Source organism: Lithobates pipiens, unplaced genomic scaffold (assembly GCF_037356315.1).
Source record: "Lithobates pipiens isolate NorthernLeopardFrog02 unplaced genomic scaffold, aLitPip1_a1.2 Scaffold_28, whole genome shotgun sequence".
NCBI classification, from domain to species: Eukaryota; Metazoa; Chordata; class Amphibia; order Anura; family Ranidae; genus Lithobates; species Lithobates pipiens.
The window spans coordinates 69,222,202-69,510,559 of NW_027507789.1; the positions used below are offsets into that span (position 1 = coordinate 69,222,202).

The 288,358-nt window shown below is 46.1% G+C and overlaps 1 protein-coding gene and 1 pseudogene across 2 annotated transcripts; one reads left to right on the forward strand and one right to left on the reverse strand.

Annotated features, from left to right (window-relative positions):
* The first annotated feature begins 10,094 nt into the window (after nt 1-10,094).
* LOC143934861 (heat shock factor protein 4-like) lies at nt 10,095-168,821 on the forward strand. 2 transcript variants are annotated; one of them, XM_077458465.1, is made up of 5 exons: nt 10,095-10,342; nt 51,956-52,064; nt 128,554-128,659; nt 152,104-152,199; nt 168,538-168,821. In XM_077458465.1, exons 1-4 carry the CDS (start codon nt 10,220-10,222, stop codon nt 152,186-152,188), a joined length of 423 nt encoding a protein of 140 aa, XP_077314591.1. In that variant the 5' UTR covers nt 10,095-10,219; the 3' UTR covers nt 152,189-152,199; nt 168,538-168,821. The 2 variants fall into 2 exon arrangements, with proteins under 2 accessions (XP_077314591.1, XP_077314590.1); XM_077458464.1 differs by lacking the exon at nt 128,554-128,659.
* A 26,329-nt stretch (nt 168,822-195,150) lies between these two features.
* LOC143937544 (U2 spliceosomal RNA) lies at nt 195,151-195,258 on the reverse strand (annotated as a pseudogene).
* Nucleotides 195,259-288,358: the final 93,100 nt, after the last annotated feature.

Genomic DNA, 288,358 nt, shown 5'->3' on the forward strand with positions numbered 1-288,358 from the left:
CTTCTCCCGAGTATGGGGATACCACATGTGTGGGACTTTTTGGGAGTCTAGTCGCGCACGGCACCCCGAAAACCAATCACCACCTTCAGGATTTCTAAGGGTGCAAATTTTTGATTTCACTCCTCACTACCTATCACAGTTTCGAAGGCCATAAAATGCCAAAATAGCACAAAACCCCCCAAAATGACCCCATTTTGGAAAGTAGACACCCCAAGCTATTTACTGAGAGGCATGTTGAGTCCATGGAATATTTTATATTTTGCCACAAGTTGCGGGAATATTACAAACTTTTTTTTTTTGCACAAAGTTGTCACTAAATGATATATTGCTCACACATGCTATGGGCATATGTGAAATGACACCCCAAAATACATTCTGCTGCTTCTCCTGAGTACAGGGATACCACATGTGTGGCACTTTTTGGGAGCCTAGCCGCGTACGGGACCCCGAAATCCAAGCACCACCTTCAGGATTTCTAAGGGCATACATTTTTTATTTTACTCCTCACTACCTATCACTACCTATCACAGTTTTGAAGGCCATAAAATGCCAAGATGGCACAAACCCCCCCAAATGACCCCATTTTGGAAAGTAGACACCCCAAGCTATTTGCTGAGGGCCATGTTGAGACCATTAAATATTTTTTTTTTGTCCCAAGGGATTGAATATTGACAAAAAATAATAAAAAATTTTTTTTTACAAAAAGTTTTCACTAAATTATATATTGCTCACACATGCCATGGTTATATGTGGAATTGTACCCCAAAATATATTCCGCTACTTCTCCCGAGTATGGGGATACCACATGTGTGGGACTTTTTGGGAGTCTAGTCGCGCACGGCACACTGAAAACCAATCACCACTTTCAGGATTTCTAAGGGTGCAAATTTTTGATTTCACTCCTCACTACCTATCACAGTTTCGAAGGCCATAAAATGCCAAAATAGCACAAAACCCCCCAAAATGACCCCATTTTGGAAAGTAGACACCCTAAGCTATTTACTAAGAGGCATGTTGAGTCCATGGAATATTTTATATTTTGCCACAAGTTGCGGGAATATTACAAACTTTTTTTTTTTTGCACAAAGTTGTCACTAAATGATATATTGCTCACACATGCTATGGGCATAAGTCAAATTACACCCCAAAATAAATTCTGCTGCTTCTCCCGAGTACGGGGATACCACATGTGGGGGACTTTTTGGGAGCCTAGTCACGTACGGGACCCCGAAAACCAAGCACTGCCTTCCGGATTTAAATATAAAATGCTACCAAAAAAACTGTTAGCGATCACAGGGATCAGGCCTGACTCTGCGATCGCTGCAGTTATGTGTTTAGTGTTTTGTAAGTGACAGTGATCGATCGATACTGCACTTGGGTGGGCTGGGCAGAGGGGCAAAACCCAGGTGCTAGCAGGTATCTGGGCGGATCCCGCTAACAATGCATTTTTTTGGAACCCTGAACTGCTGGGGACGCTAGTATAGATCTGATATTGATCTGTTCAGATTCTATACCACTACAGGAGGTTTATGCTTTGCGTGTGGGTGTTAGCGGTACTGGCACTAACCTAGCGCTGCCTGGGGCGACGCAGACCCTGACCCTAAAACCTAATTGATATCACCCGCCGGGTGATCAGGGGGTTAAACCTTTATTGGGTAATAAATGGTGGGTGCCCCGATGCTATAAAAAGCAAACTAACCAGAGTCACCCGTAACACTTATACGGTGATCAGTGGTGAAAGGGTTAACTAGGGGCAATCAGGGGGTTCAAATGTTTATTAGGTAGTATATGGGGGTCCCTGGCGCTATATAAAAACCTGACGGGGAACCTAAATAACTAACTGGCTAACCAGCGTCACCAGTGACACTTATACTGTGATCGCTGGTGAAAGGGTTAACTAGGGGCAATCAGGGGGTTAAAACCATTATTGGGTAGTATATGGGGGTACCTAACGCTATAAAAACCTGGCGGTGAACCTAAAAAAATAACTAGCTACCTAACGACACTAGTGACACTAATGCAGCGATCAGAAAAATGATCGCTTAGTGACACTGGCAAAAGGGGGTGAAAGGGTTAACTAGGGGCAATCAGGGGGTTAAAACCATTATTGGGTAGTATATCGGGGTACCTAGCGCTATAAAAACCTGGCGGACCGGCGGTGAACCTAAAAAAAAAACTAGCTACCTAGCAACACTAGCGGGGGGGTTTGTGTACCTATGTGTACCTATGTGTCAGTGTAGTGTTTTGGTGCACTTACTTTTAGTCTTCTCCTCGTAGTCCGGTCAAAAAGACCGCCCCGAGGAGAATGACATCACTTCCTCCTTCCTGTGTAAACAATACACAGTGGGAGGAAGCTTGTCATTGGCCAGGAGCGATCCAGAGGGGGTGGCCAGAAACCAACGGCCATCCCCTCATCACGGATCGCTCCTGGAGCAAACCGGACCGCCGTATCCAGTGGGAGGGGGTCCGATCGGACCCCCCACCCGCTGGAAGGCAGGCACGTACATCTACGTGCTTGTGCCTGCCTGTGCCATTGTGATGACGTACAATGGCAATACGGCGGTCCTTAAGTGGTTAATCTAGGTTTACCTGTAGGTCAAAGTGGTTTGTAAGGGTTTACAACCACTTTAAATGGAAACACTAGTTCTGACAACAACCAGGGATTGTATTTCTTTATATGCATTTTTACCAGTACAAGCCGCATGGGGAAGGATCAACCTCTTTTTCCATTAGGGGTCTGTCCCAGGGTATTTTTTCTTTGACAACCAGGGATTTCCTCTCACTTCCTGTTTTGGCTATTGGACAAGAAGTTAAGTGATATCTTCCCAGTGGGACACAGATTGCAAAACAATACCCAACGGGTTATAACCCTCCTTTACTCTATACAAAATGAAAAAAATGTTTTGCCTTTAGTTCTACATTAGGCTGGGTTCACACCATAGCGATGCGGGAACGCCGCGAATCCACGGCGTTTTCCCGCATCGCATGCCTCCCGCCGGCAGTTCACACTGCCCTATGCGGACTGCTGGGAGTGTCAATGAAATGTTAATGACACCCCCAGATCCGTCCGCATATCGCAGTGCGATCTGCACACTTGCACAGGAATCGGATCGCATGGTGTGAACACCCATGCGATACGATTCTGCTGCGGACCAAAAAAAGGGTCCCGTGCGAGTTTGCGGCGGGAGCGATGCGAATTCAGCCATACTATCTGTATGGCTGAACTCGCATCGCTACGGAGATCGGATGTGATTTGCACTGCAGTGCGGTGCGAATCACATCCGGATCTCTCACCCGCAGCGGTGTGACCCGGACCTTAAGCAGTCAGTGTAAATAAAGATCTAAAAATAATATATAGCACAAGCCACCGGCCACCATCATTTTCAGAATAAAATAAAAATATATTTTTGGCTCCAGGTCTACCAAGGGTGCTTTATTAAAGAGTACCCTATTATATTAAAGGTCCAATCTGCTCAAAACTGCTATTTTACTTTTGGGCGGAGTTTTTTTTTTGTTTTATTTTTAATCTTTCACTGGCTCCTTATGCTTCTCGGGGATTAAAGATACACAATCTGACTCCATTGCAGCCCTGCTGTAACTTTTGTTTATATTGTAAGATAAATAAAAAATCCAATAAGGAAAGGAACGCCTACATATAGTGCATCCGGAAAGTATTCACATCGCTTCACTTTTCCCACATATTGTTATGTTATAGCCTTATTCCAAAATGAATTAAATTCAATACTTTCCTCAAAATTCTACAAACAATACCCCATAATGACAACGTGAAAAAGTTTGTTCGAAATCTTTGCAAATTTTGTAAAAATAAAAAACGAAAAAAGAAATGCCATATACATAAGTATTCATAGCCTTTGCTCAATACTTTGTTGAAGCACCTTTGGCACCAATTACAGCCTCAAGTATTTTTGAGTATGATGCTACAAGCTTGGTACACCAATTTTTGTGCAGTTTTTCCCATTCTTCTTTGCAAGACCTCTGAAGCTCCATCAGGTTGGCTGATGAGGCTGCCACCACCATGCTTCACTGTAGGGATGGTATTGGCCAGATGATGAGCGGTGCCTGGTTTTCTCTGGCATGACACTTGCCATTCAGGTCAAAGAGTTGAATCTTTGTTTTATCAGACCAGAGAGTTTTGTTTCTCATGGTCTGAGAGTCCTTCAGGTGCCTTTTGGCAAACTCCAGGTGGGCTGTCATGTGCCTTTTACTGAGGAGTGGCTTCTATCTGGCCACTCTACCATACAGGCCTGATTGGTGGAGTGCAGAGATGGGTGTTCTTCTGGAAGGTTCTCCTCTCTCCACAGAGGAATGCTTGGGCTCTGTCAGAGTGACCATCGGGTTCTTGGTCACCTCCCTGACTAAGGCCCTTCTTCCCCAACCTCTCAGTTTTGCCCGGTTTAGGAAGCATCCTGGTGGTTCCAAACTTCTTCCATTTACGGATGATGAAGGCCACTGTGCTCGTTGGGACCTTTAATGCTGCACACATTTTTCTGTACCCTTCCCCAGATCTGTGCCTCAATACAATCCTGTCTCGGAGGTCTACAGACAATTTCTTGCAGTTCATGGCTTGGTTTGTGCTCTGACATGCACTTTTACCTGTGGGACCTTCTATAGACAGGTGTGTGCCTTTCCAAATCATGTCCAATGAACTGAATTTACCACAGGTGGACTTCAATCACTTTGTAGAAACATCTCAAGGATGATCAGTGGAAACAGGATGCACCTGAACTCAATTTTGAGTGTCATGACAAAGCTATGAATCCATGGGATTTTTTTGTTTTTTATTTTTAATACATTTACCGTATAAACAAACTTCTTTCACGTTCTCATTACGGGTTATTGTTTGTAGAATTTTGAGGGAAATACATAACAAAATGTGGAAAAAGCGAAGTGCTGTGAATACTTTCCAGATGTACTGTAAATCCTAAGCAGTGGTGAAACTTTCAGGGTCGCAGCAGTCACGCAGCAGGCCCTGCCGTTCTGCCACTGTGGGGGGCCCCAAGACCCGGCATCTCCCCTGCACCTCTGGCTGTCTGTTTTTAGTATGCAGTGGGGGGAGGTGAGAGGCGGCGATCAGAAGTTGTATGGTGCCCGCGGGATCTCCCTGGGGCTTGTAGTTCTCTCTTCGAATGTATACAGTGTTAGAGGGGAGGGGCCTCACTCTTCAGCGTGTCGATCTGCTTCTACACTCTTGCCGATACATGCCCAGGTCAGACGCCCCTCCCCTCTCTACTGTATACAATCGGAGAGAGAACTACAAGCTCCAGGGAGATCCCACCACCCGTGGACGCAATAGAGCTGCCGATCGCCACCTCCCCCCAGGTGGGAGGTACAGAGATGTGCTGGGGGTTGGAGGTGCACAAACAGTGGAGACCAGCTAGGGACAAGGGAACCTCTGCAAGGGGGAGGGGGGGTTGCGGCTGTCTGGGGAGCCTGATGTAAGAGGGGGCCCTCTGGGTTCTCTGAAGGGAGCCCTCTGGGGACCCTGAAGTAAGGGGGGCCCTCTGGGGAACCTGATGTAAGGAGGAGCTCTCTGGGGACCCCAATCTAAGGGGGAGCTCTCTGGGAACCCCAATGTAAGGGGGGCTCTCTAGGGACCCTGATGTGATGAGGGGGGGCTTTCTGGGGATTGTTATGTAAGGGGGGCTCTCTGTGGACCCTAATGTAAGGAAGGGGCTCTCTGGGGACCCGATATAAGGGGGAGACTCTCTGGGGACCTCGATGTAAGGGGGATGCTCTCTTGGGATTGTGAAGTAAGGGGGGGCTCTCTGGGGACCTTAATGTAAGGGGGAGGCTCTCTGGGGTCCCTGAAGTAAGGGGGCCCTCTGGGGACCCTGATGTAAGGGGGGCCCTCTGGGGACCCCAATGTAAGGATGTCTGGGGGCCCTGATGTAAGGAAGGGCTCTCTGGGGACCCTGATGTAAGGAAGGGCTCTCTAGGGACCCTGAAGTAAGGGGTCTCTCTGGGGACCCTGATGTAAGGATGTCTGGGGGCCCTGATGTAAGGAAGGGCTCTCTAGGGACCCTGAAGTAAGGGGGGCTCTCTGGGGACCCTGATGTAAGGAAGGGATTGTCTGGGGACCCCAAAGTAAGGGGGATGCTCTCTGGGTACCCTGAAGTAAGGGGGCCCCTCAGGGGACCCTGATGTAAGGAAGGGCTGTTTGGGGACCCTAAAGTAAAGGGGAGGCTCTCTGGGGACCCTGAAGTAAGGGGGGCCCTCTGGGAACCCTGATGTAAGGAGGGGCCCTCCGGGGACCCTTATGTAAGGAGGGACTCTCTGGGGACCTTGATGTAAGCTCGGCTCTCTGGGGACCCTGATGTAAGGAAGGGCTCTCTAGGGACCCTGAAGTAAGGGGTCTCTCTGGGGACCCTGATGTAAGGATGTCTGGGGGCCCTGATGTAAGGAAGGGCTCTCTAGGGACCCTGAAGTAAGGGGGGCTCTCTGGGGACCCTGATGTAAGGAAGGGATTGTCTGGGGACCCCAAAGTAAGGGGGATGCTCTCTGGGTACCCTGAAGTAAGGGGGCCCCTCAGGGGACCCTGATGTAAGGAAGGGCTGTTTGGGGACCCTAAAGTAAAGGGGAGGCTCTCTGGGGACCCTGAAGTAAGGGGGGCCCTCTGGGAACCCTGATGTAAGGAGGGGCCCTCCGGGGACCCTTATGTAAGGAGGGACTCTCTGGGGACCTTGATGTAAGCTCGGCTCTCTGGGGACCCTGATGTAAGGGGGGGGGGCTCTCTGGGGACCCTGATGTAATGGATATTTCCCCTTTTTCTTTATGGACTTTACAGTGCTTTGAAAAAGTATCCTTACCCCCTGAAATTTTTCACATTCGTCATGTTACAACCAAAAACGTAAATGTATTTTAAAAATAAACAAATTATGTGCTATATCACTCACTCAGGTGAAAAAATATATATAATTGCCGTGGGCAATGCGTGAGTGAATGTTGGTGCAACTTCAACTATCTCCCCCTGAGGAAGACACGTGATCGCCCTGTGTCGTAATGGAGAGGGGAGGGTCCAGGACAGTGGAGGAGACAGTCACTTGCTCTCTGAGCTAGCTGCTGATTCGCACAAGTCTGCAAACCACTTGGAGAGGATTTTAACATTGTATTTTTTCTATAGCCTGGTGCGCTGCAAGCACCTATAAAGTGTGAGTACCCTGATGTGTACCTACAATAAATTTCTATATTTAAACGATAATGTACTATCTGGCCTCTTTTGTATTTTAAATTGAGGATACCATCTTTGGATTACACCTGGGGGAGCTTGTAAATCCTGCTACTTAGAGCCCAGAGGTGGTTCAGCTGCTGTTGTGGACCAAACTTAATTGCACGGTCACACAATTGGAGGTGAGCGCAGTCACATGGGGGGAGCACGTGTGTGAAGTCACAGTTAATATTATTTGGATCATCATCACAGAGTCACTTTATGGGACATTATATTATATATATATTTTTTCACTGCGAACTTGCTGAAAATAAGTTTTGAATAATATATATATATATATATATATATATATATATATATTTTTTTTTTTTTTTTTTTTTTTTCACTGTGGACTTGCTGAAATTAAGAATTTTTGATATCTTATTTTGACGTTTACTTCAATATTTTTATATTTCTTTTACTGGGCACTGTTTGCTTCTAATATATATATATATATATATACACACACACACACATTTTTTTATTTTTTTATTTTCTTCACTGTAGACTTGCTGAAATTAAGTTTTGAATATATTTTTTTTTTCTCACTGTGGACTTACTGAAATTAAGAATATTTGGATGTTTACTTCAATTTCCTTTATTTCTTTCACTGTGTACTTGCTGGACGAGTATTTCCTTTATATATTTTTGCACCATTTACTGTATATTCTCCTGTTTTGTGCCTTCCTGGGGGGTCCCTGTGGGGGGTGGCAGCGGGATCGCCCGGCACAGAAAGCAGCCCAAGGTTTCATGCCTGTGTCGGTGTTTGAGGCCACTCATGATCCTTTGGATCTTTCCATCTCACTTGGCCTCCATCTTGCTACTCCAGTGGGAAGTTTGAGCCTGCTAGGTAGCGTTTCTGTGTCAGTGGGTTGGGGGAGGTCAGTCAGGATGGGAACACCTGCTTCTTCCTCCCACAACCCTACATAGCTGCCGCCTATCAGGCTGTGGATTGGTGGGGGAGGGATGTTTAAGTGCACTGCATTGGAGATTAGTTTGTTTTCAGTGTTGCCAACCTACCAGATTGAAATTTAATGACACAACACTAAAAATTTACTGGCACAGCCAAGTTTTTACTGACATTTCCAAAAGTTACAAAATCACAGTTTTAAGTGCAAATGAGAGTATTTAGTAAGTAAGTAGCTCAGGGACAGGACTCAGGAGGGCACAAAATTAGAATGGGCGCACACGCACATAAAATTCACTCTCACAGTGACACTGACAGCAGTGACCTCAGTGGGAGGAATAGTGCCCCATCATTGGTGTCAGTGGGAGGAATAGTGCCCCATCATTGATGTCAGTGGGCTGAATAGTGCCCCATCATTGATGTCAGTGGGAGGAATAGTGCCCCATCATTGGTGTCACTGGGAGGAATAGTGCCCCTTTGTTGGTGTCAGTGGGAGTGCCTCAATGTTGTGTGTATCACTGGCAGGAGTTGTAGGCCATTGTTGGAGTCAATGGATGAAATAGTGCCCCAAGGGCCAGATAAAGGTAAGCAAATGGCCACATCTGGCCCTGTTGCCATAGTTTAGAGACCACTGCTTTAGAGCTTATCAGTTTTTTCCATTTCTTTTGTTACAAGTACAGGGAATAGTCGTTGATCTGTCAGAAGTGCTGTTGTATGTGTGAGTGTTATCAGCCACACTCATTATCTTTTTCCTAAACTACTCAACCACTCCTCTCTCTGATCTCGACAGCATACAGGTTAATTCTTCTGTAGTCCAAGACAGGAAAGAGGAGGGCTCTATGAAATAACACAGGAAGACCACAGAAGACTCAGGACAGCTCTGAAATTCTGAAAAGATTTTTTTGCGCTTATCAAACAGAAATAACAAAAGGCTTTTAATAGTATATTGAACAGACCAAAAGGGAGCTAATACTTATAGAATTGTGGTCTAGACTACCATGGAACACCAGAAAGATAGGCACCTCATCCCCTGTACATATTTGATTTATAAAAATGAAAAGAAAAAAGGGGGAATTTTGCGGTGCTGTAATACAGAATGAAATACATGAAAGGTACTATATTAATATATATTTCCCCTTTTTTATTCTAGCCTTGACTTACCTTCGTCTATGCCCTCCTTCTATTGAGTGGCCATCTGTGGGCAGAGGGTTACACATATTTTCCACACTTAGTGGCTGGTTTTTAGTGCATCTGAGGGTTCGTGGAGGGTTAGTGGAGGGTTAGTGGAGGGTAAGCACTTCTTCTTGAATCTTCACATGGAAAGCTTCTCACACATTATATAATTTCTTGTTTATGTCTTCCAAATCTTACATTGAATATTACTAATTTCTGTTTTTCTCAAACACTTGTTAGTTTGCACATCCCCTGATGAAGCCAATGCGAAACATGTTGGGATAAAGTGCAGCAAGTACCTCATGTCTTGTCTTCAGGACCCCTCCATTTGTTTATGTATATCTTCTTGTGATTGTACTATGTGCAATTTTTTAATTGTATCTTAATAAATGAATACATTTTATATAGTACCTTTCATGTATTTCATTCTGTATTACGGCACTGCAAAAATCCCCTTCTTTTCTTTTCATTTTTATAAACGGAGCTAATACTTGTTGGGGCTTACATGCATTGTAACAGCTTGTAGGCAATACACAAGGACACGTTCTAGTACAATGTATCACGGGATGCATTTGTCATACACAGCTGTGTGATCTTATACGACTGAAGTGTCTTAGCGATGTGCAGTGATGCATTGCCTTTCGGTGGGTTTGTATGAGCCCTTTACATAATATTGTATGTTTGTTCAGAGCTTTGTATGAATACTGCATCACTGAGCATTGTTCTGTGCTGGGGAGAGGGGGTCGGTGCCAGCAAAATAGTGCTGAGTGGTTCACAGCGTGACCTGGTGGTGTGAATCAGCTGCAACCACTCTCATTGTGACACTGTGACCTCAGCCCATGGGTTCTTCTCAGCTGTCCCTATCACTGTACCATCTCATAGGCATGGAGTTTGAGTAGCACACATCGGTCACCATGCAGGAATCTGCTAATTCCCTGGCGATGGACGGGTACTGCAGCAACGTGCCAGCCTTCCTCACCAAGCTGTGGACACTTGTAGAAGATCCCGAAACCAACCACCTTATATGCTGGAGCGTGGTAAGTGTTTCATTGGTGAGGCCCAGCTAAAGAGGTTCAGAATTGTAGGGATTAGGGATGCTATAGGGATTTTGTAAGTCTTTTCTATATACAGTACATAGAGGTTAATATCATACCCAGAGATGAAAAGAGAGCGGAGCTAATATTTTAATTTCCTATTTGACCTTCATAAATACACCTGCAGCCAAGAACGATAGCTGGTTGGTTAATCAAGAAAATACATTGATTATGAACTAATATTTAATTTTATGATATATATTTTGTCTTGTAATTCTACCTGAACCTGGCTCTTTTTGTGTATTTTACATTTGCCTTTTGTTACCTACATTTAAATTATTTTCATTAGAAATTATCTTAGAAAAATGTTTATTAAAAAAAAGATTAAAGCATATTTAATCATGAAGGATGAGAAAATGTTGTAAGTTTGTAGTAATATCCTGTGGGTTAATTAGCATATAATTGTGAACCCTTTTTCTGTATTAATACATTATGAGCCATCTAGTCTTAATAATAAAAATCATATTTCACAAATACACATATTACAATCTTTATTGAAAACATGGTGTAAACATCAAAGGTTATTGATGCAAAGACTGTGAACCCATGTATTTAATACATAGTGGATCTACATTACTGGAAATAATCTTAATATGGCCCAATCCTGTATTCAAAACAATTCCAGTGTGTGTAAATCCTTGGCGTGTCTAATCATGCCACAGCATTTCATTGGCACTGAGGTCGGTACTGTAGTCTTGAGCATTCTTTCTAATTGAGACACTCCGTTGTTGATACACTTCTGTGTTTTGTAATATTATCAGGCTGCATGACCCTTCTGTTTGGCTTTTCCGAGCCAAATGTCCTGGCATTCTGTTGTAAAATGTCTTCAAACAATTGGAACTCAATAGCGATTGCAAGACGTAACATACTGACTTTACCATGCTTCACAGTTGAGATATGGTTATAGTGGTGGTATTAAATGCATTGCTGCTTCTTGGCATAACACTTGGCATAACATATTGTTCTGCTTTTTTTTAAACTGTTCACTGATCATGCCTAGTAGACATCGGACGAAAAATACTGCTTTTGTAGCGATCGTTCCGATAATCGAATCATTAGTACACAGCTTTTGAGAGCTGATCACAGTTCAAGCACAAAACTTTTTCTCGTACGATTTCAGAACGACTGATTTTTTTTTTAATTAGTATAATATTTGTACAAAAAAAAAAAAAAACATGACCAAGACCACGCATGCTTGGAAATGAAAGACTACATTACAATACAATACATGACATCACTTCCGAAGTTGTATTCTGTTGTACGAGAATTTTCATAACTTTAGTAACCTATTGGTTTTCGATATGAGACTAGCATGCAAACAAAAAAGACAATCATTCATATTCTCATCGTGTGTACCGGGCTTAATGCTGCAAGATGCCAAAGTGGTCATTATCAGGGCAGTTTTTTTTTGGGGAGAGAGAACTAGTTTCTCTCTTTTGATAAACTAGCATAAATATAATTGTTGTTCAGTTGTTTCTTTTGATATACCCATAAATATGAGGTTATCAGGAGCAAGATATGTGGGCAGGCTCTTCATTGCAACCATAGGGTTCACTTTCACTTGTATGAGGGTTGTATGGCATGTGCTTGCATTGTTGATTGTAGGACACCATTTGTAGAGTAGTGATCGATTCAGACTGATTGCAAACTATCTGCTAGTCTGTGAATTGATGGAGGGTCCAAGTCCTTAGAATTTTTTTGTAACGTTTTACAGCCTTGGGAGCGCCAACAACATTTCTAATGGGATTGCTGCACTGAAATCTCTTTTGATCAAGCCATATTGCACTTAAATATTGATGTTTTTGCTATGGCAGGGCAGATCCTGAGTGGAATACTAGACTCATTAATCGAAAAAGGAATTGTTCAATTTTTATTTTATACAGCTGTTTTTATTTGTCATTATGACTTATGAACTATTCATGTAGAAAAATCTTTAGAGTAACAAACCAAACAGACAGCAGAGGGCGCAGTCTAAGCATAGTAAACATATGTTTATTGAATAAAAAGACATTTGGCAACTCACAAGCATCAGAACAATAAGTGCCTGTCAACAATATCTCAATCTGGTGGTCTGCTGCTGGAACCACAGTATCACAGATGCAGAGAATCCAGTCCACAATGTGCAGCTAGCAGCACCGACCCAGGGACAACCAGGAAGCAGGGAAGCTTCTCTGACAGGCGTGGGAACCAAGTCTGTGACATCAGACGCCAGGAGGTGTGAATGGAGTGCTACGCATTTCGAGGTGATCCTGCCTCTTTCTCGAACACTTTAGTGCACTGCTGGAGTGTTGACAGCTTACCATATCTGTGAAAGTATCTCCAAGTCCTCTCTGCAGCAACCTGAATTCCATGTAATATACTTCTGGTGTCCATAGATACTTCATAAATATAGAGTACTTTATGGCCTCATAATCATCATTCTTTCCAGTTGACCAGAGTTTTGCCTCTCAGTCCTGATGCCAGATACCAGGCCTACCATGTAGGCAAGTCCCAGACCCTATATCATTTGCAAATATATTAAAAAGTAGGGGTCCCTGCTGGTAACAGGTGTAAGAGGCATTCCTCCCAATAATCCACATTGTAATGGAATATTTTATAATTTCCCCACTGACCACAAATATAAGGGGCATTCTTCCTGCTTTCCATCATGGTAAGAGGCATGTTTCCCACTGACCCCAATGTAAAGGTGCATTCTTCCCACTGACCACTAGGGATGAGCCGAACACCCCCCGGTTCGGTTCGCACCAGAACTTTCGAACGGACCCCAAATTCGAACGAACGTTAGAACCCCATTGAAGTCTATGGGACTCGAACGTTCGAAATGAAAAGTGCTAATTTTAACGGCTAATATGCAAGATACTGTCCTAAAAAGGGTTTGGGGATCTGGCTCCTGCCCCAGGGGACATGGATCAATGCCTAAAATGTTTTTAAAAATGGCCGTTTTGGCGGGAGCACTGATTTTAATGACGATTAAAGTGAAAAAAAGTGAAATATTCCTTTAAATATGGTGCCTGGGGGGTGTCTATAGTATGCCTGTGAAGTGCCACGTGTTTCCCGTGTTTAGAACAGTCCCTGCACAAAATGACATTAAACGGAAATAACACCATTTAAAACTGCTTGCGGTTTTAATGTTATATCTGGTTCCTGCAATATGGTTGAAAATCATTGAGAAAAATGGCATGGGTAGCCCTCCCTGCCCATTACCAGCCCCTTTAGGTCTTGTACGCATATTAAGGGGAACCCCGTACCCATATTAAAAAAAGGAAATGCGTGTGGCCCCCAGGCCCTATATACTCAGAACAGCAGTATACAGGCGGTGCAAACAAGACAGGGACTGTGTAGGTTTGTTGTGTTAAGTTGAATCTGTTTGTAATTTTCAACTGGTACATTTTTAAAGTGTAGCTCCAGTCAAAAAAACTATTTTTAAGCTTTTTGGAAAACATAGGGAAGGGTTATCACCCCTGTATAATTTGTTTTGTCGTCCATCTTTTTTCATCTCACTTGCTGTTGTCTCCTTCCGTTTGCAAGTAGGAGATGTTTGTAAATTGGATGTTTGAAAGTAGGGGCCTGCCTTATATGCTCTGCAGAAATGGCGGAACAAGGTGTTGGTTTTGCCACAACATTGTAAGCCCTCAAAGTGACTCTTGGTGGGCGCTGGAGCGCCCTGCTGTGAACGATTATATCAAGAATTGTAATTACATGCCATTGTTGAACAGTGGTAGAAAAATTGACCTTTGGTGGTAGTGGTGCTGGTGCCACAACACTATAAGTCCTCACCGTTACTCTGGGTGGGCACAGGAAGGGGCCCTCCTGTGAAATATTATATCAAGAATTGTAATTACATGTCCCTGTTAAACAGGGGCAGAAAAATTTGGCCTTAGGCACTGCTGCTGGTGCCACCACACTGCAACCTCTCCCATATACTCTAGTTTTATTGCAGGAATTAGCCCTGCTGCAAAGCATTGCATCAAAAATTGTAATTAAACGCCCCTGTTAAACAGGGGCAGAAAAATTGGGCCTTAGGCACTGGTGCTGGTGCCACCACACTGCAACCTCTGCCATATACTCTAGTTTTATTGCAGAAATTAGCCCTGCTGCAAAGCATTGCATCAAAAATTGTAATTAAACGCCCCTGTTAAACAGGGGCAGAAAAATTGGGCCTTAGGCACTGGTGCTGGTGCCACCACACTGCAACCTCTGCCATATACTCTAGTTTTATTGCAGGAATTAGCCCTGCTGCAAAACATTGCATCAAAAATTGTAATTAAACGCCCCTGTTAAACAGGGGCAGAAAAATTGGGCCTTAGGCACTGGTGCTGGTGCCACCACACTGCAACCTCTCCCACATACTCTTGTTTGATTGCAGGAATTAGCCCTGCTGCAAAGCATTGCATCAAAAATTGTACTTAAACGCCCCTGTTAAACAGGGGCAGAAAAATTGGGCTGATGGCATCAACCAGAACCAGAAATGTTCTTCCAACATATCAGCGGAGGAGGAAGAGGATAGACAATCAACATAACAGGACAGTCACTCAGCATCAGCATAAGCAGTCTTGAAGGGATGTGATATTTAAAAAAAATTATTCTGTTACATCAGCTTCAGGTGCTTGGTAGCTGTGGGTGATCCAAAACTGATTCATCTTGATGAAGGTCAGTCGATCAACTGATTCGGTGGACAGGCGCACCCTGTGATCGGTAACAAAGCCACCAGCAGCACTGAAGGTGCGTTCCGAAAGAACGCTGGATGCAGGACAGGCCAGTAGCTCAATTGCCTACTGTACAAGCTCTGGCCAGTGATCCATCCTCAAGACCCAGTAAGCCAGAGGATTTTCGGTGGGAAAGGTGTCCAAGTCTGACCTTGCCCCTAGGTATTCCTGCACCATGTAAATCAGACGCTGGCGATGGGTGCTGGAACCGATCATACCTTGGGGCTGCTGACTAAAAAATTGTCTGAAAGCATCAGTCAGACGGCCACCTTCTCCACCGCTCCTTCTGACCGATGCCTCAGCAACACGTTGTCCAGGACCAGGAGTTTGTAACCTCCCAGTCTCTGGGAACGCGTTGCACAGAGCTTTCTGCAAGGCCTCCCGGAGATGTCTCATCCTCTGCTCCCTCTGTGATGGCAAGATAAGGTCGGCAACCTTACCCTTGTACCGTGGATCAAGGAGAGTGGCCAGCCAGTAATGGTCCTTCTCCTTGATCCGAAGAATACGAGGATCCTTCCGCAGGCTTTGCAGGATCAGGGAGGCCATGCAGCGTAGGTTAGCTGAGGCATTCGGTCCGGAGTCCTCTGGGTCACTAAGGACAACATGATCTGCAGCTACCTCCTCCCAGCCACGTACAAGTCCACGTGTTTCTTGGGACTGTAAATCATCCCTATAAGACTGCTGCTGCTGCTGCTGATGCTGATGCTGAGTGCCAGCCTCCACCTCCATGCTGACACAATCATCCTCCTCCTCCTCTTCCTCCTCCTCATCCTCTTCCTGTGTGATGGGTGGCACAGCAGGAACACTGTCTGGATAAAGGGGGCCTTGAGAGGCAAGGAAGTCCTCCTCTTCCTGCCTCTGTTCTGTCTCAAGTGCCCTGTCCATTATTCCACGCAGCGTATGCTCCAAGAGGTGGACAAGAGGTACAGTGTCACTGATGCATGCACTGTCACTGCTCACCATCCTTGTGGCCTCCTCAAACGGTGACAGGACAGTGCATGCATCCCTGATCATGCCCCACTGGCGTGGTGAGAAAAAACCAAGCTCCCCTGACCCTGTCCTGGTGCCGTAGTCGCACAGGTACTCATTGATGGCCCTCTGCTGCGTGTGCAGCCGCTGCAGCATGGCCAATGTTGAGTTCCATCTGGTGGGCATGTCACATATAAGGCGGTTCTTGGGCAGGTTCAACTCCTTTTGGAGCTCAGCCAGCCGAGCACAGGCATTAAATGATCGGTGGAAATGCACACAGACTTTCCTGGCCTGCTTCAGGACATCCTGTAAGCCGGGGTACCTGCCCAAGAACCGCTGCACCACCAGGTTAAGGACGTGAGCTACACAGGGCACATGGGTCAGTTGTCCCTGTCGGAGGGCGGAGAGGAGGTTGGTGCCATTGTTGCAAACCACCATTCCTGGCTTAAGCTGGCGTGGCGTCAACCACCTCTCGGCCTGCTTCTGCAGAGCTGACAAAACATCCGCCCCAGTGTGGCTCCTGTCCCCCGGCATGGCATCGTTTTGCCTGCGTACTTGCGTAGCCCCTGGAACGCCTACGGAGCACCGCTGGTTCTGAGGACAGAGCACTGGAAGAGGCCATGGAGGAAGAAGAAGAGGAGGGGGTGGAGGAGAGAGGTGTGTCACAACCAATAGTAGCATTTTGGAGGCGTGGTGGCGGAACAACCTCCAACACTACTGCACCTTGTCCTGCATCCTTCCCAGCTGCCAGAAGAGTGACCCAATGGGCCGTGAAAGACAGGTAACGTCCCTGTCCATGCCTGCTGGACCATGAGTCAGCGGTAATATGCACCTTACCGCTGACCGCCCTGTCCAGCGAGGCAAGGACATTGCCTTCCACATACCGGTAGAGAGCCGGAATCGCCTTCCGTGAGAAAAAGTGACGTTTGGGGACCTGCCACTGAGGAACCGCACATTGTACAAACTCACGGAAGGGGGCCGAGTCTACCAACTGAAAAGGCAGCAGTTGAAGTGCTAGCAATTTAGCCAAGCTAGCATTCAACCGCTGGGCATGTGGATGGCTGGGAGTAAACTTCTTTCGCCGGTCCAGCAGCTGGGGCAGGGACATTTGCCTGCTAAAATTGGACGTGGGTGTACCGCTAGCAGAGTTCCTGGAATTCTACACCTTCATTCCTCTCAGAGCAGGTTTCAGAGAGGACTGAAGGTCTAGTGGGGTTGGAGATGCCAGCTGATGAGGAGCAAGGAGAGGTCCGCTTTGTTCTTTGGTGTGGGTCTTTGAGGTACGCTTGCCAACGAGCTGCATGGCAGGTCAACATATGTCTGGTCAAGCATGTAGTGCCCAAGCGGCTGATGTTTTGGCCACGTGAGATACGCTTGAGACATATGTTGCAAATAGCAGCGGTGCGATCTGATGCACTCGTCTCAAAAAAGGCCCACACCAAAGAACTTTTAGAATAACGCGCAGAGGCAGCGCTCTGCACAGGCGGAGCTCTGCCGTGTGATTCAGTCGGTGTACTGCCCCTAAGCTGGCCCCCGGAGGGCATCCTGCCTCGTTGGGCATGTGCCTCCTCCTCTTCCTCCTCCTCCTCTCTCCTTCCAGGCACCCACGTGGAGTCAGTGCCCTCATCATCCCCTCCCTCTTCATCGCTGTAGCAAACCTGGCAGTATGCTGCAGCTTGTGGAACATGACTGCCAGATTGCTGTCCTTCTTGAGCATCCCCTCTCTCTACGCTCACGCTACTGCCTTCCTCTAGCTGAGTGTCATCATCAGAGCCCACAAAACACTGGGCATCCTCCTGGAGCATGTACCCAACACTGTGCTCAAAGAGTTCAGGAGACTCCTCAGGAGGACGTGGTGGGTCTAGGGAAGGAGTCACTGATGATGACATTGAGAGGAGGGAAGAAGATGCGTTAGACAGAAGATGCGTTGGCAGCTGCTTTGCTAGTACCCTGAGACTGAGTGAGAGAGGATGAGGAGGATGAAGAGGGCTTGGTCATCCACTCTACCAAGTCGTTGGCATGTTGCAGTTCAACATGTCCAGCTGCCGAAAAGAAGGACAAGCGTGTCCCATGGCCACGTGCTGATGACAATGCACCGCGTCCACGACCAGCACTGTTGTCTCTAGACACAGAGCCTGCTTGCCCTCTTTTATCGGCTCGCGCCTGTCTGCCTCTCCTTGCTGGCCTTCCAGACATGGTAATGGCCTGAAGGGAGTTGGGTAAAAAAGCAGTTGGGTAGTGTATATTGTGCTAGAGGCACAGAACACCCACTAACTCCTGCAGATGCCTTTATTATATAACACCAGAGATAAAGGGGTATATACAGATGTATACTGTGCTGTGCTGGAGGCACACACAACTTCCAATAACTCCTGCAGATGGCAAGTGGGCTCAAATAGAGAACAGCTATGTAGGTGGATATAGCGGTATGTACTGGGTACAGAGCACGCAGACAGCACGCACTATCTCCTAACACTACTGACTGCAAGCTCTATTATAAAAGATAGATCACTTTATAGGTGAGGTGAATATAGCGGTGTATACTGCGGTCAGGGCACGCAGACAACAACCACTACACAACAGCAAGATCAAAAATCGTCCGAAAACTATCGGTGTGTACTGTGTTGAAGGTACACAGAACACCAACTAACTCCTGCAGATGCCTTTATTATAGAACACCAGAGATAAATGGGTATATACAGATGTATACTGTGCTGTGCTGGAGGCAGACACAACTTCCAATAACTCCTGCAGATGGCAAGTGGGCTCAAATAGAGAACAGCTATGTAGGTGGATTATAGCGGTATGTACTGGGTACAGAGCACGCAGACAGCACGCACTATCTCCTAACACTACTGACTGCAAGCTCTATTATAAAAGATAGATCACTAGCTATATAGGTGAGGTGAATATAGCGGTGTATACTGCGGTCAGGGCACGCAGACAATAACCACTACACAACAGTAAGATCGAAAATCGGCCGAAAACGATCGGTGTGTACTGTGTTGAAGGTACACAGAACACCCACTGCTTCAGACGCCAACACACTACACAAGGCCGCCGCGCTGGCGGCCTTATATAGTGTGGGGCGTGCACTACACAGCCTGAGCTATGATTGGACACAGGCATCCTGCCTGTGGCCAATCATGGCTCTCATCGCTGCTGGCGCTGCGATTGGCCAAGCATGCGGGGTCACAGTGCATGCTTGGCCAATCCTGAGCCAGCAATGCACTGCGCCATCGCAGTGCATTGTGGGCCGTGAGCGTCACACGAATTTGGCGCGAACGGACCAAAATGTTCGGACTTCGCCGAACGGACGAACAGCCAATGTTCGACTGAACGTACGTTCGACTCGAACATGAAGCTCGTCCCTACTGACCACCAATGTAACAGATCATTTTTCCCACTGACCATTTAGGCAGTGGGAAAATGCCTTGCTTTTGGTGGTATGTGTCAGAAAAAAAGCCTGGAATTTTTAATTACTGGGAGCAGTGGGCAGTTTGTGAAAAATGACTAATGCCGTTGGTCGGTGAGAGGAAATATAATAAGACCCTCTTAAGATTCAGATCTCAGTTCAGCTCCCCCTTAAACTCTATTTCAGGCTTCAGATCAGCCCTTCAAACTTTTTATACTTCTCTTCTTATCTTAGATTAGCCACCTTTAAACGCCCCTTCGGGTCTCAGATAAGTTCTCTTCTGATCTTAGATCATCTTGGCTTAAAGCTTCCTTCAGACCCCTGCCCTGATCAGCACCCCCTTTAAACGTCTCTTCAGACCTCTCCACCTTTACCTTTACTTCATGACCTGCGTAGCCCGATTGTCCCCCCTTTTTCCCAATCCCGTACCTCCTACCCGCCTTCTTATAGACTATAATAATGAGACCACACCTGATCTTTGGAGTAAAACTGGCCACAACAGCCTTTTATTAACATAACCAAAATATATTTACTCCCTCCAAAGATATGTATATATAAATATATAAATATATAAATACCTATAAACAACCATAAACAAACATTTTGATCAACTTTTAGAAACTCCAGTCTGGTGATCTCTGACGGTGACCCACTTTAACTCAAACACCAACCTCACTGCTTTTTACCATTTTACATCCCAGGCCTCTAGCTGTGACCGCTCAGAGACAACCAAATTCCTGCAGTGCAAACACCTCCCAGTATTCCGTCCACCGTTCGGGAATACACCGGGGTGGGCCCCTATTACCAATGAGCCCCCCACACCTTTAGATCACCTCTGTTTACCGCCACCGTCAAAGACCACCAGAAAATATTACGCCGCAGTCCCCAGAAGGACCGACTTCACTGTTGTGACGATCATCCATCTGCCCCTGAAAGAAAAAACAAACAAACGACAGCAGCAAGCAAGAACACACTCAGCAAACAAACAAACACAACCGTAGGGAGGGAGGGTGGGAAAAAACTGCCTCCTCCAGGTCTAATCCTTGTGACTCGTCTTCCGCGCTGGCTCCGCCCACTTTAAGTACTACTCCTCCCCCCGCTGCTCCACCCCGCTCTGCTCCTATCCCGCTATCCCCTGGGTTCCCCTGGCACCCGGTCATGCCCGCCCCTCCATTACCCCTCCCCTTCGGGCGGGTCATTCCGGGGCTCACTTGACCTGCGTAGCCCGATTGTCCCCCCTTTTTCCCAATCCCGTACCTCCTACCCGCCTTCTTATAGACTATAATAATGAGACCACACCTGATCTTTGGAGTAAAACTGGCCACAACAGCCTTTTGTTAACATAACCAAAATATATTTACTCCCTCCAAAGATATGTATATATAAATATATAAATATATAAATACCTATAAACAACCATAAACAAACATTTTGATCAACTTTTAGAAACTCCAGTCTGGTGATCTCTGACGGTGACCCACTTTAACTCAAACACCAACCTCACTGCTTTTTACCATTTTACATCCCAGGCCTCTAGCTGTGACCGCTCAGAGACAACCAAATTCCTGCAGTGCAAACACCTCCCAGTATTCCATCCACCGTTCGGGAATACACCGGGGTGGGCCCCTATTACCAATGAGCCCCCCACACCTTTAGATCACCTCTGTTTACCGCCACCGTCAAAGACCACCAGAAAATATTACGCCACAGCCTGAAAGGGTGACCCTTTACCCTTGAGGGCAACCCCACACCCGCAGAGCTTTCTGAATCCCATCTTGCAAGCCCAGGGACCACAGATCAATTCCAACATCCGTTAGGTGCACCCCATCCTTTCTAAGGTACAAACCCACATTCACCTCCAATTCCCGGTGTCTGATCACTAAACCACCATTCTGAACCACAAACCTCCCCACCACCTTATTCACCCGGATTCGTGTCTTCTGGATGCTGGCCACTGACCTCGCCCATCGCCACTGAGTCCTAGCGACAATGTCAGACCACACCAGGATAGTATCGGGAAACCTGGCACGCAGCCGCAGAAAATCAGCCTTTATATCCATCAGCAGATCCCGTACCTTCCGGGCTCCCAGGTCATTACCCCCAGCATGTATAACCAACACATCCGGGGGCCTATCCAGCCACACATACCTTTCGACCACACTCAGCACCCTGTCCCACTGCATTCCAGGTATCCCCAACCAATGTAATTCAGCTTCACTTCTGGAAATGCCCAGCTGCCTCCCATCCGGCCGCACGTCTCCTCTCCTGGCCCCCCAACAAACGTACGAGTGGCCTACGATCCAAACGAGGCGCCCTGCACCTCCATCTGAAACGAAAAAGCCAAAACTGAGAGATCCCGGGAAGCCGCCACCCACCATAAGAAAACCGCCTCCGCGTGCAACCCCAGGGGGCCCGTGACCCCCCCCCCCCTTACCACCGATTTGTCACCTTCATTTATTTATTTATTGTTATTATTTATTTTTATTTTTTTATAGTATGTTATTTCGTAAGGAAACGTCGGGCACGGGAAGGGATGCACGCGAAGAGAAAACCACTAAGGACGCCCCCGCTCCAGGGACCGCCCAACCGCCAACTGGGGCCTCACGTAGGACCGAAACCTGTGCGACTCCCAGCGACCGATTCTACGAACCGATGCCTCGTCCAACCCACACCGGGCCGCCTCGGTGGCCGCCCCTATGCAGAAGGAGTGCAAAGCATATTCAGAGCCCACCAAACCACACCGCCCAAGACAACGCCGAAACACCGACACAAACTGAAATCGTGACAGGAACGACCCATCCTCGTGTATAAGGAACAGACCCCGAACCCCTGGCCTCACGGCCCTATAGCCCCGAACCGCCGCCACCGGGCAAACTCGCGCCCCCACCAACTGAAACAGACACACGTCCACGCCCTTACCCCTCTGATCCGTTTTGGATCTCCGCAGAAATATACGCACCACCGACTCCCCCACCCGCACATCTTGATCCCACAGGCCCCCCGGCACCGTCCGAGCCGGGCTGACCAACTCCCCAATCCGAAACGCCCCATAAAAGGCCAAAGAAAAAGCCGCGGTGAACAACGTCACCTCAAACTGTGACGCGCAAATGGAGCCCAAGGCGGCGCATATGGCCACCAAAACCCCGAACGTCACCAGACGCCTCGCGTCCTCCCGCCTCGTTTGTTTACGATAACCCCGCAGCATCTGCCGAACCCAGAAATCCTTCGTCCAGTCCTCCGACCGTAGCAATTTAAACAGAAAGGACAAGCCCGCTAACTTCTTGTCGATTGCGGACGCCGAACGCCCGCCCTCCACGTTCCGCACAACAAAATACAGCACCAGCAGGCTCCAATCGCCGGCTGCCCCAGACACCTCCCACACTAAAACCTGCCATTCCCGCCATACCTTCTCGTACGCAGTCCAGGTCGAACCACTTACAGACCTCCGGATCCAACCCGCGGCGACTCCAATGGCAGAGCCCAGATCCACCCCGGGCAAGGAATCCCAACCGAAGCCGCTCCCGGCGCCAAGTCCCGGAATTTGTCCCACTGGAAACGAGACAGCGAGTCAGCTAAAGAATTCTCCACCCCCGGGATGTGAACAGCATACAAGAATATGTTTAAGCTCAGGCACCGCAGGACCAATTGGCGCAACAGTCTAATCACGGGGGGGGGGGGGACGCGGACATGCGATTCACCACCTGAACCACCCCCATGTTATCACAATTGATACGCAACTTCAGGTCCCTGCAACTCTCACCCCACAGCTCCAATGCCAGCACAATTGGAAAGAGTTCCAGCAGTACCAGGTTGCCCAGGAAACCCGCTTCCCACCAGGAACTCGGCCACGGTTCCGCACTCCACTTGCCCTGGAAGAACGCCCCATAGCCCGTAGACCCGGCCGCGTCCGTGACCAGTTCCACGTCAAAATTGCTCACCGGCCCAGACATCCAAACCGCCCTCCCGTTATAGGAGGATAAGAAAGCATGCCACACACCCAGATCGTCCCTGTGATCCTTAGTCAAGCGGATGAAGTGCGTCGGCGCACGCACCCCCGCCGTCGCCGCCGACAGCCGTCGGCAGAACACCCGCCCCATCGGAATGATGCGGCACGCAAAATTCAGCTTACCCAGCAAGGACTGCAAGGTCTGTAACTGAACCTTCCGACGGCCCTGAATCTCACGAACATCTTTCTGCAAGTCCACCAGTTTGTCCTCCGGCAGCCTGCACTCCATGGCCTCTGAATCAATCACGATGCCCAGAAAACTCAACACCTCCACCGGGCCTTCGGTCTTCTCTGCAGCCAAGGGCACCCCAAAAATGCTCGCGATGTGCTGCAACGTGGACAAGAGAATCGCACACACAGCGGAGGCACGGGGACCAACGCAGAGAAAATCGTCCAAATAGTGAATGACTGATTCGAGGCCAGAGACATCCCGCACCACCCACTCCAGAAACGAGCTAAACTGCTCGAAAACGGAGCACGAAATGGAGCAGCCCATAGGCAAACACTTGTCCACGTAGAACTGCTCCTGCCAGTGACAACCCAACAAGCGAAAGCTGTCCGGGTGCACCGGAAGCAACCGAAACGCAGACTCGACATCCGCTTTAGCCATGAGCGCCCCCCGGCCGTACCGGCGAACCCACCAGACAGCCGCGTCGAACGACGTATAGGACACCGTGCAGATTTCGGGGTCAATGAAATCATTGACCGACCCACCCTTGGGAAAAGATAAGTGGTGTATTAGCCGAAATTTACCCGGCTCATTCTTGGGGACAACCCCCAGCGGAGACACCACCAGATCCTCCCATGGCTTCCCCACGAACGGCCCCCCCATGCGACCCAGGGCCACCTCCTTTCCCAATTTCTCATCAACCACTGCAGGGTGCAGCAAGGCCGACCGCAGGTTCCTGGCCACCGGCGGAACTACCCGCAGGTCGCAAGGTATCCGGAAACCATCCCTGAAACCCCCCGCCAACAGCCCGGCTGCCACCCTGTCGGGATACTTACTTAGGAAAGGAAGCATCCTTTCCACCCTCACCGGCGTCCTCCCTCTTGTTCGCAGCGTCTCCGGGACGTTTCCCTTTCCTAAAGCACCGAGACAACGCGTGGGCCCCCCCGCAGCCGGAACATTTGTGCTTGAATCTGCACGCCCCCCCGTACTTGCAGGCGCCCTCGTTGAATTGCCAGCACACTCCCCACTTCTTTCCGGCCGACAGTCCTGAGGAGGGTGTACCCCCGCCCCCCCCCTGAAAAAACTGGGGCGGGGCCCGGGCTGAGGACATGAGCCTCATCCAGAGGCTGATGTCCTTGTGATCCCAGCGCAACTCCGGACACACAGCTTTTCGCTGCCGAAACTGCTCGTCGTACCGGAGCCAAGCCACCCCCCCGTAAACCCGGTGGGCTTCCCCTATGGCGTCCATATAGCAAAAAAACGCCGAGCAGTGCTCGGGGTTCTTTTCACCAATGACGCTCGCCAAAATCGCGAACGCCTGCAACCGATTCGCAAACGTCCGCGGGATCAAACGGTAGCGCCTCTTCTCCTCGTCATCTTTCTTGGAGTCATTGGGCTTGACCCGATCCAAGTTAAACTTCTCTAGCGGGAGCAGAGAGAATATCTCCACATACTCACCCTTAGCGATCTTCTCCCTCACTTCCGACTTCAAATGTGCTCCGAGCGGGCCCTCGAAGCAGACGTACACTTCGCACCTGGCCGCATCGCCAATCCGCACCACATCCGTCTGCGCGACCGGAACCTCCCCCTTATCGCCGGCCGACACCACCGCCCCCGCGGCCGCAGGTACCAGGGATTCCACACCCGCCGACGGCGCGACCACAGCCGCCCCCTCGACCGCACCCGCCACCCATGGCGCCGCCAGGGCCGGAGTGCCCTGACCCCCCCAAACCTATCCACCAATGCCCGCAACCCCTCCAACAGTCCCGTGCCGACCGCCCAGGGCCCCGAGAATCCTTGGTCCGTTTTTTTGCCGGGGGCACCGATCTATCCCCCCCCCCCCGGGCTCCGCCGATCACAAGGTGGCCGGGGGGCGGGGCCTGGCGAGAAGCGCGCCGGAGGCCGAGACCTCCGAACCCGCAGCACAGGCTCCCCGCTGGCAGTCCCGTCTCCTCCGTCCCCCATCAAGCCCGCCACTTGCCTCGTCAGCCAATCCGATCCCCTCACCACCGCTTGCTCCCGTAGCCGCTCCAAAACCGCCTCGATCGCCGCCATTCTAGAGATGAAACGGAGGAGCAGTGGCAAAAAACTGCCTCCTCCAGGTCTAATCCTCGTGACTCGTCTTCCGCGCTGGCTCCGCCCACTTTAAGTACTACTGCTCCCCCCGCTGCTCCACCCCGCTCTGCTCCTATCCTGCTATCCCCTGGGTTCCCCTGGCACCCGGTCATGCCCGCCCCTCCATTACCCCTCCCCTTCGGGCGGGTCATTCCGGGGCTCACTGACTCCCAGATCAGACCTTCTTTAGAACCCAGATCATCATCCTACCCTCCTCTGTCCATCCTCCACAACTCTTGCAGACCTTAGAGCAGCACAGAGGCTCAGAGCACTCTGAGTGAGTATGTTCCTAGCCTTTCCTAGCAACTCTGTGCCATATGCATGCTCCTGTACAAGACCCTGTACCTGTCGGTGGTCAGCAGTGCTGGCTGGGATGAGCATTCCAGCACTCGGCTCCAGGACATAAACTGGGTCTGGGGGACCCTCAGATTTCGTTCTCACCCCGGGACAATCTTGCAGAAAATGGGAAAGTTGGGAGGTATGACTACACTAAAAGCCACATATATGGGGTGCACCTACAGTACCACTTACAGGCATACCCCACTTTTAAGTACACAATGGGGTTTATTTACTAAAGCTGGAAAGTGCAAAATCAGGCTGACTTCTGCATAGAAACCAATGAGCTTCCAGGTTTTATTGCCAAAGCCGTAATTGAACAATCTGGGGTTAGAAGCTCATTGGTTTTTGTGCAGAAGGGAGCCTTATTTCTAACTTTCCAGCTTTAGTAAATAAACCCCATTGTGTACTTAAAAGTGGGGTATGGCTGTACTACATTTCCACTCACCATCAATGTAAAAGGTCACTACACTAATCACCAATGTAAGGGGTCCTAATCCCACTGACCAAGAATGTTGACAATGGGCAGTACAGCTTGATGACTTAGTGGCTGTTAGCGTTTCTGCCTTTGGCCTTCAGTTTGAATCCTGACCAGGACATTACCTGCAAGGAGTTTGTATGTCATCCCTTGGCTTGTGCAGGTTACCCCCTGGGTACTCAGGTTTCCTCCCAAACTCTAAAGACATGCTGGTAGGGTAAATAGCTCAACTGAGTGTGCTCAAGATGGCTACCCCACCTCCTAAGTGCTTTGAGTCCCCAAGGAGAAAAGAGCTAAAGAAATGAAAATAAAAAATAAAGATCGCTATACTGATCACCAATGTAAAGGGGACACAATTTAAAAAAAAAAATTCTGACGATTATTATTATTCATTTAATTTTTTTGATTATTACTGAAAGTAATGTTTTTGAATAGAGCAGAAGCGAGGTAAAAAATGCCAACTAGCAATAAAAAAACAGAGCTTCTAATCCTTCTACACTCCAAGACTAATGCCGCGTACACACATCAGAATTTTGGTCGGAAAAAGCTCTGATGGTTTTCCCGACCGAATTCCGACGGGATTCTGCTCAAGCTGTCTTGCATACACACGGTCACACCAAATTCCGACCGTCAAGAACGTGGTGACGTACATCACATACGACGGGACTAGAAGAAGAAAGTTCAATAGCCAGTAGCCAATAGCTTCCATCTTGTAGTTGAATCTGAGCATGCGTGAGCTTTTGCGCGTCAGAATTGCAAATGTTACCGGCCTCAAAATGTGAATTAAGAGAGCCGATGATTGTAGACGTGATGAGATTAGGTGATCAGCTTGGCGTGGACTGCAAAGAATCACACAAACAGCATGAGATATGACCACTGACTTTATGGCTGGAAGTAGTTTAATTTTTACATAACAATACATCTTTTACATTTTTATAGTCACATGTTTATAACCATTAACCATATATATAATACCGATTTTAACTAAAGTATTTTAAAACGTAGTTATAACAATGAACATTACTATATTTTAATAACATATATATCCCTGTTATTCAGTGTTATAGATAATTATCTTAATCTCTCTGGTACACTTTAAGTGTGCAATAATCATACTAGCAATGCATTGCTTTAATACAAATATTTTCATGGTAGTACACTTTTTTAACCACTAGATGGTGCACATTGCATGTCTGTATGATGCAATACATAAGCTTTACATACAATAGGTTTTTTTCTATATTAAAGCGGAGGTCCACCCTAAAATGGACCTCCGCTCATCGGAATCCCCCCCCCCTCCGGCGCCACAATCGGCACCTTTCAGGGGGGAGGGGGGTGCAGTTACCTGGATAATCCAGGTAACTGCACCCACTTCCGGGCTAGCTCTCTGCGGAAAGGGGCGTACGTTACGCCCCTTTCCGCAAGCGCCCGCCCCCTTCAGCAAGTGCCCCGCTGCCTGCTGGGAAACACACAGCTCCCAGAGGCAGCGGGGACCGTCCGGATTGTGCCGCGTGGCTCGTGCATGCGCAGTAGGGAACCGGGAAATGAAGCCGAAAGGCTCCATTTCCTGATTCCCATACCCAAGATGGCGGCGGCACGAGCGAGCGATCGGCTTCGGGTGCCGACATCGCGGGCGCGCTGGACAGGTAAGTGTCACTATTTAAAAGTCAGCAGCTGCAGTATTTGTAGCTGCTGGCTTTTAAAAAAAAAAAAAAACGCGGAGTCCCAGTGGACTCCCACTTTAACCACTTGCCGACCGCCGCACGACGATGTACGTCTACAGAATGGCACGGGCAGGCATAAGGGCTTACATGTACGTCCTTGCCTGCCCGCGGGTCGGGGGCCCGATCGGGCCCCCGCCCGGTGCCTGCGGCGGTCGGTATTCGTTCGGGAGCGATCCCGGACGAGGGGACGGCCATTCATTCATGGCCACCCCCTCGCGATCGCTCCCGACGAATGAAAATGTCCGGTGACATCACTTCCTCTCCTGTAATGTAAACACAGGAGAGGAAGTGATGTATTCTCTCCTCCGTGTCTGTATTTTTCGTTCCGGCACCGAGGAGAGAGCATCGGTGAGTTGCACAAGCACTACACTACACAGTAGAACATGCCAGGCACACTCACACCCCCCCTTTACCCCCCGATCACCCCCCAATTACCCCTGCCCCCCCAGTCACAGTGACACCAATTGCTTTTTTTTTTTTTTTTTTTTTTTTGCATTGGTGTCATTTGTGACTGTAATAACTGTTAGGGCAGTTAGGGTTAGCCCCCTTTAGTTCTAATGTGCCCCCTAACCCCCCCAATAAAGGTTTAACCCCGTGATCACCCCCCCTCGCCAGTGTCACTAAGGCTGGGTTCACATTGCAGCGGTTTATGAGAACGAATGTGATTCGCACCGCACTGCAGTGCAAATCACATCCGATCTCTGTGCGATTCGAGTTCAGCCATACAGATAGTATGGCTGAATTCGTGTCGCACCCGCCGCAAATTCGCACGGGACCCTTTTTTTGGCCCGCAGCAGAATCGGATCGCATGGGTGTTCACACCATGCGATCCGAGTTTGCAGATCGCACTGCGATATGCGAACTGATCTGGGGGTGTCATTAACATTTCACTGACACTCCCAGCAGTTCGCATAGGGCAGTGTGAACTGCCGCCGGGAGGCATGCGATGCGGGAACCCGCCGTGGATTCATGGCGTTCCCGCATCGCTCCAGTGTGAACCCAGCCTAATAAGCGATCATTTTTCTGATCGCTGTATTAGTGTCACAGGTGACGCTAGTTAGGCAGGTAGGTATTTAGGTTCGCCGCAGCTTTTTATAGCGCCAGGGACCCCCATATACTACCGCATAAAGCCCCCTGATTTCCCCCTAGTTAACCCTTTCACCAGTGATCACCATATAACTGTTACAGGTGACGCTGGTTGGTTAGTTATTTTTTTATAGTTTCAGGGCACCCGCCATTTATTACCTAATAAAGGTTTAACCCCCTGATCACCCGGCGGGTGTCATTTGTGACTGTAATAACTGTTAGGGCAGTTAGGGTTAGCCCCCTTTAGTTCTAAGGTACCCCCCCTAACCCCCCCAATAAAGGTTTAACCCCGTGATCACCCCCGTCGCCAGTGTCACTAAGGCTGGGTTCACATTGCAGCGGTTTATGAGAACGGATGTGATTCGCACCGCACTGCAGTGCAAATCACATCCGATCTCTGTGCGATTCGAGTTCAGCCATACAGATAGTATGGCTGAATTCGTGTCGCACCCGCCGCAAACTCGCGCGGGACCCTTTTTTTGGTCCGCAGCAGAATCGGATCGCATGGGTGTTCACACCATGCGATCCGAGTTTGCAGATCGCACTGCGATATGCGAACTGATCTGGGGGTGCCATTAACATTTCACTGACACTCCCAGCAGTTTGCATAGGGCAGTGTGAACTGCCGCCGGGAGGCATGTGATGCGGGAACCCGCCGCGCATTCGTGGCGTTCCCACATCGCTCCAGTGTGAACCCAGCCTTATAAGCGATCGTTTTTCTGATCACTGTATTAGTGTCACAGGTGACGCTAGTTAGGCAGGTAGGTATTTAGGTTCGCCGCAGCTTTTTATAGCGCCAGGGACCCCCATATACTACCGCATAAAGCCCCCTGATTGCCCCCTAGTTAACCCTTTCACCAGTGATCACCATATAACTGTTACAGGTGACGCTGGTTGGTTAGTTATTTTTTTTATAGTTTCAGGGCACCCGCCATTTATTACCTAGTCTCACTAGTGTACCCCTAAATTTAGGGATGTCTACTTTCCAAAATGGGGTCATTTGGGGGGGGTTTGTGCCATCTTGGCATTTTATGGCCTTCAAAACTGTAACGCCCTTAGAAAGCCTGAAGGCGGTGCTTGGTTTTCGGGGCCCCGTACGCGGCTAGGCTCCCAAAAAGTCCCACATATGGGGTATCCCCGTACTCAGGAGAAGCAGCAGAATTTATTTTGGGGTGTCATTTCACATATGCCCATGGCATGCGTGAGCAATATATCATTTAGTGACAACTTTGTGAAAAAAAAAAAAAAAAAAAAGTTTGTAATTTTCCCGCAACTTGTGGCAAAATATAAAATATTCCATGGACTCAACATGCCTCTCAGCAAATAGCTTGGGGTGTCTACTTTCTAAAATGGGGTCATTTGTGGGGGTTTTGTGCCATCTTGGCATTTTATGGCCTTCAAAACTGTAATAGGTAGTGAGGAGTGAAGTCAAATATTTACGCCCTTAGAAAACCTGAAGGCGGTTCTTGGTTTTCGGGGCCCCGTACGTGGCTAGGCTCCCAAAAAGTCCCACATATGTGGTATCCCCGTACTCAGGAGAAGCAGCAGAATTTATTTTGGGGTGTCATTTCACATATGCCCATAGCATGTGTGAGCAATATATCATTTAGTGACAACTTTGTGTAAAAAAAAAAAAATAATAATTTTTTGTCATTATTCAATCGCTTGAGGCAAAAAAATAAAATATTCAATGGGCTCAACATGCCACTTATCAATTTCCTTAGGGTGTCTACTTTCCAAAATGGGGTCATTTGGGGGGGTTTTGTACTGCCCTGCCATTTTAGCACCTCAAGAAATGAGATAGGCAGTCGTAAACTAAAAGCTGCGTAAATTCCAGAAAACGTACCTTAGTTTGTAGATGTGACAACTTTTGCGCAAACCAATAAATATACAATTATTGACTTTTTTTTACCAAAGACATGTGGCTGAATACATTTTGGCCTAAATGTATGACTAAAATTGAGTTTATTGGATTTTTCTAATAACAAAAAGTAGAAAATATCATTTTTTTTCAAAATTTGCGGTCTTTTTAAGTTTATATCGCAAAAAATAAAAATCGCAGAGGCAATCAAATACCATCAAAAGAAAGCTCTATTTGTGGGAAGAAAAGGACGCAAATTTTGTTTGGGTACAACATTGCATGACCGCGCAATTACCAGTTAAAGCAGCGCAGTGCCAAATTGTAAAAAGACCTCTGGTCATTTACCAGCAAAATGGTCCGGTCTGAAAGTGGTTAAATAACAGAAAACATGTGCTTCTATAAATCTATGCAATTTCCAATAAATCAGGTTTAAATATACCGATTTAGAAAGGTTTAGTGTTTATCATAGACATTTGTTCTGACTAATGCAGTATTTTCATGTTCTTATGCACTTTTCACTTGTTTCTGACACATGCTGTTCTAAACTTCTAATTACAGCAAAACTATAGCATAAAATCTGCTGAGACTTTTTCTGCATCTGCTCAAGATGTTTAGGAATCTTTCTATCACAGGTTAATACAGATTAGGAACAATTTAGAGTACATACCTGCAAAGAATCACACAAACAGCATGAGATATGACCACTGACTTTATGGCTGGAAGTAGTTTAATTTCCAGTCACATGGTGTGTGGCCTTATATAGACTCTGTTTGTGTACCTTCTCTGCCATCTACTGGTTATTAATAGAATAGAAGGGAGATGTTTAGAAATATAAAAAAAATGAATATGTACTTTGCTTTGGGGTGTCTGTTTTGTGACCATATAAACCCCAGTCCGTCACACATACAGACGAACGCATTTTTGGATAGGAACTTTTTCCGACCGAAAAATTGAGAACATGCTCTCAATCTTTTGCTGCCCAAAATTCGGCCAGCAAAAGTCCGATGGAGCATACACACGATCGCATTTTCCGACCAAAAGCTCTCATCGGTCTTTTGCTGGCTGAATTTCCGAAAAAAGGTTTGGCTGGAGTTGGATATAAGTCGAGGAGGTTGTGTGTTATTTCAGTGATGTTTTGAATTGGTTGATTAACAAGCAATACCAGAATAAAAAGTGGGTTCATTATCTCTGAGGGAATTCGGTTTTATTACACAAGCTGCTATCTCAGTGTATTTAAATGGAGCGATGTGAGTCATGTTTTTAAGGTCAAAGTCAAGAAATGCTACTGTAGTTTTATCAGCCATTTTATCGCCCATGTCCTGTGTGCAAAGTTTTCGGTAAAGACATTCGTTTGTCTCTGATTGTCATCAGTCTCGTTATTGCTCGTTGAGTTGTACTGGCTTGTGACCAAGAATGTATCTTGGTCACAAGGTGAACTTAAATCAGTTATGAAATACTTTTATAAGCAAAACAAGGAAATAGTCAAAGAACACAATTCACTTTTTAGCCCCTAGCCAGAATATTCAGTTATTTGAATTTCATCTTCTTTATAGATAATTCCAAGTGCATTTCTGATTCCGAGTACACATGACCGGACTTTTCAGAAGACTAGGTCCGATGGAATCATTCTGTCGGACAATCCGATCGTGTGTGGGCTAATCCAATCGTTTTTCGTTTAAATAAACTGACGGACCTAGAAATAGAGCATGTTTCAAATCTGTCCGACTGACTCAATTCCTACCGGGAAAACCGTTCATCTGTATGCTGGTCCGACGGACCAAATACGACGCAAGGAAAGCTATTGACTACTGGCTATTGAACTTTCTTAACTTTCTTTTTTAGTCCCGTCTTATGTCATCACGTTCAAAACGAACGGGCTTTCGAACGGACTTAGTCCGTTCATGTGTGGCCAAGTCCGTTCATTCAGAAAGTCTGTCGAAAGTCCGTCGGGAAGACCGTCGGACCTAGTCTGCCAGAAAGTCCGGTCGTGTGTATGCGGCATTAAAGTGTACCTCTACTTTAAGTAGAACTAAAGGCCAAAAACATTTTTTTCCCCCATGCTCAGGAGGTCAGCACTACAATATTATGTTGTTTTTTGTTTTGTAAGAACATGTGCTTTCAAGAATAAGTTCACTTTTAAAAAATAAATAAAACATAAAAAATTTTTGCAGTTAAAAAATGCATTTGCTTTTTGTTTTGTGTAGGAGCCTGAAAAGCATTGCAGCAGCAATCAGCAGGTCTCCTGCAGGCTGTCAGTGTAAGCTGCCCGTCCGTACATTGTACAGCATTACACGCAGTTTCACATTGACAGGAAGAGTCCATGAACTACCACAGCGCTCAACAGCACCGTAATAGTTCACTGAGAACTACAAGTGACCAGTCACAAAGCATGTCCGTACTTGTAGTTCATTTATTCCCAGAACTCTGTGAATGGCTGACACGGTCATGTGGGCAGAGCCCTGCACAGCCACGCTCTTTTCAAAAAATGACAACGTGTATGGGGAACTTCTACCCATACTGCTGTCATAGGGAAGGGGGTAATCAGGGAGTGGCTGAAGTAGTGGGAACATGTTACATGTTCCACCCTAAAAAATGGCTGGAAAAATGTAACATATTCCCAAAGGGAAATTTATCCTTTAACCACTTCAGCCCCAGAAGAATTTACCCCCTTCCTGACCAGAGCACTTTTTGCGATTCGGCACTGCGTCGCTTTAACCACTTCCCGAACCAGCGCACGACGATGTACGTCGACAGAATGGCACGGGCAGGCATATTGGCGTACATGTACGTCCAATATTCGTTGCCGCCGTGCCATCGGGAGCGCGCCGCCGGCGGCGCGCTCCCGCGCTGGTCGGGACTCCCGTGAGTCCGGTCGCGGGACCCGCGGACTCGATCGCCGCGGGCATCCCCGCGATCGTCTCACGGAGCGGCCGAATGGAGGAAATGCTGTATAAACAACATTTTCCCATTCTGCCTAGCAACTAGTGACGCTGATCTCTGCTCCATGTGATTGGAGCAGAGATCAGTGTACACTAAATGAAAGCCCAACCCCCCCACAGTTAGTAACACACTCCTAGGAACACTTAACCCCTACACTGCCACCCACTGGTTAACCCTTTCACTGCCAGTGTCATTTACACAGGAATCACTGCATTTATATAGCAGTGATTACTGTATAAATGACAATGGTCCCAAAAATGTGTCAAAAATGTCCGATGGGTCCCCGACAATGTCGCAGTCACAATAAAAATCGCAGATCGCCGCCATTACTAGTAAAAAAAAAAATAATAAAAAATTATTAATAAAAATGCTATAAAACTATCCCTATTTTGTAAACGCTATAACTTTTGCGCAAACCAATCAATAATCGCTTATTGCGATTTTTTTTACCAAAAATATGTAGAAGAATACGTATCGGCCTAAATTGAGGGAAAAAAATGTTTTTTTATATATTTTTGGGGGATATTTATTATAACAAAAAGTAAAAAATAATGCGTTTTTTTCAAAATTGTCGCTCTATTTTTGTTTATAGCGCAAAAAATAAAAACCGCAGGGGTGATCAAATACCACCAAAAGAAAGCTCTATTTGTGGGAAAAAAAGGACGTCAATTTTGTTTGGGAGCCACGTCGCACGACCGCGCAATTGTCAGTTAAAGCGACGCAGTGCCGAATCGCAAAAAGTGGTCTGGTCTTTGACCAGCAAATTGGTCCGGTCTGAAAGTGGTTAAGCAACAACATGGCTCCCAAACAAAATTGACGTCCTTTTTTTCCCACAAATAGAGCTTTCTTTTGATGGTATTTGATCACCCCTGCGGTTTTTATTTTTTGCGCTATAAACAAAAAAAAAGCAACAATTTTGAAAAAAATGCATTATTTTTTACATTTTGCTATAATTAAAAAAAAAAAAATAAATAAATTTTTTTTTTATATATATATATAGATATATATATATATATCTATATATATAAACATTTTTTTCCCCTCAGTATAGGCCTATATGTATTCTTCTACATTGTTTTGTGTTAAAAAAAAACATAATAAGCGTTTATTGATTGGTTTGTGCAAAAGTTATAGCGTTTACAAAATAGGGGATCATTTTATGGCATTTTTATTAATAATTTTTTACTAGTAATGGCAGCGATCAGCGATTTTTATCATGACTGCGACATTATGGTGGACACATCAGACATTTTTGACACATGTTTGGGACCATTGTCACTTATACAGCAATCCGTGCTATACAAATGCACTGATTCCTGTGTAAATGACACTGGCAGTAAAGTGGTTAACCACTAGGGGCAGTGTAGGGGTTAAGTGTGTCCTGGGGAGTGATTCTAACTGTGGGGGGGCGTGGCTATGTGTGACACATCACTGATCTATGTCCCAATCACAGGGAGCAGAGATCAGTGACACTGTCACTAGGCAGAACGGGGAGATGCTTGTTTACATTAGCATCTCCCTGTTCTTCCTCTTTGTGTGACGATCACGGGTATCCCCGCATACATCGAGTCTGCGGGACCCACGACCCAACTCACAGAGCTTGCCGTGGGCACCCGCTGGCCGCCTCTTAAAGGGCAACGTACAGGTACATTAGTTTTCCTGTACGAGCCCTTCTGCCGATATATATCGGCGTGAGGCGGTTGGCAAGCGGATAAGTCATGTAAAAGCGAAGTTATTTATTTTTTTCTTATATAATACTTACCTAGGTGGATGCAGCATCGGTCCCCAGTGCCTCTAAGGCTGAGAACCGAGCAATCTAACACCACTGATCGCTCGTTTCCCAGTGCTCCGTGAGCAGAGAGCAGGAGACTGTCAGTCACCGGCTCTCTGCTCTGCCCCCTCTCCTCCACTCACTGGAGTGCTGGGCTGTGGAGGGGGATGGGAGAGGCTGGCTCAGGCTCTCAAGGGCTCACTATAAAGCAAAATATATTCATGTGTTTCCTGAAAAATTATTGTCTAAAAGTTTATGAAACTAAATAATGATTATCTAAAAGGTAAAGCAATTAAATGATATAATGACAATCAATCACCCTATACATTTATTAGGTATCACTAATAGCTGAGTGACAATTGATTAGAAAAATGAAAGGCTGAACCCGGCAACGGTCTAGGGTTCTGGGTGGATCCTGACCGTATGGTTGCGATTTTTCCTCAGCTTGGATCAGCTCTGTGCTGTCAGCCAACAGCGGGCTTCAGCATCTAACATAATATGTGGCACATAATTGTGAAGTGGAAGGAAAATGATAAATGTTTTTCAAATTTTACAAATAAATATCTGAAACGTGTGGTGTGCATTTGTATTCAGACCCCCCTCCCCCCCAGTCAATACTTTGTAGAACCACCTTTCGGTGCAATTACAGCTGCAAGTCTTTCTGTGGATGTCTCTACCAGCTTTTCACACCCGGAGTGATATTTTTGCCCATTCTTCTTTGCAAAATAGCTCAAGCTCTGTCAGATTGTATGGAGAGCGTCTGTGAACAGTAATTTTCAAATCTTGTCACAGATTCTCAATTGGATTTAGCTCTGGACTTTGACTGGGCCATTCTAACACATGAATATGCTTTGATCTAAACTATTCCATTGTAGCTCTGGCTGTATGTTTAGGGTTGTTGTCCTGCTGGAAGGTGAACCTACGCCCCGGTCTCAAGTCTTTTACAAACTCTTAACAGGTTTTCTTCTAAGATTGCCCTGTATTTGGCTCCATCCATCTTCCCATCAGCTCTGGCCAGCTTATCTGTCCCGGCTGAAGAAAAGCGTCCCCATAACATGATGCTGCCACCACCATGTTTCACGGTGCGGATGGTGTGTTCAGAATGATGTGCAGTGTTAGTTTTCCGCCACACATAGCGTTTTGCTTTTAGGCCCAAAAGCTCAATTTTGTTCTCATCTGACCAGAGCACCTTCTTCCACATGTTTGCTGTGTCCCCCACATGGCTTCCCGCAAACTGCAAGCAGGACTTCTTATGGCTTTCTTCTTGCCACTCTTCCATAAAGGTCAGATTTGGGGAATACACATAGTTATCCTGTGGACAGATTCTCCAACCTGAGCTGTGGATCTTTGCAGCTCCTCCAGAGATACCATAGGCCTCTTGGCTGCTTACCTGATTAAGTGCTCTGTGAGATGTTCAAAGCTTGGGATATTTTTTTATACTCTAACCCTGCTTTAAACTTCTCCACAACTTTATCCCTGACCTGTCTGGTGTGTTGCTTGGCCTTCATAATGCTGTTTGTTCTCTAAAGTTCTCTAACAAACCTCAGAGGGCTTCATAGAACAGCTGTAATTAGGCTGGATCCACACCTATGCATTTTTTGTGCTTTTTGCATTTTGCAGATTTGCACTATAGAACATGTTCCATAGGAAACCATTTAAATGGACTGTAGTGCAAATCTGCAAAATGCAAAAAGCACAAAAAATGCATAGGTGTGAATCCAGCCTTATACTGAGATTAAATTACACACATGTGGACTCTATTTACTATTTAGCTGGCTTTTGAAGGTAATTTGTTCCTCTAGATTTTAGTAAGGGTTATCCGAGTAAAGGGGGCTGAATACAAATGCATGCCACACATTTCACATATTTATCTGTAAAAAATGTGGAAAACCATTTATCATTATCCTTCCGCTTCACAATTAGGTGCCACTTTGTGTTGGTCTATCACATAAAATCCCAATAAAATACATTTACGTTTTTGGTCGCAACATGACAAAATGTGGAGAATTTCAAGGGGTGTGAATACTTTTTCAAAGCATTGTAGTGCACAAATCTGGATTATGTAACATACAGAGTGCAGGGATTCAATCTATGAACTGCTACTCATCACAGCGCATCAATCTTACTACTGAACATGTGTAAAATGGAAATATCAAAGTACCTGGATTACAGAAATACATTTTATGTTGTTAGGTGTAGTTTACATTCTATCTTACACAGTTTTCATTTGGAGGAGATACCCTTTACATTGGTAGCTTTCCAACAAGAAAGCACATTCTGTTTTGTCTGTTGGCCCTTGTGCACACGGTCGGAAATTCTGACGGAAAATGTCCGATCGGACCATGTTGTCGGATAATCCGACTGTGTGTGGGCTCCATTGGACTGGAGAGCTGGGCTATAAAACTTTCTGACTACACGATCCGATCGGACTTTGTCTGATTGTGTGTAGAGAATTCCGATAGGACAAAGTGCCACGCATGCTCAGATCAAATTCCTAGACCAAAGCTATTGGCTACTAGCATGAACGTAGTCCCGTCCTAACGAAATAACGTCATCACGTTACGTACGATCGGATTTTCCGACAACTTTGTCCGACCGTGTGTATGCAACACAAGCTTCGGACAAAATCCAACGGATTTTGTTGTCGGAATGTCCGACCGTGTGTACAAGGGCTGAGTCATAGAGTACGCACACAGGTGCTTTTGCAAGACTTTTTTTATTTGAAGTTTATGAACTGGCATAGATAGGTATTTAGCTAGTGGATGTGGGTTGGTCTGTAGTATCTGCCAGTTAGTACAAAATTAACTTTTATAAACCTGATGGCCTGTGTCGATGTGTTATAATAGGAAAAAATAAAAAATAAAGTAGATATGGCACTGTTCATTTAATAGGTATAAAGCTAACTTGACTGAGAATTGGATAAAGTAGTAGTGACGCAATTCATTGATTCAAAATTGAATTACTATAATCAAATATGCTCACATATAACTACAAAAAATAAAATGACAACTAATGGTGGTATATAAATATAACATTTTTGAAGTGTTCCAAATAAACTTGATATACAATCATGTGCATACAAATAGCACATACCGTATATACTCGAGTATAGGTCGATCCGAATATAAGCCGAGGCCCCTAATTTACCACAAAAAACTGGGAAAACTTATTGACTCGTGTATAAGCCGAGGGTGAGACATGCAGCAGCTACTGTTACATCCCTGTGTCCCGTCCATCCCTGTGTCCATGCCTGTGTCCCGTCCATGCGTCCATGCCTGTGTCCCGTCCATGCCTGTGTCCCGTCCATGCCTCCATGCCTGTGTACCATCCATGCGTCCATGCCTGTGTCCCGTCCATGCCTGTGTCCCGTCCATGCCTGTGTCCCGTCCCTCCCTGTGTCCATCGCAGCCTACCTGTCTCTTTGCCTTCTGCAGCCTCTGTGTGCCATGCCGCGTCGCACCTCTCCTCCTCGTCTGACAGACGGCGGCCATTCCACTGTTCAAAAGCCGCGCCTCTCTGTCTGTGATAGGCGGAACACTCAATTTCCCAGCAGTCAGTGTTCCGCCTATCACGGACATCCTCTCATCCTCGTCTGTAGTATGAGAATGAGCGGATGTCCGTGATAGGCGGAACACTGACTGCTGGGAAATTGAGTGTTCCGTCTATCACAGACAGGGAGGCGCGGCTTTTGAATAGTGGAATGGTCGCCGATCTGCGTGACTCGAGTATAAGCCGAGGGGGGCACTTTCAGCCTAAAAAAAGGGGCTGAAAATCTCGGCTTATACTAGAGTATATACAGTAGTTAGTTTGCAAGGTTGAATAAAGACACCAGTCCATCCAGTTCAACCTGAGTAAGTGTCCTCAATTGTCCCTATCCCTGTACATTGCACACTCACATTGGTCCCTACCCTCAAGGAGCCACAATCCAAGGTCCCCATTCATATACTAGGGCCAATTTTTGGACAAAAGCCAATTAACCTACCTGCATGTCTTTGGAGTGTGGGAGGAAACTGGAGTACCCAGAGGAAACCCACGCAGACACAGGGAGAACATTCAAACTCCAGGCTGGTAGTGTCGTGGTTGGGACTTGAAACAGCAGCGCGTTTTACTGCTAGGCAAGAGTGCTACCCACTACACCACTGTGCCACCTGGTGAACATAAAATACCAATGGAAAATATGAATAAAGTTAATTAAATAAAATATAAAAATCCCATTGCATTAAATAATTAGTGTCCAATAAAGTGCTTTGTGCTAGTGAAAAAATATTAAAATAACGCTGATCAAATTTCCTCTTCAAAAGGTGATCACAGCACACTTATCCGTGCTCCTATTGTGACTGCACTCACCAGAATTTTCTTACCCGCCTGGGGTATAAGGCATTCACAGTATTTGCCACTGTGTAGCACCCTGAGAACTGGCCCACCCAAGATATTTTGGTAATGTTCCACTCATGTACCATGTAAAGGAGAGAAGGATCCCAATAGAGTAATACTATTAAACCTTTTATTTCAGTAAAAAGATGTGGAAATGTACTCACATTTAGATACAAACAATAAAGCATGTATTGCTGACACTATCGCGACAACCGAAAGTGATGCAAGAACGTGTGTTTACTCCGCCCTACACGTTTCGTCACTCTGATGTCATCTGGAGTGTACCTTTTGTGTTATAATAACTCGACTACCCACAGATGACTGATCCTAGCACAGGTCATTGTATTTGTATGCTGCATATTTTGTCCAACAGACACTGTCTGCATTAAAATAATACATATAGTAATTATTTTAACTTTCATTGTTTGTTAAAGCTAAACTACAGGAAAAATACTGAACACACAGATAAAATACATATAGGAGAGCTGTTATATCTGAAAAGAAATGTATTTCCATAAATCCAATTCTGAGATCAACACATCTCTGCCACACAGCACAGACCTGCCTGGTAGGGCAGTAGACTTTATCTTTTTTCAGCTGCACTTTCACTTAACTTACTGGTCTCCTCCTAATCCTGCAGAGTAGAGAAGTAGCAGACTAATGAGCTTATCGCTCGTCATTCTGCTAATTTTTCTATCAGCATGCTCCTTGCATTGAAACACAACTTGCTAGCTCCTTGTAGTTAAGATTGCCACCTGTCGGGGATTCACACGGATAGTCCATGTTTTGAATCATGTGTCTGGGTTTCAGGTGGACTGCAACCCGGACACATTATTCAGACCAGGCTGTGGCTCCCCAAGTAACCAAGATAGTCCCACACAAATCTGTTGCCACTGTTCTGGCCTATAGTGTCCTGCCATCATATACTGTCCGCCCCATACTGCGCATGCGCAGCGCTTGCGCAGTACGGAGCAGAAGAAGCTTCGGAAAATCTCCGAAGATGAACGTCGCCTGCACCGTGAGTGGAGGTGGTAGCCCCACTATCCAAGCGGACATAGGGCTGGCAAAATTAGAGGGCCCCTCGCCACGCTTCAGGATTGGCCTCGTTTCGCGCGGCTCTTTTTATTCCAACTCCACTTGGATGGTGGGGCTAGAACCTCCACTTACGGCGCAGGCGACGTTCATCTTCGGAGATTTTCCAAAGCTTCTTCTGCTCCGTACTGTACAAGCCCTGCACATGCGCAGTATGGGGCGGACAGTATATGATGGCAGGACACTATATGCCAGAACAGTGGCAACAGATTTGTGTGCGACTATCTTAGTTACTTGGGGAGCCACAGCCTGGTCTGAATAATGTGTTCGGTATTTTCAGAATCTGTGTGTGCTGTGTACTGCGCATGCGCAGTACAAAGCGTACACTATCTGATGGGGGACTGTATATGACAGGACACCACCCAGGAGCTGCGGGCGGCTGTTTTTGGGTAGTTTCGGCATCACCGGGGGGCAGGGTGATGATGTCAGCAAGAGCAATTTGACCCCACCCACTGTTTGCTGTTTGCACCACGTTACTGCTCTCCTTGGGGCATTCAAAGGTGTCCCAGGCCGCTAAAGAGTTCGGGTTTGGCTTGAAGAAAAGGTGGCAACCCTACTTGTACTGCTTCTGATACCAACTGCTTGCATATAGAAATACATTTAATGATGTATTAATGATTACATAGCTGTATCAATCACCTCCTGTCAGGCCAATGCATATATTTGGCCGGAGGAGAGCAGTGCCAATTCCCATATGTTCTCCAGCATCGGCTGCTCATCTGCTCTGTCTAGAGCGTGCAGCAGCACAATTGGTGATCGCTGTGTCCAGAATAACAGATCGGGATACAACTGTTACTGACCAATCACAGGGATCGCATTACCAGTAGTAAACAACAGCTGTTATTCATTACGTCATTGTTTACTACTGTAGTCTCTGTGTTTGGTCACAGTGATCACATGGTACAGGGCCAATCACAGCAGTTCTTTGCCATGGGATAGCTGTGGCCAATCGTATCTATTACATTAGTACTGAATGGATGCATGAATGCAGACAAACAGTGTCAAAATGCTTGCACACATCGCTTTTTGCTTTTTTTTTTATACTGTCACTAGAGCAGGTGCAATGTCACTATGGTGACATTGTACTGCTGTGGCACTGATCATGGACAATGGCTGGCTGCTCTGAAATCACTGTATGTCAGGGCCACCAGCAGTACAATGTCACCCAAAACAAAAACTACCCCAGTCACAGTGTCCCTAATAACATCACTCGAGTCACAGCGTCCCTGTTCACAGTGGCGTAACTAGAACCTTCAGGGCCCCGATGCAAGAAACCATGAAGGGCCCCCCTGACAGGGCCCTTTACTCCGAGTTTGGTGGCGGAACAACAGGGCCCGGTTGCAATTGGGTGGCTGCATGTAAAGGAACCAATTTCTCCATTTGCCGCTGCTTCTCCACCTCTCCCTTCCACAGGCATTCAGCGGCTGCAGGAGGAAAATGGAGAGATGGGTTCCTCTATGTTGGTGTTTCTCAATCTTTTTACAGTCAGGGCACCCTTTAAGTACATCCCTATGTGAATGGGGCTGCACTGCAACCTCCCTGCAACTGTGTGCATTGCATGCAGTTGCAGCATAGTGATGATGCATTTAAGGGGTTGTAAACCCTTGTGTTTTTTCACCTTAATCCATCCTATGCATTAAGGTGGAAAAACACCTGGCAGTCATCAGAAACCCAGCCCCCCCCCCCCCCTGTTTTACTTACCTGAGCCCTGGAACTTCACCAGGTGGAGATGCGCTCTTCCTTTGCCCGGGGTTCTCGGCTCCTGATTGGATAGATTGATAGCAGCTCAGCTATTGGCTCCCACTGCTGTTAATAAAATCCAATGACGCGGGCATCGGGGGCGCCTGCAAGGTAACCCCCCTAGGGGGTTGTCTGATAAGAGGAGGGGCCATGAGAGCCACCGAAGGACCCCAGAATACAAGGTTCGGGGCCACTCTGTGCAAAACGAGAAAAAAAAAAAAGGTGGTCAGGAGGCAACATATTGCCCCTTTACCAGCTGTCAAATGCCTTGGAAAAGCGATCTGAGCACAGATCGCTTGTCAAAGGAATTAGCATTTTTTTGCTGGTACTTTGAACAAGCAAGAAAAAAAAACAGTTCTGATTGTACACATATGGGGTAAGGCTGGGGAAAAAAATCGATTTGAATCTTGAATTGAGTTGAGAGGTCAAATCGATTCAAATTTTCAGCAAATAGTTTTTTTTAGATATTTCTTTTTTCACCAGGATACCACACTGGTCATGAGGAGCTGCGGGCAGGAGTTTTTAGGTGAGGCCGCGGCTTTGACCTAGTCCACGAGGCCGGACCTGCGGACTAGGATGAAGCCACGGCCTCACCTAAAAACTCCTGCCAGCAGCTCCTCAGGACTGGTGCAGTGTCCATTAAAAAAAACTGGATTCGATTTGTGAATAGAGTTTTTTTTTATGACAAATTTTTATTTTTTTTGAAAATCGCCCAGCTCTAATATGGGAAGGGGGGGCAGGATTAACCACTTTCAGACCGGACCAATTTGCTGGTCAAAGACCAGACCACTTTTTGCGATTCGGCACTGCGTCGCTTTAACTGACAATTGCGCGGACGTGCGACGTGGCTCCCAAACAAAATTGACGTCCTTTTTTTCCCACAAATAGAGCTTTCTTTTGGTGGTATTTGATCACCCCTGCGGTTTTTATTTTTTGCGCTATAAACAAAAATAGAGCGACAATTTTGAAAAAAACGCATTATTTTTAACTTTTTGTTATAATAAATATCCCCCAAAAATATATAAAAAAACCTTTTTTTCCCTCAATATAGGCCGATACGTATTCTTCTACATATTTTTGGTAAAAAAAATCGCAATAAGCGATTATTGATTGGTTTGCGCAAAAGTTATAGCGTTTACAAAATAGGGATAGTTTTATAGCATTTTTATTAATAATTTTTTATTATTTTTTTTTTACTAGTAATGGCGGCGATCTGCGATTTTTATTGTGACTGCGACATTGTCGGGGACCCATCGGACATTTTTGACACATTTTTGGGACCATTGTCATTTATACAGTAATCACTGCTATATAAATGCAGTGATTCCTGTGTAAATGACACTGGCAGTGAAAGGGTTAACCAGTGGGTGGCAGTGTAGGGGTTAAGTGTTCCTAGGGGTGTGTTACTAACTGTGGGGGGGTTGGGCTTTCATTTAGTGTACACTGATCTCTGCTCCAATCACATGGAGCAGAGATCAGCGTCACTAGTTGCTAGGCAGAATGGAAAAATGTTGTTTACACAGCATTTCCTCCATTCGGCCGCTCCGTGAGACGATCGCGTGGATGCCCGCGGCGATCGAGTCCGCGGGTCCCGTGACCGGACTCACGGGGGTTCCGACCAGCGCGGACGTACCTGTACGCCAATATGCCTTCCCGTGCCATTCTGTCGACGTATATCGTCGTGCGCTGGTCGGGAAGTAGTTAAACGCAGATACATAAAATGTGCATACATACATCTAAACAGTGGCGGTTGGTGCTCAAAATTTTTGGGGGGCACAACATTTTTTATAAACCAAATCATCAAATGCAGCCACTGTGCCGTCAAACGCTGCCACTGTACCCTCAAATGCAGCCACTGTGCCATCGATCGCAGCCACTGTGCCCGAACGCTGCTACTGTGCCCAACAAACGCTGTCATTGTGCCATCAAACTCTGCCACCGTGCCATCAAACGCTGCCACCGTGCCATCAAACACTGCCCCTGTGCCCATTTTATGCTGCCACTGTGCCCTCAAATTCTGCCACTGTGCCAAACACTGCCACCGTGCCATCAATTGCAGCCACTGTGCCAAACGCTGCCACTGTGCCCATTTAACGCTGCCACTGTGCCCTCAAATGCTACAACTGTGCCATCAATTGCAGCCACTGTGCCATCAAAAGCTGTCACTGTGCCATCAAACACTGCCACTGTGCCATCAATTGCAGACACTGTGCCCATTTAACGCTGCCATTGTGCCCATTTAACGCTGCCACTGTGCCCTCAAATGCTGCCACTGTGCCATCAAACGCTGCCACTGTGCCATCAATTGCAGCCACTGTGTCCATTTAACGCTGCCATTGTGCCCATTTAACGCTGCCACTGTGCCCTCAAATACTGCCACTGTGCCATCAATTGCAGCCACTGTGCCAAATGCTGCCACTGTGCCCATTTAACGCTGCCACTGTGCCCTGAAATGCTACAACTGTGCCATCAATTGCAGCCACTGTGCCATTAAACGCTGCCAGTGTGCCATCAAATGCTGCTAGTGTGCCCTTGAATGCCCCCAGTGTGCCCCCCCGCCCGGTCGCCATCTACACACATGCACATACACACACACATGCACACACACACATGCACACACATACACACACTCATGCGCACACATACACACACAAATGCACACACACATAAAGTCTTTTCAAAAACGGCAGTGCTTTATCTTACCTCTTCCTGCCGGGTACTGCACTGTAGGGGTAGACAAAGAGCACACACTGCTTTCACTTTAGTCATAAGCAGTGTGATGACTCCGAGCTCCCCGCACAGTGCCGATTACACTTCGGCTGAAGATCGGGGAGCTCGGTCTCAGCCTCCCGCTCCTTCAGCATGGGGCCCGGTCGCCTTGGCGATCTCAGCGACCCCTATTATTCCGCCACTGCCTGTTCACCACCACACCAGTCCCAGTGTCCCTGATCACTGCTACTCTGGTCATAGTGTCCCCATAAAGACTCATTCACATGTGTGATCCCTGTTTAAATCGCTCTTTAGGGAGCATTTTTCAGGCGGTGATGAGGTATCGTATTGCTTCCCTTCCTCCCTCTTTAGCCCATTGAACCCTGCACAAGCACCCCATTCACTTGAATGGGTCACAATTGGTGGGCATCTAGGGGGATATATTATTTCTCCCACAGCTGCAAAGCTAATGATTGCAGCCTAGGCATATGTACACCCCCGGCCGCTGCCTTTGCATTTAAAGAGGATAGTGGTTGAGGGGCAGGAAAACTGAGGTTCAACTGCAAGGTTTTACCACCCCTGTGAATGAGCCCTAAAAGTGAAGCAAGCAACAGCGTCTCCGATCACCACCACACATACAAAAAGTGAGCCACCAGTTGCAGTGTCACCAGATCAGTGTATGTCAGCTACAGTGTTCATTATCACTGCCACACAAGTTGCAGTATCACCAGACCAGTGTTATCCAGTAACAGTGTCCTTGATTGTCGTCCCACCAATCCCAGTATCACCAGACCGGTGCAAGTCAGTGTTCTTGATCACTGTGTTCATCAGTGTTCTTGATCACTGTTACACAAGTCTCATGCCCTGTAGAAACAACCGGTTTTCCCGTTGGCATAAACTCTGAAGGAATTCCGCTGAAACTGTCTTGCGTACACACGATCACACCAAATTCCGATCGTCAAGAACGTGGTGACGTATAAAACATGCAATGGGACTAGAAAACGGAAGTTCAATAGCCAGTAGCCAATAGCTTTTATCTCGTACTTGCTCCAGAGCATGCAATGTTTTTGGTCCGTCGGAACAGCATACAGACGGGCGGTTTTCCTGATAGGAATTGGTTCTGTCGGAAATATTTAGAACATGTTCTATTTCTAGATCCGTCAGAATAAAAAAAAAATGTCAGATGAGGCATACACATGATCGGAATATACAATGAAAAGCTTCTGTCTGACTTTTTCTGTTGGACATTCCACTCGTGTGCATGCGGCATCAGTGTCACCAGATCAGTGCATCAAGAATCAGTTTTCCTGATTTCCACCATACCAGATCAGTGAAGCTAACATGTTTTCTTGATCATCGCCACTGTCACACCAGTTACAGTGTCACTAGTGTCACCAGTCACCAGTGTCACTAAATTTGCTGCCACAGTAGTGGCAAGTGTCACCAAACCAGTGTAAGCAAGCAATAGTTTCCCTAATCACTGCCACATTTGTGCAGTATTGCCTCTGCCTGCTGCCTGTACTGACTTTGACCTGTTTATTGACCACATTTTTGCATGCTGCCTGGACTAATTCTTTGCCTGTTTGCTGACCATGTCTCTGCCTAACGACTGAACTGACCCATCTGTATGTGAGACTGATGACATTCTTGCCAGAAAGTAGTCTCAGCCATCTTCAGCAGACAACTGCACTCTTGGAATCACAGAAACACTTTTGTTCTTACTTTTTTTTATAGCCTCCTGTACTTCCTGGCCAGTGAACATGGCATTCCTGAGGGAAGCCACATACCAGTAGGCTAAACTTGATTGGCTTTTAGGAACTGTGACTACTTTAGGTGATGCTACACTAAGCTACATTCCTTGACCTCATAAAGAAACTACCATTAAAGTACATTGGTTTTAATATAGTTGATTTTTGTGGCACGCAAGATACGTTGTTTAGTACATAGTCATTCCAAACAGTGAAAAAGTGTCACACGTGTGGTATACCCATACTTGGGAGGAGTAGCAGAATGTGTTTTGGGTTGTAATTGTAAGTATGCCTAAGCTGTAGGTGAATAATATCCTATTAAACTGACAACTTTTTGTAAAAACAAAACAAAAAACTTTAATTTTCTTTCATTTTTCCTTTCCAAAAACTCGTTGCAAAAAAATGAAGTTTTCAAAAGACTTATTATGCCTTTTAAAAAATACATTAGGGTGTATAATTTCAAAACGATGGTAATTTTTTGAGTGTTCTCACTGCCCTGGTGCTCCAGTGCCTCCAAAAATGTGATAGGTAGTCAGGAAATAGTAATTTGTGTCCTTAGAGCCCCTGAAGGTGCTCCTTGGATTTTGGGACTCTATGTAGATAGGCTGTGCAAAATTCTCACACATGTGCTATTACTATTCATAAAAAGAATAGCAGAAGGTGTTTTGGGGAGTAATTCTAAGTATGCCTATGTTGTGTGCTAGAAAAACTAAAAAAAAATGTCTATTATAAAAATTTTCAAATACAAACCCTATTTTCATAAATTTAGGCCAAAATGTAGTCTGCTACATTTCCTTGGTAATAATAAGGCCACTTTCACACTGGGGCCGCCGAAGTATTAGCGCTAAAGAAGGGGTTAAAAGCACCGTCTTGTGGTGCTTCTGAAGCTCTTTTCAGGTGCTCCCAAACTGTCCCAAAGATGCTGCTTGCAGAACTTTCTCTAACGTCCTGCAAGCGCACCACCTGTGAAAGTGTGACAGCACTTGGGCTTTCATATTTGGACGGCATGTGAAGCAGTTTTCAGGCGCTTTACAGGCGCTCAAATCAGTGTATATGATGCACTGACTGACTATCTCATTTCTGGAAGACCTACAATGCCAGGACCCCCACCATTTTGGAAAGTAGACAATCTAAGGCAGTTAGTAAGATGTTTGGTTCTTTGAAGTTGTAATTTTATACAAATATATATATATATATAACAAATAAATCCCGGGCAGCCAAGACCCTCCTGCAACATCGCTGGATCTAGATGGGGCTCAAGTATTAGGGGGGCTGAGGAAGGCTGCTGCACACAGAGGTTTTTTATGCATAGAATGCATTAGGATAAAAAAACTCTGCCTTTACAATCAATTAAATTGAATTAGCTGAAGTTACAATCTGATTGGCTACAGTGCACAGCTGCAACAGATTTTGCATTCTCCAGCTTTAGTAAATCAACCCTATAGCTTACAATTATGATGCTGTGATTGACCCACAGTTATTACCCATGGCCCATGTGATCACTGGTGACCAGTCACAGATCACACACAGTAGTAAACAATGATGCCATGAATGGATTCCATTACTATTGGTCTCTAGGCTGCTCACAGTGACCCAATAATGAGTAACGCAATCTGCTGTGTCTGGAGTGGATCATGCTGCACACCCCAGGGGATGCGAACTGTGCGCATCACCACCACAACATGCGGGTATGTAGCAGTGCCTTGGGAAGCTGCCCACCAGCAGTAAATGTACTGTTGGCGGTAGGCAAATAGTTAAGAACGTTTGTTTGATTTTCTGGTCACTAGTGTGGTCAAATTGCCCTTTGTGAGCCAGAGAGAGAAGCGATGAGAGGAATCAGCTGTGCGCCCGGAGCGGAGCTTATATCAGTACAGATCAACTGATTTTTTACAGAACACAGGCACAGGGACATTTACATTATTAAGGTACAGAGGGAATAAGAAGATTTGATAGAAGTGGGTTAACAACCACTCTAAGTTTGCCTAGGGGCTCCTCCTGTCTTCAAGAAACTAGTAGAGCTTTCTGGAACATTGGTGGGAGCTAGGCAAATAGGCAGCATGAGTATGTACGTAGCAGTCTCGGCCAATTACAGGAGAGGTGCTCCTGAGCATGCTGGGATTGGCCTATATATTCAGAGAACACTTTAGCTCTGGGTAGAGTGCACCAGTCAGGGGTGAGGCAGGCTTGCCTCCCCTTGTACCTGCTGCTATGCTGCCCCAGATGGGCAACCGGAGGGCCTGAAGCTAAAATGGAGGGGTCCTAGTACACCTGTGAGTACAGACCAAAGATCTAGGGGGTGTTTCTTTTTAGATACCCCTTTGCGTTAGTACATTTAGCCAAGGGTCCAACTAAAGAGATCACTGGCTAGTGACCTAAAGAGCTTTGTCAACCTATCATTTACTACAACAGACTTTGCTCATATTCTTTATTCCTTCACTGCTACACAGGAGAAGTCTGCCATCTGCTCCCAGCAAGGGCCTTCACCTACTCAATTCCAGATCAGCTAGAGTGCTTAAGTTGTAAATAGTTTTGTTCTGGAGTGTCCTACTACAAACACCCTACCTCATCCAAGTTCCTCAAAAAAAAACTACAAAACAACACCCCTAGACTGGTATTTGACTACATCAAGCCTAAATGTGTCTTCCTGGCTGCCAGTGAAGAAGTAAGGACTATTTAGGTAATACTCAACCGGCTCCTATGGGGGTAGCACTACATACGGTATAGCCAGCTTTAGAGGAACTTCTTTATTGTGTGCCTTAGGGAGTTAGGGATTCTTATGTAAAGTGTCCAAATGTTCTTCCATGTGCAAATCAGTATTTTTGTTTATGAGCTCTAACATAACAATTCTTCTGCAAAGTATCCAAGTCCTATCCAATACTGTTTGTGTATAAAACAATAAGTGATATCACTTTATATGGTGCTCTGAGTATAAATTATCTCTTCCGTGCTGCTAATCCTCCACCGTGCATCGCCACCACACCCGAGAACTCACTAGATGACCATGACCCCTCTGTGAAGAGTATGATCTTAATGCATTTTTTTCCCCAACAGGTTAATATATCCAGGGCAGCAGCTTTTCCACTCCAAAATAACTGTTTTCTTAATATATATATATATATATATATATATATATATATATAAATATAAAATAGAGAACTCTAGTGTAAACCCCTTTATTACTTTAATCTATCTCACAAGCTCCTTATAGCGTCACTCTGATGAAACGTGTAGGGCAGGGCTTGGAGCGTCATCGCGTCACTTTCAGTTTCCGCAGGGCATCCTGGCCACATTGTATATTGCATGCATTTTATCTTCCCTCTTTCATATAAGTGAGTTTTTGTCTTTTATAAGAATAAATGTAAAAACTGAATTATGCTACGAGATGCGTTTTCTGTTCACCCATCCATATGAGCACATCCACTGACTATATACTGTGAAGAGGAGGATGAGATATCAGATACCATCCAAAGGGATTTGGAGCATCTACAGTATGTTTGGTTCCTTTGACCCCTGTTGGGGCTTAACCATCTGGTGGTGAGCACAGACCTGGAGGGGGGAGCACGAGTGATTTCACCTATTCACCAGCCGCTTGTACATGCATGAATGCTTAAGCACCATCCATTTTGGATTGGAAGAGTTTATATGGACTAATGATTTTTACATTTCTTTATGGACCTTTAAATTGTTTTGTTGTACATAAGTTTTTGTTTAATGGGCATGAGAGTACTTTCATATTGAACATTTACCAGTATTAATTGTATTTATTAAATGTGTTACAACTGGGAAAATGTAGTTTGAACAACAACACACACTTTTCATTCAGTGCAGCATTTAAAGGGACAGCAGGCATAAATGTGTTCACTCAATTTAGCTATTTATTTATTTAGCTACTAAAAGGGTAGCATGGTATAAATAAGTGACACAAATCAGTTAGAACACATAGTTTTATTAGCACTAAAGTTAAAGGCACCATGCACATGAATTTATTTATTTAATAAAATAGACACTAGTATTGGGCAGCACCACACATACCTCTCTTTTAGACTTACCTTTATAGACTCCACCTACAGGTGGGGAAGTTGAGGTAAGGCAGCAGCCAGATTTCAGATTATAGACCTTTAGCGTGGAATTAATACTTATTCATCAATAAATATGTTCACAGTTTGCTGTGCAATGCCCTTGCCCCTGGGTTCAAATGTTCTATTGTATTGCCGGCCTACCTCCTTTCTAGTAGGGAATACTACTCTTTTATTCTTTTCAGTTTCAGATTATTTTGTTCCCGGCACCATTAAATATATTCCAAATTCTCTCTTGCAGAATGGCACCAGTTTTCATGTTTTTGACCAAGGCAGGTTTGCAAAGGAAGTTCTACCCAAGTACTTCAAGCACAATAACATGGCAAGTTTTGTGAGGCAGCTGAATATGTGTAAGTACAGAACAGAACGGAAATATTTTATGTTTTGCATGCAGTGTCTACATTCTGCGAGGAAAGGACTATTCAACGGAGGAAAGGTTATAGAGTATGTGCACCAAAGGAAAGACTAAAAGTGTAAATGTCTAGGTGCCATGCATATTCCAGTCAATGTTTAAGGGTAGGCCCTTACATAAATTCATGTCCCCTGTAGGGCAATGCTAGTGTATGCACTATGACAATAAATCTATGGAGCCTCATGGTAGTCAATAAGTATGAATCCTAAAAATGAACTGGCAGAATGAGAGTCCCCACTTATTGGTGAATAGTGATGGACGAACTTCCGACGGGACGTTTCGCGAACGCGGACCACGAACGCGGCCGATAGTTCGCGAACCGGAACGTTCACGGCGGGCCCCATTGACTTCAATGGGAGGCGAACTTTGCAAACCTACATGTCAAATTTGCAGCCACAAAATAATTAATAGCTGTGCAAACATAGTCCCACCACATGGCCAATGACATAACACATGTATGAGGTGAATCTGGGATCGACAACTACAAGCATTCTTTTTTTTATATGGGAAATTGTTGTGACAATTCAGGACTGTGGAGCGCATGAAGGCAATGGAGGAGAGGGAAGGTCAGGTTAGGCAAAGAAGAGGGTGCAGGAGATGATCACCAGCAGCGTGACATACAGCAATGAAACCTGCACCGTGATAGAGTCATCTGACAGCAGCACCGTGATAGAGAGCACTGACATCAGCAGCGTGACATACAGCAATGACACCAGCACCGTGATATACAGCACTGACAGCAGCACCGTGATAGAGAGCACTGACATCAGCAGCGTGACATAAAGCTCTAACACCAGCACCGTGATAGAGCGTACTGACATCAGCACCGTGATATACAGCACTGACACCTGCACCGTAAGCAGCCCCAGGAGGAAGTCAGCATAGCACAGGGATGGTGGGAGCCCCTCATAATGAGCATAGCACAGGGATGGTGGGAGCCCCTCATAATGAGCATAGCACAGGGATGGTGGGAGCCCTCATAATATGCACAGCAGAGGTACAGCCCCAGGAGGAAGTCAGCAAAGCACAGGGATGGTGGGAGCCCCTCATAATAAGCAGCCCCAGGAGGATGTCAGCATAGCACAGGGATGGTGGGAGCCCCTCATAATAAGCAGCCCCAGGAGGATGTCAGCATAGCACAGGGATGGTGGGAGCCCCTCATAATAAGCATAGCACAGGAATAGTGGGAGCCCCTCATAATATGCACAGCAGAGGTACAGCCCCAGGAGGAAGTCAGCACAGCACAGGGATAGTGGGAGCCTCTCATAATAAGCAGCCCCAGTAGAAATATGACACCGCTCAACCTCTTCAAAGAGGAGGGTACAGGCATATAGTACGGTGTGCTTTTTTTGGACAAGGAAGTGAGCCAAATGAAGAAAAAAGGTCTGTGTGCTAGATTAAAAAAATTGTTTATCGACATATACATGGTCTACTGGTCACATGTGTTGAATTCCTCCGAGATCCATGCCTCATTCATTTTTAAAAAATGTGAGGTAGTTAACACTGTCGTGAGCTAGGCGAGTACGCTTATCGGTCACGATCCCCCCTGCTGCGCTGAACGTCCTTTCGGACAGGACACTGGACGAGGGGCAAGCCAACAGTTTGATTGCAAATTGGGCAAGCTCTGGCCAGAGGTCAAGCCTGCCCACCCAGTAGTCCAGGGGTTCATCACTCCTCAGTGTCCACATCGGCCGTTAACCCAATGTAGTCGGACACCTGACGGTCTAGGCGTTCCCTGATGCTGGATCCGGATGACACCTGTCGATTGGGTCGGCTGAAAGAATGACCTCATATCCGAAGTCACCAACACATCTTCAAACCGGCCTCTTCTTGCAGGCGCTGTTGGATTGGTACCCGCAACTCCTTCTCTGGGAGTGGGAATTGCTCCTCTGCCAGCGTACGCAAAAGCAGAATGCAGCATTTCTCGAAGCAAGGCCTGGAAATGCTCCACTCTGCCAGCCCTCTGTGACGGCGGTAACATTTCCGCCATTATGTGTTTGTACCGGGGGTCTAAGTACGTTGCCACCCAGTACTGGTCCTTGACCCTTATGCTTTTTATACGGGGGTCCCTATTAAAACACTGGAGCATGAAGGCCCCCATTTGCACTAAACTGGAAGCGGTGTGGTGGCGTGGCTCCTGCTCATCATCCAGGATAATGTCGTCCTCTTCATTCTCCTCTCCCCATCCACGCACAACAACAGGAATCCCAGAAAGGTTTAAAGCATGCTCTTCTTGCTCCTCCTCATCCGCCCCGGGAACCATCCTCCTCTGACTCCTCTTCAGACTCCTGTTGTTCACTTGTCTCCGATAGAGTAGCCCCCCCTGGGAATTCATCCAGCATTGCGACTTCCTCATCTTTCCGCTCCTGCTCCTCCACAGCTTGATCAATGACACGACGCAATGCACGCTCCATAAAGAAGGCATAAGGTACCATGTCACTGATGGCGCCATGGCTGCGACTGACCAGTTTGGTGATCTCCTCAAATGGGCGCAGAAGTCTGCATGCGTTGCGCTATAGCAGCCACTGGCGCGGTGAAAAAACCCCCAGCTCCCCAGAACCTGTTCTGCCACAAAGTTCATACAGGTAGACGTTAACTGCACGTTTCTGCTGGAGCAGCCTAACAAGCATATAGAAGGTTGAGTTCCATCTCAGTTCCGTGTAAGATCTTCTGAAATGGGCCGAGATTTTCCTTGCCTGCCGCAAGATGTCCTGGACCCCAGGGTATTTGACGAGGAATCACTGAACAACCAAGTTTAAGACGTGTGCCATGCATGACACGTATGTGATTTTGCCCTGTTTCAATGTGCTAAGCAGATTGGCACCGTTGTCACACACCACTTTACCAACTGTCAAATTGAGCGGTGTTAGCCACTGATCTGCCTGTGAACGCAAAGCTGAAAGGAGTGCCGGGCCAGTGCGGCTCTTGGCTTCCAGGCACAACAGGCATGGCAACGTCTCACCTGGCATGTCGAATAGGTTCTGGGGAGCTTGGGCGGCACAGCGGAAGAGCCGCTAGCAGCGGAAAAGGAGGAGTCAGCCGAGGAGGAGAGGGAGGAAGATGGAGTAGGAGGAGGAGGAGGAGAAGAAGGGCCAGGCCTGCGTGCAATCCGTGGCGGTAAAACCAAATCTACACAGGTGCCACTGGTTACATGCTTGACGGCCGTCAGGTTTACCCAGTGGGCAGTAAAAGTGATATACCTTCCCTGCCCATGTTTGCTAGACCACGTGTCTGTGGTCAGATGTATCTTGGCACCGACACTGTGTGCCAGAGATACATTCACTTGCCGCTGAACATGGCCATATAGCTCTGGGATGCCCTTCTGTGAGAAATACTTCTTTCCTGGGACCTTCCATTGTGGTGTTCCAATGGCCACAAATATGCAAAAGGCCTCCGAGTCCACCAGTTTATATGGCAGTAGTTGGCGGGCTATGAGTTCTGACAAGCCAGCCGTCAACCGTTGGGCAAGAGGGTTATCCGGCTTCATCATTTTTTTACGCTCGAACATTAGGCCCACGGAAGCCTGCCTTTTTGCAGAAAAACCTGAGCTTGGCGTGATGGAAGGTGGAGTGGAGGACAATTGTGAAGAGAGAGGAGAAGGAGAACTAGAAGACGAGGCAGGACGGTGAGAGCCTGGAGTGTGGCTTTGTGTGTTCTGTTGCTCCCACTGGGCTTGGTGATGGCTGCTCATGTGCCTTCTTAAGGCGGTCATCCCTAGGTGAGTGTTGGGCTTACCGCGAATAATGCGTTGACTGCAAAGATTGCAGATGGCAACGCTATTGTCAGCAGCGGACACGTTAAAAAAAGCCCACACTGCGGAGCCATGTGCCGGTTTCCTGGGAGCACCAGATGTGACCGTACATGGTCGATGACTCGCTCCTGATACCTTTGCCTACCCTGACCTTCCCTCGCCTCCATTATCTCAAGATTCCTGAATTTTCAGAATTTCACATATAAAAAAAGAATGCTTGTGGTTGTCGATCCCAGATTCACCTCATACATCTGTTATGTCACGGTGCTGGTGTCAGATCACTCTATCACAGTGCAGGTGTCAGTGCTCTATATCACAGTGCTGGTGCTGGTGATCATCTCCTGCACCCTCTTCTTTGCCTACCCTGACCTTCCATCGCCTCCATTATCTCAAGATTCCTGAATTTTCAAAATTTCACATATAAAAAAAGAATGCTTGCAGTTGTCGATCCCAAATTCACCTCATACATGTGTTATGTCACGGTGCTGGTGTCAGATCACTCTATCACGGTGCAGGTGTCAGTGCTCTATATCACGGTGCTGGTGATCATCTTCTGCACCCTCTTGTTTGCCTACCCTGACCTTCCCTCGCCTCCATTGTCTCAAGATTCCTGAATTTTCTGAATTTCACATATAAAAAAGAATGCTTGTAGTTGTCGATCCCAGATTCACCTCATAAATGTGTTATGTCATGGTGCTGGTGTCAGATCACTCTATCATGGTGCAGATGTCAGTGCTCTATATCACAGTGCTGGTGCTGGTGATCATCTCCTGCACCCTCTTCTTTGCCTACCCTGACCTTCCCTCGCATCCATTATCTCAAGATTCTTGAATTTTCATAATTTCACATATAAAAAAAAGAATACTTGTAGTTGTCGATCCCAGATTCACCTCATACATGTGTTATGTCACGGTGCTGGTGTCAGATCACTCTATCACGGTGCAGGTGTCAGTGCTCTATATCACGGTGCTGGTGCTGGTGATCATCTCCTGCACCCTCTTCTTTGCCTACCCTGACCTTCCCTCGCCTCCATTGTCTCAAGATTCCTGAATTTTCAGAACTTCACATATAAAAAAAGAATGCTTGTAGTTGTCGATCCCAGATTCACCTCATACATGTGTTATGTCATTGACCATGTGGTGGGACTATGTGTGCACAGCTAGTAATTATTTTGTGGCTGCAAATATGACCTGTAGGTTTGCAAAGTTCACCATCCCTGTGATATGCTGACTTCCTCCTGGGGCTGCTTATTATGAGGGGCTCCCACCATCCCTGTGCTATGCTGACTTCCTCCTGGGGCTGCTTACGGTGCAGGTGTCAGTGCTGTATATCACGGTGCTGGTGTCAGTGCTTTATATCACGGTGCTGGTGTCAGTGCTTTATGTCACGCTGCTGATGTCAGTGCTCTCTATCACGGTGCTGGTGTCAGATCACTCTATCACGGTGCAGGTGTCATTGCTGTATGTCACGCTGCTAATGTCAGTGCTCTCTAGAGGTCGACCGAAAAAAAGGGCTAACTTGCGTTTGAAAGACCAAATACCGCGTCACATTAAATATTGCAACAACCGCTATTTTATTCCCTAGGGTCTCTGCTAAAAATATATATATAATTTTTGGGGCTTCTGAGTGATTTTCTAGCAGAAAATACTGGATTTTTACTAGTAAGCAACAAGTGTCAGAAAAGATTTAGTCTTTAAATGGGTAAACTGAGAACTTCTACACACAGAGTTCAGCCCATTGAAGAAGAAACATTGTATCACGTTGATCTTTTCTTGGCAGCCTGCCCGGAGAGGAGGAAAGTGCTTCACTGATGTCTTCAGGCAACTTACATTGACTTCTATCACAAAAGTCTTTTACAAGTCATAATAAGCATAATGACCGAGTCGTCGTCCGAAATCCGGAATTCGTAAACAAAAGTTCGTATTCCGTACAGAATTCGGACGCACGGCAATTCGTATTTCGGATCCTTCCGAACGTACGAATTTTTGGAAATTCGTACGAAACTAATCGCACATGTCTAATATATATATATATATATATATATACAGTGGCTTGCGAAAGTATTCGCCCTCCTTGAACTTTTCAACCTTTTGCCACATTTCAGGCTTCAAACATAAAGATATAAAATTCAAATTTTTTGTGAAGAATCACCAACAAGTGGGACACAATTGTGAAGTGGAACGAAATCTATTGGATATTTTAAACTTTTTTAGCAAATAAAAAACTGAAAAGTGGTGCGTGCAAAATTATTCGGCCCCCTTACTTTCAGTGCAGCAAACTCACTCCAGAAGTTCAGCGAGGATCTCTGAATGATCCAATGTTGTCCTAAATGACTGATGGTGATAAATATAATCCACCTGTGTGTAATCAAGTCTCTGTATAAATGCACCTGCTCTGTGATAGTTTCAGGGTTCTGTTGAATGCGCAGAGAGCATCATGAAGACCAAGGAACACACCAGGCAGGTCCGTAATACTGTTGTGGAGAAGTTTAAAGCCGGATTTGGATACAAAAAGATTTCCCAAGCTTTAAACATCCCAAGGAGCACTGTGCAAGCGATCATTTTGAAATGGAAGGGGTATCAGACCACTGCAAATCTACCAAGACCTGGCTGTCCTTCTAAACTTTCAGCTCAGACAAGGAGAAGACTGATCAGAGATGCAGCCAAGAGGCCCATGATCACTCTGGATGAACTGTAGAGAACTACAGCTGAGGTGGGAGAGTCTGTCCATAGGACAACAATCAGTCGTACACTGCACAAATCTGGCCTTTATGGAAGAGTGGCAAGAAGAAAGTCATTTCTCAAAGATATCCATAAAAAGTCTTGTCTAAAGTTTGCCACAAGCCACCTGGGAGACACACCAAACATGTGGAAGAAGGTGCTCTGGTCAGATGAAACCAAAATCGAACTTTTTGTCCACAATGCAAAACGATATGTTTGGCGTAAAAGCAACACAGCTCATCACCCTCAACACACCATCCCCACTGTCAAACATGGTGGTGGCAGCATCATGGTTTGGGCCTTCTTTTCTTCAGCAGGGACAGGGAAGATGGTTAAAATTGAGGGGAAGATGGATGCAGCCAAATACAGGACCATTCTGGATGAAAACCTGTTGGAGTCTGCAAAAGACCTGAAACTGGGATGGAGATTTATCTTCCAACAAGACAATAATCCCAAACATACAGCAAAATCTACAAAGGAATGGTTCACAAATAAACGTATCCAGGTGTTAGAATGGCCAAGTCAAAGTCCAGACCTGAATCCAATCGAGAATCTGTGGAAAGAGCTGAAAACTGCTGTTCACAAACGCTCTCCATCCAACCTCACTGAGCTCGAGCTGTTTTGCAAGGAAGAATGGGCAAGAATTTCAGTCTCTCGATGTGCAAATCTGATAGAGACATACCCCAAGCGACTTGCAGCTGTAATCGCAGCAAAAGGTGGCTCTACAAAGTATTAACGCAAGGGGGCCGAATAATTTTGCACGCCCCACTTTTCATTTTTTTATTAGTTAAAAAAGTTTAAAAAATCCAATAGATTTTGTTCCACTTCACAATTGTGTCCCACTTGTTGGTGATTCTTCACGAAAAAATTAAATTTGATATCTTTGTTTGAAGCCTGAAATGTGGCAAAAGGTTGAAAAGTTCAAGGGGGCCGAATACTTTCGCAAGGCACTGTATGTTGCGCTGTGTCTTTAAGATTCTTTAAAGGATAAATCCACCTTTGGGAACGTGTTACATGTTCCATCCGTTTTTAAGGTGAAACATGTAACATGTTCCTACTGCTGCAGCCATTCACCGTTCCCTCCTCTCCCTCTGGCAGCAGCATGGGGAGAAGTTCCCTATACTAGCTGTCACTTTTTGAAAACAGTGCGGCCGCACGGGGCTCTGCTCACACGGCTGCATTATTCATTCACAGCAAGGCTCTGTGTGTGTGAATGATCTACAAGCATCGCCATCCTTTGCGGCTGTTGGTTTGCAGTTCTCAATGATCTACCACTGCGCTGTTCAGTGCTATGGTAGTTCATTGAGTCTTCTTGTCAGTGTGAAACTGCCTGGCTGTACGATGTACAGGGCAAACAGCTTACACTGACAGTCTGCAGGAGACCTGCATGGTATCAGCAATCTGCTGATCGCTGGTGCCATGTTTTCCAGGCTCCAAAAGGCAAAAATTGCATTTATTTATTTGAAGTGAACTTCTCATTAACCTCCCTGGCGGTTTCCCTGAGTGTGGCTCGGGGTTAAATTTCCGCACCATTAGCGGTAACCCCGAGCCACAATCGGGATTGCATTGCAGGATCCTGGTGCAGTGTACTTACCTTGTCCCCAGGATCCTGCAATATCCCCCCCGCTGTGTCTGTGTCTTCCACCCAATGCCTCTGTGTGCCGGGCTCCATTCCCTGCGAGCGGCGCATGGGGGTAGAGCCAAGCGGCAAATTCAAAAATGTGAAAAAGGAGGAGTAGTGATGGACAAACTTCCAACGGGACGTTTCGCGAACGCGGACCGCGAACGTGGCCGATAGTTCGCGAATCAGAACATTCGCGGCGGGCCCCATCGACTTCAATGGGAGGCGAACTTTGCAAACATACAGGTCAAATTTGCAGCCACAAAATAATTAATAGCTGTGCAAACATAGTCCCACCACATGGCCAATGACATAACACATGTATGAGGTGAATCTGGGATCGACAACTACAAGCATTCTTTTTTTATATGGGAAATTGTTGTGACAATTCAGGACTGTGGAGCGCATGAAGGCAATGGAGGAGAGGGAAGGTCAGGGTAGGCAAGAAGAGGGTGCAGGAGATGATCACCAGCAGCGTGACATACAGCACTGACACCTGCACCGTAATAGAGTGATCTGACAACAGCACCGTGATAGAGAGCACTGACATCAGCAGCGTGACATAAAGCACTAACACCAGCACCGTGATATACAGCACTGACAGCAGCACCGTGATAGAGAGCACTGACATCAGCAGCGTAACATAAAGCACTAACACCAGCACCTTGATATACAGCACTGACAGCAGCACCGTGATAGAGAGCACTGACATCAGCAGTGTGACATAAAGCTCTAACACCAGCACCGTGATAGAGAGTACTGACATCAGCACCCTGATATACAGCACTGACACCTGCGCCGTACGCAGCCCCAGGAGGAAGTCAGCATAGCACAGGGATGGTGGGAGCCCCTCATAATGAGCATAGCACAGGGATGGTGGGAGACCCTCATAATGAGCATAGCACAGGGATGGTGGGAGCCCCTCATAATGAGCATAGCACAGGGATGGTGGGAGCCCCTCATAATATGCACAGCAGAGGTACAGCCCCAGGAGGAAATCAGCACAGCACAGGGATGGTGGGAGCCCCTCATAATAAGCAGCCCCAGGAGGATGTCAGCATAGCACAGGGATGGTGGGAGCCCCTCATAATAAGCAGCACCAGGAGGAAGTCAGCACAGCACAGGGATGATGGGAGCCCCTCATAATAAGCATAGCACAGGGATGGTGGGAGCCCCTCATAATAAGCAGCCCCAGGAGGATGTCAGCATAGCACAGGGATGGTGGGAGCCCCTCATAATAAGCAGCCCCAGGAGGAAGTCAACACAGCACAGGGATGGTGGGAGCCCCTCATAATAAGCATAGCAAAGGGATGGTGGGAGCCCCTCATAATATGCACAGCAGAGGTACAGCCCAGGAGGAAGTCAGCACAGCACAGGGATGGTGGGAGCCCCTCATAATAAGCAGCCCCAGGAGGAAGTCAGCACAGCACAGGGATGGTGGGAGCCCCTCATAATAAGCAGCCCCAGTAGAAATATGACGCCGCTCAACCTCTTCAAAGAGGAGGGTACGGGCATATAGTACGGTGTGCTTTTTTTGGACAAGGAATTGAACCAAATGAAGAAAGAAGGTCTGTGTGCTCGATTAAAAAAATTGTTTATAGACATATACATGGTCTACTGGTCACATGTGTTGAATTCCTCCGAGATCCATGCCTCATTCATTTTTAGAAATGTGAGGTAGTTAACGCTGTCGTGACCTAGGCGAGTACGCTTATCGGTCACGATCCCCCCTGCTGCGCTGAACGTCCTTTCGGACAGGACACTGGATGAGGGGCAAGCCAACAGTTCGATTGCAAATTGGGCAAGGTCTGGCCAGAGGTCAAGCCTGCCCACCCAGTAGTCCAGGGGTTCATCACTCCTCAGAGCGTCCACATCGGCCGTTAACCCGATGTAGTCGGACACCTGACGGTCTAGGCGTTCCCTGATGCTGGATCCGGATGACACCTGTCGATGGGTCGGCTGAAAGAATGACCTCATATCCGAAGTCACCAACACATCTTCAAACCGGCCTCTTCTTGCAGGCGCTGTTGGATTGGTACCCGCAACTCCTTCTCTGGGAGAGGTAATTGCTCCTCTGCCAGCGCACGCAAAAGCAGAATGCAGCATTTCTCAAAGCAAGGCCTGGAAGTGCTCCATTCTGCCAGCCCTCTGTGACAGCGGTAACATTTCCACCATTTTGTGTTTGTACCGGGGGTCTAAGTACGTTGCCACCCAGTACTGGTCCTTGACCCTCATGTTTTTTATACGGGGGTCCCTATTAAAACACTGGAGCATGAAGGCCCCCATTTGCACTAAACTGGAAGCGGTGTGGTGGCGTGGCTCCTGCTCATCATCCAGGATAATGTCGTCCTCTTCATTCTCCTCTCCCCATCCACGCACAACAGTGATCCCAGAAAGGTTTAAAGCATGCTCTTCTTGCTCCTCCTCATCCGCCCCGGCACCATCCTCCTCTGACTCCTCTTCAGACTCCTGTTGTTCACTTGTCTCAGATAGAGTAGCCCCCTCTGGGAATTCATCCAGCATTGCGACTTCCTCATCTTCCCGCTCCTGCTCCTCCACAGCTTGATCAAGGACACGACACAATGCACGATCCATAAAGAAGGCATAAGGTACCATGTCACTGATGGCGCCATGGCTGCGACTGACCAGTTTGGTGATCTCCTCAAATGGGCGCAGAAGTCTGCATGCGTCGTGCTATAGCAGCCACTGGCGAGGTGAAAAAAAACCCAGCTCCCCAGAACCTGTTCATACATGTAGACGTTAACTGCACGTTTCTGCTGGAGCAGCCTATCAAGCATATAGAAGGTTGAGTTCCATCGGGTCGGGCAATCGCAAATAAGACGTCTGACAGGCAGATTGTGTCGCCGCTGAATGTCAGCAAGGCGAGCCATGGCCGTGTAAGATCTTCTGAAATGGGCCGAGATTTTCCTTGCCTGCCGCAAGATGTCCTGGACCCCAGGGTATTTGACAATGAATCGCTGCACGACCAAGTTTAAGATTTTGCCCTGTTTCAATGCGCTAAGCAGATTGGCACCGTTGTCACACACCACTTTATCAACTGTCAAATTGAGCCGTGTTAGCCACTGATCTGCCTGTGAACGCAAAGCTGAAAGGAGTGCCGGGCCTGATGTGGCTCTTGGCTTCCAGGCACAACAGACGCAGCACGGCATGGCAACGTCTCACCTGGCATGTCGAATAGGTTCTGGGGAGCTTGGGCGGCGCAGCGGAAGAGACGATAGCAGCAGAAAAGGAGGAGTCAGCCGAGGAGGAGAGGGAGGAGGATGGAGTAGGAGGAGGAGGAGAAGAAGAGCCAGGCCTGCATGCAATCCGTGGCGGTAAAACCAAATCTACACAGGTGCCACGGGTTACATACTTGACGGCCGTCAGAAGGATCACCCAGTGGGCAGTAAAAGTGATATACCTTCCCTGCCCGTGTTTGCTAGACCACGTGTCTGTGGTCAGATGTATCTTGGCACCGACACTGTGTGCCAGAGATACATTCACTTGCCGCTGAACATGGCCATATAGCTCTGGGATGCCCTTCTGTGAGAAATACTTCCTTCCTGGGACCTTCCATTGTGATGTTCCAATGGCCACAAATTTGCGAAAGGCCTCCGAGTCCACCAGTTTATATGGCAGTAGTTGGCGAGCTATAAGTTCTGACAAGCCAGCCGTCAACCATTGGGCGTCATCATTTTTTTACGCTTGAACGTTAGGCCCACGGAAGCCTGCCTTTTTGCAGAAAAACGTGAGCTTGGCGTGATGGAAGGTGGAGTGGAGGACAATTGTGAGGAGAGAGGAGAAGGAGAAGTAGAAGACGAGGCTGGACGGTGAGAGCCTGGAGTGTGGCTTTGTGTGTTCCGTTGCTCCCACTGGGCTCGGTGATGGCTGCTCATGTGCCTTCTTAAGGCGGTCCTCCCTAGGTGAGTGTTGGGCATACCGTGACTAATGCGTTGACTGCAAAGATTGCAGATGGCAACGCTATTGTCAGCAGCGGACACGTTAAAAAAAGCCCACACTGCGGAGCCATGTGCCGGTGTCCTGGGAGCGCCAGATGTGACCGTACATGGTCGATGACTCGCTCCTGATACATTTGCAGTCTGCTTTGTCTCTCCTGCGCAATGTAAGTTATTCCTGCTTCTCCTCCCTATCTGCTGGTCCATATCTCCCTCCGAACTCCCCTCCTCTTCCTCTCTTGTGAGCACCCACGTGACATCACTAGACATGTCATCATCGACGTCACCTTCCCCACCGCTATAAGTAGAGATCTCGAAGTAGGCAGCAACCCCGGGGACCAACCTCCTCCTTGGGCTGATCTGGGTACTGGCGTCAGACTGCTGAGTAGCAGTTGTTGCTACTTCCTCTTCCTGATCCAATACCAAGAGTGGCTGCGCATCAGAAATGTCTTGATATGGATCGGAAAATAATTCCTGTGACTCAAGCGGAAGGTATGTGGAGATGGTGGTGTTGTTGGTGGTAGTGTCTTTGGGGGTGCACATAGCAGAGAGTGAAGAAGAGGGTGCAGATCGAGAGGATGAGGAGGGTGCAGAAGAGTAAGGCTGAGTGAGCCACTCAACCAAGTCTGGTGCGTCCTTTAAATGAATTGAACGCACCTTCTGCAACTTCCCACTTTGGATCAAGCCTGTTGCTCCTGCCCTACCCCTGCGGAAGGGCCTGCCTCTTCCTCTGCCTGTCATTTTTTAAATGACCCTGTGACAAAACTCTCAGTCCCTATACTGATGAAGGACTGCTGCAGTATAGGGCAGCGGTCAGCAGTAGTGCACCTCAACCCTATGTATTGTGGACCTATACCAGTCCTTACGGAATAGCAGACTGTACCTCACTCAACTCTATGTACTGTAGCACCCTAGACCAAGTTACCAGTCCTTATAAGGACCTTTGTGGAACAAGTAGGTTGTGTGTGACTGATTAGCAGGCTGTACGTCAGTTCCTATACTGATGAAGGACTGCTGCAGTATAGGGCAGCGGTCAGCAGTAGTGCACCTCAACCCTATGTATTGTGGACCTATACCAGTCCTTATAGAATAGCAGACTGTACCTCACTCAACCCTATGTACTCTAGCACCCTAGACCAAGTTACCAGTCCTTATAAGGACCTTTGTGGAACAAGTAGGTTGTGACTGATTAGCAGACTGCAGCAGAAGGGCAGCAGTCAAGTATAATATTCTTTCTATATTTGGAGGAAAGAATATTATACATGTACAAGCCTATTACCATACCAGTCCTGAAAAGAACCTTTGTGGACCTAATATAGTAACAGCTACTGATTAAACTGACCCTCACTGCCTCACACACAGCTTCCTGCCTGTCCCTATATAAACTGACAAAACAGAGGCTGCTGGAACAATAACTTGAATAGTACTTTTGTGGACCTGATAGTAACAGCTAATGATTAAACTGACTGTCCCTGCAGCACACACCGTCCTGTCCCTTTCTCTAAACTGACAAAAGACACTCAGGCTGCTGCAACAATCAGTAGCACAGCAGTGCCTCAAACCTATATCCTGAACTACACCTAACACCTATACCAGTCCTGAAAAGAACTTTTGTGTACCAAATAGCTAGCGATTTGGGTCACTGCAATCTCTCCCTGCTCCACACAGCAACCTCTCCCTATAGTGACAGAAGAAAGAATGTAAAATGGCCGCCGGATCAGGTCTATTTATAAGTTAGGGGGAATGTCCAAGTGTCCATGTGCTGTAATGTCTCAATTGGCTGTCCTGTACCCAGGGCTGGACTGGGACAGAAATGTGGCCCTGGACTTCATCTAGACCGGCCCACTTACAGTTTGAGTGTCCCATCAGCACTCCCTTACATCAGAGTGTCCCATCACCAGCCCCCTTACATCAGAGTGTCCCATCACCAGCCCCCTTACATCAGAGTGTCCCATCAGCACCTCCTTACATCAGAGTGTCCCATCACCAGCCCCCTTACATCAGAGTGTCCCATCAGCACCCCCTTACATCAGAGTGTCCCATCACCACCTCCTTACATCAGAGTGTCCCATCAGCACCTCCTTACATCAGAGTGTCCCATAACCAGCCCCCTTACATCAGAGTGTCCAATCACAAGTCCCCTTACATCAGTGTCCCATCAGCACCTCCTTACATCAGAGTGTCCCATCATTAGCCCCCTTACATCAGAGTGTCCCATCATTAGCCCCCTTACATCAGAGTGTCTCATCATTAGCCCCCTTACATCAGAGTGTCCCATCACCAGTCCCCTTACATCAGAGTGTCCCATCACCAGTCCCCTTACATCAGAGTGTCCCATCACCAGTCCCCTTACATCAGAGTGTCCCATCACCAGCCCCCTTACATCAGAGTGTCCTGTCACCAGCCCCCTTACATCAGAGTGTCCCATCAGCACCCCCTTACATCAGAGTGTCCCATCAGCACCCCCTTACATCAGAGTGTCCCATCAGCACCCCCTTACATCAGAGTGTCCCATCACCAGCCCCCTTACATCAGAGTGGCCCACTGAGCCATCGGCCCACAGGGAAACTCCCGGTAGTCCCGATGGCCAGTACATGCCTGCCTTGATCCCATTGATGGAGCAAACGGCAGAATTATTGCATTTATAAAAACCTATTTGATTTTTAAAATACATAGGTCTATTGATCAGTGGATCGCAAACACTGGATGCCACACAATGTTTAATTGAAGGTGCTCCTCTAAATACAACCTGTGGCTTGTCTGGAAGAGAGGAGCCCAATATTTGATCATTCTTAATTATATGCCAGTGCTTGCGTATAAGCTTTTTGATAGAAAAATGTTGTTGAGAAAAGCCAGTAATGAAAGGGCATGAAAAATTGGTATTCACCCCTCTGTCCTTCCACAGCTGGTCTCTCTCTCCGCAAATGATCATGGTCCATCAAACTAATTTCTATATATTTTTCCTGCAACACTGTAGCATTGTATCCTTTCACTAATAGTCTATCAGTAAGGATCTTGGCTTGTACATCAAAATCCTCAATACAGGTACAGTTGCATCTCATACGTATATATTGGCTCTTAGGAACCAAATCGAGCCATAGGTTAGGATGGCAACTGTCCAGAGGAATGAACGAATTGCGATCAGTGGTTTTAAAGTGAGTAGATGTCATCAGTACACCACCTTAATTACAAATATTCAAATCTAGAAAGTTAATAGTGTGTTGACTGGCTACATATTTAAATTATATACCTCTATCATTTATATTTAGACATTTAGACCCGTCATAAATCTCTCTAGAGATTCCAAGGTACCATCCCATAGGAGGAGGATGTCATCAATATACTTTGCCCAGAGGGCCAGCTCTGGTCTCATATCGGCATAGATGACATCCTCCCATTTCCCCATAAAAAGGTTGGCCAAACTGGGGACAAACTTTGCCCCCATGGTCACACCCCTTTTCTGAAGGTAATACTTATTTGCATGCCAGAAAAAATTATGTGTTGTAGCATACTCCAAAAGTTCCATGATAAACCTCTTTTGCCTTCTCGGCAGAGTGGTATCCTTATCCAAAAAATGGTTAACTGATGCCAGCCCCCATTCCTGTGGAATTATGGTATATAGGGACATCACGTCCGCTGTAACCATCCAAAAACCTTCCCTATACTCGCAGTCTTTCAAGAGAATAATAATATGTCTGGTATCTTTAACATAAGCTGGTAATAACTTCACAAGTGGTTGAAGGAACCCATCAATATACTTACTCGCCCGTGATGTTAGGGAATCAATCCCACTAATAATGGCTCAGCCGGGAGGGTGGGCTGAATCATTATGGATCTTTGGCAGGTAGTATATGATGGGAATCCTAGAAGATACTGGTACAAGAAATGATTTTTCATTTTTTTATTGACAATTCCTAAATTATAGCCATGGCTAACAATTTTCTCCAACTCTTTTTTTAAATTTGAAGCATAGGTCGACAGGGAGTGGCATATATACGTTTACCTATCACCAACAATCTTATTCAATTCCATAAGGTAACCAGATTTATCAAGAATCACGATGCCACCCCCTTTGTCAGCGGGCCTGATTACCAGATCCTTCTGATTACAGAGCTGGTCTGAACATATCTGCGTGAGTTCCAAAAAATATAAGTGGTTCGTATAAACCCTTATACTATAATCCTGTGAAAAAACATATTCAATTGTTTTTTCACTGGTCTGAACATAGTTGAAGCTCTTTGGTTAGCCTGTTTCACCTTTAAGCGATCGAGATCTCTCAAAAGAACATCTCTAAACACCTTGATTGATGGAGATAGACCACATGGGGGGTTAAATAGAGAAGCATTACTAAGACCCGAGGGTCTGATTGCTGTGGGGTTTGTAATCTTAGTCCCCATAGGGTTGGACAACATTTACCTCTTAATATTCAGTTTCCGCATGTATTTATGTATGTCCATATACGTTTCAAACGTATTTAGTGCTTTTGGGGTTACGCATTTTTCTCCTTTGTCTAATAAGTAAGTTTCAGCATCAGTAAGAATGACCTTACTCAGATTGAAGATTCCCTGTCCTTTTATTCTCTTTTCCTTTTTTGCTTTTTGATCTCTGCCCCCCTCTGCCTCCTCTCTGCGTTCTATAGGTCTTTCTACATTTTGTTCTACCCTGGGAAAACCCCATTGTTGTGATTGATGGTATTCTTCCCACTGGGGATATTGTGGGGGACAATGAGGGAGGATATATGAGACCATAGTGGACTCACGAATGCTCACATTGGGACAAGAAAGCTCAAGCATATAATAAATGAAAAAAAATTTAAACTTTATTAGAAAATTCATGCAAACATCTTAAACAATAAAGAGAGACTCCACAGGTGAACACAGGCCCATCACAGGCCCATCAAAACCTGTGGGGTCCTTTCTATGACAATACCAAATATACACAGGTGAAATAAATGGCTGTAGAAAAATGTGTAAAAAAAGGATCAAAACAGAAAAACAAAAAAACAAGACGTGGTATAAAAACAATACTAAACACTGCTATTAAAGATGTGGGGTCATCCCCTCCCATGTTCTAGACATGTGCATTTCAGACGAATTTTCATTATTCGGACATTCGTATGCATCTGAATTACTGAATTGCAATGCTAACGAAATCAAACGAAATTCGAATCAAATTCGAAAAATGACATTTTGCGACCCGACTTTGGGGCCATGTATCTCGGGGCCACCTATAGCTAGGAACCCCAAATTTGGTATACAAACACAGTAGAACTAGCACTACAACATATCCAAATTTGGGGTTTTCTAGCACCAAGTGACCCCAAGTTATGTGGCCCCAAAATCAGGTCGCAAAATGTCATTCTCTGCTTCAGAAAAGTGCTTGACATTTTGCGACCCGACTTTGGGGCCCCATAACTCGGAGTATGTTGTAGTGCTAGTTCTACTGTGTTTGCATACCAAATTTGAGGTTGCTAGCTATAAGTGGCTCCGAGATACGTGGCCCCAAATTCGGGTCGCAAAATGTCATTCTCTTCTGCAGAAAAGTAATATAAATGAAATAAGATGTGTGTGTAAAATAGTATGAAGTCAACATTTTTAATTAATTAATTTTAAATTTGGATAGAAAAGATTATAATAAAATAGAAAATAGACTTGCGATCGACATCTGTGACTTCTTCAATCAGGCATGCTGACAACTTCATTGATACCATAAATATAAATTAAATAAGATGTGTGTGTTTTTTTTGCACTGGTACACTGCAAGTATGAAAAGTTGATGTGACAGATATATATAAGTAAGTATAAGTAACTAACCATCTTCCAAAATTTCTAATTCAAATCGAAAAGATTAGAACAGAAAAGAAAAAAAATAATTTAATAGAATAAAATAGAAAGAATATACAACCATCTTCTGAAAATCAAATTTGAATAGAATAAATTTGAATTTCGAATAGTATGAATTCAAATTTTTAAATTAATTAATTTTAAATTTGGATAGAAAAGATTATAATAAAATAGAAAATAGACTAGAAAAATTATAGCACAGAACAGAATAGAATATATTATATTTTATTCTGTTCTGTTCTATTGTTTTTCTAGTCTATTCTTTTATATTCTATTAAAATCTTTTCTATTAAAATCGAAATCATTATATACTAAATTCGAATTTTCGGAAGATGGTGTTTTTATAATATATATATATATTTCTTTCCGATTTTCAAATTTCGTATAGAATGAATTCGAATTTGAATAGAAAAGATTAGAATGGAAATAGAGAATAGACTAGAAAAACAATAGAACAGAATAGAATATAGATACTATCTATTTCATTTTTAATTTCTTTTGCAGATTACTATTTGTTTCCATAAGATCTCCTGCAGACTATTAGCATCTATTTAAATTTTTTGCAGATCTCCTGCAGACTATTAGTATCTATTTTGTTTTCTAACCAGATCTCCTGCAGACCATTAGCATCTATTTTTTTAGCAGATCTCCTGTAGACTATTAACAGCCATTTCACTTCTTTTTTTTTTGCAGATCTCCTGCAGACTGTTAGAATCAATTTCATTTTTTTGGAGATTACTATTTTACTATCAGATTTCCTGCAGTATAATAACATATATTTCATTGTTTGCAGATCTCCTGCAGACTATTCGCATCTATATCTAAAGGAAATGGCTGTTCTAATGCCAAAAAATAAAAATAGAAATGAAATAGATGCTAATAGTCTGCAAGAGATCTGCAAAAAATCTAATAGATGTTAATATACTGCAGGATATCTGATAGAAATAAATAGTAATCTGCAAAAAAAAAAGAAAAATGAAGTTGATTCTAACAGTCTGCAGGAGATCTGCAAAAAAAGGTGAAATGGCTGTTAACAGTCTACATGAGATCTGCTAAAAAAAATAGATGCTAATAGTCTGCATGAGATCTGCAAAAAAATTAAATAGATGCTAATAGTCTGCAGGAGATCTGCAAAAAAATGAAATAGATGCTATTAGTCTGCAGGAGATCTTATTAAAACAAATGGTAATCTGCAAAAAAATTAAAAATTAGATAGTATCTATATTCTATTCTTCTAGTCTATTCTCTATTTCTATTCTAATCTCTTCTATTCAAGTTCGAATTCATTCTATACGAAATTCGAATGTCGGAAATTATATATATATATATATATATATATATATATATATATATATATATATATATATATATATATATATATATATATATATATATATAACCATCTTCCGAAATTTTAATAGAAAGATAAAAAGATTTTAATAGAATATAAAAGAATAGACTAGAAAAACAATAGAACAGAATAAAATATAATATATTCTATTCTGTTCTGTTCTATCATTTTTCTAGTCTATTTTCTATTTTATTATAATCTTTTCTATCCAAATTTAAAATTAATTCATTTAAAAATTTTAATTCATACTATTCGAAATTCAAATTTATTCTATTCAAATTTGATTTTCAGAAGATGGTTGTATATTCTTTCTATTTTATTCTATTAAATTTTTTTTTCTATTCTGTTCTAATCTTTTCGATTTGAATTAGAAATTTTGGAAGATGGTTAGTTACTTATACTTACTTATATATATCTGTCACATCAACTTTTCATGCTTGCAGTGTACCAGTGCAAAAAAAACGCACAAATCTTATTTCATTTATATTTATGGTATCAATGAAGTTGTCAGCATGCCTGATTGAAGAAGTCACAGATGTCGATCGCAAGGCAAGTGCATATGCTGTATTTCATTGTCCACTTGCCAAAAGTTGTGTATTGTATTTGTCCACTTGCCACGTCACCTGCCACAAGTTGTGTATTGTCCACTTGCCACGTCACCTGCCACAAGTTGTGTATTGTCCACTTGCCACGTGACCGGCCACGAATGCCACGTGACTTAACACGAGTGCCATGTGACCGGCCACGAGTGCCATGTGACCAAGTTGTGGATTGCCCACTTGCCACGTCACCTGCCACCAAGCGACCCCAGATATGGGCAATATGAAAGTACTTTTCTGCAGCAGAGAATTACATTTTGCGACCCGAATTTGGGGCCACATATCTCCAGGGCACTTATAGCTAGAAACACCAAATTTGGTATGCAAACACAATATAACTAGCACTACAACATATACAAATTTGAGATATTTCTAGCACCAAGTGACCCCAAGATACATGGCCCTAAAGTCGGGTCGCAAAATATTTTCGAATGCGGTTGAAATAGTTTCGAATGCGGTTGAAATAATTTCGAATCATGTTGAAATCATTTCGAATTCGGTAGAAATGTTTTCGAATTTGGTTGAAATATTTTTGAATGTGACATATTTTTCGAATTTGGTAGAAAACTAAACGAAATACGAAAACGAATTTACGGAATTTAACGAATATAACTAAACAAAATTAATTTAACGAATTAAAACGAAACAAAACTAAACACATTTTTTCTTTTTGCACATGTCTACTATGTTCCCTCCCATCTTCCCTATAGACCCAGCTGAAGCTGATAATAGATGAATGTGGGCCAGGCAAAAAATGCACACAGTTCTATCCAAAAATTTCCTTTTTGTAAGTCGTATCAGGCTCAATGAACGTGCAGTCAGGAATAAGTTCCACAGATTATGGCATATAATATAGAAAGTCAGGGATCCAAAAGATTAGATATATGCCATAGCTGTAACAAATTTACCTGAAAGTGCAAGTATCATCCGTCATCTGGTGGTGCAGTCATATGAGACAACAGAGACCCAGTGTGTGCCACTAGTGTCACGCTCTTCTTGGTGGAATATACAGCAGTCACTGGTATCCAAAAATGTCCTTTTTGTAAGCCGTGTCAGTTAGACCACGCTAGGTCAACGCAATTCGTGCCCTCAAATGGCACTTCACCTGGACTGTCCAACATGATCCCCCATCCTTACGGCTGTTTTGGAGTCTCTCTTTATTATTTAAGATGTTTGCATGAATTTTCTAATAAAGTTTACCATTTTTTCATTTATTATATTCTTGAGCTTTCTTGTCCCGATGTGAGCATTCGTGAGTCCGCTATGATCTCACATCCTCCCTCATTGTTTGCTTCTACAATACATTTTTGATTCTGGAAAGGAAGCCCATCATATTGATGGAATTATCCTTTAAATTGAATTAGATCTTTGAGTGGATTCAAGTGCTTTCCTTTATTATTTATTACATATTGTGGGGGACCCCAATCGGGTTCCCTTCTCTGTGGGTAAGGTGGTTGATACCAAGGGGGGTCTCTCAGTTCTCTCACCTCTATTCGGTGTGTGGTATTCATTCTGTTGATCTGTCCTATTAATATAGTAGCGATCTGAATCGCTAAGTGATTGAAATCTTTTATGAATGGGAACGTTATACTTAAAACGATGGTCATTCACATATGCTCCTGTAGGTGAAGGGGCATAAGCATAACCCTCTCCATAATGAGCACAATTGGAGGGTTTTTTATTATTCTTAGGTTTCCAATAAGGTGATTTTTAAGGGATACTTTTAGGGGGCAAACCTGATGTTTTCGGTCTGTTTTGAGGGGGCTAATAGTATCTTTCTGGTGATCGATAAGACACCCGCCTCGAGCCAGTAGGGTATTGTTGCTGATTAAGGCAAGATCTATATGGATTAATTTCTGTCCCCTCTGGTTGGATTGCAATAACTTGACCTGATGGTTAGAGGGGCGGCTCAGAGTATATGATCGGTTCTGTTTCATTGGTAAGTATTTTACTTTGCCAATCAAAAACGAAACCATTCTTATAATCACCTATATCCTTATTATACTTATTCCTTTTATTGTTTTTTTTTGTTCTACTTCCTCTCTTTCAAGCTATTTTTTTAAATTAATGGAACGTTCTTTATATTCCTCACTAGTACTGTAAGGTGAAAGCTTATCTTTATCTTTTAATGAGCTTCTACATCAAGGGGGGCTCAATTTATCGGCTTATTTGGACATGTATAGTGAGAAATCTCCCCTGGTTATCCGCATCACTTGAAATTACTTTGCATGGAAAAATTTCATGGATCACCCCTGCTTTGTGGCCAACCGCGTCAGATTCTAGCACTGATCCCACCCATAATTTTTGCATGCGGTAGAATTCAGAGTGTGTCAGATGAGTTTCCTGTAGCAGAGCTATGTCAGTTTTCAGTCTCTTAAGGTGTCTTAGTATCCTGAGTCTCTTAATAGGAGACCTTTAGCCTCTTTACATTCCATGAGGTAATTGTCATGGGGGGGTGTGTAGAGTGTGGAGATGTGCGGGTATTAAAAGCATGCAGGTGAATTTTTAGAGCTAGGGAGACTAGTACCCAAGGGGTTGGTTGGGTATGTTGCCTAGGTGTTTTGTGAATTGCCTGGAGGATGAGCAGGTTATCAAAAATAGGGGGAGTGGGGGAAGCATAAGAGGTAGGACCAGTGAACAGAACTAGCAGAGGACTTTGTTTTTTCCGCATGGGTACTCAGTAAAAGCCAGTTCTCTACAACTGACCCTGTAAGTAGTAGGAAGGAGGCTTAACAGTAGCTTATATAAAGGCCCATAGGAAAAGACAGATAGCGAAGCTTAGTGGGTAATTGCAAGTTGTTCGACTAAGAAATAACATTTGGTTGAACGTGACAGATGACACGAATCAGTGCCAAAGTCTAAATAAACTTGCTATTACCCAGAGTAGTGAGCGGAAATGTACCATAATCAAGGAGTCAGCAAGGGTTGTAGCGATGGTTTACCTGGAGGATTTAAGGCATTTAGATGAGTCCTTGCGTGGACTACATTGATTCAGAGGTCTGGGGATCAAGGTTGCCTTGGAGTGAAAGTTGGGTTGTGCATCTTGGTGTAGAGAATGCATGAACCTTTCTGCTTCTGATGGGTCTTGGAAAGTGAGCTGGTCCCCATTGGGTGCTTTGAGACAAATTGTGGCCAGGAATGCCAATGTGAATTTTATCTGTTGTTGGTGAAGCATTATGCAGATGTGCTGGAAAGCTTTCATTTTCTTGGAGACATGGATTGAATAGAATCAGAATTTTAATTCTGTCAGTTTGCAGGGATCTGGCTTGCAGTTATTTCTGTAATATGGCTGCTTTATCAGCATAATTCAGGTACTTGACAATAATTGTACGTGTGGAAGTGTGTTCAGAGGAGTATTCCCCCAATGCGGTGAGCTTGTTCAACCCTGCATGATCTGGGCAGACCTAGGGCTTCAGGAATGCGACGGGTGCAAAATTCTGATATGGCTGATGATTGCAGCAATTCTGGTACTTCAAAAGATTGCTGTGTTTCAACCTGTTCTCTAAATCTTTCAGTTTCTGTATGGCATATTCGTCCGTCTTATCCTGGGCTTGCTCTGTAGCTTGTGCCTGTTAAAGTTCTTCCTCCATGATTGCAATTTTGTTTTCCGCTTCATTGAGGCGAGAAGCCTCATACCAGCGTTCACTGCTTTTTCCACAGAAGCTGCAATGGTGGGGGCCAATATCGCTGCCACAGCTTGAGCAATATATACAAAATTAACCAAAATTAGCGCTGTCCCCACTTGTCCATATAAATACATGGTGATCTGAGTACTTGTACATTCATTCCGCTCTGGGTGTTGCAGCTCTCATATAAGTCGACTGGGCAATACGCTCAATATCATTTGCCTCCCGCTGTTGTGATGGAGGTGGGGCCTGCCACTCACCTCCATGTCAGGCACATCTGCCATGCCGGGAGACAAGGCCAAATCCCCAGCCTCGATTTGGCACTGGGCCGGCGGTACTCGCAAGAGGATTTTTTTCAATGAAACGGTCCATTAGCGTGGTGCGGGGGGGAGAGGTCTGTGGGCAGTTTGCTGGTGGCAATGGGTGTCAGGGCTGGTTTTAAAAGCCAATGTACGGTCCAGGTAGCGGGAGCTGAGATAAATTACCTCTACTCCATATGGCGCCAGAACTGGAAGTCCTCAGCACCTTCTTGTCATGGTTATGCAATAGTATGTCTACTTACCTGTCTCCATTTGTTCATCTCTAGAGACCAGCCGACTCTCACCTGACTTGCTTTTATAATCCCTCCTCTGGCATGGCTCCACCCTAACTCCTATCAGAGAACTCTATATTAAGCTGTGCACTGCAGGCCAACCCTGCTGACCAACCTTTGTGTGCTCTTCATTTGTTTCAGTTACCGACTTTGGCGTGTCCCTGACTATCCCTGTTTGCCTGTGACCCTGAACTTTTGGCGTGTCCCTGACTATCCCTGTTTGCCTGTGACCCTGACCTTTTGGCGTGTCCCTGACTATCCCTGTTTGCTTGTGACCCTGACCTTTTGGCATGTCCCTGACTATCCCTGTTTGCCTGTGATGCTGACCTTTTGGCGTGTCCCTGACTATCCCTGTTTGCCTGTGACCCTGAACCTTTGGCGTGAACTCTGCTGTTCATGTCTACTTGTGGCCCCGACCTTGGCTTATTTCCTTACTATCTTCCTGTTGCCTACTGTGGGTGTGAGCTGGGGGACCCTGGGGGTCGCGACCTGGAGCCAGTTGTGAAAAATAAAAAAATAAAAATTGCAAAATTAGTCTGGCCACCTGAGTGTAGAAAATGGAGCACAGGGCCTGAGGGCGAAAGGGTTAATGTCTTTATTGCCTCCGTAAACAAAGTCAAACTCTTTTACCCAATTTGTATTTGTGCATATAATTGTCTTGGTTGCTGCTAAAAATGTCTGAACCTGAGGTGTTGGAGAACTTGCAAGGTCAGGGCAACCAGTGGGGTACAGATTCAACATGCGGCCCTCGCGGGGGTAGCGCTACATTTACATCCATCATTCTGGGTCTTCCAATTCCAGGAGAGGCTGAACCTGGAGGGGTAATGGTAGGGGAGATATACTTGCAGCAACCAAAGTACTTACCAACTGCAATCAACAGGTGGCCTGGGGCATGACCAAAAAAGAACACTTCAGTTGGGGAGGGGCTGTCTTTTATTTAGCTAGGAAGAGGTGGTCCTGTAGGTTTCAGAGGAGGCGTTAACCCATTGTGTGATGACATGAGGTAGGGCAGGAAATACATAGAATTTGGTAGCGACATAAAAACGCATATACATTACACACACACATATACTGGTTAAACTGTAACTTTACCAACTATGCAGCTATGTAACCTTTTTTATATACAGTAGGTAAAGCAGTTGAAAAATTGTAATTGTAGAAAAATACCTTTTATAAAGGCATGAAAAACAAAATGCTTTAAGAAGTCCAAAAAAAAGGGTAAATCAAAGAGGAAGTCAGCAGATCTTTTATTATGTGTTTACAACCCATTGCCAGTAGATGGTAGCATCTGCATACTTTGGTTTGACTTTTTAATTGCATGTGCTGCAAAACTAGAAGTCCTCAGCAGAACAGATTTTCTATATTTCCTGCAATGGAAAACACCAGTGTTTGTATGTTCAGTGCAGTGTATCCAGCAGGAACATTACTTCTCTATCTCTCTGTGTGTGTGTGTGTGTGTGTATGTATTTGTATATATATATATATATATACATATATATGTGTGTGTGTGTGTGTGTGTGTGTGTGTGTATACAGTGTGATATATATATATATATATATAAACACACACACAGTATCCCACAAAAGTGAGTACACCCCTCACATTTTTGTAACAATTTTATTATATCTTTTCATGTGACAACACTGAAGAAATGACACTCTACTACCATTTTATACTACAATTTTTTACTACACGTATCCAGTGTACAGCTTGTAGAACAGTGTAAATTTGCTGTCCCCTCAAAATAACTCCACACACAGCCATTAATGTCTAAACCACTGGCAATAAAATTGAGTACACCCCTAAGTGAAAAGGTTCACATTGGGACCAGAGTGTCAATATTTTGTGTGGTCACCATTATTTTCCGGGACTGCCTTAACCCACTTGGGCATTGAGTTCACCAGAGCTTTACAGGCCGCCACTGGAGTCCTCTTCCACTCCTCCATTACAACATCACAGAGCTGGTGGATGTTAGAGATCAGTCACGTGGGACAGTGCGATTTCATCTGTGGCTTGCCGAAATCTGTGCAATTTCATGCACAAATGTCAATGCAATTTGCACATGAAGTCGTGAAAAATAGTGCAGAACCTATTTTTAAAATTGCACTACTTCAAATTGCACTGATTAAGACAGTGCCATAGAAATATATTCGATGAGACTTCAGGTGTGATTTTGTAGATCACATATCTTACCTAAAGCTGCACCAGTGTGAACAGGGGCTAATGTGCAGATGGTATACTATTGATATAGCTGCTACTTTAGTGGCAACATTATGTCGGTAATAGAATGTAACATGTTCATGCTGTGTATTGTATGACAATGTGTTTACCAACTGTTTGACGCACTTTAATTTGAACGCCATACCTGTGCCTTTCTGAGTCTGTTGCTTGTCTACATACTGTATATTGTAACCAATGCTTTCAATAAAAATAAACAAAACTTAAAGTTAAAAAATCAATTACACATCTAAAATACTGTATGAGACTATGGTACCACTGAAGAGGTCTAGAAAAATCATACTGTTCCAAAACTTTACATACAGCTTAACTGCTTCAGCCTTGGAAGATTTTACCCCCTTCCTGACCAGAGCACTTTTTGCGATTTGGCACTGTGCCGTTTTAACTGACAATTGCGCGGTCATGCGAAGTTGCACCCAAACAAAATTTACGTCCTTTTTTTCCACAAACAGAGCTTTCTTTTGTTGGTATTTGATCACCTCTGCGGTTTTTATTTTTTGCGCTATAAGCAAAAAAAAGCGACAATTTTGAAAAAATGCATTATTTTTTACTTTTTGCTATAATAAATATCCCCCAAAAATATATATAAAAAAAACTATTTTTTTCCTCAGTTTTGGTAACAAAAATCCCAATGTCGGCAATCTGCGATTTTTATCGGCACTGCGACATTATGGAGGACACATTGGACATTTTTGACACTATTTTGGGACCATTGTTATTTATACAGCGATCAATGCTATCGATTACTGTGTAAATGACACTGGCAGTGAAGGGGTTAACCACAAGGGAGGCGATGATGTGGTTAAGTGTGTCCTAAGGAGTGATTCTAACTGTGGGGCGTATGGGCTACTAGTCACAGGACAGTGATCACTGTTCTTGATGACAGAGAGCAGTGATCTCTGTCATGACACAAGCCAGAACGGGGAAGTGCCCTGTTTACACTTCCCCGTTCTGAGGCTTGTGACATGATCGCCGGGAAACCGTGGGCGTGGTCATGCTGTATGCGGCAGGCGTATGCGCCTGCTATCCCCGGCTCTTAAAGGAGACGTACAGGTACACCCATTTGCCCACTTCTGCCATTGTGCCAACGTATATTGCCGTGCGGCGGTCGGCAACTGGTTAAAAGCATCCTCCATATTTACATTCTTTTTTTCCTTGTTAGATGTCCCCCATGGTAGTGCCCAGCTCCCCATGGTCTTTTTGACAAGGGCTTGCCTATTAGCCTTGAAAATGGCCAAAATGGCTCATAGGCTTCAATAGAATTTGCTGTTGAGTTCGGAATTTGCAAATTTCACGAAGGATTTGAAAAATAGGTTGTCCCTGTCCACATGTACTACTATGATAATAGGTGTGTTTTTTCACTGGACATATTTCCTAATTGTGGCTGACTGCATTTTTTTTCCCCACAGGCCTTTTTTAAAATGACAACAGTGGAATAATGTACTGTCTGGAACTGTGCATTAGCGCAGAAGCCTATAGTTTCATTGAGAAAACATGCGATAATATACAGGCAGGAGAATGTGGGAGACAGGGGAATAGCATTGTCACCCTATAACACAAAGTGCCCAAACAAGGACAATTATTAAAGTATCACCAGTTGTTATGTTTACAAAAATTCACCCCCCAAAGCACCTTGTCCCCATGTTGATGGGGAGAAGGGCCTCATCCCCACAACCCTTGCCCGGTGGTTGTGAGGGTCTGCGGGCAGATGGCTTATCAGAATCTGGAAGCCCCCTTTAACAAGGGGACCCCCAGATCCCTGTCCCCCCATGTGAATTGGTAATGGGGTACAAATGTACTCCTACCATTTCACAAAAAAGTGTCAAAAATGTTAAAAAAGACAATAGCTGGTTTTTGACAATTCCTTTATTAATGTCTTCTTTCCCCGCTTTTTCTTCCATCTTCTTCTGTTCTTCCTTCAGTTTTCTTCTTCTTCTTACATCTTGTTCTTCCCCCACTTCTTCCTCTATCCTCCTCTGCTTCTTCCTTCGGTCTTCTCGTCCAGCATCTTCCTCCGGCTTCTTCTTCCCAGTTCTATCCTCCAGAACTTCTGTTCAGGTGACAGCTCTTATATAATGGATGGTGGGGCCGTCCGGTGACCCTGCCTCCCTCTGACACACGGGGACTTCCCTATGGCTCTTCCCTGGTGTCCCATTGAGGCGGATCGTCCGGAGAAGAAGAAGCCGGAGGAAGATGCCAGACGAGAAGACCAGAGGAAGAAGCAGAGGAAGAAGCGGGGGAAGAACAAGATGGAGGAAGAAGAAGAAAACCGAAGAAATAACAGAAGAAGATGGAAGAAGAAGACATTAATAAAGGAATTGTCAAAAACCGGCTATTGTCTTTAGTAACATTTTTGACACTTTTTTGGCTACCACAAAGCACCCTCTCCATGTTGAGGGCATGTGGTCAGGTATGGGGGGGGGGCACTCTCTCTCTTTTCCTGCAGCCTGCCAGATTGCATGCTTGGATAAGGGTCTGGTATGGATTTTTGGGGGGACCCCACGCCATTTTTTTAAACTTTGGCATGGGGTTCCCCTTAAAATCCATCCATTTTTATGGGGACCCCCACACAATTTTATTTTATTTTTCTAATTGGTGCAGGGTAATTAATATCCATACCAGACCTGAAGGGCCTGGTATGGAATTTGGGGGGACCCCCCACATTTTTTTTATAACTTTTGGTTCGGGGGTTCCCCTGTCCCCATGCCGTTTTTTTTTCAATGACTTTTATGTGTATTGCCGGAATCGACAATTCATTATAGCTGCGAGTAGTTTTAAATGACTTTTTTTCCTTTTAGAAATGTCATTTTGCTCTCACTGTTCTGAACACAGGAAACATGCACCACTTTACAGGCATACTATAGACACCCCCAGGTACGAAATTTAAAGGAATATTACACTTTTATTGTTTCACTTTAAGCATTATTAAAATCACTGCTCCCGAAAAAATGTCAGTTTCTAAAACTTTTTTTTGAATTAATACATGTCCCCTGGGGCGGGACCTGGGTCCTCAAACACTTTTTGTAACAATAACTTGCATATTAACCTTTAAAATTAGTACTTTTGATTTCTCCTGTAGACTTTTAAAGGGTGTTCTGCGGCTTTCGAATTTACTGCGAACACCCCAAATTGTTTGCTCGACCCGAACATAAAGCCCATCCCTAATCCCAGGATAGAACCCTGAGGGACCCCACTTTCCACCCCAAACCATTCCGAGTGCTGCCCATTTATCACTACCCTCTGAACTCGCCCCTGTAGCCAGTTTTCAATCCATGTACTCACCCTATGGTCCATGCCAACGGACCTTACTTTTTACAGTAAAAGTTTATGGGGAACTGTATCAAAGGCCTTTGCAAAACCCAGACACACTATGTCTATGGGCCTTCCTTTATCTAGGTGGCAGCTCACCTTACCACTTAAGCCCCGGACCATTTGGCTAGCCAAAGACCAGAGCACTTTTTGTGATTCGGCACTGCATCGCTTTAACTGACAATTGCATGGTCGTGTGACGTGGCTCCCAAACAAAATTGACGTCCTTTTTTCCCCACAAATAGAGCTTCTTTTGGTGGTATTTGATCACCTCTGCGGTTTTTATTTTTTGCGCTATAAACAAAAAAAGAGCATCAATTTTGAAAAAAAAAACACATTCTTTTCTACTTTTTGCTTTAATAAATATCCCCAAAAAATGTATAAAAAAACATTTTTTTCCCTCAGTCTAGGCCGATATGTATTCTTCTACATATTTTTGGTAAAAAAAAAAAATCGCAATCAGTGATTATTGATTGGTTTGCGCAAAAGTTATAGCGTTTACAAAATAGGGGATAGTTTTATGGCATTTTTATTAATAATTTTTTTTTTAATAGTAATGGCAGCGATCAGCGATTTTTATCGGGACTGCGACATTATGGCGGACACATCGCACAATTTTGACACATTTTTGGGACCATTGTCCCGATCAGTGCGATTAAAAATGCACTAATTACTGTAAAAATGTCACTGGCCAGTGAAGGGGTTAACACTAGGAGCAGTGAAGGGGTTAATGTGTGTCCTAGTTTGTGTTCTAACTGAAGGGGAAGGGGACTGTGCAGGGAAGATAACAGATTTTCTATTCATACTCTGTATGAATAGACGATTTGTCAGTTCTCCCCTCAGAGAACAGGAAACTGTGTGTTTACACACACAGCTCCGGGTTCTCCATGTGATCGAGACCAGCAGGCCCTCCTATCGGCTCGGGGGCATGCGTGCCACCTAGTGGCCACAGGGCGAAGCAACGTTACACATGGTCTTTTCTCCCAGCCGAGACATTCTGCCGCAGTACAACTGTGGCGGCTGGTCATCTGGTTAATAGGTTGGTTTGGCAAGAACAATTCTTCATGAATCCATGCTGATTACTGATAATGATACCGTTGTCATTACTAAAACCTTGTATATAGTCCCTTATCATCAGGAACACCATCAGGGGGGTACAGCCGTCACAAATGTAAGGGGCCCCGGGGCCTGAGGATCCCGCCCGGGCCAGAATAAGGCAGGACGGGTGAAGGGGATCCGTGCTGTGCAGTATAGAAACGATCTCACAGTTTCTGCAGTCATTGATTTTAGACATCAAGCTCTTTACTGCCGACTCTGGCTACTATGTGCATGTGCACCCCTTGCGTGACAGTGATCTGCCTGTACTAAGCTTCTCAACACATCAGCTTTGTAAAAACGAGCTGGGACCATGTTGGAAGTTACAAGTAGGGGCTGTGAAGGAAATGGAGGGGGGCTGTTTGTGTACAGGGAGGGTCCAGAGGCTTGTGTATGTATAGATTTGTGTATGTGGGGCTGCTATATATACAGGTGTGTGCGTGGGGGGGGGGGGGGGGGGGCACTGATATATATACAGGTGCAGTAGTCACCAAAAAAAAAATGTTTTAAAAACGGCCCCTTTAAGAAAAAAAATTCCCCAAAAATTTTATTTTAACCACCTCAATACAGTGCACTTACACCCTCTTCCTGACCAGACCAATTTTAAGCTTTCAGCGCTTTCACAATTTGAATGACAATTACTCAGTCATGCAACACTGTACCCCATGAAATTTGTGTCCTTTTTTCTCACAAATAGAGCTTTCTTTTGGTGGTATTTAATCACTAGTGGTTTTTTTTGTGCTATAAATAAAAAAGCCTGTAAAGTTTGTGAAAAAAAATGCCCTTCTTTGTTTCCATCATAAAATTTTGCAAATTGGTAACTTTTCTTCATAAATTTTGGCAAAAATTTATACTGCTACATATCTTTGCTACATATCTTTGGTAAAAATAACCTAAATCAGTGTAAATTATTTGGTCTTTGTGAAAGTTATAGAGTCTACAAACTATGGTGCCAATCACTAAAAATGTATCACATCTGATCAGGCCTTCAGTATATCAGGTGTATCTCATTTCTTGAGACACTAAGCCCTTGTAAACACGGTCGGAGATTCCGACAACCAAATCCGTCGGATTTTGTCCGACGGATTTTGGCCGAAACTGTTGCATACACACGGTCGGACAAAGTTGTCGGAAAATCCGATGTGATTACGTTATTTAGTTACGACGGGACTATGTTCACGCTAGTAGCCAATAGCTTTGGTGTAGGAATTTGATGTGAGCATGCGTGGCACTTTGTCCGATCGGAATTCTCTACACATGATCGGAGTATGTCCGATCGGAGCATTTTGTCGGAAAATTTTACCAACAAGTTGGAATATCCTACAAAACGGTCCGATCGGACACATTCCGTCGGAATCTCCGACCGTGTTTACAAGGGCTAACAAGTCAGGAAAGTAAAAATACCTGCTAAATTGCCCCTTTTTAGAAAGTAGACATTCCAAGGTATTATGTTAGTAGCATGGTGAATTTTTTTAAGTTGTAATTTTTTCCCACAATTCTTTGCAAAATAAAGATTTATTTGTATTTATTTATTTATTTTACAAAATTGTCATATTAACAGGTTATTTATCTCACAGAGCATATGCATACAACAAATTACACCCCAAAATACATTCTGCTAACGTTCATTTTTTTTCCAGATTTTTTTGAAAAATGTGGAAAAAAAATGAAAACCCATTTTTTTTACACAAAGTTGTCTATCAGATATTTCCAACACATAGCATGTACATAGCAAAGATGACACCCCAAAATACACCCCAAAATACATGCTGCTACTCCTCCTGAGTATGGCGATACCACATGTGTGAGATTTTTACACAGCCTGGCCACATACAAAGGCCCAACACTGAATTAGCATCTTCAGGCGTTCTACGAGCATAAATAACACATCTAATTTCTCAACCACCTATTAAACTTTTGAAGGCCCTGGAGCACCAGGACAATGGAATTGCCCTCAAAATGACCCCATTTTGGAAAGCAAACACCCAACGTATAGTCTATGAGGCAAAATTTGTCTTTTAAACAGTTAATTTTTTTCCAGAAGTTTTTGGAAAATGTTCGAAAAAATGAAAACGCATTTTTTTTACACAAAGTTGTCCATTTATCAGATATTTCCAACACATAGCATGTACATAGCAAAGATCCTCCTGAGTATGGCAGAGACATTTATACAGCCTCGCCACATACAAAGGCCCAACATCCAAGTAGCACCATCAGGCGTTCTAGGAGCATAAATTACATATATAATTTTCTGGCAACCTAGCATTTCTGAAGGCCCTTCATAATTCTAACACATAGCATGTACATACCAAGAATTGCAATCCAAAATAAATTCTATTGTGAAAAGGGTAAAAATAAAAAGCATTACCTGCGCTTTTAGTAGTATCCACAGAGGAGAACACTGGTCCAGGCAGCAGGCAGGGATGTGCTTAGCAACAGCAATAGTAATTATCCAGGCAGCAGGCAGGAATATTGTCTATAGTCAGCACAAGGATATTGTCAGCACAGCAGTCCATAGAAATTGTCCAGGCAGAGACAGCCAGCACAGCCATAATATTGGTCCTGGTACACTGTTACCTGCAGAGACTCATTATTGTACCGATCTCCAGCTTTTTTTCCATCCGGAAAAACAATTCTGGAGCCCCTCATATATGTGAGACCCCTGTGTACTACAGTAGCATGGCAACAGATCGGTCCAAGCAGTAGGCAAAAGCATAGTCCATAAAACAGGCCAGGGTCAGATGACGTGCAAGCAGCCCAAGCGGTAGGCATAAGCGTAGTTGATAAAACAGGACAGGGTCAGTTCACATGGAAGCAATCCAAACGGTAGGCAGAGGCATAGTCACAAAAAAGGCAGGGTCAGTTCATGTGGAAGCAGTCCAAACAGTAGGCAGAGGCATAGTCAAAAAACAGGCCAGGGTCAGTTCACGTGGAAGGCAGTGGCATGGTTATTTGGGGAAGCATGAAAAATGGTCAGCACAGATGATGAAAAAGTTGGAAGCATTCACCAATGCAAAGGCCAGGTTGGGAGGGACACTGGGGACAATGGTAGCTGGTATCTTTTCGAAACCCTCTCTTGATGCACAAGCAACATTTATTTTGCCTTCTTCGGCCTGCTTCAGTGGGCTCATGAAGTCGGCAAACAGCCTCAGAGCGAATATCTTCTGGGTGGGTCTTTGGTGATAGATGAGGGACGTGACAATTTCTTCTATGAATTTTAGGAAGGGGATGGGGCTTTCCATGAATTTGGTGTAGACTACATAGGAATTATAAATGGCCAAATGGATGAGATAAATGTCTACTTTCTTGTACTAGAATCGGGACCTCCTTATTGACAAATAGGGCTGAATCGTTTGAACATTGAAATCCAACCCCCCCCCCCCCCCATGTAGAGATTATAATCTTGGACACACGTTGGCTTTTCAATGGGACCTCGTATTCTTTGAACCTCAATTGTAGTCACCTCATGGGTGGTGGACATCATGTGCATGTCTCTTTTATCCTTCCACCTCAAGGACAGCACTTCGTTGCATCTCAATGATGCAGCTTGTGTAATTTTACTCCGTATCTGGCCCTTTTGCTAGGAATATATTGCTTTATTCCTAGCCGGCCTGAAAAGGGTACCAGGGACTCATCGACATATACAGTGGTGTGAAAAAGTGTTTGCCCCCTTCCTCATTTCCTGTTCCTTTGCATGTTTGTCACACTTAAGTGTTTCGGAACATCAAACCAATTTAAACAATAGTCAAGGACAACACAAGTAAACACAAAATGCAATTTGTAAATGAAGGTGTTTATTATTAAAGGTGAAAAAAAATCCAAACCATCATGGCCCTGTGTGAAAAAGTGATTGCCCCCTAAACCTAATAACTGGTTGGGCCACCCTTAGCAGCAACAACTGCAACCAAGCATTTGCGATAATGTGCAATGAGGCTTTTACAGCGTCCTGGAGGAATTTTGGCCCACTCATCTTTGCAGAATTGTCCTAATTCAGTTACATTAGAGGGTTTTCGAGCATGAACGGCCTTTTTAAGGTCATACCACAACATCTCAATAGGATTCAGGTCAGGACTTTGGCTAGGCCACTCCAAAGTCTTCATTTTGTTTTTCTTCAGCCATTCGGTGGTGGACTTTCTGGTGTGTTTAGGATCATTGTCCTGCTGCAGAACCCAAGTTCGTTTCAGCTTGAGTACACGAACAGATGGTCGGACATTCTCCTTCAGGATCTCTTGGTAGACAGCAGAATTCATAGTTCCTTTTATCACGGCAAGTCTTCCAGGTCCTGAAGCAGCAAAACAGCCCCAGACCATCACACTACCACCACCATATTTTACTGTTGGTATAATGTTCTTTTTATGAAATGCAGTGTTCCTTCTACGCCAGATATACTTGGACACACACCTTCCAAAGAGTTCCACTTTTGTCTCATCGGTCCACAGAATGTTGTCCCAAAAGTCTTGGGGATCATCAAGATGTGTTGTGGAGAAATTGAGACGAGCTTTGATGTTCTTTTTGCTCAGCAGTGGTTTTCTCCTTGGAACTCTGCCATGCAGGCCATTTTTGCCCAGTCTTTTCCTGATGGTGGAGGCATGAACGCTGACCTTAACTGAGGCAAGTGAGGCCTGCAGTTCCTTGGACGTTGTTGTGGGGTCTTTTGTGACCTCTTGGATGAGTCGTCGCTGCGCTCTTGGGGTAATTTTGGGCGGCCGGCCACTCCTGGGAAGGTTCACCACTGTTCCATGTCTTCGCCATTTGTGGATAATGGCTCTCACTGTGGTTCGCTGGATTCCCAAAGCTTTGGAAATGGCTTTATAACCCTTTCCAGACTGATAGATCTCAATTACTTTCTTTCTCAATTGTTCCTGAATTTCTTTGGGTCTCGGCATGATGTGTAGCTTTTAAGGATCTTCTGGTGGACCTTACTGTGTCAAGCAGCTCCTATTTAAGTGATGCCTTGATTGTGAACAGGTGTGGCAATAATCAGGCCTGGGTGTGGCTAGAGAAATTGAACTCAGGTGTGGACAACCACAGTTATGGTATGTTTTAACAAGGGGGGCAATCACTTTTTCACACAGGGCCATGATGGTTTGGATTTTTTTTCACCTTTAATAATAAACACCTTCATTTACAAATTGCATTTTGTGTTTACTTGTGTTGTCCTTGACTATTGTTTAAATTGGTTTGATGTTCCGAAACACTTAAGTGTGACAAACATGCAAAGGAACAGGAAATGAGGAAGGGGGCAAACACTTTTTCACACCACTGTATATTCTGATCAGGGACATAGAGTTCTGCAAATTGTTGGGAAAAAAAATTTATCAGTCTGTGAATTTTATATAACTTGTTGTAATTTGGATGATTGTGGGGAGGGCACTGGGTGTTGTCTCTGAAGTCAAGAAAGCGCATTATCATCTTGTATCGGGGACCTGGACGTTACAGTAGAATAAATGGGCATGTGTTGGATGGGGTTGGTGGACCAATAGGCATGTCCTTAATTTTTTTTGTAATCCTCATGTTTAGGGTGAGGCCCATAAACACTTTGAACTCCTCCAAATTCAGATATCTCCACTCAAAGGGATGGGCATATGATGATTGGGGGTTATTGGCAATATACTGCTGTATAAATTTGTATAAAAGTGATTCTACGGGCAGAAGGATTGCGTAGAGCATTGTGGTTTAACTTTAGAAGTTACTGTTTTGTGTAATACACAAAAAACTGAAGTGATGTAGGCACTTGGCAGCTCCGTTCTTTCCATGGAGCGGAGGCGGAGCTGAAAGCAGTACTCAGGGGAAAGGGGGGGGGGGGGTCATGAGCTCTCACTGACTGTACAGCAGCTCCGCTGGAGTGGAGAAGAAAGTCAGCCTGGTCAGTCCCCATGTCAGGAGAGCGATTACTGGAGGCACAGTCCAGACTGAGAACGCTGAGCAGGGAGAGGGAATTGACTGAAACTAATAGCAAGTGAATAATACTCCCATCCCCCCATTCACCCACCATCCCTCCGTCCCTGATCCCATCCCACCCACCATCCCTCTGTCCCTGATCCCTTCCCACCCACCATCCCTCTGTCCCTGATCCCACCTCACCATCCCTCTGTCCTTAATCCCATTCCACCCACCATCCCTCTATCACTTATCCCATCCCACCCACCATCCCTCTGTCCCTGATCCCACCCCACCACCATCCCTCTGTCCCTGATCCCATCCCTCTTTCCCTGATCCCATCCCACTGACCATCCCTTTGTCCCTGATCACATTTCACCACCATCCCTCTGTTCCTGATTGCAGCCCACCCCACCATCCCTCTGTCCCTGATCCCATCCCTCTATCCCTTATCCCATGCCATCACCATCCCTCTGTCCCTGATCCCATCCCACCCCAACATCCCTCTGTCCTTGATCCCATCCCACCATCCCTCTGTCCCTGATCCCATCCCACCATCCCTCTGTCCCTGATCCCATCCCACCCACCATCCCTCTGTGCCTGGTCCCATCTCACCCACCATCCCTCTGTCCCTGATCCCATCCCACCCACCAACCCTCTGTCCCTGATCCCATCCCACCCACCAACCCTCTGTCCCTGATCCCACCCCACCACCATCCCTCTGTCCCTGATGGGCTGTGAGACAGATTTATGTGTCATTAGATTCCTGTGTATAATGTACAGTCTGGAATATGATGTGCAGAGCCCTGAGTATAATGTAGAGATTGGAATATGATGTGCAGAGCCCTGTGTATAATGTAGAGCCTGGTACATGATGTACAGAGCCCTGTGTATAATATACAGTCTGGTATATGATGTACTACAGGGGACGGAGTGATTGGATTATATAAGGGGTGGGACTTATGAGACGTGGGAGGGGTCAAAAAGGATGGGCAGGGTCTAGCGCCCCCCCATCTTAAAACTTCACCAGCCGCCACTGTACAGGTGTGTGTGTGTGGCGTGGCGCTGACATATATACAGGTGTGTGTGTGGAGGGGTGGCACTGAAATATATACAGGTGTGTGTGTGGGGGGCGCTAACATATATACAGGTGTGTGTGTGTGGGGGGTGCTAACATATATACAGGTGTGTGTGTGGGGGGGCGCTGACATATATACAGGTGCGTGTGTGGGGACGCTGGCATATATACAGGTGTGTGTGTGTGGGGGGGGTGCTGACATATATACAGGTGTGTGTGTGGGGGGGTGCTGACATATATACAGGTGTGTGTGTGGAGGGGGCACTGACATATATACAGGTGTGTGTGTGGAGGGGTGGCACTGAAATATATACAGGTGTGTGTGTGGAGGGCGCTGACATATATACAGGTGTGCGTGGGGGGGGCGCTGATATATCTACAGGTGTGGGGGGGGGCTGAAATATATACAGGTGTGTGAGGAGGCTGACATATATACCAGTGCTTGGGGGGGCTGACATATATACAGATCTGTGTGAGGGGGGCTGCCATGTACACAGGTGTGTTTGTGTGTGCATGGGGGGGCTGCTGACATATATATACAGGTGTATGTCGGGCTGCCATGTATACAGGTGTGTGTGTATGGGGGTCTGCCATATATACAGGTGTGTGAGGGGTCTGCCATATATACAGGTATGTGTGTGTGTGGGGGGGCTGACATATATACAGATGTGTGTGGGGGGCTGACAAATATACAGGTTTGGGGTGCTGCCATATATACAGGTGTATGTGTGGGGGGCTGACATATATACAGTTTTGTGGGGGCTGACAAATATACAACTGTGAGGGGGCTGACATATATTCTGGATTGAGGTGGGAGTATTTGCAGGTGAGGTGGCTGGTGTGCAGATTCTGTAGGATGGCCCATAGGCAAGCCTTGGGGAATGTTGATGGTCAGGCTTGGGGGGGGGGGGGGGGGCAAGTCTAAAGCTGTGTAAGGGGCCCAAAAATTTCTGATGGCTGCCTTGCTTATCATCCCCTTCAAGAGCTTGCATACAATTGATGTTAGGATAACTGGTCTGTAATTCCCAGGGACGAAACTTGGCCCTTTTTTAAATATTTGTGCTAAATTGGCTTTTCTCTAATCAACTGGTAACATTCCAGTCAGTAGACTGTTCATAAAAATTAGGAACAATGGTCTGGCAGTTACTTGACTGAGTTCTTTAAGGACCCTCAGGTGCAAGCCATCTGATCCCGGTGACTTATTAATATTAATAATAAAGTTTTTCAAGTCTAATTCTAATTCTGTCCTCCGTTAGCCATGAGGGTGCTTCCTGTGACATGTCATGAGTAGGGATGAGCCGAACACCCCCTGGTTCGGTTCGCACCAGAACCTGAGAACGGACCGAAAGTTTGCGCGAACTTTAGAACCCTGTTAAAATCTATAGGACTTGAACGTTCAGAATCAAAATTGCTAATTTTAATGACTAATATGCAAGTTATTGTCCTAAAAAGGGTTTGGGGACCCGGGTCCTGCCCCAGGGGACATGTATCAATGCAAAAAAAAGTTTTAAAAACTGACGTTTTTTTGGCAGCAGTGATTTTAATGATGCTTAAAGTGAAAAAAAAGTGAAATATGCCTTTAAATATCATACCTAGGGGGTGTCTATATTATGCCTGTGAAGTGGCACTTGTTTCCCGTGTTTAGAACTGTCCCTGTACAAAATGACATTTCTAAAGGAAAAAAAGTCATTTAAAACTGCTTGCGGCTTTAATGTAATGTCGGGTTCCGACAATATGGATGAAAATCATTGAGAAAAATGGCATGGGTACCCCCCCCAGCCTATTACCTGCCCCTTTGGGTCTTGTATGGATATTAAGGGGAACCTCGCACCCAAATTAAAAAAAGGAAAAGTGTGGGGCCCCCAGGCCCTATATACTCTGAACAGCAGTATACAGGCAGTGCAAACAAGACTGTAGGTTTGTTGTTAAGTAGAATCTGTTTGTAATTTTGAACTGGTACATTTTTAAAGTGTAGCTCCAGCCAAAAAATCTATTTTTAAGCTTTTTGGAAAACCCTGTAACATTTGTTTTGCTGTCTGTGCACCTCTTCAGAAGTTTTCACCTCACTTTCTGTAACAATGACAAATGTTTTTTGAAAATTTGGGGTTTTAGTGAAACAAGGATAGGTGATAAATCATCAGTGGAGAGGAGACACGTTTTTCCCATATCAACTCTTATGCCGCATACACACGATCGGAATTCTCGTCGGAAGAAGCTCTGATGGGTTTCCCGACGGAATTCCGCTCAAGCTGTCTTGCCTACACACGGTCACACCAAACTCAGATAGTTTAGAACGCGATGACGTACAACACGTACAACGTGACTAGAAAAAGGAAGTTCAATAGCCATTAGCCAATAGCTTCTGTCTGGTAGTTGAATCTGAGCATGCGTGATTTTTTGGAGTGTCGAAATTGCATACACAAGTTTTTCCGTTGGGAAAATTGAGAACATGCTATAAATTTTTGGCTGGCGGAAATTCGGACAGTTAAATTCCGATGGAGCATACACATGGTCGCATTTTCCGATGAAAAGCTCTCATCGGTCTTTTTCTGGCCGGAATTCCGACCGTGTGTACGTGGTATTATAGGAGAGAATTTCCCTTCCTATGGGGTAGATTTCATCTCACTTCCTGTTGTCTCCTTCCGTTTGCAAGTAGGAGTCCTGTGTAAGTTGGATGTTTGAAAGTAGGGGCCTGCCCTATATATTCTGCAGAAATTTGGGCCTTAGGTGTTGGTGTTGCCACAACACCGTAAGCCCTCACAGTTACTCTTGGTGGGCGCAGGAATGTGCCCTGCTGTGAAATAACAGATCAAGAATTGTAATTACATGTCCCTGTTGAACAGGGGCAGAAAAATTGGGCCTTAGGCACTGGTGCCACAACACTGCAAGCCCTCACAGATACTCTAGTTGGAGCGCAGGAATGAGCCCTGCTGCAAAGTATTGCATCAAAAATTGTAATTACACGCCCAGTTAAACAGGGGCTGAAAAATTGGCCTTAGGCACTGGTGTGTCACAGATCAGCTGCGGAGCTGATCTGTTTCTCACCTTTACTGCAGTGGGTCGGCTGGCATCTGTTGTCCACTGTCTGGTGTTCAGCTCTGTGCACTCTCCAGCTATGGGTGTCGACGCCCTTCACCTGTTGCCTAATATATGATTCCTTCCTGCTACTTCCTGTCCAGCCCTCATGTGCTTCTCTATTTAAACCCCTTTCAAACCTGCTACTGGTTGCTTGAGCAATGTTTGTTCCTAGCTCCCCTGTGTAACCTGTTAACCTGTCTTCTCGTGATCTGATCTTCTGTGTACCGACCCAGCTTGTTCTGATTACATTGTCTGCAGCCCGCCCTGACCTTGGCTCACTACCTGGCTTCCCTTGCTTCATCCATCCATCCTTGTCTACAGTGTCTTCAGGTACTTCCCTAGCGAGCAGGGTGAACCCGGGGGTCGTGACCTGGGGTCAGAACGCAGCTAAGTCCAAACCTTCGTGAGAGGGTCACTGGCGGAACACCGGCTGACTCTTAGATTCCACGCTCTGGGGAATCCCGTGTCACCTGCTTGCCTGAGGGTTCGCTGTAAGTAGTACCGTGACAGTTTGCTCAAGCCATGAGCATCTCTGAGAATCGGCCATTGACCGAGGATCCCATGCAACATCTAGTTCAGAGACTTAACTCCCAGCAAGCTAATCAAGAGCAAATAATGCTGGTTCTCTAGGATCTGGTCTCTCGTCTGGATCATCTGCAACTCGCTGCAACTTCAGCTCCTCCCGTTCCTGCTCCCGCTTCAGTTGCTCCGGTCTTACCTGCTGCACCTGGCAATCCCTGCCTGCTCCTTCATTAATCAGTGTTCCATCCACTTCGAACTTTCCAGCCACCATTTTCCTACTGATCGCACCAAAGTCGCATACATCATCTCTCTCCTCTCCGATGATGCTTTAGCTTGGGCCTCTCCACTCTGGGAATCACACGCTCCTATCACCTCTGACCTCTAGCTCTTTTTGGATGCATTTCGGAAAACTTTTGATGAGCCTGGCAGAGCGTCTTCGTCTGCTGGGGCCCTCCTTCATCTTCATCAGCAAGAAATGACAGTTGGCCAATACGCAGTTCAATTCCGTACGCTGGGCGCTGAACTCAAATGGAATAATGAGGCTCTTACTGCTACCTTCTGGCAAGGGCTATCTGACCGTGTCAAGGATGAAATCGCTGGACGCGCCATTCCCACCACATTGGATGACTTAATCGCATTCAGCATTCAAATTGACATTCGCTTCCAGGAGCGGGCTCTGGAGAAATCCAGATCTAGTCACCCCCCTGCTGGCAGTCCAGCACAGGTAGTCCAAAGATCGGTGCAATCCTCTCCGTCTTCGACCTCACACGTGTTGGAAGAACCTATGCAGCTTGGGCGAACCCGCCTCACTCCCGAGGAGCGTGGCCAACGCATGGGACTGGGTTTGTGCCTTTATTGTCGCGATAAAAGACATCTTTTGAACTCCTGTCAACTCTGTCCGGGAAACTCCAGGGTCTAGCTCACTCAGAGGGAGGTGATCTAGACCGATCCGTTAATTTTCCTTGTTTCCCTCGTTTCACCCTTCCCGTAGCTATCCGCTGGACTCAGAATGTTTATCAACTCTCTGCATACGTGGATTCTGGTGCTGCCGGGAATTTCATTGAACAGTCTGTAGCTTCCGAGTTGGGCATCACCTTTGTTGCCTTGGCTATGCCTCTCTCCGTGACCGCAGTAGACGGCTCCTTCTTGCCTATGACTCCAATCCGTTTTAAAACCTCTCCTATAGGGTTACGCATTGGGGCTTTGCATAGAGAGGAGATCTCTTTCCTAATATTGCCTAAATCTTCCAGTCCCATCATCCTGGGCCTCCCATGGTTGCAGAAACACTCCCCACATCTGGACTGGAATTCTGGACAAGTATTGGCTTGGAGCCTTCCATGCCAACATCGGTGTATTTCCAGGGTGCTACCTCCTTCTTCCATTCCTCTTGCTGAGACCTCCACAGCTCCCATGTTGCCTGCCCAATATCAATCCTTCCAAGATGTTTTCTGCAAAAAGGCCGCCGATCGCCTTCCTCCTCATAGAGACTTTGACTGCTCCATTGAGCTTTTACCTGGGACCGCTCCTCCCCGTGGCCGAGTCTACCCTCTATCTATCCCCGAGACACAAGCCATGTCTGAATACATTCGGGAAAACCTGCAAAAGGGTTTCATCAGGAAATCGAACTCACCTGCCGGAGCTTGGTTCTTCTTTGTAGCGAAAAAAGATGGTTCACTCTGTCCATGCATCGACTACAGGGGTCTTAACGGCATCACCGTGAAGAACCGATACCCTCTTCCTTTAATTTCCGAACTCTTTGACAGACTGCAAGGTTCTCATATCTTTACTAAATTGGATCTTAGAGGGGCCTACAATTTAATAAGAATCCGGGAAGGAGATGAATGGATGACCGCCTTTAACACCAGGGATGGGCATTATGAGTATCTTGTGATGCCCTTCGGCTTATGCAATGCCACAGCGGTCTTTCGCGACCTTCTGTATGTCTGTGTTATTGTATATCTGGATGATATTCTAATTTTCTCGCCAGACTTACCTACCCATCATCTTCACGTAAAAACTGTGCTACAGCGACTACAGGACAATTGTCTATATGCAAAATTGGAGAAGTGTCTATTTGAACAAACACAAGTTCCATTCCTGGGCTATATAATCTCGTCACAAGGTCTCTTCATGGACCCAGCCAAACTTCAGGTCATCTCCGAGTGGCCTCAGCCCTCTGGTCTTAAAGCCACCCAAAGCTTTTTGGGCTTCACCAATTACTACCGCCAATTCATTCGCAACTACTCCACCTTGGTGGCTCCTATTACATCGCTCACCCACAAAGGTGCAAATGCTCGGCTCTGGTCCCCTGAAGCCATTGAAGCTTTCCGCAAACTCAAGGCAGCCTTCCTCTCTGCCCCTATTCTTCTACGCCCGAACATTACTAAACCCTTTTCTTTGGAGGTAGATGCCTCTTCTGTAGGAGTCGGGCCATCCTACTCCAAGCTCAGCAGGGCAAGTCTCAACCTTGCGGATTCTTTTCCAAGAAGTTTTCTGATGCTGAGAAAAACGATACCATTGGGGACCGTGAGCTACTTGCCATTAAACTAGCTCTTCAAGAATGGTGACATCTTCTAGAGGGTTCTCCCCATTGTATTACCATGTATACTGCTCATAAAAATCTGCAGCATTTATAATCCGCGAAACGCTTTAACCCATGTCAAGCTCGCTGGGCCCTCTTTTTTGCCTGCTTCAATTTTAACATTACTTTCCGTCCAAGTGCCAAGAACCTTCGAGCCGATGCCTTGTCCAGGTCGTTTGATGTCAATGATTCTGAGAATCACCTAGATCCTGGTCCCATCATTCCTCTGCATCGTATTCTAGCCATCACTCAGCTCCAGTCTACGCAGCCTCCTCCTGGTAAAACTTTTGTAGCCCCTGCACTTCGTCCCAAACGCCTTGCTTGGGCACATGTCTCCAAGTTCTCTGCACATCCTGGCATTCCTCGTACTTGTGACCTTCTTCAGCGTCATTATTGGTGGCCTTCTCTTCGTAAGGATGTCAAGGAATACGTTCAAGCTTGTTCGGTTTGTGTACTTTCCAAATCTTCCACGTCCGCCCCTGCTGGGTTGCTTTTGCCCTTACCAGTGCCCGATGTACCTTGGCGTTGTATTGCCATGGACTTTATCTCTGATCTGCCTCCCTCAACAGGTTCTACAGTCATCTGGGTAGTGGTGGATCGGTTCTCCAAAATGTGTCACTTGATTCCTCTTCCAGGCCTACCTTCTGCTCCCAGTCTTGCCACAACTTTCATAAAGGAGATCTTTCGTCTTCATGGGATGCCTTCCCATATTGTCTCTGACAGAGGAGTTCAATTTACTGCTCAGTTTTGGAGAGCCTTGGCCAGCTCTTTTGGGATTAAATTGGATTTTTCATCTGCCTTTCTTCCCCAGGCCAATGGGCAAACGGAACGTGTCAATCAAAATGTAGAACGTTTTCTCCGTGCCTTCATTTCTGCTCACCAAGATGACTGGGTGGACCTTTTGCCCTGGGCAGAGTTTGCCTTAAACCATCACGCCAATGCCAGTTCTGGGAAATCTCCTTTCTTCACAGTTTATGGGCAGCATCCATCTGTTCCCTTTCCTGTTCCCATTTCTCCTGTGGTACCAGCAGCAGCCGAGACCCAAAGGTCCTTCAACTCTATCTGGAAAGAAGTCTCTGGGAATCTTCATCTAGCTGCTTCCAGGCATAAAATGGCGGCAGATCGTCATCGCCGTCCAGCTCCTAAGTTCCTGCCTGGCGATAGAGTTTGGCTCTCTACCAAGCACATCTGACTCCGGGTACCCTCAATGAAATTTGCCCCTCATTTCATTGGTCCATTTCCTATTCTCCGCCAGATCAATCCAGTGGCTTTCAAGCTCCGTCTACCCTCTCATCTCAGGATACCCAACACCTTGCATGTCTCCCTGCTCAGGCCACTGGTCTTCAATCGCTTCTCTTGCCCTTCTTCTCACCCTGCTCCTATGGCTGATACCTCGGATCAGTATGAGATTAAAGTAATATTGGACTCCAAGTACTCCCGGGGGAAGTTATTCTATCTCATTGATTGGAAGGGCTATGGTCCAGAGGAGAGGTCTTGGGTCCCTGGCACTGATGTCTGTGCCCCACGTCTGGTGACCAGTAAGGATGAGCTTCGTGTTCGAGTCGAACATACGTTCGTCTCGAACATCGGCTGTTCGTCCGTTCGGTGAAGTCCGAACATTTTGGTCCGTTCGGCGAAGTCCGAACATTTTGGTCCGTTCGCGCCAAATTCGTGTGGCGCTCACGGCCCACAATGCACTGCGATGGCGCAGTGCATTGCTGGCTCATGATTGGCCAAGCATGCACTGTGACCCCGCATGCTTGGCCAATCGCAGCGCCAGCAGCGAGGAGAGCCCTGATTGGCCACAGGCAGGATGCCTGTGTCCAATCATAGCTCAGGCTGTGTAGTGCACGCCCCACACTATATAAGGCCGCCAGCGCGGCGGCCTTGTGTAGTGTGTTGGTGTTTGAAGCAGTGGGTGTTCTGTGTACCTTCAACACAGTACACACCGATCGTTTTCGGCCGATTTTCGTTCTTGCTGTTGTGTAGTGGTTGTTGTCTGCGTGCCCTGACCGCAGTATACACCGCTATATTCACCTCACCTATATAGCTAGTGATCTATCTTTTATAATAGAGCTTGCAGTCAGTAGTGTTAGGAGCTTGTGCGTGCTGTCTGCGTGCTCTGTACCTAGTACATACCGCTATATCCACCTACATAGCTGTTCTCTATTTGAGCCCACTTGCCATCTGCAGGAGTTATTGGAAGTTGTGTGTGCCTCCAGCACAGCACAGTATACATCTGTATATACCCCTTTATCTCTGGTGTTCTATAATAAAGGCATCTGCAGGAGTTAGTGGGTGTTCTGTGTACCTTCAACACAGTACACACCGATCGTTTTCGGACGATTTTCGATCTTGCTGTTGTGTAGTGGTTGTTGTCTGCGTGCCCTGACCGCAGTATACACCGCTATATTCACCTCACCTATATAGCTAGTGATCTATCTTTTATAATAGAGCTTGCAGTCAGTAGTGTTAGGAGCTTGTGCATGCTGTCTGTGTGCTCTGTGCCCAGTACATACCGCTATATCCACCTACATAGCTCTTCTCTATTTGAGACCACTTGCCATCTGCAGGAGTTATTGGAAGTTGTGTGTGCCTCCAGCACAGCACAGTATACATCTGTATATACCCCTTTATCTCTGGTGTTCTATAATAAAGGCATCTGCAGGAGTTAGTGGGTGTTGTGTGCCTCTAGCACAATATACACTACCCAACTGCTTTTTTACCCAACTCCCTTCAGGCCATTACCATGTCTGGAAGGCCAGCAAGGAGAGGCAGACAGGCGCGAGCCGATAAAAGAGGGCAAGCAGGCTCTGTGTCTAGAGACAACAGTGCTGGTCGTGGACGCGGTGCATTGTCATCAGCACGTGGCCATGGGACACGCTTGTCCTTATTTTCGGCAGCTGGACATGTTGAGCCGCAACATGCCAACGACTTGGTAGAGTGGATGACCAAGCCCTCTTCATCCTCCTCATCCTCTCTCACCCAGTCTCAGGGTACTAGCAAAGCAGCTGCCAACGCATCGTCTTCCCTCCTCTCAATGTCATCATCAGTGACTCCTTCCCTAGGCCCACCACGTCCTCCTGAGGAGTCTCCTGAACTCTTTGAGCACAGTGTTGGGTACATGCTCCAGGAGGATGCCCAGTGTTTTGTGGGCTCTGATGATGACACTCAGCTAGAGGAAGGCAGTAGCGTGAGCACAGAGAGAGGGGATGCTCAAGAAGGACAGCAATCTGGCAGTCATGTTCCACAAGCTGCAGCATACTGCCAGGTTTGCTACAGCGATGAAGAGGGAGGGCGTGATGAGGGCACTGACTCCACGTGGGTGCCTGGAAGGAGAGAGGAGGAGGAGGAGGAGGAGGAGGAGGAGAAGGAAGCACATGTCCAACGAGGCAGGATGCCCTCCGGGGGCCAGCTTAGGGGCAGCACACCAACTGAATCACACCGCAGAGCTCCGCCTGTGCAGGGCGCTGCCTCTGCGCATTATTCTAAAAGTTCTTTGGTGTGGGCCTTTTTTGAGATGAGTGCATCAGATCGCACCGCTGCTATTTGCAACATATGTCTCAAGCGTATCTCGCGTGGCCAAAACATCAGCCGCTTGGGCACCACATGCTTTACCAGACATATGTTGACCTGCCATGCAGCTCGTTGGCAAGCGTACCTCAAAGACCCAAACCAAAGAACAAAGCGGACCTCTCCTTGCTCCTCATCAGCTGGCATCTCCAACCCCACTAGACCTTCAGTCCTCTCTGAAACCTGCTCTGAGAGGAATGAAGGTGTAGAATTAGGTGTGTCACAGCCAAGTGCTTCCGGGAACTCTGCTAGCGGTACACCCACGTCCGATTATAGCAGGCAAATGTCCCTGCCCCAGCTGCTGGACCGGCAAAAGAAGTTCACTCCCAGCCATCCACATGCCCAGCGGTTGAATGCTAGCTTGGCTAAATTGCTAGCACTTCAACTGCTGCCTTTTCAGTTGGTAGACTCGGCCCCCTTCCGTGAGTTTGTACAATGTGCGGTTCCTCAGTGGCAGGTCCCCAAACGCCACTTTTTCTCACGGAAGGCGATTCCGGCTCTCTACCGGCATGTGGAAGGCAATGTCCTTGCCTCGCTGGACAGGGCGGTCAGTGGTAAGGTGCATATTACCGCTGACTCATGGTCCAGCAGGCATGGACAGGGACGTTTCCTGTCTTTCACGGCCCATTGGGTCACTCTTCTGGCAGCTGGGAAGGATGCAGGACAAGGTGCAGTAGTGTTGAAGGTTGTTCCGCCACCACGCCTCCAAAATGCTACTATTGGTTGTGACACACCTCTCTCCTCCACCCCCTCCTCTTCTTCTTCCTCCATGACCTCTTCCAGTGCTCTGTCCTCAGAACCAGCGGTGCTTCGTAGGCGTTCCAGGGGCTACGCAAGTACGCAGGCAAAACGATGCCATGCCGTGCTTGCGCTGGTTTGTTTGGGGGACAGGAGCCACACTGGGGCGGATGTTTTGTCAGCTCTGCAGGGGCAGGCCGAGAGGTGGTTGATGCCACGCCAGCTTAAGCCAGGAATGGTGGTTTGTGACAATGGCACCAACCTCCTCTCCGCCCTCCGACAGGGACAACTGACCCATGTGCCCTGTGTGGCTCACGTCCTTAACCTGGTGGTGCAGCGGTTCTTGGGCAGGTACCCCGGCTTACAGGATGTCCTGAAGCAGGCCAGGAAAGTCTGTGTGCATTTCCGCCGATCATTTAATGCCTGTGCTCGGCTGGCTGAGCTCCAAAAGGAGTTGAACCTGCCCAAGAACCGCCTTATATGTGACATGCCCACCAGATGGAACTCAACGTTGGCCATGCTGCAGCGGCTGCACACGCAGCAGAGGGCCATCAATGAGTACCTGTGCGACTACGGCACCAGGACAGGGTCAGGGGAGCTCGGTTTTTTCTCACCACACCAGTGGGGCATGATCAGGGATGCATGCACTGTCCTGTCACCGTTTGAGGAGGCCACAAGGATGGTGAGCATTGACAGTGCATGCATCAGTGACACTGTACCTCTTGTCCACCTCTTGGAGCATACGCTGCGTGGAATAATGGACAGGGCACTTGAGGCAGAACAGAGGCAGGAAGAGGAGGACTTCCTTGCCTCTCAAGGCCCCCTTTATCCAGACAGTGTTCCTGCTGTGCCACCCATCACACAGGAAGAGGATGAGGAGGAGGAAGCGGAGGAGGAGGATGATTGTGTCAGCATGGAGGTGGAGGCTGGCACTCAGCATCAGCAGCAGCAGCAGCAGCAGTCTTGTAGGGATGATTTACAGTCCCAAGAAACACGTGGACTTGTACGTGGCTGGGAGGAGGTAGCTGCGGATCATGTTGTCCTTAGTGACCCAGAGGACTCCGGACCGAATGCCTCAGCTAACCTACGCTGCATGGCCTCCCTGATCCTGCAAAGCCTGCGGAAGGATCCTCGTATTCTTCGGATCAAGGAGAGGGACCATTACTGGCTGGCCACTCTCCTTGATCCACGGTACAAGGGTAAGGTTGCCGACCTTATCTTGCCATCGCAGAGGGAGCAGAGGATGAGACATCTCCGGGAGGCCTTGCAGAAGGGTCTGTGCAACGCGTTCCCAGAGACTGGGAGGTTACAAACTCCTGGTCCTGGACAACGTGTTGCTGAGGCATCGGTCAGAAGGAGCGGTGGAGAAGGTGGCCGTCTGACTGATGCTTTCAGACAATTTTTTAGTCCGCAGCCCCAAGGTATGATCGGTTCCAGCACCCATCGCCAGCGTCTGATTTACATGGTGCAGGAATACCTAGGGGCAAGGTCAGACTTGGACACCTTTCCCACCGAAAATCCTCTGGCTTACTGGGTCTTGAGGATGGATCACTGGCCAGAGCTTGCACAGTATGCAATTGAGCTACTGGCCTGTCCTGCATCCAGCGTTCTTTCGGAACGCACCTTCAGTGCTGCTGGTGGCTTTGTAACCGATCACAGGGTGCGCCTGTCCACCAAATCAGTTGATCGACTGACCTTCATCAAGATGAATCAGTCTTGGATCACCCACAGCTACCAAGCACCTGAAGCTGATTGACAAGACTGCCTATGCTGATGCTGAGTGACTGCCCTGTTATGTTGATTGTCTATCCTCTTCCTCCTCCGCTGATATGTTGGAAGAACATTTCTGGTTCTGGTTGATGCCATCAGCCCAATTTTTCTGCCCCTGTTTAACAGGGGCGTTTAAGTACAATTTTTGATGCAATGCTTTGCAGCAGGGCTAATTCCTGCAATCATACAAGAGTATATGGGAGAGGTTGCAGTGTGGTGGCACCAGCACCAGTGCCTAAGGCCCAATTTTTCTGCCCCTGTTTAACAGGGGCGTTTAATTAAAATTTTTGATGCAATGCTTTGCAGCAGGGCTAATTCCTGCAATAAAACTAGAGTATATGGCAGAGGTTGCAGAGTGGTGGCACCAGCACCAGTGCCTAAGGCCCAATTTTTCTGCCCCTGTTTAACAGGGGCGTTTAAGTACAATTTTTGATGCAATGCTTTGCAGCAGGGCTAATTCCTGCAATAAAAGTAGAGTATATGGGAGAGGTTGCAGTGTGGTGGCACCAGCACCAGTGCCTAAGGCCCAATTTTTCTGCCCCTGTTTAACAGGGGCGTTTAATTACAATTTTTAATGCAATGCTTTGCAGCAGGGCTAATTCCTGCAATAAAACTAGAGTATATGGCAGAGGTTGCAGTGTGGTGGCACCAGCACCAGTGCCTAAGGCCCAATTTTTCTGCCCCTGTTTAACAGGGGCGTTTAAGTACAATTTTTGATGCAATGCTTTGCAGCAGGGCTAATTCCTGCAATAAAACTAGAGTATATGGCAGAGGTTGCAGAGTGGTGGCACCAGCACCAGTGCCTAAGGCCCAATTTTTCTGTCCCTGTTTAACAGGGGCGTTTAAGTACAATTTTTGATGCAATGCTTTGCAGCAGGGCTAATTCCTGCAATAAAAGTAGAGTATATGGGAGAGGTTGCAGTGTGGTGGCACCAGCACCAGTGCCTAAGGCCCAATTTTTCTGCCCCTGTTTAACAGGGGCGTTTAATTACAATTTTTAATGCAATGCTTTGCAGCAGGGCTAATTCCTGCAATAAAACTAGAGTATATGGCAGAGGTTGCAGTGTGGTGGCACCAGCACCAGTGCCTAAGGCCCAATTTTTCTGCCCCTGTTTAACAGGGGCGTTTAAGTACAATTTTTGATGCAATGCTTTGCAGCAGGGCTAATTCCTGCAATAAAACTAGAGTATATGGGAGAGGTTGCAGTGTGGTGGCACCAGCAGCAGTGCCTAAGGCCAAATTTTTCTGCCCCTGTTTAACAGGGACATGTAATTACAATTCTTGATATAATATTTCACAGGAGTGCCCCTTCCTGTGCCCAGCCAGAGTAACGGTGAGGACTTATAGTGTTGTGGCACCAGCACCACAACCACCAAAGGTCCATTTTTCTACCACTGTTCAACAATGGCATGTAATTACAATTCTTGATATAATCGTTCACAGCAGGGCGCTCCAGCGCCCACCAAGAGTCACTTTGAGGGCTTACAATGTTGTGGCAAAACCAACACCTTGTTCCGCCATTTCTGCAGAGCATATAGGGCAGGCCCCTACTTTCAAACATCCAATTTACAAACATCTCCTACTTGCAAACGGAAGGAGACAACAGCAAGTGAGATGAAAAAAGATGGACGACAAAACAAATTATACAGGGGTGATAACCCTTCCCTATGTTTTCCAAAAAGCTTAAACATAGTTTTTTTGACTGGAGCTACACTTTAAAAATGTACCAGTTGAAAATTACAAACAGATTCAACTTAACACAACAAACCTACACAGTCCCTGTCTTGTTTGCACCGCCTGTATACTGCTGTTCTGAGTATATAGGGCCTGGGGGCCACACGCATTTCCTTTTTTTAATATGGGTACAGGGTTCCCCTTAATATGCGTGCAAGACCCAAATAGGCTGGTAATGGGCAGGAAGGGCTACCCATGCCATTTTTCTCAATGATTTTCAACCATATTGCAGGAACCAGATATAACATTAAAACCGCAAGCAGTTTTAAATGGTGTTATTTCCGTTTAATGTCATTTTGTGCAGGGACTGTTCTAAACACGGGAAACATGTGGCACTTCACAGGCATACTACAGGCACCCCCCAGGCACCATATTTAAAGGCATATTTCACTTTTTTTTTCACTTTAATCGTCATTAAAATCAGTGCTCCCGCCAAAACTGACATTTTTAAAAACATTTTAGGCATTGACCCATGTCCCCTGGGGCAGGAGCCAGGTCCCCAAACCCTTTTTAGGACAGTATCTTGCATATTAGCCGTTAAAATTAGCACTTTTAATTTCGAACGTTCGAGTCCCATAGACTTCAATGGGGTTCTAAAGTTCATTCGAATTTGGCGTCCGTTCGAAAGTTCTGGTGCGAACCGAACCGGGGGGTGTTCGGCTCATCCCTAGTGACCAGTTTCCATCAGAAATTTCCCTCCAAGCCAGCCCCCAGACGTGTAGGGAGCCCTCGTAAGAGGGGGGTACTGTCACAGATCAGCTGCGGAGCTGATCTGTGTCTCACCTTTACTGCAGTGGGTCGGCTGGCATCTGTTGTCCACTGTCTGGTGTTCAGCTCTGTGCACTCTCCAGCTATGGGTGTCGACGCCCTTCACCTGTTGCCTAATATATGATTCCTTCCTGCTACTTCCTGTCCAGCCCTCATGTGCTTCTCTATTTAAACCCCTTTCAAACCTGCTATTGGTTGCTTGAGCAACGTTTGTTCCTAGCTCCCCTGGGTAACCTGTTTACCTGTCTTCTCGTGATCTGATCTTCTGTGTACCGACCCGGCTTGTTCTGATTAAGTTGTCTGCAGCCCGCCCTGACCTTGGCTCACTACCTGGCTTTCCTTGCTTCATCCATCCATCCTTGTCTACAGTGTCTTCGGGTACTTCCCTAGCGAGCAGGGTGAACCCAGGGGTCGTGACCTGGGGTCAGCACGCAGCTAAGTCCAAACCTTCGTGAGAGGGTCACTGGCGGAACACCGGTTGATTCTTAGATTCCACGCCCTGGGGAATCCTGTGTCACCTGCTCGCCTGAGGGTTCGCTGTAAGTAGTACCGTGACATGGTGCTGGTGCCACAACACTACAACCTCTCATAGATACTCTAGTTGGAGCGCAGGAATGAGCCCTCCTGCAAAATATTGCATCAAAAATTGTAATTACACACCACTGTTAAACAGGGGCTGAAAAATTGGGCCTTAGCCACTGGTGGCGGCGCCCCAAACCAAAAATGTTCTTACAAGGTATCAGCATGATCATTGAAGAGGAAGAGGATAGTCACTTGGCATAACAGGATAGTCACTCAGCATCAGCATAGGAAGTCTTGAAGGGATCTGACATTTCAAAAACAATTATTCGGTTACATCAACATCAGGTAGTCAGTGGAGAGGCGAACCCTGTGAACGGTTACAAAGCCTCCAGCAGCACTGAATGTGCATTCTGAAAGAACGCTGGATGCAGGACAGGCCAGTAGCTCAATTGTATACTGTGCTCTGGTCAGTGATCCATCCTCAAGACCCAGTAACCCAGAGGATTTTCGGTGGGAAAGGTGTCCAAGTCTGATCTTGCTCCTAGGTATTCCTGCACCATGTAAATCAGACGCTGGCGATGGTTGCTGGAACTGATCATACTTTGGGGCAGTGGACTGAAAAACTGTCTGAACGCATCGGTCAGAAGCCATCTTCTCCACCGCTCCTTCTGACTGACCGAAGCCTCAGCAACACGTTGTCCAGGACCAGGAATTTGTAACCTCCCCGGCTCTGGAAATGCGTTGCACAAACCTTTCTGCAAGGCCTCCTGAAGATGTTTCATCCTCTGCTCCCTCTGCGATGGTACCTTCCCAAGAACCGCTGCACCACCAAGTTAAGGATGTGAGCCAAACAGGGAACATGGGTGAAGTGTCCTTGTCGGAGGGTGGAGAGGAGGTTGGTGCCATTGTTGCAAACCACCATTCCTGGCTTAAGCTGGCATGGCATCAACCACCTCTGAGCCTCGAAATTCGGCGAACAGCCGAATAGACGATGTTCGAGTCGAACATGGGTTTGACTTGAACTCAAAGCTCATCCCTAATTTTAACAAAAATTGAAAACCCTTTATCATTTTCCTTCCACTTTACAATTATGTGCAACTTTGTGTTGGTCTATCAAATAAAATCCCAATAAAATGCATTTATGTTTTTGGTTGAAACATGACAAAATGTGTAAAATTTCAAGGGGTGTGAATACTTTTTCAAGGCACTGTACATGTCAGAATGAAATAAGCCAGTAAAAGGTTACAGTACTATGCTCAATGCCCTCCATTTTTGTCTTATAAACAGTGCAAAGCTTTACAGCTCAAACAGTTTGTGCTTGAACATGCATTGTTGTTGCCTTAAAAATGCACATGCCAGGGTCCAACCATATGTTTGAGTCCACCGAAAACTTATTCTATCCCTCTCACTAAAGGCGTTTTTCAGGCGTTTTAGTGCAAAAAATAGGGCCTGTAAAGCGCCTCCCATGCCACCCCAGTGTGAAAACCCGAGTGCTTTCAGCCATTGTACACACGATCGGAGATTCCGACGGAATGTGTCCGATCGGAGCGTTTTGTCGGATATTCCGACTGTGTGTGGTCTGCATCGGACTGTTTCCGTCGGAATATCCGTCGGACCAAATTTTCCAACTTGCTGGAAATATTTTCTGATAAAATGCTCCTATCTGACATACTCCGATCATGTGTAGAGAATTCCGATCGGACAAAGTGCCACGCATGCTCAGATCAAATTCCTACATCAAAGCTATTGGCTACTAGCCTGAACGTAGTCTCATCGTAACAAAATTACGTCATCACGTTCTGAAAGATCGGTTTTTCTGACAACTTTGTCCGACCGTGTGTATGCAACAGTTTCGGACAAGATCCGTCGGATTTGGTTGTTGGAATCTCCGACCGTGTGTACAAGGGCTCACACTGGGGCGGTGCGCTTGCAGGATGGGAAAAAAAGTCCTGCACGCAGCATTTGTGGGGCAGTGTAGGAGAGCTGTATACTGTGCTCTTATACAGCCCCTGCCGATTGGAATGCATGGGCAGCGCTTCCGAAGCGCCTGAAAGCGTATTGTAAATGCCACAACATGGGCAGTTTTAACCCTTTCTTCAGCCACTAGTGGGGGTTAAAAGTGCTCTGCTAGTGGCTGAAAAGCTAAAACGAGCAGCACATTACCACTAACGCGTGGCGCGGCCCCAACGTGAAAGTAACTTTAGTGCCCTTTGCATTAAGGGACATAAACCCTAGACATGAGCACCATTTGGTACAGCATTAGGCTCTGTCCAGTCGCAGCATTTTTCAACCTGTCATCGATTTTAACAGGCTGCAGGTAGCCCAGCTGGACGCTGCATCTGTGTTTCCTGTTGGTGCACTAAAACAGTGGGATTGAAGGCGAACAGCTAGATGCCCCATGTGCAAATGGCCTTTATACAAAGAATCAGCTCCCAAAGAAAAGGCAATTGGACAATATAAACTGAAATGCTGGGATTGCACACACAGCAGCTAGACGTTCTGTGTGGAAGGGGGCTAAAAGGTGATCAGAGGTGAGAGGGGGTTGTGGCAATCTACTGATTGCTAAAGTTCCCTGTATATGTCTTGTATGTCTTGTGCTTATGGCCCCAATGTGACCATTTATATGTAGCGCACTTCTAGGTAGGTGCTAGAGTGAGTGTATATAGTGTTTGGCTTCTCTGCTTAAAGTGGTTGTAAACCCTTACAAACCACTTTGACCTACAGGTAAGCCTAGATTAAGGCTTACCTGGAGGTCCAAGAAATATCCCCCAAACCTATACGGTTTAGGAGATATTTGCCCGAAGACGGGCACCACTGTCTACGGCGCATGCGCCGTAGACAGCGGCGCGCAGGCGCACTGAGCGTGGCATCCTCGATGACGAAGATGCCGCGCAATGCCACGCGTCTCGGCTCCCGTGCGCATGCATGGGAGTGACGTCTTTGCGGCTTCGCCGAATGACAGCGGCGGAGCTGCGAGACCCCACCAAGAAGATGGATGCGCCGAACTACAGGGGACAGCGGTGACTTCGCTGGCTCCTGTGTCAGGTAAGTGACACATAATGGGCTACTATGCGATGCATAGTAGTCCATTATGCTTTGCCTTTGCAGGGAATGAAAGAGGAAGTAAACTCATCAGAGTTTACTTCCTCTTTAACAGGGAGACAGCTAGGAAAATGTAAGTGCTGTCTGCTTAACAGAAAGCTGTGATTGTTTAGTGAGGTCTGCTCAATGTGCTCTGGTGCTGCTCATGCTGTCTTGATGTTTCACACTGATCCAATAGCAATGGAGTACATTGAATAGTGGGTGGAAACCTGGCATATGAGAGCATCTGTACAGCCCTGGCCAATTAGAAAGGAATGAGCCCTAAGGCATGCTGGGTAACTGTATTTATATCTGAAGAGCAAATGGGCTCTGGATCTTCTGCAGAGAGAGAGGTCCAGGGCTGTCATCCCTCCTCTGCGTAGGCTGCCATGCGGCCTCAGGTGGTTGACCTGAGGGCTTGAAACATTGAAGATGCAACCCATGGTTCTTGTGAGAGTTGACTGAGGGAGGATGTCTGCACATCCTGTCTAGTACTGCTGAAGAAGGCTGCCGTGTGTACTTCAGGAGCCTTGTGAATACAGATTCCCCACAGGGGATCCCTGGGACCTGTGTTGTTAGATCCCCCGCTGTGTGCTAGAAGTCAGCTACTGGGTGCAAGCTGAAGGGGACACTAGCTAGTGTGTTGAAGAGGCAAAGTTCACTGAGTTCATTCTACTACAAAGGGACTTGTCCATTCCATACAGACACTGTATGGTCCTACAGATAATTGCTACGCCTACATAGTTCTATTTAGTGAAGTGTCCACATCTGTGAATAGTTAATTTGGAGTATCCTACTAATTCCTTTCTACTATCCAAGTTCTCCAAATAAAATACAAGAACAAATCCCATAGACCGGTCATTGAAGATAACCAGTGTGTGCACCTGGCTGTGTGAAAATACCCTGTAACTGGCTGTGGATTAAACAGTGGGAGGCCTGGGCGAACCAATATCCAAGCGGCTCCTGCGGGGGTACCGCTACACATACTTTAGTGATGCTATTTATATTACAGGCAGTAGGTCCCCTGATTCTATCACTGGTAAGCTAAGGATCATAATTGTTAAAAACACCAATCTGTGCAAATGTGTACATTTAGCCCCAAAAACAAACTACAGAAAAAAAGTCACCTTTTAATGAGTTTTGTGGAAGATGCTGTTATTCATTTTCTGTGACATGAAGGCATCTGCTGCAGAACACAATGTGCGGAGGATAGCAGGCATCGCTCTCACATGCACAATGATTAAAGTTTTCTGGGGATTTTGTTGGTTTCCCTGGAAACAATCTCACAATCACTTGCTGTGTTTTGGATGACAAAACCAAGAGCAGGTGACTAGTAGAAATCTATCCAGCTCTGACTGGAGATAATAAACTCAGTGATGAATGAACCTGAGGAGTCAGCTGCAATGTTTCACCTTTTGCTCTCGATTTTCTATCAAGGCCCCAGAAGTGCCATCCTTTTTTTGCCATCGGGCTCTCATACTTCACTTGGGATCAATTTGTGTACCATAGGCTGTGCATTATTTTCAGAAAGGAAGTTTGCTCTTAAAAATACTAAAATCTTTATTTAGTAAATCTATTGTTCATTTCGGCAGCACCGTGGTAGAGTGAAGCAAAGAAGGCTTCATCTTAATGCATAGAATGCATTAAGATAATAATCTTCTGCCTTTACAATCCCTTTAATAGTCATTCCACTAAAAAAAAAGTCTGTCTTGTTATAGATGAAAATTATCTCATTTTTAGAACCACTGGGCAATCACATCCCAAGCAAGATTAATACGACAAAACTTTGTATACAGACAGGCGTGAGTTTGAAGATGCTTGTAGGCAGGTGCTAATATTGTCATGTATACCTTTTATTCAAAGAGCCTGTATGGTTATGCAATGTTTTAAAGTGATACTAAACAAACACTTTAGTTCAGATATTTTTATTGGGTTTTTCAGATATATAACAAAGTAATACATCAACATTTTGTTTCAATAATTTCATCCTGTACATATATAGGACTTCTATAAGTGACCAAAATACCTTACCAGTATCTATTATGATTTGCTCGCAGTACAATACAATACAACTAATATTGTATTACTCTTGAATAATAAATGAATCCTTGTTTACCCCAAATGGGAACATTCTGTAAACAAGGGAAGGTTGCTAATCATTGGTGAAATGCCGGCTGACATCCAACCCGCTCCAATCCGAGAAAGTGTGACGGAAGGAAAAACCTACTTTTCCATCCGTCATCGGACTGTACAGTCCTTCCTCACCCGATCTCCCTTAGGGGAGAGCGGCGCTCTGACAGGTCGGTCCGTGCACAGTGTGCAGAGATGGACCTGTCATCTTCCTTTTGGGGATCTACACGGATCCGTCCCGTGTGAAAGGGCCCTTAAGGTGTGGTTTGGAATTAAGTTTACCTGAGAAATGGGTCTTTTGAGTATCTGGCAGGTGATGAAAAAAATGTGTTCCTTGTTAAATCCAGGGAGTCACATTAAGCCTTGCTTTGCAATATTCAATAGAGTTCGTATTGGTAATGGAACCTGGACTGGGTCATTTATAGGTTTCAATTTGGTTAAACTTCTAGGCTGTTAAGGTAGCTTTAAATGTATAAACACACACTTTAATTTACATTGTCCCTTCAATTTCTGTATATAGATGATGACAGGGTAATTACAGCATTTTAACAAAAAAAAAACAACAACCATGTAAATACTTTTTTCCTAACCGATACACAGCTGTCACATGACCCAGCTCTTTCCCAGCCTCTCTGCCAGGAAACACAAGCAGGAGAAGCTTTTAGTCCTCTGTTGCTGGTCACAAAAAAACAAAAAACAAAACGTCCTTTGGAATACAGAGTAAAATTAAAGAATGAATATCAGTAAGCTGTTTGAAATTGTCATACAAATATATATTTGAAATCAAATCTTTTTTATTTTAATAACATGGTATGGGCGGATTTCTGCCAGTCATGGGCTGTGTCATACCCTTCCAGCCTGTGTCTTCGAATAAGAGGGGGGTGAAGTCTCCATCAATCAACATTCCGCCCCCATTGTGTTTAGTTGGTTAGTTGGCATGGAGCAGGAGGGAGTGTCAGAAACCATGAAACAGACTGAGACCGAAGTACAATCAAATCACACTTGTTTATTAATAAAAATAAAAAGGTAAATAGAAAAAAGCATAGTCAAGCATAGCCAGAGACCTGTAGCCAGATCAGTAGTCAGCGAGTCCAAAGTTAATTAACCAGATCGGGTAATCAGCCAGGCCGGTAGTCAAGGATCCAAGGAGAGCAACCGCAAGCAGGATAAGAAGCCAGGTGGGATGTCAGCAAGCCAGTCTTGAAACAAACAGCAGGAGATGGTTCCCTGTGATGTGACCAACGCGAAGGCAAATGAAAAAGTGAGCAGGAAGGCTTTAAATAGGCAGGTAGACGAACATCATCGGGAACAGCTGGTAACTGTGGAAAGAGAAGAGAGCTGGCAATTAGCCAACAGCTGAGCGGCCAGCCCAGAGGAGGAAGGGCTAAACCAGCCCTGACAGGGAGGGAGCGGGCTGTCATTTACCACTGGGTATACTTCTACACGTGTGACTCTCTAGTCACGTGGGCTGCTCAGATGTGATAGGGAGGAAATGCTCAGAAACTCAGTGAAAACTGAGCATGTGCAGAGCTGCCAACACTGCTGTGCAAAATCCCTCGCTGAATAGGGGACTTGGACAGAAGGGGGAGATAGAGAACAACAGGATCAACTGTTTTTTTGCAGAATACAGAAAACCAATCTCATAGTGACTGAGTTGGTATGAACAGCATGTAACAAAGCATAAATTGATAATTTTTTATAATGTGGGTTTGGTGACACTTTAATTTGCTCTAGTTTGCCAATTGGCCTGTTGAGGTTCCTGTAGCTGGGGTATTTAAGCGTAAGGGGGTGGGTCGCTAAGACTCTCTTTTGGGAGATTGGTCATGAGACAGAGAGGGATCATACACTGAAATGTATTGCTTCACCTAAAGTTTCAAACTATTACAAGGTAAAGGTATGAGACATCACAGCATAGCCTTTAAGACATTGTCCAACTGAAAGAGGAACACAAACTGTGATAAACTGTTGAATGCTGAAACTAATTTACTTGGAAAAGCCTTGAACATTTTGCCAACTTTATTCAGTAAACAAGTTCAGTGAACCATCTGGTCTGATTTAGTGGGAGTTCTGAGAGAAATCTTAGTGTGTGTAGGGACAGGGAACAAAGTGTATGCTTAAGAGAGAGAAATTAAAAGAAGGAGAAGCAGCCGGTTTGGTATAGGAGATGCTGGTGTTTGGTGATGGAGGTTCTGGGGTGGGATGGATACGTGGTTGTATTGTGTATCCTTTTAGTGGCAGGGAGCCTCAGTTAGTGCCCATTGTGTAGCAGAACTCTCCTATGGACTGGGTCTGGACTATGAGAGCGAGGCCTCGCGGAGTATACAGCAGTTTCCTCCCATGCCGTTGGGTTGAAGTGTAAAGTGCAACCTCTGTTAAAGGATTGGTGAAGGAAGATTGGTGTGCTATCTCTTTTAAAATAGCTGTATAATCAGTGCTGGGGCAGGTGTCACTAGCAGGAAAAATACATTGTCGTTCTGGTGTGGGGCCCAGTTTAACAGGTTGGCCTCTAGCCATGAGAGAGTGTTAACTCAGTACATGATGTCATCATGCAAACACCAAGAATTATAAAAAGGGGATCAGAGCATGGCCACCAACATGCTGACATTGGACTGGCAACAATCTTGCAACCGCTAGATAATAAGATCCATGAGTATAAAAGTAAAAGTATTCCATGAGTATAAAAAACATTAAAAAGGTATTCTAATTGTGTTATATAAATTTCATCACCACTTACAAAGTATACTGTAACATACAGTATATGCAAAAAACGAAAAACTCTGATAAACTAACCCCTATTATACTGTAAACTTAGTCAAGATGTGGATGTATATATAAAATGACAAGTGATGGCGCCAAAGAGTAGTAATGAGTGAAGCTGCCCCTTTTAAAGTGGAGAAGACCACTTTGACTTAGTGAAAAGGATACAGTATATAATAAAAAGTGTGGCGCTAACTCATGTGATAATTATAATAAATATATAAAACTTAATAATTTAACATAAGTAATAAAATTCATATAAAAAAAAAACGATGATAATAAAATTCATATAAAAAAGCAATAAAAAAAAAAATGCAACGCTCCCAAAAAAATCTTCCTGATGCCATTTTGCACACGAAATGCATAGAGACTGCGCGTCCACCCTTTACTGATGTCACATTCAGTTTCTTGGTTGCTGTAACGGCTCCCCTAATATAAAGGGGGTTAACGCCGTTTACGATGTTCCCTCTCCGAGACACACATCCACTCGGTACCAATATCCACAGCTAAACGACCCTTTCCTATAGGAGCCGATCCCTCTGGCAAAAAGACGAGACACACTCTGTCTCTGCTGTAGTAGGAATGAATTTATTAAAAACCAACATTGTATTTTTATACACAATTCAAGGCACATGCTTTAACATGAACAAGAGCCCAGCTCCACCCACACATCCCAAGACGTCTGCTAGGCTTCAAACGATCCCACCCAATACACATCTTTTCACAAAGGGTTAGCAGCCAGTCTGTCTGGCACTTTACAATACACACAAGGATAGACTTAAATGAACAATAGAAATGCAAAACAACTTAATTCCTCACAGCAATGACACTTAACCCCCACATACAGTATACATCCAATTTATACACAATGAATTATACAGCCTTGAATATGGCTATCACAGACCATATCGGGGGTTTCTTTTATTCACCCTGTGTCCAAAGTGACCCCACTGTCACACATCTCCCCTTTCGGCAGGGGACTTACAGAGGAGGGGACCCCAGACGGGTTGACTCCGCAGTTAGTCCATGGGTCCATTCTTCCAATACTGGATAACCCATCAACATTGCACTAGGAGCCCGGGAGGGCGTCGGTTTGCCGGGACAACCCATCAGCATTGCCATTTTGCTTACCGGGTCGGTAGCTGATGGTGAAGTTGTAAGGTTGTAGGGCTAAGCTCCACCGCAACAACCTGCCATTATCTCCGGAGACCCGGTTAAGCCAGACCAATGGGTTGTGGTCGGTGACCAGTGAAAATTCCTGTCCGTATAAGTAAGGGTTCAGCTTTTTAAGGGCCCAGACCAGGGCCAAACACTCCTTCTCCACTGCCGCATAGCTTACTTCCCGGGGTAATAGTTTTCTACTCAGGTATGCGACAGGGTGTTCTCCTCCATCCTCCCCAACTTGGCTCAGCACCGCCCCCAGTCCAAACATGGAAGCATCTGTGTGGACAAGAAAACGCTTGTTAGGTACTGGGGCAGCCAAGACAGGGGCATTTACAAGTGCTTGCTTGAGGGCTAGAAACGTGGATTCACAAGCTGGAGACCAGAGGACTTGCCTAGGTAAATTCTTTTTCGTCAGGTCAGTCAGGGGTTTGGCGATAGCACTATAATTAGGGACAAAACGTCGGTAGTACCCTGCAGTTCCCAAGAAGGCCAATACCTGGGTCTTAGTACGGGGCGCGGGCCAGTTAGCTACTGCCTCTACCTTGGCTGGCTCGGGTCTCTGGTTCCCACACCCCACTCGGTGCCCCAGGTACTGCACCTCCGCCATCCCTAGATGGCACTTGTCTGGTTTCAAGGTCAGGCCTGCGGCCCGAATTTTGTCCAGAACCACTCCTACGTGAACCAGGTGCTCCTCCCAAGACCCACTGTAGATCGCAATGTCATCCACCATACGTTGGAAGGTCGCCGGGGCATTTTTCATTCCAAATGGCATGACCTTAGACTGGTACAGGCCAAATGGGGTAACAAATGCCGACTTGGGGATAGCATCCTCGGCCAGGGGGATCTGCCAATAACCTTTACACAGGTCTATTGTAGTTAAATAACGTCCCCTGGCTATACGATCTAGTAGTTCGTCTACCCTGGGCATCGGGTAGGCATCTGTGGTGGTCTTCTCGTTGAGTCGCCTGTAGTCCACGCAGAACCGGGTAGTCCCGTCTTTCTTAGGCACCAGGACTACAGACGAGGCCCAAGGGCTGTCAGAAGGCTCAATGACTCCTAACTGAATCATCTCCTGTATCTCCTTCCGCATTTCCTCTCGGACTGCTTCAGGGATATGGTAGGGGGGCTGGCGGAGGGGTGCTTGTCCAGGGGTCTCTACCTTATGTACAGCCAAGGTCGTATAGCCCGGTCTTTGGGAGAACGTCGCCTGTTTCTCCCACAGAAGCCGCTTAGCCTGTTCCTTCTTTGTGGGGCTTAACCGGTCTCCTAGCTGTACAAGGCTAATGAGGTCGGTCTGGGGCTCTCTCTCTAGTAAGTCAGGGAGGGGTAAACCTTCTGAGTCGTCCGCAGCAGGGGCACATACTGCAGCAACATCCTCCTGCCGTTCCTGATACTCCTTCAGCATGTTCACATGAAAGGTTCGCTGGATTCTTTCATCTGCGCAGCTGGCAATGACATAGGTAGTATCACATACCTGGGCTACTACTTTATACGGGCCCTGCCAAGATGCCTGCATCTTGTCGGTCTTCACAGGCTTGAGCACTAAGACCTTCTGCCCAACCTGGAAGACCCGCTGTCGGGCCCCCCGGTCGTACCATCTCTTCTGTCTTCCCTGGGCCGCCTGGAGATTCTCTCTTACCATCAGAGACAGTTGCTCCATGCGGTCCCTGAGTTCCAGAACATAGGGTACTATGGGGGTCCCTTCTTGCTCTGTCTCTCCCTCCCAGTGTCCTCTGATGAGATCAAGGGGTCCGCGGACCCTTCTCCCATAGAGTAACTCGAAGGCCGAGAACCCAGTAGATTCCTGGGGTACCTCTCTGTATGCAAATAACAGGTGAGGCAGGAATCTCTCCCAGTCTCTGCAAGAGTCCGAAAAGGTCCTTAGCATTTGCTTGAGGGTCCCGTTAAAGCGTTCGCAGAGACCATTAGTCTGGGGGTGGTAGGGGGAGCTCAGTAAGGGCTTAATATTGCACACCTTCCACAACTGCCGGGTGAGTACCGCGGTAAACTGGGTTCCCTGGTCAGAGAGAATCTCTTTAGGGAACCCCACTCTGGTAAAAATCTTACCCAGGGCATCAGCTACTGTCTCTGCTTCAATGTTGGACATAGCTACTGCCTCTGGGTAACGGGTGGCGTAGTCCACCACGGTGAGAATATACTTCTTTCCGGATGGACTAGGCCGGGCCAGGGGACCCACAATGTCAACGGCTATGCGGTAAAAGGGCTCCCCAATAATAGGCATGGACATGAGTTTAGCCTTAGGGTGGTCCCCCCTCTTCCCTATCCGTTGACATGTGTCACACGTTTTGCAGTATTGTCGCACATCCTGGCTAAAATTGGGCCAGAAGAAATTCTGTGTGATCCTATGGGCCGTGCGACGGAATCCTAGATGTCCCGCTAGCGGCACATCATGCCCGATTCGCAGAATCTCCAGCTGGTATTTCTTAGGTACCACCAGCTGTCGTTTCTGCGAAGGGGCCTTACTTCTCTGAGATGGCTTAGGGATCCTATACAGTCTATCCCCATCCCATTCAAACAGCTCCCCATCTATTCCCCTTTCCTGAGTATCTGCCTTAGCCCTATACTTGTGTAAGGTCGGGTCCTCCCGAGTTTGCCTCCCGAATGCTTCTGGGGTATCCCAGCCTAGGCGCGCCTGATCTAAGGTACGTGTTGGGGAGGATAGTCTCACCTGGGTCTCTGCAGCAAGTGGGCCGGTTCCAGCAGTACGTGTCTGTGCACGGGTAGTCACAGGGTTGACTTCATCGGGGCCCATCGGGGTGTAAGCAGAAAACAGGGGGGCCAAATCATTCCCCAGTAGTACATCCGCAGGCAAGTCCTTCATCACCCCCACATTCACGTGTCCCGAACCAACCCCCCAATCCAGGTGAACACGGGCCACGGGTAGCCGGAAGATGGTACCTCCCGCTACTCTTACGGCTACAGTGTCTCCGGTGTGTTGGCTCTCTGGGATGAGGTTCTTCCGTAGTAGGGTCATGGTAGCGCCGCTATCACGTAAGCCATTGGCTACCGTTCCATTAACCCGGACCGTCTGCCTGTGTTGTTGCCTGTTGTCCCGGTTAGCTGCTTGTATTGGATCAGCCTCGTGCAGGAAGCCCCAATGTTCTTCCCCCTCAACGCAGTGGGCCGCAGGCATGGGTGTGCGGGGGCTCCCCCTTGCTGGTTGTCTCCATGACTGGGACTGGATGGCTGGATTTAATGGACAGTCTGGCTTTTTGTGCCCTAGCTGTTTACATCCGAAACACCTGATGGGTTGTGCATAGTCCTGGGCGTTGAACCTGGGCTGCTGAGGATAAGTGGCCGTTGGGTTGGTGCTGAAGCTGTGTTAGAGGCTGATAAACTGGGCCGAGATGGTGGATAGCGCTTGCTTCCGCCTGACCTTCGAGAGTCCAGATATTCATCGGCCAAAGTAGCCGCTTGCTGTACAGTCCGTGGTTGCTTATCTCGTACCCAATCCCGTAGTACCGGAGGGGTGTGGTTAAAGAACTGTTCTAAGAGTACTAGTTGGGTGATGTCTTCTATGGTATGAGCGTGGCTTCCCTGGATCCAGCCCTTAAGGTCTCGCTGCAGATGATGTGCCCACTCCGCGTATGTTATGTGGGTTTGTTTCCGAGATTCTCGAAACTTAATCCGGCTGGCTTCGGGTGTAATGGCAAATCGGGCTAGCAGAGCTTCTTTTACCCGATCATAGTCTTTAGCGTCCTCATCCTCCAGGGCCCGATACGCATCCGCCGCTCTGCCAGTTAAATTACTTGCCAGTAAGACGACCCAATCTTGGGGCAGTACTTCATGTATCTGGCATAGTCTCTCAAAGTCCTGCAGGAATGCTTCAACTTCCTCCTCTCCCTCCTTAAATAGTTTGAACGCCCGAAAGGGCAACTTACGGACAGGCGCTGCATCTTTAGGTGTTGTCTCCGATTGCCGTATTTCTGCCATTCTCTGTTCATGTTGCCGCTCTAGTTCTCTCTCCTGTCGCTCATCCTGCAGCTGGATGTCTCTAATGGCATTCTGTATGGCGGTCTCTGATGGGTTAGCACCATATAATGCCACCCGCTGTCGAACTCGTTGCTGAAACAAGTCTTCAACTGACCGGGGTTCTGCATCACCATCCCTCTGATCCATCTCGGTTAGTTCCCTGATCAAGGTGGCCTTGTTCTTTGGCCCACTGGTCCCTCCACGGCTCTCAAGTAAGTCTTTCAGTGCGGCTTTCCTGCAGGCTGCATAGCTGGTCATTTACTGTGGTGGTTTGAAGTGTCCCAGTAACTGGAGGGAAGATCCCGCTGCTGCCACCAATGTAACGGCTCCCCTAATATAAAGGGGGTTAACGCCGTTTACGATGTTCCCTCTCCGAGACACACATCCACTCGGTACCAATATCCACAGCTAAACGACCCTTTCCTATAGGAGCCGATCCCTCTGGCAAAAAGACGAGACGCACTCTGTCTCTGCTGTAGTAGGAATGAATTTATTAAAAACCAACATTGTATTCTTATACACAATTCAAGGCACATGCTTTAACATGAACAAGAGCCCAGCTCCACCCACACATCCCAAGACGTCTGCTAGGCTTCAAACGATCCCACCCAATACACATCTTTTCACAAAGGGTTAGCAGCCAGTCTGTCTGGCACTTTACAATACACACAAGGATAGACTTAAATGAACAATAGAAATGCAAAACAACTTAATTCCTCACAGCAATGACACTTAACCCCCACATACAGTATACATCCAATTTATACACAATTAATTATACAGCCTTGAATATGGCTATCACAGACCATATCGGGGGTTTCTTTTATTCACCCTGTGTCCAAAGTGACCCCACTGTCACAGTTCCCATCTTTGCTTTGGAATGCACGCTGCGTCTTGGTGAGATGGCGAGCATATTAAACGAATGCCTTGTACATACGGTTGGACATTCCGACCACAAAATCAGTCGGATTTTGTCCGAAACTGGTGTTGCATACAGAGGGTTGGACAAAGTTGTCGGAAAATCCAACCGTTCGTAACGTGGTGACGTTCGTTGCGTACGACGGGACTACGTAGAGGCTAGTAGCCAATAGCTTCGGTCTCGTAATTTGATCTGAGCATGCGTGGTACTTTGTCCATCAGAATTCTCTACAAACGATCAGAAAAAGTCCGATCTGATTTTCTTGTCGGAAAATTTTAGATCCTGCTCTCAAATTTTTTCCGTCTGAATTTCCGCCGGAAAAAATCCAATAGAGCCCACACACGATCGGATTTTCCGACAATATAATCCGATCGTACCTTTCCCGTCGGAATTTCCGACCGTGTGTACAAGGCATGTACATGTTGGTGCTGACGTGCAACACTCCTAAATGTAAGTGCGCATTGTTTTACCTGCCTGTTTTTACATACTTGTAATAAACATATTGCACTATCATTATCAATATGTTTCTCCTAAGCCTTAATGTTTGACCATTGCCAAGGAGACACCTTGTGGTTTAGAGTAATCGCTTCCATATACTGTATGTTGAAAAAGCTCAATATTTCTACAGGGCGTATTTATTATAAAGTTCTGGTGAGTTTGTATTTCTCATGCACGATTTGTGGTGGAGTACTATTTGAGGGATACATTTTTTTCTGCAATTTTCTTTGGATCATGATGAATGGACTGTCCTATGAAGATGTACTGAGATTTTTTTTTGGAGTATTGCATTTTTTTTGATTATTGCTTTTTTATATGAACGTTATTATCATGGGTTTTTTCATATGAATTTATTCACTTATGTTACATGATTAAGTTGTATATATTGATTCTAATTATCACATGAGTTAGCGCCACACTTTTTCTCATATATCTTTTTCACTTAGTCAAAATGTGGTTTAGAATACCACTGGAAATATATAATTAACATCCTCCATGTATTTTTAAGTCACGCAGGTGTAGCAGGTAAGGGGCTAGATTATTAGGTGTGGAGCTTGTCAAGTAATAAGCTAGCCCATTGTGTGCCAATTGGACACATAGAGAATGTTAATTATATAGTTCCAGTTGTATTGTAAACTACATTTTTGACTAAGATCACAGTATAATAGGGGATAAATTATATATTTTTTTGCATATATATTACATTATACTCTATCAGTGGGGATGACATATGACAATTCAAGAAAATCTTAAGAATGATGTATTTATTATCTAATGGCTGTCAGGTTGTTGCTAGTCCAATGGCAGCATCTTAAAAGTCCCACCTGTCTGTATATAAGGCTTTATTGCATTTATTACAAATTAAGCACATAGCAATTTGTATCTTGCAGGCTGCCAGGGCCCTGAACCCCCATTTGTGAAATGACCTTAAAAAAACATTGTCTGTACTAATTAGATATATTTATCTGAAATGTTGTCAAGGTGAAGCTATATCCAGTGGAAACCCGAGCAAGTGTTGATCAGACTTTGAATTGCTCTTGACAATTATTAAGTCTAGTGGGATCTAAGACAGGATAGGCAAACCCATGAGGCTATGTCAGTGAACTGTTTTACTGTGTGTTCTTTATGTGGTTGGGATGAAGATGAACTATGCCCTAATGCGGCGAGACTACGTTGGATTCTCACATGTCTGTTGCCAGCTATAATCTAGTCTGTTTTGATCCCTAAGACTCTGCAATATTAAAATCCAGAGACTGACATTAAAGTCACAAAGGATGAACCTTAATGCAACAAAGTATATGCCTGATCTGGTTTGTACATTGGGAATTGCCTTCTTTTGAACGTATTTTAAATTATGATTACTTGGAATTGGCTACTTAATAGAACAAAGTGCATTGTGATTTACAGATAGGCTTGCTAGCCTGTATGGAAAGCCTGGCTATTAAGAGGATCAGTTATTGTTATATATGGTTATATGTACTGTATGTTATAGGTGGTTTTATGTAATGAAGCACGACCTTCTCTGTCCCTTGAGTAGAGATTGGTGGATTCTAGTAAGGAACATTCCAGCAGCTCAGTTTCCAGAAGGGAAAATCTTTAATGCTTTAGTCATGAAAGGGGAAGGCCTTGTGTGCTGGAGAAAAGTATGATAGTCTCAGAAGGGACGTCTCTGGAAAGGAAGAGGGCAGGGGCAACAGTAGGACAGTACAGTATATCTAGAAGGTGCCCTAAGGAAAGAAGTGAGGAGGAAATCCACATGTGTGCTAGAAGGAAGAATGATACTGTTGCTGCAAAAATTGAATGGTAACGCTTTGACAGGTTTGGATGACCAGAAGTCCAAAATGAGCCACCGAGAATTTTAATATTAAGAATTCAACACCCATGGATTATGAAGGGAGGGTATTTGCTGCTTTGCACAGCCCTGTGATTATTTCTGCTATGCTATTACCGCTAATGTAGGGGTCCCAAGTACACTAGGACATTAGAATACACAACAAGCTGAGAAAATTGGACCCTCAAGATGATGCCCCTCAATGAAAATATACATTTTATTAATTCTAACAAATCCAAAATAAAATAAAAATAAAAAAGGGGGAAAAACTGAACCAGTATTCCTTATGAATAGAGGTGGGAGCTGTCGGTAAAAACCATATAACTGCAGCTGAGAGAAAAGATTTATGCTCAACCAGCCCTATAGCAAATATCAAAAAGAAAAGAAAATTGTATTCAACTCGCTGAGCTAAATGGAAAACATTGTATTGATTACAAAAACATTGACTCTGTGTGTATGTATGTATGTATATGTATGTGTGTGTGTGTGTGTGTGTGTGTGTGTGTGTATATATATATATATATATATATATATATATATATATATATAAAAATAGGTACCACATCTCATAAATATACTCATAGTATACAAACTCAAACATCCACCCCTCTCACAATCCGGCTATATTAACCAGTAGTGATGGACGAACTTCCGATGGGACGTTTCGCGAACGTGGACCGTGAACGCGGCCGATAGTTTGCGAACCGTAACGTTCGCGGTGGGCCCCATTGACTTTAATGGGAGGCGAACTTTGCAAACCTACAGGTCAAATTTGCAGCCACAAAATAATTAATAGCTGTGCAAACATAGTCCCACCACATGGCCAATGACATAACACATGTATGAGGTGAATCTGGGGTCGACAACTACAAGCATTCTTTTTTTATATGTGACAATTCAGGACTGTGGAGCGCATGAAGGCAATGGAGGAGAGGGAAGGTCAGGGTAGGCAAAGAAGAGGGTGCAGGAGATGATCACCAGCAGCGTGACATACAGCAATGACACCTGCACCGTGATAGAGTCATCTGACACCAGCACCGTGATAGAGAGCACTGACATCAGCAGCGTGACTTACAGCAATGACACCTGCACCGTGATAGAGAGCACTGACAACAGCACCGTGATAGAGAGCACTGACATCAGCAGCATGACATAAAGGACTAACACCAGCACCATGATATACAGCACTGACAGCAGCACCGTGATAGAGAGCACTGACATCAGCAGCGTGACAAACAGCAATGACACCTGCACCGTGATAGAGTGATCTGACAACAGCACCGTGATAGAGAGCACTGACATCAGCAGCGTGACATAAAGCACTAACACCAGCACCGTGATATACAGCACTGACAGCAGCACCGTGATAGAGAGCACTGACATCAGCAGCGTGACATACAGCAATGACACCTGCACCGTGATAGTGATCTGACACCAGCACCGTGATAGAGAGCACTGACATCAGCAGCATGACATAAAGCACTAACACTAGCACCGTGATATACAGCACTGACAGCAGCACCGTGATAGAGAGTACTGACATCAGCACCGTGATATACAGCACTGACACTTGCACCGTAAGCAGCCCCAGGAGGAAATCAGCATAGCACAGGGATGGTGGGAGCCCCTCATAATGAGCATAGCACAGGGATGGTGGGAGCCCCTCATAATTAGCATAGCACAGGGATGGTGGGAGCCCCTCATAATGAGCATAGCACAGGGATGGTGGGAGCCCCTCATAATATGCACAGCAGAGGTACAGCCCCAGGAGAAAGTCAGCACAGCACAGGGATGGTGAGAGCCCCTCATAATAAGCAGCCCCAGGAGGATGTCAGCATAGCACAGGGATGGTGGGAGCCCCTCATAATAAGCAGCCCCAGGAGGAAGTCAGCACAGCACAGGGATGGTGGGAGCCCCTCATAATAAGCATAGCACAGGGATGGTGGGAGCCCCTCATAATATGCACATCAGAGGTACAGCCCCAGGAGGAAGTCAGCACAGCACAGGGATGGTGGGAGCCCCTCATAATAAGCAGCCCCAGGAGGAAGTCAGCACAGCACAGGGATGGTGGGAGCCCCTCATAATAAGCAGCCCCAGTAGAAATATGACACCGCTCAACCTCTTCAAACAGGAGGGTACGGGCATATAGTACGGTGTGCTTTTTTTGGACAAGGAAGTGAGCCAAATGAATAAAGAAGGTCCGTGTGCTCGATTAAAAAAATTGTTTATAGACATATACATGGTCTACTGGTCACATGTGTTGAATTCCTCCGAGATCCATGCCTCATTCATTTTTAGAAATGTGAGGTAGTTAACACTGTCGTGAGCTAGGCGAGTACGCTTATCGGTCACGGTCCCCCCTGCTGCGCTGAACGTCCTTTCGGACAGGACACTGGACGAGGGGTAAGCCAACAGTTCCATTGCAAATTGGGCAAGCTCTGGCCAGAGGTCAAGCCTGCCCACCCAGTAGTCCAGGGGTTCATCACTCCTCAGAGCGTCCACATCGGCCGTTAACCCGATGTAGTCGGACACCTGTCGGTCTAGGCGTTCCCTGATGCTGGATCCGCATGACACCTGTCGATGGGTCGGCTGAAAGAATGACCTCATATCCGAAGTCACCAACACATCTTCAAACCGGCCTCTTTTTGCAGGCGCTGTTGGATTGGTACTCGCAACTCCTTCTCTGGGAGTGGAAATTGCTCCTCTGCCAGCGCACGCAAAAGCAGAATGCAGCATTTCTCGAAGCAAGGCCTGGAAGTGCTCCATTCTGCCAGCCCTCTGTGACGGCGGTAACATTTCCGCCATTTTGTGTTTGTACCGAGGGTCTAAGTACGTTGCCACCCAGTACTGGTCCTTGACCCTTATGCTTTTTATACGGGGGTCCCTATTAAAACACTGGAGCATGAAGGCCCCCATTTGCACTAAACTGGAAGCGGTGTGGTGGCCTAGCTCCTGCGCATCATCCAGGATAATGTCGTCCTCTTCATTCTCCTCTCCCCATCCACGCACAACAACAAGGGTCCCAGAAAGGTTTAAAGCATGCTCTTCTTGGTCCTCCTCATCCGCCCCGGCACCATCCTCCTCTGACTCCTCTTTAGACTCCTGTTGTTGACTTGTCTCAGATAGAGTAGCCCCCCCTGGGAATTCATCCAGCATTGCGACTTCCTCATCTTCCCGCTCCTGCTCCTCCACAGCTTGATCAATGACACGACGCAATGCACGCTCCATAAAGAAGGCATAAGGTACCATGTCACTGATGGCGCCATGGCTGCGACTGACCAGTTTGGTGATCTCCTCAAATGGGCGCAGAAGTCTGCATGCGTCGCGCATGAGCAGCCACTGGCGTGGTGAAAAAAAACCCAGCTCCCCAGAACCTGTTCTGCCACAGAGTTCATACAGGTAGACGTTAACTGCACGTTTCTGCTGGAGCAGCCTATCAAGCATATAGAAGGTTGAGTTCCATCGCGTCGGGCAATCGCAAATAAAGACGTCTGACCGGCAGATTGTGTCGTCGCTGAATGTCAGCAAGGCGAGCCATGGCCGTGTAAGATCTTCTGAAATGGGCCGAGATTTTCCTTGCCTGCCGCAAGATGTCCTGGACCCCAGGGTATTTGACAACGAATCGCTGCACGACCAAGTTTAAGACGTGTGCCATGCATGGCACGTGCATGATTTTGCCCTGTTTCAATGCGCTAAGCAGATTGGCACCGTTGTCACACACCACTTTACCAAATGTCAAATTGAGCGGTGTTAGCCACTGATCTGCCTGTGAACGCAAAGCTGAAAGGAGTGCCGGGCCAGTGTGGCTCTTGGCTTCCAGGCACAACAGACGCAGCACGGCATGGCAACGTCTCACCTGGCATGTCGAATAGGTTCTGGGAAGCTTGGGCGGCGCAGCGGAAGAGACGCTAGCAGCGGAAAAGGAGGAGTCAGCCGAGGAGGAGAGGGAGGAGGATGGAGTAGGAGGAGGAGGAGGAGAAGGGCCAGACCTGCATGCAATCCGTGGCGGTAAAACCAAATCTACACAGGTGCCACGGGTTACATTCTTGACGGCCGTCAGAAGGTTCACCCAGTGGGCAGTAAAAGTGATATACCTTCCCTGCCCGTGTTTGCTAGACCACGTGTTTGTGGTCAGATGTATCTTGGCACCGACACTGTGTGCCAGAGATACATTCACTTGCCGCTGAACATGGCCATATAGCTCTGGGATGCCCTTCTCTGAGAAATACTTCCTTTCTGGGACCTTCCATTGTGGTGTTCCAATGGCCACAAATTTGCGAAAGGCCTCCGAGTCCACCAGTTTATATGGCAGTAGTTGGCGGGCTATGAATTCTGACAAGCCAGCCGCCAACCGTTGGGCAAGAGGGTTATCCGGTGTCATCATTTTTTTACGTTCGAACATTAGGCCCACGGAAGCCTGCCTTTTTGCAGAAAAACGTGAGCTTGGCGTGATGGAAGGTGGAGTGGAGGACAATTGTGAGGAGAGAGGAGAAGGAGAAGTAGAAGACGAGGCTGGACGGTGAGAGCCTGGAGTGTGGCTTTGTGTGTTCCGTTGCTCCTACTGGGCTCGGTGATGGCTGCTCATGTGCCTTCTTAAGGCGGTCGTCCCTAGGTGAGTGTTGGGCTTACCGCGACTAATGTGTTGACTGCAAAGATTGCAGATGGCAACGCTATTGTCAGCAGCGGACACATTAAAAAAAGCCCACACGGCGGAGCCATGTGCCGGTGTCCTGGGAGCGCCAGATGTGACCGTACATGGTCGATGACTCGCTCCTGATACATTTGTAGTCTGCTTTGTCCCTCCTGTGCAATGTAAGTTATTCCTGCTTCTCCTCCCTATCTTCTGGTCCATATCTCCCTCTGAACTCCCCTCCTCTTCCTCTCTTGTGGGCACCCACGTGACATCACTAGACACGTCATCATCGACGTCACCTTCCCCACCGCTATAAGTAGAGATCTCGGAGTAGGCAGCAACACCGGGGACCAACCTCCTCCTTGGGCTGATCTGGGTACTGTCGTCAGACTGCTGAGTAGCGGTTGTTGCTACCTCCTCTTCCTGATCTAATACCAAGAGTGGCTGCGCATCAGAAATGTCTTGATATGGATCGGAAAATAATTCCTGTGACTCAAGCGGAAGGTATGTGGTGGTGGTGATGTTGTTGGTGGTAGTGTCTTTGAGGGTGCACATAGCAGAGAGTGAAGAAGAGGGTGCAGATCGACAGGATGAGGAGGGTGCAGAAGAGTAAGGCTGAGTGAGCCACTCAACCAAGTCTGGTGCGTCCTTTAAATGAATTGAACGCACCTTCTGCAACTTCCCACTTTGGCTCAAGCCTGTTGCTCCTGCCCTACCCCTACCACCCCTACGGAAGGGCCTGCCTCTTCCTTTGCCTGTCATTTTTTAAATGACCCTGTGACAAAACTCTCAGTCCCTATACTGATGAAGGACTGCTGCAGTATAGGGCAGCGGTCAGCAGTAGTGCATCTCAACCCTATGTATTGTGGACCTATACCAGTCCTTATAGAATAGCAGACTGTACCTCACTCAACCCTATGTACTGTAGCACCCTAGACCAAGTTACCAGTCCTTATAAGGACCTTTGTGGAACAAGTAGGTTGTGACTGATTAGCAGACTGTACGTCAGTCCCTATACTGATGAAGGACTGCTGCAGAATAGGGCAGCAGTCAGCAGTAGTGCACCTCAACCCTATATATTGTGGACCTATACCAGTCCTTAAGGATTAGCAGACTGTACCTCACTCAACCCTATATACTCTAGTACGCTATACCTTACCAGTCCTTAGAAGGACCTTTGTGGAACTAGTAGGTTGTGATTAGCAGACTGTACCTCAGTCCCTATACTCATAAAGGACTACTGCAGCAGAAGGGCAGCAGTCAAGTATAATATTCTTTCTATATTTGGAAGAAAGAATATTATACGTGTACAACCCTATTACCATACCAGTCCTGGAAAGGACCTTTGTGGACCTAATAGTAACAGCTACTGATTAAACTGACTGTCCCTCACTGCCACACACAGCTTCCTGTCTGTCCCTATTTAAACTGACAAAACACAGGCTGCTGCAACAATAACTTGAATAGCACTCAAAACTATATCCTGTACTACTACACAATACCAGTCCTGAAAAGGACTTTTGTGGACCTAATAGTAACAGCTAATGATTAAACTGACTGTCCCTCTCTGCAACACACAGCGTCCTATCTGCCCCTCTCTCAGCACTCACAAAAGACAATCTGCTGCAACAATGACTTGAATAGCAGTCCCTCAAACCAATATCCTGAACTACACCTATACCATACCAGTCCTTAAAATAACTTTTGTGGACCTAATAGCTAGCAATTTAGGTCACTGCAGTCTCTCCCTGCTCCACACAGCAACCTCTCCCTATAGTGACAGTAGAAAGAATGTAAAATGGCCTCCGGATCGGGTCTATTTATAAGTTAGGGGGAATGCCCAAGTGTCCATGTGCTGTAATGTCTCAATTGGCTGCCCGCAGACCCCCACAACCACCATTTTTTTTCTTAATTTGATGTGGGGTTCCCCTTAAAATCCATACCAGATCTGAAGGGCCTGGTAATTTAATTTGGGGGGAACCCCACACTTTTTTTATTTTTTTTATGGGGAGCCGACAATTCATTATAGCCGCAAGTGATTTTTTTTTTTTCCTGCAGAAATGACACTTTGTGCAGGGACAGTTCTAAACACAGGAAACATGCGCCCCTTTACGGGCATACTATAGACACCCCCCGGGTACGAAATTTAAAGGAATATTACACTTTTAATGTTTAACTTTAACCATTATTAAAATCAGTGCTCCAGAAAAACTACCATTTTTAAAACTTTTTTTTGCATTGATACATGTACCCTGGGGCAGGACCCAGGTCCCCAAACACTTTTTAAGACAATAACTTGCATATTGGCCTTTAAAATTAGCACTTTAGAACGTTTGAGTCCCATAGACTTTAATAGGGTTCTAAAGTTCACACGAAGTTTAGGTCTTTTCGCAGGTTCTGGTGCGAACCGAACCGGGGGGTGTTTGGCTCATCCTTAGTGGAGAACGTCATTGCTGATGCATTGTTTCACTTTCAGTGGGACAAGTTTCGGAAATTGGCACCTGCAGTGGACACGCACGGGGTCCCTTGTCCCCCGGGACTGTGGCAGATGGCCTTGGAATCGTCTCCGGCTGGATCAGATGGTCAGTAAGTGAGGCGACATGGGCGGCGTACAGCAAAGTGTGGTCTGAATGGGAGTCACTGTTGACACAAGTTGGGGGGAAGGATGACATACGGGACCATAGGCTGCTGGTGATATATTTTGTATCTAAGAACCTGGAAGAGGGGATATCGGTGTCAGGATTGGGAAAAAAGTTGGCGGGTCTTGCTTTCTGGTTTAAATTGAAGGGGGAGCAGGATTTCGCAAAGGAATTTTGGGTTAGGCAGGCCGTAAAGAGGTATAGAAGGGCTGTGCAGTGCAAGGATGACATGCGTCCAGTGTCATTTGACTTACTGGGCAGTTACGTGAAATGTGTTCGTCACGTTACAAAATGGTACTGTTCAGAACAGCTTTCGCCCTGGCTTTTTTTGGGGCATTCAGGATTGGGGAGTTAGTCAGCCTGTCAAAAAAAAGGAAAAGGTGAGATTGGGGCTGAGGAGGTCATCTGCGTTGAGGATAGGTTGTCCATGCGGGTGAAAAAATCAAAAACAGATCAGGAAGGCAAGGGAAAATGGATATTGTTTTTTTGCACTACCTGGTTCTCCCTTGTGCCCAGTTTCGACAGTAAAGACATTTCGGTTAGGGGCGGCCACAGAGGCGTGAGATGGGGTTTAGATGAAGAGGCAGTTAAGCAGATTGGTCGATGGGAGTCAAAAAGGTTTAGGTCATATGTCAGGCCAGAGCTGTTGGAGTAATAGAGAATAAGGGACAGGGGGGTACTTCGGCATGGGACGCAGAGGTTGGTCTGGATCATGGGGCATTCTTATGTCTGTTGGGGTGCAAGAAGGGCAGATGTGAGGCCTGCAGGGAGGCAGCTGGGCATTTCCAGACAGGAAGCTTGCATTTGGTGGTTGGGAGTCCCAGGGATGCTTTGGAGCACGATTGTGCCTGAAGTGCACCGTTTTGCAAGGTTGGATAGACCCCCGGATATTTTAGTGCTCCATGAAGGGGGTAACAACTTAAGCCTTAGGTCCAAGCTGGATATCACGCGTTCCCCAGGATGCTGATAGTGTGGTTGGATATGATTGCCAGGACCACATGGAGATTAGCGAGATCAGTGGAGAGGGTCAATAGAGCCAGAAAGAAGGTCAACAGGGAGGTCAGCACGTTCGTGGTGAGGAATGGGGGACTGGCTATCAGGCATCTGGAGTTGGAGAAGGATACTTGGCATTACCTGCGAGAGGATGGGGTACCCCTTAATGCTGTGAGTATAGATATGTGGGCCCTAGGTTTACAGGATGGCATACAGAGAGCACTGAGGGTGTGGAGGTGCACTTAAGGGTAAGGTTTTACCCTTGTTTGCTGTGGCGAATGTTGGTCGTTGCAGGTGAAGGATGAAACCCCCCCCCCCCCAGATAAGGTGAATGCGGGACCCATCGATGGTATGGGCCCGTTGGTGGTATTCCAGCTAACATTGGTTTAGCTGGAACTTGGTGAAAGGGTGCACAGCGGTCAGGTGGTTGTCTCTTAGCTAAAATGACAGCTGGAGGCCTATTTTTAGTTAAAGGTACCGCAGTGCATGGTGAGCATTGTTATGTTAATTCTGTGGGGGGGGGGGGGGTGGGTCCTGCAGTGACCAACGTGATCTGTTGAGGTTTACAGATGTTTTGTTTATAATATGTTATTTTAATAGATTTGTTAATAAAGGGGCTGCTACGGCCAATAATTTACTCCAAAACGGTGTGGTCTCCTTTAATGAGAAAGGGGCAGGAGGTATGGAGTTGGGTTGGCTGGGTAAAGCAGTGTGTATGTAGCATCTGTTATACTATAGTCAAGTCCAGTGGCGTGCGGAGCAGATCAGATCTTACTAAAACATTTCTCACAGTATTGTATGTGGGGTGACAAAAGAGTGGGCTTTAATGCCCAAAACTCGGTGAATATGTGTCACTGGGCAGCTGATGTTTCTGTGCTGAGATCACACTCACTGTGTGTTCCCAACAAACGCTGTTAAAACAGCTCTCAGTCCCCACTAACGGCGGGACCAGCTTTCAATCACGTGACCACAAGATTGTCAATCCTTCCCATCCCCTAGGTATTCAGAACAGTTTAAAGGAACGGCAGGAAGGGGTTAAAGTATAATCAAAGGCAAACCTTTTTTGTTTAATTTAAATGGAGTGGATGGGTTTAGAACCCCTCTCAGATTTTTACTACTGTCTGTGTCCCTATTGGGTAGATTCAACCTCTCTATTTGTCCTTGTGAGTGGTTATCATAACAGGAATATAAATCTTCCAAGGGGACACTAGCATATCTTCCAACTTTTGAACTTCAGAATGGGGGACAAATGAGGAAAGGGGGACCTGTGGCACATCGCATATCGCACTGTGGTAAAATGTGGTTGTGGCCAAACTTACCAGTGGGAGGGGCATAGTTAAACAAAACCCATGCTTCCTTGTATAAAATATGCTTTGATTGCTTTGAAGGCACAGGAGTAAGGAGGGGCATGGGTGCCTGGCAGGATCAAAAGACTGGATCAGCTCAGCAGACAAGGACAGCTCAGCAGACAGGATCAGCTAAGCAGACAAGGACAGCACAGCAGGCTGGATCGGCTCAACAGACAAGGACAGTTCGGCAGGCTGGGTCAGCTCAGCAGACAGAATAAGTTCAGCAGGCTGGATCTGTTAAGCAGACTGGATCAGCTCAGGGATGGTCAAACAGGCCGGGTCGGATGTCAGGCTGGCAGCAAGGTACAGGAAGGCAGGTGGAAGAATAGTCACAGGCAGATAACTGGATGGTCACAGGTAAGCCGGGTCTTTCACAGGTAAACAGTCACATATCGGGTTTTCAGGCACACAACGCTGTAGAGCAGACAGCGGGAACTGTCTGTAACAGGCAAGTTTAAATAACCCGCCTGGCGCCACCGGAGGTGCGCACGTACGTACGCGCAATGGCACCCACGGTCGCAAACCACAGGAACTGGAGTTGCTGACACTGGCAGGATCTTCCTGACAGGTGCTCTCTGTACTACGTGCAGGGTTGAGGGGTGCACTGTGTACTGCATGCAGGGTTGAGGGGTGCGCTGTGTACTGCATGCAGGGTTGATTGGTGCACTGTGTACTGTGTGCAAGGTTGAGAGGTGCTCTCTGTATTAAGTTCAGGGTTGAGGGGTGTGCTGTGTTCTACCCCTATGAACAATAAGGATTCCAAGACAGAGTTCACACACCCCCCTTCCCCATTCAAGTACAGAGCTTGGCAATAGTGGGGCATGCCGCAAAACAGCAGCTACAACTTACACAGCATCTCTCTGCAGGCTGCCGTCACAGGTAGCTGGAGGAGCTTCCGCCGTGGGGATGGTTAGAATCCCCACCCCCTTTTTCCTCTGCCCTGACAGGACAAGTGCCCAGTTAGAATCCCTGCCCCCTTCCTCCTCTGCTCTGTCTTGACGAGCCACTGGTCAGAATCCCAGCCCCTCCCTTCTCTGCTCTGAAGGGATGAATGGCCTGGATAGATCCCCCATGATGGGAGGGGGGTCTGTGCTGCCTATAGGAGAGCAAGTGACAGAAGGGAGAAGCGAGCATTGGCGGCTAAAAAAAAGCCTCACTGCTACCCGCAGCACTGCGCCCCTGCTGGCCGCTCTGGGACTTAGCGTTGATTCACTGGCACACCGAGACTTACATAAAATCTCAGGATGGTCCTGGCAAATCCTGGATGGTTGGGAGGTATGCACTAGATCTGGTAACCCTGGTAACTACCAGGGATTTTCCTCACTTTGGGGGGATTTAAGATTAGAGATGGATGAACTTCCGACGGGACATTTCGCGAACGCGAACCGCGAACGCGGCCAAAAGTTTGCGAACCAAAAAGTTTGCGGCTGGCCCCATTGACTTCAATGGCACGTGAACCTTAAAAACCTACAGGTCATATTTTCAGCCACAAAATACTTACTAGCTGTGCACACATAGTCCCACCACATGGCCACGTACATAACAAATGTATGAAGTGAATCTGGGATCGACAACTGCAAGCATTCTTTTTTTATCTGTGAAATTTTGACAATTCAGGACTCAGGAGCACATGAAGGCAATGGAGGAGAGGAAAGGTCAGGGTAGGCTATGAAGAGGGTGCAGGAGATGATCACCAGCACCGTGATAGAGAGCATTGACATCAGAACCATGATAGAGAGCACTGACACTAGCACCGAGATAGAGAGCACTGACAATAGCACCAGCACCAAGATAGAGAGAGAGCACTGACACAAGCACCGTGATAGAGTGCACTGACACCAGCACCGTTATAGAGAGCACTGACACCAGCACCGAGATATAGAGCACTGACACCAGCACCGAGATATAGAGCACTGACACCAGCACCGTGATATAGAGCACTGACACCAGCACCGTGATAGAGTGCACTGACACCAGCACCGTGATATAGAGCACTGACACCAGCACCGTGATAGAGTGCACTGACACCAGCACCGTGATATAGAGCACTGACACCAGCACCGTGATATGGAGCACTGACACCAGCGCACCGTGACATAGAGCACTGACACCAGCACCGAGATAGAGAACACTGACACCAGCACCGTTATATAGAGCACTGACACCAGCACCGTGATAGAGTGCACTGACACCAGCACTGTGATATAGAGCACTGACACCAGCACCAAGATATAGAGCACTGACACAAGCACCGTGATATGGAGCACTGACACTAGCACCGTGATAGAGAGCACTGACACCAGCACCGTGATAGAGAGCACTGACACCAGCACCGAGATAGAGAGCGCTGACAATAGCACCAGCACCGAGATAGAGAGAGAGCACTGACACCAGCACCGTGATAGAGTGCACTGACACCAGCACCGTGATAGAGAGCATTGACACCAGCACCGTGATAGAGAGCACTGACACCAGCACCGAGATATAGAGCACTGACACCAGCACCGTGATATAGAGCACTGACACCAGCACCGTGATATAGAGCACTGACACCAACACCGTGATATAGAGCACTGACACCAGCACCGTGATATAGAGCACTGACACCGGCACCGAGAAAGAGAGCACTGACACCAGCACCGTGATATAGAGCAATGACACCAGCCCCGTGATATAGAGCACTGACACCAGCACCGTGATATAGAGCACTGACACCAGCACCGTGATATAGAGCACTGACACCAGCACCGTGATATAGAGCACTGACACCGGCACCGAGAAAGAGAGCACTGACACCAGCACCGTGATATAGAGCAATGACACCAGCCCCGTGATATAGAGCACTGACACCAGCACTGAGATATAGAGCACTGACACCAGCACCGTGATATAGAGCATTGACACCAGCACCGTGATATAGAGCACTGACACCAGCACCGTGACATACAGCACTGACACCAGCACTGAGATATAGAGCACTGACACCAGCACCGTGATATGGAGCACTGACACTAGCACCGTGATAGAGAGCACTGACACCAGCACCGTGATAGAGAGCACTGACACCAGCACCGAGATAGAGAGCGCTGACAATAGCACCAGCACCGAGATAGAGAGAGAGCACTGACACCAGCACCGTGATAGAGTGCACTGACACCAGCACCGTGATAGAGAGCATTGACACCAGCACCGTGATAGAGAGCACTGACACCAGCACCGAGATATAGAGCACTGACACCAGCACCGTGATATAGAGCACTGACACCAGCACCGTGATATAGAGCACTGACACCAACACCGTGATAGAGTGCACTGACACCAGCACCGTGATATAGAGCACTGGCACCAGCACCGTGATATAGAGCACTGACACCAGCACCGAGAAAGAGAGCACTGACACCAGCACCGTGATATAGAGCAATGATACCAGCCCCGTGATATAGAGCACTGACACCAGCACCGAGATATAGAGCACTGACACCAGCACCGTGATATAGAGCATTGACACCAGCACCGTGATATAGAGCACTGACACCAGCACCGTGACATACAGCACTGACACCAGCACTGAGATATAGAGCACTGACACCAGCACCGTGATATGGAGCACTGACACTAGCACAGAGATAGAGAGCACTGACACCAGCACCGTGATATAGAGCACTGACACCAGCACCGAGATGGAGAGCACTGAGACCACACCAGAACCGAGATCGAGAGCACTGACACCACACCAGCACCGAGATACAGAGAGAGCACTGACACCAGCACCGAGACAGAGAGCATTGACAGCAGCACTGATACCATCAATTCGGTGCTGGGCCCCAAAAATATGACACCGCTCAACCTCTTCATACAGGAGGGTACGGGCATGTAGTACGGTGTGCTTTTTTTGTACAAGGAAGTGAGCCAAATGTAGAAAAAAGGTCTGTGTGCTCGATTAAATAAATCGTTTATAGAGATATACATGGTCTACTGGTCACATGTGTTGAATTCCTCCGAGATCCATGCCTCATTCATTTTTATGAATGTGAGGTAGTCAACACTGTCGTGAGCTAGGCGAGTGTGCTTATCGGTCACGATCCCCCCTGCTGAGCTGAATGTCCTTTCGGACAGGACACTGGACGAGGGGCAAGCCAACAGTTCTATTGCAAATTGGGCAAGCTCTGGCCAGATGTCAAGCCTGCCCACCCAGTAGTCCAGGGGTTCATCACTCCTCAGAGCGTCCACATCAGCTGTTAACCCGATGTAGTTGGACACCTGTCGGTCTAGGCATTCCCTGATGCTGGATCCGGATGAGACCTGTCGATGGGTCGGCTGAAAGAATAACCTCATATCAGAAGTCCCCAACACATCTTCAAACTGCCCTCTTCTGTTGGATTGGTACCCGCAACTCTTTCTCTGGAAGTGGGAATTCCTCCTCTGCCAGTGCACGCAAAAGCAGAATGCAAGGCCTGGAAGTGCTCCATTCTGACAGCCCTCTGTGACGGTGGTAACATTTCCGCCATTTTGTGTTTGTACCGGGGGTCTAAGTACGTTGCCACCCAGTACTGGTCCTTGACCCTTATGCTTTTTATACGGGGGTCCCTGTTAAAGCACTGGAGCATGAAGGCCCCCATTTGCACTAAACTGGAAGCGGTGTGGTGGCCTGGCTCCTGCTCACCATCCAGGATAATGTCGTCTTCCTCGTTCTCCTCTCCCCATCCACGCACAACAACAGGGATCCCAGAAAGGTTTAAAGCATGCTCTTCTTGGTCCTCCTCATCCGCCCCGGCACCATCCTCCTCTGACTCCGCTTCAGACTCCTGTTGTTGACTTGTCTCAGATAGAGTAGCCCCCCTGGGAATTCATCCAGGATTGCGACTTCCGCATCTTCCTCCTCCTGCTCCTCCATGGCTTGATCAATGACACGACGCAAGGCATAAGGTACCATGTCACTGATGGCGCCATGGCTGCGACTGACCAGTTTGGTGATCTCAGAAGTCTGCATGCGTCGCGCATGAGCAGCCACTGGCGCGGTGAAAAAAAAACAAGCTCCCAGAACCTGTTCTGCCGCAGAGTTCGTACAGGTAGACGTTAACTGCACGTTTCTGCTGGAGCAGCCTATAAAGCATATAGAAGGTTGAGTTCCATTGCGTCGGGCAATCGCAAATAAGACGTCTGACTGGCAGATTGTGTCGCCGCTGAATGTCCGCAAGGCGAGCCATGGCCGTGTAAGATCTTCTGAAATGGGCCGAGATTTTCCTTGCCTGCCGCAAGATGTCCTGGACCCCAGGGTATTTGACAACGAATCGCTGCACGACCAAGTTTAACATGGAAGGCACGTGCGTAATTTTGCCATGTTTCAATGCGCTAAGCGAATTGGCACCGTTGTCACACACCACTTTACCAACTGTAAAATTGAGAGGTGTTAGCCACTGATCTGCCTGTGAACGCAAAGCTGAAGGGAGTGCAGGGCCAGTGTGGCTCTTGGCTTCCAGGCACAACAAACGCAGCACAGCATGGCAACGTCTCACCTGGCATGTCGAATAGGTTCTGGGGAGCTTGGGCGGCGCAGCGGAAGAGACGCTAGCAGCGGAAAAGGAGGAGTCAGCCGAGGAGGAGAGGGAGGAGGATGGAGGAGGAGAAGAAGAGCCAGGCCTGCATGCAATTCGTGGCGGTAAAACCAAATCTACATGGGTGCCACGGGTTACATGCTTGACTGCCGTCAGAAGGTTCACCCAGTGGGCAGTAAAAGTGATATACCTTCCCTGCCCATGTTTGCTAGACCACGTGTCGGTGGTCAGATGTATCTTGGCACCGACACTGTGTGCCAGAGATACATTCACTTGCCGCTGAACATGGCCATATAGCTCTGGGATGCCCTTCTCTGAGAAATACTTCCTTCCTGGGACCTTCCATTGTGGTGTTCCAATGGCCACAAATTTTCGAAAAGGCCTCTGAGTCCACCACTTTATATGGCAGTAGTTGGCGGGCTATCAGTTCTGACAAGCCAGCCATCAACCGTTGGGCAAGAGGGTTATACGGCGTCATCATTTTTTTACGCTCAAACATTTGGCCCACGGAAGCCTGCCTTTTTCCCGAAAAACTTGAGGATGGCATGATGGAGGACAATTGTGAGGAGAGAGGAAAAGGAGAAGTAGAAGACAAGGCTGGACGATGAGAGCCTGGAGTGTGGCTTTGTGTGTTCCGTTGCTCCCACTAGGCTCGGTGATGGCAGCTCATGTGCCTTCTTAAGGCATTCCTCCCTAGGTGAGTGTTGGGCTTACCGCGACTAATGCGTTGACTGCAAAGATTGCAGATGGCAAAACTATTGTCAGCAGCGGACACGTTGAAAAAAAACACACTGCGGAGCCATGTTCCGGCGTCCTGGGAGCACCAGATGTCACCATACATGGTTGATGCCTCGCTTCTGATACATTAGCAGTCTGCTTTGTCCCTCCTGTGCAATGTAAGTTCTTCCTGCTTCTCCTCCCTATCTGCTGGTCCATATCTACCTCTGAACTTCCCTCCTCTTCCTCTCTTGTCGGCACTCACGTGACATCACTAGACGCGTCATCATCAACGTCACCTTCCCCACCGCTATAATTAGAGATCTTGGAGTAGGCAGCAACAGCGGGGACAAACCTCGTCCTTGGGCTGATCTGGGTACTGTCGTCAGACTGCTGAGTGGCGGTTGTTGCTACCTCCTCTTCCTGATCCAATGCCAAGAGTGGCTGCGCATCGGAAATGTCTTGATATGGATCGGAAAATAATTCCTGTGACTCAAGCGGAAGGTATATGGTGTTGGTGGTGTTGGTGGTAGTGTCTTTGTGGGTGTACATAGCAGAGAGTGAGGAAGAGGGTGCAAATCGAGAGGATGAGGAGGGTGCAGAAGAGAAAGGCTGAGTGAGCCACTCAACCAAGTCTGGTGCGTCCTTTGACGTAATCGCACGCACCTTCTGCAATTTGCCACTTTGGCTCAAGCCTGTTGCTCCTGCCTTACCCCTACCACCCCTGCGGAAGGGCCTGCAGAAATGAGCAGTAATCTGCAGCACAGCAGTGCACCAGCACCCTATATATTGTACACCTATACCAGTCCTTAAAAGGACCTTTGTGGACCTAGTAGCTAGTGATTTGCAGACTGTCCCTCAGTCCCTACAGTGATAAAAGACTGCTGCAGAATAGGACAGCAGTCAGCAGCAGTGCACCAGCACCCTATATATTGTACACCTATACCAGTGCTTACAAGGACCTTTGTGGGCCTAGTAGCTAGTGATTTGCAGACTGTCCCTCAGTCCCTACACTGATAAAAGACTGCTGCAGAATAGGGCAGCAGTCAGCAGCAGTGCACCAGCACCCTACATATTATACACTTATACCAGTACTTAAAAGGACCTTTTTGGACCTAGTAGGTAGTGATTTGCAGACTGTCCCTCAGTCCCTACACTGATAAAAGACAGCTGCAGAAACGAACAGTAATCTGCAGCACAGCAGTGCACCAGCACCCTATATATTGTACACCTATACCAGTCCTTAAAAGGACCTTTGTGGACCTAGTAGCTAGTGATTTGCAGACTGTCCCTCAGTCCCTACAGTGATAAAAGACTGCTGCAGAATAGGGCAGCAATCAGCAGCAGTGCACCAGCACCCTATATATTGTACACCTATCCCAGTCCTTAAAAGGACCTTTGTGGACCTAGTAGCTAGGGATTTGCAGACTTTCCCTCAGTCCCTACACTGATAAAAGACTGCTGCAGAATAGGGCAGCCGTCAGCAGCAGTACACCAGCACCCTATATATTGTATACCTATACCAGTCCTTAAAAGGACCTTTGTGGACCTAGTAGCTAGTGATTTGCAGACTGTCCCTTAGTCCCTACACTGATAAAAGACAGCTGCAGAAACCCCTATCCTGTCCTCGTACAACTGTGACATGCTGTCAAAGAAGGTGATCAGGTTTGTTAACGACTCAGATTTTTGTTCCAGGTGTTGGTGTGCCCAGGCTTGGGGCCTACCCTGAAGCAGTGAAATGACAAACCCCACTTTGGTCAATTCCAGGGAGAAGGTACGGGGCAGTAAGGCAAAGAAAAGTTTTCAAGCGTTGTGGAACACTCTGTAACTGCTGCGTTCTCCAGTGAATCTGTTGGGCCTGGGTACCCTTGGGAGCATGACCACGGCAGGTGAAGATGTATTGGCAGCAGTTGCCCCTTAGGATTAGCAGGGGTTGACAGGGCTTGGACCCGTCCTTTAAGCTGGGTGTACCCTTCTTGTAGACTTTTGACAGCTTGTGTTAGACCTGCCAGGTGTCGACAGAGTTCTTTCATAGGGAAGGTCCCTTGCTTGGGCTCAGACATGGCTGTCTGATACTGTCACATTTCCACGTACATTATAGATGAGCTCGGTAATGCAGAGGAAAGCCTCCCTTACGTATCTGACTTGCGGCCCCTGATAGAGTAGACAGGGTACCTGAGAGTACAGAATGGTATGAGTGCCTGGCAGGTGGCTAGTCAGGAAAGTTGCTCTGTAGTTCCTGATGCTGGTTGGATGAGATGTCGGCACAGCAGCAGTAGAGGAGCTGGGTCAGCAGAGAAGCAGTAGAGCAGCTGGGTCAGCACAGCAACAGTACACAGCAGATCAGTCCTGAGAGATTTGGAGCACAGATAGGCACATACAGGTTAGAGAAACCAGACAGCTGCAGCTGCAGAGGCAGGTCGGGTACAGGTTTGGTTTGCAACAGGCAGACAGCGAGGTAATAAAAGGAGCAGGCAGAATTAAAGTCAGGGACAAGCCAGGGTCATGTAGGCATGTAGGCAGGGATAGTCAAGGGCAAGCCAGGTAGATGGGGTCACAGGAAGCTGCAAATCAGACGGCACTGATTCTGTTTACAAGCCCAGTTTAAATAGGAGATTTGGTGCCAAGAACCACGCCCGCGCACATGCGCACCGACGCTCGCAGATGTGCACCAGCAGCAAGATTCCTTCCGTAAGGCATTTTCCTGACAAATATACTACAAAGAGTATACAAAAAGATAAAAAATGTAAAAACAACACCAAAACAAGCTTAAAAGGCTCATTAAACATCTCCAGTTTTAGCACAGTTGACATCATCACTGGCTTTCAATGCTTCTAATTGCAATGACGAAAAATCATATCTACTGTAAGGGTCATGTAAGGTTCTTTACAATTTGCATAACAATCTGGCATCTGGGCAATCTGTCAAACATTTAATTTATATGGCAACATTTATAAACTCCAGAATGTGAAGGATGGAATATGTGTGATACGGTTTGTCAAGAATGAATATGTTAAAAACAAAATAAAGATTTTCTTTTTTACATACATATAAAAAAATTATGGCTGCTGACCTTGGTTGTCTCATGAAGTTAGTTTTAAACGCTATGTGCTACACAGCATTGCTAGCAATGCATCTGTTTAACAGCTAAAGTAATGCTTTTTTTAATTTAAAATGATCACAGTCTTATTCATTTCTATGGGCACAGATGTGATCCTCAAGTGGTTGCCTCAAGTATAAGGCTGGGTTCACATCTGTCTGTGTTTATCTTCATCAGTTTTTTTTTGGTCTGTTATTAACATTCATTGAACAGGCATTTTAGTGCATTCTTCTTACTTGACTGAAAATCACCATTCATGGAAATGTACAAAAAATTTGACATTTTCTTACAATGTAGCATGCAAATGTGAACAGCCCTTGTTGAAATCAATATATTTTTATGACTGTTGGAATACAATGTTCATTTCTATTTTGTGCAATAATTACAGCAGCCAGTAGATGGCAGTGTTTATTCGTGTATAGCTACATCTACTATTAAATTCTATGTCTTTTCTCTGTATAATAAAAGTTCCTGTTTCCTGTCTGCAGTTAAGCAGCAAAGTCCATGTGGACTGTGCACTGTCTGTTTGTTCTGTAGGGCTATATACAGAATTTCTAATAGGTTATGGGCACAGGCATAGCCCAGACACCCACACAGAGAAAAGCTGAGAATCCAGTCATAACCTGCTACAGGAAGTGCAAGATACAGCAACAGAACGGTAACACACCTGCAGCAAAGCTTTCATTTGCAAATCTGACAAAATAGAACTACGAGTCTTGGAAATTCAAGATGAAAATGCTGCAAATAAAAGAAGGTTCATGGAAATGTGTAAGTTAAGTCAGGCCAGAACACCCCTCAGATGAGTGGATAAAGACCAAAAAGTTCAGCGCACAATCTCTCTTAGCATAGAAGATGATCAAATTATTCGTACAGTATATGAAAGTCTAAAACTGCTAAGGAAATGTGGAAAAGATTATAAAAGGTGCATGAAAAAGCTAATTTGTAATTGTATTTGATTAAAAAGCTATACAAAACCAAGCTGATGAAAGGCCGGGATATGCAGGATTACATAAGGTACACGTTGGAAATGGTTGAACACCTCAGGGTTATAGAAGAAATAAAAAATGTTCATGTCGTAGCACTATTACTCAGCGGCTTACCAGAAAGTTACTAAACACTTGTCAAAGCACGTGATGCACTTTCAGATGATGAACTGACATTAGAATATGTTAAGGGCAAGCTTGTGGATGCATATAAGTGTAAAACGGAAAGCATTAGTAGTGACTGTGCCTCTGTCCAGGGCCGCTGATAGAAATCATGGGGCCCCGTACAGCCTACCTGATGGGGCCCCCTTCAGCTCCACCCCTGGTCCCTCCTTCAGCCCCACCTCAGACTCCACCCCTGGAGCCTCTCTAGACCCCGCCTTGAAACGGTCTCTGCAGCACATTACGTCATTGGCGGCATGGGTGGCACTGTCTCTGCAGGCAGCACATGCGCATGTGCTACCTGCAGACAGTGGCACCCATGCCGCCAAAGCCATATTGTGCTGCAAACAGTGCCACCCATGCTGTAATGTGCTGCAGACAGTGCCACCCATGACACTAATGCCATAACGCATGTGCTGCCTGCCGAAAGTGTCACCCATGCCGCCAATGCCATATTGTGCTGCAGACAGTGCCACCCATGCTGCCAATAATGCCATTGGCGGCATGGGGGGCACTGTCTCTGCAGGCAGCACATGTGTTATGGCATTAGTGTCATAGGTGGCACTGTCTGCAAGCAGCACATGCTTTATGGCCCATAACGCATGTACTACCTGCAGACAGTGCCACCCATGCCAATGCCATAATGTATAGATGCTGCTGCAGTAGTAATGGATCTTAAATCCTCCCCCCCAAGCAAGCACATACCTGTGTTAGCCGAGCCCCAGGAGTCACTTCCCCCCTGATCCTGCTGCTGCCTGGACTGAAGTGCAAGTGTCCACAAACTATTCCAGTCAGATGCCTTTTTTTTCTTCTCCCGCTGGCGCCGCCACTCGCCTCACTGCTTCTTCTCTCAGGCCGAGTGAAGAACAGAGCAGAGGGGGAGGAATCACTCTGCGGCGCCAGGGAAGGCACTATAGAGGACACGGGCACGGAAGAGACATTCTGACATTCTTCTGCACCCGATGTAGGAGAAACAGTCCCTCCCCCTGCCGCCACCTACATAAACACATTGAGCTATTGGAATAATAAAAAATGTAAAAATTTGGTCATGGTGGCTGAAGGATTTTTATTTAATTTTTTTTCCATTAATTAGTTCTCTGTTCAGGTTGCCCGGGCCCCCCTGCTGGTCGGGCCCGGTACAACAGGGTCAGTTGTACTGGCCTATCAGCGGCCCTGCCTCTGTCACAGATTCTGTTTTAAATACGTAAATGTTTTATGTGCAAGAAACAGGGAAATTTAAAAGCAGATTGCAGAATCTGGAGAGCTAGAATGCAAAAACAAACTAAACTACAAAAGGCCAAACTTTTGAAGGAAAAAAATGAATTTCCTTCAGATAATGAATATGTTTTTCAATCCAAAAGTTGCACCTCACCTTTACAGGCACAGTGTGTTGATTAAGGAGCTATGAGTGACATGACAAATTACAGAAATTTCTTCATTCATCTTGACCAGAATAAAACAGAAAAATGGGCAAATAATGGAATCAGAAGCAATAGGAGACAGTTTTCTTTATTTTTCTATTTCCCAGCGTGTCACCAAAAAGACAAAAAGATACCTGTGAAAATTTCCTCTATGTCCCTGCTCTTTAAACTAATATTTTGTCAGTGAAGAAGCTCACAAAACAAGGCAATGTAGTGACCCTCCAAGATGACAGCTATGCCATCACAAAAGAGAATATCTTACTTCCAAAGACTAAAATTACAGATGAACTGTATCAGCTGAATTGCAATGAGGTGGTTAATAATGGCAAGGAGGAAAAACATTCAAACTGCATTCACACATGGCACAGACAACTTGGGCACAGAAGTCCTGAGATAATAAAGATATTAACTGAGAATGACTATGCAAGTGGAATAAAAATTAGTTAATGTAATCAAACTGTGAAATGACAAGAAAAGCTTGGTCATCCATCGGCAAATGTTTTAATACAGTCACCATGGAGTCTGGCCTATAATGTTTTCCTTCGCTGGTATTGTGTTCTAACCCGCATAGCTCATATGAACCCATCACACAACGATAGATGCACAGGGGATGTGGACAACGTGGAGACAAGATTCACATTTTGTGGTCTGGCCCACGATTGGTGGGATTCTGGTCCAGGGTCTATGGCCTCCTTTCAAACCTTTTTCATGTACCCTTTCACAAAGACGTCCGGCATGAACTTTTCCACTGCCCCCCCCCCAGGCCTCTCCTCATACCAACAAAAGCTGGCCACCTATCTCTTCATTGCTGTATAACACACATCTGCTAGAGCTTGGCGGAAGCCCTTGGTTGGTTTTACAGAGGTGAAGAGTACTCTCCTGCTGCATGACAAGATAACCAGTGTACTTCATGACTCTCATGCTAAGTTCCTCAAAGTGTGGAACCCTTGGTGGTCTTATGCTCTCCCCACCCTGCCCCCGACCAGCTTGGGCATTTTGAACCATTCTAATGTACCACACAACCCACAGGCCATGTGTCCTTTTCCATTCTTGTCTTGACTGTTTCTCGTCCTCTTTCCTGGCATAGTTCTACATCTCTTTTCTTTCCCTTTTCTTTCCCTTTTCTTTCCTACTTGTCTCTCACTTTGTCTCTTCCCACTCCACCCTCCTCCACCCTGTCCCTAAATGCTGGGTGTATTGCACACAATGGAACTGAATATACAGGTGATAACACACAGGTGATTCACAGAAAGCATGGAACAATATTTCAAACTACTGTACCATACAAACCAGAACAAAAAGAAGTGACAGAAAGAATGAACCATACTCTGTGCGAGAGCGGAAGAACCATGTTTTTTGATGCATATATGCCAACCACGACTACCAGGAAAATCAACTGAGAAAACTCCATATGAACTATGGAATGGAAAAGCCCCAAATTTGAATCATCTAAAACATTTTGCAAGCAAAGCCTATGTGCACATCCAAAAAGAAAAACTTACAAAATGGGATGCTTGCGCAAAGGAAGGTGTACTTGTGGGGTACAGTGAGTTTAAAAAGGGATACAGAATTCTACACCAAAACACAAACAAGGTAACCATCAGTAGAAGTGTAATTGTCGATGAAACTTCAAGTGTGTTAAAAATTTCATGAACTAACACAATTCTTTAGGAGGTCTTCACTGTACCTTTCCTACTTAACACTTAACATGTCCGCAGGTATAATCATTACTTCCCTCATTCAACCCCACTATTATAGACGAGGTTGCTAAACTTATTTCAAATGTCCACCTAACCACCTGCCCCCGGTCCCTGTTCCCTCACAAATGCTACGGTCACCTTCTGGCTCTATCCTATACTCTCTAACCCACATCTTCAATCTCTCCCTCGCTTCTGGCATCTTCCTCAACACTCTAAAACATGCACTAGTCACCCCCATATTTAAAAAGCCCTCACCAGACCTCACCAATCTTAACCTACGCCCCATCTCCTTGCTTCCCTTTTTATCCAAAATCCTTGAACGTCTAGTCTGCAACCGACTAAGCATTAAATTAATTATGATGTTCCACGTTAAAGTGATGTCATAGCTGCTGCCCACCCCAGCTAAAAGAAATTACAATATATAATATTTATGTGCAAAATCTATATACATAGAAACATATACAACTCCTAAAAAGTGCCCATGCATACACCTGTGTGTGCACACATGTTGGAAAGCTGGCCGCGGGCTAGCCTGAATTTGTAGGAGGAGTCTGAGGGCTTTAAATCCCTCCTCCTCCATCAGAGCCTTGTCGGCTCATTTCTGGGTTTGTGAGCCGGTCGTCGGCTCGTGGTGGCGGTTTTCTCGCTCAGACACCACTGGAGAGTCTGCCCATCCTCCTCATCACCCCGTTCCACGAGGGGGCCTCCTGCCTGTAGTTCACGAGCAGGGGGGATTCGGCCGCCCATCAGCCACCCATCAGCTCTCTCTGCCGCACTGATCTGGCTCCACGAGGGGGCTGCACCGTCCGCCCGCTTCTCCCGGTGTTTTGCCGGGAGAGGTGGGGGATTTGGCTGCCCGGCAGCTCCCCTATTCCGGGGGGATCTGGCTCCACGAGGGGGTCGCCCGCCCGCTTCTCCTGGTGTTCCGCCGGGAGATGGGGGGTTTCAGCTCCCCATCAGCTCTCTCTGCCGCACTGATCTGGCTCCACGAGGGGGCCACGCTGTCTGCCCGCTTCTCCTGGTGTTCCGCTGGGAGAGGGGGGATTTGGTTGCTCGCCAGCTCCCCTGTCATGGGGGGGTCTGGCTCCTCGAGGGGGCTGCCCGCCCGCTTCTCCCGATGTGTTCCACCGGGAGAGGGGGGAGGGATTCGGCCGCCCGCTGGCTCCCCTGTCCTGGGAGGATCTGGTTGATTGAGGGGGCCGCCTGGCTGCTTCTCCCCATATGTTCCACCGGGTAAGGGGGGGAGTGGCCGCCGGCCAGCTCCACATGCGTGCAGTTCTGGTTGGGGGGCAGCCCGTCTGCTTCTCCCGCACTCACGCTGGGGGGGGGGGAGTCCATCCTCCCTCCCACTCATCTGGGTTCATGGGGGTCGTCCCCCCACTCATCCGAGCTCAGGCGGTCATTGTGGAGGCTGGGTACATATGTGTATGTGCATGTTGTGTGTATGTGTATATATATATATGTACAGATATGTGTATATAGATACATCTCGTGCAGGTCTGAGAGCCATTCACAGAGGGGTATGGTACTCCCAGTGATCAGAGGTATGTGGGTGTAGCTGTTGTCTGGGAATGGATGGGAAGGGTGTTTGCATCACTGCAGGGAATGCCGGTATTCTCTGTGACTGGTGTTTTACATGTTGGTTTATGTGTCATGGCATGGCTCGGGAGCCTGGGGAGCAAGGTGGTCGAGACTTGCTTGACAATTCTGGCTACTTGGGGACACAGAGCTAGGGGAAGAGGGGGGCAGCTGAGCAGGTGGGGGACGGTTCATGGGGTAGCTCCACTGCCATGGTCATTTTTGTTTCATGCCTCACGTCATTTTTCTGTCGTTCTTGGGTTCTGTCATTAGCGGGTTCTGTCATTAGCGGGTTCTGTCATTGGCGGGTTCTGTCATTAGCGGGTTCTGTCATTAGCGGGTTCTGTCATTGGCGGGTTCTGTCATTGGCGTGTTTCTGTCTTTGGCGTGTTTCTGTCGTTGGCGTGTTCTGTCACAGCGGTTGTTCTGTTTTTAGCATGTTCTGTCACAGCGGTTGTTCTGTTTTTAGCATGTTCTGTCACAATGGTTGTTCTGTCTTTAGCATGTTCTGTCACAGCGGTTTGTTCTATCATTAGCGTGTTCTGTCAACAGATTGGTTAAGCAGCGTGACCTGTTGTAGCGGTTCTGTCGTCTATGTGGGTCTTTTCAGCGGGTCTGTCACTAGGGTGTTCCATCAGAGCTTTTCATTCGTAGCATTCAGAGTTTTTTCTGTTGCAGCATTTTCATGTTGTCGCATTTCATAGTTTTTTCCTGACGTAGCTTTTCACTTCATTTCATTTCCCGGTCGTAGGGTTTTCCTTGCCGTAGCATTTTCCTTGCCTAGCGTTTTCCCTGCTGTAGCGTTGTCCTGTCACAGCGTTTTCATTCGTAGATTTTTCCTGTCGCTGCATTTAATTTCGCAGCATTTCCAGTCATAGCTTTTCTGTCGCCGCAGTTTTGTTTGTAGAATTCTGACGCAGGTTTCCTGTCATAGCAATTCTCATTCGTTGCATTTCATTCGTAGTTCTTTCAAGTCATAGGTTTTCTATAAGCTAGTGCTCACATCTAGGATCTGTCACGTCTGCGGATCCATACGGGCTGTGGTTTGTTTATCTGTTTGTCGTCCCGCAATTTTCTCATCCGTACGTCATACACGCTCATTTCGTTACACTTGTACGTCTAACCACCTCGGTCTGTGGGGATACTAGCCCTGAGGTTTGTCTTGCTACCTGTAAATTTTTCTGGCATTGCATTTCACTCGTAGCATTTCGGTTAGCCAGGGCTCACATCCAGGGTCTGTCATGCCTACGGACCCATACGGGCTGAGGTTTCGTTGTTAATTGATTTTCATCCCACAATCTTCTCGCCCGTATACCGTACGTCATACGTTGCACGCTTATTTCATCACTCTTGTACGTCTACCCATGGCGGGCATGGTCTGTGGGAACACCAGCCCGGAGGGTTTGTTTGCTATCTGTCTCTGTTGTTCTGTCATAGCATTTCGTTCGTAACTTTCATGTCATAGCTTGTTGTTCATAGCATGTCTGCTAGCTAGGGCTCACATCCAGGGTCCATCACGTCTACGGACCCATACGGGCTGAGGTTTAATTTTTAATTGATTGTCGTCCCACAATCTTCTCGCCCGTATACCATACGTCATACGTGCACGTTCACCATACCTTTACTACTACCCACCACGGTCTGTGGGTACCTCAGCTTTGAGTGTTCGTTTTTAATTGCCTGTCTTGGCACTGCAGGTTGCTCGGGCTCGCTCACTACATACGCTAGGGTTGTGTCAGCATTGGGTTCACATTCACGCGCTGTTGGTCTTGTCATTTCTGCACTTACATCCTCATACTTGTCAGGTACGTAGGGGTGTTGTTGTTTTGTGGGTTGGTTGTCTGTTCTCATTTTGCCAGTTGTGTTTTCTCTGTTAGGGCATGGGGTGGGTTGCGGAGGAGGCTGGTACACATTCATCCCTCCACCGTCGCATGGGGGTTCAGTGCATGGTAGTACCCCATCGTTAGGGGTGGGACCATTCCAAACTCTTAGCTGAGTTTATCGCTGGGGTACCCCTTTCCCGGGCCTCAGCTGGGGGGGCAGTTTTTTAGGTGGTTATTCCCAACTCTGTTACAACCTCTTCTTCCATCCACCAGCGCAGCACATGTTTCTGTGCAGGATTCTTCAACTCAGTTCATGCGGTTCTCTATGCGCTCTTATACTGTTAATCAGGATGTTGGGGTTCATAGCCCGTTCGGCTTGCACTGAGGTTTCAGCTTCGGCTCCTGTTCTTCTCAGTGCACCTTCAGGTGATGTTGGAAATTCTCACGGTGGCATGTAGTACAGTGTGGTCTCAGGTAATCGATCTGGCCAATGGTTCTTATCCAGATTATTCCGTGGGCTTCTCACAAAGGCGAGATGGTCTCATAGGTTCATGTTTATGTCTTTCGCTGTTATTGCATCGGCAATTTGGCCTCATCTGCCAATTCCAGGAAGTATCTATCAGGTGACCAGTTTTCAGAACCTACAAACTCCTATCAGTCTGTCCATTTTTTGCGGCTCACCCTCTCTAACTGGCAAGGGAGGGAAGTCACAGGGATGTTCTCTTTGGCACGGCTACCAGTTTCCGGCCAGGTTTTCGTGGTGTTTCAGACTTCATGTCTCCTTCCCTTGGCACAGTTCCCAGTTAGTGCTCTAGGCAGTTCTCTCTTACCACGCTCACAACTTACAATACCTAATGGAGAAAATAAATCATTACACACCAAACCGCAGTCTTCGATCAGCCAACAAAAACCTCCTCCTCGTGCCCAAAGCCCGGTATAAATCCAAGGGGGATCGGAGATTCGCTGTCCAAGGGCCTCGGCTATGGAATGCTCTACCAATCAACATCCGCCTGGAAGAAAATCACCTGGCTTTTAGGAAAAAACTCAAGACCTTCCTCTTTTAGCAGATGATCAAAGCTCGCCACAGCGCCTAGAGGCGATTCAGTTTGCATTGTGCGCTATACAAGTATTTCATGCATTCATTCATTCATTCACAACTTCCCCTTCGTTGGTATAGATGGGTAAGCCAGGGGCTTGTGGTTATATTTTTGTACCATAGTCATGGTGTCGGGTAAAGTAAGTTGGCCTTCTCTGCAACATTCCTTGGGTCTGCTCTTTCTCCATCCTCTCACTACAAACAGTTCGTTCTCATGTCCAGGTTACTTGCCAAACCAGGCTTGAATCCTATCCCCTTTTCTGTTTATTCATCTGGTTCCTGGGCAACTGTGTAGGTCTCGCACAGGGGGTCCTTTCTTTATCCTCTCACTACAAACAGTTCGTTCTCATGTCCAGGTTACTGGGGCGCTGGAGATCCTCCATGTTAGCAGCTACAGAAATAACCCCCCTTTTCTGTAGTCATCCGGGCATTTGCATTTTTTGGACTTACGGTTGTTGCGGGCCCTTCTTTGTAGCTTTCACATCACACCTAATTTGTGTCTCTTTTTGCCCTCTTTTAGGCATACCATCCAGCCAGGCCAAGGCACACCTCAGGCCTTGGTAGTTAGGGTCATCGTATTTCTGAGTGAAGATTCTGACTACAAGTTGGAAGGCTGGCCGTTCCCCCATACTTTCATCATTTCATTTGCATTTCATACATATTCATTCAGGGTATGCCCTCTTTTAGGCATACTGTCCAGCCAGGCCAAGGCACACCTCAGGCCTTGGTAGTTAGGGTCATCGTATTTCCGAGTGAAGATTCTGACTACAAATGTATAGTGTGTCACGCTATTAATCGCAAACTACTTGCGATCTAATTGTGATTCACTTTAAAAGAAATTACAATATATAATATATGTGTGCAAAATCCATATACATACAAACATATACAACTCCTACAACAATGTATATCACAATTGAAGCAGACAATGACACAATAAGGAGAGCCTCTATAACCCATACACGCATTCCTTCAGGACTGTTGGTGACATTCTTTAAAATGCCTTGCGACGCTATATTTGTCCAATCCTTTTTCTACAAAGGTTGGACTTGATGGACTTGTGTCTTTTTTCAGTCTCCCCTACTATGTAACTATGTAACTATATACATTGTCAGAATCCCAGTAATACTATCGTTCGATCCTTAGCCATGTTCCGTGTTTTTCACTAGCCAGTCTAATGATATTTAGTTCATTATAAAATACCTTCTCAAAGATGGCCCCATTAGAGCCCGAGGAAGAAGCACGCATGCTTCGAACACGCGCACCCTCCCGCTGACCTTGATCCGGAAGTGGCATCATCACATCGCTACGTTTCGGTGTCTGCAGTTTTCCTTCTCTGGACACCAGCATTATCGGACTCCATGTCTGTAGTCATCAAGATAGGACTGTCTTGTGGTATACACTGGCCAGAGCCTGCTCCTCCCGGGCAAGTGCAGATGAATTTTATGCTATTTTCCTGATTTCATCTCCTGTTTGTGAGTGCATCAACCTTTCTTTTACACTAAACTTATTAAAGATTTTTTAATTTACTACGCTTAGAAGGCACTGCTTTCTTTTCCTGTTTCCAGTCTGATGTGTCTGCCTTCCAACCTGATGTCTTGGTGCCTGCCTTCCAGTCTGATGTGCCTGCATCTCAGTCTGATGTGCCTGCCTTCCAGTCTAATGTCTCCACTTCCCAGTCTGATTTGCCTGCCTTCCAGTCTAATGTGCCCACTTTCCAGTCTGATGTGCCTGCTTTCCAGTCTGATGTGCCCACCTTCCAACCTGATGTCTTGGTGCCTGCCTTCCAGTCTGATGTGCCTGCTTCCCAGCCTGATGTGCCTGCCTTCCAGTCAGATGCGGCCGCTTCCCAATCTGATGTGCCCACCTTCCAAACTGATGTCTTGGTGCCTGCCTTTCAGTCTGATGTACCTGCTTTCCAGTCTGATGTGCCTGCTTTCCAGTCTGATGTCCTGCTGTCTGCCTTCCAGCCTGATGCCTCATTGCCTGCTTTCCAGCCTGTTGCCTGCCTTCCAGCCTGATGTCCTGGTGCCTGCCTTCCAGCCTGATGTCTCCGCTTTCCAGTCTGATGTCTCCGCTTTCCAGCCTGATGTGTCCGTTTTCCAGCCTGATGTCCTGGTGCCTGCCTTCCAGCCTGATGCCTCGTTGCCTGCCTTCCAGCCTGATGCCTCGTTGCCTGCCTTCCAGCCTGATGTCTCGGTGCCTGCCTTCCAGCCTGATGTCTTGATACTAACCTCCCCATGCTAAGTTTTTCGTTAGCTGCATTTTAGTCCTTACCCTAAACACCCCCTAAAATGTGTCCAAATGTTATTGTTGGCCTTAAATTCAGGCAGAGTGCAAGAGGCTATTTTTTTGGGTCCAAACTCATTTGGAACCATCCCCCAAACCCAACCGCTAAGTCAACCAATACCAATACTTTATCTGTTGACTTTGCCAAACCCATACACACTATACCTACTTCTTTTGTGTTCATATTTATGGATGAATTCATCAAAGCATGTAGTGCAAGGGCCTGCCTGAATACTTTCAAATGGTACTGTTTAAAGTTTTGTTCTCCTATTATCTTGATAGTTAATTGCAGAATGTAAAAATGTGCTTCAATTTAGACAGTGTGTATTCATATTTTTGGATTATGACACTTCTTACCTGTCCAGTGGGCTGCCAATAGTGTACATAAGGAGGGGCTGGCCAAAGTAACACACATTATCCACCCACCCCCCCACCATAAAATGTTTCCAATGTGCCACCAGAGGGGGCGAGGAATCTAATAAGTTGACCTTATACTTTTGTCTTTAAATACTCTTTTTAATAAATGTTATACTTATGTTGGCCAAGAATGTTTGTGTCTAATCTGCTTGCAACATTATGTGCAAAAGTACTAATTAATTTTTTTATTGTTTGACTCCACAGTTTCCTACCAACCCACAGGAATGGCAGACTGTGGCTTCCCAGTTTCATCATCAGTGGGATTTTCCCATTTGTGGCGGTGCTCTAGATGGGACACATGTAAGGATCATATCATCACCCAACTTGGGGTCTTACTACATTAATTATAAGGGGTTTAGTAGTATTGTGATGTTGGCAGTGGTGTCGGCCAATTATGAGTTTCTCTATCTGGATGTTGGGAAGAAAGGCAGAAACGCTGATGGAGGAATGATCGCCCAGACCGAGTTCTAAAGGCATCTTCAAAATGGCACATTGCGGTTGCCACCTCCGGAGGAGAATGTTGAGGGCCTCAATTTCGTATTTGTCACAGATGAGGCCTTTGCTTTGGGGGAACATCTCATGAGGCCATTCACCATGAGGAACATGACTCCAGAGCAGAGGGTTTTTAATTACTGGCTGTCAAGTGCCGGAAGAGTGGTGGAGAATGCCTTTGACATAATGGCAAGCCGTTTCAGAATCTTCCTAACATCCATCAACCTGGCCGAATACATACTGAACCATGTTGTTTTGAGCTACTGCATTCTCCCCAACTACCTAAGAAAGAATGCAGCTAGCTATCTGGCCTCAGTTTCCACTGAGGCCAACTTTGCATTGGATATAGCAGCGATGACGGCTATTGAAAGTGGCCGTCCTGGCTTACCTCCCCAAAGCGCCCACAGTGCCAGGCAAAAATATGTAGAGCACTTCGTGGGTAGAGGGGCTATTGCTTTACATCAAAATGTTGCGGATGTGCAATAATTAAAAAAATAAAATAAACTCATATTTCATTTGAATTAACTAGAAAAAGGAAGAGCACCACAAGACGGACTATAACTGTACCTAAACAGGATTTACACCAAAGGTTCATTTCTAATAATTTTATTATTAATCAAAACATATTAAATACGTATCAAAGTTAAAACTGCAGACATATGTTCATTTACAGCTGAATGATCACAGTTGTACTTGTCATATACCATGGTTGACGCGTTTCGCAGTTAGCTTATTCAGAACCACACATGTATGACCAAAGAACCTAAAATGTAGGAAAAATATGGGTGAAACAGAAGGTAAGCAAGCAAAGTCATTGAACAGCTTAATATGCCTTATTGTACAGACACAAATGTGCCTTGCATCAATATTTACATATAAAATGTTGATTTGGATTTAACCAGTTCCCGACCAGCGCACGCTCATGTACGTCAGCAGAATGGCATGGGCAGGCATATTGGCGTACAGGTATGTCCAATCTTTAATGCTGCCCTGCCATCACGAGCGTGCCACTGGTGCCACGCTCGCGTGCTGGTCGGGACCCCCGTGAGTCCGGTCACGGGTCCCGTGGACTCGATCGGCGCGGGCATACCCGCGATCGTCTCATGGGGTGGCTGAACGGAGAGATGCCGTTGTAAACAGCATCTCCCCATTCTGCCTAGCAAGAAGTGACGCTGATCTCTGCTCCATGTGATTGGAGCAGAGATCAGTGTTCACTAAATGAAAGCCCAGCCCCCAACAGTTAGTAACACACCCCTAGGAACACTTAACCCCTACACTGCCACCCACTGGTTAACCCCTTCACTGCCAGTGTCATTTATATAGGAATCAGTGCATTTGTATAGCAGTGATTGCTGTATAAATGACAGTGGTCCCAAAAATGTGTCAAAAATGTCCGATGTGTCCACCATAATGTCGCAGTCAAAATAAAAATCGCTGATCGCCGCCATTACTAGTAAAAAAAAATATTAATAAAAAAAAACTATCCCCTATTTTGTAAAAGCTATAACTTTTGCGCAAACCAATCAATAATCGCTTATTGTGATTTTTTTTACCAAAAATATGTAGAAGAATATGTATCGGCCTAAACTGAGGGAACATTTTTTATATATATATATTTTTGGGGGATATTTATTATAAAGAAAAGTAAAAAATAATGTGTTTTTTTCAAAATTGTCGCTTTATTTTTGTTTATAGCGCAAAAAATAAAAACCGCAGGGGTGATCAAGTACCACCAAAAGAAAGCTCTATTTGTGGGAAAAAAGGACGTCAATTTTGTTTGGGAGCCACGTCGCATGACCGCGCAATTGTCAGTTAAATCGACGCAGTGCCGAATCGCAAAAAGTGGTCTGGTCTTTGGCCAGCAAAATGGTCCGGGGCTGAAGTGGTTAATAAGGCTGGAAACACCATGACTTACATATGTACAGCCCCCTAAAAGACCAAACAGGCCAAATCAGACGGTAGCGGTGTATTCCCCCAAGAATGAACATATGAGGTAGGATGGATGGTTTCGCATACATATAAAACCTACGTAGGTGCTGGGATGAATCTAATAATAAAACAAATTAGAACATATCAAAAAAATGCCTATGGCAATGACTCCAATCCAGTATTTTCAACAAAGGCGTTGGGACAAAAAAAATTAGATAAATACCTATGCCTTTATTAAAGATGATGGCTTCAACTAGGGGGCTTGGGTACCCATAACCCATTAATTACGAACAAGCAGACCACCTAGAAATTCCAGATACAGTTTAATTAATCACATACCTTTTATCTTAATTTATACATTAATCTAGAATCAACCAACAATCAAAAACCTGACTAAAGAACAAAACAAATAAAAACAATTACCTATCAATGGCCACCAGGGGGCTTCTCACAAAAGGCAAATTCCTAGGAATAACCCGATATAGCCATAACAAATCTGACAAATATCCTATACAGGAAAGGCCAGTGTAGATCAGACGCATGCAGAGTTCCACTATAAAAGAAAGCCCAAATATATCCATTAATATTGGATCAAAGGTTAAGTTAATGAAAAAACCCATCAAAGCTATTAAAGAATGTAAAATAGTCACATGCAAAGTCCATCCACACAGCACATACACCATTCACTAGCCAGCTCAACCACCACTGCTTAAATATGCACGCCAAAAAAACGCCAAATTAGCCCATTAAAGATATGCCTATCAGCTGGAATGGGAGATAAGCGCCATGAGCAATGAATGTTTGTGTTTCTTATCTGTCTCCTAAATTCTCACATGGCCTTTTAATTTTGGCCATTCAATCTTCAATATTGCAAATGTGACTTATTTGATACATGAGGTGACAATCTCTTCTTCAGCTAACTATTATGCTGTGCTGTGGTTCTGCTACACACACACACAGTGTTATTGTTGTTAATGTATGTAATGCATTAATGATAAAAAATATTCATCCTTTTCAACTCCTTGAATTATTTGCTTGAAGTCCCTAAAATGGGCTGATTTTGGCACATTTTTGAGCACATTGTCACTGTAACTACACCAACTTAACAAATACACTGATGTTGAGCATTGAAATAAGAAGCCACACATTGTTGAGTATAAAACATTTTACTCCAAGCACATTCACATGTGCGTTATAAATGGTTTTTGAACAAACCAACATCTTGGTTTATAACATGTATGTTTGACATTAATTTGCCCTTTTTGTGGCTAAACAGGCATAACAAAACATAACATACACATACTCAACTCAGAAATGTACAAAGTTTGACTTTGCTAAAGTGAAGGCCATATGAGACATTAGTATGTCAAAACTGTGTTGATCTTGCCTTCATCAGATGGGGTGAGCTCACTCCTCTAAAAGCCAAATTTTGAAGATGCACACAAATTGGGACTCCAAATTTGGATTTCCCTCATGATCCCATGCCTAAAATGTGTGTCTTTTACCTACATCTGTGTCAACATGTGCTATTTCCCATCATGGGAAAGGAAGGGGTTGCACCCCACGAAACACATCCATTGATCTCCCATTATGGGAGCTAGCACATGTTGTCACACTGGGCATTATTTCAGAAAAGCCAATCCACTTTGGCCTACAAGTGCACTTGCATTGCACGCATAGTGCAAAGTGGTTTTGCCTTTTTGAAATAAGCCCCAGTGTGCTAGATCTCATCATGGGGGATCAATGGATGTGTTTTTGGGGTGCAACCCCTTCCTTTCACCTACTTTAGTTTGGAGGATGGGGTTGCACCCACAAAACGTGTGCATTTATATCCCATGAGGGGAGATAGCACATGTTGACACACTGTGTGCATCTTCAAAATTTGGCTTTGCGATTCATTTAAAACTGTAAAAACACATACAACATAATGACAACTATACCATTTTATTTTTGTTTAGATTTTTCTTAAAATATCTATGATGTTGCTCAGTCTTTTTTGTACATCATGGATGTTTTGTTTCATTTGTTCCAAATCACGATTACATATCATGATCTCACTGATCAGGATTTCTGCACTGCTGAAGTGAGTTTCTTCTTCCACAACATCCACATGCCCTAAAGATAAAAAAACACACCATGTATTAAAAATATGCAGGCATCCGTCTCAGACACTGACCTATGGTTGTCACCATTTCTTCAACTTCACCCTGTACTTCAAGCACATCAGCATCCACATCTTCAGGGTGTGTGGTGAGTTGCCTTTCTTCAGGATGTTCAGTAGGTGCTTGGTTACTGGTGTCCCCAGATGTCCCTCTTCTTTTCTCCCCTATGCAAATACAAAAAAGGTACACTTAGCAGACAGATATGTTAGGCTAGAAATAGTAATATAAAACATTGCTTGGAAGTGTCTTCCAATTGCCTGTTTTTTCAGAGTTCCAAGCTGAATACATGATTTTTTCCCTTTCAAAAGTTGGAATACTTACCTGTTTTGTGCAAGTTTTAGACATGGAGAGACCCCTAGTATCCACTGGAGCAACTGTGTGGGAGATCATAGGAAGAGTGTTATAGTGTCTCACACTATTGCTCTTGCATCCAGATGTGTAAACAACCTCTGAGTGTCCTTTCCTGACACTGAATAAAGTTGTAATTTCATTATAGTTTCAAACACATCCAGACAACAATGTAATAAACGTATTTTAATCAAAATAGGCCTGAACAACTGTAGTTAACCTGCATCTCCCAAAAACGACGGATTAGTGGTCGAACGAACTATGTTTCATACGAACTTTTTGCAATTTTTTTTGCAATTTTAGACTATACAACAGTAAAGAAAAGCACATGGATCAGCACAAAAGTAATAATAATAGGAACACAGGACAAATACTTACTTTTTTGTAGCACTTTCCTTATCTTTCTATACTGATCTTCCTCTCTCAATTTAAGGCCTGACCAGTGTTTTTTCACAACTTTAGCTATGATCTTGGCCTTTCTGACATTTGGGTTTCTGTAAGGTCCATGCTTCCCATCATAGTCTGTCCTTTTTAAAGTGGTTGTATAGTCAAAATTTGAACTTTTACCTACAGGTAAGCCTATAATAAGGCTTACCTGTAGGTAAAAAAAATATCTCCTAAACCTGTATGGTTTAGGAGATATTCCCCTCGCAATGAGCCGCTGACTGCAGCGGCGCATGCGCACAGGGGATTGTCGGCTGAGAGGCCGGCAGACGCTGGACCTTGCTGGAAAGAAGTCTCCCGCACTCATGTGCGGGAGTGACGACATCGTGGCTCAGGCCACTCACGGTGCCGGAGCCACGATGCCCGGATCGGGGGAAATGTCGGGGCCTCATTCTAAGGTAAGTATTTCATAATGAGCTTATATGCGGTGCATACTAGCTCATTATGCCTTTTGCCTTACAGGGATATACAAAAGAAAAGTGTCAGCGGGTATACAACCGCTTTAAGATGTCCACCATCTCCAGCATTTCTTCAAAAGACATATTTGAGGCCTTATATCTCCTCCTGGATGTGGACGTTTCTTGCTCCGGGCTTTCCTCTTTGCTGCTCTCAGCACACACCTGCTGTATCTCCGGTATGTGCTCTCCCACTACCCTGAAAAAGAAGAGGCGGGGAATACACTAGAAAGAAGGAGGGGGCGGAGTTTCACGCATGCGCAGTGTATATAAAGCCATACCACGTGGGCGAGGTAACAGACGTGCATACGATCTGTGAGGGGAGGATGGAGGATCGTTCAAACGAATGTACAATTTTAAAGTGGGGCATCTGTGGTTAGTGGCCTATACTGCTTATAGATTGATGCCTATATTGGGACAAGATTATTAGAGTTTAGACTGACATTAGGGTTTGTCTGGTGTTGTGTCTTGCAGATAAAATGGTTGATAAATTTACGGCCCCAGATTTCCTGCCAGAGTTTATAGAAAAATACAGGGAGCTGCCATGTCTCTGGCAAGTAAAATGCAAGGACTATTCAAACAAGATAAAGAGGAAGGCAGCGATGGAGAAACTGTTGGAATTAGTGAAGCCTGTGTATTTCACAGCAGACATCAACTATTTTAAGTGCAAAATTAGTAGCCTGAGGAGCACATATAACAGGGAGGAATGTCCAGGATTCCCAGAGATCTGGAGCAGCAGCAGATGACGTGTATGTCCCCAGGCTATGGTACTACAACAGCTTGCGCTTTTTGTCTGACCAGACGGAACTCAAGCCATCACTCTCAACACTGCCTTCAACATCAGCTGAGGTTCCTGAGGTCCACCTTGGACCTTCCACCCAGGAAGAATATATGGAGGAGCCCAGCTTGACCCAGGTATAGCATTGTTGAACATATTTCTTATCAAAAATTGAATGATGTTAACTAGATGTTATTGATCACAAATTTCTGAATTAACAAAGTGGTTTACATATCAATAGACAGTAGTAGCCAAAAATGATTGGGACAAGAATGAAAAGTGCTGGGGTCAGAATGATAGTCTTTTCTATTTGTCAACATTCAATTTGCAACAGTCACAAGCTCAAAATTGTGTGTGATTGATGACCAAAAACCTAAAACTATGAACCATTTTCATACACAGGAAAGTCTCAGCCAAGAGGAGGCCGTGCCAAGCAGCCAAACAGAATTGCAGGTTCCTCCCCTCTGTCCTCCAACCAAAAGGCCCAGAAGGTCCAGTCACCTGGAGAAGGCCATGGCTGCTTTTCTTTGCCATGCGACAGCAGCAGTTAGCACGGCCCCTGATGGCCAGGAGGCGTTTGGATGCCTTACAGGCAATTAATTAAAACAGATGGAGGAGGACCAGCACCCTATATGCGAGGATATAATTCTTCAGGTCCTAAACAAGGGTATGAGGGATGAACTCACCCATCAAACACACCTCTGTGAGTTGGACCATGCTCCCCCACCACCTACAACACAGCCACCCCCCCCCCCCCTCACCACAACAGAATGAAAATAAGTCTGGAAGGGAGTGTTGAGAGTGATGGCCTTGATTCGGTGTGGTCTTGCAAAAAACGCAGGCTGTTGGAAGACTACAGCCTCGGGACATATATGTCATCTGCTGCTGCTCCCGATCTCTCAGAGTCCTGGACCATATTGTGCTCCCTATTAGATGGACTCCTTAGGTTACCAATTTGGACAGTCAAATAATTGATGTCTGCCCTGGGGTACAAAGGCTTCACCAATTGCAACTGTTTCTCCATAGTTGTCTTCCTCTTTATTTTTATATGACCTTGTGCTCCATATTGAATTAAATACATTTGTTTTGACAAATACTTGGCTATGTGTTTTACTTCAAAGTAGGGACTGTGAGTAGGCAGGTACATTTCAAAAATACAATGTCAAATTAACAAGGGACACCAAAATAGTTGTATCTCTGAGGTTAAAAAATACAAGATAATAATGGTGTTGTGGTAACTTGACACAAAAAAATTAAAAAAAGTATTATTCTGGAGATCAATATAAAAAATATATATATTAATCTGGAGATCACTGATCACTAGAAAAAAAAACACAAAAAATATATTATTCTGGAGATCACTAGCAAAAAAAGAAATACGTTTGTCAGAACTCTGTGAATATCAGCAGCAAAGCAGCTTCATTATTATACCATTATAAAGTAGAAGAGAAAGCGCTGCATTGAGAGATTTCATAATTTGCCACGTCACGAATGTGATACCTCTATTACGAATGCTAGTTTTACAAGATCGATTCCGGCTCGTCCTTGATAACAAGCACACGTACACGGCATTAGTCTTGTTATTCCATCTTTGACCACTAGAGGGCTTTAAGATCTTTTACCTTATTCATAATTGTAATATTCCTGATTATGGTTATATTTAAATTGATATATTTTTATGTTTTTTTAACTGACCATTTTTTTATTTATTGTTTCTGTATGCTTAAGGCTGTTAAATAATAGATTGTGAGCATCCCCTAGTAAATAGCAGGTAATACATTTCTATTGGATAAATCTGTTTATGTGATCTATGGTAAGGATATAAATGCCCTTAACCAAGATGGCGGAATCAGAGCTTCCTGATGACGGCCCATTTCATTGACTGAAACGTGTCGAGGCTTGTCATTGCAACACACTTCCGCCCACCATTTGTTTCCGGGAATTGAGCATCAACCGCAGCAGTGGTTCACCATTGTTTGTTGGCTGATTTCCTGAAAAATCACCTGCTATTCACACCGGGTGCCAGGCCACAGGCACTCTTACATGTGAGTTCAACTACTTTGATTTTAAGTGTTGAATAAACCTTTTTAAACGGTATTGAACAATGAAGTTCCTTCTTTCATATCTACTTGCATGAGGTATATCCATCCCAGGAACTGTCAGCTTAAGAAAAATCTCCAAGGGTCTCCCCACACGCTTATCTGACCATACTAGAGATAGCTGGTCCACATTGAGGGGTGGGTTTACATCCATGTGGGGGCATCTTGTCTAAGCACCAAGAAACACGGATTTCGGCATTTTGAGCACAAGCACTATTATTACTTGATTGGGACTATCATTTTTAAAGCTATAGTGTTGCCATATTATGCTATGTTATCTGTTTATTTACTAATGTTAGCGCAGTGTATTTATTTATTTTTATTGCAGGATTTTTAACAAACTTTGATGCAGATTCCTACCTTTTGTTATTCTGAAAAAAATTACTGTTTGTTTTTCTGTGTCCTTTTGGAAAGTAAACCTAATGGCAGTGGTTTCATAATTGTCAACCAGCTGCTGCACCTGCAGGGCTCAAATGAAGAAAATTGCAGGGTTTGTGTCCCTTGATTTCCTATTGGGAGTATCTCAACAAAAATGACATGATGCCTGAAATCTAACTTGTATCTTAGTGAAGACTTCTGGGAAAATCAGTGAGCCAATCACACAAGCAGGAAATTATGTTTCTGAGGTACAGGACACCTTCAGGTAGCCATATTGCATTGCATTTTAGAGAAAATCACAGAGCTGCAGATTGAAAAGAAAATGTAATTTTTAATTACATTCAATTACAATATGATTTGTGTCACAATTGTATACGCAATATTTTTTTTTTTTTTTCCCCACAAACGTGGAGATACCCTTTAAGTACACCTTTTGTGAACGAGACTTAAAAATGGAATGGTAAATGGATATGGGAACTCTGGGCAACATTTCCCAGATCTTAACAGTTTAAAGTGGATGTAAACCCTCACATATTCCCAGTGAAATGAACAGCCTTAGATGATACATAGAGATGAACAAATTCTGCTACATAAGATTTACATTTTATGTATATCTGCTGCTTTCAGCTTTTTATACTGTTTAGAAAGTGCAAGACCTGTTCGAATTTTCTCTTCCTGTTCCAGCAGGGGGAGGGGAGACTTGCAATAAACTGTGAGACAGCTGATTGGAGGGAAAGACACACACCCCCCCTCCATATAGGCAGAGACTTGCAGAGCTGTGCTGTGAATTGACCAGCTGTCTGCTAATCTATTTCTAGAACTCGCCCTGACACAAATTTCAGGCTGGTTTTATCACGTGTCAGAAGTTATCATACTGATAACAGAAGAACAGAGCAGGAGAAAGCCACGGGACCTAGGGCTTTGGAAAAAGATAAGAAAACACTGCCCAGCTCAAATTTCAAGATTCGGGTTTACATCCACTTTAAGTTTCTATTTTTTTTTCTTTTTTTGGTAGTTGTTTATATTTGAGAATAAGGTCTCATGCACACTTATTTTTTGTAAACACTGTTTATCCTGAAAGGAGAAAATCAACGTTATAAACTCACCTAAGCTGCATTTTTTTCCAAAACAGTTTAGGTGAGTTTAGCAGTTTAACAGAGTTTCATTGGCCAGAATTTTAATATATTCGAGCCACTGAAATATATAAACGCTGAAGTGCTAAACGCTCCTAGTGTTTATGCGTATTTAACGGCGTTCACAGTTTTTGTGGTCAAAATTGCCTCTCCTGAATGCAGCAGTGTGCATGAGGCCTTAATGACTTATATTCTATACCTAGGTAAATATTTTTGTTCCTTGGTACCTTTTTAATGTCATATTGGGGACTGTACTTCCCTCCCATCATTAAATAGAGAGCACTGTAAGCTGTATCTCAGCATGGGAAAATTTATATTTTTTACACTTTTAATTTTATATTTATATTTTGATGGCAAAGTGAATGACAGATAATTACATCTTTTCATTAGTTCTCCTACAGATCTTGAAATTCCAAACTCCCCCACCAGGGGGTGTTACATGACTGTGCTGGTATATACCTTATTTCATGTTTGTACAGTAAATTTGATGTGGGATAAGGCTGATTTATTGTCCTCATAAACTAAATTCATGAAATAAATATATGGTGAAACATTTAAAGCCCAATTACAGGCAAAAGTGAAATCTAGTGCATTGTGCATCAATGACCTTACTCTTTAGACTTGATTTCAAATACCTCTTCATCTGCAATGTAATGTATCAAAGTCACGGTTTCCCATACAAGCCACTGGTCCCCTCACTGCCCCATGAGTTCTCCTGCCTTTTGAGCTTATGAGAGAGGACCTGGCCACTGAAAGTGCTGCCTTCACCACTTGGAGGTGTCCACATCATGCAGGCAGTGATGAGGACACCCAAAGAAGGACTCCAGGAAGTAAAAAGAAAAGGGTCATCACGTGGCTATGGCTTCAGGTAAGTAAAATGGGTATTTGAATAGGTTTTTTTCTCACACTAGTAGTCAGCTAGAGGGGGGTGGGAGGGGTGTGTCCATGGACCTCTGCAGGGGGGGGGGCAAGTGCCCTCCTGGAATCAGGGATTGGATCAGCACTTACTGTCAGGGCCAGAGCCAGCATAAGGCAGTTGCCTGAGGGCACCAAGAGAGGGGGGATGCCAAAGCCAGGGGTTCCCGACTCGGTCCTTATCCTAGTGCTGGCAGTTGGCCCTACTCGCAGTTTAGCATACTGACACCCAGGTCGGGTTCCATTAACTTTCCCCGTTCGCCTCTCCTGACTCTAGTCCCAGCCTTGCTACTGCACTTCTCCTCCTCTGCCAGATGCAGGGCAGAAAGACACCCTTAGCTCAAAGACACCGTCCCCTTCAGCCGTTGAGACGAGGATCCTGAAAAAGACCTCCCTCCCACCTGGGCGGTAGCAGAGAGAAGGTCAGGAACACCTCCAGTTCAACAGCACACAGAGACCATTGCCACTTAACTGGAGGGCTTGTGAGACAAGGGGGAGCCGGGGGAAGAGCATGGAGCTGAGTCAGACCAGGGGGAGGGCCCAATGCCAGCAGAAGTTCCAGGAGGAGCGCGAGTGGCACTGGTGGTACTACCACAGATGAAAATCTCTCTCTGCCATGTCTATGGAAGATAGGGCAAGCAAGCTGCTTCTAGCTTAATGGTGTCATAATCTGCCTGTGAATATTATTGTACCAGTCCTGCCCTTGTGCCATGTTCACAGTCTCTTTTGCCATGTCTGCGGTCTCTGACTGTCTCTTGTGCCATGTTCACAGTCTCTTACAGTCTCTTGTGCCATGTCTGCAGTCTCTGACAGTCTCTTGTGCCATGTATCCTGTCACAGAGCTGTGGAGCTGATTTGTGTCTGACTGGTTGCATAAGTTTTTTACCTTTTGCTGCTGTGGGTCTGCTGGCACCTGTGGTTCCAAAGGCTTGTGCTCTGCTCTTGCTGCACTGACTTAGCAGCTATGAGTGTCGCCGTCTTCACCTGATGGTTAATATTCCTTCCTTCTTGCTATTTCCTGTCCAGCTCCATGTGTATCCCTATTTATATTTCACTCAGTGCAGTTTCGGGTTGCTTGAGCAACATGTTTCTGAGTCCCTTCTGTGCAATCATTCCTAACCTGACTCAAGGACTGATCTGTAGATCTCCTGATTTCATTTGTCGGCTGTCCGCCCTGACCTTGGCTCGTTATCCAGCTCTCCTTTTGCTCCATCCATCTATCCGTGTCTGCACTGTCTCTTTGGGTACTCTCCTCACGAGCAGGGAGAACCTGAGGGTCGTTACCTGGGGTCAGCACGCAGCTTAATTCCAGCTCTCGTGAGAGGGTCCCTGGCAGAATACCATCTGGCTCTTAGATTCCATGCCCTGAAGAATCCTGTGTCACCTGCTCGCCTGTGGGCTCACACCATTAGCACCGTGACATATGCAGTCTCTGACAATCCCTTGTGCCATGTATGCAATCTCTGACCATATCATGAGCCATGTCCGCAGTCTCTGACAGTCTCTTGTGCCATGTATGCAGTCTCTGACAGTCTCTTGTGCCATGTATGCAGTTTCTGATAGTCTCTTGTGCCATGTATACCATCTCTTATCATCTCTTGTGCCATGTATGTAGTCTTACAGTCTCTTGAGCCATGTCCTCAGTCTCTGACAGTCTTTTGAGCCATGTCTACAGTCTCTTACAGTCTCTTGAGCCATGTCTACATTCTCTGACAGTCTCTTGTGCCATGTCCGCAGTCTCCGATCGTCTCCTGTAGCATGTCCACAGTCTCTGACTGTCTCCTGTAGTATGTCCACAGTCTTTGACCGTCTTCTGTAGCATGTCCACAGTCTCTGACTGTCTCCTGTACCATGTCTGCAGTCTCTGACGTCTCCTGTACTATGTCCGCAGTCTCTGATCATCTCCTGTACTATGTCTGCAGTCTCTGACCATATCCTGTACTATGTCCGCAGTCTCTGACCGTCTCCTGTACTATGTCCGCAGTCTCTGACCATCTCCTGTACTATGTCTGCAGTTTCTGACTGTGATAATGGCATTGTTGAAAAGGGGTGGAGCATGGGTGACCTTAAAATGATGCCCCCCCAAAAAAAAGATCTGCGGACACCCATGGGTGTGTCTAATATCTTGGAGTTGTGCTTTAACTGTAATGCTACCCCCATAGGAGCCATTGTATCATAACCGGATTTTTCCCCTGAACTAGTACAGAGGCAACAAGGCACACAGCAACATTTTATTCATTCTGGCTCAAAAATCAGTCTAGGGGTTGTCTTTTAGAAATTTTATAGCTGAAGAACTTGGGATTGGAGAGGGGGGATTTGGGACTCTCCAGATTCTCTAAACAGTTGCAAGAGGACACTTCACCTTACTAAGGCCGGTGACATCACCCGGTGACCCCGCCCCTTGTCCCTATATAAGTGGCCGCACAGCGCGTCCTTGTCATTGCAGCCAGAGAGAGCGTCGAGTCAACATCTCAAGGAATAAGAAGAAGAGAAAGAGAAGAGAAGAGAAGGCGGCGGCGACAGAAGACCAAGCCAACGCTAGTAAAAGAGCTGGAATAAGAAAGTGGAGGCCCGGCAGAAGAACCGAAGAGGGGGAAAAGACCCCCGAAGAGGGGAACAAGACCCCCAAAGTCGGAAGAAGACCCCCGGACAGCGGCAACGACGAAGCAGAAATCTGGGCTCCTCTGCTAGTAAAAGAGCTAGCAAAAGAGCAGAAGATAGCAGAGAGTAGTCCGGTGAGAAGACCCCCTAAGATGGAAGACCACCGGAGCTGTCCAATAAATTATTTTAAAAACATGTTGTGTTTTTTTATTTACACTTTTTTTCACCAGGTGAATGGGTAGGGGTACATGGTACCCCATACTCATTCACATAGGGTGGGGGGCCGGTATCTGGGGGCCCCTTATTAAAGGGGGCTCCCGGATTCCGATAAGCCCCCTGCCCGCAGACCACAACAACCAACGGCTAGGGTTGTCGGGAAGAGGCCCTTGTCCTCATCAACATGGGGACAAGGTGCTTCCCCAAAGCACCCCTGTCATGTTCAGGGCACGCGGCCTGGCACAGCTCAGGAGGGGGGGCGCTCGCTCGTCCCCACCCCCTTTCCTGACCGGCAGGGTCTGCTATGGACTTTGGGGGGACCCCCATGCCGTTTTTTTCGGCGTAGGGCTTCACCTTTAAGTTCATACCAGGTGACGGGTCCAGCGAGGTGTCAATCTCGCCGATGGAGGCGGCGAAATTGACTTCCCGCGCTAGTTCCGTCTACCTGGAGCCGCATTCAAAATGAACGGACTTTTCTCCGTGTGTGGGAAAGTCCGTTCATTTCAAAAGTCTGGCGGACTAGCACACAGACGGGCAGAAAGGATGGGCTTGGGGTGAAGAACACTGCGCTGAGACTTTCCTGTGTATGAAAATGGGACATAGTTTTAGTTTTTTGGTCATCAATCACACACAATTTTGAGCTCATGACTGTTGCAAATTGAATGTTAACAAATAGAAAAGACTATTATTCTGACCCCAGCATTTGTCATTCTTCTCCCAATCATTTTTGGCTACTAATGTCTATTGATATGTAAACCACTTTGTTAAATCAGAAATGAGTGATCAATAATAGCATCTAGTTAACATCATTAATTTTGTGACAATATGTTCAACAATGCTATACCTGACTCAAGCTGGGCTCCTCCATTTCTTCCTGGGTAAAAGGCCCAGTTTGGACTTTGGAAGCCTCATTTGAGGTGGAAGGAAGAGTGGAAGGAAGGGTTGAGAGTGAGACTGATGGTCTGATTTCGGTCTGGTCTGACAAAAAACGCAGTTTGTCGCAGTACCAGAGCCTGGGGACATAAACGTCATCTGCTGCTGCTCCTGATCTCATGGAATACTGGACCTTTTTGCGCTCCCTATTATATGTGCTCCTCAGGCCACCTATTTTGTACTACAAATAGGGGATGGTTGCCGTGGGAATCACCAGCTTCACCAATTCCAACAGTTGATCCAGCGCTGCCATCCTCTTTATTTTATTATTATAAAAAGGGTGTTTCACTTGTCTCACACAGGGCAGCTCTCTTGGTCATTGAATCTATCCATTTCATCTGCAAGACACAACACAAGGCAAACCCTAATATCAGGCTAAACTCTCCTAATCTTGCCCCAATATAGGCCTCAATCTATAAGCAGTATAGGCCACTGATACTGAAGTTAAAATTGTACCTCCGTTAGCACGATTGGCGCTTACACTACTCCGTCCTCCACTTACAGATCCTATGTACGACGCATGCGTGTTAGGCTTTATATACACTGCACATGCATGAAACTCCGCCTGCCTCTGACCTTCTTTCTAGTATATTCCCTGCCACTTCTCTTTCAACGCAGTGGGAGAGCACATGGTGGAGACAGAGCAGGTGCATGCAGAGGAGAGCAGCAACGACGAGGAAAGCCCGAAGCTACAAACGTCCCAATCCAGGAGATTTAAGGCCTTTGTCCTTTGTAGAGATCGCGGAGAGGGTGAACATCTTGAAGAGGGCCGACTATGATGGAAAATATGGACCATAGAGAAACCCAAGTGTAAGAAAGGCCAAAATCATGAGTAAAGTTGTGAAAAGTCTGCAGAAGAATTTTGGGGTATGGCGATCCAAGCATCAACTGAGGAAGCGATGGTCAGAAGTCAAATTGAGGGACGTGATAAGTACAGAAGAATCAAGAGAGTGCTGCAAAAAGGTACGTATTTTGTTGTGTGTTCCTATTATTATTATTATTATTAATATTACTTGCTGCTCCATGTGCTTTTCTTTACTGTTGTACAGTTTAAAATGGCATTTAAAATGGCAAGTTTCAGGTTCGTGGGCAAACTAATCGTTCGTAGTAAACATCGTTCATTCGCTCACTAATACAATGTTTTTGGCAGATGCAGGTTAACTATATTTGTTCAGGCCTATTTGTATTAAAATTAGTTTGTTGTCTAGATGGGTTTGTAATTAAAATGAAATGTAAACTTGATTAAGTAGAGGATACTCAGCAGCTGTTTACAATTCTGGACGCAGGGTGGGACACCAGAACACCCTTTTTAGGGTGTCCCACTCAGGTCAGTTGCTCCAGTGGATACTAGGGGTGTCTCCATGTGTGATACTTTACCAAAAAAGGTAAGTATTCCAGCTTTAACAAAGGGAAAAAAATCATGTCTTCAGCTTGGAACACTGCCAAAACAGACAACTGTACAACACTTCCAAGCAGTTTCATATTCATATTTCTTGCCTCAAATATCTGTGTGCTAAGTATACCTTTTTTGTATTCAGTTAAGGGAGAAAAGACTCTGGACATCTGAGGACACCAGAGACCCCCAATCTCCTAAAAAAGGGGAAGTCACCACACCACGACCCGAGGATGTGAAGGGAGGAGAGGTTCATGAAATGGTTGAAATAGTGACAACAGATGAGTGTCTGAGACCACAGCTTCACGTAATAGATGTATGCCTGCATATTTATAATACATGGTATGTTTTATTCTTTTTAGGTGATGTGGATGCTGTGGAAGAAGAAACTAATTTCACCAATGCAAGTGCACACGTGCTCATCGGGGAGATCATGGTGTGCAATCATGATTTAGAAAAGATAAAGGAAAACATCAATGATGTTCAACAAAAAATGAAGAACATCATTGATGTTTTAGGCAGAATCTAAAACACACAAAAATTGGACCATTTTGTCGAGGAAATTTTAATTTTAAATCAGGTTTTAAAGTATTTTAAAAGACGAATTTTGAAGATGAACACAGTGTGTCAACATGTGCAATCTGCCATCAGGGGATATCAATGTATGAGTTTTGGGGGTGCAACCCCTTCCTCCCAATTCAAGTAGGTGAGAGGAAGGGGTTGCACCCCCAAAACGCGTCCATTGATCCCCTATGATGCTAGTTAGCACATGTTGACATTAGGCATGGGATCAGGAGGGAAATCCACATTTTGAGTCTCAATTTGTGTGCATCTTCAAAATTTGGCTTTTACAGGGGTGTGTATGTTATGGTTTTAAACATACCTATTTAACCAAAAAAAGGATATTTATAATGTCAAACATAAAAATGTTATACACCAAAGACGTTGGTTTGTTCAAAAACCCTTTTCTAACACACATGTGAATGTGCACAGAGTAAAAAGTTTATACTCAATAATGTGTGGCTTCTTCCAATGCTCAATCCCAGTTTTTGGAGAAAGTTGGTGTTTAGTTTACAGTGGCAATGGGGGTTATTTACTAAAGGCAAATCCACTTTGCACTACAAGTGCACTTTCTGTGCACTTATAGTGCAAAGTGGAGTTACCTTTAGAAAATAACCCCACAGTGCTCTAAAATTGTCCCCAATCAGGACATTTTAGGGACTCTAAACAATTAATTCATGATGCTTAAAAGGATGATTATTTTTATCATTAATGCATTACATACGTCAACAACAAAAACAATGTGTGTATGTAGCAGACCCACAACATAATAGTTAGCTGAAGAAGAGATTGTCACCTCATGTATCAAATAAATTACGTTTGCACTATTGAAGAAAATGGCCAAAAAGAAAAGCCCATTGGAGAACCTAGGAGACAACTAAAAGAAACACAGTAAATCCAATGAAATATTAGTTCAATTTTTCTAAAAAATGTATGTTAATAATGTTTTACACATTTGCTGGTATATAAATGGCCCCCCTACCCACAAAGTACTCCAGATATTTTTGTCTGACTTTGTGGGCGCTTTGGGGGGGGGGGACAAGCCAGGACGACCAGCTTTAAGTGCTGTCAGGGTTGATTGATCAGGAAACCCAGCCTCGGTCCCAACAGAGGCCACGTAGTTAGTAGCATTTTTACGTAGGAAATTGTGCACAATGCAGCAGGCAAGCACAATATGATTGAGTTTATATTCCGCCATGTGTATTGGTGTTAGAAATATGAGAAACCCGGCTGACCATTATGCCAAAAGCATTCTCCACCACTCTTCTGGCTCTGGCCAGCCTGTAATTAAAAACCCTCTGGTCCGGGGTGAGGGTCCTCATGGGGAATGGCCGCAGCAGATGTTCTCCTAGGCCAAACACTCCAGCAACAAAAACAAATGGAAGACCCCCCACATTGTCTTCCACAGGTGGCAAGCCCAAGCCAGCATTCTGGAGCCGTCTGTAGAACTAAAACTGGGCAATGACTCCACCATCCGACATCCGCCCATTCTTCCCCACATCCACATACAAAAACGTATATGTTGACAATACGACCGCAAACATCACTATACTATTAAACCCCTTGTAATTATAATAGTATGACCCCGAGTTGGGGGGTGGGACAATGTGGATGTGTTTCCCATCAATTGCCCCTCCGCAGTTAGGAAAGTCCCACAGCTGGGTAAAGTAGGAGACCACAGTCTGCCATTTCTGTGGGGTTGAAGGAAACTGTGGAGTCAAACAAGAAAAATAAAAATTAGTACTTTTGCGCATAACATTGCAAGCAGATTAGACACAAACATTCTTGGTAGGGATGAGCCCGTTCGACTTGAACGGGGGTGTTAGCCGAATAGCGAACAATTTGGAGTGTTTGCGGAAAATTCGAAAGCCACGGAACACCCTTTAAAAGTCTATGGGAGTCAAAAGTGCTCATTTTAAAGGCTTACATGTATGGTATTGTCATAAAAAGTGTTTGGGGACCTGGGTCCTGCCCCAGGGGACATGTATCAATGTAAAAAAAGTTTTAAAAACGGTTGTTTTTACGGGAGCAGTGTTAATAATGCTTAAAGTGAAATATTCCTTTAAATTTCATACCTGGGGGCGTCTATAGTATGCCTGTAAAGTGGTGCATGTTTCCCGTGTTTAGAACTGTCGAAGAGCAAAATTATATTTCTGCAGAAAAAAAGTAATTTAAAAGTACTCGCGGCTATAATGAATTGTCGGTCCCGGCAATACACATAAAATACATATAATACACATACATAATACACACAATACACATAAAAGTCATTGAAAAAAACGTGGGATTCTCCCACAGTCAATTACCAGACCCTGGTATGAATATTAAGGGGAACCCAGCTCCAAAATAAAAAAAAATGGCGTGGAGTTCCCCCAAAAATCCATACCAGACCCTTATCCGAGCACGCAACTTGGCAGGCCACAGGAAAAGAGGGGGGAAGAGAGAGCGGCCCCCTGAACCGTGCCAGGTCACATGCCCTCATGGGGAGAGTGCTTTGGGGTACCTCATCCCCACAACCCTTGCCTAGTGGTTGTGGGGGTCTGTGGGTGAGGGGCTTATCAGAATCTGAAAGCCCCCTTTAACAAGGGGGCCCCCAGATCCCGGCCTCCCCCCTGTGTGAAATGGTAACGGGGTACAAATTTACCCCTACCATTTCACAAAAAAAGTATGAAAAGCGTAAAAAAACACAAGACACAGCTTGGGACATGTCCTTTATTAAAAAATAAAAAAATAAAAGTGTCCCACGAAGTCCATTCATCTTCTTCTCTTGCTCCAATGAACCGAAAAAAAACAAAAAAAAACATCCGACCCGTCTTCATGCATGGGAGGTACCGCCTGTTCGCTTTGATAGCTCTTCTATAACTGAGGGCGTGGCCACACGATGACATCGCCGGGCGACCCCGCCCCCCTCTGATGCACAGGGACATCCCTATGGCTTCTCCGTAGTGTCAGGGGCGACATGGTTACATAAATTTAATGACACAAATAACATTTGTAAACATTTTAGGGGGTGTTTAGGGTAAAACACTACTATGGAGCTGACAAAATACATTGTTAAGTGACTAGGCTACGTGTGTGTGGGCCCAGGTTAACATGCTGGGGAGGTTAGTGAAGGCAAATATGCATGAAGAACAAAAAAGGAACATTAAAAGCTTATATCATGCATGAATACAAAGAGGACATTCACAGCATATTACAGTCATGGTAATTATGGAATGATGAAATAAATACAATAGATTAGCAAACATTAAATACATAGAATGTGATGTTAACCACTTGCTTACTGGGCACTTAAACCCTCCTCATGCCCAGACCAATTTTCAGCTTTCAGCGCTGATGCACTTTGAATGACAATTGTGCAGGCATACAACACTGTACCCAAATGAAATTTTTATCATTTTTTTCTCACAAATAGAGCTTTCTTTTGGTGGTATTTAATTACAGCTGCGAGTTTTATTTTTTGCTAAACAAACAAAAAAAGGTGCAAAAAAATAAATAAAAATAAATCATGTTTAATAGTTTGTTATAAAATTTTGCAAACAGGTCATTTTTCTCCTTCATTGTGCTGATGAGGCGGCACTGATAGGCTGCACTGGTGGGCACTGATAGGCTGCATTGGTGGGCACTGATAGGCTGCACTGGTGGGCACTGATAGGCTGCACTGGTGGGCACTAATAGGCACAGATAAGGCGGCACCGATGGGCACAGATAAGGCGGCACTGATGGGCAAAGATGGGCACAGATAAGATGGCACGGATGGGTGGCACGGATGGGTGGCACGGATGGGTGGCACTAAGGGGCACTGATAGGTACCACTGATAGATGGGAATGATGGGCACTGATAGGTGGCACTGATAGGTGGCTCTGATAGGTGGCACTGATGGGCGGCACTGATGGGCACTGGTAGATGACACTGATGGGCACGGATATGTGGCACTGGGGTGCAGCACCTTTGTTGAGGCAGATTGTGGGCACTGCTGGGTGGCACTGTGGGCACTGCTGGATGGCACTGCTGGGTGGCACTATGGGCACTGCTGGGTGACACTGACGGGGGGCACTTATTTTTTATTGAGGTGGCACTGGCAGGGGGCAGGTGGGCACTGGCAGGGCTGGCTGTGATCGGGACTGATGTCTTGATCACGGCTCTTTTTTTTTCTCCTCGCGCAGTCAACGCGAGGAGGAATAATAGCCGATTACCGGCTCCAGTGTATCACATGAACAGCTGTCATTGGCTGACAGCTGATCACGTGATAAGGGGTCGGGACCGACCCCTTGCTTGGATCGGTGATCAGGTGAGTCTCATAGACTCACCGATCACAGAGCGCGCCACGCTCACCCCTCAGGGCAAAGGAGGTCCATGCTGTAGCCGTCATTCGGCTATAGCGCGGGTCTCAAGTGGTTAAAGGATAAAACTTACCTTAATATAGTCCTTCTGCAGGACCTGAATGATGGCAGAACTGGTCTGGAAAAATTATCCCCAGAGCCTGGGGGGGGGGGGCCATGCCTGTCGAGAACTTGATGTCCTGCAGACTTCTCCCAGCTGCCAAGTACCGCAAGTACCACTCCCGAGCGACGAGCCTCTGCTCGGCAGTGATGGCTTGCCGCATGGAGGTGTCCTGCTTGGTAATATATGGGAACAGCAAAGCCAACAGTCGGTGAAAAACGGGGTCCGTCATCCAGAGATAATTCCTGAAATAAGAGCGAGCTGAAAATCAGAAACAAGCGAACAAGAACGCACTGAAAAACAGATAAGAACTGACTACATGCACTGAAAAACAGATGCGAACCCACAAGCACAAACTGAAGAGCAGTAACGACCTGAAAAGCACAAGGCTGAAAAGAGAGAATCGTCTCTCACCAAACTTCTACTAACATGAGATAAACATGAGATTAGCAAAAGGATCCCAAAGGGTCGCGCACTGGCTATTGAACTTACTTTTTCTAGTGCCGTCATACGTGTTGTATGTCAGCGCATTCTTGCCGATCGGAATTTCCAATAACATTTGTGCAACCGTGGGTATGCAAGACAAGTTTCAGTCAACATCCGTTGGAAAAAAATCCATGGTTTGGTTATCGGAAATTCCGATCGTCTGTACGTGGCACAACTACTGGTCAAGTACTCTATTTGTTTAATATCATCTATGCAGTGGAACTGTTGTAGAATTGTTGGTGGTGAGGGGGATTTCAAAAAGGCTGGTATGCACTACCGTGTAGAGTTGACCATATGGGTAATGAAAGAATACACTTTGCAGGGAATTTCATTATGATAAAGAAGAAAAATGTTGCGGTCCATAGGTATGATACGATCAGTGAACTTTTGGATGGTGGTGTGAAGGACATGATCAGAATATGTGTATTAAGTATGCCCAAGGCATATCACACCTCTAGCAGGAGTCTGGACAGATTAATAAATTAGGCAAAACATCAGCTGAGAAGATTTACAATTTAGGAGGGAGGGTCAAGTGGAACAAAAAGGTAACAGCTGTGGGGGAGGATCAGATGGAGAAGCTGAAAATACAGTTGTTAGGTGTAGGTAGGATAGGGTTCTCTGAAGAGGAGGGTTTTCAGGGATTGTCTAAAATCGAATAGAGTAAGAGATAATCTGACAGATTGGGGTAAGGCGTTTCATAGGATTGGAGAAGCTCTGGAAAAGTTCTGGAGGTGAGCATGGGAGGAGGTGATGAGGGAGTTAGAGAGTTGGAGGTCTTGAGAAGAACAAAGAGAACAATTAGGTTGGTATTATGAGACTAGGCTAGTGATGTAGCTAGGGGCAGAGTTGTGGATGGCTTTGTAAGTAGTTGTTAGTATTTTGAATTTAATTCATTGGGTGAGCGGAAGCCAGTGGAGGGATTTACAGAGAGGAGTAGCAGACACAGAGCGATTGGTAAGGTGGATGAGTCTGGCAGCAGCATTCATAATGGATTGAAGGGGGGATAGATTATGTAGAAGTAAGTCAATGAGGAGGGATGTTCAGTAGTCAAGGTGGGAGATGGCCAGGGAGTGAATTAAGAGCTTTGTTGTGTCATTGGTTACAAAGGGGCGTATTTTGGAGATGTGGAGGTTGAGGTGGCAAGATTTTTACAGTGATTGGACATGGGGCTTAAAGGAGAGTTCAGAGTCCAGGACTACACCTAGGACCTTGGAATGCGGGAATGGGCTTATAGCTGTGCCAACAATTTTGACAGAGGGATCAGGGGAAGAGACATGAGAGGGAAGAAAAATTATAAGTTCGGTTTTGGATAGATTGAGTTTGAGGAAGTGGTGTGACATTCAGACTGATATATCTGATAGTAAATTAGTGATACAAGAGGAGACCGAAGGAGTGGGTTGAGTGGTAGAGAAATAGATTTGGGTGTTGCCAGCATAGAGGTGGTATTGGAAGCCATGGGAGGCTGACCCAGGGAGGTGTAGATTGAAAATTGGAGAGGTCCAAGAACAGAACTTTGGGGGACCACAACAAAGAAAGGAAGAGGAGAGGAAGAAGTAGAAGGAGTACAGTCACAGAGACCAAAGGAGTGGAGTTTTTTGAGGAGGAAGGGGTGGTTGACCGGGAAAGATTCAGGAGTAGGAACACAGAATAGTGTCCATTGGTTTTGGCCCTTAGTAGATCGTTTGTTAGTTTCAGGAGAGCAGTTTCTGTGGAGTGTTGGGGATGAAATCCAGACTGGAGGGGATCAAGAAGGCCATTATCAGCAAGGTGGCCACTCAGTTGGTTGTAGACCTGACGTTCAAGGACTTTGGATAAAAAGGGGAACAAGGAGATGGGGCATAAGTTGTTAAGATTGGATGGGCCCAGTGAGGATTTTTTAGGTATGGGGGTGACTAGTGCATGTTTTAGAGAGTTGGGGAAGATGCCAGAAGAGAGGGAGAGATTGAAGATGTGGGTTAGAGAGTTTAGAATAGAGCCAGTGGGTGAATGTAGCATTTGCAAGGGAACAGGATCCAGATAACAGGTGGTAAGATGGACATTAGCAAGTAGTTTAGCAACCTTGTCTATAGTGATGGGGTTGAAAGAGGGAAGTAACGATTGCACCTGTGGGCATGAAGTGTAAAGCGTGGAGGGTATCTGAACAGTAGAGATCTCCTTTGTATAAATCTTCTGTTTGAAGTGAAGTGATTGGCCATCTCCTGGGCAGTGAGTGAGTTGGTGGGTGGAGGCAGTGGAGGATGAAGTAGAGAGTTGAAGGTAGAGAAGAGTTGACAGGGACGGGATAATAAGATGTTAATGAGAGAGATAAAATAGGTCTGCTTGGCAGCAAGGAGGAAGGATTTGTATTTTTGGAGGGCAGATTCAAGAGCACGGCTATCTTTTTTCAGACTTCTAGTGTCACCTGTGTGCCAGGGTTGAAGGGGACAGGCCTGATTCTGTGTGTAGTGAGGGGGGCCAGTGTGTCCAGTGAGGCTAGAAGTGAAGTGTTGTAGATGCAGGACAGTTGCGCGACTTTGTCATAGAGGTGGTCAGTAGCAGAGAAGTGAAGGATTGAGATGGCGTAGGGAGAGAGTGAAACTAATAAGGCAGTAATCAGGGAGAGGGTGAGGATAGTTGGGAGGGGGGTTTGCACGGAGTGCATAGATGGGAGGAAACAAGGTCAAGTGTATTGCCTTCAGATTGATAAACGCCTGTATCCATTGCTTCAGGTCAAAGGAGAAGGTTAGACTGAGAAGTTTGGAAGTAGCAGGAGTGTTAGTATTAGTTGGGATGTTGAAGTCCCTGAGAATGATAGTGGGGATTTCAGAAGAGAGAAAGTAGAGAAGTCATCAAGAAAGGTGATGTATACGAAGGGACATGCCCCAGCGTCCTGAAGTTTTTTTTGTGCACATAGATTTATAATTATAAGGAGTTTGTGAATGCAGTAATAAGGAGAGGACAGAAGTGAGGGTTATATATATATATATATATATATATATATATATATATATATATATATATATATATATATATTTATGGTCGAAGCCCTATGGCCGATACGGATATGAACAAATAGACTTTACCATGATTAACAACATGAAATGGACCTGAAGTGTGCCCTGGTCTGATGGTCGGTATACCAAAATAAGGGGGTATACCCTAGATTAGAAATTAATATTTTGTGAAGAGAATTGAATTTGAGAAATGCGCTGAAAAAGGGGATGGGTGGGTGCCGCGCACTGGAAACCGACGAAGACCACAGGCGAGCGGGCTGGTTAAATACCCTCCGGGCTCCTCCCATAAATTCAGGCCACCATACTGGCCTTCCTACTTATGGTCGAAGCCCTATGGCCGATACGGATATGAACAAATAGACTTTACCATGATTAACAACATATAATGGACCTGAAGTGTGCCCTGGTCTGATGGTCAGTATACCAAAATAAGGGGGCAAAAACATTCAGGTAGGGGTGTAGTTTTATTAGTTTTAGCTTAATTAGCTTAGCGAGGTAGGCAGGGTTCCAACTGCTTAGTCTCTCAATGACGTGACTTGGGACCCATGCCAACATGCTGCCAAGGGTGCTCAAATACCAAAGAGTGACCACGGTATGGACCGGGGTCGAGGTGTAGGCTGCGTAGAAGAACCCCATGTGTTTGGGAAACTGGCAGGTACTCAAGTGTTAGCACGAAAAGGCAATAGGGAACTAGAGTTTACGCGTTCCGGTAGGTAGTCGAGTATGGTTACTCGACACCAAGCACTGCTTGTTCTATAGAAATGGACGTCTATCCTGGAGCCAGATTGCTGGGTTTTTAGACACTGCAAGGTGGAGGATGAAATGGTGTTGGTAGCGAGCCAAGTGACGACTATGCAGAACTTGGCCTGCGGGATTGCTGAAGGCCTGGAATGAACATACAATGGACATTAAACTGGTGCCGCCAAGATAACTGCAGCAGTCTGCGCAGGAAGGACACAACCGAGAGCGGTCCAGACCTGGCTTCATCAACAAGATGAGCCTCGGCCCAGTTGTCGGTGGTGAAAGCCACAGCCTGTCCTGTCCTGACATGACCCCAGATTCGAGAGGCTGTCATGACCGGGTATAGCTTGAAGAAGGAGGAAGTCCAGGTAAACCCGCTGCAATTTTTTGGCCACCACTGGTTTACAGAACCATGGCATCAGGGAGTATCCCTGATGCCATGGTTCTGTAAACCAGTGGTGGCCAAAAAATTGCAGCGAAGCCTGTGGAGGCTGCGGCATCTGTCACTACCAGGGGTGACAGGGGCATCGTAGATGGTCTAAACATCGCTACACCAATCCATGCAGTAAGGAACCTTCCGACATTGATAGGTCTGCTATAGCATCTAAATTAAGGATCTGAGAGGGGTCCTGTGTCCGTGAGAGGAGGACCAGGAGGCGTGACATAAAGATCGACCCTGAGGAATGGCCCGTATTGCAGATTTGAACATTCGTCAGGTAGTGTCTGTGTAGAACCTGGCTGCCAGTGCTACCAACAATAAATTGGCTAGGCCATGGAAAACCACAAAGGGCCAGGTAGATGGCCGCTTGGATGACTAGACTGGGGAATATGCAAGGATTTTATATGTCCCTAAAGATGGCAGTTGTGATGGGCAAGCGTTCGCCGTTGGCTATGGGCCGATGCCTCTGGATGCCTTGTAGTGGGGATCTTGCTGTATGGGCCGTAAAGACAGATGGCTCTCCGGGCCCTGTAAGGATAAGAAATGCTGAACGCTGGCTAGGCATGTGTCAACACGATCCTGGTGCAGGATGGAAGTTGAACTCAACTGTCCTAAGGGAGAGACAGACAGACAGGAAACGGTGAGTGGCTTGTAAGAAAAGCCACAGGAGACAAGTGGCCAATTAAGTGCTGCTGAAAACGACGTGTAGCCAGTTTGTGTGCCACTGAGAATGTGCTTGCAAAAGAATGATTGCAAGAAGTTATGCTAAGTCGCGAGCCTTGGCATGATTGCAAAAGTAGTGTTTAAACGTGTACTTGCGACAATTGCGCGGGAGTTTGTCACTGGAGATGTGTTCGTAGTGACTGTGAGAAATTTGTGTTACCGCATGTGCTTTGCGAAGACTGCAGGAGATGTACTTGAACATGTGTTTGGATGCGTGCTTGCAACGATTGCAAGATGTTATGCCAAGATGCATGCTTGCAACGATTGCAAGATGTTATGCTAGGATGCGTGCCTGCAAAGATTGCAAGGAGTTACACCAGGATGCGTGCTTGCCATGATTGCAAGATGTTATGCTAGGATGCGTGCCTGCAATGATTGCAAGAAGTTATGCCAGGATGCGTGCCTGCAACGATTGCAAGGAGTTATGCCAGGATGCGTGCCTGCAACGATTGCAAGGAGTTTATGGTAGGATACATGGGTAGCCAGGTCGGAAAAGACAGAAGTCCATCCAGTCCTAACCACAAATCAAACAAATAAAATATCGCACAACCCGACACACCCAATTCTACACCCACAGCTGATCCAGAGGAAGGCAAAAAACCCCAGCAGAGCATAGCCCAATTTTCTACAGCAGGGGAAAAAATTCCTTCCTGATCCCTCGAGAGGCAATCGGATTTTCCCTGGATCAACTTTACCTATAAATATAAGTACCCCGTTATATAATGTACATTTAGGAAAGTATCCAGGCTTTTCCTAAAGCAATCTGTTGAGCCAGCCAGAACTGCCTGCTAGCAATGATTGCAATAAGTTTGTGCCTGGACATCTGCTTGCAATGATTGCAAGAGGTCTTATGCTCGAATGCGTGCTTGCAATGATTGCAAGAGGTCTATGCCTGAATGTGTGCTTGCAACGATTGCAAGAAGTCTATGTTTGGATGCGTGCTTGCAACGATTGCAAGAAGTCTATGCTTGGATGCGTGCTTGCAACGACTGCAAGAAGTCTACGCTTGGATGCGTGTTTTGCAATGATTGCAAGAAGTCTATGCTTGTATGCGTACTTGCAACGACTGCAAGACGTCCATGCTTGAATGCGTGCTTGCAACGATTGCAAGAAGTCTATGCTTAATGCGTGCTTGCAACGATTTGCAAGAAGTCTATGCTTGGATTCGTGCTTGCAACGATTGCAAGAAGTCTGCGCTTGGATGCGTGTTTGAAATGATTGCAAGAAGTCTACGCTTGTATACGTACTTGCAGCGACTGCAAGACGTCCATGCTTGAATGCGTGCTTGCAACGATTGCAAGAAGTCTATGTTTGGATGCGTGTTTGCAATGATTGCAAGAAGTCTACGCTTGGATGCGTGCTTGCAATGACTGCAAGAAGTCTACGCTTGGATGCGTGTTTGCAACGATTGCAAGAAGTCTACGCTTGTATGCGTACTTGCAACGACTGCAAGGCGTCCATGCCTGAATGCGTGCTTGCAACCGTTGCAAGAAGTCTACACTTGAATGCGTACTTGCAACGACTGCAAGACGTCCATGCTTGGATGCGTGCTTGCAACGATTGCAAGAAGTCTATGCTTGGATGCGTGTTTGCAAAGACTGCAAGAAGTCTGCGCTTGAATGCGTACTTGTAACGACTGCAAGACGTCCATGCTTGAATGCGTGCTTGCAACGATTGCCAGAAGTCTGTGCCTAGGAATGTGTTTGCAATGATTGCAGGGAGTGTATTTTTAGGTGCGTGCTAGCAGCGATTTGCAAGAAGTTGTTTCTTGGATGTGTATGGAATGAATCCGATATAAATCGGTCGTACGAATGAAAACAACTGGAGCACGCCGGAACGAATCGGTGCATGTCAGATGCGACCGACTCTAATCGGGGCACGGTATATGACGGTCAATTTAATGAAAAACCCTGTTATGACAGAGGCATAAGCCGGTCGTGCCGTGACTGTGACTGATGATGAACCAGACTCTGGAGCATGCACTGAAATGAGGCTAAAGCACTGGGGCACACCGTAACGAATCGGTGCATGTATGCAACTGGATTCGAAACGGAGCGCGGTACGTGGCGGTGAAATTATTTTGATTGCCATGACAGAGGCACGAATCGATCATGCGACTGTCCGTTAATCGTGCATGCTCTGAAGCCTGTACTGAAATGTGGCTGAAATACCTGGGGCGCGGCGAGACGAATTAGTGCATGATGCGACTGGATTCGTATTGGAGCGTGATATGTGACAGTGAAATGATTTCCCATGACAGAGACATGAATCAGAGAACCGAAACCTGCAACCGATAATGAATCCTGACTCTGGAGCATGTACTGAAATGAGGCCGTAACCAACTGGGGCACATCGAAATGAATCGGTGCATCACGGATGCGACTAGATTCGAATCGGAGCGCGGTAACTGACAGTGAAATGAGTGACAAAAGTTTGCCATGACAGAGGCCCGAATTGGTCGTGCCGCAATTGCGACTGACAACGAATGGGACTCTGGAGCATGTACTGAAATGAGGCCGAAAAATACCTGGGGCACGCCGGGACGAATTGGTGCATCGTAGATGCGACTGGATTTGAATCGGAACGTGATACGTGACAGTGAAATTATTTCCCATGACAGAGGCACGGAACGGTGCGCTGCAACCTGCGACTGACAACGAACGGGACTCTGGAGCATGTACTGAAATGAGGCCGAAAAATACCTGGGGCACGCCGGACGAATTGGTGCATCATAGATGCGACTGGATTCGTATCGGAACGTGATACATGACAGTGAAATGATTTACCATGACAGAGGCATGAGTCGGTGACTCGACAAATGGGACTCTGGAGCATGTACTGAAATGAGGCCGAAAAAGCAACTGGGGCACACCGGGATGAATCGGTGCATTGTGGATGCGACTGGATTCGCATCGGAGCGCGGTAGGTGAGAGTGAAATGATTTGAAATGGTTGAAATGGTTCAACCCTGATATGGCACTGACCGGTGTCCATCAAATATACGAGAAACATCGATTAGTCTGTGGAGCAAAAAACAGGGAGACACGCCTAAACGAAGCTGTGTCTTTGCGTCGGTGTGAGGTACACAAACACAAATGTTTTAGTATGATAACGTTACGAGTAGTAGACAGACGTCGCGGCTGTGTGTAGGGTTCTACAAATAACTCGTAAGTTTGATATCGAGGTTTAGTGACGAGACATTTACAATGTATGAAATGACAAGTCAACCGAAGAAAACCCTACCTGCGACAGCCGAATCGACGCGTTGTATGTGAATTGCAAATGGGAACGAGGACCTCGAACAACTACGAAACGGTAACTCACGGACGCTAACGAGTTTCGAAGAGTCGGCCTAGTGACGTCATGCCGAGCACCGGAAACCGACAAAGACCACAGGCGAGCGGGCTGGTTAAATACCCTCCGGGCTCCTCCCATAAATTCAGGCCACCATACTGGCCTTCCTACATATATATATATATATATATATATATATACAGTATATATATATATATATATATATATATATATATATATATAGCCACAGTATCACATACAAGGTAATTGAGTTTTACTCATACCTACTTAGGGTGACCACATTTCCAAACTGCCATTCAGGGACAACTAGCGGCCGAATAGTGCCACTAAAACAACGGTAAAGCGGCGCTAAAAATAGTGCTGCTTTACCGCCAACGCCTGGGCGGCACAGTGGGAAAGGGGTCTAATACCAAGCTGGTCACACTATTTGGAATAGATAGCCAGACTTTCTGCCACACAGAAATACATATGTAAAAATAAAAAAAAGGAAAAAAATTAAATAAAAAAAAACAGGAAATGTTATTGTTACGAACATACAGTATCAGATTCTAGAAGGAACATTGTTATAAGCAATATATGATTCATTGCAAGCATGCATATTCTCATAGAATAGTTTTAGTGAGTGAGTAGTGTGCAAACCTGGAAGTTTGGCTAGCGGCTCGGGTTGTGGCCCTCGTGGGTGGGAGGAGGCTCAGGAGGAGAGAAGTCAGGCTGCTGGCTGCTGGACTGGCAATAAGCTGCATGCAGCGGGAGTAGTCAGCTCTGGCAGTGGCACGGGCTGCCGTGGTGGATCCTGGCTTACCAGCATCATGGACTAGAGTCAGGAGGAGGAGATACAGAAAACGCTCAGCTGCTCTCTCCCTCTCTCTGCTGCGGCTGGAGGCGGAGAAGGAGAAGAGGAGGTGGGTGGACTCGGAGGCGCGCTGCTCAGCGCAGGGATAGCTCTGGATAGCCTTATCAGCCGACGTCACTGGTTGCTAGATGCGAGGAGGGGCCGCCCTAGCAACCAGTTTGTTTGGCTGCTTCGGCAATGTTTATCAGGGTGGCGGACTGGCGGTATGTTTTTTTTTTCATTCCGGGACACTGTATTGTCCCGGAATGAAGGTGCCCGGGACCAGGGACACAAATAGGCATTAAGGGACAATCCCGGGCAATCCGGGACATGTGGGCACCCTATACCTACTACAACACCCGTTTGGGTTAATTTTAGTTTTACATTCACAGTCCACCACCACATGGTGCTTTTGGTTTTATTTGTTGTGGGTATGTGTAGACACATTTTCCCTGGCTGTAGTTCCCCTAGTTAACACACTCCACATTACTGCAGAAATCACCACTTTTCATCACTTCACTTACAGATATAGGTTCATCCCATTAATACTTTAATTTCACATGATTCCATCCTCATATTCCTGCAGGGCACTGTTAAGCATACACCAGATTCATATGGTTGGGACATGGTCACCTGATCTTCACCTGGCAGCTGTCTCTGGTTTTGATGGGATTATTCTTCACCTCCCTCAGCCCAGGGGGAGATCATCATCCCTGTCCCCTGTCTTCCTTTGGATAAAGGCCGGTCATCAACATTGGGCCTTATCGTAAGTCACAGACCTTTATTTTGAGAGATTGTTCTCCGTTTAAAGGGTATCCTATATTTATAGATATTATTGTTTAATTTCAGAGCACTTTACTCCTGATTATTGGCATGAGCCATGAAACGTGCGTTGAGTATACATTGAACTGATGCCCAGACAAGTTTGGCTCACCATGAGCATTTGTTTATATTCATTGAACTTTTCTGAATGGATGAGTGTTTTATGTAACTGTACCACTAACTATATTGTATTTTATGTTGTATAATAATTATATATATATATATATATATATATATATATATATATATATATATATTACAAGTCTATCATAGTAAATTGTGTCCTTTATTACAAATTGACACTCTTTACAACGTGATTTGTAATCAATAAATAATTCTAGAAATTATACAAGTAAGGTATCCATTCAGTGGGGGGCGTGTCCGGATGTAGAGGGGGAAAGACGTTTTGCTGAGGAGCTCCGCCGATCCTGATATAATCTGTCGCTATCCCGCATCGCCGCCAGCCTGGAGAGCCTTTAAACTCTCCATACCAGCTACCAGACAACTTTCACATCTGATCCAGAAGAAATTAGCCAAATCGGCCAGACGGGAGCGATTCCACGCAGCGGGGACCTGCCGCCATCTGGAGGCCTACAGAGCCTCCGCAATCCGCGGGCTCGAGTGCCACGATCGCTGGACCGGGAGGCAGCGAATCCGGCCATCTCGGTGGCGGCTGTCCCTGGGAGCGTGCTGGGCTGTGTGGGGCCCCCATAGGCCGTCAGCGGATCCGTCAGCGGCCGATTTCGGGCACCCGAGGCCCGCCGCCATCTTGCGGCCTACTGCACCAGGATCAGCCTCCGAAATCAAATCAGGTACTGTGACTGTATTGGGCAGGCTTGCTTTCCCCTGGCCATCATCTCTGCCCCAGCCACATCACGCCGGGCTGCCTCCCCTGTGCCACCCCCTGTGCCCCAGTAGCGTTGGGCGGCCCTCCCTGTGACACCATCTCTGCCCCAGCAGTGGGGGGCTGTCTTTCTTGTGTCCTTGTCTGTGCACAGCAATACTGAACTACCTCCCTGTGCTATTATCTATGCTACAGCAATACTGAACTGCATCCCTGTACTAACATTTGTGTCATAGCAATACTGAACTGCATCCCTGTGACACCATCTGTGCCGCAGCAGTACTGAACTACCCCCCTGAGCTATTGTCTGTGCCGCAGCATTACTGTACTGCTTCTCTGTGCCAACATCTGTGCCACAGCAATACCAAACTGCCTACATGTGCTATTATCTATGCTACAGCAATACTGAACTGCATCCCTGTACTAACATCTGTGCCATAGCAATACTGAACTGCATCCCTGTGACACCATCTGTGCCGCAGCAGTACTGAACTACCTCCCTGAACTATTGTCTGGGCCGCAACATTACTCTACTGCCTCCCTGTGCCAACATCTGTGCCACAGAAACACCGAACTGCCTCCCTCTGCTACTATCTATGTCATAGCAATACTGAACTGCCTTCCTGGGCTACCGTCTGTGCCGCACCAAGGCTGCACTGCCTCCCTGTGCTATCATTTGTGCCACAGCAATACTGAACTGCCTCCCTGTGCTATCACCTGTGCCACAGCAATACTGAACTACCTCCCTGTACTACCATCTGTGTTTCAGCAATGCCGAGCTGCCTTCCTGTGCTATCATCCGTGTCCTGAACTGGACTTTTGGGCATGAGAGGAGGCAAGCACAACTCCAGACGAAAGACTTCCTCTGTCCTGGCGTCATCCCCGCAGCACGTGGGACAGCCCCCTTCTGTTGGCGCTAACATGGCGACCCAAACTCCGCCACAGGACCCGGCCACTGTGGAGGAGGACAGATTTCAGGTGCTGATGCAGGCTATCTCGGGATGCAAAACGACCCTGACAGCAAAAATCGACCTCCTACAGATGGATATGTGGTTGGTGCGCCGCGATATGGAAAAGTTCCGGGAGCGGATGGGGGAGGTTGAGCGGCGGGTGGGAGACGCCGAAGATACCCTCAGAGATCGCCGTGCCTCCCTCCATACTCTCCAGGTGCGGGTGCGGGCGCTGGAGTCCCGAGCGGAGGACAGTGAAAATAGGAGCAGAAGGAACAACCTCCGCGTGGTGGGCCTACCGGAGGGAGAGGAGGGACATGACCCTGCAACCTTCGCTGAGCATCTTCTCCGCACTCTCCTACCAGCAGTGGCGTTCTCTCCTCACTACGCGGTGGAGAGGGCCCACAGGATGCCATCCGTGCAGGGACCGCCCGGTGCCCCACCTCGCACCTTTATTATGTGTCTACTAAACTTCAGGGATCGGGATCTGGTCCTCCGCGAGGCGCGGAAAATCCCTGAGCTACGGTTTGCAAATGCCCGTCTCGTAGAGACCCAGTGGCGGAGGAAGACTTTTGACCATGTCAAGGCCCAGTTACGGGCGAGAAGCATCAAATATGGTATGCTGTTCCCTGCACGCCTTCGGGTAATAGATGGGGAGTCCACCCGCTACTTTACTTCGCCGGAAGAGGCTTTACAATGGCTGGACACTCTACCCAGGCCCCGGTAACTATGGTGCCTTATACAACCTATGCTTTTACTGTCGTTCCATGATGTCTCCTCTTTCTCCCCTCCCCCCCCATTTACTGACTCCCCTGGGTGACTCTCTACTGAGGAGGACTGTGTGCCTTAGGCCCTGGTGTGTGTAAGCGCCCCACTGCTCCAGTTTATTCCGCACAAGTGCTGGTCTGGGCCTACATGACCTGCTCGCTGTTCCGAGCTCTACTACCTGGGTCAGTTGTCCCCCTGACCGAGATATCATGGCTCATCCCCTCCCCTCCCTCCCCGGATCCTGGCTTTTACTAGTGCTGGGTCTAGGAGCTGTATGGACTCATTGCCAGTTGGGGTCCTGAACACTGTTGAGGGGTGGTGGGGGGGGGGACTGCTCAGCGACAACAGAGTCTCCATGCAAATGGAGCAACATGCTGCAGTCATTGGTTTATGCCTTACTTCAATGTAATGTTTTTAAGTATGTGCCCTTGACTTCGGTCAAGAGATCCTGACTTATTAGTTTATCTATGCTGGTTTTCTATTCTTGGTCTCCCAGGCTGGGGTTGGTGCCGTGCGGACGGCAGCGACCGTGCAATTGGCTGCTCACAACTCCACCTCGGGCTACCCCTCTTAGTTCTCCCTGCGCCCCTGCAGGAGTTCTACCTGATTTGCTCCGGTTGAGCTGTGTTTTGGTTTTGGGAATGGGCACTCCGAGTTCCCCAACGGCAGTGCAGGGTGGGGGGAGAGGGGGGTTTGGGTTGTTTTATTTTATATTATTGTACATGTTGGAATGGTTTTGCAGTGGTACCTTTCTCTGGTGGGACCCCCACCGTTGACAGTGGTTGCTGTTGGCGGTCTGGGCCTCCAGGCTGGTGTCGGGGGGTGGGCATAGTGATACTTGTCTCCACCCGGGCCCAGGGATGCCGTGCTCCCCTGGCGTTCATTTGCAGCAGACCTTGCTATGACTCAGCTGAGGCTGCTGTCCTGAAACGTTCGGGGACTGAACGATGAATTAAAACGCTCATTGGTATGGGCATATCTTAAGCAGCATAGCCCACATGTGTGCATCCTACAGGAGACTCATCTTGTGGGGGGTAAGATCTTGAGCCTGCGGAGGCAGTGGGTGGGCAGGGGTTATCACTTTACATACTCGTGCTATGCCCGAGGAATTAGTATATTGATACACAAATCCCTGACGTGGGAAATATTGAATGTACAACTGGACCCGGGGGGCAGATATGTGATCCTCCATGCTGTTATAGACATGGTGGAAATGGTAATTGTGGGCCTTTACATCCCGCCACCAGCTACCACTGCCCTGTTAAAGCTTCTGGTTCCCCTTATAGCTAGCTACACCACCGATAACATTATTATCACGGGTGACTTTAACATGGTTCCATACCCTGCACTGGATAGGATGTCCCTGGGGGGTGGGGTAGACTCCCCGCTATCAAGATGGACGGACCTCTAGGGCCTTACTGATGTTTGGCGGTGGAGACACCCTGGAGAGAGGGCCTACACATGTCACTCCACCTCTTATAGAGCCTATGTCACGGATTGACCTGGTGTTGGTTAGTGGCTGAATGCTCTCCCGGGTGCTGGTGGTGGACATGCTTCCTAGAGGAATCTCAGATCATGCCCCCATGCTATGCACCTTTCAAATGATGACTCCCCCCACGGAGAGAATCTGGCGCTTATCTAGATACTGGATCTTTGACCCACTGGTGGAGATAGAGATTTCTAAACATATCCAGACTTACTGGCTAACAAATGCGGGTTCGACCTCAGCACTTAATGTGTGGGATGCGTTTAAGGCGTACATTAGGGGGGCATACCAATCCTCTATAGCTAGGGCCAGACACGACTCGGCGACTACCTTGGTGGAGGCTGAGGCTCTGCCAGGGAGCTGGAGGCTCGTTTCGCCTCCACCCAAAACCCCATTACCTATTTAGACATGCAAACGGCTTACAGGGAGGTGATGCTTATTAGGGTAGCGGGGGCAAAAAAGCAACAACTGGCACCGCATGTTTGAGCAGGGGGAGAAGACCGGCCGTCTGCTGGCCTGGTTGGCTAGAGAGCAACAGCCTACCACCTCTATTGCCCATATTCGGGACTCGGATGGCACGGGGTTGGTGGACCCCTCACTCATATATGCCCGGTTCGCTTCCTACTATAGCGATCTCTATAGCTCCCGGGTAGACTATTCCGGCGCTGAACTTGACCGGTTCCTGAACAGTATCCAGTTCCCTACTCTCTCTCCAGATGGTATAAGCATTTCTAGGTAGGAAGGTGGGGGTGGTAGGGAGGGCCGGGGAATCTGTCTGCCCTTCTAAGTTAAATGGGGATGACTTGTGTTTGGTATAAACAATGGTATCCCACCCGTGATATTGAGTAATCCACGGACCTTACTCTTTGACTGCAATTCTGGTTTGACAGAGACACTACCTGAATGTATGTTGTAATATGATATGTTTATATGCTGCTTAGCCCAGATTTGTCTTTACTCTCTGAATACTTTTTGTGATTTACCGCTGTAAACTGCCATAATGATCACTGCTGAGATTGTACCACTGTTCTGACATGTACTGTACAAATTTTATAAAATCTTATGTTAAAAAAAAAAAGGTATCCATTCAGTGACATGCCTCATACAAAGTCCCATGTCTTTCTCTTTTCTTCTGTGTGATATATATAAGGTGTAGGGTGGAGAAGAGGTGTGCAGGAGAGTTCGTTTAACCACTACAGCCCCGGACCAATAAACACCTTAAGGACCAGAGGTCTTTTTTCAATTTCGCACTGCGCTGCTTTAACTGGTAATTGCGCGGTCATGCAATATTGCACCCAAACGAAATTTGTGTCCTTTTCTTCCCACAAATAGAGCTTTCTTTTGATGGTATTTGATTGCCTCTGCGATTTTTATTTTTTGCGATATAAATGGAAAAAGAGCGAAAATTTTGAAAAAAAAATATATTTTCTTCTTTTTGTTATAAGAAAAATCGAATAAACAAAATTTTAGTCATACATTGAGGGCAAAATTTATTCAGCCACATGTCTTTAGTAAAAAAAATGTCAATAAGCGTATATTTTTTGGTTTGCGCAAAAGTTATAGCTTCTACAAACTAGAGTACATTTTCTGGAATTTACACAGCTTTTAATTTATGACTGCCTATCTCATTTCTTGAGGTGCTAAAATGGCAGGGCAGTACAAATCCCCCCCAAATGACCCCATTTTGGAAAGTAGACACCCCAAGGAAATTGCTGATGGGTATGTTGAGCCCATTGAATATTTTTTTTTTTGTCCTAAGGGATTGAATAATGACAAAAAAAAAAAAAAAAAAAAAGAATTTTACAAAAAGTTGTCACTAAATGATATATTGCTCACACATGCCATAGTTATATGTGGAATTGCACCCCAAAATTCCGCTACTTCTCCCGAGTATGGGGATACCACATGTGTGGGACTTTTTGGGAGTCTAGTCGCGCACGACACCCCGAAAACCAATCACCACCTTCAGGATTTCTAAGGGTGCAAATTTTTGATTTGACTCCTCACTACCTATCACAGTTTCGAAGGCCATAAAATGCCAAAATAGCACAAAACCCCCCAAAATGACCCCATTTTGGAAAGTAGACACCCCAAGCTATTTACTGAGAGGCATGTTGAGTCCATGGAATATTTTATATTTTGCCACAAGTTGCGGGAATATTACAAACTTTTTTTTTTTTGCACAAAGTTGTCACTAAATGATATATTGCTCACACATGCTATGGGCATAAGTCAAATTACACCCCAAAATAAATTCTGCTGCTTCTCCCGAGTACGGGGATACCACATGTGGGGGACTTTTTGGGAGCCTAGCCACGTACAGGACCCCAAAAACCAAGCACTGCCTTCCTGATTTAAATATAAAATGCTACCAAAAAAAAACTGTTAGCGATCGCAGGGATCAGGCCTGACTCTGCGATCGCTGCAGTTATGTGTTTAGTGTTTTGTAAGTGACAGTGATCGATCGATACTGCACTTGGGTGGGCTGGACAGAGGGGCAAAACGCAGGTGCTAGCAGGTATCTGGGCTGATCCCGCTAACAATGCGTTTTTTTGGAACCCTGAACTGCTGGGGACGCTAGTATAGATCTGATCAGATCAGATATTGATCTGTTCAGATTCTATACCACTACAGGAGGTTTATGCTTTGCGTGTGGGTGTTAGACGTACTGGCACTAACCTAGCGCTGCCTGGGGCGACGCAGACCCTGACCCTAAAACCTAATTGATATCACCCGCCGGGTGATCAGGGGGTTAAACCTTTATTGGGTAATAAATGGTGGGTGCCCCGATGCTATAAAAAGCAAACTAACCAGAGTCACCCGTAACACTTATACGGTGATCAGTGGTGAAAGGGTTAACTAGGGGCAATCAGGGGGTTCAAATTTTTATTAGGTAGTATATGGGGGTCCCTGGCGCTATATAAAAACCTGACGGGGAACCTAAATAACTAACTGGCTAACCAGCGTCACCAGTGACACTTATACTGTGATCGCTGGTGAAAGGGTTAACTAGGGGCAATCACCCGTTCTTACCAAGACACTCACCCCTCTACTATATGTCGAATACACAGAATGGTATTGAAATTGATATTTTCTACTCTGCAGCCGGTATATTGTGTCTCTATTTAAATGGGTCTCCTGCAGGCATAACAACCCTACTCCATATCCCTCCAACATGGATAGCACAGCTTTTTGTTTCACCTGCGTCCCCAGGCCCCTCACATTCCAGGAGCCTATCTTAATTTTTCCATCCTGCATAAACATAAACAAATGGGGAAAAGAAATGGAGCAGGGAGGAAAGAGAGCAAGGTAACCAGTCTAATGAGGACACTATTGGGATCCACTTATCCCCCAGTACCCTCCAACTCCCCCCTACCTTCTTTATTAAGTTGTACCAAGCTCCCCAGATATTAATCCCCAATATAATAACAAATTTACTAATCATCACCATTATTTCATATATTATGTGTCTCTTAACGTGAATTGTACTATATAATTGTTTATTACAATTTTATCCCGTGTAACCAGTAGATTTTCCTTGTTTTTTACCACCCCAAATTTTACCACCCCAGATTTTGTGTCCTTTCTTAATTTGGGTTATTTCCTGCGCCCCATTCATTAGTGCAAACATATTTTTTTTCCCTTCAACCTCCCCCATATTTTTCCCTCCCCTCCCATTCTACCTCCCTCCCACCCCTCCCCCACCTTCCCAGGTGTTACCCTAGGGGCTATTAGTGACCTTATACCACTCTCTTCACAACCTATTCACCACCCACACCTACTACACTCGCCGTGTATTGCCTCCCTCCCACCCCCCCTCCCACAAAAAAAAAATAAAAAAAAACATACATACTTCACCCCCCCAGCTCTTTCTATCTTTCTGGCACACTCAATACCAAGAACCCCAAGGGCTAACATTTTTCTTTATTTTCTTCTATCCATTTTTCCACTTCCATTGGGGAACAAAAAACCTGGGTATGCCCTAGTGCATTGATCCGTAGCTTTGCAGGATAAAGAAGAGCATACGACACCCTAAGCTTCTGTAACCTGCGTTTCACCTGGAGAAACTCTGCCCTTTTTCTCTGGAGTTCTGGGGAAAAGTCAGAATATAGTGAGATTCTAACACCCTTATACAGTACATTCCCCATTTCCCTTGCTTTCCGTAACAACACCACTTTATCTTTATAATTGAGTAATTTCATCAGTAGTGGCCTGGGACGACCCCCCTCCAGTGGGGCTCTAAAGGGTACCCTATGTGCCCTCTCTATAGAGAATGTTGTTGAAAAAGCATCCCTTCCAAACAATTCAACCAAAAGATGCTCCATAAATTCAGCAGGGTTTACACCCTCGCTTTTTTCCGGAAGACCCACTATTCGCACATTGTCCCTCCGGAGCCTATTTTCCATTTCGTCCATTCTTGTTCTATATCCACTAAACTGCTCCTTCAAGCTTTCTACTTCTTTAATTAGGAAGGTTGTATCGTCTTCTAATCTACTAGTCCTTATCTCAAGTTCTATCGTCCTTTCCACCACTTTCTGTAAGTCTTGCCTTACCACCAGTAGATCTTCCTTCACTCCCTTCATTTGATTACAGAGTTCTTTGAGTGAGATGTTACATGCATTTACGGCCAATAGCACATCCTTTATAGTTGGCTCTTTTTCTATCGGGGGGGAGTCACCCGCTGTAGTTTCTATATTCTGTTCCCCTGCTTCCGCATTTTTATTTACTGAGGATTTTACCACTGCTCCAGCCTGCGTGTTAATATTAATGTTTGACTGTCCCACACTTTTCCTTTCGGTCATTACACCTTGCTGCCCCTTTGACTGTCCTTTTTTTGGAGGAGTCTGAGATGACTGAACCGGGTTATGAGCATATTGTGAATTTTGTATGTAAGCGGGTCAGCCTGGATGAAAAGGGTAGATACATTTTCTTACATTGCTTAATTGAAAACAGAGAATGTATGCTGGCAAATATCTATATCCCTCCACCATTCAAAATGGAAGTGCTTTTTAAATTACAGGAATTTTTAGTGGGGATAGATGGTATTCCTATAATAATAGTAGGGGATTTCAACACGGTCTTGGATATTAAAATTGATAGATTCCCAGAAAAAATACTGGCGGAACCAGCTTGGCAGGGGAGGATGGGTCAGTACCTGGAAGAAGTAGGACTACTGGATTTATGGAGAACTGGGAACCCGGGAGCCCGGCAGTATAGTTGTCACTCGGCCTCGCATTCCACGTTATCCAGGATTGATATGATACTGGGGAATGACCTGGCCTTACAAATGGTGGAAAAGATTGAATACCAGTCCAGGGGGATTTCAGATCACTCCCCAGTGATAGTAGCATTAAAAATGAGAGAACGAAGGGTACAGAGGGTGTGGAAAGTGAACCCGCTCTGGTTGGAACTGATAAAAAAAGAGACAGAAGAATGCCCTGAGAGAATCCAGTGGGAACTAAAAGAATTTCTAAAAAATAACCGGGGTACAGTAACATCAGGGATCCTATGGGATACTCTGAAAGCTTTTCTGAGGGGTCTCCTGATCCAATCAATAGCAAAAATAAATAGAAAGTCTAGGGAGCAGGAGGTACGAATAGGGAGAGAAGTGTTAGAGGCTGAAAGAGATTTTATTAGTGACCCCATCCAGGGTAAAGAAAAAATCTGGTTAGATAAACAAGAAGAACTTAGGCTAATAACCCTAAAGAAAGCGGAGATACAACATATGCTCCAACGGTAAGCCTCCTTTGCTGAAGGGGAAAGTATGGGAAAAATGTTGGCACAACTGGTGAAGAACAACTTGGGCCCCTCCTCAATCTCGGCGATTAGGACATCTGAGGGAGAGGTTACAACGGAAACTGGGAGTATATGTCAAGTATTTGAAGGATACTATAAAAAACTATATACTGCACAGAAAGTGGCGATGGATGAGCAGATGGAAACATTTTTAGGTCATCTAGAGGTACCATGTTTGAAACAAGAAGAAAGAGAAGAACTGGAAGCCCCAATAACTTTGAAAGAACTTCAGGAAGCAGTTGCGAGTATGCCAAATCAGAAATCGCCTGGGCCGGATGGGCTACCGATTGAAGTATATAAAAATTTTGGCGAGATACTGCTTCCTGAACTTCTGGAGACGTTAAGAGGAGCATATGGGGAGGGTAAATTGCCACCATCAATGATGGAGGCAGTTATAATTTTGTTGTACAAAGAAGGAAAGGACTCTCTAGATGTAGCAGCGTATAGACCAATCTCTCTCCTGTGCACTGATACAAAGATACTGGCCAAGGTATTAGCGATTAGGCTTAATCGAGTTATAGCAAGATTAGTCCATATGGACCAAACAGGGTTCATAGCCAACAGGTCAACTAGTATAAATATTAGAAGAGCCTTCTTGAATTTACAGATCCCAATGGATAATGATACTCCGGGTGCAGTAGTGGCATTGGACGTAAGGAAAGCATTTGATTTTTTTTTTTTTTTTTTTTGAAAGCCAGTGGCGTGCAAAACACACTCCAAAAAACTTCACCCGGTGCATAAAAAATGTGCACACACATAGAGAGTGACACAAAAAAGTGCAGACGGGTACACAAGTCCTCTAAAATCAGAGGACCTTGTCCTGAATCCCCCGGGGCGTTAGGCTCCTGACAGGGACAAGGACACTTAAAACTTGGTCTTCCTGGCCGAAACCAGTCAGACCCCGTTCTTCGGAAGGTCTGCCGAAACAGACCCACCCAAATACTAGGTAGGGCTCCCCCGAAGGAAGACCCCAAACCCTAAGGCAGAGGGTGAACTAAGCCAGAAGGCCATGTCCACCCCTACACCAGACTTTCAGGACAGGCCCAAGAACCTGTGACCCTACTCATCACAGCAAACGTGCAAAGTGACAAAACAAGACGTGACAAGACACACTGAAAATAAATAAAAAGTGGGGAAGGGATAGTGGAGAGGAGAGTGAAAAGGTGGTCGTTGTGTGAAACAACGACCAGGCCCTCCGGCCGGGAATAAAAAATTCCTCTGGTCCCAGCCAAAAGGCCCGGCCCAAGAGGCAGGTGCTAAAAAAGCGTGTCATGGTGCAGTGACCGTGGTGCCCAAAATCAAAGTGACCCTCACTCACAGTGATTGTTAGGCACCCCTGGACTGCCACTCCAGGGGCACATACTCCATAGGCTTTCAAGACCGCCCCCGACCCCCGGTCCAGACCACAGCAGCCCCCACCCCAGACAGGAAGGCATGAAGATCAGGAAGCTTGGTGAGAGCCCTTTACCATCAGGCTCCACCATCGCTCCCATCACTCCTTCCTAATTATATTCGGATGTACTAACCGGCACTCCCCCCCTGCCAAGAGAGTAACCAGCGTTCCTTTCCGAAAAACTGCCCGGGGCTAGAACTACCCCAATCCAGACCAGAGGCCGGGAACCCAACCCTCTGGATCCGACCAGGCAGCACCTGCCCTCACCAGGAGCATCCTTCCAGATGGCTCAGACTCAACCATGCATCGGCCCCCAGTTTACTGTCGGGCGGCACGACGTGGCCCCTACCGAAACCATCCTTCGGGATGCAAATTACACCATCGGAGAGCGCCGCCCAAACCCTCTCGAATAGGGATGGACCAGCGCCTCCTTTGGCAACTGATAAGAACAGATACTACACTTGATCTTAGCCAAAAGGCCGAGAAGGCTGAGACACAGCGCCAGGGATTGGCGTGTGGGCAGACACAGAGGGGTAGGGGTGGGGGGAAGAGGTGCAGATTGTGCCCTCTCTCCTCTCCCGTCTGTATGTGTTTGCGGCGGGGGGGTGTGTTAGTGCTGGCTTTGGGCAGTGTGAAAAAGAGTGTAACAGACACTCTCAGCTTAGACAACTGCAGCCAGAAACCCTGCCGCAAGCCATAGTCCAGTCTAAATAATGTGTCCGGGTTTCAGGCAGTCTGAAACCCGGACGCATGATTCCAAACCCGAACTGTCCGGGTGAATCCTGGACAGGTGGCAACCCTACTATGTGTACCTATGTGTCAGTGTAGTGTTTTGGTGCACTTACTTTGTGTCTTCTCCTCGTAGTCCGGTCAAAAAGACCGCCCCGAGGAGAATGACATCACTTCCTCCTTCCTGTGTAAACAATACACAGTGGGAGGAAGTTCGTCATTGGTCAGGAGCGATCCAGAGGGGGTGGCCAGAAACCAACGGCCATCCCCTCATCACGGATCGCTCCTGGAGGGAAACGGACCGCCGTATCCAGCGGGAGGGGGTCCGATCGGACCCCCCATCCGCTGGAAGGCAGGCACGTACATCTACGTGCTTGTGCCTGCCTGTGCCATTGCGATGACGTACAATGGCAATACAGCGGTCCTTAAGTGGTTAAGGATAGAGGACAGACTGGGGAGCTCCCCGTGGGCCCGACAGCCTCCACAACCTCTCACTCCAGCTCTTCTACCCAACAACTCCCCCCCATCTGGGCTGACCACAGGCATTTAAGGAGGCCTGCCCCCTGCCAATCCAAGTTGGGGATTGTTCAAGGCTCGCCAGATACCTGAGGCAGCTTAACCTCTCCTCCTAGAAGGAAGGGGGAGGTGATGGTGATGCCACCTCAGTCCACCCAACTCTCCCTGAACTACTTCCACCCAGAATGAAAACAAACAGGCCTAGCCACCAGCTAGGCCTGCCTACATTTTCCCACTCTGTCAAAAATCCTTACTTCTAGCACTCACTAACTAAAGGGTGCTACACTTACCCCCCACCAAAAACGAGTCAGTCTCTTGACTGGTAAATTTAGAAAAATATCCCCTGGGCCCAGGAGCAAGGGCATCCCACAAAGTAAATTGGAGGGAAAAAGGGAACAAACTTAGATGGGACATATACAAAAAATTTACATATCAAAAACATTTATATATATTTCTCTTTGACATTTACAATATGTACATGTATTCCTACAACCGTATATAGACATTAGAACAGAGCATCTCTCCCTCAGGAGAAATCCTCTGTCCGCAGGATCCGTTGCTCAAGCCCGAGATAGACAGCCACGCCATCCTGAAGAGTCCTGCAAAACAGATAAACATCTTAATCTACCACTACCTGTACATTTCACCAAGTTTCTGTCAGGAAGGGGTTATAGAGCCTACTGTGAGAAAAGACTACAGCAACAACACATAGCAAGGCACATTTCACCTGTAATTCTGTCAGGAAGGGGTTATAACCTGCTGACAGAACTTTAACCACTTCAGCCCTGCTCAATGACCAGGCCATTTTTTTGCGATACGGCACTGTGTCGCTTTAACTGACAATTGCGCGGTTGTGCGAGGTTGTACCCACACAAAATTTTTCCCACAAACAGAACTTTCTTTTGGTGGTATTTGATCACCTCTGTGTTTTTTATTTTTTGTGCTATAAACAAAAGAAGAGCGACAATTTTGAAAAAAACACAATATCTTTTACTTTTGACTATAATAAATATCCCAAATGTTTAAAAAGATAAAAATATTTTTTTTTTCCTCAGTTTAGGCCGATATGTATTCTACATATTTTTGGTAAAAAAAAAAAAATTGCAATAAGCGTATATTGATTTGTTTGAGCAAAAGTTATAGCGTTTACAAAATAGGGGATAGATTTATGGCATTTTTATTATTTATTTTTTTCTTTTACTAGTAATGGTGGTGATCAACGATTTTTATTGGGACTGCGATATTTCGGAGGACACAACGAACACTTTTGACACATTTCAGGGATCAGTGACAATTATACATCTATAAAAATGCACTGATTACTGAATAAATGTCACTGGCAGGGAAGGGGCAACACGAGGGGGTGATCAAGGGGTTAACTGTGTTCCCTAGTGTGTGTTCTACCAGGGGGGGTGGGGATCAGACTGACTAGGAGGAGAGAGAGAGAGAGAGATTGGTGTTCATACTTAGTATGGACACATGATCTGTCTCCTATCCCCTGAGAAAACTGGGATCTGTGTGTTTACACACGCAGATCCTGGTTCTCGCTCTGTCATGAGAGATCGTGGGTGCCCAGCGGTCATTGTGCCCACCGGGCACTTGCATCAGCTCTGGCTTTAAACCACGGGTGCGCCCCCCTTGTGGTCAAAAGGCGAAGCGTCGTGAGGTTACGTCATTTTGCCCAGGGGAGCCAACCTGCCACAGTACAACTGCGGTGGCTGGCCAGGAAGGGGTTAACGGAAGGAAAGAGCCCCTCTCCAAGCAAACAGACTTTACCCTAATGCCGCGTACACATGACCGGTTTTTCCGTCAGAATAAACTCTGGCAGTTTTTCCGATGGAGTTCCGCTGAAACTGACTTGCCTACACATGATCACACCAAAGTCCAATCATTTAGAACGTGGTCACATACAACACGTACGACGGGACTAGAAAAAGGAAGTTCAATAGCCAGTAGCCAATAGCTGCCCTTGCGTCGTTTTTGGTCCGTCAGAACAGCATACAGACAAACAAAATTTTCGAAAAAAAAAGTACGCTGAAGCCCACACACGATCGGAATAGCTGATGAAATTATTCCGTCTGACTTTTTCTGCCGGAAAGTCTGACCATGTCTACATGGCATTAGTGTCCTTGCAACGGGATACATCTGATCGGGCACCCAGGATGGCAGGCCAGTCTGTTTTTGCAAAGTCAGGGAAAGGGAATGACGAATTCACTCTGCGACTCCTCAACAGTCCATGTGGAACTTTATATTGGCTGTACTCCAACAGTCCCTCTCAGGCATAAAAGTGTGGGTCAGGCAAACTCTTCCTGCCACCTCCTTCCTCCCTGATGGAGACAGAGTGACTCTCAGTAGGCCGTCCCATACTGGCAACCATTACTCTGTACCTATGGATAGACCTCCCCAGCCGACATTCCTTTTGAATATCCACATGGGCCCAGGTCTCCTCACACTCTGGCACCCGCAGCTTAGGAATGTGCAGAAACTCCCAAAGAAGCTCATCCTCCCACTCTACCCGGGAGTCCTCAACAATGTCTTTGATTTCGGGAGGAACATAAGGGAAGTCCAAAGCGACCCTCCTTTGAATCTCCCGTTGGAACCAGGAAAGCCTGGGCAACTCTCTGAGCTTCCATTTCCCGGGCAGGACACAAGCACCAGGGAACCTCTTCACCCAATGCCTGTAGGTGGGTGCTCTGGTCTGGATGGTGGAGGGTCTCTGGACAAAAAGTGGTCTGCTGCAGATAGGGGTTCCTGTAGCTCCTCTGGGTTCCCCAGCAAGATCTGGCTCCTCTCCTCCCTCAGACGGCACATCCAAGACCTGGGAACCTCCTGTCTACCACTCCTCCTCTGAGCAACTCTCTGATCATTCCACTAGCTTCTCTATGGACCCAAACTCAGCTATCAGTCTGGGGGATCCCCAATCTATGGCTTTGTCCTCGCACTCCCCTTCCAGCTCACCTGAAGGCAGACTCCCTTACAATGCTGGCTCCTTACGGTCGGGGATAGCGAGGGACATAGATGCAGCTGCCATTTCATGGATCTCTGGCTACTGCGGGGCTGTACTCACAGTCACCAAGTCCTCTAACCAGGCCGCAAGCCATAGCAGACTCTTCTCATTCTATGCCGATTTTGCAGTGGAGTCACCAGGCTCAATCCCTTTCTGGGATGACTCCAGGCCTGCTCCAGCCTTCTGGGATGTTCGTGGCTGTAGTGTGCAGAGTCCTGAATGCAGGTCCATTTGGTAGTATCGTGGATCCTGCTAGCTGGATGCAAGGCGGGTTAGCGGTTCGCCACAATGTCCGCACCCGATCCAGGCACTCACCACCACTGTTGATATCTGGCACTCTGAGCAGAGCAGACACAGCTGTTCCATCCTATCGAACAACCCCAGAGCGAATCCCCCATGATGCTTCAATTGGACACTGGTGTCGACCAGCGTCTGTTCCTGCAAGTCAGGCAACCATGTCAGTGTATCTATGCGTCCACTCCGCGCCATCTTCTCCTCTGCCTTGTGGTTTCTGCTGCTTGCAGGGAATGCTGGGTTTCCTCTAGGGTGTGATGCCGCCCCCTTGCTTGCAGACACTCTGGCATCTGAAGAACTGATAGGCAGGCCCCTCCCTGAGCCCACTGCTGTAACCCCTTAATGACAGAACTGAAAGTTGCAGCCATGCTGTGGCTAGCAGAATCTGTTAAGACATGCTGAAGGGTACTCATTTAGCACAGTCCCACTCGCAGGCTTACCCCGATCACCCCGGGCAACAGCAGACAATCCAGGCACAACTTTACAAGCAGGTATTTGGAGTAAAAGCAGGTCGCTAGACATATTTGTAATCCATGTACGCGATCGTCTGCCATGGTTGCCACAGGTAATGACACATGGTGACAAATATAGAAAAGGGAGCTCTCCTATGGCTACATCCGTACCAGGGCCGGAATAACATAGGGGCTATTGAAGCTGCAGCTCCATGCCCCTTACTTTAAGATAGGCCCATTTATATAAAAAAAAATTCACATAGAGCCCAAATTTAGGGGGTATGTAGCTGAAGGTCTATCCCACTACTGATCAAAATGGTCCTGGAGATACAGGGCTCCTTGCGCAGCCTGTCAGAAGCTACATACGGAGCGGCCAGTTTAAATACAAGCTGGCACACTCTGCTTGAAGCAGACAGAAAGGATGAGCTCACAGTGTCTCTCACTTCTTGTCAGAGGCACTGAGCTCTATGGATAGCTTAGAGCCTGCAGAGTTTGACAGGCTGCACCGCCTGTCAAACTCGCTCGCAGTAGCAGCATAGTCCAACAACGTAAAACTGACATTCAGCAATGTAAAAAAAAAAGGAAGAGGCAGCAGCACCTCATAAACGCCTGTCAGCTGCTGCTATACCACTCGTTGAAAAGCAATACACCACAGATCACTTTTCAGAGGGCAGTAAGCATTACTTCAAATGTGAGAGAAACTTGGAACACATCATCCATTTCACACTCACCACCAACTTATATCACAAGTGACCATTTCCCAACCTGCAGATGACAGACAATACTCCAAATGATATCACTCCCAGTTACTCCCCCCACCTGCTGATTGTAATCCCTCCATGACCACCTCACACCACCCTGCTGACAGACCTCTCTCCCCAGCCTATCCCCATACACCTTCTCACCTGCTGGCCTGTGGATGCGGGAATCAATCCCGCAGTGTTATTGTAGTCTGCCAGTGGGGAGCCTTCCCAACCCACAGAATACAATGATCAGTGTTGCTAACTATAGCTGGCACCAGTGACTGTTTTGGGAAAAAACCTGATAGGCTGGTTGTACTCAAGTTGATTAATAGATTGACTTGTGTACAACAGCTAGCTCATACATAGATCGACTAAAGCTGATCTCTGCTTAATTGGCTTAATTTCAATTCATGCATGGCCCGCTTAACCACTACGCAGTCCCTAAACATCCTTCCACAGCTCTTACATTTTTCCTTCCCAGATTCCTTCATCCTCCTCACCTGTACATAGTGCCCACTGTCATACCCTCTGCACTCCTCTCCTATACATAGTGCCCACTGTCATACCCTCCACACTTCTCATCTATACAAAGTGCCCACTGTCATACCCTCCACACTCCTCTTCTGTACATACTGCCCCCATCATACCCTCCACACTCCTCTCCTGTACATACTGCTAACTGGCACACTCTCCACACTCCTCTCCTGTACATAGTGCCCACTGTTATACCCTCCACATTCCTCTCCCTCACCTGCACATACTTCCCACTTTTATACCATCCATACTCCTCCTCTATGCCTCTTACACACAAAAACAGTTCTTTAAAATTATATTGACTATCCTCAATGTTACCAGCTCTAGAATGGACACACTTTTGTTCCATCTTCACCCTGTCTTCCTTCCGGGTTCTGCGCCTTCGGTCACTTGCCTTGGCCGTGCTGTGTTGCTGTCATTTCCACGCATGCTCATTCGCATCCTCTCTCTCTAATCCCCCCTCTATCACCCATCCTCCCTCCCTTACCCCTCACCCCTCTCTCATCCCCCTTCTCTCTCTCATCCTCACTCTCTCTATTTCATTTTATTTGTTATAACAAAAAATTGTTTGCATTTTTTTTAAGCCCCACCATAATCCTCAGCACCAGGCCCATGATGTTCTTAATCCAGCCCTCCCATGAGGTGTCATAGTGTTAAGGCTATAAATCCAGAAGGTCTCTGGAAACCTTTCTGCTGGTATACATTTCTCAGGTATGGATTCAATGATCCATACCTGGAGATCAGCAATGGCTTTCTGATGATGGACAGCAAAGTGATGAGAAATACTGTATTGCGGGTTGCCTGCCTGGACAGCTCGTCGGTGCTCCCCAAACCTGGCATGCAGGGCCCTAATAGTTCTGCCAACATATAGCATCCCACACAGACAAGATATACAGTAGTCAACATATGTCGTAGAACAGTTGTAGAAGGAGCTTAAGGTAAAAGTCTTACCATTAACTATGATGCCGCCTACTGGCCTGGCTAACGTTTGTGATTCTGGAACTGCCCTTTGTTATCTGCTGATCTTCTGTGTATGACTCTGGCCTGGCTAATGTGTTTGTTTTTGGTGCTTCCCTTTGGCTGTATATATTATCTGTTGTCTGTGGATTTCTGCTGGTTTACTTGTTTACTACTTATCTTTAATAAACTTTATATTATTCCCCCTACATGCATTTTAGTTTCCTCTTTGCAGCCCACACAGTCTGGTCACACCTGTTCCTGACGCTAGGGTAACATCTAGAATAATGAAGAAATGAATTTCCGGCTCTGGGTTTCATATCGTTTTTGGCAGTAATTAAATTATTGGTATGAAATAGCTCTAAGTCCAGAAAACAAAGGGACCCAGGGTCCATTACTGAAGTAAATGATAAACCAAAATCATTGGCATTGCAATAGGTAACACATTCTTTGACAGAACTGGGTGGGCTATCTCAAATGATGATATCTTCAATATATCGACCATAGAAGACCAGATGTGCAGAAAAGGGGTTGTCGGCTAAAATACGCCTGGTCTCCCACAGTCCCATTGTCAAATTAGCATAGCTGGGGGCAAAATTTTCCCTTATAGCTGTGCCTTGTTTCTGTAAATAATAATCACCATCAAACAGAAAATAATTATGCTCCAAACAAAACTTTGTAGCCTGAAGGATAAAGTCAACTTGTGTATTTAGGGTAGGATTAGTGTAAAAAAAATGGGCCACAGCCCGAAGGCCAACTTTAGGACTCTCAAGAGTAGGGGTGTAGTAGTTCTATCAAATGTGTGCCATCACGAATATAGGAAGGGAGAGCCTGTGCCAGCAGTTGAAGGAAGTGATCTATGTATAGTGAATAACTTGTAGTAATACTGTCCATGGAAGCAACTATAGGACGTCCTATTATTGATGTCTTTGTGAATTTTCGGTAGATGATACAAATACGGTATTTGAAAGAAAGGTTTATGAACAAACACTGCCTCTGTTTTGCTGAGTATACCTTCGGCCCATGTATGTGTCACTATTAAATTAGATTCCTTAATAAATTTGGGCAAGGGGTCTGTTCTCAATTTCTCATAGGTGTTAACGCCTGGAAGGAGGCATCTAGCCTCCAAAAAACTGTCAGATTTTTTTTGCAGCACTATTCCTCCTCCTTTGCCAGCTGGTTTGATTATTGACGGCCGGCGGTCAGCAACTAGTTAAACATGGTAAATAAATTAGGAAAAGTGGTTGGGGCAAAGTTAAGGTCCCTAGCTAATAGGATGTTTTTTGCTCATTGAGGTTCTGAGAGGATAGGTTGTAGATTTTAACAGTTTCCGCAACTTATCTGGGTGTGGTATGTCTAGATTTATGTTTTCCCCCTCTTTTACCTCTTCTTTGCTTTTTCTTTTTCTTTTGATTAACGTTGGGCTGGGTAGGGGGATCTGGACTAAAAAAGACAATAGAATAGATGTTGGAGAACCACCAAAGGTAACTATAGGTGTGTTAGAAGGAACCTGTGGATCATGATTGTGAGGATCAATTTTCAAGTCGCAGTGGGAATTCCCATGATGAGTTGAATCAATATGTATAGGAGCTGGAGAATTATGATCTATAATAATTTTAGAAAGAACGGGGATTAATTTGAAGGGGAAGGTTGGAAGGTTTTTTATAGGGAAGGTGGCAACTGGAGGTGAACTGGATGTTCTAGATTCTCCATAGTCTAACTGGGTTGAGATTGGGACAGACAGACCCGGGGGGGGGGGGGGGGGGGGGTTGGGTGATGGTATAAGTGATGTTATAGTAGTGGGAGGCGGAGGGGGACAAGGGGCCAGAGGATGGAAAGCGGGATTAGTAGACTAAAGCCTCGTACACATGATCAGATTTTTCGACGGGAAATATGTGATGACAGGCTGTTGGTGGAAAATCTGATCGTGTGTATGCTCCATCAGACAATTGTTGTCGGATTTTCCGGAGACAAATGTTGGATAGCAGGTTTTAAAATTTTCCGCGGACAAATGTCTGTTGTCGGATTTTCCGAGCGTGTGTACACAAGTCTGTTGGACAAAAGTCCAAAGTACAAACACGCATGCTTGGAAGCAAGGACGAGCCAGAAGAGGTCGGTCTTGCAAACTAGCGTTCGTAATTTAGAATTAACATTTGTGACGTGGCAAATTATGAAATCTCAAAATCAGAGCACGTTCTCTTCTTCTTTAATGGGATAATAATGAAGCTGCTTTGCTGGTGATACTGATGGAGTTAATGCAAACAAATTTTCAAAGGCTCTTTTTTTCTAGTGATATCAAGAATAATATATATATATTTTTTTGGGCAAATTACCACAACACTATTATCCCGTAGTTTTTAAGAGCAAAGATACAACTATGTTGGTGTCTCTTGTAAATTTTATATTGTATTTTTTTATGTAACTGCCTACCAAACTGCCATTTGAAGTAAAACACATAACCAAGTATTATTCTCCACAATTTTTTTTATTGTGCATTAAAAAAAAAAACAAATAAAATTAGACATGCTATCTGCCAATAGAACTTAACCAAAAATTGCATTCTATGCATCCAAAAATATAGAAAATATACCAAATCAAATAATTTTTCAACTAAAAAAATAATGTCAAAGCAATAACTCCAAGGTCAATAATAAATAACACGTTATCTCCTCTGATACAGAAACATGTATGGTTAATTAACAGGTGCTCAGAAATAAACTGAAAAGCGCAAAATTAAAAGCGTGAATCAACACTCACCAAACTTCTACTAACACGAAATTATCAAAAGGATCCCAAAGAGTGGCGCTAAAGAGCTGAAAAACCATGTAGTACATCACTACGTTTGTGATTGTTGGCCAACAATTGTGCTGGGTGTATGCAAGACAGGTTTGGGCCAATGCCCTTCGGACAAAGGTTTGCGGTTTTGTAGGCCAGCAATCCAATCGTGTGTACGAGGCTTTACTGCTATAAGAAATAGAGTGGGTCTTGAGTAGAAGATGGGGAACTGGTGGAATAAGTGGGGGAGGAGAGGAGTGTGATGTTTTCTTTTCCAGTTGAAAACTCTTTTGTAAATATAATCATTGAGGTCTCTTCTAAATTTTTCCAGTTTAGTTTGAATCATAGAGTCCTTGTTTTTTTGGGTGTTTAGTTTAAACGTTTTTAACCATTCCATGGGCAAGCGGATATAGGAAAAATGTAGATGAGCAACATCACTCTCAATTTTGCTCAAAGAATCTGGTATCGTCTGTCTCTATGTGTTGTTAAAATTTGGATACATTTTTGGGTGCAGAACTCAGCCAGCCCCTCCCATTCTGTGCGGAGGTCTGCATCCAAAAAAGAATAGCCCTTTAGGACCCAGACTTGTGGGGAGATTTTAGACTGAAAATATTGTTTTAGAAGGGAACCATCCCACCACTGTTGATTAACCGAGGTAAGATTTTCAATGCATCTCATTCTAGTGCGTGTATCTCTATATTTAGCATCCGGCCAAGCACGAGAGTGGAGCATGGAAGAAAAAAGTTTGATGGAAAAATAGTATGTAGTTCATCTAACAAGTCATGTTTACATTTTTCCAATTGATTTATGATATCCATCTTTAGTGTAAAAGATGTTGGTGTATAATCTCCTGGTATTGGTAATTAATTACTTACTATATGTGAGGAAAGGAATAAAAATGAATAATTAATTAATTTTCAAAAATATATACATATATATATATATATATATATATATATTTTTTTTTTTTTTTTTTATTCCATTCCTCACATATAGTAATTCATTACATTTTTTCTTAATTCATTTTCATTGAATCATTGTTTATATACACAAATCAACTCACATTTTTGCTTTAATTCCTCTGTACGGCTATTCTTTGTCAATGATAAATTTTTTTATTTAATGACCTTTAATTATTTAAATAATGTGAAAAAAACATCTCCCCACTTGTCTACATAACAGTATATAATTATGGATAAACATATGCGTTCCTTGTGTTTATTACTATTATATGTTTTATATATATTTTCTACATATTTTATTGATTCTTCATTTTATTCATATATTATACTTTTTTCATCTTGTCTAGTGTTGTCCATTTAATGGTGTATCATTATTGCTGTATGTTAACCTTTTGGTATCTCCTGATATTTGTTATGCTTCTGGCCCCTTAAACTTTATTACAAACACAGATGCCGCCACATGATGCCGATTCTACACGCCGCTCTGCTGATCCATCTTCTGCAGCTTGCTGGGACGCGGCTTGGACGCCGCTCTGGATGTTACCCTGGACTCTGCAGTGACCACGGACTTCACCATTACCAGTATTATTTGCCCAGGCATGTACTGGCCATTGGGACCACCGGGAGTTTCCCGGTGGGCCGATGGCTCAGTGGGCCACTCTGATGTAAGGGGGCTGGTGATGGGACACTCTGATCTAAGGGGGCTGCTGATGGGACACTCTGATGTAAGGGGCTGCTGATGGGCCACTCTGATGTGAGGGGCTGGTGATGGGCCACTCTGATGTAAGGGGGTGCTGATGGGACACTCTGATGTAAGGGGGTGCTGATGGGACACTCTGATGTAAGGGGGTGCTGATGGGACAATCTGTTGTAAGGGGGCTGGTGATGGGACACTCAAAATGTAAGTGGGCCGGTCTGGATGAAGTCCAGGGCCAAATTTCTGTCCCAGTCCAGCCCTGTATTTGCCTGATTCTCACTTATTGTGTGTGAGTAGCCATATGGCTTTTTGTTTTTAACTAAATCATTTTCTATATGCTGCACTTAGTCTGAAGCACCTTGTCCTTCTTTTTACCTGTCCTCCAGAGTTTGCTTCAACTCCCAAGGGAGCTGCCGCTGGTGCCAAAAAATCTACCCCTTTCATCATATGCTGGGACATGTTGTTCAACAATCATTGTTAACTATTGCTACATCAAGATTTTTGTTATTATTGAAGCAGTGCATGTGTTAGTTCTTGTGCCATCTTTTGTTTTTCTGTATTTGTTTTTTTTGTTGGTCTGTGCTGAGCTTGTGGGAGTACATACAGCTACAAGCTGATGACATTGTTGAGCACTTTTATAATGTGGTATTTTTATGAAATTTTTGTAAATAAACATATGATAGATTAATTAATTAAATGGCATATCCTATTAGTAATGATGTTTTTTTTCAATTCAATTACAATTAGATCTATTTTGCATTTCCCTGAAGAAGTGGAGATATCACTCTGCAAAACGCGTTGGATACCTCTACATGTATGAACTCATCAGAATTGGAAACAAGTATCAATATCAACATTAGTACTATGTTATGTTCACAATTTATGAGATGTTTATATCTCTTTGTGTAAATTTTAATATTTTTGTATGAAATAAACTTGTTTTAAATGAAACTATGTGCTCACCTCAGTGTTAGCTGTACATCCTTAAAAGTCCAATTTTTATGGGATAGTCTCTCAAACTGTATATATTCTCTCAACAACAGGATGAGGATGTAGCAGCTGTCCCTAGAACTGGTAACAAACCTTTGAACTGTGACAAGGAGTTAAAGGGTTAACTGGGGGGATGAAGGGGATCAATGTGCCTAACTATGTGTATTAGTGTCAGTGTAGTGCTTTCACTCACAGTCTGATGCTATCTCCTATCTCCTCTCATGCTGGAACTGAAAAGGGCTCCAGGAGAGAAGGTTGCATTACTTCCTGTGCCTGTGTTTACATTACGCACAGGATGTTCTGCCATTCATCCAAACTCATCAGTAGATCAAGGCCATAAATAATTGGCCTAGACCTGTAGATCGGTTCTGAAATTAATGCGATCATCACGCGCCCCCAACCCGCGGGTGCAAATCACATACAGGTACGTAATTTTACGCAGAGCGGCCGCCCTGCTGGAGTAAATCTATGTGGGGTGGTCCAGAATAGGTTAAATTACTCACGCAAGAGGCTATTATATATATATATATATATATATATATATATATATATATATATTATATATTATACTTGGCCCTCACATATGTTCATGGATCTCGACGTTATACTCAACACCTACCGCTCAGGTCCAGGTTAGATCAGACAAGGTTGCCCCCTTTCCCCTCTGTTTTTATTCTCTCTCGCTGGAACCCCTTCCTTGTATGATCTGAGCAGACCCTAACGTAATGGAAATCCAAAATTGCAACCACATACTCAAGATCTCTTATTCGGACAATTCACTCTTTTAGGACTCTACACAACAAGGGCTCTTGTATACGAATGACAAAAACAGTGTTAAGACATTTTTTACTGATCTTAATGCAGCCCAATGCTTTCAATGGATTTGTAGACATAGGCATGTAAATATCAGTAAATTAGCTCAACAATCAATCAGTAAAATAAATTACAGAAATCTACTTTAGCGGTGAGTATTTTACCCGTTTATGCATGTAAACCACACCTCACTACTTAAGCAGTAGATCATATTTAAATATTTGCCATTCTGGGAGCTAGAAAACCAAACGTTTTTTGCACAGAAACTTTCTGCAGGAAGATCCAGCGTTGATACATCAATAGCATGCGCAAGGACCCTAATACAGACCTAAAAGCATTCAAATAACAAAGCATCTAATGCCGCGTACACACGACCGGACTTTTTAACAGACTAGGTCCGACGGAATGAATCCGACGGATATTACAATTGTGTATTGGCTGCAGTGGACGTTTTTTCCCAAAAGTCAGACGGACCTAGAAATAAAACATGTTTGAAATCTTTCCGACTCGAGTCCGGTCGAAAAATCTGTTTGTCTATATGCTAGTCCGACAGACGAAAACCGACACTAGGGCAGCTATTGGCTACTGGCTATGAACTTCCTTATTCTAGTCCGGTTGTACGTCATCACGTTTGAATCCGTCTGACTTTGGTGTGGTAGTGTGTGGGCAAGTCCGTTTGTTCGGAAAGCCCGTCGGAACTCTGCCGAAAGTCTGTCGGGAAGACAGTCGGACCTAGTCCGTCGAAAAGTCTGGTCGTGTGTACGCAACATATCTATTACTTGATTCCAGGGAACTAGCATATAGTACCAGCAATATCTAAATATCTCAGCAATCATGCCTAATAAATACATTGCAATATGGTAACGGGTTCTGGTGTGATTTTACCTTTCTGCCTTCACAAAAATGTTGAGGAAAGAAAAAAAAGTTAAGTTAGTTACATTTTTTCAGTCTTGGGGGGCTCAGGTAATGAACCATGTTAATTTATTAGACTATTAAATACCATTTTTCATGATGCCTTCCTATTACTCTATGCATTTTTGTAGATTTCTTGTTCAAGAGGAGAAGAATTTGACAATAATGTTATGCATTACTGTATGCAATGTAATTACAATCGGGGATGGATAAAAGCCATGGCTTTGTCTATGTTATTCTACCCAACTCTAGAATCAAACAATTGCTTCTATCTGCATTTGAATGCAGCATATGTTATTCCAAGTCGGTTATGTGATATGTGTGCTGTGTTCCTGACTGTTGCCACCCCCATCCACCTCTCTTCTAGAATTACACTTGTGCCTTTTGACTGTCAAATGTTGCGTAATTTTTTGTCTCCAATAGTTTTACATTTTGGGAAGTTTTAAAGAATTTTGAAACGTGGATGATCCCCTGCCCTGATCTGGTGTCCTCCTTACCTGGTGAGTAATTTGTGAATGACAATTAAATGACACATTATGGTGCAAATTGTTGCACTGGTGAGGAAAATTCCTTCTACTGTTTATTTAGCACAGTTCAATTAATGTTACTGCTCTGTTGTAAATTTTATCTCTTGCTGTTATTATCTAAAATGTTATATTCTGTTACTTCAATAAAACCTAAATCCATTGCAGGGGGTTTCCTCTTTTGCTGTTATCACATTTCAGTGTGAAGTAATATTTTGTGTATCTTGTTCTCAACAATAATAATGGTCCTTAACTGCTTAAAGGAGAAGTCTAGGCAAAGCTCATTTGGCTGGACTTCTCTTAAGGATCACAGGAGTACAATTCGTTCTGCACTCCTGTGACCCATTTTCAGCAGAGAGCGGGCTGAAGTCCACTCTCTGCTGACCTCACTGGAATCAGTCCAGGCACTGCATAATTTCCACAATAATGTCTGGATCCCCCATGTGCCTGGACTGACACCCGTCTCAACTCTGCCCGCTCCACAGCCCAGCACTCCAGGGAGCAAGGAGGGGGCAGAGCAGAGAGCTGTGACTGACAGTCTTCAGCTTTCTGCTCACAGAGCTCTGAAAACCGAGCGATCAGCAATGTTCGATCGCTCAGTTCTCAGTGCAGAGGTGCCGGGGGACAGATGCAGCATCAGACCAATGCTGCACACCTAGGTAAGTATGAATCTCCAAAAAATTTTTTAAATCCTTTACTCCTCTTGTAAGGCCAATTTTCAGCTTTCGGCGATCTCACACTTTGAATGACAATTGCGTGACCATGCAACACTATACCCATATAAAAATTTTTGCTTTTTTTTGCACAAAAATAGAGTTTTCTTTCAGTGGTATTTAATAACCGCTGTTTTTTAAAAACCTTTTGCAAAATAAATGAAAAATAATTTGTTTTCTTTGTTCCTCTTATAAAATTTTGCAATAAATAATCTTTCAAAGATTTAGGCCAAAATGTATACTGCTACATTTCTTTGGGGGAAAAAACCTAAATCAGTGTATATTATTTTAGTCTACAAACTATGGTATATACTGTATACAGGCAGTCCCCGAGTTACGAACACCCAAGATACGAACGGCTCCTACTTACGAAGGCCTCAAGCGGCTTGTGCTCCACGCTGGTCCTGGATACCTCAGAGGAGCTATCTTGCCACATCCCACACTGCAGTACTACATGTACTACATGGCCAGAAAAGCCCCAGAAGCGCCCCGAACATCCCGCATCCATGCACAGGTGGAAGCCAGAACATCCCACATGCCAGCACAGGTGGAAGTTTCACATTTACAAGTAGACAGCCCAATGTATTTAGTAAGAGGCATGGTGAGTTTTCTGAAGTTGTAATTTTTTTGTCACAATTCTTTGGAAAATGAAGAAATAAAAAAAAAAGTTATGTTCAAAAAATTTTACATACTGTCACCAGTGCAGTACAGCATCATCAAATAGCTGGTGTGGCAGTAATCAGAGACACTGGCTGGTGTCAGTATGTACAATAAAAACATTTTTTTTTGTTTTTATTTTTTATCATTTTTTTTTTTACACACTATGATTGCTTATAACTGTGCATTTTACAGTTATAAGCAACCATTTTTTTTTCTGCATGAAAACTACTCATTCAGTGTTTACTATTGTGATTAGCTGCTGACCACAGATGGGCCCTGTCTGTACTATGTGATAACTGTGACCAATCACAAAGCTTATCACAATAGTGCACAATGAAAGGCATGTAACAAAGCCTTTCATTGTGTACAACTGTCATATGATCTGCTGTGATTGGCCACAGTGGTCACATGGTACTGGCAGCGGGCCAGTACAGTGATCTGTCATCGACCGTGTCTGGTGGCCATGTGGCCCAATCCTGGGAGGAAGTTTTGTGACACCCTCTCAGAACAACAGTGCTCCCGACCATCCATTATTTTACAATAGGCTGGGCAGGAAGAGGTTAAAGTATATCTTAAGTCAAAACTTTTTTCTAGTTTGGGTTGGAGTGAAGAGGGATTAGAACATGTATCAGATATTTATTGTTGTCTGTACCCCCTTGGAAGATTCACCCAATCCCAAATCTCAAATGTTGGGCTATCACCAAGACACTAAAACAGGAATTAAAGGGAAATGGGGACACTAACTCTAATGATAACCAGGGATTCCCTCACTTTGGAAGGATTTCCTCTTCCTTTCTGTTTTGTCTAGGACAGGAAGTAAAAGTAAATCTCCCAATAGGAAACAGATAGAAAAAATAAAAAAAAAGCTTAGATTGCTTTCTATGCAGAGCTGCACCAGATTTTGCACTCTCCAGTTTTAGTAAATGAACCCCACAAAGCTTTAGAAAAAGCTAATAACAACAATCTCTGAATAAAAGAGAACAATAGAAACAAAGGGTAATTAAAAGGAGAGAAAATTATGCTGGCCAGACATGACTCTAATTTGGGTTTATTCCTGCTGAATCAGCTTAAATCTGAGCCATGGGGGGTTATGTTGCACCATCCGGTTTGACAAACTCTGATCTCAAAATTGAAGTTGCCAGGCACAAAATGCTTGGCCAAACACTAACTACCGCCAATCAGATGTGTCACTGTTTGAGTATTCTGACAGCTGTGGGAGCAGGTGTCCACTAGGAAGCCAATGGCACTATCAGCAGCGCACAGCTTGCTTTCTTTGTCTCAGGAAAGTATATTATATGCGGGCCATAATAGTTTCTGACTACACTACTACACAATGCTTTTTGACAGTGTAGCCTTCTGAAGAGTAGAAAAGGAGAAACACCAAATGCCTTTTTTTTTCAAATCAGACCTGCTTCTTGGTTATGACATGATAAGCAATGGCTACAAATAGGCTCTGATTATGTTTAACTTATTCCACATTTGCTTGACTATTGGAAGCATGCACAGACAGCTCCAGATGCTGACTAAAGCAGGAGAGAATTCTAACTTTAATAGGTTGGTTTCCTTATTCTGAATTAAAAACTCCTACTACAGTTGTGCTCATACGTTTACATACCGTGGCAGAATTTATGATTTTTGGCCATTTTTCAGAGAATATGAACGATAACACAAAAACTTTTATTTCACTCATGGTGTTTGGCTAAAGCCATTTATTATCAATCAACTGTGTTTACTCTTTTTAAATCATAATGGCAACAGAAACTACCCAAATAACCCTGTTTAAAAGTTTACATACCACAGTTCTTAATACAGTGTATTGCCCCATGTAAATTCTTGAGCTGTCTTGCATGAACTGCACCTTTGAGATCTCCCCAGAGTGTGTCAATGATATGCAGGTCAGGAGACTGAGATGGCCACTCTAAAACCTTCAATTTATTCTGCTGTAGCCAATGACAGGTCGACTTGGCCTTGTGTTTTGGATTTTTGTCATGTTGGAATGTCCAAGTACGTCCCATGCACAGCTTCCTAGCTTCGTGGCTGGTGAATACAAATGTTCCTCCAGAATTTTTTGATAACATACTGCATTCATCTTGCCATCAATTTTGACCAAATTTCCTGTGCATTTGTAGCTCACACATCCCCAAAACATCAGCGATCACCTCCATGTTTCAGAGTAGGAATGGTGAACTATTCATCATAGACCTTTTTGACTCGTCTCCAAATGTAGCGTTTATGGTTGTGGCCAAAAAATTAAATTTTGGTATCATCACTCCAAATGACTTTGTGCCAGAAGGTTTGTGGCTTGTGTCTGTGTTGTTTGGCTTATTATAAGTGGGATACTTTGTGGCATTTGCATAGTAATGGCTTTCTTCTGGCGACTTGACCATGCAGCCCATCTTTCTTCAAGTGCCTCATTATTGTGCATCTTGAAACAGTCACACCACATGTTTTCAGAGAGTCCTGTATTTCACCTGAAGTTATTTGTGGGTTTTTCTTTGCATCCCAAACTATTTTCCTGGCAGTTCTTATCCCTTTCCTGTTTTATACAGTTCAACTACCTTTTCCCGCAGATCCTTTGACAATTCTTATTGCTTTCCCCATGACTCAGAATCCAGAAATGTCAGTGCAGCACTGGATGAAAGATGCAAGGGTCTGTCAGGAGTCCAGAAACTCGTTAACCTTTTATACACACACACTAATTACAAGCAAACAGATCACAGGTGAGTATGGTTACCTTTAATAGCCACTCAAACCCCTTGTGTGTATGTTATCAGACTAAAATCACCAGGGTTTGTAAACTTTTGATCAGTGTCATTTGGGTAGTTTCTGTTGCCATTATGATTTAAAAAGAGTAAACACAGTTGATTGATAATAAATGGCTTCAGCCAAACACTAACCATGAGTGAAAGAAATGTTTTTGTATTAATACATGATTTCCAACCAGGAGACCTTGTGTTGTTGAACTTGGGGGTACCAGGGAAACATAAGCTGGCTGACTGATGGCGATCGCAACCTTATGTTGTTCGTAAACAGCTGCCCGGGCTACCAGTCTATCAAATCAGACCTGAAGGGGAACAAGGGCCTTTGAAAATGTGGCATCCAAACCATGTGCTCTCACTGTCTGATGCGGTCAGGGTGCTTCAACTACCTTCATCACCTCCTCCAAAGCCAACTCCACCCAGGACTCATTCACAGCATCACATTTCTACTCCCACTGTATTGCCAGAAGAAAAAGATGATGATGAGGAAGAATATGTACCGCCGCATTTTCCTACTCCCACTGTATTACGAGGGGAAGAGAAGGATGATGAGGAAGAAGAGAAAGATATGGTGCTCCTGCCTTTTTTGGATGTGGCTTGAAGAAAATGAACCTGATGTAGGAACTATGAATGAGAGAGGAGGAGGAGTGCCAACTAAAGTGCGGGCTGAAGGGACAACTAAAGTGACGAAGAATATAGGCAAATCTGTCCAGAACTGGAGATTCTACTATCATTCAGGGAGGCTGATAGGATAAAAATCAAGAGTATTAGTCCAACTTCTGAGAAGGAAACAAGATTTGATACATTTTTCTGATGAACCTTTGCCTGTACCTGAATTAGATTGCCCTGCAGAGGTTGAAGCTCCCTGCATGGGTGTGGAAAATGGAGAATGTCAGACATCTAGTCCTACTATCCTTGAAAAGGTTGATCTTTCCTCTCCACTGCCAAGTTCTGAATGTGCAAACATGGATCTTCCTTTAGAGCCATGCAGCTCTGATCATGTTGGGAGCCCAACAGAGATTCCTGTTCAACCTGCTGCGAAGTATTCCCCTGTTTGGTTGAGGTGCAATATACATCCTCCCAGGAGACTCACGTGTGATACTTTAGGAGAGAACTCTGATTAACTGGTTCATAATATTTGCAGGCAAGTTCCCATGCCTAATCCCTCTACCATTAATTGGGTAGGGGTGACTCTGCTCTGACCTCTGACACCAGTGGATGGGACACAGCAATTGTCTGGCCTGTTCAAAAAGAGTTTGAATTAACTGAAAGTGTATATAAATGGTTTCAGCAAAATCCAGAGGTGTGCCAATATCTGTTGAATTTAGATTGTGGTTAATGTTGTTATAAATTTGTTTGTAACCCTTTCTTTCCACAAAGTTATTAAGTTGATGTCTCTGTGTCTTTGGGGACCAAATAATTCGAGTGGGGCAGAATGTAGCCACGGCTGGCTATTATGTCTACAATCTAGAGACATGTTCTGTGTTATTAAAGTGAGGTTGGCTCCCTCTGGTGTTTGCTGGACTCTATGTGTTAATTTCCTTTCCTGTGATAGGATTTAGAGCAAAGCATCATGGGATTTGTAGTTCAGAATGCTGAAGTGACTATGTCAGCAGGACTGATCTGAACTACAATTAACAGAATGCTGAGTGGACAGAACAGATTGCTGGAAAAGGATATAAAAAGGGCTGGCGTGGCCTACATCAGCCTCTCGGGACACCTTTTGACTCTGCCAGCAGGAGGTCTGTGTGACAGTGAGTTGCTGATGATTTGTGGCCTACACAGTGGGGAGCCGGACAGCTATACCCAAAAGCAATCTCTGCGGACAGCATGCTTCTTCTTTACAGCGGACCAGAGGGTGTTCCGGGCCACCCAGAATCGCCTGCAATTCAGGTCCCAGTGGGCTGCAGCATGGGCGGTGGGCACCATTACCCAGAGCCAGGACACAGAGAGAAAGAGAGAGGTTCTAGTTAGAGTCTTCTCAGCATCTGCATCGTTCTAACTTCATCTGAGTTCCAGAGTGGTGAGTCCCACAGAAGTTATATTTTATGTTATAATGAACACTGAAAGCAGACATCTATGCCCATCTAAGCTAACTTTACTGTTTTTTTTTATTTTTTTTAAGCATGAAACAGTTTTTTTTCTGAAAAAAACGTGTTAGAAAAATTGCTGCACAAATACCGTGCAAGATATAAAGTTGCAACAACCGCCATTGTATTCTCTAGGGTCTTTGTTAAAGAAACATATATAATGTTTGGGGGTTCTATGTAATTTTCTAGCAAAAAAATGATGAATTTTACACGTAGGAGAGAAATGTCAGAATTGGCCTGGATGCGAAGTGCTTAAGATGAAGGCACCCTCTCTCGCTTATTGTTGTAGTTTGAGACAGCCATATAATGGGGCCAATGGACTCTATACATCACAGATCCCTGAAGGCACTGTGCAGTAGACATGGGCGCCGTCAATAAATTTGTTTCGTTCTGTTCCGTTACGGTTCGTATTAAAATTAATTTGTACTTCGTATTTCGTGTCCGAAATTCTATTTCAATTCATACGAAATACGAATTGTCATTAGGTTCGTTAACTTGTACGAACGTTTGTTACGCTGAATTTAAAATCAAAAATATACCTCAATATGACAGTCGATGCTGATGGAAGTTTGGTTTTTATCCGAAATACGAAATTCCGTTGAAGAATTTCCTATCCGAAATACGAATTTTTGTTAGATGAGGGGCTCCCACCATCCCTGTGCTGTGCTGACTTCCTCCTGGGGATTCGTAAACAAAAGTTCGTATTTCGTACAAAATTCGGACGCATGGCAATTCGTATTTCGGATCCTCCCGAACGTACGAATTTAGGGAAATTAATACGAATTTGAGATTCCTACGAAACGAATCGCACATGTCTTCTGTGGAGTAGGAGCAGGGCCAGATTAACATAGGGGCTATTGGAGCTGCAGCTCCAGGTCTCTTACCTTAAGGTAGGCTCGTTTAAAAAATAAACAAAAAAAACAACAATTGACTTTGAGGGTCATGGCTCGGCGAACAGGGGTCACATAGAGCCCAAATTTAGGGGGTATGTAGCTGAAGGTTTACCCCACTACTGGGCTCCTCTCATCTATTATCCTGGAGATACGGGGCTCCTTGTGCAGCCTGTCAGAAGCTACATACGAAGCGGCCAGGTTAAATACAAGCTGGCACACTCTGCTTGCAGCAGACTGAGTGGATGAGCTCACAGTGCCTATCAGCAAAGAGGTACTCACCGAGGCCAAGATGCAGAGAGCGGTGGCTGTTGCGACTCAGCGCACACCACCCCTGGAGGTGATACAGGGAGTGGGTTGCACCAAGAGGCACAAGCCTCCAGCGGGATACCTGACTTGTGTGAAGATCTGGAAGAGGTCTCATGCAGGATGGACCGGACCAGAAGGTAAGTAGCAAGCAAGTCTGTAAAACAGGTAAGAAAAGTGCAGAAACAGGCCGAGGGTCAAACACAAGTAATCAGTCCAGGAGCCAGCAAGGCTGAGTGCAGAGGATAATCCAGAGGCAGGCTGAGGGTCAAACACAGGTATCCGTCCGGGAGCCAGCAAGACTAAGAGCAGGAAGTCCGTTAAACAAGCCAGGGATCAGGTCAGGAGAGAATCAGCATAGTCTTCAGGCAATCCGGGTCACAACAGGAAGTGGTAAACAGGAACAGGAAGCAGAGGAACACAGGTGAGCTGAGACAAACCAGCAACTTGTCTGTGTGCTAAGGCTCCTTTTATAGGCTGGTCAGGGAATTCACGTTATGCGTGTGCTTGTGCGCACTCGCGCGTGCCACTCAGTAGGGCCGCGAATGTGCATGCGCCAGATCGCGGATCCATGGCGAATTTGTGTGCGTCTTTGCACAGGGAGATGATGAGCTTGATCCAAATTACTTCCCTGATAGTCCCCCCCCCCCCAAGGGGTGGCCTCTGGATGACCAACTGGCCATCAACTCCGGATGTTCCCGGTGAAAAGCTCTAATCAATCTGCAGCATGAAGATTACCTGAAGGTTCCCAGGAGTTGTCTTCCAATGGGTACCCTTTCCATTTTACTAGGTACTGAAGTTGTCTACCCAACTTCCTGCAGCTAAATATGGCTTCCACTTCAAATTCGTCCTCCTCATCTATTACAACTGGAGGCAGGGGAGGCTCCTCTCTTTCAGGAAATGGACTAGGGACCACTGGTTTTAAGAGAGATACGTGAAAGACTGTATGTATTCTGTATGATCTGGGTAAGTCTAACTCGAAGGCCACAGGATTCACCATTCTCTTGATTGTGAATGGGCCTATGAACCTAGGACCTAACTTACGTGAAGGGCAGGGTAGTTTGAGATGAGTAGAGGCTAGCCAGACCTTCTCGCCAATTCCAAAAGCTGGATTCTCCTTTCTCCCTTTGTCGTAGTACTTCCTGTAGTCGTCTTGAGCTCTTTGCATGGTTTCTTGAATCTTTTGAAAATTTTATTGGATAGAGATTATCCGATTCTGAACAGCAGGGACTGATGTTTCAGGGATGGAGTTGGGGAGGAAGGAATACAAAATATGACCAAAAAGGTGTTTGATTAGTAGCCTTGTGTACAGAATTGTGGTATGCAAATTCTGCATAAGACAGGAGGGAAGACCAGTCATCCTGGGAGCCAGAACAGAAACAGCGGGGATATTGTTCTAGAGATTGATGTCCTTTCTGTCTGACCGTTGCTCTGAGGATGGTATGCGGATGAGAGACAGACCTTAATTTCCAGGGCCTTACAGAGTTTTTTCCAGAATTTAGAGGTAAACTGAGTTCCCCTATCTGAGACTATACTGTTAGGTACTCTGTGGATTCTGACTATTTCCTTAATAAAAGGTATTGGCAGTGTCAAAGGCAGAGGGAGTACCAATCATGGGCAAGAAGTGGGCCATTTTTAAAAGATGGTCAACCACGACCAGGATGGTGGTGAACCCTTCTGAGGGTGGCAGGTCCACAATAAAGTCCATAGAGACGTCTGCCCATGGCCGTTCAGGGATAGGTAGGGGTCTCAGTAATCCCCAAGGTTTGGCTTTAAATCCTTTGTTGCATTGAGGAGACAAATTTCTGACAGTCCCGCCTCCAACCAGGCCACCAGAAGGAACGGGAAATTAATTCTGATGTCTTCCGTATTCCGAAGTGGCCGGCCAACTTGTGGTCATGAAAAGTCTTTAAGATTGCTGGCCTTACTTCCTGAAGGACAAATATCTTATCCTGTGCCCAAAGTAGATCATTGCGTTTCTCCAAGGAAGACACTACGGGATCGGTACAGTGGCTTGAGGCTGTTTTAATGGCGGTTGCCAGGTCAAATTGTGTAATGCCGCGCACACACCTAGCGGACTATCCGCCGGACTATCCGCCGTACTTTTGAAATGAACGGACTCGCCCACACACGCGGAGGAAAGTCCGCTCATTTTGAGCGCGTCTCCAGGTAGGCAGGGCCTGCGAAGGAGACGCCGCTGGCCCCGCCACCTGGTATGGACTTAAAGGGAAACCCCAACGCCGAAAAAATCGGCGTGGGGTCCCCCCCAGGTCCACATCAGACCCTTATCCGAGCATGCTACCCAGCCAGCCAGGAAAGGGGAGGACGAGCGAGTGCCCCCCCCTCCTGAGCCGTACCAGGCCGCGTGCCCTCAACATAGGGGGTGCCTTCGGAAACGGGGGGCCGGGGGGCCGCGCGGCCCCCCCACCCCAAAGCACCTTGTCCCCATGTTGATGAGGACAAGGGCCTCTTCCCGACAACCCTGGCCGTTGGTTGTCGGGGTCTGCGGGCGGGGAGCTTATCGGAATCCGGGAGCCCCCTTTAATAAGGGGGCCCCCGGATACCGGCCCCCCACCCTATGTGAATGAGTATGAGATACAATGTACCCCTACCCATTCACCTGTGGAAAAAAGTAAAAATAAAACACAACACACAAGGGTTAAAATAATTTATTGCACAGCTTCGGGGGTCTTCTGTCTTCGGGGGTCTTCTCACCGGACTCCTCCGTTATCTTCTGCTAGCTCTTTTGCTAGCGGAGGAGCCCAGCTTTCTTCTTCGCCGCCGCCCTCTTCTTCCAACTTCGAGGGTCTTGTCCCCCTCTTTGGTTCTTCTTGCCGGGCCACCGCCTGTAAAAGAGCTAGAAGGATGATGTCCCCGCCTATTATGATGTCACAGTCCCAGCATCCTCTGGGACTGTGACATCATACTGGGCGGGGACATCATCCGGTGATGTCCCTATATAAGTCGCCACGCGCCTTGTCCCCATCATTGTGAGCAGAGAGAGTGACGAGTCAACATCTGAAGAGAAGAAGAGAAGAACAGAAGGCGGCGACAGCGGCGACAGAAGACCGGCAAGAAAAACAGGTGGCCCGGCAAGAAAAACCGAAGAGGGGGACAAGACCCCCGAAGTCGTAAGAAGAGGGCGGCGGCGAAAAAGAAATCCGGGCTCCTCCGCTAGCAAAAGAGCTAGCAGAAGATAGCGGAGGAGTCCGGCGAGAAGACCCCCGAAGATGGAAGACCCCTGGAGCTGTGCAATAAACTATTTTAACCCTTGTGTGTTGTGTTTTATTTTTACTTTTTTCCACAGGTGAATGGGTAGGGGTACATTGTACCCCATACTCATTCACATAGGGTGGAGGGGCGGTATCCGGGGGGCCCCCTTATTAAAGGGGGCTCCCGGATTCCGATAAGACCCCAACAACCAACGGCCAGGGTTGTTGGGAAGAGGCCCTTGTCCTCATCAACATGGGGACAAGGTGCTTTGGGGTGGGGGGGCCGTGCGCCCCCCCTTCCCCAAGTCACCCCCCATGTTGAGGGCACACTGCCTGGTACAGCTCAGGAGGGGGGGGGGGGCGCTTGCTCGTCCCGTCCTTTCCTGGCCGGCCGGGTAGCGTGCTTGGATAAGGGTCTGATGTGGACCTGGGGAGGACCCCCACGCCAATTTTTTCGGTGTTGGGGTTTCCCTTTAAGTCCATACCAGGTGGCGGGGCCAGCGACGTCTCCTTTGCGGGCCCCGCCTACCTGGAGACGCGCTCAAAATGAGCGGACTTTTCTCCGGGCAGGAAAAGTCCGTTCATTTCAAAAGTACGGCGGACTGGCATACGCACGGCCGGATTGTCCACCGAAATGCGAGTCCGGCGGGAAGATTGGAGTGCAAAACTACTTTCTAAGTCCGCCATACTTTTGGGTAAAAAAAGTCCGCCGGAGGCTACACACGGGGGGATTGTCCGGTGGACATGAGTTTGCCGGACTTTTCTACCGGATTGTTTGATCGTGTGTACGCGGCATAAGAAGGAGGAAATTTTACAGTGACAGAATGGCGCTGGGCTCGGTAAACTGGGGGGGATTCAGGGAACATCCCCTTTGCAATTTCTGGACCCGGGATGGTAGGAAATGTGGAAATTGAACCTAGAAAAAAAAAGTGCCCAACGGGCTTGTCATGGTCTTAAGCGCTTGGCTGTTCTGAGATATTCTAGGTTCTTGTGGTCCGTAAAAATTATAGAATAATAGGATGAGTTCTTCTAAGGCAAATTTAATGGCCAACAGCTCTCGGTCACCGACATCATAATTCTTTTCTGGAGGATTTAGCTTTCAGGAGGCAAAAGCTACTGGATGCAAAAGGGCCTTGGGGCCCCGTCTTTGTGAAAGAATGGCTCCAGTGGCGGTTTCAGAAGCGTCAACTTCCAACACGAATGGCAAAAGCAGGTCTGGATGCTGTAGAATGAGTACTGAAGTGAACAAAGATTTTAGTTTAATGAAGGCTTCCTGAGCTTCTTGGGACCACTTGTTGATGGGTCAGCTGCGTAATCTGAGAAACAATGGATGAGAAGCCGGCAATGAATCTTCGATAGAAGTTAGCAAAGCCTATGAATCTTTGCACTGCAATCAAGAATTGCCTTGACCTTTTGGGGGTCCATGGCGATCCCCTCAGTGGAAATGATGAATCCGAGAAATTGGACAACGGTCTTCTCGAATTGGCATTTTTCTGCCTTAATGTATAGTTTATGTTTCCTAAGAATGGTAAGGACCTTTCTTACATGGCCTCGGTGTAGTTCGATGGTGGCAGAAAAAATGAGAATGTCGTCTAAATATACGACTACAAAGTCGTCAAGGTAGTCTCTGAAAATATCATTCACCATGTGTTGAAAGGTGGCCAGGGTGTTGCACAGACCGAAGGGCATCACTAAATACTCAAAGTGCCCAAACCTGGACCTGAAGGCTGTTTTACATTCGTCATTGGCACGAATCCGGACAAGGTTATAAGCACCTCGTAGGCCAAGTTTGGAGAAGATCTTGGCAGTCCGGAAGCGCTGAAATAGTTCTGGGATAAGCGGGAGCGGGTATCGGTTTTTGATATTATTTTATTGGGTTCTCTATAATCGATGCAGGGTCTGAGGGAGCCATCTTTTTTCTCAACAAAGAAAATACCCGCCCCGGCTGGAGATGAAGAGGGATGAATGAAGCCGTTTCCAGGTTCTCATCGATGTAGGCTTTGAGAGCATTTAGTTCAGTCTCGGATAGAGGGAATATGTGCCCGGAAGGAATTTCAGATCCTGGTAACAATTCGATGGGGCAGTCATAAGACCGGGGAGGTGGTAGACAATCGGCCTTCTTCTTATCAAAAACATCCTTAAACTCAAGGTATACTGGAGGGACATGCTGAAGACTGTCAGATGCAGGAACGACTGCCATACAAGAAGCTGGAACTGGAGGAAAACAGTGTTGAGAACAGTAGGAGGACGTAAAGGAGACCTTCTTCTTGCCCCAGCTTACTTGAGGGTCATGGGCCTGCAACCAAGGGAGTCCTAAAATAATAGGGAACATGGGAGAAGAAATCAAAGCGTAGGAACTCCTGGTGGCCCGAGTCCATGATGGTGAGAATCGGCTGGGTCTCTGGTGTAACTGGTCCGGAGCAAAGTAAAGACCCATCAGCCAAGTGGACAAGAAGATTTTGTTTTTTGTCATGGAGAGGGATGTGAAGTTTTTGAGCCACAGAGATGTCCAGGAAACAACTGCATGCTCCGGAGTCAATTACGGCCGGTAGTTGAATCCTCTCTTCCGCCAGCTGCGGAGAAACAGAAAGAGTAACATAAGACTGGGTGAGAATTGTGACTTGATAGTTCATAACAAATTGCAGAGGTGGCTTACAGGGTCTCACTGGGCAGTTACAAAAGTAATGGCCAAACCCTCCGCAGTACAGACATAGGTTGGCCTGTCGTCTTCGTTGCCTTTCATCAGGGGTGAGACGAGGGCCAACAAGTCCTAGCTGCATGGGTTCCCCTTCTGAGGCCAAGGGGCTGGCAGGGACTGGAATTGGAGGGTAAGGAGTGGTCGACTTGGGGAGCATCCAGCTGGGCCGAGGGGTCTGAAGGCGCTCAGAGCGCTGCTCTCACATGCGCCTGTCCAGCTTGGTGGCTAATTGAATCAGGTCCTCCAAAGAGGCGGGGGTCTCCACTCTAGCTAATTCATCCTTCAAAGTTTCAGAAAAGCCTTTTCGGTATTGGTACCTGAGGGTGGCCTCATTCCAGCCGGTGTCAGCTGACCACTTGCGGAACTCGACGTTATAGTCCTCCACTGGTCTCTTTCCTTGTGTTAAGGTGTGCAGAGTGGCTCCAGCTGTAGCAATACGTTGTGGGTCGTCGTATAACTGACCCATGGAGTTAAAGAAGTTTTCCACAGAGTTCAGGAGAGGACTTCTTTGTTCCATAAGGCTATGTGCCCATGCCTGGGGTTCTTCGGATAGTAGGGAGATGATGAATCTGACTTTCACTATTTCAGAAGAAAAAGTCCTTGGTTGCAGGGCCAAATATAAGGAGCAGGCGTTTTTAAATGCCCTGAACTTTTTTCGGTCGTCCGAAAATCGCAGTGCCGAATCGCAAAAAGTGGTCTGGTCTTTGACCAGAAAAATAGTCCGGTCTGAAAGTGGTTAAAATGTAAAAATAAAATAAAAAAAGGAGTCGGCAGTAGCACCTCATGTGCCTGTCAGCTGCTGCTATATCAATCCAAAAGCAATACACCCCAGATCACTTTTCAGAGGGCAGTAAGCATTACTTCAAATGTGAAAGAAACAAATCATCCATTTCACACTCACCACCAACCAGGTCACTCCCCAGCCACTCCCCACGTTAGCCACCTCCCTTAAATTATATCACAGGTGACCATTTCCCAACCTGCAGATGACAGACCCTACTCCAAAAGATATCACTCCCACTTACTCCCACACCTGCTGATAGTAATCCCTCCATGACCACCTCACACCCCCCTGCTGACAGACCTCTCTCCCCAGCCTATCCCCACACACCTTCTCACCTGCTGACCTGTGGATGGGATAATCAATCCCGCAGTGTTATTGTAGTCTGCCAGTGGGGAGCCTTCCCAACCCACAGATTACAATGATCAGTGTTGCTAACTATAGCTGGCAGCCACAAGGGGAATCCACTCTGATAAAAGAGATGTTGGGGGAAATGTTTGCAAAGATGGAGGCGGCCCTAAAGACAGAAATAGCTGGAGTGCGTGCAGACATAGGTCGTGTACTGGAGAGGGTAGAAGAGATTGAAGATAGAATTGACAACCAGGAGCTTAGGATAGACGAGATAGCAGAACAGGTACAGAATCTCCAGAGAACAAATAGGTCCCTCCTATATAAATTAGAAGACCAAGAAAATAGGAGTAGGAGGAAGAATGTACGAATTAAAGGTATCCCCGAAAAATATGGCGCCACAGAGTTGGGTAAAATAGTGCAGCAGGTCTTTAACCCGTTGTTACAAAAGGAGCCCACTGAAAGTATAAAGTTTGACAGGGTCCATAGGATTGCAACTAGGGGGGTAGTAAGCAAGGATGCCATACGTGATGTGATAGCTAGGTTCCATTATGCAGAGGAGAAAGGGCAAATAATGGAGAAACTAAGGGCAGAACCGGAGATCTCCTTTGAGGGTGCAGAGCTGCGAGTGTTCTCAGATCTAGCCCCGGAAACATTGAGGAGAAGGAGGCTCTTGAAACCTCTAACGGAAGCTATGAACGCTGCGAGAATCCCCTATCAATGGGGCTTCCCAGCGTGTTTGAGGGGGCGAAGAGCGGACGCTCAGCGGTTCTGCGCTTCCCGGAGGACCTAAGTAGGTTCTGTGAGAGTTTAGGGATCACCCCCCCTTCCCTACCAGGTTGGCAGGAAGAAATAGACACTCACGCCCCTCAAAGTAAGTTATGATGGCAGAGAAGGAGAAATAGAGAGATGAATGGCGGGGAAGGAGACAACAGATACAGGGGGCAGCAAAGCTGAAGGTCAGGTGGGGATGGGGAGGGAGAGGGGGAGAGAATGACGGGAAGAGGGAGTCGCCACTGTTGGGTAGGCGCCATCAGGTGTGAACCCCCGGGTAAATATGAAATATAGACAGTATCAGAGAGATAAAGGTCGGCTTCATATACCCATAAAACGGGGGAGTCCTCGGCCAACGTCTGCAGTTGCAGAGTTGGGGGGGAGGGAGGGTGGGAGGGGGGGGGTTGTTTTCTTGGGGTTTTTTTTTTTTTTTTTTTGGTACGTCCTTCGCGTCCTCCTTGGTCACCCGAATGGGAAAGCCCCCTCTGGGTCGACATGCGTTAAACAATAGAATAGTTCTTAATGGTCTTGATTAATGTGATAACATATAATGTGAGGGGACTAAACACCAAAGAAAAAAGATACAAAATTAATAAAGAACTACAATTTATGGGGGGAAATGTCATTTGCCTCCAAGAAACATACATTACTAGTAACTCAGGGATAAAAATGTCATCATCCCAATTCCCAATGTGGTTCTATGGAGACTCTCCCTCTGCGCACTCCAGAGGGATAGCCATTGGTTTTGACAAATCAGTAAGATTTGAAATAGAGGAACGACTGACGGACCCAGAGGGGAGATATTTATTTTTAAAGGGTAACCTGGGAAATATGCAATGTACCATTGTCAATGTATATGCACCAAATAGAAACCAAGAGAAATTTCTATTGAGAGTATTAAATAAACTGGAGGAATTTAGAAAGGGCATGGTAATTCTAGCAGGCGACCTAAACTGGTGTTTAGACCCGAAGTTGGACTCCTCGGGAGGGGGTACACGGGGGGCTGAACAGCGGTATAGAAAAATAAACAAAGCACTGATTAACGCCCAGCTCCAAGATGTTTGGAGAGTTAACCATCAGAAAGAACGGGATTACACCCACTTCTCCTCGGTCCATAAAACCTTCACAAGATTGGATTATATATTTGTAGGACAACAACTAATGGCTAATATAAAAAAATCAGAAATTAAATCAATCACCCTCTCCGATCATGCCCCGGTGAAAATCCAACTAGAAATACAGGGCCATATGGGGACAGGAAGCGCCTGGAAATTGAACGATTCTCTCATTCAAGACCAGGAAGTTAGTATAAAAATTCTGCAGGAATTAAAGGATTTCTATGAAGTAAACGATACAGGAGAATATTCAAAGGCTACTATCTGGGAGACACATAAGGCAGTCATTAGAGGGAGGTTAATAGGAATTGGCGCAGGGAAGAAGAGAGTTAGTGAAAAGGAGAAGGCCCAGCTTTACAAAGAAATAGAGGATCTCGAACAAATGACTAGACCTAGAGGGCTTCAAGATACCCAGGAATTATTGAAGAAAAAAAGAGAGCTAGAAGAAGTATTAGAGCAAGAGAGGAGAACGGCTTTCCATAAAATAAATAGAGAGAGACACCTATGGGGGAATAGGTCAAGTAAGTGGTTAGCAAGAAGAGTAAAAGAACAAAAAAATAGGACCTATATACCGAAGATCAGAGACAAAAAGGGTGAGATGAAATTCGCTACACCGGAGATTGCAGAGAACTTCCACTTATATTTCAGCGCCTTATACAATATAGGTATAAGAAGGGAGGAAGGGGGGGAAGAGGAAAGAAGCAATCAGGGAATATCTAGAAAAGCTCGACCTTCCAAAAATCACATGGGACAAGAGGCAGGAATTAGAGGCCCCGATTTCAGGTATGGAAGTGGAAAAGGCAATCAAAGACACAGCTTTAGGGGGAAGCCCGGGCCCAGACGGTTACTCTATTTTATACTACAAGAAATTTCAAAATTTTTTGGCACCTAAACTATGTGAATATTTCAATGAGGTAGGGGACGGGGGGGCCTTTCGTGAAGAGGCCCTGCTCGCCCATATCACATTGATTTTAAAGGAAGGTAAAGACCCCGCAGCATTGGAAAGCTATAGGCCGATATCACTGTTGAACACGGATGTGAAAATCTATGCAAAAATTTTGGCCGAGCGAGTGAAAACCCTCCTCCCCGAGTGGATCCATACCGACCAGGTGGGATTCGTTCGGGGACGAGAAGGGAGAGACAACTCTTTGAAATCAATTATGTTGATACAAGTAACATCTAGAAGAGAGACTCCCACCCTGTTATTGTCGGTAGACGCCGAGAAAGCCTTTGACAGAACAGATTGGGAGTTCATAAATGAGACTTTAGAACACATGGGCTTGGGCGATAGAATGATGAAGTGGGTTAAAGCGCTTTACAATAAACCGACAGCAAAGATTAAGGTGAATGGCTCCCTGTCCCGCCCCCTTGAATTGTTCAACGGGACGAGACAGGGATGCCCTCTATCCCCGATTCTCTTCGTGATTGCCCTGGAGCCGTTACTGGCAGCGATCCGGGGAAATCGAGATCTACGGGGAATTGAGGTGGGAGGAAGAGAGTATAAGGTCTCTGCATTTGCAGACAATCTGCTATTATATATCACACACCCCAGAATATCGATCCCGGCGGCAGTGAAGGAAATGGAACAGTACGGTCGACTATCAAATTTCAAAGTTAATTTATCCAAAACAGAAATATTAAATCTAAACATATTGGAAGTGGAGCAAAGAGATTTGGCTGCTAGTCTACCTTTCAGATGGAGTGGAGGGGAACTGAGCTATCTGGGGATAAAATTAACAGCAAAAAGGGCGAATTTATTTGAAGCCAATTATATTCCTCTGCTCAATAAAATTAAAACCCAATTGAAAAACATGAAACACAAAGGAATATCCTGGATAGGAAGAGTGAATGTAATAAAAATGTTCATATTACCTACAGTACTATATACATTTCAAATGATCCCCATCCCCCTCCCGGGAAGCTTTTTCAGAAAACTAAAATCTTTAGTCCTCACATATATATGGCACCCAAAAAAAGCACGTATTGCACACAAGGTCCTTGTGAGGGAAAAGGAAGAAGGAGGTGTGGGTCTCCCAGACTTCAACAAATATTATGAGGCCACAATGCTATCTAGGATAGCAGATTGGATCCATAATTTAAAGGAGAAGAGCTGGGCGGAGCTTGAAATAAGATTAAGTGGGACGGACTTAGCTAAAATGATTTGGATACCGGCCCAGGTGCGGAACCTAGGAACAGGCACTAGTATAATCACAAGACACACACTCAGAATATGGGATAAAATAAATAAGTTACACAATTGGACATACAATTCTCCACTTATGTCACTACTTGACACAAAATACTTTTTACCAGGATTGGAAGAGCGGTTATATTACAGTAGATGGGCACAGAAAGTAGAAATTACATTAGGAGAGGTGATTAAAGGGAATAGGATTGTAACGTATAGGGAAATCACACAAGAATGGGGACACAGAACATTAGACAGATGGAGATATATCCAAATAGTACATTTTACACAAGGGCTCCCACAGCCTCTACGAGGAATGAAGGAGTTAAGGCCATTAGAAAAATTATTTAAAGATGCACACTGTATAGTGAAAAGGGTTTCCAAATTATATAAAATATTACGAGGTGAGGGGGAGTTACCTGAATATGTAAGGAAATGGGAGGGGGAACTGGGGACACTTAGAAATGATGAACACAGAAGGAAAATATTGAAAATGACATACGCACTAGCGAAAGACTCACGAACCCATGAAATGGCCTATAAATTAATAGCAAGATGGTACATGACACCCACTAGAATGCAGAAGCTAAGAGCCGGAGAGGAATCGATGTGTTGGAGGGAATGTAAGGAACAAGGATCGTTTAAACATATATGGTGGGATTGCCCGAAAATAAGACCTTTCTGGGATAAGATAATTCAAAATATTTTTCTGATAACCGGAAGGAGGATTAGGACATGTCCATGGGCTTGCCTGTTCCACGACACAGACATGGTAGTAAGGCAGTACAAAGCTACACTTGTCCCCTATCTTCTGAATGCAGCCAAAGCCTTAATACCAAATCATTGGGGAGACCCGCAGGAGCCGACAATTCTGGAGTGGGTGAAGAGGGTGGAGCAGATTAGGCGGATCGAAGATTCGATCAATAAAACCCAGGAGATAGAAAATGAAATCCAAGGAAAGTGGCAAAAATGGCTGACATTCTTAGAGAGTGGGAACTGCCATGTCTGATTAGTAGGAGAAGGGGACAAGGAGGAGGACGAAGGACACAGGAGGAGATGGGGGGGCACCTCTCTTCCCTTTTTTTTTTTTTTTTGCCCAAGGGGGGAGGAGGGGGGTTTGGGGGTTTTAAATGTATTTTGTAAAAGGAGAGGCGGAAGCAGTTCATGGTCTGTGAAATATATTATAAAATATTTTCATCCGCAAGAATTGTAAAAACATGTTTGAATACTGTAGTAAAAAGATAAATAAAGAATATATAAAAAAAAAACTATAGCTGGCAGCACTGACTGCTTTGGGAAAAAAATCTGACAGGCTGGATGTACTCAAGTCGATTAATAGATTGACTTGTGTACAATCAGCTAGCCCATACATAGATCGACTATAGCTGGTCTCTGCTTAATTGGCTTAATTTCAATTAATGTATGGCCCGCTTAACCACTACGCAGTCCCTAAACATCCTTTCACAAACCTTTACATTTTTCCTTCCCAGATTCCTACATCCTCCTCACCTGTACATAGTGCCCACTGTCATACCCTCCACACTTCTCCTCTATACATAGTGCCCACTGTCATACCCTCCACACTCCTCTCCTGTACATACTGCCCCCATCATACCCTCCACACTCCTCTCCTGTACATACTGCCCCCATCATACCCTCCACACTCCTCTCCTGTACATACTGCTAACTGGCACACCCTCCACACTCCTCTCCTGTACATAGTGCCCACTGTTATACCCTCCACATTCCTCTCCCTCACCTGCACATACTTCCCACTTTTATACCATCCATACTCCTCCTCTATGCCTCTTACACACAAAAACAGTTCTTTAAAATTATATTGAATATCCTCAATGTTACCAGCTCTAGAATAGGCACACTTTTGTTCCATCTTAACCCTGTCTTCCTTCCGGGTTCTGTGCCTTCGGATACTTGTCTTTTCCGGGCTTTGTTGCTGTCACTTCCATGCATGCTCATTCTCGTCTTCTCTCTCTAATCCCACCTCTATCTCTCTTCCTCCCTCCCTTACCCCTCTCTCATCCCCTTTCTCTCTCTCTCATCCTCACTCTCTCTATTTAATTTTGTTATAACAAAAAAAAAACATTTTTAATTATTATTTTTTGATTTTTATTTTTTATAAAAATCCCCACCATAATCCTCAGCACCAGGCCCATGATATTCTTAATCCGGCCCTGAGTAGGAGGAGTGGCAAGGCTCTTCCTCTTGGAGCTGAGGGAGCTAGAGAGAGAGCACCTCCGTCTGTCTGGATTTTCATCTGTAAAAGAGGACTATAAAAGCAGTCATCTGAACCTGAGACTGGGAATGGGGATACCTGAGGGCAGCATCCAATCACCCTCTGCTCCCCCTCCACTGATCATCTGAGGCTAGGCCAAAGGGACCACCCTTCTACAGAAAGAGATCAATGCAGCATCCTGGGGACTGGTGAGAGGGCTCTTTACCCTCTGCTGATACTGTTAGCAGGGACTGAGCCACTGAGAGCAGGACACCAAGTATACCTAATCCATACTGCACTTTATACTGTACCACATTTATTCCAAACCTAGACTGCACCTATACTAACCCTGTGCTGCATAACACTGAAATTTTACCGTTTCTAAATCACATCTACCTTGTACCTGTGCAGAGACTATACCACATCTATACTGTACCTTTACTGCATGCAAGTTAACTGGCGCTGTCATATCAAGTCCAGCGATCATGCCTAAGCCTTTTTCTGACACTTGTTGCTTATGTGTATATATATATATATATATATATATATATATATATGTATGTTTATATGTGTAATAAATTGTAACGAATATAAAGATATTTAAAACGTAAACGTATATATATATATATATATATATATATATATATATATATATATATATATATATATATATTTTTTTTTTTTTTTTTTTCTTTTTTTAGCAGAGACCCTAGAGAATAAAATGGCAATTGTTGCAATATTTTATGTCACACTGCATTTGCGCAGCGGTCTTTCAAGTGCAATTTTTTTTCAAAGAAATGCACTTTCATTTTTTTCATATAATGTAAAAGATGATGTTACATTGAGTAAATACGCTTGTGTAATGGCAACAAACTACGGTACTTAAAAATCTCCCATCTGAACATCAGCCAATAGGAAGCGTATCCTGTGCCATCATTTGCCGTGCTTTTATAAGCATGCACAATAGCCGCTATATGCTTGCTCCAGTGCTGCTTTTGTTCTGAAGTTAGAGTCCTGAGCATATCCAGGAGGGTTAGGTTGAATCTCTCTGCATGAGGGTCTCCTTGAGGATGGTACAGGGTGGCTCTAGACTTCCTGATGCCCAACAGTTGTAAGAGTTTCTTGATAAGACTACTCCCGAAGTCTCTCCCTTGATCAGAGTGGATGCATTGAGGTAGTAAAAAATGCACAAAGAATTTCTCCACTAGGATCGTGGCCACCGTGGATGCTTGTTGATCCCTTATGGGAAACACCTGGGCATACCTAGTGAAGTGCTCAGTTACTACCAGGATATTTCCCTGTCCACTCAGATCAGGCTCCAAGCACAGAAAGTCAATGCACGCCAGCTCCATGGGTCCCTAACTCTGAAGATGGCCCATTGGGGCAGCTCGGCAAGGCAGAGTCTTCCTTTGGATACATCTGATGCAGGAGTGGCAGTAACCCTCGACTTCAGCCTGCATGCAGGGCCAGTAGAATAACTACAGAGAGGGTCTTTCTACTGGTCCCTTCTCAAGTCTATGTAAGAGAGCTTGGGCAGACCTTCATACCCAATTTGAGTGACGTTGCAATAACGTCTGGGGACACCAGCGACTGACACTCCAATGTCTTCGGCCCTGGATCCTCCTCCAGCTTGGTGTTCTGCTCCTTCACATAAGGCTTGTACCCCTTCAGGAGTCATTTGAGTCCATTCTTCTGGATAGTTTCTGGAACAATGGGCAATTTCGACAAAGCATCCGCTTCTTTGTTTCCGACCCCTAGTCGATACTTCAATCCCAATAATACAGCCAACCATCTGTGACCTGTGGCATCCAACTTTGCGGTAGTGAGAATATAGGTGAGGGGATTATTTTCGGTCTTGATCACAAATTCTGCTCCGTACAAGTAATCCCTTTAGCTTATCCACTGCTGCCCACTTTAGAGACAGAAACTCCAGTTTGTGCGTGAGAGAGTTCTTCTCAGCGGCTGCCAAGCTTTGACTCACATAGGCAACAGGCCGTAGGTGCCAATCATGATCTTGATATAGCACCCCGTCTATCCCATCTCGACTCGCATCAACATGTAGTTCGTAGGGCTTGGTTGGATCTGCATAGGCCAGGACTGGAGCAGATGTTAGGCTCCATATTTTAACTGTCTAGAAGCCTCTTCACACTTCAGTGTCCATTGTTCCTAAATAGACTCTTGGGGTTTGCTGTTGGAGTTTGCTGTGCCCTCCAGCTGGTCTGACAGGGTTCATCAGGTCTGGGTCATCGTCTTCATCTTTCAATAGCTCATTGAGTGGACAAGCTATTTTAGTGAATCCCTCGATGAATCTTCTATAATAAGAGCAGAATCCCAGAAATTACCTAAGCTCAGTCCCATTAGGAAGCCTCGGCAAGGAGGTGACAGCTTCTAGCTTCTGGGGGTCAGTGGCCATTGGCCACAATGTGGCCAAGGTTGTTGATTCATGGTTGATAAAACTGGCCCTTCTCCAGAGACCGCTTCAACCCCTCATCATGGAGTCTCTTCAGGACCTTCTCAAATGCTCTTCGTGTTCTTCCAAGGTTTTTCCAAAGACAATGATGTCGTCTAGATACACCAACACCTCTATCAGGTTCATGTCACCCACAGTCTTCTCCATTAGTCTTTGGAAGGTAGCATGGGCGCTACAGACAGGCCTTGAGGCATGCGGTCGAATTCAAAGAATCACACTGGGGTAATAAATGTGGTCTTCTCCCTATCCTCAGGATGCTTGGGGATTTGATAGTACCCGCTCTTTAAGTCCAGCACGCTGAACCATTTTACCCCTGACAGGCTCTGCATGGCATCTTCTGAGTGGTATATTGGTCGGAAATGGTCTTTCAGTTCAGTTTGAGGTAGTCAATACACCTCAGATACCTATTCTTCTTCTATACCACCACTATCAAGGAAGTGTATGGACTTCAAGACTCTCAGATGATACCTGCTCTCTTCAGTTCTGCCAGTTGTTCACACAGGTCTTCCAAGTCCTAAAGGAATCCTTTGAACGCTTTCTCTGAATGGCTTATCTTCTTGTAGATGGATCCGGTATTGGGCGCTTTTTGCACACCCCACATCGAACTCAATGCAGCCGGCCTTCTCAGTAGCTGAGTCTTGGCTCTTTCTTTCCATTCAGGTGAGAGAGTAGTGTTCTTCGGATATAACTCCTCAACAGGGTTCCCATCCTTTTCTCCCCCCACCAAATCAGACGGTGAGACTGGGGTAGCCGGATGCACTTGTCCCAGTAACATCCGAGATGGCATCTTCACTGGTGAGGCTGGTATGTTGCGAACACTGTCCAAGACTTCTTTGCAGTGCTTTGGTTGAAACCACTTTGGGAATTATCTCCTTCCCCATGTCTTCTCTCTGTCCATCCGCTTCAAGAACAATGAAAGGGTCTGCTTTCTTCCAATTTGCTTTGACAGATGCTCGTAAACAGGCCACTTCACCAGGCTATAACACCTTCTCACACCAGTCCAAGCGCCAGATCTTTCCCATACCTTCAGCTGGGGCCTTCTGTTCTTGTAGCAGGCACTGATAGGCTTGTCTCAGTATGGGGTGCACACTTGTAGTTGAAGTACATAGCTCCAAAACAAGAGGCGTCCACGGCCTTCTGACGAGATCAGTATAGTCCCTATGATGAGAGAACTGGGTGGGTGGGTGGGCGAGGACAGATCACTGCCAGGGTGTCAAAGGTTTCAGTTTTCCCAGCCACGGAGGGATCGAATTCAGCTTGACCAGTAGCTAGCCATCATAGGGGAAATTCTGAGTTCCAATGCCCCATATCTCCAGCTCTTCCAACTTCTGCAATAGCAGGTTCTTTAGTTGCCGGTCATAGAAGTCTCTGTAGAGAAGGGTCACTTGAGCAACAGTATCCAGAAAAGCCTTGGTGTAGATTCCCTCTACTTGGATAGGAACAACAGGAGAAGGTGCCACTAGCTTGTTTGGAAGCTTGGAGGAAGTGGAGGCCTTGGCCTGTTCGGTGGCCTGTATCCGCGCTTCTTTCTTGTGGAAATTCTGGTCTGGCCTAAGATTCCCTTGAGTTCTGGGAGTCTTGTGTGCACTGACGCTCTGACACTGGCAGCATGTGTCAAAGGATACAGGACACTGGGTGCCTAGGAGGCAACAACGGAAGCCCTCGGCAAAGGGTTTAGACTTTCGCTGCGGACTCTTTGCATCATTATTTTTTTTGAGCTAGCTAATGTAGATGGGCAACCGGTCGGCTCCTTCACCGAGCCCTCTGGAGTTTCCCGTCTGCTTCTGGTGCTGTGCTTCAGGCTTCACTGGACTCGGACACACCTGTCGATAATGTAGCACTTCTCCACAGATGCAAATTCCTTGAATTGCTGGCCTCTCGGTCTGGGCAACCATAGCGCTTGAGTAGTTCTTAGACTCTGAAACTCCTTCTCCAGGTGGAACAGTGGGTTTAGCAGTCAGAAGAGTCATCATCTCTATCAGCTGCAACACCTGAGTCTTAAGGAGCTCAACATTAGGGTTGCTATCTGCTGCACTGGCCACTCTGATCCCAACAACAGATTCTGCCCTCTGACTTTTTTGTTTTCCAGCATGGCCTTCTCTTCCCACACAATCCAGATCAGGTCTGGGTAATTTAAAATGCCACCATCTCGCCAGGTTCTCAACAGGAGGGTGATGGGGTCCAAGGGCTAGGCACCCCTCAAAACTTGCTAGCATGGACCTCCTCCACCTTCCAGGGGTCTAGACCTTTATTCAACAAGATTTGGTGTATAATTTTGTCCAACTGTCTCATGATGTCGGCTCTTCCTATTATTGTGAAGCAGAATTCACCAAGCGTTGGATTGTTCACCCACTAATAGGGTACGTGAGTGGGGATTAGACGGTCGTGAGACAGGTTCGTTTTACCGTACTGATGATGTGTTGTCGCAATAGTAATCCTATTACTTCTCTCCCTCATTTTGGTAGGTGTGCTTTACCTGGTACATGAGATCAGAAACCTTCTCTGTGCGCCCAAACACATCCTGCAGGATACTCAGTCCTTGCTAGCTAAGCTTCAAATTGTGGATGGCTTCTGAGGCAGGCCCTCTTAAACTCTCTGTTATTCTTGTGGGTCACAGGAATGCTCCGTTCATCCAAGGATTGGGTTGGGTGGCATGGTCCAGCCACTCTTCAAAATTGTCCTACCCTGTAGGCATACCTAGGCAGATGGAAACTGAGCACAGCAAACAGATATTTGCAGTTTAGCAGAAAGATAGCGTGGTTCTATGACAGTCCAGGTAAAAAGGTTCAGGGAATAGTCCAATGTCCGATCCAGGTCATAAACAGGGAAATCCAGATTGTAGTTCCAAAACACATGGAATGCCAAGGTTCGCCATCACTGCCCTAAGATAAGGGAATAAGCAGGAGATGAGATCACATAGACGCTTATGGTATCCCTATGAGATTTGCCAATGGTTAGGGTAATAGGTACAGTGCGCAAGGTCACCAGGCCCATGGACATGGGAGAATTATCAATGGCTAAAACTGAGAAGGGTCTGTGCATCTTAGTCACCGGAATCTGTAGACAGTGTGCTAGGTCCCTATCAATGACCCTAGGTCCCTATCAGTGCCAGCAGCACCAGAATCTATGAAAGCTGAGAGGCGGTAAAAAAACTTGGCAGAATCAAGTTGTGCAGGAGCAAATAGATTGTCTCTGAGGGAAACAGACACAGGGGGTTATTTACAAAAAGGCAAATCCACTTTGCACTGCTAGTACACTTGGAAGTGCAGTCGCTTTAAATCTAAGGGGTAGATCTGAAATAAGGGGAAGCTCTGCTGATTTTATCATCCAATCATGGGCAAGCTAAATATCTGATATCTCCTTCTAGCCTTTCCCCCAGAGGATAAATGGATAGCACCAATTTGCATGGGCTCATCCTCCTGGAGAGGTTGAGTGGGCTCAGGAAAAGAAGAAGAGGTGAGCAATGTGCCGGGGGGCAAGGAAACAAACCTCTCATTATGCCTTTCCTGTAAACACCTGTCTATGAGGATGGCTACTTGCATGGCTTCATTCAAACACTTTGGTTCAGGGTAGTGTACTACGTAGTCTTTGATAGAGTCTGATAAAACTATCCTGAACTGGCTTCTTAGAGCTGGAGTCAGGTGCCCAGTGGCGGAACTCAGAATAGTATTGTTCAGCAGTTAGTTTATCCTGATGTAATGACCTAAGGTTATATGGCTAATGAACCAGTGGAGTGTGGCTTAAGTTTAAAGTATAGCGTACAACTATTTTTAAAGTTAGAAAACACACGGGGTCACCTGAAAAACAGTCAGGCGGGTTAACTTTGGGCTCTGGCTCCTGCGTTACTGCTGTAAGTTCGTTTACACGCACAGACAGTTTCTGGACTTGGCGTGTCAGTTTGCATATTTCCTCAGCAAATAAGCGAGCCTGTGTAGAGTCCCTCTTCACAGAAATTTCCCTAGTTGCCTTCCAGGACAGCCCTTGAGATGGAGTCCCTCCCATCGCCACAGGAAACACATTGCCAATCAGTTCAAAAGGTGGACCTTCGTCGGAGGAACATGTTGCCAGGAACCAGGAGGACTACATCTCTCAGGGGCTGCCTGAAGAGGGTGAACCTGCGCTAGGGGACTGGGTCCTGTCCAGGAGGTTCTCTGCTAGTCCATATTTGCTTTTTTAAGGGCTCGGGTACCGTCCAGCATTGTAGGAGCAGACCCGCTCCCTTCCTCTCTCCAGTGCCGAGGTGGCCAGCGTCAGGATGATGTTAGTTCCCCCTGAGAGCAGTGCGGCAGCCTGTGTCCTCCTCTGCTCTCTGCGCTGATAGCGGTGGGGGTCGGTGACGCTGACGCGTCATTTCCAGCGGAACTGTGTCATCCCTGTGTGCCGAGACTTCCGGTTCCGGGTCTCTGAAGGCACAGGGAGGAAGAGGGAAGCCCACGCTGTGCCTGTACGATCCCGTCAGTGCCAGCTGTACCAGACTAGCGGCGGGATCCGGATCTCAAGGGGGACCATGGAGGCTAATCCCCAGGATGCTCCAGTGGAGGCAGGCACCAGTCAAATCCAGGAAGGGCTGCTGGGCACGTCATTACACTGGTGGTTGGTGGTAGTGCTAAGGCTGGGACTTGTAGTACACCAGGGCGGTGTTCATTCAACAGGTCGGGTGATTGTATGCGGTGGTGGTACAGCACAGGTGTTCCCTAGGTATTAAGTCTAATTACTAAGGATGCCCTCTTTCTTGTTTCAAACTAAGGAAGCCCCGCAAAAAATGTCCAAACTGTGGAAATAGGTTATCTTCAGGTTCTGGTAAAGCCTTATGCAAACAGTGTATTGCAGGCATTCTCAAAACAGAGGCAGATTCCCCCTTGGCAAAGTTTCTTGGCTCCTTTAAAGAGGAAATGGCTTCAACTTTAAAATCCCTTCGTGATTTAATTACGGACGTAGGTACAGCTGTTTCCACCACCAAGGCAACCACAATCTCCTCCTCACCATGCCTTACGACACCTAGTTCCGGGGAGCCCCGTATAGTCAAGGAGCATAGCCCCACGTTAGTTAGTCCTGAATCCTCTGACATTGATTCGGATCAGGATGAGGAACAGGCTGTAGCTAACAAATGTGCAAAGTATAAGCTTTCTCTTGAGGAGGTAGAGGAGCTATTGAGCGCCATTTATTATACGCTGGAAATTGATGAAAAAGAGACTCAATTATCCAGGCATGATTTAATGTATGAGGCTCTGGGGAAAAGGAAGGCGAAAGTTTTTCCCATACATAAGGTACTTTCTGATCTGGTCCTTAAAGCGGGAGTCCGCCGGGAGTCCGCGTTTTTTTTTTTTTTTTAAAAGCCAGCAGCTACAAATACTGCAGCTGCTGACTTTTAAAATAGTGACACTTACCTGTCCAGCGTGCCCCCGATGTCGGCACCCGAAGCCGATCTCTCGATCATCTCTCGGGTGCTGCCGCCGCCATCTTGGGTATGGGAATCAGGAAGTGGAGCCTTCCGGCTTCATTTCCTGGTTCCCTACTGCGCATGCGCGAGTCGCACTGCGCAATAAGGATGGACTCGCTGCCTCTGGGATTTGTGGGTTTCCCAGCAGGCAGCGGGGGACTTTCGGAAAGGGGCGTAATCCACGCCCCTTTCCACAGAGAGCTATCCCGGAAGTGGGTGCAGATACCTGTACTGTACAGGTACCTGCACCCCCCTCCCCCCTGAAAGGTGCCAATTGTGGCGCCGGAGGGGGGGAGGATTCAAATGAGCGGAAGGTCCACTTTAGGGTGGACCTCCGCTTTAAGAAGTGGTCTGAACCAGACAAAAAAGTCTTCTTTCCCAATTCCTTATGTAGCACAGGCTTAGTATTGCCTCTGTAATATATGCAGAATATTGCTCTCTGAAACATTGCATTGCATTTTCTGGCTAAACTGATAGCTGCAGGATTGAAGGCAGATTGGGTCCTGCTGTAGCTAAGAAGCCCACCCCTAACAACAAAAACAATGAAAGACAGGATTGGATAGCTACCCAGGAGAGCTGTGATTGGGGGGGAGAGAGGAGGAGACAGGAGGAAAGACAGACTGGCATGGTGGCAGGCAGACAGAAGAAAGTATCCCATGTGTTTAACTCTTGAACACTTCCAGAGCCTTTGACTCTACTAAAGGAAGGTGCACACTTGAGAGGGGAGTTTGCAGTGTGTTATTCTGCCTGATTTCTGAAGATGTGCTAACAGTGCAGAGAAATCTAGAGACCAGTTTCAGTGCTGCAGAAATCATCATCATTATCCTGTTTGGAGGTTTCTGTGGCCTGTTTTGCTCCCATCACCATCCAGTCAACTGAGACAGCAATCAATCTACCAATTGCTGGAAGCAGGGTATATCAAGTGCATCTAATGGTGAGAGCTCTTCTGCCATCCTTGTGTATGTGGATCTAGCTGCTAGGCGGACTAGGCAGCCGCCTAGGGCGCACTGCTGCCTAGGGCGCACTGCTGCCTAGGGCGCAGCTATGGCCACTAGGGGTGTTGTTGAAATAATTGGCGGCAGAGCAGCTGAATCACGATGGTGCACCCTGCCTCCCCTGACATCTTCCTGTCCCACTCCTTCAGTCAGAGGAACCCCACTCCCTCTCCCCCTCGTTTGCACCTTGGCTCCCAGCCTCCCTCAGAAGGCGATCTGCAGGGGACAGGGTCCTGTTCAGTCCGAGCTAGGAGAGAGGATGAACTCTGAAGGGTGGAGACTGGAGTTGTAGGACGTCGCTGAGGGGCGGGTTTGGATGGTCCTGAGTGAGGAAAAGGGCGGAGTGTATGGTCAGTAATGGAGGAGAGGGAAGTCAGTGTCCAGTGATGTGAGGAGCCAGCGCAGCACTCTGTACTCATCACACTGCTCCTCATCTGCCTGACGGTGAGTCATCTATGCACATACCTTCCCTGCCTTATGTGTATGTGAGAGGAGCTACTGCCAGGGGGATACCGACCTCCCTTCACAGCTATCTGCATACTGACTATGCCCAGAGGAGTGTATTGTACCACCTATTGTGTATTGTACCACCTATTGTGTATTGTACCGTACCTGTATACTGCACACCCCCACCCCCCACCTGTATACTGCACACCCCCACCCACCACCTGTATACTGCACACCCCCACCCCCCACCTGTATACTGTACACCCCCACCCCCCACCTGTATACTGTACACCCACCACCTGTATACTGCACACCCACCACCTGTATACTGCACACCCCCACCTGTATACTGCACACCCCCACCCACCACCTGTATACTGCACACCCCCACCTGTATACTGCACACCCCCACCCCCACCTGTATACTGCACACCCACCACCTGCATACTGCACACCCCCACCCACCACCTGTATACTGCACACCCCCACCCACCACCTGTATACTGCACACCCCCACCTGTATACTGCACACCCCCACCCACCACCTGTATACTGCACACCCCCACCTGTATACTGCACACCCCCACTCCCCACCTGTATATAGCACCCCCCCACCCCTCACCTATATACTGCACACCCCCACCCGTCACCTGTATACTGCACACCCCCACCCACCACCTGTATACAGCACACCCCCACCTGTATACAGCACACCCCCACCCACCACCTGTATACTCCACACCCCCATCTGTATACTGCACACCCCCACTCCCCACCTGTATATAGCACACCCCCACCCCCCACCTGTATACTGCACACCCCCACCCACAACCTGTATACTGCACACCCCCCACCTGTATACTGCACACCCCACCCACAACCTGTATACTGCACACCCCCCACCTGTATACTGCACACCCCCACTCCTCACCTGTATACTGCACACCCTCACCCACCACCTGTATACTGCACATCCCCACCCACCACCTGTATACAGCACACCCCCACCCCCCCACCTGTATACTGCACACCCCCACCCACAACCTGTATACTGCACACCCACCACCTGTATACTGCACACCCCCACCCCCCACCTGTATACTGCACACCCCCACCCACAACCTGTATACTGCACACCCCCCCACCTTTATACTGCACACCCCCACTCCTCACCTGTATACTGCACATCCCCACCCACCACCTGTATACAGCACACCCCCACCCCCCACCTGTATACTGCACACCCCCACCCACAACCTGTATACTGCACACCCCCACCCCCACCTGTATACTGCACACCCCCACCCACAACCTGTATACTGCACACCCCCACCCACCATCTGTATACTGCACACCCCCACCTGTATACTGCACCCCCCACTCCCCACCTGTATATAGCACCCCCCACCCCTCACCTATATACTGCACACGCACACCCCCACCTGTATACAGCACACCCCCACTCCCCACCTGTATATAGCACACCCCCACCCGCCACCTGTATACTGCACACCCCCACCTGTATACTGCAAACCCCCACCCCCCACCTGTATACTGCACACCCCCCACCTGTATACTGCACACCCACCACCTGTATACTGCACACCCCCACCCACCACCTGTATACTGCACACCCCCACCCCCCACCTGTATACTGCACACCCACCACCTGTATACTGCACATTCCCACCTTTTATACTGCACACCCCCACCTGTATACTGCACACCCCCACCCCCCACCTGTATACTGCACACCCCCATCTGTATACAGCACACCCCCAATGCCCACCTGTATATTGCACATCCCCACCTTTTATACTGCACACCCCCACCTGTATACTGCACACCCCCACCCCCCACCTGTATACTGCACATCCCCCATCTGTATACAGCACACCCCCAATGCCCACCTGTATATTGCACACCCCCACCTGTATACTATACATTGGAGGTATTACACTGAGGTGATTACATTTGGGGGGGAATTACAAAAAATCTCCACAGGCCACCTCCACCGTATACATGGGCAGGGCAAAGGGGGTGGGGTTGGAGTGGAGTTGGGGAGGAGCCAAGGGGGCGGCAAAATTAGGTTTCGCCTAGGGTGTCGAAAATCCTTGCACCAGTCCTGCTGCTAGGTCCTATTTACTGTTAATGCAGCTTTATCTGAAGGTGGATCTCCACATCTGTTAATCTTTGTGACACTTTGCGAAGATACCCTTTTCCATTCTGTGGATTACAAATTTACTTCACAAAAGTCTGAGTACTCAAACACAGGATTTAAAGGGCCCCAACGCTGGCAGACTCTGTGTGGGTTTGTGTGAATAGAATTCCCACTGGCCAGTGGTTAGCTAGAACCTACAAGACCTAGGTAGGATCTTATAGTCAGTAATATCACTTTTGGGAAATTGTTGAACATTATTCTTTGTATTGTATTGTACAGTTTGTTCACCGCTTGTTCAGTGCATTTCAGGCAAGGCCTCCCACTGGCGGTTAAAGTGAATGAACACAAATCCTGTTTTCCTTTACTGAGAAGTTGTAGTATATTATTGCACTTAATATTTGTATTCTGTTAATCAGTTTATCTCTTTTTGGGGCTTTTTTGCTAGTTCTAATAAAGCCCAGCTAAAAGTTTAAACAGTGTTTTGGTGTTACTGAGATCCTGGGGAGGGTGAGTCATCACTGGTGTGGGACAGAAGACCCGTATATTACAGTGGCCCTTGCGGGGGTGGCGCTGCACTTAAAAAGAAGATTCCCTTTTGACGAGAGCCCAGAGGTGGTCTGGAATAAGAATCCAAAACTAGACGCACCTCTTTCCAAGGTCTCAAAGCAATCTGACTTAGCCTTCAAAGACATGGGTCACCTAAAGGATCCAATAGATAGAAGGACAGATGTGGTCCTAAAGAGGGCCTGGGATGCCTCCATGGCTGGGTTAAAACCGGCTCTAGCCACATCTTGTGTAGCTAGAAATTTGGAGTTCTGGCTATCACAGCTGCAAGAGCATCTAAAAGAAGGCACTCCTAGGGCTGAGCTATTAAAGACCTTTCCTATGCTCTTTAAGGCCACGAGTTTTATCTCTGATGCCTCCACTGATTCAGTGAAATTTATGGCTAAAACGGCCCCACTTTCAGTGGCAGTTAGGAGAGCGGTATGGATGAAGACATGAGGTGGTTTCCAAATCTCGCTTGTGTAGTGTCTCTTTTACAGGGGATTTGGTCTTTGGCCCTGAATTAGATACCGCCTTAGAAAGGACGGCAGACAGGAAGAAGACTTTTCCCATCAAAAAGAAAAATTTCCAAGAAATTTTTTTCGGCCCTTTAAGCCAAAGGGGAGGAGTTCAAGCCTAAAAAGCACTGGACAGGTCAAAAAGGGAAGGGAAAAGGGGGCTTACTTTTTAGCCGCCCCAGTAAGGCCCCTAAGCCCCAGTGACATCAGGCTCCCTGTGGGGGGAAGGTTATCGAGCTTTCTTCCACAATGGGAGAAGATAACCTCAAACAAGTTTGTTTTAAACATAATAAAGAGAGGGTATGCGCTAGAATTTCACAGCTGCCCACCCTCAAAATTTCTTGTAACAAAGCTCCAGAGCCATTCAGAGAAGGCCAGGGCTTTACCTTTGTTGATAGGGGAAATGGTGGATCAAGAGGTATTGACACCAGTCCCCGTTCAGGAGCAGGGGGCGGTTTTTACTCTCATATATTTGTAGTAAAAAAGCCGTCCGGGAAGTTCAGACTGATTATGATCCTCCGTCCTCTGAATCTCCCCATCCGGTACAAGAAGTTTCGTATGGAGTCGATCTGTTCAAGAATCTCCACCAAAAGGGGGTATTTATGGCTACCCTGGATTTAAGGGACGCCTATCTGCATATACCTATAAGGAAGGAATGCCAGAAATGTCTTTGCATGGCTATTCAGATAGATGCAAAGATTTATCATTTTCAGTGCAGAGCTCTTCCATTCGGACTGTCAGCCTCCCCGAGAATCTTTACCAAAGTTCTTGGGGAAGCACTAGTTCTGTTAAGGCTTCAGTCAGTTTCGATCATTCCATATCTAGACGACTTACCTTTGACGGCCCACTCAGAGAAAAAGCTCTCTCAGGACTTACAGTTAACACAGCTCAGTCTAGGACAGCTGGGATGGATTATCAATTGGGAAAAATCCAAGACTGTTCCTACTCAGGAGATCCTATACCTAGGCTACAAAGTCAGCTTAGTGGAGCAGACTATAGTACTACGGGAGGAAAAGATTTTGAACCTATGGCGCAGAATCTCTTTTCTCCAAACCTCTTCCAAATGCACAATAAGAGAGATCATGTCGGTGCTAGGCCTCATGACGGCAGCCATTCCAGCTGTGCAATGGGCCAGGTTCCATCAAAGAGACCTCCAGGGTTTTTTGCTAGATCACTTGAAGGGCAAGGAATTGGAGGAAGAGGTATCAATTCCCAGAAGAGTAAAACAGTCCCTCTGGTGGTGGAAGGACGCAGGGAACCTAAACAAGGGGGTTCTCTGGGTCTTGCCCATCACCTCTACTCTGACCACAGATGCGAGCAGTTGGGGTTGGGGAGCTCATCTCAACTCAGACTGGGCCCAGGGCCAGTGGACTCAGGAGGAGAGGCTTCTCTCCTCCAATTGGAAGGAGTTAGCGGCAATCCTCAGGGCTATATTGGCTTTCCAGACCTTGCTACAGGGTCATCATCTACAGGTCCGCTCAGACAATATGACGGCTGTAGCATATCTAAACAAACAAGGAGGTACCAGAAGTCCTTGTTTAATGTCAGTGGTCAGGCACATTTTTCAGTGGGCAGAGTCCAATCTAAAATCCTTTTCTGCAATTCATTTCAAGGGGGAGATGAACAACACTGCAGACTTCTTGAGTCGACAACAAGTTTTGAATCAAGAATGGTCGCTACATCCAGAAGTTTTCAATCTGATAGTAACTCACTGGGGAAGGCCAGTGGTGGATCTTTTTGCAAACAGGTCAAATGCAAAAGTTCAAAATTTTTGCTCTCTATGCCCAGGGGATCGCCCTTTGGCAGTAGATGCTTTACAAACTCCATGGTCTTTCAGCCTGGCATATGCATTTCCACCACTCCACCTTATCCCAAGGGTTCTAGCAAAGTTCCTTGCGGAGGAGACTTGCTTAATCCTTGTGGCACCATATTGGCCCAAAAGGCCATGGTTTACAATGGTGCTGCAGCTGTCGGACCAGCCTCCACTGAGACTTCCCTGCAGATGAGATCTCCTGTCGCAGGGACCTCTTTTCACCCTCAGGTAACCTTGTTGAGCCTCTCGGCGTGGTTACTGAGGAGGAAATCTGGAGAAGTAAGGGTCTGACAGATAGGGTGATTCAGACCCTGTTACAGAGTAGAAAACCAACTACCAGGGCTATATATATAGGAAAGTCTGGAGAAAATTCAATAGTTGGTTGGACAACTGTGGGTGGAAGGGCATGGACACAGCTGATATCCTTCAGTTCTTACAAGAAGGGGTAGACAAGGGGTTAACCCCTAGTACTATCAAGGTTCAGATAGCTGCCTTAAGTGTGTACTTAGAAAGACGTTTGCAGGAAGATCCTTTCATTTCTAGGTTTTGTAAAGCAATCTCTAGACGTAAACCAGTCAGAGTCAACCAAACTCCTTCCTGGGATTTAGCTGTCGTTCTGAAAGCTTTCTTATGATCTCCTTTCGAACCTATATCAGAGTCCTCTCTATGATTGGTCACATTCAAGACAGTCCTGTTGGTAGCAATCACTTCAGCCCGTAGGGTTAGTGAGATGCAAGCTTTTTCTATAAGAGAACCGTTCCTACAGATCTTGGAAGATAGAGTGATTCTAAAGACAGACCCTGGGTTCTTGCCAAAAGTGGCATCTAAATTTCACAGGCCGCAGGATATCGTCCTTCATTCTTTCTGTCAGAATGCATCAAATAAGAAGGAGGAAACCTTTCATTTGTTGGATGTTAAACGTTGCATTTTAGAATACCTTAAAGTAACAAGTCCGTTTAGAATCTCAGATTCCCTCTTCGTCCTCTTTTCAGGTCAACGCAAAGTACAGAAGGCCTCAAAAGCCACCATAGCTAGGTGGATCAGGTTAGCTATAGCAGAAGGTTATAGAGCAATGAACAAAGACCCTCCTGGGGGTGTTAGGGCCCATTCCACAAGGGCATTGGCGGCTTCCTGGGCAGAAAGGACTGGTGCTACCCCGGAGCAAATTTGTAAGGCGGCCACGCGGTCAAGCTTTTCCACCTTTACAAAACATTATCGACTGGATCTAATGTCCAGTCAGGATCAGGCTTTTGGGAGGAAAGTCCTCCAGGCCGTGGTCCCACCCTAATCTGGTCAGTACTTGGGGATCCTCTCAAAGGCTGTCCTGGAAGACAACTGGGGAAAACTGGAGTTAGTACTCACCGGTAACTCCTTTTCCAGTGGTCTTCCAGGACAGCAGGATCCCACCCTTTATTTTTCTCATAAGTTTAATACAATAACGATATTGTTTGTTGTGGTTATGTTGTTGTTTTTTTACAGTTCCATCCTTCGGTTCTTGGTAAATGACTGACCAGGGACCTGAAGGTCCGCCTTTTGAACTGATTGGCAATGTGTTTCCTCTGGCGATCGGAGGGATTCCATCTCACGGGCTGTCCTGGAAGACCACTGGAAAAAGAGTTACCGGTGAGTACTAACTCCAGTTTTTTTTGTTAAAGGCTTGTGATAATGTCACGAATGTCCTGTCTACCCCAACACAGGTGGTCAGACACTATAGCTAGCTACTGTATGCTTCACCTATAGCAGCCCCCTTTCCCTTAGGACAAGAAGGCCTACCAGTACTTGGTTGCTCCCAGGAATTAAACATGATGCCATAGTGCCTGGCCACCATGCCAAGGCAGACGTGAACTGAGCAAAGCGAACAGATACTTGCAGTTTAGCAGACAGATATCATGGTTCTATGACATTCCAGGTAAAGGGCAGGCTGAGTTCAGGGAATAGTCCAATATCCGATCCAGGTCATACACAGAAAAATACAGATTAGCAAACGGGAGGCTTGATCAGGAACAATGCAGGTATACTGTCTCTATCACAAGCAAGGGATAGAGTGTTCAGTTTGCTTATATCAGGTGACTGACCAGATCAATCACCTTCCAGGTGAACACAGACAGGGGGGAATGTAACAGCCAACACCCGGATGCTGGAATGAGTAGCAGGAGCATTAAGTGATCCTGACAGTGAGAGAGAACTTTGTCAAGACTTGTTCTGTACCCCATCAATCATAGATATTGGAAGCTTTGGTTCTTCTCAGGGAAGACTCCAGTTCCATCTGAGGAGGAGGATTTTGAAACATGGATGGACAAACTTTCCCAAACACTAGAATAATGGGATATCCCTGAGGCTTTAAAGAAACAGAACATTTTTGAAAGTTTCTGAGGCCCTGCTGCTGAAGTGTTTTTTTTTTTATTCTTTATTTTTCATAGAAAGTGTGTATAAGAAGCAGCATAGCCAGCATAGGTACATAACAAAAGTCAGAAAATTCAGACAAGATTAAAAGGTGAGGTCAAATATTAAATTCTCTGACATTGCACAGTGTGCAAGGCACATGAGGGAAGAACCCCAGTATAGCAATACTAACGGTGTGTGAGGCCGTGGAGGCACCCTGACAGTTACTTGCTTGACCTGGAACTGATGATAACACATAGAGATGGAGGAACTTCCGACGGGACGTTTCGCGAACGCGAACCGCAAAACGCGGCCGAAAGTTCGCGAACCGCAAAGTTTGCGGCGGGCCCCATTGATTTCAATGGCAGGTGAACTTTAAAAACATACAGGTCATATTTCCAGCCACAAAAAAATTACTAGCTGGGCACACATAGTCCCACCACATGGCCACTGACAAAACACATGTATGAAGTGAATCTGGGATCGACAACTACAAGCATTCTTTTTTTATATGTGAAATTTTGACAATTCAGGACTCAGGAGCGCATGAAGGCAATGGAGGAGAGGAAAGGTCAGGGTAGGCTATGAAGAGGGTGCAGGAGATGATCACCAGCACCGTGATATAGAGCACTGACACCAGCACCGTGATAGAGTGCACTGACACCAGCACCGTGATAGAGTGCACTGACACCAGCACCGTTATATAGAGCAATGACACCAGCACCGTAATAGAGTGCACTGACACCAGCACCGTGGTATAGAGCACTGACACCAGTACCATGATAGAGTGCACCGACACCAGCACCGTGATAGAGAGCACTGAGACCACACCAGCACCGAGATAGAGAGCACTGACACCAGCACCGAGATAGAGAGCACTGACACCACACCAGCACCGTGATAGAGATTACTGACACCAGCACCGTGATAGAGAGCACTGAGACCAGCACCATGATAGAGAGCACTGAGACCACACCAGCACCAAGATAGAGAGCACGGACACCACACCAGCACCGTGATAGAGATTACTGACACCAGCACCGTGATAGAGAGCACTGAGACCAGCACTGAGATAGAGTGCACTGAGACCAGCACTGAGATAGAGTGCACTGAGACCAGCACTGAGGTAGAGTGCACTGACACCAGCACCGTGATATAGAGCACTGACACCAGCACCGTGATATAGAGCACTGACACCAGCACCGAGATAGAGAGCACTGACAGCAGCACTGATACCAGCAACTTGCTGCTGGGCCCCAAAAATATGACACCGCTCAACCTCTTCAAACAGGAGGGTACGGGCATATAGTACGGTGTGCTTTTTTTGTACAAGGAAGTGAGCCAAATGTAGAAAAAAACAGAGGGATAGGGTGCGCTATGGAATCTGTTATACAGAGAGTATGTAGTGTAATATAGGTAAGAGCAGCCTCTATTATGTTTCCATCCAGATGGATGGAACAGTAAAATAGGTGAAAGAAGGAGAATAGATGTGGCGCTATACCTTATTAAACTCACTAAAAAATATAAAATATAATATAATATAAAATAAAATTGTACAAATTTTCCAGCTTGCTGGCTAGTATTTTTTAAAACCAGCGAGAAACCTTAATGGACTGTATAGTAAAATCAATAGTAAAATCAATAAATAATAAAGTGCTGGGGGTTAATCCTTATTAAATAGTGAATGCAAAGTGAATATAAATTTTCCAGCCTGCTGGACCGTACAGTTTTATTGCATTTACTGACCAGCAGGCTGGAAAATTTATATTCACTTTGCATTCACTATTTAATAATGATTAACCCCCAGCACTTTATTATTTATTGATTTTACTTTTGATTTTACTATACAGTCCATTAAGGTTTCTCGCTGGTTTTAAAAAATACTAGCCAGCAAGCTGGAAAATTTGTATAATTTTATTTTATTTTATATTATATTATATTTTATATTTTTTAGTGAGTTTAATAAGGTATAGCGCCACATCTATTCTCCTTCTTTCACCTAAATGTAGAAAAAAGGTCTGTGTGCTCGATTAAATAAATCGTTTATAGAGATATATATGGTCTACTGGTCACATGTGTTGAATTCCTCCGGGATCCATGTCTCATTCATTTTTAGAAATGTGAGGTAGTCAACACTGTCGTGAGCTAGGCGAGTGTGCTTATCGGTCACGATCCCCCCTGCTGCGCTGAACGTCCTTTCTGACAGGACACTGGACGAGGGGCAAGCCAACAGTTCCATTGCAAATTGGGCAATCTCTGGCCAGAGGTCAAGCCTGCCCACCCAGTAGTCCAGGGGTTCATCACTCCTCAGAGCCTCCACATCGGCCGTTGACCCGATGTAGTCGGACACCTGTCGGTCTAGGCGTTCCCTGATGCTGGATCCAGGTGACACCTGTAGATGGGTCGGCTGAAAGAATGACCTCATATCAGAAGTCACCAACACATCTTCAAACCGCCCTCTTCTTGCAGGCACTGTTAGATTGGTACCCGCAACTCTTTCTCTGGGAGTGGGAATTGCTCCTCTGCCAGCGCACGCAAAAGCAAAATGCAGCATTTCTCGAAGCAAGGCCTGGAAGTGCTCCATTCTGACAGCCCTCTGTGACGGTGGTAACATTTCCGCCATTTTGTGTTTGTACCGGGGGTCTAAGTACGTTGCCACCCAGTACTGGTCCTTGACCCTTATGCTTTTTATACAAGAGTCCCTGTTAAAACACTGGAGCATGAAGGTCCCCATTTGCACTAAACTGGAAGCGGTGTGGTGGCCAGGTTCCTGCTCATCATCCAGGATAATGTCGTCCTCCTCGTTCTCCTCTCCCCATCCACGCACAACAACAGGGATCCCAGAAAGGTTTAAAGCATGCTCTTCTTGCTCCTCCTCATCTGCCCCGGCACCATCCTCCTCTGACTCCTCTTCAGACTCCTGTTGTTGACTTGTCTCAGATAGAGTAGCCCCCCTGGGAATTCATCCAGCTTTGCGACTTCCTCATCTTCCTGCTCCTGCTCCTCCACGGCTTGATTAATGACACGACGCAATGCACACTCCATAAAGAAGGCGTAAGGTACGATGTCACTGATGGCTCCATGGCTGCGACTGACCAGTTTGGCGATCTCATCAAATGGCCACAGAAGTCTGAATGCGTCGCGCAGGAGCAGCCATTACCCCAGGTGAAAAAAAACCCAGCTCCTCAGAACCTGTTCCGCCGGAGAGTTCATACAGGTAGACGTTAACTTCACGTTTCTGCTGGAGCAGCCTATCAAGCATATAGAAGGTTGAGTTCCATCGCGTCGGGCAATCGCAAATAAGACGTCTGACCGGCAGATTGTGTCGCCGCTGAATGTCAGCAAGATTTTACTTGCCTGCCGCAAGATGTCCTGGACCCCCGGGTATTTGACAACGAATCGCTGCACGACCAAGTTTAAGACATGTGCCATGCATGGCACGTGCGTAATTTTGCCCTGTTTCAATGCGCTAAGCAGATTGGCACCGTTGTCAGACACCACTTTACCAACTGTCAAATTGAGCGGTGTTAGCCACTGATCTGCCTGTGAACACAAAGCTGAAAGGAGTGCCGGGCCAGTGTGGCTCTTGGCTTCCAGGCACAACAGACGCAGCACGGCATGGCAACGTCTCACCTGGCATGTCGAATAGGTTCTGGGGAGCTTGGGCGGTGCAGTGGAAAAGGAGGAGTCAGCTGAGGAGGAGAGGGAGGAGGATGGAGTAGGAGGAGGAGGAGAAGAAGAGCCAGGCCTGCATGCAATCCATGGCGGTAAAACCAAATCTGCATGGGTGCCACGGGTTACATGCTTGACGGCCGTCAGAAAGTTCACCCAGTGGGCAGTAAATGTGATATACCTTCCCTGCCCGTGGTTGCTAGACCACGTGTCTGTTGTCAGATGTATCTTGGCACCGACACTGTGTGCCAGAGATACATTCACTTGCCGCTGAACATGGCCATATAGCTCTGGGATGCCCTTCTGTGAGAAATACTTCCTTCCTGGGACCTTCCATTGTGGTGTTCCAATGGCCACAAATTTTTGAAAGGCCTCCGGGTCCACCAGTTTATATGGCAGTAGTTAGCGGGCTATCAGTTCTGACAAGCCAGCCATCAACCGATGAAGGGTTATCCGGCTTCATAATTTTTTTTACGCTCGAACATTTGGCCCACGGAAGCCTGCCTTTTTGCAGAAAAATGTGAACTTGGCATGATGGAAGGTGGAGTGGAGGACAATTGTGAGGAGATATGAGAAGGAGAAGTAGAAGACGAGGCTGGACGGTGAGAGCCTGGAGTGTGGCTTTGTGTGTTCCGTTGCTCCCATTGGGCTCGGTGATGGCAGCTCATGGCGGTCGTCCCTAGGTGAGTGTTGGGCTTACCGTGACTTATGCGTTGACTGCAAAGATTGCAGATGGCAACACTATTGTCATTACCAGACACGTTAAAAAAAGCCCACACTGCAGAGCCATGTGCCGGCGTCCTGGGAGCGCCAGATGTGACGGTATATGGTTGATGCCTTGCTCCTGATACATTCGCATTCTGCTTTGTCCCTTCTGTGCAATCTAAGTTCTTCCTGCTTCTCCTCCCTATCTACTGGTCCATATCTCCCTCTGAACTCCCCTCCTCTTCCTCTCTTGTGGGCACCCACGTGGCATCACTAGACACGTCATTATCGACATCACCTTCCACACTGCTATAATTAGAGATCTCAGAGTAGGCAGCAACAGCGGGGACAAACCTCCTCCTTGGGCTGATCTGGGTACTGTCGTCAGACTGCTGAGCGGCGGTTATGGTACCTCCTCTTCCTGATCCAATGCCAAGAGTGGCTGCGCATCAGCAATGTCTTGATATGGATCAGAAAATAATTCCTGTGACTCAAGCGGAAGGTATATGGTGGTGGTGGTGTTGGTGGTAGTATCTTTGGGGGTGCACATAGCAGAGAGTGAAGAAGAGGGGGCAGATTGAGAGGATGAGGAGGGTGCAGAAGAGTAAGGCTGAGTGAGCCAACCAAGTCTGGTGCGTCCTTTGACGTAATCGCACGCACCTTTGCCATTTGCCACTTTGGCTCATGTCTGTTGCTCCTGCCCTACCCCTACCACTCCTGTGGAAGGGCCTGCCTCTTCCTCTGCCTGTTATTTTTTAAATGACCCTGTGACAAAAGTCTCTAGAGAAGTGCAGTATGTATGTGAAAGAAGGTATATAACACCCCGCTTCAATCTGTTGTTTTTGGGGGCCACTGGTCTATCACACCAGTTATAATACTTTTTTTTTATTGCGTTTGTCACTCTTTGTAGTATCGTTGCAAAACCGCTCAGCAGTCACAATGCTGCACAGTGGAAATGCATTATACTATGCTTTCTATATGTGCAAGTATTTTATACGTGTATTACACACTATGAGGGGTTAGCTCGGCAGCGGGTGTGTGTGACCCCCTGGATGGGTTCACAACACAAAATCAGGCACAGCAGACAGCGTTGTAGGTGGAAAAAACAAAAGGTGCGGTTTATTTATGCTACATGCAGTGAAAAATATAACAGCCAAACAAAAAAAAAACATGAAAATAAATCCTGGTCAGCTTGATCTCTAATTACACACATAGATTCCCTGTCTAACAACTGAGTGCAGCCTTGTGCTGCACCAGTCCCTGTCTCTGTCTCTGTTGTAGAGGTTTGCCACACAGGCGTTAACTCACCGCACAGAACAGGTGTCACACTCCCCAGTCTATACAAACACAAAACTGGTTCCAGGATGGAGCCTCTCCCTAAGCATGCTGTTTTTTTTTTGTAGAGGTCTTAATGAGCCCATGTCAGGGAAATGGCCGTAGGAGAACTGGCTATAGTGTCAGTTGTCAGGGAGCCAACAGCAGGAGAAGGGCTCTAGGACCCAGAATCTCTGGCAGGAGAAGGACTTTAGGACCCAGTATCTCTACCAGCAGGTCACATGGTCCTATATAAGGAAGTCTGCTGGTGTCTGCAGTTGCTGGTTTGTCAGTCTTCCTGTGTTCCTGAACCTCTGTGAAAGTACTATTTGGATTCCTGTTGTGACCCGGCTTGTTCCTGACCTGTCTGATCTGCTCTTCTGGTTTTGACCCACTGGCTTGCTTTACCGACTTGCTGTCTTCTCCTATACCTGATCCCGGCTAGTATTACGGACTTCGCTACAGTTACCTGTTCCTGCCTGCTTCCTGATACCAGACCTTTGATTTGTCCCCGTTTCTGCAACCTGCCTCATCCTCCTGCTGGATCTACTGTGTTTGACCCCTGGCCTGGCTTCCACTACTGCTCCTTATGCACATCTTGCCAAGTATTACCGAGGATTCTTATAGACTTTAACTCTGCTGTCCTTCCTGCATTACCTGGTGTCCTTCAGGTGCCCACCAGCTCTTATCTCCGGAATCCATCTGGCAACCTGTGCTTCTCTGGGCACTACACCCTCTGTACCCAACTTCAGGGGTGTACTGCACTCAGCCGCAAGGGGAGCCCTCTCGGCATTTTGGCCTCCAACCAGGTACGTGACAGTACAAACCAGCCATGACCGAGGCCGACGGAGGTGCTTCCCCGCTCAAAATGATGTGTCAACAAGTCACCACCCTTACACAAGCTGTACAGAAGCTCCAGGACGGCTACTTCCAGTTGGAGGATCGGCTGCAGCATTTGCCTGTTGCTCCAGCCTTGGTGGACTCTAGTTCATCCTCCTCTAATACGGTTCCAGTTTCCTTGCCTCCTCCTGAACCACGAATACCTACACCCGAACGATTCTCCGGTGACCGGAAAAAGTTCAGGGCCTTCAAGAATGCCTGCCTACTGTACCTGGCCCTCCAACCTAGAACTTTTGCTTCTGAGTTTGTGAAAGTAGGATTTGTCATTTCTTTATTATCTGAGGGACCCCAAGCCTGGGCTCATAACCTGCTGGAACAAACAAATTCTGCTTTGAATACTATGGACACTTTCTTTGAGGCCATGACTCTGTTGTACGATGACCCCCAGCGTGCGGCCTCCGCTGAATCTGCCTTAGTTGCTCTGCGGCAAGGAAAACGCCCAGTGGAAGATTATACCGTGGATTTCTGCAGATGGTCCACTGACACTAACTGGAATGAGGCAGCACTCAGGTTCCAGTACCGCCAAGGACTGTCTGAGATCCTTAAGGATGAACTGGCTCGAGTTGCTATTCCTGACTCTCTTGATGGACTTATTCACCTAGCCATTCAGCTTGACAGGCGCCTGCGGGAGGGGCGGTCTGAACGTGCTCAATCCTTCCAGCCTACACAGATGCTACCCAAGTTTTCTCCTGCTGTAGCACCCACATCTGTTTGCCCTGCAATTTCTGGAAGGGAACCAAAGCAAGTTGGCCTGGCCCGTTCCTCCCTTACTCTTGAGGAGAGACAACACCGCCAGCAGGCCAATCTCTGCCTGTACTGCGGAGGGGCCGGACATTTTTTGCGCAGCTGCCCCATAAGACCCAGTAAGGTCTACCCACCAACTTCCACATATCTCCAAGTCTCTGGATCCTGCCATTCTTACCTTGTTCTTCCCATCTCCTTACAAGTGGCAGAAAGGGAGATTCGGCTACAAGCAATCATTGATTCTGGGGCATGTAGCTGTTTTATGGACTTATCTCTGGCTAAGAAACTTGGTGTGCCTCTCTATGAAAAAAAGCAAAGACTTGAGGTTCTTTTGGCTGATGGTTCCCTGCCCAGTTCTGGAGTTGTCACCCAGGAAATCATGCCCATCTTCACTACCACAGATACCGGCCATCAAGAATTTGTCCGATTTGATGTCCTATGTTCCCCCATGTTTCCCATAATCTTGGGAATTCCATGGCTGCAGGCACATAACCCACAGATCAATTGGGCCAAGAAGGAAATCTCTCTTTCTTCAGAATATTGCCTGCAGCATTGCTTTACTCCCAGCTCCAGTAAGCCTGTTAGCTGTCTGGCGGTGCAACCTGCTCTCAGTAATCTCCAGTATGTTCCTCAAGCTTATCATGAGTTTATAGACATTTTCGACAAGAAAAAGGCTGATGTCCTCCCACCCCACTGGCCTTATGACTGTCCAATTGAACTACTCCCAGGGGCCGAGATCCCGTTTGGACGAATCTTCCCCCTATCTGAAAATGAGCTGGAGACCCTACGAGTATATATTCACGAGAACCTTGAAAAGGGGTTTATCCGACCCTCTTCTTCTCCTGCTGGGGCAGGTATATTCTTCGTGGAGAAGAAGGATGGTACATTGCGGCCATGTGTAGATTACAGAGAAATCAATAAGATCACTGTAAAGAACAGATACCCACTCCCTCTCATTCCTGAACTCTTTCAAAGGTTCCGAACTGCCCGGATTATCACAAAATTGGATTTGAGGGGCGCTTATAACCTTGTCCGCATACGCCAGGGTGATGAGTGGAAAACAGCATTTCGGACACGGTTCGGCCACTTTGAATACCTTGTGATGCCGTTTGGGTTATGCAATGCCCCAGCCACGTTCCAGCATCTAGTGAATGACATTTTTCAGGAATTCCTGGATTACTTTGTAATCGTATACCTCGATGATATCCTCATTTTTTCTGCCTCTTTGGAGCTTCATCGAATCCACGTAAAAAAGGTGCTCTCAACCTTGAGAAAACATGGACTATATGTTAAGGCAGACAAATGTGATTTTGAAAAAACATCTATTCAATTCCTGGGTCTCATTATCTCCACAGAAGGAATTTCAATGGACCCAAAGAAGGTGAAAGCAATACTAGACTGGCCAGCTCCTTCAGACAAGAAAGGTGTTCAGCGCTTTGTGGGGTTCTCCAACTTCTACAGGTTTGTGAAGGATTTCTCCACCACCATAGCACCCATCACTCAGCTGACCCACCAGAAGGTCCGGTTCCAGTGGTCTCCAGAAGCCCGGACAGCCTTTGACAAATTAAAGAACCTGTTCACTTCCGCCCCAATCCTACGGCACCCAGATCCGACCCTGCCTTACGTATTGGAAGTGGACGCCTCTGAAGTAGCTACAGGGGCAATCCTGTCCCAACGGCAGGGACCTAAGGCTCTTCTTCACCCCGTAGCCTTTTTCTCTCGAAAGATGAGCCCACCAGAGAGAAATTATGGCGTGGGAGATAGAGAACTTCTGGCCATTAAATCTGCCCTAGAAGAATGGAGGTACTTATTGGAGGGCGCCGCTCATCCCATTATGATTTTTACAGACCATAAGAACCTGGAGTACCTCAGGAAAGCCAAGCTTTTAAGACCTCGGCAAGCCCGCTGGGCTCTGTTCTTCTCCAGGTTCAATTTCCATATTACATATAGGCCAGGTTCCAAGAATGGGAAGGCAGATGCACTCTCCCGAATGTTTCCGGACACCCCTGAAATGACAGAGCCATGTACGATCCTATCTACCCAGAATGTTTTGCTTATCCAACCTGACTTAAAGACCTTAATCAAGCAAGCCTCAACCCAGTGCTCTGGATCAGAAGTTTCCTCACTGAGAAATCAAGATGGATTTTTGTGGCACCAGGATAAAATTTTTGTTCCCCAGCCAGTCAGACTCCAGGTTCTAAAAATGTCACATGACCATAAACTTGCTGGGCATTTTGGGATACGAAGAACCACTGAACTCGTTCAGCGTTCATTTTGGTGGGCCAGCCTAAGACAGGACTGCAGAAAGTATGTGAACTCTTGCACCATATGCCAGCGCAGCAAGGGTTGCAATGCCAAGCCATGGGGACTTTTGAGGCCATTACCCATTCCTGAACAACCTTGGAAAGAAATATCTATGGACTTTATAGTAGACCTGCCCCCCTCTAGGGGATGCACCACCATCATGGTGGTGGTTGACCGCCTTTCCAAAATGGCACACTTCCTTCCGATGATTGGCACACCCTCCGCCTCAGACACAGCAAACATGTTCATTAAAGAGATTGTCAGATTACATGGATTACCAGATAGTATTGTCTCCGATAGAGGGGTACAGTTCACCTCCAGGTTCTGGAGGGATCTCTGCAAATCTCTATCAATAGAAGTGTGTCTTTCCTCAGCTTACCACCCTCAGAGCAATGGTCAAACAGAGAGGACTAACCAGACCTTAGAACAGTACCTTCGGTGTTTCTGTACTCGCAGGATGACTGGATATCCCTTCTTCCCTGTGCTGAGTTTGCATACAATAATTCTTTGCATGCAGCAATCAATCAGTCCCCTTTCTGGGCAAACTATGGATTCCATCCCTCCTTCCTTCCAAATACTATACCTGAAACTTCTGCTTCTGCTGTCCAGGATTGATTAAGGTTCATTCAATCCAACTATAAGTTGCTACAGGAGGCCATGCGAAAAGCCCAAGAGGACTATAAAAAGTTCCATGATAAAAGAAGAAGAAGGAATCCTGTCTTTAAGATTGGGGACAAGGTATGGCTTTCTTCAGTAAACCTCAAGCTCTCATGTCCCTCCCGGAAGCTCGGACCCAAATTCATCGGTCCCTTTGAAATCAAAAGAGAGATAAATCCGGTGGCTTTTGAGCTGGCACTACCCAATACCTACAAGATCCATCCAGTGTTCCACATATCCCTGCTTAAACCAGCTGTACCCAGTCCCTTCCCTGGAAGAGAAGAGCCACCTCCACCTCCAGTCTTGGTAGAAGGGGAAACAGAATTTGAGGTCGAAGCCATTATGGATTGCCGGAGGAGGGGTAGGCAGGTTCAGTACCTAATCAAATGGAAGGGGTACCCCCCCGAAGACAATTCCTGGGAGCCTGAAAACAATATGCATGCTCCTAGACTTGTGCGAGACTTTCACAGAAGACATCCCGAAGCATTGGCCCGTTGGGGCATCCGGAGGCTGCCCCTTGGGGGGGGCACTGTCAGGGAAATGGCCGTAGGAGAACTGGCTATAGTGTCAGTTGTCAGGGAGCCAACAGCAGCAGAAGGGCTCTAGGACCCAGAATCTCTGGCAGGAGAAGGACTTTAGGACCCAGTATCTCTACCAGCAGGTCACATGGTCCTATATAAGGAAGTCTGCTGGTGTCTGCAGTTGCTGGTTTGTCAGTCTTCCTGTGTTCCTGAACCTCTGTGAAAGTACTATTTGGATTCCTGTTGTGACCCGGCTTGTTCCTGACCTGTCTGATCTGCTCTTCTGGTTTTGACCCCCTGGCTTGCTTTACCGACTTGCTGTCTTCTCCTATACCTGATCCCGGCTAGTATTATGGACTTCGCTACAGTTACCTGTTCCTGCCTGCTTCCTGATACCAGACCTTTGATTTGTCCCCGTTTCTGCAACCTGCCTCATCCTCCTGCTGGATCTACTGTGTTTGACCCCTGGCCTGGCTTCCACTACTGCTCCTTATGCACACCTTGCCAAGTATTACTGAGGATTCTTATAGACTTTAACTCTGCTGTGCTTCCTGAATTACCTGGTGTCCTTCAGGTTCCCACCAGCTCTTATCTCCGGAATCGATCTGGCAACCTGTGCTTCTCTGGGCACTACACCCTCTGTACCCAACTTCAGGGGTGTACTGCACTCAGCCGCAAGGGGAGCCCTCTCTGCATTTCGGCCTCCAACCAGGTACGTGACAGCCCACTTACTTCAGCTGGGCTCATTAACTCTTCCCCTATAGGACTCCCAGCACTCCCCTCTAGTTGTACAAGTCCGCATAAAGCCTGAATCTAGGGCATACATATTTTCCATCCTGGATACAACCAGGTGATTTTACCTGCCTGCTGCCACATACCCCCCCTCTTGTTTCAACCTTGGGGTTGTAACACAAGCAGTCAGACACGCATGTATCCGAGACAAAGCATCCACATTCCCCATTTTAACACCAGGGCGATGCTTAACTGTAAAGTTAAATTCCTGTAGGGCCAGGAACCACCTATTTACCCTTCTATTGGTCTCCTTGTTTTGAGCCATCCACTTTAAAGGAGCGTGATCAGTCACCAGGTCAAAGTGCCTACCTAGCAGATTGTACCGAAGGGAATCTAGAGCCCACTTCACTGCTAAACATTCCTTCTCAATCGTGGCGTAATTTACCTCATGGGACTTCAACTTCCTGCTGAGGTAAATGACTGGGTGCTCTTCCCCGTTCCAGACCTGGGATAACACTGCTCCTAACCCAACGTCTGATGCATCAGTTTGTACAACGAAGTTCTTAGAGAAGTCTGGTGAGTTCAACACTGGCTGGCTACATAAGGCTGTTTTTAAGGACTGAAATGTTTCTTCAGCCTCTGGGGACCATTTAACCATGACAGACTCTTTCCCTTTTGTCAGGTTGGTGAGGGGCACAGCCTGAGAAGCAAAATGGGGAATGAATTGTCGATAATAGCCAGTGATTCCCAGAAAGGCTCGTACCTATTTCTTTCTGTTGGGATGTGGCCAACTCTGTATGGCCTCGACTTTATTGACTTGGGGTTTTATCACTCCCCTCCCAATAGTGTACCCAAGATATTTGGCCTCCTCCTGTCCAATGGTATACTTCTTTGGATTGGCCGTAAACCCAGCTTCCCGGATAGAGTCTAGGACTGCTTGTACTTTTGGCAAATGTGAGACCCAGTCTGTGCTATGGATAATCACATCATCCAGGTAAGCTGCAGCATATTTCTGATGGGGCCTCAGAATCTTATCCATTTTCCGCTGGAATGTTGTCGGTGCATTCTGTAACCCAAACGGCATTCTCTTATATTGGAATGCCCCATCTGGGGTTACAAACGCAGTTTTCTCCTTGGCCGACTCGGCCAGGGGAATTTGCCAATACCCTTTGGTGAGATCAAGAGTTGTCATATATCGGGCTGTTCCCAGCCGGTCAATCAACTCCTCTATATGCGGCATGCGGTAGGTGTCAAATTTTGTAACTTTATTCAATTGTCGAAAATCGTTACAAAACCACCAGCTCCCATCAGGTTTGGGCACTAGTACGATAGGACTGGACCAGTCACTCTGGGACTCCTCTATCACACCCAATTCCAGCATCCTTTGAACCTCCCCACGTATTGCCTCCCGTCGGGCCTCTGGTATTCTATAAGGTTTTAGTTTTACCCTTTCTCCTGGCGGGGTGATAATGTCATGCTCTACGCCAGATGTTTGTCCCGGCAGCTCAGAGAAAATCTCTTTGTTACGAAGTACAAACTCTTTAACCTCCTGTTGTTGGGGTTTCGATAAGGTGACTGCTATTCCAACCTCAGTAACTAAGCAATCAGACTGGGCTTGTGACAAAGTCTCTGCGACTAGGGATTCCCTATCCCTCCAGGCTTTCAGCAGATTGACGTGATAGATCTGTTCCGGCTTTCGCCTTCCTGGCTGTCTAACCCTGTAGTTCACCTCACTAATTTTTTCAATTACTTTGTATGGACCTTGCCATTTGGCCAGAAATTTGCTTTCAACCGTAGGGACTAGCACCAAGACCCTATCCCCCGGGGAAAAAGTACGGGTCTTGGCCCCACGGTTGTACACTCTCTGCTGTGCTAACTGCGCTTGGGTCAAATGTTCCTTTACGATTGGCATTACCTGTGCAATTCTATCTTGCATCAGGGCGACATGCTCAATCACACTCCTATGAGGAGAACTCTAATTTTCCCAAGTTTCCTTGGCGATATCCAGCAGCCCTCTTGGGTGTCTCCCATAGAGCAACTCGAAGGGTGAGAAACCCGTAGATGATTGGGGTACCTCCCTAATGGCAAACATCAGATAGGGTATTAGACAGTCCCAATTCTTTCCATCTATATCCACCACCTTCTTTAACATTTGTTTTAGGGTTTTGTTGAATCTTTCAACCAACCCATCTGTTTGGGGGTGATACACAGATGTACGCAATTGTGTCACTTTGAACAACTTGCATAATTCTTTCATAACCTGGGACATAAAGGGTGTACCTTGGTCCGTAAGCAGTTCCTTACAAATACCCACGCGGCTAAAAACAAGAGATAGCTCTTTGGCTATGGTTTTGGCCGAGGTATTTCGAAGAGGAATTGCTTCCGGATAACGGGTGGCATAGTCCAATATAACCAAAATGTACTGATGCCCCCTAGCGGACTTCATTATCGGACCTACCAAATCCATTGCGATCCTCTCAAAGGGGACCTCAATGATAGGAAGAGGTACCAGCGGGTTACGGAAATGTGGCATAGGTTCCGACTTCTGACACACAGGGCAGGAGGAACAATAATTTTCTGTTTCCTTAATGACCCCAGGCCAATAGAATCTCTGCAATACCCTCTCTCTGGTTTTCTCGGTCCCCAGATGACCTCCCAGAATGTGCCCATGGGCCAATTCTAACACCAACTTCCTGTAAGGTTTGGGCACCATAAGTTACTCAATGTTTTCTTCTGCCCTTTGAGCCACTCGATACAGCAGGTCCCTTTCCATAGTGAAGTACGGGTAAGTGCAAGTCTTATCTGGGTTCACTAACTCGCCATCTATTTTCACCACATTTTCCCGTGCCTTTATTAGAGTGGGGTCTTTTAACTGTTCTGTGGCAAAATTTTCCCTGTGAACCTCAAGATCCGAAAACTCCACAGACGGCATGTTTTCATCTGAGGATGTTGGCTCCTCCCCAGTTTCTCGAGTTTCCCCCCACCAATACCGACAAGGGAAATTCAGGAGAGTCCTCACCACTCCCAGGGGAATTCTGGTCATCTTCCTGGTCTATAGGGGCACCAGTGGGGGGCTCAGGACAATCCCAGAGTTCCCAGAACTTTGGAAAATCCCTTCCCACAATAGCATCATGTGGTAAATGAGACACTAACCCCACCTGATGAGAGAGGTTACCTTTGGGGGTCTCAAAAAACGCTGAAGTTACAGGATACTCTCGGGTGTCCCCATGCGCACAAATAACAGCCACCTTATTCTTTCCAGAGACCTCTGTAGTAACTAATTCAGCTTTTATCAATGTTACCAGGCTACCTGAATCCAGCAACACATCAACATTTCTACCATTAATACACATTTTACATAAATGTTTCTCAGGTCCCCGAATGGCAGTGCATGCAACTGTCGCAAACAGCGACTGACGTCTCTCCCTTATAAAGTCACATTGCATAGGCTCATCCACAACTGGGCAATTGGCTGCAATATGTCCCTCTTGCCGGCAGCGGTAGCAAATAATCTTTTTCACTGCCTCTTGCAGCCTGGGCTTCCCGGGCAGCTCCTGCCAGACCTTAGGTAGAACTCCCACCCTCTCACTCTCTCCACCCTCACCCTTTGGAGTCATCTTACCCACCACTGGGGATGATCTGGTCTTAGGGTGGAAAGTCCGTGAGTCCCTGGAAGAGGTGGTCAGGTTCTCTGTAGCCAAGTACCTCTCAACCAGATCCACAAGTTTATCTGCATTTTCTGGGTCTCCATGGCTTACCCATTTTTGGATGGCAGTAGGAAGAGCTCTCAGGAAACGATCCATAACAACACGTTACACAATGTTTGGTGCGGTCAAAGTCTCTGGCTGCAGCCACTTCCTGCTCAGGTGAATGAGATCATACATTTGAGACCTGGGTTTTTTTTTCAACCTTGCCAATATTTCTGTTTTTAGCACCACATAGTCTTTTGCTTGGTCAGACTCTAGGTCATAATAAGCTTTCTGCGATTCCCCAGTTAACAGAGGGGCCACCAGTACAGCCCACTGCTCCTTAGGCCACTTTTCCCTTTCAGCAGTCCTTTCAAATGTGGTCAAAAACACCTCCGGATCATCCTCTCTAGTCATTTTTGTCAGTAAACGGCTCACACCAAAGGATGCGGTATTAGTGTAACCACTTGCCTCATTGGTCTGCGGACATTGCTGTATTAATGTCTCTATTTGCTGTTGAAAACTCTGCTCTTGCTTCTGCAACAGGTCTATGAAGCGGGCTTCAGATTGCTGCTGGGCTTGTTGCTGAGCTTCCAAACTCTGCAGGTGAGCTTTCTGCTGAGCTTCCAGACTCTGCAGGTGAGCTTTCTGCTGAGCTTTCAGACTCTGCTGCAAAGTTGCATTTGTCTGCTGCTGGGCTGCAAGGCTCTTTTGTAAACCCGCATTTGTTTGCTGCTGATTTGCATTTGCTAGAGCCAGTTGTCTCAGTATCTCCTCCATGCTGGCCTTAAAAAAAAAACTGCCCGCATTCTCCACCAACTGTGAGGGGTTAGCTTGGCAGCGGGTGTGTGTGACCCCCTGGATGGGTTCACAACACAAAATCAGGCACAGCAGACAGTGTTGTAGGTGGAAAAAACAAAAGGTGCGGTTTATTTATGCTACATGCAGTGAAAAATATAACAGCCAAACAAAAAAAAAAAACATGAAAATAAATCCTGGTCAGCTTGACCTCTAATTACACACATAGATTCCCTTTCTAACAACTGAGTGCAGCCTTGTGCTGCACCAGTCCCTGTCTCTGTCTCTGTTGTAGAGGTTTGCCACACAGGCGTTAACTCACCGCACAGAACAGGTGTCCCACTCCCCAGTCTAAACAAACACAAAACTGGTTCCAGGATGGAGCCTCTCCCTAAGCATGATGTTTTTTTTTTGTAGAGGTCTTAATGAGCCCACTTACTTCAGCTGGGCTCATTAACTCTTCCCCTATAGGACTCCCAGCACTCCCCTCTAGTTGTACAAGTCCGCATAAAGCCTGAATCTAGGGCATACATATTTTCCATCCTGGATACAACCAGGTGATTTTACCTGCCTGCTGCCACAACACTTATATACTGCACACCAAATAGTACACCTATACCAGTCCTTACAAGGACATTTGTGGACCTAGTAGCTAGTGATTTGCAGACTTTACCTCAATCTCTACACTGATAAAGGACTGCTGCAGAATAGGGCAGTAATCTGCAGCAGTGCACCAGCACCCTTTATATTGTACACCTATACCAGTCCTTACAAGGACCTTTGTGGACCTAGCAGCTAGTAAATTGAAGACTATACCTCAGTTCCTACACTGATAAAGGACTGCTGCAGAATAAGGCATTAATCTACAGCAGTGCACCAGCACCCTATATATTGTACACCTATACCAGTCCTTACAAGGACCTTTGTGGACCTAGTAGCTAGTGATTTGCAGACTGTACCTCAGTCCCTACACTGATAAAGGACTTATGCAGAATAGGGCAGTAATCTACAGCAGTGCACCAGCACCCTATATATTGTACACCTATACCAGTCCTTGCAAGGACCTTTGTGGACATAGTAGCTAGTGATTTGCAGACTGTACCTCAGTCCCTACACTGATAAAGGACTGCTACAGAATAGGGCAGCAGTCGTGTATAATATTCTTTCTATATTTGGAAGAAAGTATATTATACGTGTACAACCCTATATACTGTACACCTATACCAGTCCTTAAAAGGACCTTTGTGGACCTAATAGTAATAGCTAGTGATTAAACTGACTGTCCCTGCTGCACACTAGACATGTGCATTCGTTTTCGTCCGAATGCATTTTCGTCCGTATTTCAGCTATTTTCGTTTTCGTTTTGACAAACGATAACGAAAGCACAGAATCCGAAAAATGAAAGATCCAACATAAATAAATGCTTTATTTTCGTTTTCATTGTTACAAAAGTTCGATATAGAATAGGAGATTCGATGTGACTCTGACAATAACAATCTGTCTATAGAACCTGTGGTCGAATGTGCCTAACCTTACCTCTATAAGTCCAAGATTATCTAGAGAAAATATTCGACAGAGAAAAAAGATTTGACAGAGAGAAAAGATTCTGCAAGTTACTGTCCTAAAAAGTGTTTGGGGACCCGGGTCCTGCCCCAGGGGACATGTATCAATGCAAAAAAAAGTTTTAAAAACTGCCGTTTTTTCGGGAGCAGTGACTTTAATAATGATTAAAGTGAAACAATAAAAGTGTAATCTTCCTTTAAATTTCGTGGGGGGGGGGGGGGTGTCTATAGTATGCATGTGAAGGGGCGCATGTTTCCCGTGCTTAGAACTGTCCCTGCACAAAGTGTCATTTATGCAGGAAAAAAAGTCCTTTAAAATCACTCGCAGCTATTATGAATTGTCGGCTCCGTAATACAGAGAACACTCATTGAAAGTCATTGATAAAAAATAAATAAATACATTTAAAAAAAAGCGTGGGGGTCCCCCAAATTCAATTACCAGGCCCTTCAGGTCTGGTATGGATATTAAGGGGAACCCTACCTCAAATTTAAAAAAAAAATTGACGTGGGGTTCCCCCTAAATATCCATACCAGACCCTTTATCCGAGCACGCAACCTGGCAGGCCGCAGGAAAAGAGGGGGGGACGAGAGAGCGGCCCCCCCTCCCTCCTGAACCATACCAGGCCACATGCCCTCAACATTGGGAGGATGCTTTGGGGGTCTGTGACCCCTCAAAGCACCTTGTCCCCATGTTGATGAGGACAAGGGCCTCATCCCCACAACCCTGGCCGGTGGTTGTGGGGGTCTGCGGGCGGGGGGCTTATCAGAATCTGGAAGCCCCCTTTAACAAGGGGACCCCAGATCCCGGCCCCCCCCTGTTTGAAATGGTAAGGGGGTACAAATGTACCCCTACCATTTCACAAAGAAAGTGTAAAAAAATAGTTAAATAAGACAAACACACTTTTGAAAAATTCCTTTATTAAAAATAAAAAAAAATAAAAAAAGATTCCAGAGGTTGTAATCCACTCTTGCTATCCAGCGACGGACGGTCATCTCTCCAGCGATGGCTGATCTGAATCAGCGCAGCGAATCCATCCTTCTTCTGTCTCCACGGAGGAGACACTGCAAGGATTCCGGCGGCCTGACGTTTCTTATATACGGAGGGCGGGGCCACCCGTCACCTGACCCCGCCCCCCTCTGACGCAAGGGGAAACCCGGGGTTCCCTGTGACGTATGGGTGACCCCGCACCCCTCTGATGTAACACAGGCAGGTTTCCGTTACATCAGAGGGGGGCGGGGTCACCCATACGTCACGGGGAACCCCGGGTTTCCCCTTGCGTCAGAGGGGGGCGGAATCAGGTGACGGGAGGCCCCGCCCTCCGTATATAAGAAACGTCAGGCCGCCGGAAACCCTGCAGTGTCTCCTCCGTGGAGACAGAAGAAGGATGCTGCGCTGATTCAGATGAGCCATCGCTGGACCCCGGAGAGATGATCGTCCATCGCTGGATAGCAAGAGTGGATTAGCACCGCTGGAATCTTTTTTTTATTTTTTTTTATTTTTTTTAATAAAGGAATTTTTCAAAAGTGTGTTTGTCTTATTTAACTATTTTTTACACTTTCTTTGTGAAATGGTAGGGGTACTTTTGTACCCCCTTACCATTTCAAACAGGGGGGGGCCGGGATCTGGGGGTCCCCTTGTTATTTTTTTTTAAATTTGACGCGGGGTTCCCCTTAATATCTATACCAGACCTGAAGGGCCTGGTAATTGAATTTGGGGGACCCCCACGCTTTTATTTATTTATTTTTTTATTTATTTTTTTATCAATGACTTTCAATGAGTGTTCTCTGTATTACGGAGCCGACAATTCATAATAGCTGCGAGAGATTTTAAAGGACTTTTTTTCCTGCATAAATGACACTTTGTGCAGGGACAGTTCTAAGCACCAGAAACATGCGCCCCTTCACAGGCATACTATAGACACCCTCCCCCCTACGCAATTTAAAGGAATATTACACTTTTATTGTTTCACTTTAATCATTATTAAAATCACTGCTCCCGAAAAAACGTCTGTTTTTAAAACTTTTTTTTTTGCATTGATACATGTCCCCTGGGGCAGGACCTGGGTCCCCAAACACTTTTTAGGACAGTAACTTGCAAATTAGTCTTTAAAATTAGCACTTTAGATTTTGAACGTTGGAGTCCCATAGACTTTAATAGGGTTCTAAAGTATGCAATATACTAGCTCCGTCGAATCTTCTTTATACATTTGACAGACACCATAAGCCAGATTCGACCGTAAAAAAACGAAAAACGAAATAAATAAAAACGAATTTCGGGAGTAACTAAATAAATTAAGTTTTCGGACGAAAACGAAATTCCGAAACGAAATATTTTACTCTGCACATGTCTCCTGCACACAGCGTCCTGTCCCTCCCTGCACTGACAAAAGACAGGCTGCTGCAATCACCAGCACAGCAGTACACTGAACCCTATATACTGTACACCTATACCAGTTCTTAAAAGGACCTTTGTGGACCTAATAGTAATAGCTAGTGATTAAACTGACTGTCCCTGCTGCACACAGCATCCTGTCCCTCCCTGCACTGACAAAAGACAGGCTGCTGCAATCACCAGCACAGCAGTACACTGAACCCTATATACTGTACTACACCTATACCATACCAGTCCTTAAAAGGACTTTTGTGGACCTAATAGTTAGCGATTTGTGTCACTACAGTCTCTCCCTGCTCCACACAGCAACCTCTCCCTATAATGACATAAGACAGAATGTAAAATGGCCGCTAGATCAGGTCTATTTATAAGGTAGGGGGAGTGTCCAATTGTCCATGTGCTGAAATGTCTCAATTGGCTGTCCTGTACCCCATGATGGATGTGTCATCATGGGTCAAAGTTCTTTCACACTGTAAACACATATGTCCGCCGGGCGAACAGCGGCAATAGTTCGCCAATCGGGCAAATCGCGAACATGCAAAATTCGCCGCGAAACGACGGCCGGGCGAACAGTTCGGCCATCCCTAATAGCACATACCAAGTTATGCAACACAACAATATTATGTACATTTTATAGTTGTTGGGGGAGCTAAGCAACCCGAAGATCCGGTGGGCCCAAACATGACACATGGAAATGTAATGCACCTTAAGATGTTCACAGTATCTGATCAGATAACCCATGAGTGGGTAAGAATTGTGAAGAGGGGGTGTGTACCAAAGGGAGAGGGGAAGAGGTAGAGGAACAGACAACCCCAAGAGTGGGAAAGGGATAGGGATCAGGAGAGAAGGGGGTACGGCGAGGGGGGGGGGGAGAGGGAAGGGGGAGGCATGGTGGGTGGCAAAAGCTAGAAACAGGAAATAGAGAAGGAGTAGAGTAAAGTAGGATAAGGTAGAGTAGTGCCATCTGTCTAGGGAGCGAGACCAGCCCATTGGGTCAGGTAGTCTGTGCCATCTCTCGGAGATAAGCGTCTGTGTATATAAAATGTTGCCAGGGTCTCCAGGTCTCCCGGAAGATCTCCTCTCTATTGTGCAGGGTGGAAGTGAGATCCTCCATGTCTCTCAGTTCGTTCACTTTAGAAAACCACAGGGACTTTGGCCGGCGGGTTCTCCGATCTCCAAAAGAAGGGGATACATGCCTTGATAGCATTCAATAGCTGAATGGTGAGAGAGGTCTTGTATTTCATGATGGGTCATTCCGACAGGTGAAGCAAACAGGCCACAGGGTTACCCTCCAGAGAGACATTGGTCAAGTGTCTGTGCGAGCCACCTCGAACCAGAACGAGGTAAATCTGGGACACGTCCAAAAGACGTGTAGCATTGTCCCCTCTGCAGTGCCACAACACCAACAGAGGTTGGATACATGCGGGAAGAAATGGTGTAGAGTGGTTGGTGCTCTATACCAGCGAGTCGTTATTTTGTAGCAGGTCTCTTGGACTCTGGTGGCTATAGAAGATTTCTGGGCAAAGTGGAGTATCTTCTTCCTCTGGGTGTCAGTAAATTGAGTGCAGAGTTCCGCTTCCCACTTAGAGAGAAATGGGGGAACAAACCCTTCCACTGGTTGAGTCAGGGAGGAGTAGATAAGCGAGAGACAGTGCCGCACTGGCTCCCCGCTATGAGAGATGAGCTCTAGTTCAGTAAGCTGACGGGAGATGCCCGGTTTCTGCAAGCAGCTGCGTAGAAAGTTTTGCAGCTGTAAGCCGCTCCAGAAATCCAGAGGAGGGTCTGTTGCTGATGCCCCAGCTCCAGAGGAAAGCTGGCCGTTAGGCCCCAAGAAGTCACACAGGTGAAGCTTAGTGCCCGTTGCCAGTCGTTTAAGGTGACGGCTCTGCAGGCCAGGTACAAATTCCGGATTACCCAGAACCGACACCATAGGGGAGGGTAGTGGGGACACCGAGGAATGGCTGAAGTGGTTTTTAACTTAAAACTGTGTAGCTTCAGACTATATTGAAGTGTTGTATGCTGTGTTTGGACAAGAAGAGAATTTGATATATTTATTATAGTTCGAGCATTTTCACCAGTGTAGAGGAGAGAAGTTTTCTGACATAACTCGGGCAGATAAGAATCCACATCAAATCCTTAATAAAAGTATTGATCTTCAAGAGGCTGACAAGATCCAACTAGATGTAATGGTGGCCTATTCGAGCATGCAAAAGTCTCTAATAGATATGAAGCAGGCTGTGTTTACTGTAACTTCAGAAAAGGGAACTAAACAAGAGGTCATGTTACTACCCCTCGTAAGTAGATGTTATCATTGTGGGGAAGATGGACATTTCAAGGAGAAATACCCCAACAGAGAGACTATGTCTTATCTTATTGCCAAAGTCCTGAAAGCATTGTAGAAACTGTTACCTGGGAAGCCCAGGGAAAATTTTAAAATGATTTAGTGACGGAGCCTACTGAGAGCCTGTCCATTGCAATGAGCTTTAGAACTAAAGATCTAAAGAGGCCGCAGTTCTCAAACAAATGCTGATCTCTTTGAGAAGATTACTCACTCCCATAGCTATGAAGAGTGACTCATCAGTCAGTTCTACAGGAGCTGACTGTGGAAGGTGTGGGGAGAAGTGGGGAGAAGTGCTGCAACTTGGGGGAAAAACCTTGCAAGCCACTGTCCCGTTAACTTGGGATGTACCTGGGCCTATTGTTGTCCTCAAATTCATTCCCAAGGTAATGTCGACCAGGGTACTGCAACAAAGTCATTGAAAAACCCTGACAGTATGTATTTAAAAAGCTACCAATCACCCAGTCAAACTAAGACTTAGAATTCTGATTTGGCAGGATTGGCTCCCCTATTTTGGTGGGGGGAGCCACACAAAATATCAGAAGACAAGTTCTACCTTCGAATTTCACCATTATCGCCCAGGTGGAAAGAGAGGGTCAGGGGACAGCTGTCAGAAACCATGAATCAGACTGAGACAGAAGTACAATTAAATCACACTTGTTTATTAATAAAAGTCCTGTAACCAGATTGGGTAATCAGCTAGGCCAGAAGTCAGGGATCCAAGTAGAGCAACAGCAAGCAGGATAAGGAGCCAGAAGGGATGTCAGCAAGCCAGTCTTTAAACAAACAGCAGGAGATGGTTTCCTGTGATGTGACCAAGGCGAAGGCAGAGGAGAAGTGAGCTGGAAGGCTTTAAGTAGGCAGGTCAGGTGAGCATCATCAGGAACAGCTGGTACAGCTGGTAACTGTGGAGAGAGCTGGCAATTAACCGACAGCTGAGCAGCCAGCCCAGAGAAGGAAGGGCTAACAGCACCTGAAATGGCAGGATATATTCTGGAAAAATTACTATGACATGGGTTCTGCTAAGGGTGCTAAGAGTGCCCAACACAGAATTCGACTTCTGAAAGATAAACCATTCAGGGAGAAAGCGTGGTGAATCCCATTTGGTGACCTGGATGATCTTTGAGAGCAACTGACTGTGATGAAAAGGACAAGGATTATCCGTGTGCATCAATTATCGGACACTCAACAGGAGAACAATTCCTGACAAATACACCATTCCATGGGTAGAGGATGCTCTGTAGTGCCCATCGGGGTTGAAGTGGTTCAGCGTGTTAGATCTGAAAAGTATATATTATCAAGTTCCTATGCAGCCAGAATACAGGAAGAAGTCTGACTTCATCTACCCACTGGAATTTTTCTAATTCAACATAATGCCCCAAAGACTGTCAGGAGCCCTGCAACATTTTAATAGCTAAAGTAACGTACTGTAGGGGGCAGGAACTTGATTGAGTTGTTGGTGTATCTTGATGATTTCATTGTCTTTGAAAAGACCCTTGATGAACATAAAGAGCAACTGGAAAATGTACTGCAGAAACTCCATGAGAAAGGGTTAACATTGTAACTGGAGAAATGTCAATTGTATCAACCCTCAGTCACCTATCTGTGGCATGTTTTCTTCACAGAGGGAGTCACCACCAACCCCAAAGTTAGAAGTTAAATAAAAAGTTAAAAAGATAGACTGACTAATGTTACTGAACTAAGGTTATTCTTAGGGTTCTGTTCTTACTACCAAAGATTTGTCGAAGGGTTTGCTAAAATAGCCCTACCCCTCAATGAGCTGCTAAATATGTGGATGCACCCAGATCAAGTAAGCCAAGTAAAGGACCTTGAAAGCCTTCAGAATCTATTAGAGGCCAGTGGACAGATAGGTGCAAGCAGGCGTTTTGCCAGCTGAATATAAGTCTAACCAATGCTCCGGTTCTAGCCTATGCTGATCCCTCTAAAACATATGAACTACACATTGATGCTGGCATAGATGGACTGGTCAGGGTAATATGCAAAGGGCATGATGGATATCTGCGACCAGTCACATATGTGAGCAGATGCCTGATCCCTGGTGAAAATACCCCACTTGCAAGTTGCAGTTTCTGATCCTAATGTGGGCAGTAGTAGACACGTTAAAGGTCTATCTGTATGGTGTGGACTTTGTGGTCAAGACCAGCAACAACCTACTTGCTTATGTGCTCATCACTGTCAAGTTGGATGCTACTGGGCAATGGTGATTGGCTGCTCTGTCCGGGTTCCAATTCAGCCTAAAGTATTGACCTGGAGTTGGAAACAGAGATGCCCATGCTCTCCTCAGAAGGCCTTATGGCACAGGCAGCTGGACACAACTCTCTACAAAAGGAGTACAAGCTCTGTGTCAAAGGGCTGAGCACCACGACAAAGGGACAACAGAAGCTAAAGTCATCTGAGTCATCACACCTGGTGACCTTTCCCAAATAAAAGGTTAAGGCCTGCCCAGGTTGTCAAAGAAGGACCTACAGAAAGACCAACAAGAAGATCTCCTCTGCAACCTAACACTCAAAGCTCTAGGAGTCAAAACCCAGACTTGCTACTAACAGATACTGTCAAAGAAGCACGAATAGTCTACAGGGAGTGGAATGGAATCAGTTGCAGTTGAGAGACAGGGTGGTTTACCGAAGCGGCCCCTCAGAATACCTTGACAAGTAGCAGCTGTTCCTACCAGAAAAACAGCAAGACCGTATTAACAGCATTACAGGATGAGCATGGCCAACTAGGCCCAGAGAGGACTTTAAAGCTAGTCAGAGACTGCTTCTATTGGCTTTGATTTTGAAAGCTGAAGTCAAGGTCTACTGTCACTTTTGCCCAAGGTGTATTCAGCTAAAAACTTTGCCAACCAAAGCCGCACCCATGGGCCATCTCCACAGTCAAGGTGTGCATTAATGTCCTGTGTCTGGAACCTGACTTGTGTGGGTAAGGAAACCTCCTGGTAGTAACCAACCACTTTAACTGGTATGCCCAGGTGTTCCCAACCAAAACCCAACAAGCCTCAAGTTCTTGTGGAAAAGTTTTTTGTCCACTATGTTAGATCTGCTGAGTATTCAGAAATCCAAAACAACCCCCTATCATCCTCAGGAGAACCCCCAGCCTGAACGGTTCAATTGCGCCCTTCTAGATTTGCTTGGGACTCTCTTGGCCGAAAAGAAGCAGCAGCTGCTACAGGCTATTCACCGTAAATGCTGACCTGCTGATGTTCAGGAGGGAAGCTCAAATAACTGTCCTTCTGGCCTTTGACGCTTTCTTTTTTATATTATTATTCTTTATTATGTTTTTCCTTTAATACAAAGTTTCATTAAAAAAACACGGGGGGAGGGAAAATATAGAAAATTACATTCAAAATATTTTCCAGTACATGAACTTTCCCTCATTTCACCAATACAATTTATATCATCCACTTTTTGCCCTTCCCCTCCCCCCATGTCTTTAATGCTTCTCTGGCTTACTACCTTATTACTTCATAGATATTCTCATATGTACCCATATACACTGTTTTACATTATATGGCAAATCCTGTGTTACTATTTTCAGCACTTTTTAAGCATCTTACAAAAAGTATGCTCTCTGGGCGGTCTCATTTCCTGATTTTTACCTCAAGCTTTCCCTAGCTCCTCCCTATTTAGGGGGAGCAGCCCATTTCCTCAAGCCATGGCTTCCACGTCTTTTCAAATTCCTTGAGATTTCCTCTTTTTATATAAACTACTTTCTCCTTCCATATTACTTCATTTATATTTCCAATCCATTCGCTAACTGTCAGGGCTCTTTTTGATTGCCACCTTTGCACAATTCGTTTTCTTGCCTGGAACAGGCATCGTAGCACTGCCACTATAATGCTCCTCCTTTCTCCTGCCTCGTTCCTATATCCAAGCCTAGGTTACAATTCCAGTGTTTTCCTGTAGATTTTATTTATAGATTTATAGATATTTGTAGATTTTATTTATGGTTTCAATAACTTAACCAGTATCGGAATAACTTTGGACACCCCCATATCATATGTATCAGATCTCCAGTTCCCTGGCACCTAGGGCAGTCGGCATTGGCTCTTTTACCATGAATAATTTCTTATGGGTGTAATAAGTTATATGTATCAACATCAAATGTGACACTCTATGTGGAGAAGAAACCGACACCAACGGTCCCATCTCTAGTATCTTTTTCCATTGCTCCTGTGTTATCTCCCCTAAATCCTCTTCAGATTAGGAAGTTTTGAACCTGGACTAGTACTATTATATATCTGCCCATAGAGCACAGATATAAGCCCTCTGATCTTGTCCAGTGCAAATATCCATTGAAGAAGGGGAGCTTTATTATTTCACTCTGGCACATGTGTCCTAAACTGAGCGGCTAATAAATGTCTAATTTGTAAGTATCTATAAAATGAATTACATGGTATGTTATATTCTTTTCTCAGGTCTGAAAGTGTTTTCAGGGTACTACCATCATATAACTGGATCAGCCTTGTTATGCCCTGTTTTTCACATTTGTCAACCCTTTCTATTATTGCCAGCTCCTGCAGATTCGTATTATTCCACAAAGGGGTATACTCCAATATCCCTATATATGCCATCAGTATTTTAACTGTTCTCCATACCTTTATAACCATTTTATTATGGGATTCTTCTGGGTAAAAGATTCTGCCTCTAACACATCTACTATGGTATTATACAGGGCTCCAACTAGCATTATTCTACCGCTTTCACTGCCCTCACCCATTATATCACATCCCATTAGATGTTGCAATTGTGCTGCTAGATAATAGGTTCTAGGGTGTGACACTGCTAAGCCCCCCCCCCCCCCTCTTCTCCATCGGCACTTGACTTAGACTTATTGGCGATAAATCCTATTTGATCTGGGTGAACAAGTTTTGGAGTCATTTTATTCGGCCTGTCTGATAATACCCTAGCTAATATTTTAACGTCTGAGCACAGCAGAGATATCAGTCTATATGATGTTACATCTAACGGGTCCTTCCCTTCTTTATGTATCACTATGATAATTGCATCTAGCATCGAAGCAGGCAGTTTCCCTTCTAACTCCGCTCCCCACAATGTCCTAAGCAGTTCGGGGAGTAATATTTCCCCGTAGTATTTATATACCTCCATCAGAAGTCCATCTGGCCCAGGAGATTTTTGGTTTGCCATTCCGGCCACGGCCAAATGTAGCTCCTTCCGGGTGATTGGACCTACAAACTCTTCTCTATCCTCTCGGGAGATAATGGGTACCTTCACATTCTCTAAAAATGTATACATTTCTCCTTCCTCTCCCAATATCTGAGATTTATACAGTTTCTCATAATAGTCGCCAAATGTATCTACAATATCTGTTGTGAGAGAGGAGATCTCTCCATTTGCAGTCCTGATTGTCATTATACCAGAGGGGCGAGAGTTGGCTCCCACTAAGTGAGCCATCATTCGCCCCACACACTCCCCTTCTCCAAAGGAGCACTGCTTCTGAAACAACCCCTTATTCTCTACCTTTCTTGTAATTGCAATTCTAAACTTATTAAGCCATATTATTTGCTTTTCCGGGTTGGATCTTTTACATAGTTATTTTATGCTTCCATCGCCTCCTTCCTAATACTTTCCTCCCATTCCCTAGATTCTTTCTTCATTTTGGCCACTTGCTGGCTCAAGATACCTCTAAGCCCTTGTACACACGGTCGGACATTCCGACAACCAAATCCGTCAAATTTCGTCTGACGGATTTTGTTCAAAACTGGTGTTGCATACACACGGTTGGACAAGGTTGTCGGAAAATCCGATCGTTCAGAACGTGATGATGTTATTTCGTTACAACGGGACTACTTCAGACTAGTAGCCAATAGCTTTGGTCTAGGAATTTGATCTGAGCATGCGTGGCATTTTGTCCGATCAGAATTCTCTACAAACGATCGGACAAAGCCCGATCGGATCATGTTGTCGGAAAATTTTACAGCTCAGCTCTAAAACGTTGTCAGTCGGATATACCGACGGAAACAGTCCGATGGAGCCCACACATGGTCGGATTATCCGACAACACGGTCCGAACTGACATTTTCCATCGGAATGTCCAACCATGTGTACAAGGGCTAAGGAACACTTTTAAGGTATCCCAAAGTATCCCTGTTGATGCCGTATCTATATTAAACTGTACAAATTCTTTCAATTTTGGCAAGACCACATCTGCATTCTTCATTAATTCAAGCAAAAATGGGCTTATTCTCCATCCCCCAGAGTTCTTTTTCCCTCTAGCATCAGTGATAGCACCATTGGCGAATGGTTCAAAAGTCCTCTAGGCAAATAGGATATATTTTTGATGTTCTGAAGCGCTTCCCCATTCCCCAGGGCCATATCTATCCAGGAGAGTGTGGAATAAGAGCTTGAGAAGCAGGAATATTGCTGTACACCCGGATTACACTTCCACACGTCCATCAACCTTGCTTCCTCCAGACTCCAATCCTCCCGGATTACACGTCCACACGTCCATCAACCCTGCTTCCTCAACACGTCCATCAACCCTGCTTCCTCCAGAAAATGGCATAGTCGATTCTTCTCAGCATTCTCCATTCACATCCCAGAGGGAAATCTACCAACATTTTTATCATTAAAATATCTTATGATTATAACTGGCACATCTTCCTTATCTAACATAAATTCCATCGGTCTATACATAACCTCAAACTTAAAAGGTGGAGGAATGGATATATTTGCCAGAACATATTGCCTATTCTCCAACAGGCAGTAAAGAAAGATATTTCATCTACACTGGCAGACAGGAAAAAAACACCACAGTTCTCACCATTATATTCCCCCCCCCCCCCCCCCGGAATAGGAGGTGTACACCAAGTGGTACTGATGATATTTCGTACTCTTCAGTTGTAACATGATATGTTTTGTTAAATGTATTTCCTGCAGACAGGCCAGTCCTATTCCATATCTCTCCATCATATCAAAAACTGCAGTTTTCTTAGCCGGGTTACCCAACCCCTGACATTCCAAGAACCTAAGTTAGTATGCTTTTTAATAGTTGTTTTATTTTACATCTAGTGCTCAAAATATATTTTTCTTTAATCCTTATATGAAATATTATTTTATTCTCCCCACCCCCCTCCGACCAACTCTCCCCTTTTCCCTCCCCCTCCCTCTCGCCCCCCTCTGCCCACCACCTATCCTGGTGTACCCTAAGGGGTTTTCCATGGCCTCCTTCCATTCCTCATGCTCTCCACTCCCTCTCAGTGTTGTATATGTTCCTTTGGCACTCTTACATCAGATGTCAATAACATCTCACTGAGGATATGTAGATTATTTAGGAAAGAGTTTGAAAACAGTGTATAAAAAGCTCTGGGGACCTCCAATGTCCAAGGTGAATGGAACAAAGAGTTCTCTCTGTCAACGCTACAAGGAGGCATGCTGAGACAGGATCGGGAATACTGAGGCAGGCTCTGAGCAAAGATGCAGGCCTGCTGTGAGTGGAGGCAGGCAGGCTGACACGCTGGGACAGGCTAGTTGTTTCTTTGGAAGCAAAGATCCTGGATTTAGAGAATCAAGTGGCAACACTGCGAAGTATCAACAACCTGGAAAGGAGTTTGGATATAACCCAGCAGGTGCTGGCTGGGGCCAGCATAGATGATGGTGGGTCTATGGATGTGCAGGAGCCAGAGGTACAGTAGGTAGCTGGGTTACAGTTAAAAGCAGGAGTAGAGGGAAGAGCCATAGAGAGTCTAGTCATGTGTAGGTATGCCTCAATAAATATGCCAAGTTGCGTGATGTTGGGGATATCAGCTATGGGGTGGAGTTGCTGGTAGCAGACTTCCTCCCCTAGCTGCTAGGGGAATGACTGCTCTGGTGAGGATAGGGGCAAGGATACGGGCAAGGTTAGGCAGATACTGGTTGTAGGAGACTAAATTATTGGAAAAAACTGTCCTTTAAAAAAAACAAGGCCTAGGGAACACCGTCAGCATTCCAGCACTACAAAGAATGCAATAAAAAATGTAAGAGCACTGCGAAAACAGACCACTAGAGACACATAGCGGAGGGAAATAAAAGTAACCACAATGTTTTTTTTTTAAATATAGAAATAGTAAAAAGGCAAAAGGAGAGCATATAGGTCCCATAAAGGATAGTCAGGGGACATTGGTTTTAAGAGACAGGGAGAAGGCAAATGTATTTAATATGCTCTTTTCCTCCATATTCAACATGCAAAAGGAGGGTTATAATATACAATACAATAGTGTTAGCAGCACTAGACCTCAGAATTAGGGATGAGCCGAACAGTTCGCACCAGAACATTCGAACGGACTGAAAATTTGTACGAACTTTAGAACCCTATTAAAGTCTATGGGATTCGAAAGTTCAAAATCAAAAGTGCTAATTTTAAAGGCTAATATGCAAGCTATGCAACAGACAACACCAGCAATAAGGGGTATCTTCAGGTGTATACTGTGCTGGAGGCACACAACACCCACTTTAACTCCTGCAGATGCCTGTATTAGAGAACACCAGCAATAAAGGGTAGATACAGGTGTATATTGTGCTTTGCTGGATGCACACAACACCCACTAACTCCTGCAGATAGCTGTATTAGAGAGCAACAGCAATAAAGGGTAGATACAGGTGTATACTGCGCTGGAAGCACACAACACCCACTAACTCCTGCAGATGGCTGAGAAAAGAATACACTGTCCCTGCCTATCTAGCTCTTTTCCTGCATGCCAACACACTAGACAAGGCCGCCGCGATGGCGGCCTTATATAGTGTGGGGCGTGTACTAAACCCCCCATCCTGCCTGTGGCCAATTATGGCTCTCCTCGCTGCCGACGCTGTGATTGGCCAAGCATGCGGGGTCACAGTGCATGCTTGGCCAATCATGAGCCAGCAATGCACTGCGATGGCGTAGTGCATTGTAGGCCGTTTGTGCTACACGAATTTGGTGCAAACGGTCCACAAAGTTCTGAATTCGCCGAACAGACGAATGGCCAATGTTCGAGTCGAACGTGCGTTCGAATTGAACACCGAGCTCATCCCTACTCAGAACCATCACATGCACAATTCTCTAGGAGATGCTTGGCCAAGCTTACACTACGCTCTCCAAGTCCATTGGATCTAGGGTAATTTGGACTGCTAGTGACATGCTGAAAATCCAATTGGTGACCAAAGTTCTTGAATTCTCAACTAGAAAATGATGTTGCATTGTCAGTCATCAATTGATAGGGAATTTCATGTGTGGAGAAAATCTGCTTTAATGTCCTGATCACTGTGTTACTGGAAGTGTTTGGGAGGACATCCAATTCCCAGCAGCCAGAGTACGAATCTACCAAGACTCTAACCACTCAAATATATCAGCTGCTGTGATAGACCATGGTCTGTTAGGTATTTGGTTAAAGAGTTAAAGGTTCTCTCACCTGGTGCTGTCATATGGGGCATATTTGGAAACTTCTCTTTAAATGTCAGTGTATATAGTGGGCTAAAACATGGTTTCACATGCTCTTTAGTTAGTGGAATGGATTCCAAGATGACCTTGATGCAGCTGTGTCAATATCTCTGACCATGCAGAATTATTCCATCATCCACTGTCCGTTCATCCCTCATAAAGTAGAATGGTCAGATATCATGTGGGATTTCCTCAAAGGAGCCAGGTCACCCATTGAGAATGATGTTCATGAGGCACTGACAGGTGGCATCTGCCTGTGTTTCTTGTTATAGTTCCTGAATCCTTCTGAATGACAACACCCCATCTAGAGCCAACACATCATAATCTTCAATAGCTCCAAAGTTATCAGAAGTGGGGAGGTGAGCATCCACAACAAACAGTTCATGGCCTCATTTATAGATTACTTTCAGGTGGTAGCGTTGAAGCTTTAGCATAATTCGCTGGATGCACGCAGATGCTGCAGGGGACACAATGTGTGTGGCCTGAGGCCACACACACATTCCCATTCTGTCAGGAGAGGAGAGACAGATCATTTGTTCCTCCTAAATAGGAACAGCGATATGTCTCCTCCTCTAGTAAGTCACATCCCTATACAGTTAGAAACACCTAGAAGGGAAGACATTTAACCCCTTGATCGCCCCCTAGTGTTAACCCCTTCCCCAGCAGTGACATTTACACAGTAATCGGTGCATTTTTACAGCACTGATTACTGTATGATTATCAATGGTACCAAAAATGTGTCAAAAGTTTCCAATCTGTCCACCGCAATGTCGCAGTCCTGCTAAAAATTGCAGATCAACATTATTACTAGTAAAAAAATAAAAAGAATAAAAATGCCATAAATCTATTCCCTTTTTTTTTAGACATTATAATTTTTGCGCAAATCAATCAATATATGCTTATTGCGATTTTTTTTAACCAAAAATATGTAGAAGAATAAATATTGGCCTAAACTGATGTAGAAATTTATTTTTTTACATATTTTTGGGGATATTTATTATAGCAAATAGTATAAAAAAATGTTTTGTCAAAATTGTTGCTCTTTATTTGTTTATAGCACCAAAAAAAAAAAAAAAAAAAGCAGAGGTGATCAAATACCACCAAAAAAAAAAATTTTGTGGGGAAAAAAGGACATACATTTTGTTTGGGTACAGCATTGCACAGCCACGCAATTGTTAGTTAAAGCAACGCAGTGCGTATCGCAAAAAATGGCTCGGTCATTAAGGGGGATATTCTTCCAGTCCTTAACCACCTCAATACAGTGCATTTACACCCCCTTCCTGACCAGACCAATTTTCAGCTTTCAGCGCTCTCACAGTTTTAATGACAATTACTCAGTCATGCAATACTGTACCCATATGAAACTTGCGTCCTTTTTTCCACACAAATAGAGCTTTCTTTTAGTGGTATTTAATCACTAGTGGGTTTTTTATTTTTTGTGCTACAAATAAAAAAAAGCATACATTTTGTGAAAAAAAATGCCTTTTTCTTTGTTTCTGTCATAAAATTTTGCTAATTAGTAATTTATCTTCATACATTTTGGCCAAAATTTATACTGCTACATATCTTTGGTAAAAATAACCCACATTAGTGTATATTATTTGGTCTTTGTGAAAGTTATAGAGTCTAAAAACTATGGTGCCAATCACTGAAAATTGATCACATCTGATCAGGCCTTCAGTACATCAGGTGTATCTCATTTCTTGAGACACTAAGGGTCCGTTCACACAGGGGCAACTCAGATCCGACTTCAGGTCGCCCCTAGTCGCCTCAGGTCGGACAACATTTAAAAATCAATGTAAGTGAATAGATGAGATAAATGAGAGCCGTCTTAATGCACGCTACTGAAGTCACTCCGACTTCAGAAAAGGTTCCTGTACTACTTGTATCCGACTTGTAGGCGACCGGTACCCATTGATTTCAATGGAGGTCGCCTCCAAGTCAGATCTCCGTCTATACGGAGGCGACTCTGACAGCATTATCAGCTCTCAAAAGGGAACTCCACGGCAAATTTATGAAAAAAAAATTGGCGTGAGTTCCCCCTCCGAGAGCATACCAGGCCCTTAGATCTGCTATGGATTCTAAGGGGAACCCCCTACGCTGAAAAAAACGGCGTGAGGGTCCCCCCCAGATCCATACCAGACCCTTATCCGAGCACGCTACCTGGCTGGCCAGGAAAGGGGGTGGGGACGAGCGAGCGCCCCCCTCCTGAGCCGTACAAGGCTGCATGCCCTCAACATGGGGGGTGCCTTAGGGAAGGCCCCCCCACCCCGAAGCACCTTGTCCCCATGTTGATGAGGACAAGGGCCTCTTCCTGACAACCCTGGCCTTTGGTTGTCGGGGTCTGCGGGCGGGGGGCTTATCGGAATCCGGGAGCCCCCTCTAATAAGGGGGCCCCCGGATACCGGCCCCCCACCCTATGTGAATGAGTATGGGGTACAATGTACCCCTACCCATTCACCTGTGAAAAAAATGTACAAAAAAACACAACACACAAGGGTTAAAATAGTTTATTGCACAGCTCCGGGGGTCTTCCGTCTTCGGGGGTCTTCTCGCCGGACTCCTCTGCTATCTTCTGCTAGCTCTTTTGCTAGCGGAGGAGCCCGGCTTTCTTCTTCGTCGCCGCCGCCCTCTTCTTCCGACTTCGGGGGTCTTGTCCCCCTCTTCGGTTCTTCTTGCCGGGCCACCGCTTCTTCTTCCAGCTCTTTTACTAGCGGTGGCCCGGTCTTCTGTCGCCGCCGTCGCTGTCGCCGCCGCCGTCGCCGCCGCCGCCGTCTATCGTTCTTCTTCTTCTTGAGATGTTGACTCAACGCTCTCTCCGGCCGCAATGCCAGAGACGCCGTGCGCGGCGACTTATATAGGGACAAGGGGCGGGGTCACCGGTTGATGTCACATGGTGACCCCGCACCCTTACGATGTCACAGTCCCAGCATCCTCCGGGACTGTGACATCGTAAGGGGGCGGGGTCACCATGTGACATCAACCGGTGACCCTGCCCCTTGTCCCTATATAAGTCACAGCGCACTGCGTCTCTGGCATTGCGGCCGGAGAGAGTGTCGAGGGGGCAGGGGGGGTGCGCTCGCTCGTCCCCCCCTTTCCTGGCCGGCCGGGTAGCGTGCTCGGATAAGGGTCTGATGTGGACCTGGGGGAACCGATTTTTTTCAGCGTTGGGGTTCCCCTTTAAGTCCATACCAGGTGGCGGGGCCAGCGATGTCTCCTTCGTGGGCCCCACCTACCTGGAGACGCGCTCAAAATGAGCGGACTTTCCTCCGCGTGTGGGCGAGTCCGTTCATTTCAAAAGTACAGCGGATAGTCCGGTGGACTTAGTATGCCGTATTAGTCCTCTGAAAAAGTGCCGTGTGTGGGCAAGTAGCCCGTTCGGAAAGTCCAGCGGACAGTCTGGCGGGAAGTCCGCCGGACTAAGTCCGCCGAATAGTCCGCTACGTGTGTATGCGGCATTACACAATTTGACCTGGCAACCGCCATTAAAACAGCCTCAAGCCACTGTACCGATCCCGTAGTGTCTTCCTTGGAGAAACGCAATGATCTACTTTGGGCACAGGATAAGATCTTTGTCCTTCAGGAAGTAAGGCCAGCAATCTTAAAGACTTTTCATGACCACAAGTTGGCCGGGCACTTCGGAATACGGAAGACGTCAGAATTAATTTCCCGTTCCTTCTGGTGGCCTGGTTGGAGGCGGGACTGTCAGAAATTTGTCTCCTCAATGCAACAAAGGATTTAAAGCCAAACTTTGGGGATTACTGAGACCCCTACCTATCCCTGAACGGCCATGGGCAGACGTCTCTATGGACTTTATTGTGGACCTGCCAACCAAGGGTTCACCACCATCCTGGTCGTGGTTGATCGTCTTTCAAAAATGGCCCACTTCTTGCCCATGATTGGTACTCCCTCTGCCCTGGACACTGCCAATACCTTTTATTAAGGAAATAGTCAGAATCCACGGAGTACCTAACAGTATCGTCTCAGATAGGGGAACTCAGTTTACCTCTAAATTCTGGAAAGAACTCTGTAAGGCCCTGGAAATCAAGGTCTGTCTCTCACCCCCCCCCCCCCATGTTGAGGGCACGCGGCCTGGTACGGCTCAGGAGGGGGGGGGCGCTCGCTCGTCCCCACCCCCTTTCCTGGCCAGCCGGGTAGCGTGCTCGGATAAGGGTCTGGTATGGATCTGGGGGGGACCCCCACGCCGTTTTTTTTCGGCGTAAGGGGTTCCCCTTAGAATCCATACCAGACCTAAGGGCCTGGTATGCTCTCGAAGGGGGAACCCACAACAAATTTTTTTTCATAAATTTGGCGTGGAGTTCCCCCTTCAGAGCTCATTCTCTGATTGGCCACGGCAAAAGTCGCCTGGCCTGGGGCGACTTAAAGTCGTGTTGTAAGTCGCCCCAGGTCGTGTTCAAGTCGTCACCAAGTTGCCTCACAAAGTGGTCCTGGAAGTCGTGTCGCACCTGTGTGAACAGACCCTAACAAGTCAGCAAAGTACAAATACCCCTAAAATGACCCCTTTTTAGAAAGTAGACATTCCAAGGTATTAAGTAAGTAGCATGGTGAAATTTTTTAAGTTGTAATTTTTTCCCACAATTCCTTGCAAAATGAAGATTTTTTTTTTATTATTATTATTTTTTACAAAATTGTCGTCATATTATCAGGTTATTTCTCACACACAGCATATGCATACAACAAATTACACCCCAAAATACATTCTGCTATGCTTCCTGAGCATGGCAATACCACATGTGTGAGACTTTTACACAACAAGGCCACATACAGAGCACCAACATTGAAGTGGCACTTTCAGACGTTGTACGAGCAAAAATGACACATCTCATTTCACAGCCACCTATTACACTTTTGAAGGCCCTGGAGTACCAGGACAATGGAATTGCCCATAAAATGACCCCATTTTGGAACGCTAACACCCCAACGTATAATCTGTGAGGCATAATGAGTATTTTGAACGGATCATTTTTTTCCAGAAGTTTTTGGAAAATTTGGAAACAAATTAAAACGCATTTTTTTACACAAAGTTGTCAATTTATAAGATATTTCTAACACATAGCATGTATATAGCAAAAATTACACCCCAAAACACATTCTGCTAGGACTTTTACACAGCCTGGCCACATACAGAGACTGAATATTGAAGTAGTACCTTCAGGCGTTCTAGGAGCGTTCTAGGAGCATAACTCTAATTTCATTTCTACCTATCACACTTTTGAAGGTCCTGGAAATTACCCACAAACCATTTTGGAAAGCAAACACCCCAACGTATATTTTAGGAGGCATGGGCTCCAAATAGTTACTCGGGTACTCTGATGGGCTGCAAGTAGGTACTCTAGTACTCTGATTGCCTGGTGACAGGTACTCGGGTACTCTGATGGCCTGGTGACAGGTACTCGGGTACTCTGATGGCCAAGTGGCAGGTACTGGGGTACTCTGATGGCCTGGTGACAGGTACTGGGGTACTCTGATGGCCTGGTGACAGGTACTCGGGTACTCTGATGGCCTGGTGACAGGTACTGGGATACTCTGATGGCCTGGTGACAGGTACTCGGGTACTCTGATGGCCTGGTGACAGGTTCTCTGATGGGCTGGTGACAGGTACTTGAGTACTCTGATGGCCTGGTGACAAGTACTTGAGCACTCTGATGGCCTGGTGACAGGTACTGGGGTATTCTGATGGCCTGGTGACAGGTACTGGGGTACTCTGATGGCCTGGTGACAGGTACTCGGGTACTCTGATGGCCTGGTGACAGGTTCTCTGATGGTCTGGTGACTGGTATTTGGGTACTCTGAAGGGCGGTGATAGGTACTCAGGTACTCATATGGACTGTGACAGGTACTCGGGTACTCAGATGAACTGGGACAGGTACTCAGGTACTCAGATGGACTGGGACAGGTACTCCGATGAACTGTGATAGGTACTCGGGTACTCAGATGGACTGGGACAGGTACTCGGGTACTCTGATGGGCTGGGACAGGTACTCGGGTACTCTGATGGGCTGGGACAGGTACTCGGGTACTCTGATGGGCTGTGACAGGTACTCGGGTACTCAGATGGACTGTGACAGGTACTCGGGTACTCTGATGGGCTGTGACAGGTACTTGGGTACTCTAATGGGCTGTGACAGGTACTCGGGTACTCGGATGGACTGTGACAGGTACTCGGATGGACTGTGACAGGTACTCGGATGGACTGTGACAGGTACTCGGATGGACTGTGACAGGTACTCAGGTACTCTGATGGGCTGTGACAGGTACTCGGGTACTCTGATGGACTGTGACAGGTACTCGGGTACTCGGATGGACTGTGACAGGTACTCGGGTACTCGGATGGACTGTGACAGGTACTCAGGTACTCTGATGGACTGGGACAGGTACTCGGGTACTCTAATGGGCTGTGACAGGTACTCGGGTACTTTGATGGACTGTGACAGGTACTCGGGTACTCTGATGGACTGTGACAGGTACTCGGGTACTCTGATGGACTGTGACAGGTACTCGGGTACTCGGATGGACTGTGACAGGTACTCGGGTACTCTGATGGACTGGGACAGGTACTCGGGTACTCTAATGGGCTGTGACAGGTACTCAGGTACTTTGATGGACTGTGACAGGTACTCGGGTACTCTGATGGCCTGGTGACAGGTACTGGGGTACTCTGATGGCCTGGTGACGGGTACTCGGGTACTCTGATGGCCTGGTGACAGGTTCTCTGATGGCCTGGTGACTGGTATTTGGGTACTCTGAAGGGCGGTGATAGGTACTCAGGTACTCATATGGACTGTGACAGGTACTCGGGTACTCAGATGAACTGTAACAGGTATTCAGGTACTCAGATGAACTGGGACAGGTACTCAGGTACTCAGATGGACTGGGACAGGTACTCAGATGAACTGTGATAGGTACTCGGGTACTCAGATGGACTGGGACAGGTACTCGGGTACTCTGATGGGCTGGGACAGGTACTCGGGTACTCTGATGGGCTGTGACAGGTACTCGGGTACTCAGATGGACTGTGACAGGTACTCGGGTACTCTGATGGGCTGTGACAGGTACTTGGGTACTCTAATGGGCTGTGACAGGTACTCGGGTACTCGGATGGACTGTGACAGGTACTCGGATGGACTGTGACAGGTACTCGGATGGACTGTGACAGGTACTCGGATGGACTGTGACAGGTACTCAGGTACTCTGATGGGCTGTGACAGGTACTCGGGTACTCTGATGGACTGTGACAGGTACTCGGGTACTCGGATGGACTGTGACAGGTACTCGGGTACTCGGATGGACTGTGACAGGTACTCGGGTACTCTGATGGACTGGGACAGGTACTCGGGTACTCTAATGGGCTGTGACAGGTACTCGGGTACTTTGATGGACTGTGACAGGTACTCGGGTACTCTGATGGACTGTGACAGGTACTCGGGTACTCGGATGGACTGTGACAGGTACTCGGGTACTCGGATGGACTGTGACAGGTACTCGGGTACTCTGATGGACTGGGACAGGTACTCGGGTACTCTAATGGGCTGTGACAGGTACTCGGGTACTTTGATGGACTGTGACAGGTACTCGGGTACTCTGATGGACTGTGACAGGTACTCGGGTACTCTGATGGACTGTGACAGGTACTCGGGTACTCTGATGGACTGTGACAGGTACTCGGGTACTCGGATGGACTGTGACAGGTACTCGGGTACTCTGATGGACTGGGACAGGTACTCGGGTACTCTAATGGGCTGTGACAGGTACTCAGGTACTTTGATGGACTGTGACAGGTACTCGGGTACTCTGATGGCCTGGTGACAGGTACTGGGGTACTCTGATGGCCTGGTGACAGGTACTCGGGTACTCTGATGGCCTGGTGACAGGTTCTCTGATGGTCTGGTGACTGGTATTTGGGTACTCTGAAGGGCGGTGATAGGTACTCAGGTACTCATATGGACTGTGACAGGTACTCGGGTACTCAGATGAACTGTAACAGGTATTCAGGTACTCAGATGAACTGGGACAGGTACTCAGGTACTCAGATGGACTGGGACAGGTACTCAGATGAACTGTGATAGGTACTCGGGTACTCAGATGGACTGGGACAGGTACTCGGGTACTCTGATGGGCTGGGACAGGTACTCGGGTACTCTGATGGGCTGTGACAGGTACTCGGGTACTCAGATGGACTGTGACAGGTACTCGGGTACTCTGATGGGCTGTGACAGGTACTTGGGTACTCTAATGGGCTGTGACAGGTACTCGGGTACTCGGATGGACTGTGACAGGTACTCGGATGGACTGTGACAGGTACTCGGATGGACTGTGACAGGTACTCAGGTACTCTGATGGGCTGTGACAGGTACTCAGGTACTCTGATGGACTGTGACAGGTACTCAGGTACTCGGATGGACTGTGACAGGTACTCGGGTACTCGGATGGACTGTGACAGGTACTCGGGTACTCTGATGAACTGGGACAGGTACTCGGGTACTCTAATGGGCTGTGACAGGTACTCGGGTACTTTTATGGACTGTGACAGGTACTCGGGTACTCTGGTGGACTGTGACAGGTACTCGGGTACTCTGATGGACTGTGACAGGTACTCGGGTACTCCGATGGACTGTGACAGGTACTCGGGTACTCTGATGGACTGGGACAGGTACTCGGGTACTCTAATGGGCTGTGACAGGTACTCAGGTACTTTGATGGACTGTGACAGGTACTCGGGTACTCTGATGGACTGTGACAGGTACTCGGGTACTCTGATGGACTGTGAGTGACAGGTCCTCTTTATTGGGGGGCAATCAGTGTGCTTGATGTGTACTGTAAGCAGTAACGAGATGTTACGGCAATCTCCTCCTCACACGCGATCGGTGTGTGAGGAGGAGAACTCGGTAACATCTCGTTCCCGTGGTTTGTTTACATTTAGTGATCGGCTGTGAAAGGATCACAGCCGATCACGTGGGTAAACAGTCAGCCAATGGCTGTTTACCAGCATCGGTGACAAGCAGTGTTCCCGGGAACACACCGCCACTGACGTGCATGCGCAGCACGCTCCCGATCATGCGCACACGCCGTGCACAGTAGGGGTGGAACCATCTGTGATCGGCCGTGACTTCATCACGGCCCATCACGTGGTAAACAGCCATGCCCAATGGCTGTTCACCCCCCTCGGTGGCGAGCGGTGTCTCTGTGACACACCGCCACCGAAGGAACAGGGATGTGTGCGCACGATCGCGTGCATTCCCTGTTTAAACGGGAGGACATCATATGACGGCCTCCCGCCACAATAGGTGCGCCGCCTGGCCGTCATTTGACGGCCGGTTGTCAGCATCTAGTTAAATGGTTAACTTCGAGAGATAATTGGTCATGCCAAAAAAC

Coding starts and splice junctions, on each gene's coding strand:
- LOC143934861 (XM_077458464.1), top strand. CDS start 10,220: ATGCAGGAATCTGCTAATTCCCTGGCGATGGACGGGTACTGCAGCAAC. Junction 52,065..152,103: donor TGTGAGGCAGCTGAATATGT/GTAAGTACAGAA, acceptor TTGACTCCACAG/TTTCCTACCAACCCACAGGA. Junction 152,200..168,537: donor GTGCTCTAGATGGGACACAT/GTAAGGATCATA, acceptor TATTCTTTTTAG/GTGATGTGGATGCTGTGGAA.